The sequence below is a fragment of the Ahaetulla prasina genome, chromosome 3 (genome assembly GCF_028640845.1).
Source record: "Ahaetulla prasina isolate Xishuangbanna chromosome 3, ASM2864084v1, whole genome shotgun sequence".
NCBI classification, from domain to species: domain Eukaryota; kingdom Metazoa; phylum Chordata; class Lepidosauria; order Squamata; family Colubridae; genus Ahaetulla; species Ahaetulla prasina.
Window position 1 is genome coordinate 215121939 of NC_080541.1, and position 288358 is coordinate 215410296.

Here is a 288358-nt window from a genome sequence, read left to right on the forward strand (position 1 = left end):
GTTGCTCCCTTTATGGTCCCCCTGGCCCCCTCCCTCCCGGGGGTTGAAGTACCTTAAAGGGACAGGCTGCAGTAGCTCCGCTATGAATGGAGGGGGGAAAGTTCGGATTCTCTCTGCTGCATTTAACGTTGAATTCTGTGGAATATTGAGCAGCCGTAAGGGCCGAGCGAGTGGTCGGAAGAGGTGAGTGGCAAGCAGGTGAGCGAGAAGGTGGGCATGGATGGGGCCAACCAGAAGTGATTTTTACTGGTTCAGTGAACTGATTCAAATCGTCCCTACCTGTTTGCCCGAGCCGGTCTGATCCAGTCGAATTTCACCCCTGCCACCTTCCTAATAATCTATAAAGTGGAGACCACACACAGATTAAGAATGGAGATAGCTGGGAACAAGAGTCTGATACAGTTGCTTTCTTTAAATATTCATTTCGAAGACTTCATATTAGGAGGAGGATGAGATCTTCACACATTCAGTCAGGAGGGTGAAGGAGAGTTTTACTGACATTTCCTTGAACATCTTTGAGTGGTTTAGGATTCTGCTTTCTTAAGGCCTTAAGACCTAGGGAGAGCTGAATGGCAATCAAAGAAGTTTGCTTAGCTGTGACTCCAGGTCTTTGTATGATTTTGGATTCTGCTTTAGCAGGGTCTCACATGTCTCATGGAGAGCTGCATGTCCATTCAGACAAGTATTAATATTAGGGTTATGATGGAGACAACTCTTTTATATATATATATATATATATATATTTATTTACATTTATATCCCACCCTTCTCTGAAGACTCAGGGCGGCTTACAGTGTGTAAGGCAATAGTCTCATTCTATTTGTATATTTACAAAGTCAACTTATTGCCCCCCCAACAATCTGGGTCCTCATTTTACCTACCTTATAAAGGATGGAAGGCTGAGTCAACCTTGGACCTGGTGGGACTAGAACCTGCAGTAATTGCAGGCAGCTGTGTTTTAATAACAGGCTTCTTACAGCCTGAGCCACACCGCGGCCATATTCTAGGAAGAATGGACAGACAACAAAATGATGAGTTGTTGATGTATATGAATGAATGGCTGGGAAAGTACAGGGTGGGAATGTATCAATAGAAGAGAATATTTGTAGCTCCAGGTTGAACTGTGGGGTCCTTGGTGCTCTCTGAGCACGGTTGTCTTCTTGCAGACATTTCATTACCCAACTAGGTGACATCTTCAGTGCTAGAATAGAATAGCACTTAGATTTATATACCACTTCTTAGTGCTTTACAGCCCTCTCTAAGCGGTTTACAGAGTCAGCCTATTCCCCCCAAAAATCTGGGTCTTCATTTTACTGACCTCGGAAGGATGGAAGGCTGAGTCAACCTTGAGCCTGGTGAGATTCGATCTGCCAAACTGCTGGCAGCCTGTGAACAGCAGAAGTAGCTTGCAGTACCGCACTCTAACCACTGCACCACCATGGCTCTTGGGAGTTGGGTTTGCCTTCTGCTTGTATACAAGTGTTTGTCCTTTCAGTGTTGGTGGGATTGTTCTTGGTAATTCTTCGATTAGACTGATGCTTAATGTTTAACTGTTTGAACTGGTAGTTCCTTGGTTGGGATATTGTTTACTTCTTGGTTGTTTGTTTGATATTAATCCCTGCTTATCTAACGTGCTGGAGAAGACTCCTGCAAGTCCTTTGGACTGCAAGACAAACAAACAAGTTAGTCCTAGAGGAGATCAACCCTGACTGCTCTTTAGAAGGCCAGATCCTGAAGATGAAATTCAAATACTTTGGCCACCTAATGAGAAGGAAGGACTCACTGCAGAAGAGCCTAATGCTGGGAAAGATTGAAGACAAAAGAAGAAAGGGACGACCGAGAATGAGGTGGCTGGATGGAGTTACTGAAGCAGTAGGTGTGAGCTTAAATGGACTCCAGAGGATGATAGAGGATAGGAAGGCCTGGAGGAACATTGTCCATTGGGTCACGATGGGTCGGACACGAGTTCGCAACTAACAACAAAATTTAAGGTGTTGATCGCTGGGAAGGTACCTCTGGCCCATTCTGATCTTTCACTCATGTTGCAATTATCATGGATCTGCCCAAATGTTTATATGGATCTGTAATAAGCAGAATAATAATGAAGAGTTGAGTGGCAAAGAGAAAGAAAAAGATCAGTGAATAGACTGGAGGAAAATTTCTTGTTGGAAGCACAATAGGGAGAAAAGATGGATTTTCACAAGATTTTTAGTTGGGTCAGTAAAAGACATAGCAGCAGAATTCAGGGAAAGCTTGTTTTCCAAAACTTTGTGGGTAGGTGGAGGGCAAGTCCTCATGGTTTTTGTGAACCCAGCCAAACTGATTTCTTTATAGTTCAGTAGATTGGGTTAGCTGGAACTTGTACGAATTTAGGAACAAAGTTCAGCTGTAGTGAACCCTGCCAAAGTGACCAGTGGAAGAAGTCAGGTTTAAGCGAGGCACTTGCGGTTTATAAAACCTTTGTCCTGTTACTAAATGGACCATGGCAAAAAACTAGTGGTGAAGGAAGGTAGCATGCAAAGCCATCACTCTCTTCCATTGTGAGGTGATCAAAAGTAGGCATAGTGCAGAAAGGGAGTAGGAACCAGTAAGTCAAAATACAAAAAGCATGAGAAGAAAAGGAATTACAGCTAACCCTAATTTAGACTTATACTTTTCCATACTTTTCTAGCCTTGCAACTCATCCTTGCTTCCCCTGTTTATCTACTCTGCTACCTTCACTGTTTTTTCATTCCCTATGTTTCTTACAGGGGTGGACTGCTGGGGGTTCGCAGGGGTTTGGGAGAACCTCTAGCTAAGATTCTGTGCAAATCCCACTCCTGGCTGCCCCTTCCAACTCCACCTGCCCCTCCCAGGAGTCTCCATGTGGCCTGTTTTGGATCAGGTAAATGCAGGGTGTACATGGAGGCTCAGGGAGGGTGAAAAATGGGCCTACAGGCAGTTCAGGAAGGCCAGAAACGGGCCTATTTCTGGCCGCCAGAGGGCCTCTGGGGAGGCCATTTTTGCCCTCCCAGAGGCTCGAGGATATCCTCCAGAGTACAGGGAGGGCAAGAACACCCCCCACCATCACCATGGTACAGGAGGCTAACTAGGCCACGCCCACCATGGCCACACCCACCCAGCAACCTGGCAGAGAATCCCTTGCTAAAATTTTTGAAGCCCACCCCTGGTTTCTTATCTCTTTCCCCCCCAGGATTCTAGCAAGTCCCCCAACCCTGACTTGAAGACCATTGCCGTGTAGCCCGAACCGATAGCGGAAATCGTGGGTGGGCCTGCTCACCCATCCCAGCTGTATGCCATCCTATTTAGTAACATTTTTGAGGCTGGGCGCATGCGTGGAAGGCGTGCTCAAGAGCAAAGCACATGCGCAGAAGGCCAGGCGCATGTACGGAAGGCAGGTGCGTGTGAACCGGGCGCACACATGCACGAAGCAAGTGTGCATGTGCGGGACGAACAGGTAGTAACATAATGTGAAACCTACTACTGAGTCCAACACCAATGAGGAAATAACCTAAAACTTATTTTGGCGATTGAATTGCAGACCCCAATCATTAGTTAAAGACTGGGAAATTTCCATCTGAGCTTCTCGCTGGGCATCAGACAAGGAGTCCAAAAGATTAGCTTATTTTCTGGGAAGTAGATTCAAAGAGGGGCCTCTGGTGGCTCAACGGACTAAGTCTGTCTGTTATTAACACAGCTGCTTGCAATTACTTGCAAGTTCAAGTCCCACCAGGCCCAAGGTTGACTCAGCCTTCCATCCTTTATAAGGTAGGTAAAATGAGGACCCAGATTGTTGGGGGCAATAAAAGTTGACTTTGTATATAATATACAAATGGATGAAGACTATTGCTTAACACATTGTAAGTCGCCCTGAGTCTTCGGAGAAGGGCGGGATATAAATGCAAATAAAAAAAAAGTAGAGATGCAGAGAGAATATCAGCTGAAGCATCTCTGAGTCTGAGCATCATGGAAGGTTTGAAGCTTCTTTGCCGTTTATTTTTCTGAGAGGATGTGAAATGATATGCATGAGCATTACATAGAAAGCAGCAAAAACACAAAAGTCAGAACCCAGAATAATGTCGGAAAGAGAGGAGACTGAATAACATCTCAAATGCCGGCATCTGAGTGGCAAGGAAGCAATCTTCATGTCTGTTGTGTCAGAAAATTCCTTCACATTCTTTCTGCCATTCTCAGTCAAACTGACAGAAAATAAATTGCTAGAGGGATTTTTTCCCCCTTCCCAAAGAACAGTAAAAAATGGGAAAATTCTAATAAATGGAGAATAGGATTTTAGATTTACTTTCATTTGAAAGTTCCTAATGAAGGAACCCCTGGACTTCGTGCTTGAGGTGGAAAAAAATGAAACTTTGATTGTGGATTTTACTGATTAGATTTGTTGTTATAGAATTGGCTAATTTATACTATTATGTAAAGGTAAAAAGTTAAGGTTTGATGTTCCTCTTTTATTCTATTGTACCAGAGGAAGTCGGAGGTCAATGCCTTTTATTTCTCCTACTATTTGATTTTATATTTTTGTATTTTATATTATAAACTAATAGAAATTGTAAACATTAGAAACTTCCTAAAGGTGTTTAGTATACAAACATTGGTATGCAAACTTTGACTTATAACCACATTCGGGATCGGAATTTCAATTGCTTAGCAAGCTGGCTGTTAAGTGAGTGACATCAGATTTTATGACCTTTCTTGCCATGGTTGTTACATGAATGATTTCAGTTCTTAAGTGAATCAAGTGGTCAATAAGCAATTCCAGCTCCCCCCCCCCATTGATTTTATTTTAGTTTAATGAAAAGAAGAACTACAGATGACGTGTTAGCAGTGTTCCAATATCTCAGGGGTTGCCACAAAGAAGAGGAAATCAAACTATTGTCTAAAGCACCTGAGGGTAGAACAAGAAGCAATGGGTGGAAACTAATCAAGGAGAGAAGCAACCTAGAACTAAGGAGAAATTTCCTGACAGTGAGAACAATTAATCAGTGGAATGACTTGCCTCCAGAAGTTGTGAATGCTCCAACACTGGAAGTTGTTAAGAAGAGATTGGATAACCATTTGTCTGAAATGGTGTAGGTTTTCTTGCCTAAGCAGAAGGTTGGACTAGAAGACCTCCAAGGTCCCTTCCAACTCTGATATTCTAATTCTAATTTTGCTTGTCAGAAGTCAGTTTGGAAGGTCGCAAATGGCAAACAGAGGGATGCTATAATGGTTGTAAATACACAGTGGTCGCCAAGTGCCTAAATTTTGATCCCATGATTGTGACGATGGTGGGACAGTTTAAGTCTGAGGATGAGCACTAAGCAATTTTTTTCAGTGCCCTTGTAACTTCAAACAGCCACTAAATGAATGATTGTAAGTTGAGGATCACCTATACAGTCATTTGTCCAGAGATGCATGGCCTCCCTGATCACTCACATCAAAGAAAGACTTCCTGAGGGAATTCCACCTAGAGATCTTATTAAGACTGGTAGAAGCAGTTAGGGAGTATCTTAAGTGACAAAAAAATTATCCCACATAATATATCAAACTTTATTATTATTATTATTATTTATTATTTATTATATTTGTATACCGCCCATCTCCCGAAGGACTCACAGCCAAAAAACAACAGAAAACATATAATACATATAAACAGCTAAAAGAATAGACAGTTAAATTCAGTTGATGCCCTAAAACTATAAGTATAAATTTTAAAACCTCATTTAAACCCCTTTTATTAAAAATCCCAATTTAAAAACTACGTTCAAGCTAGTCCTGCTCTTCGAAATAGTAACGTCTTCAGCTCGCGGCGGAAGAACCTGAGATTATATAGAATAGAATAGAATAAAAGAGTTGGAAGGGACCTTGGAGGTCTTCTAGTCCAACCCCCTGCCCAGGCAGGAAACCCTACACCACTTCAGACAAATGGTTATCCAACATTTTCTTTAAAACTTCCAGTGTTGGAGCATTCACAACTTCTGGAGGCAAGTCGTTCCACTGATTAATTGTTCTAACTGTCAGGAAATTTTTCCTTAGTTCCAAGTTGCTTCTCTCCTTGATCAGTTTTCACCCATTGCTTCTTGACCTACCCACAGGTGCTTTGGAGAACAGCCCGACTCCCTCTTCTTTGTGGCAGCCCCTGAGATATCGGAACTGTGCTATCATGTCTCCCCTAGTTCTTCTTTTCATTAAACTAGACATACCCAGTTCCTGCAACCATTCTTCATATGTTTTAGCCTCCAGTCCCCTAATCCTCTTTGTTGCTCTTCTCTGCACTCTTTCTAGAGTCTCAGCATCTTTTTTACATCGTGGCGACCAAAACTGAATGCTGTATTCCAAGTGTGGCCTTACCAAGGCATTATAACGTGGCATTAACTCTTCATGTGATCTTGATTCTATCCCTCTGTTTATGCAGGCTAGAACTGTGTTGGCTTTTGAAGGGACATATATGAACAGACATACATCCATATAAAAGTTGAGACAGATTGTGAAAAGAAACACTGTGCTTTTATAATACCAGTTCAGCAGAGTCACAAAATCTTGAATACATTTTTTCAATATTAGCAATATAATCCTATTTTTTGTCATGCACAGAGGGGTCTAGGACCTCTCACCATGGCCACCAACTCCCCACGAGACAAACTGCCTCAACCAACTCGCTGCGGGACAACGTAACATGAGATAACTGTACTCCAGACCCATTCCTCTCTTAATATTATGAGTAATAATATTATAGTTCTCTCACATTGAGTTGTTGTGTGGTGAGTTGTCCAATGGCAAGTTGGTGGCAGCGGGTTGGCCCATTCTGTGCACAGAGATGAACACACAAACATACAACATAAATTCATTTTTAAATAAACAGCTGAAAACAACCTTTGCAAATAATTAAGTACTCTTTCCAATTAGAAATTTCTTTCCACACAACATTGCACCCTAGACTGTAGAAAAAGTAATCTGCAGAGTCAGCAGTCTTTTGCTGGCTGATCTTAAAGAACAAAGCAAGGACTCTTGGTCTGTGCATAGATTAAGGCAGTGGTCCCAATGTTTGTGGTTTGGGGGAGAGGGAAGGACAGGGGAACCAGATCGCACAAGAGGTGGGCCAATGGGCTGGCAGGCACACATGCGCACACAGCTCAACTTATGCAAGAGGCGGGCTGGCAGACAGGCGCTCACAGCTCAACTTGCAAAAAGAAGTTGAGTTGTGTACATGTGCATACGCGCTGCCCCGCTGAGAGGCCATGGCCCAATAGTGGGCTGAGGCCCAGGGGTTGGGGACCCCTGAATTAAGGAACCACCAGAAAATACCAAGTTTGTAGCCCAGGTTGGGAAGTGGTAGATAAATATCTGGAAATAAATGCAGGAGCAAAAATACAGGAGCAAATCAGTACTGATGTCAGCAAATTACATCAATATATCTATGAGATCAGTAAAGGTCAAACTAGATTCAACTCATTCTTTAATAATTAGGTGTTTTTTTAAAAAAAAATAGCTTTTGTACCTTCTCTTATCTAAATTAAGAGAAGAGAATGGATTTAAGTATCATGACAAATCAATTTGTGCATGATGCAATGTATATGTGAACTTTGGTATAGTTTCAGGACTGTGATTTATTGGTCAGAGGAAACCCTAATTAATAGGCTGAGTGAATTTGGATCAGCTAACTAAGTTAAGCTAAACAAATCTTGATTTAGTAGTACACCTATCTGAAAAAGCAGTTTCAGCTATATTTATGCCTCATCTAAGATCCTCGAAAGGTAATTTTGCACAATAATCGTATTAACGGATTTATCATTTATTTGAAGATGGTGCTGCACAATCTCCCCTCTTCCTTCTCATTTTTATTTTTTCACAGTAAAACACTAACCATTCTTCTACCTCTTAAAGCTAATGCATTCATTAGTTATAATTGCCACTGCCAAATCCCCACCATTCTAAGTCTTCCCCTTAATTATTTTGATTGGATGTTCTCCACTTTTATCTGGGCTAATTTACTATTCATAGTACAGTGATGGAGTGTTCATTCTGTTACTCAGATTACAGCTGTAAATGGATTTATACATCATCAATGATAGCATCATCCCAGACCATTTAGCATGAAAATACCTTCCAGTTATTTGAATACAGCAAGTAATAACACTTAAAATAAAATGAATGTTGGTGCCTTGTGGTACCTCCTAAACTGGATGATCTGTGTGCTATGAAGTTGGATGCTATCATTCAAAAATATTACAAGGGATTGACATTAAATACCTGGTGCATGTTTCTAAAAGTATATTAACCCTTTTCTGTTTCACACATTCTCTATTTTTCATCCATAAATGTGTACAAGATAGATAGATAGATAGATAGGCAGTGCCCTATCAAATCCTGCTCCTGTTAATAGCGGTGTCTCCCAAGGCAGCGTTCTAGGACCAACACTCTTCATATTATACATTAACGACCTCTGTGACCATATTATAAGTAATTGTGTTCTCTTCGCCGATGATGTTAAACTATTTAACATTACCAACAATGTGGCTACCCTTCAAAAAGACCTTGACTTTGTGTCGAATGGTCCAAAATTTGGCAACTCCAAATCTCAACCAACAAATGCTCTGTCTTACAAATTGGAAAAAAGAATCAAAACACCAAATACAAGCTTGATGGACATGATCTTGTAGATGACCCTCAGTCCGTCAAAGACTTTGGAGTTTTCATATCAAATGATCTAAGTGCCAAAGTCCACTGCAACTACATTGCCAAAGAGGCTTTAAGAGTTGTCAACCTAATCTTGCATAGCTTCTTCTCCGGAAAGATTACACTACTAGCCAGAGCATACAAAACATATGCTAGACCAATTCTCAATTAAGCTCACCTGTCTGGAACCGACATTTCATTTCGGACATTAATACAATTGAGCATGTCCAGAAATATTTTACAAGAAGAGTCCTCCACTCCTCTGATCACAACAAAATACCTTATGCCACCAGACTTGAAATCCTGGGTTTAGAAAATTTAGAACTCCGCCGCCTTCGGCATGACCTGAGTATAACTCATAAAATCATCTGCTACAATGTCCTTCCTGTCGAAGACTACTTCAGCTTCAATTGCAACAATACATGAGCACACAATAGATTTAAACTTAAAGTGAACCACTCCAATCTTGATTGTAGAAAATATGACTTCAGTAACAGAGTTGTTTATTTTATTTTATTTATTTTATTTAATTTTTAATGCCTGGAATGCACTACCTGACTCCATAGTCTTATTCCAAAATCCCCAAAGCTTTAACCAAAAACTATGTACTGTTGACCTCACCCCATTCCTAAGAGGTCTGTAAGGGGCATGCATAAGAGCACCAGCATGCCTACCGTTCCTGTCCTAATGTTCCCTTTGGTTGTATTCAATTTGTATGGTTATTTCATGCTTATACTTATATATATTGTTGTGTTTGACAAAATAAATAAATAAATAAAAATAAAAATAGATAGATAGATAGATAGATAGATAATATAGATAGATAGACAGACAGACAGACAGACAGACAGACAGACAGACATAATAGAGATAGATAGATGAGACAGACAGATAGAGATATTGTAGAGATAGATGGATGATAGATAAATAGGTGATAGATGATATAGATAGATAGTTAGATAGATGATAGATAGATGATAGATAGACATAATAGAGATAGATAGATGAGACAGACAGAGATATTGTAGAGATAGATAGATAGACAGACAGACAGACAGACAGACAGACAGACATAATAGAGATAGATAGATAGATGAGACAGGCACATAGAGATATTGTAGAGCTAGATAGATGATAGATAGCTAGACATAGATTGCTAGATAGCTAGACAGACAGACAGACGAATATTGTAGACAGACAGAGTTAGAGATGGGTAGGCAAGCACACCCATTAAAAGATGTATAATAAGCCTTAATATGCACGTGATTCATATTTCCTCTGAAAGCAATGTGAGTAGTCCCCAAAGACCTCTAAAAATCCTTGCAAACTTTTTTTTATTTCTTTTAATTTTCCAACAGTTAGAAGGAGAAAATTATTAAATCTCTGACTGCAGGGTAATCGCAGTAATATTCAATTTTAATTAAATGTAATTAAGTCAAAGTTCTTTTCTGTTCTGGCTCCACCCCCTACCTACTGCATTCTTTGTTCAGATCAAACTAGAGTAGAGATAACTGAACAAATGGGAAAAAAAACAAGGTTTAGCTAGAACATGGCTTAAAAGCAGGGTTTCAGATACAGAAAGATGGGCCTGTCTTAGGGAGATGTTCCAATGCTAAAGGACACTCAGATGGGACCCATAGATATCTCAAACTCTCAGCCTCCATCTGAGCAGAATTAATTGAATGATTGATCGGTGCTGATTTCTGCTCCTAAAGGCTGAGGGATCCTTTGTGTGCCAAGGGTTTCCTTTTGCAGCTGCACTGCCCTTTGCCTCCTGGCTCTCTGACCCTCCAAATTCAGCTGACAGTGCTCCCTGGGTCGGGTGATAGAATAGAATAACAGAATTGGAAGGGACCTTGGAGGTCTTCTGGTCCAACCCTCTGCTTAGGCAGGAAACCCTACACTACTTCAGACAAATGGTTATCCAACATCTTCTTTAAAACTTCCAGTGTTGGAGAATTCACAACTTCTGGAGGCAAGTTGTTCCACTGATTAATTGTTCTCACTATCAGGAAATTTCTCCTTAGTTCTAAGTTGCTTCTCTCCTTGATTAGTTTCCACCCATTGTTTCTTGTCCTGCCCTCAGGTGCTTTGGAAACTAGCTTGACTCCCTCTTCTTTGTGGCAACCCCTGAGATATTGGAAGACTGCTATCGTGTCTCCCCATGTCCTTCTTTTCATTAAACTAGACGTACCCAGTTCCTGCAACCATTCTTCATATGTTTTAGCCTCTAGTCCCCTGAAGATCTTGGTTGCTCTTCTCTGCACTCTTTCTAGAGTCTCCACATCTTTTTTACATCGTGGCGACCAAAACTGGATGCAGTATTCCAGGTGTGGCCATACCAAGGCATTATAACATGGTATTAACTCTTCACACGATCTTGATTCTATCCTTCTGTTTATGCAGCCTAGAACTGTGTTGGCTTTTTTTGGCAGGTTTTGATGACCCTCCAGTTCAGGGTTGAAATGCCTGGACCCTGGAAAATTAGCCTCAATGCCATTTCACCACTGCTGCTAGTGCAGAGACTTGCTGTGTCTGACTATTTTTCCTTCTGAGTAGGACCCTTGAGCCAGGTTTATGACATAAAAGTCCTACCTTATGAAGGTTTACATTGTTGTTTACGAGCTTTTCTTTCCCCTTGCCTGGGGCTCTCCAAATGTTGCTAAAATAAATGAGATGGAAGCATGTATATAGTATTACATGAGATTTGGTAGTTAAGCTGTATATCTCTGCTAGTACTTGCCTAGCATTACCAGCAGCTGCACAGTAGCTGTTGTAAAATTTAATTTGACTTTTACTTGTATTTACTTCTCAACATATGCCTGGTAGCATTAGATTGATGAGCTTATGTTTCAGCAATGATACTACTAGACTGCATGAAGTTTATCTTTTTCTCCTCATCATGCCTTTTGAATCTTGCCTCCCAGCACTTATACTCCATTCCTTTGCAAACATCTTCATTGTATACCCTTACATCCTTAAGTGATCCTTAAGTAACTGGGAAGTGGTGGCTCAGTGGCTAAGATGCTGAGCTTGTTGATCAGAAGGTCGGCAGCTCAGCGGTTCGAATCCCTAGTGCTGCATAACGGGGTGAACTCCCATTACTTGTCCTCAATTCTGCCAACCTAGCAGTTCGAAATCACGTAAAAAATGCAAGTAGAAAAATAGGGACTGAGGCGGGAGCATTGGGATAATTCATAATTTTCCCCTTTAATATGATACCTGTACTCTTAACATATCTACTTGTATTCAACTACCTTATATTTTATATCTTTTAATTGTCTGCTTTGTAACCTCAATATAAATGAGGAACTGAAAGTGCCAGCTGTACGGGAACATTGCTGAAACTTACAAGAAATAGAACATAACAGGAAGCCATATGGGTGGTGTATGATATTTGCTCAATCATTACCATATTTGGATGTTAGGTGCTTTTTGCTATATGAAATGTATTGATATGAAACTGTACTTTCTGTAATTTTCCATAGTTACTTCTTCTTTTTGAACTGAGGTCTTTAAAACCACCTGCCCGAGCATAGCTTGGGCAGTCCAGATTTTGGTGTTTTAACACTCTGGGCTCTGATGCATCAATAAAGTCTCTTTCTCTCACCTTCCTGGTCTCGAGTCTCTCTTGGCAAATTGTGGCAGTAACTGGACAACTGGACTTTGCTGCTACAGGACCACCTTTGATGGGAAGGTAACAGTGTTCCGTGCGCCTTCGGTGTTGAGCCATGCTGGCCACATGACCATAGAGACGTCTTCGGACAGCGCTGGCTCTTCGGCTTAGAAACGGAGATGAGCACTGCCCCCTAGAGCTGGAAATGACTAGCATGCATGTGCGGGGAAACCTTTACCTTAACCTTATATCCTTAAAGCTGGAATGGGTAAATTCCAGAAAATCCTTTATAACAAGGTCAAGAGCAAGAAGGGACCACACAATAACATCCATGTTTCTCATGTCCAACAGATTACCTGGGTCCTAGACCATGTATTTTGGAATCTAGAACACCTGCCTACCAACTGGATAGCCACAGATCACAGAGGGCTACAATCCCTAGAATTGTTAGGCAGGTTGTAGCCACAACTTGTTTATCAATAATGGAACTAAGAGGTCCTCGGTACTCTCTGACCTTGGATGTTTTCTTATAGATGTTTCATTACCAAACTATGTAGGTAACATTGTCAGTTCCGAGAAGAAAGCTAAGTATTTTAGCTTCCTTACCAAAGTAATTTTCTATCACTCTAGGAATAATAGAAAATATCCAGGATAAAGATCATAGATGTGTGAGATCTATTTCATAGACAAGATTGGAAAAGCACCAGGCCCAGGCAAAGTAAATCTTTCTTGCTTGAAAGGCTTTGCTGATAGACAGAACAGAACAGAACAGAACAGAACAGACTAGCAGAGTTGGGAGGGACCTTGGAGGTCTTCTAGTCCAACCCCCTGCTCAGGCAGGAAACCCTACACCACTTCAGATAAATGCGTGTCCAATCTCTTCTTAAAAACTTCCAGCGTTGGAGCATTCACAACTTCTGGAGACAAGTTGTTCCACTGATTAATTGTTCTAACTGTCAGGAAATTTCTCCTTCGTTCTAGGTTGCTAATCTAGGTTCTCTCCTTGATTAGTTTCCACCCATTGTTTCTTATCCTGCCTTCAGGTGCTTTGGAGAATAGCTTGATTCCCTCTTCTTTGTGGCAACCCCTGAGATATTGGACATTTGTGTGGATCAAAGAGATATATAATCAAAAGAAGTATACCAAGATAGCTTGCAGCAATAAGGAAATACGACTGAAGTGACTTCCAGGATTTTTAGGGCCTTTTAAAGGCTCTGAAAAAAGTCAAATTGCTCCAAAAATATATTCTATTTTTAAGTGATACTAGGATGTATTTCTTACAAATAAATTTTTATTTCTACTATTCATTAGTAAGGATGAATACGGGTTGAATATTAGTAAGTATGAATAATTAGTAAGGATGAATACGGGTTACGTATACGGAATACGGGCTACGATTACTCCCCGACCTTCGGACCTTCCACCGTGAACTCAAGACTTTTCTGTTCCACCGTGCAGAGCTGGCCTGATACATTATGGTTTTAATTGGGGTTTTTATTACTTTTATTATAGTTTTTAAATGGGGTTAGCCTAATTGAATAAGATTTTTAAATTGCTTTTAATTCTATTTATAATTTGTTTTAGGTTGGCTGTAAACCGCCCTGAGTCCTTCGGGAGAAGGGAGGTATAAAAATCAAATTAATAATAATAATAATAATAATAATAATAATAATAATAATAATAATAATAATAATAATAATAATAATAATAATAACAACAACAACAACAACAACAACAACAACAACAATAATAATAAAAGGAAAGGTAAAGGTTCCCTCACACATATGTGCTAGTCGTTCCTGACTCTAGGGGGTGGTGCTCATCTCCGTTTCAAAGCCGAAGAGCCAGCACTGTCCGAAGACGTCTTGGTGCTCATGTGCCCAGCATGACTAAACACCAAAGGCGCACGGAACGCTATTACTTTCCCACCAAAAGTGGCCCCTATTTTTCTATTTGCATTTTTTACATGCTTTTGAACTGCTAGGTTGGCAGAAGTTGGGACGAATAATGGGAGCTCACCCCGTTACTAGGCACTAGGGATTTGAGTTGCTGAACTGCCAATCTTTTGATCAAGTTTAGCATCTTAGCCACTGAGCCACCACATCCCTCTATTCATTGGTATACAACCCAAATAATCCAGAAGTTAAAACAACTCTTCCAAGATAGATGGTTAACTCTTTGGAGGGGTTTTTTTTCCAGTTAGTGTTGGTTTTTTTTTGGGGGGGGGGTAGAGAGATGCATAATTTTATTTCCAATATGGAGGAAATGGAACTAAAGACATTTTTTCACCACTGTCATAAGGATAAAATTGGGGACTGTTTTTGAAGCTAAGGCTTATTTAGGACAGGTGTGTTGATGGTTCTTTGACATCATTTTATAAATGTAAAAGGGGGAGAAATTTTACAAAGAGGGAAAAATAAATCTTCCACTCTCACTCTCCCTTCCTTTCTCTTCCCTTTCCCCAAACCATCTGAATATTTTTACATGTTACCTCCCCAATAAATTATATCTCCCAAAAGCTAAAGAAACCTCTCATCAGTCAAATTCATATTTTTAGCCTATGGGAAAAACAATGCAGTTTTAGCCTATTGTTAAAAATGGGATGGTGGAAAAACAATGCATTTTTAAAATAATCATTGAGCAAAGTAATACAGCACCATCTTTTGCAATCTATGTTAACACCTTAAAAAAAGAAACACTGACTTCGTATGTTGGAAGAAATTTCCCCAGTTCGTTCCCAGATGGGACGCACCATAGATTTAGAGAAGAAATGGAAGCAGAAGCCAGCTGTCAGAAAGTAGACTTCTTTTAATGTAGGAAGGCAAGAAGCAAAAAGTGACTCATCTCGAGCGTTCCCGGCTTGCAAACAGATTGAGGGAGGCAAACCCATACCTTCTTATTTTTTATATATTTTTTATTTATTTGTCAAACACAACAGTATATATAAGTATAAGCATGAAATAATCATACGAATTGGATACAATCAAAGGGAACATTAGGACAGGAATGGTAGGCACGCTGGTGCTCTTATGCACGCCCCTTACAGACCTCTTAGGAATGGGATAATGTCAATAGTAGAGAGTTTTTGGTTAAAGCTTTGGGGATTTTGGGAAGAGACCACAGAGTCAGGTAGTGCATTCCAGGCATTAACAACTCTGTTACTGAAGTCATATTTTCTACAATCAAGATTGGAGCGGATCACTTTAAGTTTAAAACTATTGTGTGCTCGTGTATTGTTGTGATTGAACTTGATTTTCCTTTGAAGCTCCTATAGTTTGATGGGGTTATTTGTGTGCCTCTAGTTAAAGTTATTGCCCTGGATCCTGTTTTCCTACCTTAATGAGTTAATACAGTTCCTGGAGCTTAGTTTTTCCTATCCTGGGGGTTAATTCTGTCAGGAAAGAGGAAAAGGAGAGTTCCAGGTGAGTTAGTTGGTTCTGAGTACTTTCAGGATCTGCCTCATAGTCCAGTTTTTATAATTCCTAATACTAGCCTTTGGCAGTAGCCCATACTTTTCAGTTTACTTTGTTATTTCTAGTAACAAGTGTTAATGGCTTTTGGCAGCACACCCAGACTTATAATCAGCTCAGCCTGGGAGTTTCATTTTAGGCTTTCTTAAAGGGTAAGGGTTGACTTGAATCTCTTGGCACTGTTTTCTGAGGTTTCTGGTGCTGTGAGGTTTCTGCCACTGTGTTTTTGGAGAGTACTTCCCACAACTATTTGCCCCTTTTCTGGCTACTTCATAACTACAAATAAGCAACAGAACAGGATTTCTGCTAGTCACATTTGATTGCTTCAAAATCTGCTGAATCACAGGCAGCCGCATATTACAGACAGTCCTTGTTTAGCAACCACAATCGACACTGGCCACTTGATCAGTAAGAAAAGAGGTTGCTAAGTGAAACCCAGAGTGTGCTAATCATCTTACTTGTGTTTTCCTTCACTTCACAGATCTGCAGAGGTCATGTATGTAAGGACTGGGATGCAGAATGATTTCGCTGCAAATGCTCACTAAATGAGCTGGTCACTAAACAAGAACTACCAGTAAAAGGGAACTTGGCCAAAGAATGAAGAATACTACTAACTTAAATTTCTAATAAGGCTATGGGAATCCTACAGGTCCAATTTTCAGCACTACTCTGGAAATAAAACATTTTACCTCTGGGGCATAAATTGCTGCGGAGGAGATATCATTCATTTTTCTTTCAGTAAAACAAATGTTCTGCATTTTGTATTTTCCTAGTTTTAAATGAGGGAAATAACTTATTCTCTGAAAGTAATGGTCACTATCAAGTGACAAGAGTTAATGTTCCTGTTCGTCAGTTAATTGTCCTTCTGAAGCTTTGAGCAAGCTATGTGTCACTGATGTACGCTACTCCCAGAGATGGTATTCAACTGGTTTGAACCGGTTCATCCAAACCGGTAGCAGATATCACGGATGGTCCAGCTATTTTGGCATGGCATGTTTTAAAGGCTGGGCACATGCGCGGAAGGCCAGGCGCATGCGCAGAAGGCAGGTGTGCGTGCAAACCAGGTGCGTGGGCGGCAAACCACTAGCAACATAATCTGAAACCCACCGCTGGCTACTCCTGAAATTCTCCGGAGAAAAAGGCTAATATCAGGCCTTAAGGTTAAATTGGTGCTTGCTTGGTGATATAATCGCAGTGTGCCACTGCACAATTGTACCAAAAAAAGGAAGATTAAAATTCTTAGCTACCTACAAAGGCATAAACAGGTGCTTTCTATCATGTCATGTATTTCTTAAAGAGGTTTCATTTAGGCCTGTATACAAGGATGTACAATCAAGTTAATATGCATTTGAACCCACAGTAAATGAGTTCTAACTGAAAGGGAGGCCCAAACTACTGTAGGAATATTTATTCAGAATGCTTATAATATACCTTCCAGTCACAAACGATTCTAATAAAACTGAAGAATGAACTAATATGAAAGTTAAAAGAGAAATGTATGATTAACAATGGATAAGAGACTACATTTAAGACATGTTTATGAAAAATAATAACAAATAATAATAATTAAAAAACACCCAAATGATTCTAATAATACAGCCTTAGCTTACTGTTGAAATATTTTAAAAAAAGGGATCATGTGTACTTATGGTGTGTATGTGGGGGAATTCCCTATAGGGGAGCTGCCAAAAGGCCTGTCATTTAATCAAGATCTTGATTCCTTCCCTCTCCTCTTCCTCTGGTCCGTTCAGTCCCTGCTTGGAGACTTTGGCGTTTTCATGACACTTCCCCGCAACCTCCTCCAAAGCCCTTGGAGTCAGCTCTTCCTCATTGTCTGAGCTGGTGTCAGGGGAAGCCATCACATACTGATTATTACCTGTGTGTGTTGGAAACATCCCTTCCCTCGCTGTCATTCTTACCTTAGTTTCCCATCAATTTGTGGTGGCAAAGCTTAAACGTCTGCTTCAGTGGTGGGATTCAATTTTTTTTACTTCTGTGGGTGTGGCCTGTTCTGTGGGTGTGGCTTGGTGGGCATGGCATGGCTTGGTGGGCGTGGCTTAGTGGGTGTGGCAGGGGAAGGATACTGTAAAAACCCCATTTCCTCCCAAACAGCTGGGATTCGGGAGGCAGAGAATAGATGGGGGCGAGGCCAGTCAGAGGTGGTATTTACCAGTTCTCTGAACTACTCAAAATTTCCGCTACCAGTTCTCCAGAACTGGTCAGAACTTGTTGAAACTACCTCTGGTCTGCCTTGCTCAAGATCTGAACTCAACTTTCACAGAGGATTTTTTTTTAATATAAACACTTTTTTCTTTTTTCTTTTCTTATACACATATTATAAATGTACATTTTCTTATTCATAGATAATCATACATATTCTCTCTAAAGAAAACACAAAAATAAAACCTTTTAATTATATTTGGAGTTGCTCTTCTACCCTTTCTTTCCCGCCGTTTTACAACAAACCTTCTTCTTCTCTTTTCCCTCCCTCCTCCTTCTCCTTTCCTACCTTCCTCCTCTTCCTCTTCTTCCTCATACCTACTTCCCTTTCCTCTCCCCCACTCCTCTTCTCTTTCCCTCCTTTCTCACCTTCTCTCCTACTCTTATCCCCTAACTTATCCTCCTCTCCTTCTCCTTCCCTCCATCCCTCTCTCTCCTTCACCTCCTCTATCTTACCTTCTATTCCTCTCTTCTTTCTTTCTTCTTTGTTGTATGATATTTGCCTTGTTTGTTATCCGAGCAACTCCAATCTTCTGATAATATATACTTTCTTTTCGGTTTCTTTTCTATTTTACCCAATCTATCATTTCATAATTGTACATTTATATCTATAATCTTCTCTTCTTCGTCTCCCCCCCATCCCTCTTTTCCATTTACACAGAGGACTTTTGAAATCAGATCGAACACCACAGTTGATCCACCCTACGTTAGCAAGTAGATCGTGTGAATCCTGGCTATACTATTGAGTGGACTTGCCTTTATAGCAGGGGGGAAAAAAAAGTATTGTTGTTTCAGTTACTCTCACTAGAGGAGGAGCAGAGCTTAGATGTTTACATTTCTATGAATAAAAGCATTCTTAACCATCAATTATCAACAGGCAATGACCTTAAAAGAACCGAACACTACTTGATTAACCAACGGATGAGAAAATAAACAATACCAATACAATGTGACCTTTAAAAAGCAACAGTGGCACACTCTGAAAATGTATGGTGTTTTTTGTTTTTAAATGTAAAATGAAAATATTTCTTCTTTTACTTCATAACTTGCTAATGTTTTGTTTTTCAGCCATTACATTTATAATGGGTAAGAGGACCTAATGTCAGCCCTCCTTTCACAATGTTTAAAACACTTCCTGAAAATCATATATTCAAGGACAAATTACCGCTTTCCTTAAGTTTGTATTATATCTACTGCTCTAAGTTTGCCTTCCTGGTCAAGGTAATTCCTCAGGGTTCTTTTCAACTCTCTGTTATTATTATTGTGGTTTGTTCCACAGTGAACCAGATGTTCAGACTGAATTTGGCGTTTTTATCCACCTATCCAATCCTTCACAAGGGGGGCTGGGAAGGCAGATGTTTGGTTTTTTTTAATGTGGTAAAGGTATTGACACAGGATATAGCAATCGCACATAATCTTATACACTGCTTCACAATGTTTTATAGTCCTCTCTCAGGAGTTTACAGAGTCAGCCTATTGCCCCCAATAATCTGGATCCTCATTTTACCCACCTCGGAAGGATGAAAGGCTGAGACAACCTTGAGCCCGTCAGGATCGAACTGCTGGCAATGAGCTTGGTTAGTTTGCAATACCTCATTCTAACCACTGTGCCACCATGGCAATAGAATAGAATAGAATAGAATAGAATAAGCACTTAGACTTATATAACACTTCACAGTGCTTTATAGTCCTCTCTCAATGGTTTACACAGTCAGCCTATTGCCCCCAACAATCTGGATCTTAATTTTACCCACCTCGGAAGGATGGAAGGCTGAGTCAACCTTGAGCCAGAGAGAATTAAATTGCCAAATGGCTGCCAGCTGGCAGTGAGCAGAAATAGCCTGCAGTACTGCACTCTAACCACTGCACCACTACGGCTGTTCGGAGTAAAACTGCCTTTTGTAGTTGACTGATTGTGATTTTTTTTCCAATGCTGATGGTGTTTAAGTGGTGCGCCAGATGTGTTGTGTCTTGCCCGCCCTCAGAGCAGCCGGGGCCTTCTTATCTGCTCCTGAACACGGAGGAATGTATGCCTCCCGGCCTCAGTCCTGGCTCCATGCCCAAGCAGGCTGCAGAGGAGGGAGCACCTCCATGCCCCAGCCCTGACTCCATGCCCAGGCAAACGGAGCAGCTAGACCCCTCCCCCTCCTCCACAGCATGTGAGCCTGAGGAGGGTTTGTTACCAACAGCTGATTGGAGTAATCCTCGCATCAGAAGATTGGATAGGCGGAGGCAACAGAAGGAAGGGAGGGGCAGGCCTTAATGAGTGCTGAGTCATGGAGCCACACCCCATGGCCTATATAAAGGATCTGCTTTCTGGCAGTCTCTGAGTCAGGCAAAGTCGAACTTATCTTGCTGAAGTCACTTACTGGTCTCCTGCCTGCTCTGAGGACTTTGCTAGGACTTTGGGCAGAGCTGCAGAGGCAAGCCTGATTCGGATTTCCCTGACCCGGCCGTCAGCGGAGGAGTGGGACACGACAAGATGTTTTGGGATTGCACCCATGACACCTATGACTTATCTTGCACTTACCTTTGCTTTCTTCTGACACAGTCGTTCTATTTCTACTTGCAGGTATTTTGTTATCTTCTGCAGGTCTTTCTCTTCTTTTCTGCTATTTCCAGGTGCTACTATGTCCACTGACCAGACTTTTTTGTCTTTCTTATCGACAATTGTTAAGTCTGGGGTGTCATGTGACAGGTGACCAGTTCAAATTTTAAAATCCCAGAGCACTTTAGGTTCTTCATTGTCTATTACTATTTTGTGGTCCCACCAGTTCTTGCTTGCAGACAAATTGTATTTATATAATATAATATAACAACAGAGTTGGAAGGGACCTTGGAGGCCTTCTAGTCCAACCCCCTGCCCAGGCAGGAAATCCTACACCATCTCAGACAGATGGTTATCCAACATTTTCTTAAAAATTTCCAGTGTTGGAGCATTCACAACTTCTGTAGGCAAGTCGTTCCACTTATTAATTGTTCTAACTGTCAGGAAATTTCTCCTTAGTTCTAAGTTGCTTCTTTCCTTGATCAGTTTCCACCCATTGCTTCTTGTTCTATCCTCAGGTGCTTTGGAGAACAGCCTGACTCCCTCTTCTTTGTGGCAACCCCTGAGATATTGGAATACTGCTATCATGTCTCCCCTAGTCCTTCTTTTTATTAAACTAGACATACCCAGTTCCTGCAACCGTTCTTCATATGTTCTAGCCTCCAGTCCCCTAATCATCTTTGTTGCTCTTCTCTGCACTCTTTCTAGAGTCTCAGCATCTTTTTTACATTGTGGCGACCAAAACTGAATGCAGTATTCCAAGTGTGGCCTTACCACTTTATAAGGCATTATAAAGTGGCACTAACACTTCACGTGATCTTGATTCTATCCCTCTGTTTATGCAGCCCAGAACTGTGTTGGCTTTTTAGCAGCTGCTGCACACTGCTGGCTCATATCTAAATGGTTGTCCACTAGGACTCCAAGATCCCTCTCACAGGTACTACTATTGAGCAAGGTACCACATATACGGTACCTGTGCATTTTGTTTTTTTGGCCTAAATGTAGAACCTTACTTTTTTCACTGTTGAATTTCATTTTGTTAGATAGCGCCCAATGTTCAAGTCTGTCAAGATCCTTCTGTAACTTGAGCCTATCTTCTGGAGTGTTGGCTATTCCTGCCAGCTTGGTGTCATCTGCAAATTTGATGAGTTCCCCATCTATGCCCTTGTCCAAGTCATTGATGAAGATGTTGAAGAGTACTGGGCCTAAAACAGAGCCTTGGGGTACTCCACTGCATACTTCCCTCCATGTGGATGTAGTTCCATTGAGGACTACACGTTGAGTGCGGTTGGTCAGCCAGTTACGAATCCATCTGGTGGTGGTGCTGTCTAACCCACATTTTTCTACTTTATCTAGTAGTAGGTTATGGTCTACTTTATCAAATGCTTTACTGAAGTCCAAGTAAATTATATTGACAGCATTCCTCTGGTCTACTAATTTTGTCACTTTGTCAAAGAATGCAATAAGATTAGTCTGGCATGATCTGTTTTTGACAAACCCATGTTGGCTTTTGGTTATTATTTTGTTTGCTTCTAGGTGTTCGATGATTCGTTGCTTGATTACCTTTTCCAGAATCTTCCCCGGTATTGAGGTCAGGCTGATAGGTCTGTAGTTTCCTGGATCTGTTTTTTTTTCCTTTTTTGATGATGGGAACTACATCAGCTCTTTTCCAGTCCTCTGGCAGCTCCCCTGTGCTCCAGGATCTTTGAAAGATATAGTTCAGTGGTTCTGAGATCTCGTCTGCCAGTTCCTTCAGAACCTTGGGATGTAATCCATCCGGTCCTGGTGATTTGAACTCGTCTAGGGTAGACTTCACTTACCATTTTCTTCCCTTAAGTCAAGTAATCCAGATCATGGTTGTCCCAAAGGTTCTTTTCTCAAAAGGCAACTGGACTTTGTTTTTCCTTGAAGATGTTCTGTTTCTCATCCAAAGAGTTTCTTCAGTTCAGCTTCTTGGATGAGAAGCAAAACATCTTCAAGGAAAAACAAAGTCCAGTTGCCTTTTGAAAAAACAACCTTTGGGAAAACTGTAATGGAGCAGGAAGCCAGCCTTTCTTGGAGGAAGATCTGACAATGTCAGCTCTTTGTAGATAGGATAGGAAACAGATTTGACCAGAAATACAAAACTTTACTTCATTGATATGGGTTATAACAACAGAATCTTGAAAGCCTGACTGGGTTTCTCTTTTCCTCCTCCTTATACCCAAGAGAGTCACGGTAGGCCAGTCTTGAATTTCTTCCTCACCCCTCCCTATCTTTCCAAGCTAAGTTAATGTTTTTGTAATGGCTGCTGTACATTTTCTTCAAGGCCATCGAAGTTCTCCTCTACAGAAAAGGAGAGCACGAACTGAACTTGCTGTCTGACAGACATACCGGAAAACTGATAAGGACTTTGGAGTGCTAATGCTGTGCCTTATATTCAAGCTAAGAAAAGATACTGCGTTTCCTGAAATATGAATAGAATGTTTCAAAAGGCATTTTCTATCAAAAATATGTGTTGACAACTTGAGCTGCCAGACTGATTAGTATGCTAGTTCAGTACAGGCATGACATCTTCACTATTAGTGGAGCCACAATGACTCAGAATTCAGACTCAAAGAGTTTTCTCTTCAAAATGGTGTCTGCCATCAAAATGGTTTCTCATCAAACTGGGATGAGGCATCGGGTGGAATGCCACAATGTACAGTTCTGGGCTTGGACTTCTTCAACATATATCTTAATGGCTTGAATGAAGAGGTAGGATAGCTTGTATCCTTGAATGTGATGCAATAGCATGCTGTCTGAAAGACAACAATTTTGATTGTTGATTTTTATTGTTCTTGCCATTTTGAGCCATTGAGAATCTATATACAATTGCAACAAGATATAAAAATCATATGAAACAATAAACAAACAAAAAAGATGTGGAGACTCCAAAAAGAATGCATGGAAGACCAACAAAAAAGATAATTAAGAGAGTGGAGGCTCAACCGTATGAGGAACCATTGTGGGAACTGTGAATGTCTAGAATTTAGAATAACAGAGTTGGAAGGGACCTTGGAGGTCTTCTAGTCCAACCCCCTGCTTAGTCAGGAAACCCTACACCACTTCGGACAAATGGTTATCCAACATCTTCTTAAAAACTTCCAGTGTTGGAGCATTTACAACTTCTGGAGGCAAGTTGTTCCACTGATTAATTGTTCTCACTTCAGGAATTGTCTCCTTATTTCTAATAATAATCTTTTATTTATTTTATTTATTTTGTCATAACAATATATATAAGCATTAACATGAAATAACTATATAATATATAAGCATATATATGAGCATAAGTATGTAATAACTATATTAATTGGATATAATGAAGAGGAACAATAGGACAGGGAATGGTAGGCACGTTTGTGCTCTTATGCACGCCCCTTATAGACCTCTTAGGAATGGGGTGAGGTCAATAGTAGATAGTTTTTGGTTAAATATAATATAATAACAGAGTTGGAAAGGACCTTGGAGGTCTTCATGCCAAACCCCCTGCTTAGTCAGGAAACCCTACACCATCTTCTTAAATCCAACATCTTCTTAAAAACTTCCAGTGTTGGAGCATTTAAAACTTCTGGAGGCAAGTGGATCCACTGTCTAGTCTAATGAAGAGAAGAACTAGGAGTAACATGATAGCAATCTTCTAATATTTGAGGGGCTGACACAAAGAGGAGGGGGTCAATCTATTCTCCAAAGCACTTGCAAAGGCAAGACAAGAAATAACAGATGGAAGTTTATAAAACCTAGAACTAAGCAGAAATGTCCTGTTATTGAGAATAATCAATCAGTTGAAAAGCTTGACTCCAGAAGATGTGCATGATCCCTCACTGGAGGTTTTTAAGAAGAGAATGAACATCCATTTTGTATAGATTCTCCTGCTTGAGCAGGTGGTTGGACTAGAAACATGCAAGGATCCTTCCAACTCTTTTATTCTATATTGTATTAAGTTTGATAAATAGAAGCATAAATAAATACATTCACAACGATCTTAATAGAACAGAAAAGTGAGAACAGTAGAATAAAACTGAATAAAGGGACCCATAAATAAAACTGAATAAAGGAACATGGTGGCTCAGTGGCTAAGACACTGAGCTTGTCGATCGAAAGGTTTATTATTTATTATTTTATTTATTTATTTTTCGTATTTCTATACCGCCCTATCTCCCCAGGGACTCAGGGTGGTTCACAGCCAGATAAAAGTATATAAATACAAAATAAAACATCCATTAAAAAACTTATTACAGATGGCCGAATAATTAAAAATGACAATACAAACAATAAAATCCCCATTAAAAGGTTGGCAGTTCAGCGGTTCGAATCCCTGGTGCAGGGTAATGGGGTGAGCTCCCATTACTTGTCCCAGCTTCTGCTGACCTAGCAGTTCAAAAGCACTTAAAAATGCAAGTAGAAAAATAGGGACTACCTTTGGTGGGAAGGTAACAGCGTTCCATGTGCCTTTGGCATTTAGTCATGCTGGCCACATGACCACAGAGATGTCTTCAACAGTACTGGCTCTTTGGCTTTGAAATGGAGATGAGCACCACCCCTTAGAGTCAGGAACGAGTAGCACATATGTATGAGGGGAACCTTTACCTTTTAAGTTAAAGTGGCCTCTGGTGGCTCAGACTGCTAAGACAGTCTATTATTAACAGCAGCTGTTTGCAATTACTGCAGGTTCAAGTCCCACCAGGCCCAAGGTTGACTCAGCCTTCCATCCTTTATAAGGTAGGTAAAATGAGGACCCAGATTGCTGGGGGCAATAAGTTGACTTTGTATATAATATACAAATGGATGAAGACTATTGCTTGACATAGTGTAAGCCGCCCTTAGTCTTCGGAGAAGGGCGGGATATAAATGCAAATAAAAAAAAGTTCTTTATTTAAAAAAAATAAGGAGCAACCGCACAAGTTTAAGACACCAAAGGCATAGCTTGCTAATTGATTGATTGATTGATTATGTGCCATCAAGTCCTAACAACTATATAGATAAAATTTTGATGATCTGTCTCTAACCAGGTTTTCCAGGTCTTCCAATGGTGCACTCATCACCAAGATAATTGAGTTCATCCTTTTTGCTGCTGGTCATCCTCCCATTTTCTCTCCACCTTTCTCAGCATTATGGCCTTCTTCAGAGAGATGCATAACATGTCTGAAGTACAATAAATTGAGCCTGTCCTTTTGTGTCTCAAGTGAGAACTCTGTATTGATTTGTTAAATAAACTATTTGTTTATGTTTTTGTTTTGCTTGGCTGTCCATGGTGTTCTCAGGAGACCTCTCCAATACCAAAGTTCAAAAGCATCAATATACTCTTCCTAGTCTACTTCTTCAAAGTTCAGGTTTGTTAATCATGTAGAGGTATAACTTTCTCGGACTTGTATCTAAAAGTAAGCGGTGCTTGAGTCAACAGTGTGACATGGAGTCTAAAGCAGCGGTCACCAACTGGTGGTCCGTGGACCACTGGTGGTCCATGAGAAAATTTTGGTGGTCCACAGAAAAATTATTTGCATTTTTTATGGTGCACTAAATCAGGGGTCCTCATACTATGGCCCCTGGGCCAGATACGTGCAACGAACATTTGTGTTGCTGCTCCCCCTTTGGGTTCTTTTTGTGAGGGTTGGAGGGGGGCAGAAATTCCGATTTGCAATCTGCTTCAGCCACCTGTTGTGGGGCTTTGGGCAAAGGCTGGATGGAAGTGACGCTGGTGGCGAAGAGCTGGAGGGCCTCGTTCCGGTGGGACTGCTTCATGGCCTAGAACTGGCTGACCATCTCAGCCCATCGAGCCTCCAGGTGCCGATATCTGGCCTTTCACTCCCGCAGGTCTTTCTTCTGCTTGGAAAGCCTATGCTCGTAGTCCTCAGTGAGGTGCTTCTGCTGGGCCTCCTTCTCGGCCAGATCCAATTTGAACTGAGCCAGCTGTTTTGCCACTTATTTATTATTATTATTTATTTATTATTTAGATTTTTATACTGCCCTTCTCCCGAAGGACTCAGGGCGGTGTACAGCCAGATTAAAACAATAATATACAAAATTAAAATAACAATTAAAATACATATTCAAAAGATGGCCGAAAATTAAAACCGTCGAATTGACCTATACTAAAATACCCCAATTTAAAATTATTAAAAATTCAGAAATTTGAAAATTTAACAATCAAGCCAGTCCCGCTTGGATAAACAGATATGTTTTCAATTCACGGCGAAAGGTTTGAAGGTCGTAAACACCTGACAGTAAAAACAGATTGACAGTAGAATCAATTACCCGGACTTAGAAAGCTCTCCTTCACTGAATCTCTTCAAACAGAGGTTGGATTGGCAGCTTCACCAAGGATATTTTTTTATTTGGATTCCTGCATTTATGAGGGTGCATTTGCTGGCTTACATGAATTATTTCTAATTACTCGGGAGCAGTGAGGAAAAAGACACACCCCTGGATAAGTGGATAATTAAGAACCAATTCCCCCAGGTCATTCTGGAAAATTTGCAGGTTAGTTGAGTGTCATATCGACGTTCACAAAAATCAGTGCTCAACATTTCTCTCAGTGGTGAAATTCAATTTTTTTTTACTACCGGTTCTGTGGGCATGGCTTGGTGGGCATGGCGTGTCTGGGTGGACATGTGTTGGTGGGTGTGGCAAGGGAAAGATACTGCAAAATCCCCATTCCCTCCTCACTCTAGGGCAGGGGTCTGCAAACTTGGCTCTTTTAAGACTTGTGGACTTCAACTCCCAGAGTTCCTCAGCCAGCTGAGGAACTCTGGGGGTTGAAGTCCACAAGTCAGTCTTAAAAGAGCCAAGTTTGCAGACCCCTGCTCTAGGGGGAAAGATATTGCAAAATCTCCATTCCCATCCCACTCTGGGACCAGCCAGAGGTGGTATTTGCCAGTTCTCCGAACTACTCAAAAGTTCCGCTACCAGTTCGCCAGAACCTGTCAGAACCTGCTGGATTTCATCCCTGATTTTGCTCTTCAGCAACACTGCTGTGAGAAGATCCTATCAAGAGAGCTTCCGTTAAGCTGATCTTCATAATGGTAGATGATCTTGCCTGTTTTCTACTCCACATACAGTTTTAGAAATTCCCTAGAATGGAGGAACAGAAACCATATCATGCAATTTGTATACTTTTCATGATTGCTTCTTAGCAGGACAAGTAGGGTCCCCCCCTTCTTCAAAACCTTCCCATTAAGAATAAACTGCTGTTTAACTGTCAATTGACTCTCCTCCCAAGCTAATTACCACATCTAAAGATTTTAAATCACATTTTCAACATGATAGATACTGTGCATCTGAATTTTCCTACACCTCCTGAATACTAATCTCAGGGCCATTGAAAACATGACAAATACTGTTAAAACTTTTACAGCAAGGGGGGGGGGGAACAGCATTTTCATTAATGCTCCCGTATAGGTTGCAAGAAGTTTTTTGATGATGTTTTCCAGAAAGAGAGAGTGACGGGCAGAGATTCATAGAAAATGTCAGCTGAAATACCTGCAACATAAATATAAAATGTACATTCATCCTTCCTTCTTGCCTGTCTGACTGTTTTTGAGTTAGCTAACTACTACTACTACTACTACTACTACTACTACTACTACTACTACTACTACTACTACTTTTACTGTCTCTGAAGTATTTGCAAGCAATTTTGCTTTCCCGATTTCAGTCCATGTTTCTGAACTGATTCTGGTAGACAGATCCTTGTCCCCTCACCTTGTCAAAAGTCTACCAAAAAAGCTTTCCAAATAATTTAAGGGCTTCCAAAAGTGTAGTACTTGTTTGTGGTTCATCCTCACCCTCACCCTCATCTAGGCTACAGAACCAATTTTTTCTGGAAATCTTATCCTAAATCAAAAGTATTAGAAATTTGCATGATTGTGAAATAATCTATTTGTTGAGGGAGATGAATCTCAGGTGCTATTATGCTCTCCGTGCCCGAAACCTGTAACTCACCTCTCAAGTCATTTCCTAGGAAGATCATATTTCTTTTGATATATCTCTATTCCTGAGTTCAGCTGTGCAGTGGTGTTTATACAAACAAACAAACAAAAAAAAAAAAACCCTCAGAGAACACTGTATTCCTAAAGCTGTAAAGAATTTTTATATGGCCGGTTCAAAGAGATTGGTGTATATTTTTTTGTTGAGTGTAGAGCAAATGGAGAGGGAGTAAGAGAGAAGGGAAGGGGAGAGGAAGGGGAAGGGGAAGGAGAAGTGGAAGAGAGGGGAGAGGGGAGGAGGGGAAGGGAAGGGAGGAGAGGGGAGGAGAAAGGAAGGGAATGGAAGGGGAGCAAGGAAGGAAGGAAGGAAGGAAGGAAGGAAGGAAGGAAGGAAGGAAGGAAGGAAGGACGGAAGGAAGGAAGGAAATGTGGAAAGAAGGAAAGAGGAAGGAAGAAAGAAAGGGAGGGAGGGAGGGGGAAGGAAGGAAGAAAAGAAGGAAAGAAAGAAATGAGGAAGAAAGCAAAGAGGAAGGAAGAAAGGAAGGAAGGAAGGAAGGAAGGAAAGAAGGAAAGAAAGAAGGAAGGAAGGAAGGAAAGAAAGAAAGAAAGAAAGAATACTACCTACATTCCATGCCAGACTGATATATTATAAAGTTGAGGCTAGGAGAAGAGAAATTAGACATTCACTTTGCATAGTCTCTTTCAGATGGGGCACATGGATGCATGTCTTGATCAATTCAAAATGTGCTTATTTCTTCGGAGTAAAAGTAACAAGCTGCGTGAAAAGTTGACAGGCAATGAAACCATTTTTTTGAAGTGCCTCCTGGCTTTGGGAACACAATGAGCCAAGGAGAGGCAAGAAGGCTCTTACAAATTGCTTTGGACAAGAGCCCGTGGCAAGAAGAATGCCTGCCAGCCTAGAGGACATTGAGGCAATGCAGCTTTTGGTGAGCTGGTGCTGTTTCAGAGCCTTTCAATGCAAACACTGAGCTTAATTCATCACTTGCTAGAAAAACTTCTGGGTTCTACGGATTCACCAGGTAAAATCAATCAGGCAGAATTATCTCTTTTTGCTTTTCTTTTTCCTTAGGATTGCTATAGATGGTGGCCATCTAGATAGCAAGAAAGGCTTCAGTTTTCACCTTTCTGCTGTCTAGCAGAGATGGGTTTCAGAAGGTTCTGACCAGTTCTGGAGAACCGGTAGCGGAAATTTTGAGTAGTTCGGAGAACCGGTAGTAAAAATTCTGACTGGTCCTGCCCCCATCTATTCTCTGCCTCCCATGTCCCAGCTGATTGGGAGGAAATGGGGATTTAACAATATCCTTCCCCTGGAATGGGGTGGGAATGGATATTTTATAGTATCCTTCCCCTGCCACACCCACCAAGCCATGCCCACCAAGCCATGCCACGCCCACCAAGCGACACCCACAGAACTGGTAGTAACACTTATATGATCTAAGTGCCAGAGCATTGCCAAAAAGGCATTAAGAGGTGTTAACCTAATCTTGCGAAGCTTCTTCTCCAATAATATTGAACTGCAAACTAGGGCATACAAAACCTTTGCTAGACCAATTCTTGAATACAACACATCTGTCTGGAACCTGCGCTGCATTTCAGACATTAATACAATTGAGCGAGTCCAGAGATATTTCACAAGAAGAGTCCTCCACTCCTCTGCTCACAACACAATATTTTATGCCACCAGGCTTGAAATTTAGACAACTTAGAACTACGCTGCCTTCAGCCTGACCTAAGCGTAGTACACAAAATTATTTCCTACAATGTCCTACCTGTCAATGACTACTTCAGCTTCAACCGCAACAATACACGAGCACACAATAGATACAAACTTAAGGTAAACCTTTCCAAACTCAATTGCAGAAAATACGGCTTCAGCAACAGAATGGTCAATGCCTGGAATGCATTACCTGACTCTGTGTTTCTTCTCCAAGCCCCCAAAACTTTAACCTTAGACTGTCCACTGTTGACCTCACCCCATTCCTAAGAGGCTGTAAGGGGCGTGCATAAGCGCACCAATGTGCCTACTGTCCCTGTCCTAATGTCCCCTTTTATTCATAACCATCTCATGTATTCATAATCACATTTATATCTGTTATTTTATATATGCTTGACAAAATAAAATAAAATAAATAATAAAAACATTAGAAAAGATGAAATATAAGGAAAGAAGAGAAAGTCAATGGAATTCAAGGTGGACTTAGATCTCTTGTGGGCTCAAAGAGACCCGAGACTGATGATGCGATGACCCCTCCCTTGGGCTCAGCTGGTCATCTCCTACATCCTGTCTGGCCTGTGGTATTGGTCATAGGACATCAGTAGCAGGGGCATTGGAAGCATCAGCAGGGGGTGTTGGTCAGGTGGTGGGATGGTGTTGATGGTGGCACTAATGGCCCTCCACAACAGTCCCAGGATCTCATGTGACCTCTTGAGAAAATTAATTTCTTACCCCTACCCTACAAGCTTTCCAGAATAGTACCTGCTTGCAGAATAGCAGACAGACTCTCTAAGAGATCAGAGCCTTGCATTGCATCAGCCGGCTGCCTATGCAGAAAATAGAAAGTTGGATCCTGGAGCTGGTTGAGGAGCAGGACAAGTCTTGAAAGTCCTTTTGATGAGCAGTATGTCAAGGCCTACAGCCCCCCAAAGCTCTAGGCTGCCTGGGATGGCTGGATGGCTTGGCTGGGAGCTGGCCAAAGAACTGCAGGCACTCAGTGAGATTAAGGGGGTGGGATTGGGGTGGCAGCACTGGTGTGGTTGGTCATAAGAATAAGGGGTGGTGTAACTTCAAAACGGGGTCATAGGTAGCTTTTGATGGAACTGTCATAACTCCAAAAGGTCATTAAGGAACCAGTCATATCCCAAGGACTACTGGCATGCATGTTACAAATCAGTGTAAATAAATTTTAACCCCAAACTGAAAGCAACTAAAAGCAAAAGCAAAGACTTCAAACAATATTTGTGTCAGGCACCGAAGTTCAGGACTACAGATGAAGTTCCAATTGAACTGATTTATTACCGCTCATGCCTATGCACAGGAATCTACTCAACTAGCAATTCTGGTGCTAGGTAAAAAAAACAATGGCATTCAAGGGAGATTAGACTTAGTCTATATGTCATAGTCTATTTGTCATTATGAAGAGATGCTAGGGTAATTCCCCTTTTGACTCCGCCCCAGCTTCTGCCACTTTCTCCAATGGCAAGATCCCTAAAACTATTCTTGAATTTTCTCATTCCCTCTCAAAAACCATAGCAGAATAGCAGGGTATCTAAGAACTTAACGCAGACATGGGGGAGAAAGAGTAGACATTTATTTAAGAAGCCCTCCTATATGTATGTTTAATCCAGGGGTGAAATGCTCTCGGTTCGGACTGGATCGGCTGATCCGGTAGCAATGGCGGCAGGTGGTTCAGAGAACCGGTAGAAAAAATCCCTGGCCCCCCACCCATGCCTACCCAATCGCCCGCTTGCCCGCTTGCCCGCTTGCCACTTCTTTTAAAAAATGTTTTCAAAAGGTTAAAGAAAGGCTCTGAGGACCACAGCTGATCCGCGTGATCATCAGAGCCTTTTTTCTTTACTTTTAAAAGCATTTTTTTACAGCCTATTGGGCCGAATAGGTTGCAAAAAAATGCTTTTAAAAGTAAAAAAAAAAGATCACGCACCGCAGCTGATCACCCACCCCCGTGCACGCTATTCTACTTACCCCATGCCTCCTTTTGGTGTGCACTGCGCGCGGGCGCAAGCACCTTGCATTTGGTGTGTGGTGCCCACCGCGCATGTAAACTGGTTCAAATTTCACCACTGATTTAATCATAACTTACAATTTGAAAAAAATTCAATTTGTTGGAATAATATTATGCAGATAAATAGATGGATGATTAAAAGAGAGAGAAAGAGAAAGAGAGAAGGGGATTTTGGACATCACTTAATAGAAGACTCATCAATGATAACCAATTTAATCACCTTTTTAGCTTTCTCCTGACCTCATATCATTTAATTATACATATGAGCAGCAAGAAGATCTTTATTACCTATAATTCCTATTTTATAACTTTTTGTTTGATCTGTTCCTACATTCAATCCAGACATATTCAGCTGTATAAATTACTATTCTTTGCAACCACTTGAATATGACTTTGAATATCTAATATATATCCACCCATCTATATAATGAAAAGCTACTATTCTTTCATAGCAATATTCTTTTTTGCAGGTTTAACACTTGCTGTATTAGTTAAGAGATTGTAGCATGTTTCATAGAGGTGTAAATATGAAGAGATTTGTCAAAATGAAGTCAGTTCTGATCAAATATGTTTTTAAAGATTTATTTTGTCCTTCCTTCCTTCCTTCCTTCCTTCCTTCCTTCCTTCCTTCCTTCCTTCCTTCCCTCTCTCCCTCCCTCCCTCCCTCCCACCTTCCACCCTCCCTCCCTCCCTCCCTTCCCTCCCTCCCTCTCTTCTCTTAGCAACTACTATGACTATAGGAATCCTATACACACAAAGATGGCAAGGAACATGAATAGAAATGTAGGCAAAACCATGTCTTTTTGTGAGAGGAACCTGATCAGTAATCAGGCTTGAATATGACTTTGACTATCTAATATATCCACCCATCTACATAATGAAAAGCTACTATTCTTTCATAGCAATATTATTCTTCTTTTTTGCAGGTTTAACACTTGCTGTATTACGTTGTAGGATGGTTCATAGAGGTAAATATGGAGAGGTTTGTCAAAATGAAGTCAGTTCTGAACAAATATGTTTTTAAAGATTTATTTTGTTCCTCCCTTCCTTCCTTCCTTCCTTCCTTCCTTCCTTCCTTCCTTCCTTCCTTCCCTCCCTCCCTCCCTCCCTCCCTCCCTCCCTCCCATCCCTGAGGAACTACTGTTACAGTTGCTTGCACCGGACCTTTGCATGTTTCACAATGTTTTATAAAGTTTATAATGTTTTAATATGGTTTATAATGTTTTAGTATGTGATAGTTGTGTTAATATGAAGGGAAGATGTTACAGTTGCTTGCATCAGAACTTCGCATGTTTCAAGTAGTTTAATCGTAAGAAAGACATGCAAGAAGCCATCATTACAGGCAGGGGTGAAATCCAGCAGGTTCTGACAGGTTCTGGAGAACCGGTAGTGGAAATTTTGAGTAGTTCAGAGAACTGGCAAATACCACCTCTGGCTGGCCCCAGAGTGGGGAGGGAATGGGGATTTTGCAGCATCCTTCCCTTGGAATGGGGTGGGAATGAAGATTTTGCAGTATCCTTCCCCTGTTATGCCCACCAAGCCACATCCATCAAGCCACACCATGCCCACCAAGCCACGCCCACAGAACCAGTAGTAAAAAAATTTGCATTTCAACACTGATTACAGGTATATATCTACATATGACAGGAACCAGAAATACCTCACAGGAGCAGCTGAAGGAAATACATCTCAAACTAATCGTGCCAAGACTGCAGGCATAACCACTGTAACATCTTCCCTTTTTCATTAATACAACTCTCACATATTAAAACATTATGAAACCTTATTAACCTCATAAGCATTATATATAAGCATTAAAACAATATACAACATTATATTATTAAAACATTGCAAACATTATAAAACATTGTGAAACATGCAAAGTTGCGAAGCAAGCAACTGTAACAACTACTACAACTATAGGAACCTTATGCACACAAAGATGGCAAGGAACCATGAATAGAAATGTAGACCAAACCAAGTCCTTTTGTGAGAGGAACCTGATTAGTAATCAGGCAGCATTGATTTGATCTTCAGGTTTCAGATTCGTATGGCTATGGAGCTATGGAGCAGAGGTGAAATGTAAAATTTGTTACTACCAGTTCTGTGGGCATGGCTTGGTGGTGGGGTAATGTGACTGGGTGGGTGTGGCCAACTTTTTTTTTTTTACTTTCAGCCAAAGAGGTTTTAAAAAGTGCTTTTAAAAGCCTCTGATGATCAGGCAACTCAGCTGGGATCACTAGAGGAGCCTTTTACAAGCTTTTAAAGGGTTCTGACGATCCCAGCTGAGTTGCCTGATCACCAGAAGAGGTTGTAGAAAAAATGCTTTTAAAAGCTGCTAATGATCCCAGCTGAGCCGCGTGATCATCAGAGGCTTTTTTTTTACTTTTAAAAGCATTTTTTCGTCTGAAGAAAAAATGCTTTTAAAAGTAAAAAAAAAACAACCTCTGATGATCGCGCAGCTCAACTGGGCATGGTGGGGGGAGGGATTTTTGCTACCGGTTCTCCGAACCACCCGCCTCCATCGCTACCAGATCGGGTGATCCAGTCCGAACCTGGAGCATTTCACCCCTGGAGACCAATTAAAACAACTGATTATGTTGGGAGGAGGCAGCAGTGTCATCAAGGGGAGTGTCAAAGGAGACAATAGTATTGTGCAGTGGTCCCCAACCTTTGTGGTTTGGTAGCTTGGCTGGGGTGGGAAGAGGGGAACCGGGCCACATGAGTGGCAGGTTGTCATGTACACATATAGCTCAAATTGCCTGAGTGGCAGGGTGGCGCACATACCTGTGCATATGTGTGGGCAGCTCGAGTATGCACACGTGCTGATCTGCCACTCATGCAAGTTGAGATGTGTACACCCATGCGTGTGTGGGTGTGCACAGCCAAGTTTTGAATATGTCATGGTCCAGTGGGGCTTGGGGACCCCTGATATAGTAGATGCAGCAATACAACTCAAGCCTCACTCCTCTTGTATATGCATCACATTAAATGAGCCTTGCTTTGAGGCGCCATGACTTTCATCTTGCCTCTTTTGATGCCCCCTCCTGCAAATGTTGCTGAGCTTGAAAAAAATAAAACGTAGAATCAGTATTATTTTAATATATACATTTTCACTTTCAATTTTCTGAGCTCAGGTTATCCGCTGGTCATAGAATGAAATGATCGCAAAGCAGTAGAAACGGGATTAGAATCATCAAGTTCAATTTCCAAACACGTAATAATGTTCCCAATCTCTCTTGTTGTTCAGGCCTGAAAAGGTCCATTTTCTTGTTTTTGTTTTTGTTGCCATGTACTTTGAAAGCCAGGAAAGTCTACAGAGTAGTCTGGCTGCCAACAGTTGTTAGTTCGTATAATTCACACTGTCACACTATCCTGGGTGCATCACGAGGAGGCGAACTGGCCCAGACATTGGTGTTTGAATGTAGATCTTTTTAGCATTTATAATTTATTGTGTTTTATTAATCTAGATGAAATGTTAATATATAATGCAAGTCCATGTGCAATATGTCATATATTAAATAAATCCAAACACATAGCTGTCTGAGCTCTAAACATATCCAAGGAAGGAGCTCATAACTGCCCATCAGTATGTAGAATTGCTAAATTCCACCAGCTATTAGGATTGCCTTATTAACAATTCACTAGAAAACAAACAAATGAATCCATCAGACAAACTAACCAAAGTTCCCCCTTGAGACAAAAGTGACCAGGCTCAAATGATCCTACCTCAGATGCATTACAGAGATGGCTATAATGCCTGGGTTACTATTCAGGGTCCTCTCACAAAAGGACTTGGTTGCATCTACATTTCTAAGGGATGTTAGGCGGGACTAGCCTAAGAAATATTTTATTGTAATTTTAAACGGGTTTTAAATCGGTCTTAGACCGTTTTAATTGATTTGGCCATTAATATATTTGGTTTTAATTTGGTTTTAAATATTGTTATTTATATTTGTATTTTAATATGGCTGTAAACTGCCATGAGTCCTTCGGGAGAAGGGCGGTATAGAAATTAAATTATAAATAAATAAATAAATAAATAAATAAATAAATAAATAAATAAATAAATAAATAAATAAATAAATAAATAAATAAATAAATGTTTCTCACTACCCTTATGTGCAGTGGTGGGATTCAAATAATTTAACAACCGGTTTGCCCAGGGTCAGGTTGGCTGTCATGAGAGGCGTGGCCCGCTCCCATCCTCCAGCTCAGCTGCACATGCAGGATGAGCCTCCCGTGATGGTCAACCTATCCCTGGGTGAACCAGTTGTTAAATTACCCCTCCCAGGGGTGAAATGCTCCCAGTTCGGACTGGTTCGCCTGAGCCGGTAGCGATCGCGGCAGGTGGTTTGGAGAACCAGTAGCAATCGTGGTGTAAGGCTCCGCCCACCCGCCTGGCTGTCGTTACTTCCTGGTTTTAACCAGGAAGTAATGTGTTTTGTACCCTCTGCGCATGCATGGCGCGTGCACTTCCAAACTGGTAAGGAAGATAAGTAGATTTCACCCCTGTCCCCCCCACCCATTAAAATGGATCCTGAGTGCCGTGCTGCAATGGAGGAATGGGCAATGGAGTAGCCGGCATGAGGGAAGGAGGAAAGAAAGAGGCCTTCTTCTTCCCTCACGCCGGCCGCTCCGTTGCCCGTTTCTCCATTTCAGCACAGTGCAGCACCCAGGATCCACTTTGATAGTGGGTGGGTGGGTAATTTAACAACCAGTTTGCCCGAACCGGCGCGAGCTGGCTGAATCCCACCACTGCTTATGTGCATAAGATGGCTACAGTCATAATGTCTCAAAGGTGTATTTTTCAAAAAGCAGCTGGACTGTTCTTTCCTTGAGAGAGAAGGTGTTTTATTTCTTAATCAAGAAGCTTCACTGGTTCTGGCAGTCCTTTCAGAAGCTTGAAGAAGAAGAAGAAGAAGAAGAAGAAGAAGAAGAAGAAGAAGAAGAAGAAGAAGAAGAAGAAGAAGAAGAAGAAGAAGAAGAAGAAGAAGAAGAAGAAGAAGAAGAAGAAGCCGCAGCTTCAAGAAGAAGAAGGGGAGGGAAGAGGAAGGAAGAGGGGTAGAAGAGGGAGAAGGAAGGTGTAGGGTGGAGGGAGGAGAGGATGTAGATAAGAGAAGGGGAGGAAGGTCTGGAAAGTAGCAGAAGGTAGAAGAGGGAAGAGAGTTAAAAGGAGGGGGTGGTGACTGGGTAAGCCCAACTAATTGTATATGACTGTACATTGGATGAGTTGTTGGATATGAATGTAAAAATAAAACTTTTTTATAAAAAAGAAAAAGAAGAAGGGGCATAAGAACACAAATGTGCCTACTGTTCCCTGTCCTATTGTTCCTCTTCATTATATCCAATTAAAATCGTTATTACATACTTATGCTCATATATATGTTTATATATTATATAGTTATTTCATGTTAATGCTTATATATACTATTATGACAAAATAAATAAATAAAAAGAGATTCCACCCCCTTTTGCCTTCTGATAGAGGTGACTCTGAGGTCACAGATAAACCCCCCAAATGGCTCCAAGAGTTTTCAGGGAGAATGCTAATGACCAGAAGACTGCAAAAAAATATGTTCCTTCCACCACTACCTCTATCCTGTCAGAAATAATCCTTCCATTCTCCTCCCCACCTCCCATCCTGCCAAAATCAATAGAGCTGCTTGGATAGGAAGCAAAATGTTTTCTTCTTCTTCCTCAAGGAAAAAAAACAGTCCAGTTGCTTTTTTTGAAAAAAAGCACCTTTGAAACAACTATGACCTGGAGGGAGGGAGGGAGGGAGGGAGGGAGGGAGGGAGGGAGGGAGGAAGGAAGGAAGGAAGGAAGGAAGGAAGGAAGATAGCAAGCTGGATGGACTTGAGTTAAATAGAATAGAATAGAATATAGTGTGATTGGACACACAAGGAATTTATCTTGGTGCATATGGTCTCAGTGTACATAAAAAGACAAGATACGTTTGTCAAGAATCATAAGGTACAACACTTAATGATAGTCATAGGGTACAAAATAAGCAATCAGGAAACAATATCAATATAAATCATAAGGATACAAGCAACAAAGTTACAGTCATAAATGGTGGTGGATTGGGAGGTCCAAAGGACCAAGTTAGGGATAGATCATCAGATGGACCATTTATTTATTGTATTCAACATTGACTTAATGACCCGTCATCATGATCATGATCATCATCACCATGATCATCATCCCTGTTACTTATGATCAGACATGTCAGGAACACTGTGTAAAGTTCCCCATTTTTACCTTATTATGGCACACAATGGCACACAGAATTGAGGAGAAAAGTCACATTTTAAGCAAATCACTGAAATAATATCATTGATGCAGAAATTGGACCATCCTGCATGGAATTAAATTAAAGGAGTTAAAATCACAAAGCATAACATAAGCTGATACATGGTAGGACCTAATGGCAGTCTGATCTTCATTTCTGAGAGTACTACTTTCAAACAGAGGACTGTGCCCGAATCGCAGAAATGAAGACTTCCAGGAAAAGATAGGAAAAGAGAGATAGAAAATTAATTCCCCAGAAAACTCTTGATTCATACTCCCAGGTACTTATTAACTCACCAGAGTTTTGTACTTCAGTTCTGGGAGCTGCGTTGGATATGGAGAACTGTTCCATAAAAATACTTGAAAGGAATTTTAAATGGAGCAACCTCCCAAAAAAACCAAAAAACCCCGCTACCTCAGACCTTATAAGATAGGTTCTGAGACTCACGTAAGGTTTGAGAAATTATATTTGTCCCCCAGACTTTTGAAATAGCAGGAATAAAATCTCCTTCTCTAGTGTGGCACCACAGAAATGCCCCTTGGACCCTTTTGGGCGCCAGTTTTTGTGTGGTTTGCAAGAGCTGAAAATGGAAAACTACTCTTAAGATTTTAAATAACTTCATTAGTGAAATCATATTTCGGTTGCACTGGCATCTATACAAAGTCTACTCTTAAAGGCCGCATCCTTCATTTTTGCAAATTTATAATTACAGTAGCCCAAACAAATAAAAGAAAGCCTAACTTTTTTCTTGGACCATTTGATGTCATGGAGAGAAGCAGGTGAATGGAAGAGCACACCAATTGTAGTTGTCGAGGCAACAACTATTGCAAAAAAACATGTTCTTTCAAACAGCAAAGGGGCTAAGATACAGCTTTCTTTGTGGCAGTGGTGGGTTTCCAACGGTTCACCCTGGTTTGGGAGAACTGGTAGCGGAGGCAGCAAGAGGCGCCGCCCACCCATCCGAACGTCATCATGGTGCTCTGCGCACACACAGAAGGTTCTGCGCGTGTGCAGAAGCGCCGCACGCGAGCAAAGTTCTGAACCGGTAGCAAGGGTAAGTAAAAACCATTACTGCTTTGCGAATATTCAAACTGATAGCTGTCCTAAATTACTGTGAAATGTTTTGACCAAGGGCAATGACTGCCTATCAATTCATCATAAATCATATCATGTTCGCTAATTGGCACCTAGTTGGAGAACATCTAACTGCACTGCAATTAAAGCTCTTTATACGTTGAGCTGAGGTGCTGCTACGTATTCTTTGAGTATGCGGACGAATTGGCACATTGCAAAAAGAAAGGAATATATTAAAACTATTTTGTGCATGTATGTATATTAATAAGGCATAAATCATGCTGCGTAGTTTTCACACTGGCTGTCTCCTCCTGTTACCTACCACAGAAAGCCTAAAGGGAGTCTCTTTTCTCTTGTAAAATAATATACGCTAATATAATCCAACCAATTGTCATAAGGTAAAGTTTGTGGTTTTAATAGGAAGCATTTGTTCAGAATTTCCTCAGGTTTTATGTTCTCTCTTATTCTCAGGCTGTTATGAAAATAGAAGGAAAAAGGAGGGAAGGGGAGGGAAGGTGTTCAAATCTTGTTCTCCAGTGGAAAATTTGGTTAAAAAGAGACCCACTGGATTGATTGCATGAAAAGAATATTAAAAAACTCAGCAGCTAAGATGGAGAAGCTAAGCTAAGACAGCAGCTAAGACAACATAGAAGTGCTGTATCCTTACAATTTATATTGATTGTTTCCTAGTATGGTTTGATTGCTTATTTGTAGCCTATGACTATCATTAAGTGTTGTACCTTATGATTCTTAAAAATTGTATTTTTTCTTTTTATGTACACTGAGATCATATGCACCAAAGACAAATTCCTTGTATATCCAATCACACTTGGCCAATAAAGAATTCTATTTATTTATTTATTTATTTATTTATTTATTTATTTATTTATTTATTTAATTTTGTCATAACAATATACACAAGCATAACAAGCATAACACAAAAGATTATATAATATATAAACATATATATGAGGAGAAACAAGGTAGTATAAGCATATATATATATAGAGGAAAAAACAATAGGACAGGAACGGTAGGCACATTTGTGCTCTTATGCACGCCCCTTAGAGTCCTCTTAGGAATGTGGTGAGGTCAACAGTGGATAGATTTTTAATAAAGCTTTTGGGATTATGAGAAGAGACCACAAAGTCAGGTAATGCATTCCAAGCATAGATAATTCTGTTACAGAAATCGTGTTTTCTGCAATCTAAACTGGTGTGGTTGACATTAAGTTTAAATCTGTTGGTAGCTCTTTATTTATTTATTTATTTATTTATTTTGTCACAACATCATACAAAAAGATTATATAGTATATAACCATATAAACATATATAGGAAGAAGAAAAGAAAAACAATAGGACAGGAACGGTAGGCACGTTTGTGCGCTTATGCACGCCCCTTATGGTCCTCTTAGGAATGGGGTGAGGTCAATAGTAGAAAGTTTTTGGTTAAAGCTTTTAGGATTATGGGAAGAGACCACAGAGTCAGGTAAAGTATTCCAAGCACTGATGATTCTGTTGCAGAAGTCATATTTTCTGCAATCTAGATTAAAGCGGTTAACATTAAGTTTAAATCTATTGGTTGCCCTTGTATTATTGCAATTAAAGCTGAAGTAGTCTTTGACAGGAAGGACATTACAATAGATGATTCTGTGAGTTAAACTTAGGTCTTGTCGAAGGCGACGGAGTTCCAAGTTTTCTAAGCCTAGGATTTCAAGTCTGGTGGGATAAGGTATTTTGTTGTTTTCAGAGGAATGGAGAACTCTTCTTGTAAAATATTTCTGGACACGTTCAATTGTATTGATGTCAGAGATGTGGTGAGGGTTCCAAACAGGTGAGCTGTATTCTAGAATTGGTCTAGCAAATGTTTTATATGCTCTGGATAGTGGTGTGGTGTTTTGGAAAAGAAGCTACGCAAAATTAGGTTTACAACTCTTAGAGCTTTTTTTGCTATGTAGTTACAGTGGGCTTTGGCACTTAGATCATTTGACATGAAAACTCCAAGGTCTTTAACGGGATGGGGGTCGTCTGTAAGGTAATGTCCATCTAGTATGTACTTAGTTTTTGGGTTCTTTTTTCCCATATGTAAGACTGAGCATTTGCTGGTTGAAATTTGGAGCTGCCAATTTTTAGACCAAGCGGTTAGATGGTCAAGGTCATTTTGAATGATAGAAGTGTTGTCTGTGGTGTTAAATAGTTTGACATCGTCAGCAAAGAGAACACAATTACTTGAGATATGGTCACAAAGATCATTAATGTATAGTATAAAGAGTGTTGGTCCAAGGACGCTTGTGTTATTGTAGTTGAAACTGAAGTAATCATTGGCAGGAAGGACATTACTATGAGCTAAACCAGGTCCTGTTGAAGGCAACGAAGTTCCAAGTTTTCTAGACCCAGGATATCAAGTCTGGTGGAATAAGGTATTTTATTGGTTACGGAGGAGTGGAGAACTCTTCTCGTAAAATACCTTTGGACACGCTCCACTGTATTGATATCAGATATATGGTATGGGTTCCAGACAGGAGAGCAGTAATCAAGAATTGGCCTAGCAAAAGTTTTATATGCTCTGGTCAGTAGCGTGGTGTTTTTGAAAAAGAAGCTACGTAGAATTAAGTTAACAACTTTTAGAGCCTTTTTTGCTATATAATTGCAGTGGGCTTTGGCACTTAGATCATTTGACATGAAAACTCCAAGGTCTTTGACAGGGTGGGGTCATCTGTGAGGTAATGTCCATCTAGTATGTACTTAGTTTTGGGTTCTTTCTTCCAATATGTAGGACTGAGCATTTGCTGGTTGAGATTCGTAGTTGCCAAATTTTAGACCAAGCGGTTAGATGATCAAGGTCATTTTGAATGATAGAAGTGTTGTCTGTGGTGTTAAATAGTTTGACATCGTCAGCAAAGAGAACACAATTACTTGAGATATGGTCACAAAGATCATTAATGTATAGTATAAAGAGTGTTGGTCCAAGGACGCTTGTGTTATTGTAGTTGAAACTGAAGTAATCATTGGCAGGAAGGACATTACTATGAGCTAAACCAGGTCCTGTTGAAGGCAACGAAGTTCCAAGTTTTCTAGACCCAGGATATCAAGTCTGGTGGAATAAGGTATTTTATTGGTTACGGAGGAGTGGAGAACTCTTCTCGTAAAATACCTTTGGACACGCTCAACTGTATTGATATCAGATATATGGTATGGGTTCCAGACAGGCAAGCAGTAATCAAGAATTGGCCTAGCAAAAGTTTTATATGCTCTGGTCAGTAGCGTGGTATTTTTGGAAAAGAAGCTACATAGAATTAAGTTAACAACTTTTAGAGCCTTTTTTGCTATATAGTTGCAGTGGGCTTTGGCACTTAGATCGTTAGATATAAAAACTCCAAGGTCTTTGACAGGGTGGGGGTCATCTGTGAGGTGATGTCCATCAAGCATGTACTTAGTGATTGGGTTCTTTCTTCCAATATGTAGGACTAAGCATTTGCTGGTTGAGATTCGTAGTTGCCAAATTTTCGACCAAGAGGTTAGATGATCAAGGTCTTTTTGAATTGTAGATGTATTGTCAGTGGTGTTAAAAAGTTTGACATCATCAGCAAAGAGAACACAGTCACTTGAGATATGATCACAAAGATCATTTATGTATACTATAAAGAGAGTTGGTCCAAGAATGCTACCTTGAGGAATACCACTCTTGACAGGAACAGGATTTGATAGAGCACTACCAACCTTAACCACTTGTTGTCTGTTTGACAGAAAAGCAGATATCCAGTTGTGTAAGGGTCCTGAAATGCCATAGGATTTTAATTTTAGGAGATGTTTATCATGTACTACTGAGTCAAAAGCTTTGCAGAAGTCTATGTATATTGCATCTATTGTTTTACCTAGATTAAGATTTGTAGTCCATAGGTTTTTACAGTGGAGAAGTTGTAAATTGCATGATAATTTTTTTCTGAAGCCAGATTGTTTATTTGAGAGTAGGTTGTGTAATTCTAAGTGCAAGGTAATGGATTGGTTGATGATGGATTCCATTACTTTGCAGGCGACGCAGCATAGGGAGATTGGTCTATAATTTTCAACTAAGCTGGGGTTGCCTTTTTTGAAAATTGGAATGACTGTGGCTAGTGACCAGAGATTGGGAAGGGAACTGGTTGTGAAAGTTTTATTAAAGATTATACTTAAGGGTTCTGCTAAATTACTAGAAAGTTTTTTTAAGACGTAGTCACAAAGTCCATCAGGTCCAATGGATAGAGATGGTTTCAAGTTGCGAAGAGCTTTTCCAACATTATCTTCAGTAAAATCTATATTTGTTAAGTCGTCATACTCATTTCTTGTACGATTTGGGAATGTCGGATATGTGTCATCACTGTTGACAAAAACTGACCCAAAGAATTTGTTAAAGAGGTTTGCTTTAGTTGTTTCGTAAATTCTATTGTCTATCTATCTATCTATCTATCTGTCTATCTATCATCCATCCATCCATCCATCCATCCATCCATCCATCCATCCATCTATCTATCATCTATCTATCTATCTATCTATCTATCTATCTATCTATCTATCTATCTATCTATCTATCTATCTCATCTTTCTTAATTGAGGACAATTTACTGCAGTATCCCTATCTGACATATTTTTTGGAGCCACAGTGTCTGGTTGCCATTATTTAAAAATATCAAATCAAATTAAACCTTGCGTGAAAGATTTCCATAGCCAGAAAACACAATAACAAAAAATGCATAGATTTGTAATTATTAATAAAACTTTAAAGCATGCAATAAAATTACATAAATATATTACACAGAACGTGGAGAGCATGCATTCTAGTCTGCCTTAGCCATGAGAACCAGCTGGGCCAGTCACTATCTTTCAGCCTAACCCACTTCACAGTGTTGTTGTAAGGAAAATAGGAGGAGGAAGGTGGGTTGGATATGTTCGCCATCTTGAATTATTTGTAAAAATAAAGGCAGGATTTTTTTTTCTTTTAATGACCCTGTAATCCCTTGCGTTGTGGTGGAGTTGGGGTGACTGAACAGAGCTTGAGGGTTTACTGACCAGATGCCCTTCCTGATGCCTAGGCGGAGTTCACAGCAGACAATTACTCATTGTGCCCAGAGAGAGAAATATCTGCCACTACCTAGAATTGAACATACAGCCTCCTGATTATGAGCCTAGAGCTCCACTTTTAGATCACCATGCCTCTAATAAAGGCAGGATATAAATAAATAAAGAATAAAATAAACACATTAGTTTTGTAATATTTTATAACTCTAATACAAATAGCAGTGGCAATCACCAAAATTTATGCTAAACCTCAAATGTAAGATGGGTACAATAAACAATAGCACAAAATCAGTCAATCTGGAAAGATATGTCCTGATCAGATAGAACCAACAACAGATGAATTTTATCTTCTTGACCATGATAGTTCTTAAAATGGGATAGATAAATGGTCTATCTCGATTGATTTCCTATAGCGGGAGCCACAAAGGAATAAGAGAATAACAGAGTTGGAACAGACCTTGGAGGTCTTCTAGTCCAACCCTCTGCTCAGGCAGGAAACACTACACCATTTCAGATGAATTGTTTTCCAATCGCTTCTTTAAAAAACCTCCAGTGTTGGAGGACACACAACTTCATTCCACTGATTAATTAGAATAGAATAGAATAGAATAGAATAGAATTTTTTATTGGCCAAGTGTGATTGGACACACAAGGAATTTGTCTTGGTGCATTTGCTCTCTGTGTACATAAAAGAAAAGATACGTTCATCAAGGTACAACATTTACAACACAACTGATGGTCAATATATCAATATAAATCATAAGGATTGCCAGCAACAAAGTTACAGTCATACAATCATAAGTGGAAAGAGATTGGTGATGGGAACGATGAGAAGATTAATAGTAGTGCAGATTTAGTAAATAGTTTGACAGTGTTGAGGGAATTATTTGTTTAGCAGAGTGATGGCCTTCGGGAAAAAACTGTTCTTGTGTCTAGTTGTTCTGGTGTGCAGTGCTCTATAGCGTCGTTTTGAGGGTAGGAGTTGAAACAGTTTATGTCCTGGATGTGGGGGATCTGTAAATATTTTTACGGCCCTCTTCTTGATTCATGCAGTATACAAGTCCTCAATGTAAGGCAGGATTGGTAGCAATTATTTTTTCTGCATTACCTGCCATTACATGGCAGCACTAGGGATTTGAACCGCTGAGCTACTGACCTTTCGATTGACAAGCTCAATGTCCTAGCCCCTGAGCCACCGCATCCCTTAATCAAAGTGGATGCCTCCAAATTGATATGATAGTTCAGAAAGGGTTTTTTTCCCCCTGAATCAATGTGGAATACAGAATTGGCCTGATTTGATCCTTCAAACTCAAGACTTGAATCAAATTATCAAATCAGATCAACATCCAAATTGAATCAATTATTCAAATTACATTACAGCTGATTTACATTCCTTTCAATTAGTCTTCTCTGTTTTTCCCAACGAATAATCACTTTTTGTACTGGAAGTTAGGCTGTACAATCACATTTTTATTTCTCCTAGCGTTTGATTCTGCTTTGGGACAACACAGTCAAAATGTCCAGATTACCGTATATACTCGAATATAAGCCGATCCGAGTATAAGCCGAGGTCCCCAATTTTACCCCAAAAACTGGGGTAAACTGGGGACCAGTATGCGGTAATGAGGCACCTACCGGTTGAAACCCTCCTCCCTCAGCTGAGAAGGCTGGCTCCCCGCCCGCCTCTCACTGCACCGCAGGGCTTCCCAGCATGGTCCGTAAAATGTGAAAAAGAAAAAAACAACTCGAGTATAAGCCGTATATACTCGAATATAAGCCGAGGCTTAAAAAAAAAAACTCGAGTATAAGCCGTATAGACCCGAGTATAAGCCGAGGGGACGTTTTTCAGCACAAAAAACGTGCTGAAAAACTCGGCTTATACTCGAGTATATACGGTAATTCCTTTTTTGCTTGTTACTTTCCTTTGTCTTATCTCAGTTTCAAGATCCATTAAGACGGAGAAAAGCTGGTAGGGAAAGGGCTGGTACAGGTTTCCTTCCTTCCTTCCTTCCTTCCTTCCTTCCTTCCTTCCTTCCTTCCCTCCCTCCCTCCCTCCCTCCCTCCCCTCTCATTCCCTATTGCAGTATATTATGTGCCATTCAGCAAAAGTCTTAATACTTTGGCTTTGAATAATCTTATCATTACGGTTAAGATTTTATGTTATAAATATTACAAGTAATATTAAATCCTTGCCATCACCTGGGGCAGGGGAAACAGGGACATGCTGGATGGCCGCCATCTCCTCTGGACCTGCAGGCTGGGCTCTCAAAAGTAGACCGGTGCTGATGCAAAGGGGCAGATGCCGAGCTGGAGCCGAGACTCCTGTTTTGCTGCGGCAGAAGGAAGAAAGTTAGCAGGGCTGGTGCTCCAGACCAGAGGGCGGGTGGATGTCCCAGGCAAACTCCAAGTGGCGGGGGGGGGGGCAGGCAAACGCCAAGCGGCAGGGAGGGGGATGTGGCTGCAAACTTGGCGGCTTCGGGAAAAGCTAGCCCAGTGGGGAAGGGGACAGCAGCCTGGCAAGCTTTGTGGCTACGCTGCTGGTGGCGGGGTGACTTCGGGAGCTGCTAGCCAGCAGGAAGGGGACTGGCTGGCCCGGCAAGCTTTGTAGCCACATGACATCCTCAGACGTTGAGCATGCCAGGCCCAAAAGAGTGAGCCTCACCATATCCCCCCGGGTGGCTCTTTGGCCAAGCACAGCAGGTCTCCCTTCCCCACCGCCAGCTTTGCCCTTACCTTCCAGATCTTCCACACACCTCCAAAGGAAAGGCAGTGGGAGTGGCAGGAGATGGTAGTGATGGCCTCGGCAAGAGAGGGCTGTGGCGGTGGGGAGGGCGAAGCCAGTGGCCCGGCAATCTGGCCCCCCATCCCCAGCGCAGCTGCAATGGTGGTGGATTTGGGAGCCACTGGTGGTGGGGAGGGGGCCACCAGCCCAGCAAGCTTTGCAGTCATGAAAAAAGTTGCTGCCATCACTGCCATGTTATTCACGCATGCACATCCCATTGGACTTGCAAGGCAATGGGATGTCCATGTGCGAAGAACATGGTGATGACAAATATGGCAGCTGGGGCGAGCGACCAGCAACTGAGGGATCAGTTCGGGGGCGTGACTAGGCGGCCATCAAATTCTGTTAAACAATCTCTTCATGAATAAGATGGTTTTCCCTGTTATATGCCTCACTTAAAGTAGGCGTATTCTTAATTTCTCAAAAAGATTACATATGCATTGCCTCAGTTTTTATGCACATATAGCTGAGCTGGTATAACTTCATCTAAAATTTTAATAAGAGCAACAGTGAAGATATGGTTATGACTGAAACTAAGAATTTCCTTTGGAACTTCATAATCTTTTTTAAAGATTATTTTCCCCTCCTCTTGCCAGCCATTTTGTACAAACTAATTTTAATAAACTTTATGCATAAATCAAATAGTTCTGATCTGCAAGGAATGGGGGAAAAAGGATACGAAGAGGGAGTGAAATTTGATTTGCAAAAAATCTTGTTGATATAAATCTTTCAGATTTATATGCAAAGAGTTGTGTGACACCTATTTATCCTTACAGCAGGGGGATTAGGGGGTCAATGCTGCCCTTTAAGGAGTTGTTGTAGGAGAATTTTCTCTCCCCCCCACAAATCCTCTATTTCCAGGACATTAAACTGGTAGGCTTTTCAATGAGGATGTAGAAAGATAATGTCCTTTGTAGCAAGCACAGATTTTCATGAAAAGCTATTAAAACAGCTTGAGATTAGAACAATGCTGTAGAGTTTGCCCTTGAAGATATGGTATCTATGGGATCCAAGATCAGAAACCCGAGAAAGGAAGAGAGAGAGAATGAGATAGAAGAGGCTAGACCCTTCCTTTTCAATAAGATAAGAAAAGCCGTCAAGGATAATGATGAAGGGAAAAAAAAGACTGACTGCATTGTATCATGGATTGACCAAGTTTGGGTGAAGTCATAGGCAATTTGCGAAGACCAAATGAAATGACACAGCACCATTTTGCTTAGAGAAAAGAACTGAGCGAGGTCTGAAGTGTAATGTGATGACCCAGGGCATGGCACAAAGGCAACACAGCCAGAGAATAAGTACAAGTCCCTTTATTAACTCCAAACTTTGCCCCCAACGTCCCTTTACTCTCCGGTCTGGAGAAAAATCCTTCCAGAAACCTGAAAGCGCACAAAACTTCCAACCATAAATCCAACAGGGCAAGATAAGGTAATTAATCCGGCAGGGCAAGCAAGATTAGGAATTCCTGAATTAAAGTAGCACAGCTGTAAATCAAATTAGTTAGGAGAATGCCAGGAACTCAGTTAAAGCAGTGAACATGAACATGAACTCAGTGTTTGTTCCCGACAACCGCCCCTCCCATTTGCCTCTCCTTTTAAACTCCATCTCCAGGTGTATCTTGTGAAGTGAATTGGGGCCCTTTCCTCCCTCGTAAGCCACGCAACCAATGTTGCTCTCTTCTCCATTCTTCCCTGCGTGCCCTAGGATGAGGAGGGGGTGGGCCTTGGGTCTTTATCTGAACCCCCTCTCCCTTGTTCTACCTCTCCCCTGCTCTGCCAAGCCTGACTTTGCCCTTCCCCAGTTTCCTCCACAGCCCATGGAGTCACTCTCTCGCTCTCTGTCAGCTGTTCCTCTTCCATCTCAGAGTCAGACTCCGACAGGGGCATGACATGTAAGGAGATAAAAAGGATCATCTTTTTCCAAGAGTCTCTACGCATCCAATAAGGGTGAGCAGAATGGACAGAACAGAAGACAATCTTTTTCCTCAGTGGCTCCTGTTCTTCCTTCAGAGATCAGAATGGCCATACCCCTGTTAGCCTTTTGTAGGGCTCTAAAAACCTTACTATGTTCCGGTGCCTAGGTTGCTGAACGTGTCAAGGGCTCTGTCTCCTGACTGTGTTGCCAACTGGCAACAGAGGTACAGAATAAACAGATAATACTGAAGCAATGGATGAAAATTAATCAAGGATAGAAGCAACTTAGAACTAAGGAGGAATTTCTTTTTTAAAAAAAGTTTTTTTAACAAACATATCAAATCAATGTGTGAACGGTGTGGTACCTGAGTGTCATATATTCTAATACAAATAAAATAGTAAAATTAATCATAGTTATCACATTCAATCAACTTATATTTCTAATTTGCTGTTGTTAGTTGCAAAGTCGTGTCCGACCCATCGCGACCCCATGGACAACGTTCCTCCAGGTCTTCCTGTCCTCTACCATCCTCTGGAGATATTTCTAATAATAATATACAATTATAATAAGTTGCAATCTGTCATTGTTCAATTATTCCATGTTTTCTCTTATTGTTACTTTATTTTATTATATAAAAGTGTCTACACTAACATTCCCCTTTCTCTTCTTTCTATCACTTATTCTAACTTTTAATCATATCACCTTTTACTGAAAAAAAAAACACATTTTCTTTCTATCCTACCTGGCTTCTAGTCATGTCACTTACCTGAAACAAAGGAAAGAAAAAAGAGAGAGAGAAGCAAAAGCAAATCAGAACATCAACAAAAAAGAAATAATTTGTCTATGTGATCGCTGGGCAGTTTTAAGAAACAGTTGTTAGATGGTCTGACCTCTGATTAAGTAATACAGAAATATGTTCAAATTCAAGAAGTTAACAGAAGATTTATTAATGATGTTTTGGGGAATTAAATATGGGGACTAGACTTCATTTAAATAATTTCCAGAATGGGATGAAATAGTATTTTTATTAGATATGTGCAAATAACAATTAATTTTAAAAAGGAGAAGAAAATATATTGCATTAGACCATAATGGGGAGTGAAATTTGAAATATGTTTAAGAATGTACCTGGCTGATAATCTGTTCACAATGATTTTTTTATTATTATGTTTATAAAAAATAAAATAAAAAATTCAAAAAGAAAAAGAAATAATTTATCCATCATCTCTTGTCCGCTTCAATACTTTGGTTGCTATGCTTTTTTTAGTTTGCCTCCCACCTTCGTCTCTAGGATCTTTGTCTCTATCTGTAACTGTTTCTTGACTGTTCAATCTAGGTATTTCTCCCACCTCTACCCTCTTCCACTGCCTAGTTTCCAAAATTTCTGCCCAAGCCCCTATCTCCCTTCCAGACGTATCTTCCAACCCCCTTATTACATTTCCCCCTGGTTTAATTCATCAATCACTGTTATTTTCATTGTTGTTGCCTTAAGGAATTTCTTGACAGTTAGTACAATATTAATCAATGGAACAACTTGCCTCCAGACGTTTTAGGTGCTCCAGCATGGGAAGTTTTTAAGAAGAGTTTAGAAAACCACTTGTCTGAAATGGTATAGGGTTGGGGATGGGGGACTGGACTAGAAGAGACCTCCAAGGTCTCTTCCCACTCTGTTATCTTGTTATTTGGTTTTTCTGGCCAAGTAGCTTGCTGCTATGTACATTTAATCTGGATGTCCTTAGTATTTTTATTGCATTAAAATGTTAAGTGGTTAAAATGCAGTACTGCGGGCTAATTTATTCCAGGAGTTCGATTCTGAGTGGCTCAAGGTTGACTCAGCCTTCCATCCTTCTGAGGTCAGTAAAATGAGGAGCTAGATTGTTGGGGGAAACATGCTGACTCCGTAAACCGCTTAGAGAGTGCTGTATGAAGGGATCTATACAGCAGTATATAAGTGCTATTGCCATTAATTAATTAATTAAAATGTGGCAGAAGGCAAGTTCTGAAAAATGATCCTCTGGACATTTCTCCACGATATTAACAAACGGTAGCTTGTCAGGATAGTTGTGAATTCAAAATTCACAGCTACAGTACCTTGTATTATTCATTTTTCTTGTTGAATGCCAGCCATGTTTAGTGTTGTTGCATGTATACAGCCAGGCTATCATCTGCATGGCAGGCCTAAAATGTAACAAGGGAAGACAATGGAAAGGCCACGGAAAACAGCCTGCTTGCATTCATGCATCACTAATGCTCCAGCAATTAACTGAACAATCATGGCAGTTTTCTGTTCCTTTCCATCTATATTACGCTAGCAATGAGCAAAACAGAGAGAAGTCACTCTTAATTGCGACCAGAAAGGGTATGAGTGAATTGCATCGCTACTTTAGTCAAGCGCATTTTGTAACTCTGCGTAACACCACTCATTCAACCTTTTCAAACGCCAACCAAATCAAATTTGCAATGCTTTACTCATGCAAACAGTGGCCACAGGTATCAATTTATTTCTATGGAAGGAGAACTACAATGCCTGCCTGCCTAGAATAATACTAAGATTGCTGTTCTGCAGTGCTTTATTAGGATATTTGTGGACAATAGTATTACAGAAGGAGGGAAATAAAATAATATATGTTTTTGGCTCAGAGGCTTTGTTTCTTTACTTCACTATAGCAACATTCATTAACAGATGAACAAAAATACATTTGTGACAGACCTGTTTCTGCTGCCTAAAAGAACTGGCAATGACACCCATAGAAACAAAACAATGACAGAATGTTTAAGGAATATCAGCTCAATTCTGTAAAATAGCTATATGGCATCCAGCTTATACACAAAGAGTATCTTTGAAAAGTATGAATAGAACACAGCCCTGTACTTGCTAAACCAAAATGTTAGTGTGTTAGTGTGTTGGTTTACTCCACAATTTGTCCAGCTAGAGAAGAATTAATTCACCTTCTTAAACTTAGGAACTTAGATTTTGATATATATTTTTGATAAATATTGACATCAAATTCCAGAGAAGATGTCATAGCAATAGAATTTGGACTTGTATGTTGCTTCATAGTGCTTTTACAGCCCTCTCTAAATGATTTACAAAGTCAGCCTATTGCCCCCAACAATCTGGATCCTCATTTTACCAGCCTCAGAAGGATGGAAGGCTAAGTCAGCCTTGAGCCACTCAGGATCAAACTCCTGGCAGTCGGTAGAATAAGCCCGCAATACTGCATTGTAACAACTGCGCCACCCCGGTTCTTGATTTGATAACTGATGGTCTTTTATGTTCATCAGTTGGTACCTGATAAAGTATGATAGCTATCAAATAACAGTGTATACTACTTAACTGCCTTTAATCAATGAAACACAACTGGTACCATACAGTCAATATTACCTGACTTTCTGTTTTTGACATCTGTCAAAATCAAAACAAGGAGTTATAAACAAATCTGAAAAACTCCAGATTTAAATAGGGAAGCTGTTCCATGGATTAATTGTTCTCACTGTCAGGAAATTTCTAGGTTGGGTTTTTCCTTGAGCTCTTCCCTGGTATAGCCAATGAAGCAAGAAGAGCCCATGACTTAGAAGTTAATACATCTACCCAGTGGTGGGACTCAAATAATTTAACAACCGGTTCTCTGCCCTAATGATTTCTTCCAACAACCAGTTCACCAAACTGCTCAGGAAGTTAACAACCGGTTCTCCCGAAGTGGTGCGAACTGGCTGAATCCCACCACTGCATCTACCTAATATGTAAGTAGCCTGGTTCAAATCCCAGAAGGGTATGGCTAGCTGATGAGAACTAAATAGCTTGAAATAGATCTATACCAGTCTCCCTTTATTATTAGAAGGGGACAAAATGTATTTAGGGTCCTTTTAAAAATAAAAAGGGAAAGACCACATTTCCACTATTTTTTTTTCTCCGTTCAAAAAACGCCATGTGTAGTTGTGAGCACTGCACTCGCTCTCTGCCTCCATTTCTGCTTTCTAAAAAAAGCATCACCATCTAATCAAGCAGAATTGTTTGGTAAGGTGGTCACCTTTAACTAAGAGAGAAGAGGGAAGAAAGCTTTGGTTTTGCTTGTTTAAAAAAGACAAAAACAAATGACAAAAAGAAAGCAACTTATCTTTTTTTTTTATTTTCCAGTTTTGATTGAAATTTGGTTCTGAATGCATATAAGATTGCTAACTCTTTTCTTTCTTTCATCCCTCCTTTCTTCCCTTCCTCCTTCCCTCCCTCCCTCCCTCTTTCCTTTCCTTTCCTTTCCTTCCCTTCCCTTCCCTTCCCTTCCCTTCCCCTCCCTCCCTCCCTCTTTCTTTCTTTCTTTCTTTCTTTCTTTCTTTCTCTTTCCTTCCTTCCTTCCTTCCTTTTCTTTCTCCTCAATATGATATTGAAGCAGAGGGCAATTTTAGTTCCCGTCTCATAAAGGAAGGAAAATGGACAGAGAGAAGCAGTTAGAGAGGCATTGGAAACAGACTTTCATCTTGACTTTTCTTTGCATTAAGCAAATGACAGCAAACTGCCTTCCCGGAGTTCTCCGCGGGAGCTATAAATAAAAAGCTATATTTGGGTATTTGTGCAAGGTGTTATTTGAGTTGTATTTGCTGGCCCAGCACAGTCTCATAATGTAACCCGTAGGCTGCTCTGCCCTCATGGAGTGTGCTGTGCCATCATTTGAGTTCTTTAATAAGATCAGGGCAGCATTTTTGAACCTGATAGCCAAACAGGGGATTTTCAATTCCAACTGAACCATATTCCAGGACCTGACATTAATACTAGGGCAAACAAACAACACAAAAATGGAAATAAATCCACATTTGACAGCTGAAAGGGCACACATATTTCCTGAAGAATCTGAGTGTCATATATATATGTGTGTGTGTGTGTGTGTGTGTGTGTGTGTGTGTGTGTATGTATATGTATATGTATATGTATATGTATATGTATATGTATATGTATATGTATATGAATGAAGGCAATACAATCATGATCAAGGTAGCTGCGTACCAGGTGAGGACGTCCTTCTACATTATGGGTCAAAATTAAATTTGTTTCGAATGGTTGTGTTTCTTGTTCTGCGCAATATCTCCTGATATTTGTAATGTTCCTTTGAAACTGCCAGAGAAGAAGGGTTTGAAAAGGTCAGGCTCTGTTTCCTATTGCAGGAAGAGTATGGTAAGTTAATAAGTTTTATTTAATAAAAGGCAACCAATTTTTCAGGCGAATCTGCAATGAGAGTCTCCATGTATGGAGTTTATTCTCGCTACCTTCCTTCTCTGCATGGGCTCTCTCCAGTGGTGGGATTCAACCAGTGTAACAACCGATTTGCTGAGGGCACACAGCACGTTTGAAATTAGCTCTAAAACTTACCTTCTACTGCAGCCCCGGTGAGTAAAAGAGGTGAGGTGCAGCAATCCACTCTGCCGTGCCTATCAGCTGGGCTTCAAACAAAGGAAACATAAGTCGGTATAGTGCAGAGGTCGGTGGGCGGGCCCAGCTGATCATTGGAGCGAACCGGATCGCTCCCAGCTGATCATCGGAACTACCAGTTCACCCAAATCAGTTCCAGACTGGCTGAATCCCACCCCTGGCTCTCTCTGATTCATAACCTAGGAGAAACCATCACTCCAGTATCAAATGAGGATATTTTTTATCTGTGTGTTGCATTGGGGAGAAAAGCAAGCATAGCAAGAAATGGGGATGCATTCAACCTCAAATAATAACACCTTCTACTGTTTACAGTTAAGACTAATAATCACCTTGGAATTAACATATACGTTACAGGCCATAAATAAATGCAAACATTTGTATTTTCTTGCTTTAGGGTGTTATTCTTCTCTTTCTTCTTCTCCTTTGTCATTTTTCTTTCTCTTTTTTCTATTCAATCTTTTGACTTTTCTGAAGAACATTTAAAGGAAAAACAACCACAACAAGCATTTACCTTGTCATGGCATCCAAAAATAATGCCAGCTTCTGTTGAAGTTAATCAAGTTAAAAAAAAAAAGAGTGGTGAAAACAAGTGCGGTGCGGAGGAATCTTCTAGAATGTCTGACTTGCTGGCATAATTGATTAGATGCCTTAGCTCTTTTGGGTTGGTATTTGAAAAAGTTTAGCAGGACCAGGAGGCAACTGTCTGAAAAAACTGTATTTTCTTCTATCAGCCTATTTGGGATGAACATATTTTTTTTTATAAGAAGCCCTTCATTCATATATTTTATTTATTTATTATATCCTGCCTGTATTATTTTTATAAACAACTCAAGGCAGCAAACCTATTTTAATACACCTTCCTCTTCCTATTTTTCCCCATTACAACCCTGTGAGGTGGGTGGGCTGAGATAGAGTGATTGATCCAAAGTCATCCAATCAGCTTTTATGCCTAAGGCATCACTAGAACTCATGGTCCCTTGGGGATTGGCCCAAAGTCACCCAGCTGGCTTTTATGTCTTAGATCTGGGGTGTCAAACTGGCAGTCTGTGGGCTGGATGCCTCACTCGCAGGCCACAGACACCCCAGTTCTGCAAAGGGATAAAACCAGTGGTGGGATTCAGCCAGTTCGCACCACTTCGGGAGAACCGGTTGTTAACTTTCTGAGCAGTTTGGTGAATTGGTTGTTGGAAGAAATCATTAGGGCAGAGAACCAGTTGTTAAATTATTTGAATCCCACCACTGGATAAAACGTCACGAAATGTCATGTGATGACAATGTGACACTGCGAGTTTGACACCCATGTCTTAGATGGAACTAGAACTCACAGGCTCCTGGTGATTGGCCCAAAGTATCCCAGCTGCTTTCATGCCTCAGGTGGGACTAGAACTCACAGTTTCCCAGTTTCTAGCCTGGTGCCTTAACCTTTAGACCAGGGGTGTCAAACTCAGTTTCATTGAGGGTGGCATGAGGGTTGTGTTTGACTTCAGGTGCGGTGGGCGTGGCTAGGGTGAGCATGGCCAGCTTGACATCACTTCTGTTGGAGGCATCTGTGGCGGCCCGAGCGCTCTGCCAGTGAAAACGGGCTCCTGACCTCTCTTTTCAGCTGAGAGGACCTCCTGCAACCCTCTGCTGGCAAAAATGGAGCTCAGGGGTGCCATGTATGGTCCTTGTAACCTCTGTTTTCAGGTAAGATGGCCTTCTGAAATCCTCTGCCAGCGAAAATGAAGCATGTGGCCCTCCCGAGCTCAGTTTTTTTCTGGCAGAGGCACCACGGGCCAGTCCTTCGCTGTTTCCAGGGTGGTCCTGGGGGCCAGATCTATGCATCTAATGTGCTGGATCTGGACCCTGAGTCTTGAGTTTGACACCCCTGCTCTAGACCAAACTGGCTTTGCTTTGGGGTGTCATTCTCCTCTTTGTCCTTCTTTTTCATTTTCTGATTGTCACCTAAGATAGAGCCTTCTCTATGACATTTTCCAATTTGTGGATTGCTGCAGTGGTGAAATCCATTTTTTTTTTACTACCAGTTCTGTGGGCATGGCTTAGTGGGCGTGGTGTGGCTTGGTGGGCATGGCAGGGGAAAGATACTGCAAAATCCCCATTCCTTCCCCACTCCTGGGGGAAGGATATTGCAAAATCTCCATTCCCACCTCACTCTGAGGCCAGCCAGAGGTGGCATTTGTCAGTTCTCCGAACTACTCAACATTTCTGTTACCGGTTCTCCAGAACCTATCAGAACCTGCTAGATTTCACCCCTGGATTGTTCTATAGAAGACCAGCTCAGTTCACTTTTTTTCTATTTTCCTTCTACCAGCGAGCAAAACCCATTTTAAATTGGTAGAATTTGGACGCATAGAAGGGTTTTTGCCAAGAAAGTTGTCTATTTTCACTATATTTACAGGGTGTGTTAATGTGTTTTTAATTGCATTTTTAATTATGTTTTAATTATATCGTTGCTGTTGTTGGTTATCTGATTTGGGTTATACACACTGACAGTCAGGGGTTGCAAATCTCATAAATCAATATTTCATCGAGTTTGATGGAGAAATTCAGGCTTTCCAGTAAGTTTTATCTGCCCTCATGAAAGTATAATTCTGGGATTCTTATGTGGGGGGCACTATGACAGTTATAGGAACATAAGATGAGTACAAAACTGTAATTTAAATCAAACCTAAGCGAGTCTCTGTTACCGGATAAGCATAATCACAGAGCAGGCATTCTTGAAACAAATGTACATTAATTTTTTTTGGGTGGAATAACCTTGCAGAATTGAAAGGCTGTGTTGAAATAGAATTTGTCATCCACATTTGCCGACACTATAATCTAACCAGCCACGTGAAGTTTCTACAATCATGGCTCAAGGTCCAATATTTCATTCATATACTTTAGGAAACAAAGAGCTGGTTGACAAGGAGCTCCAACATGAAAGCAGCCTTCCACATTCCAGAGATGTTGTACAAAGCTAATTATTGCATTGTAATGGTTGCATGGTGATTAAAGGAGGCCTGTGAAAAGGAATAGCATCTACGTCTTTGTACCCTCTAATTGTTTTGGAAAGGAGGAACATTCAATTTGACAAATGACTGGGCTTTTGTGGCCACCCTAAAGTTGAAAAACGGGTTCATTTTGCCAAATTCAGACATTTTTATTTCGTTATACAAGCCCTTGTTAAAGAAATCCCCATGAATGCTTCTTTTCCTTTTACTTGACAGACCAGCTGGCAATGAGCTGTAGAAAATGCTAAGGGTAGAATTGGCCATAACAGACTCTTTGAAATTCACTGTATTGACAGGAAGAGCAATTCGGTGGTTGACTTAATTTGTTTGTTTGTTTAAATATTTCTACCCTGCCTACTCTAAACAAACTGGATGGAAAGATAGCCTGGGAAATGGGCCCCTCATAATCAACAGGGGTGCTGATTTACTACCAGCTTATCAAGGATGTAGGAAAGGAGGGTTTGGCTGCACAAGGAAACAATAGCCAACAACTTAATAGCAGCCCTCAACACCCCAATCAATAACTAAAAAGCCACATATAACCAGGCACTGTATAAATATCACACACAGAGTCCAAAACACACACCCTGCTAGAGAGAAGTTTCCTGAGGATGGGATCCAGCACGAGTCCGAAAGCTCAGAAGACTAAACCTCTGATCCTAGTGACCAACAGAGATTTGATCCTGCAACAATATCCTGTGACACATATATTTGCCTTCATTCTATGGAAAAAATTTGGATTTTTACAGCCCTCCTAATGAACTATGGAAGACGCATCTAGTCTTCAAGAGCGATGTTTTTCAGAAGAATGGGGCAACCAATGAGAAAGGTTATTTCTATAGTTTATTTATTTATTTTATTTGTCAATCATCTATAAGATACCAGGTAAAAGTATAAACATAATTTGGATACATGAAAAGGGTAAGTAAAAAGGAATATTAGGACAGGGATGATAGGCACGCAGGTGTACTTATGCACACTCCTTACAGACCTCTTAAGAATGGGGTGAGGCCAACAGTAGACAGTTTAAGCTTAAAGTTTTTGGGGTTTGGGGAAGAAACTACAGAGTCAGGTAGTGCATTCCAGGCATTGACCACTCTGCTACTGAAGTCATATTTTCTGCAATTGAGTTTGGAGCGGTTTACCTTGAGTTGTATCTATTATTTGCTCGTGTATTGTTGTGGTTGAAGCTGAAGTAGTCATTGACAGGTAGGACATTGTGGTAGATAATTTTATGTACTATGCTTAGGTCAGACTGAAGTCGGCGTAGTTCCAAGTTGTCTAAGCCCAAAATTGGGCTTAAGGTATTTTATTGCGGGTAGAGGAGTGGAGAACTCTTCTCGTAAAATATCTCTGGACTCTCTCAATTGTATTTATGTCCGATATGCAGTGCGGGTTCCAGACAGATGAGCTGTATTGGTCTAGCAAATGTTTTGTGTGCTCTAGTTAGTAGTACAATATTACCAGAGAAGAAGCTATGCAAGATTAGTGCCTTTTTGGCAATGTTGTTACAGTGGGCATCACTCAAGGCATCATTTCTCCACTTCACAGCAACCCCGTCAAGGGCCAACTTTATTTCAGACATCAACGAAGCTAGAGGTGAAATTGCCCACCGCAATACTGGAAACTTTCTTAAGGGCCTTCTGGAGTCCAACTAGATATATAATCTGTTTGGGGCATGTCATTTTAAAAGGTCCCTTTCTGTTGAAGAGGCTGGCAATAGTGACCATTCATAGGCTGATCACAAAATGACTTGATCATGATGAAGTCTATGGAGATCCTCAAGTCATCCAGGTCAGGGTTGTTCCAAAAGTACTTTTTCAAAAGGCAATTTTGAATTTTGTTTTGTTTTTCATCCAAGAAGCTTATTCAGTTCTTCAGCAAAGTCCACATGCTGGACAGAGAGGACCACTGGTTTGAAAGAAGGGTCAAAGAAGTCATCTCTATTAGAATTGAGCAGCCCTCTCTCAACAGAGGGCTCAGCATCACCTATCTCCTGTTTAAACACACTCCTTTCAGCAATTCCAGGAAAGTTCCACACCCATTTGCCCTATGCAGGTGACCCTGAGGGCACAGATAAACCTCCAAGTGGCCTCAAGGACTACATTTCATCAACTGGCAAATATGAAAACTTTGCTTAAGTGAAGCTCCATCGCAAGTAATCATACTCATATGATTTTCTGAGTTGTTCCTTGACATATTTTCTGCCCAGAGGGCAAAGTGCATTCCTATTAATGCTGCCCTGTCACCTGTGAATGGATTGATAGTAATTACTTACGGTGAATTAAAAAGGCTGTTTTCCCAATAAACAGTATTACATTATCACATTTCACTAGCTAATTCTAACACCATGGCATTTTCTTTCCAAAAGTAACATGGTTTCAATAGAGAAAATAATTATGTGTCATTTATAATCCATTAACTAGATAAAAATAAAATTTAAATTGTTAGACACTTATTTTTTCTGTGTCTGTGGGTGGTGGTAGGAGGGGGAAAAGAATCCCTCTGGAATTCCTACACTTCCCTCCTGTGGCATATTGGTGTAAAAGCTTTTGTTAATTGTAGCAAAATGTCAAGGGGGTGGTTAGTTGAAATCAGAGACATTTTTGGGGCAAAGATGGAATGAATGGAGTACTTTGGAAGGATGATAAACTTAGCATGAGTGGACAGATAGGAACAGTCCTATCTGTGTTTAGCATCAGTAGATACATATGTATCAGTAGATACATAGAGATAAACCATATTTACACACCATTAAAAAAACAATTAAAAAAACTAAGAAAGAAACAAACAAAAAAGTTCAAAGACACAGCAGAGAACATCCAGATAAGCAGGGATTAACACCAAACAAAGAATCAAGCAGAATGGAATCATCATCATCATCATCATCATCATCATCAAGAACAACAACAACAGATGCCAGAGTCGAAGAAAAAAACTGGAAAAAATCATGAAATATTGTGATCAGCCTTCGAAACTATGGATAAAACATGCAACATTGTCATTGGGGCACTTGGTACCATGTCCAAGAATTTTATAAGATACATCAACAAATTGCAGTTTCCTGCAATAACACCAGCGGAAGTGCAAAAAACTGCGCTACTTGGAACATCGTACGTCTTAAGAAGGTACTTGGTTGATATCTAGGACACTGGCAGCAACCCGTATCAACCATTAGCACCAGTCAATGGTATTTGTGATGCATTTTTGAATGTTCAGTTGACTGAGTTTCATATTTAATGGATAAAATAAGTAACAGCAGCAACAACAACAGATTAAATGGATGGAAAACCAAAGTTCTGCATGGACAGCACTTGAAAAACATTTAAGGAAAATGTGATAATAACTTGACATGGGCATGGCTTAAGAGAGGAACCATCAAGAAAGAAACAGAAGATTTAATATTTGCTGCTGAAGAACAAGCGCTACAAACTAATGCCATGAAAATGAAGATACAAAAATCCACTGACAATCCAAACTGCCGACTTTGCAACAACAAAGTTGAAACTGTTTCTCACATAATATGTGAGTGCAGTAAATCATGAAAACTGATTACAAAGCTAGACATGATCGAGTTGCTATATTAATCCATTGGTCATTATGTAAAAAATATGACGTATCTCTATCCGAAAAGTCATGGGAGCACAAAGTGGAAAAAGTTACCGAAAATGAGACAGTGAAGCTCTTGTGGGACTTTTGAATACAGATGGATCATCATTTGGAACACAACATTCCAAATATCATGGTTGTCGAGGGCCAAAGCATACAGTTTATTGATATCGCTGTATCAGGAGACGCCAGAGTAGAAAAAAAAGAACTGGGAAAAAAAAATCACAAAATATCGCAACCTGGCCATCAAAACTACACAGCTATGGATGAAACATGTAACAGTGATACCCATTGTCATCAGGGCACTTGGTACCATGTCCAAGAATTTTACAAAACACATCAAGAAATTGCAGCTTCCTGCAATAACACCAGAGGAACTGCAAAAGAATGCGCTACTCAGGACATCATATATTTTAAGAAGATATTTAGTTGATACTTAGGATGCTGGCAGCAACCCCTATCAACCATTAGCACCTGTCAATGGTATTTGTGACACATTTTTAAATGTTCAACTGACTGAGTTTCATGTTTAATGAATAAAATATAATAATAATAATAATAATAATAATAATAATAATAATAATAATAATAATAATAATAATAATAATAATAATAATAATAATAATAATAATAATAATCCCATGGGTGGGCTATTGGGTACGGTGCTTATTGTTAAGGGATTGCCGGTCTTCGGATTGGTAGTGGACTAACCCAGGCATCTACCATCACCAATGATGAAAAGAAATGAAGAACATTCCACACCGGATTGGTCATCGCCCAGGTCAACAATGGCTGTGTCAGATGCTATAGCTCCTGGACATCTGTCAAAAAATGGGCTCAGTTGTTACTGCTGGGGAACCAGGGCGTGCAACTGTAAAGCGACTGGAACAAAAACGCAAAACCTGGACAACTGAAGACCATGTCCAAGAATTTTATAAAATGCATCAAGAAATTGCAACTTCCTGCAATAACACCAGCAGAACTGAAAAAACCCTGCCTTACTCGGAACATCGTACATTTTAAGAGGATACTTAGTTGATGTTTAGGACGCTGGCAGCAACCCCTATTAATCATTAGCACCAGTCAATGGTATTTGTGACACCTTTTTAAAAGTTCAGCTGACTGAGTTTCATGTTTAATGAACAGAAGATAATAATAACAACAAGAAAAACAATAAAGAAACCACTAAGGAGAAAACCTATGATGAATAGTGTCTATCAAGGGGCATATGGTGTGAAGAAGGGAGCACATACCAAGGATGGGGAAGGGACAAGACAAAAGATAACATACCCAGCAGCAGATCAGATTGGAAACAAAGGAAGAGATCTTCTCCAAGTAGAATAGACCTGTCTCATACATGTTAGCTGAGACAGCTTGCTGAGAGTCGCTTCCTGAGGTGCTAAGAATGTGGTAACCTCAAGGCCTTCTTCAATATGACCTCATTGCTCTGGATTATCCTGCATACAAGCAAACACAAACACCAATTTAGAACGGTTGACAAATTGTTAATATGCACCAAAACTGTTAAGACTTTTCTGTAAAGCCTTCTGACTGAGGGGTGCGTGGAATGACTGAGCAGGGGCAACTAATGGATTTTGTGGTCCTATAATTCTCTTTATTAGTCTATTATTACAGAAGTCTATTATTTTATGTATAGTCTACATAGCGTATAGCTCACTATGACTTACAGTTTTTACGTAAATTCATTTTGCAAGATGTAAACTGCAATCCTTGGATGAAGAAGTATAACAATAATTATATTATTGTATAAATATAGCCTCCTCCCCTCAGTGTGATTCCAGCAGGGTCCTTCATCAAACTGTAGATCATATTTGACTGACTGTGAGCTGAGAGCATATATCAATCCAGTATCTGATTTTTTTTTCCACATAAACAACGTTGCACTTCAATTGTTAGATGGCCTAGCCCTAGACATTGGTATCTGAATACAGGTCTTCTTAATGGTTTATATTCTACTGTTGTTGTTTTTTAATCTAGCTGAACATGTGTTGCAAGCCCATGTACGCTCTGCTATATGCTAAACAAATAATAATTATATAAATAAACCTCAATAACAGAATAACAGAGTTGGAAGGACTTTGGAGGTCTTCTAGTCCAACCAACTCAGGCAAGAAACCCTACCACACTTCAGACAAATGATTATCCAACATCTTCTTAAAAACTTCCAGTGTTGGAGCATTTACAACTTCCGCAGGCAAGTTGTTCCACTGATTAATTGTTCTAATTGTCAGGAAAATTCTCCTTAGTTCTAAGTTGCTTCTCTCCTTGATTAGTTTCCACCCATTGCTTCTTGTCCTACCCTCAAGTGCTTTGGAGAAGAGCTTGACTCTCTCTTCTTTGTGGCAGCCCCTTAGATATTAGAACACTGCTATCATATCTCCCCATGTCCTTCTTTTCATTAAACTAGACATACCCAATTCAGGGGTGGTATTCACTTAGCTTTGCTAGCGGTTCACAAATGTAAGCATGCACCTTCCTTGCATGTGCAGAGTGTCAAAAACATGGATAAATGGGATGTGATTATGTCCAGGCGGGTGGGCGAAGCCACCCATAGCTGCCGTTACCAGTTCGCCCGAACCTAATAGAACCGGCTGAATATCACAACTGACCCAATTCCAGCAACTGTTCTTCATATGTTTTAGCCTCCAGTCCCTAATCAACTTTGCTGCTCTTCTCTACACTATAATAAAACTAGCAGCCCTGCCTCCTTTTTCCTCATTATCACAATAGTTATTCGGACAAGTATCCTCTGATGCTTGAATATGCTTCGCCCTAACACATGCATATAAAACATTGTGTTCTTTAATTTGGATAGATAGATCGATCAACTGGAGACACGGTGTTTGCTCTAAAATACTTACTGAAGTCATCTTATTTTGTTTTGTCAAATGATTAGCCAGGATCTTGTGAGCCATGGAGAAAAATGGAAAAGACGTGATGAGTCCACAGGATAGGGGCCCTTTTACAATTATTCCAGACCATGCACTTTCACTCTCAGTATCCTCTTCTACATCTTACTGATCATAATGATGGTCAAACCACTTGAAGGCAACATTTTGACAAGGGAACAATTGCTAGTGTGTTAATTTTTATGTGACATATGGTCACTCTAATTTTAATTAGAGTTTTCTCCTTAGACACGACCTTCCTGTTTCTTGAAGCAGGGTTCAGATGAACCACCTGATGGACTCCAGATATTGTGGATGTCAGTTGTGATAATCATGATCATTAGCGTTGAAGACTATGGCTTATGGGAGCTATGGTGAGAGGCATCTGAAGCAGTGGTGAGATTCAAGTAATTTAACAACCGATTCTCTGCCCTAATGATTTCTTCCAACAACCAGTTTGCCAAACTGCTCAGATAGTTAACAACCGGTTCTCCCGAAGTGGTGCGAACTGGCTGAATCCCACCACTGATCTGAAGCCTGACCTAATCAAGGAGAGATGCAACAGAGAGCCAAGGAGAAATTTCCTGACAGTTAGAACAATTAATCAGTGGAACAACTTGCCTCCAGAAGTTGTGAATGCTCCAACACTGGAGGTTTTTAAGAAGAGATTGGATAACCATTTGTCTGAAGTGGTGTAAGGTTTCCTGCCTAAGCAGGGTGTTCGACTAGATGACCTCCAAGGTCCCTTCCAACTCTGTTGTTCTATTATAAATTCTAAACCTGCCTTAGAAATGGTTTTCTCATTCTTTGCTTTAGGTTAGCAATATCCTCTATCATTGAAATAAAAAGATTTGGCAAACAACAGCTTCCCAACTGGTTACAATTTTTGGAACATTTGTGAATAATTACTGTCAGTTTAATTAACTCTGAACATACCCACCTCTGCATTTGTCAGGCGCCTTATGTTCCCCAGAGTCACCCAAGCTACAGATTGGTTCCTTAATGGTTAGAAATTGACTTCACTCTCTTAAATGATTGTATTCTCCAACGAGGTCTCTATTTGTCTACAACTATATAAGTTATATGCTTTAATTACGAATCATGGGGCTTGATAACTTATAGTTAGGCATGATTGTAATTGGCTGCGATTTAGCATATAACTTTGCATAAATTATTATGCTTCCAATGTGTAGCTTAGCTAGTGCAATCTACTTCAGGAGGCTGCACTGTAGACTACCTGGAGGCTTGCTTCCTGGAAGCAAGAAACAGTGAAAAGAGAGACAGAATGTGAAAGTGAAAAAGCAGTTCAACATGGCAAAGAATTGAATCTGGCCTTGGACAGAGTCAAAGGGGACCTTTTAAACAATATACTTCTAAAGCTGGGGTCTCCAAACTAGGGCCCGTGGGCCCAATATGGCCCACCAAAGCCATTACTCTGACCCATGTGGAACCATGAGGCTGCCCATCCACATCGCCCCACCTACCTGCTGGCCTCCACCCACCTTCTGCAGGCTGAGGAGGCCAAAAATGGGCCCATTTTTGGGCGGCAGAGTGGTAATGGAGCCCGAGGAGGCAAAAAACCAGGCCCATTTTTGGCCTCCCTGGCCTTCAGAGAGAGAAAGAGAAAGAGAGAGGGAGGAAGGGAGAGAGAGAAAGACACACACACACACACAAACAGACGTCCTTCATATTCACCCCAAGGCAGCCGCATCCCTGAACTAACTTGCTTTCCACCACCAGGAGCATAACAAATAAAAGTTTAATTTGTGTGTATTGTTTAAAAGGTAAAGGATCCCCTGGCACATATAGTTCCTAGTCATTCCCAACTCTAGGGGGCGGTGCTCATCTCCATTTCTAAGCCAAAAAGCCAGCTTTGTCTGAAGGCGTCTCCGTGGTCATGTGGCCGGCATAACTAAATGCCAAAGATGCACAGAACGTTGTTACCTTCCCACCAAGTATTTTACTGCTTGCATTTTTACATGCTTTCGAACTGCTAGGTTGGCAGAAGCTGGGACAAATAAAAGGAGCTCACACTGTTACACGGTGCTAGGGATTCAAACCACCGAACTACTGACCTTCTGATCGACAAGCTCAGCATCTTAGCCACTGAGCCATGAATTCCACTCATGTATTTAATGGACTGCTAAATTGGTAACACACCCCCAGTCACATGACCACCTAGCCACGTCCATCCAGTCACATGACCACCTAGCTCCCCCCCCACAGGCAGTCTGCCCCCCCCAACAGTTTGACGGACTTTGAATTGGCCCCCTGGTTAAAAGGTCCCCTGCTCTAGAGAATTCTACCATAGCATCAGGCATCAGCAGACAGACTTATGAAGATTGGTTTTTCATAAAGTGGGAGTGAAATAACAGCAATATTATCGAGACCACAGAAAAATGATGTTGCCAGGACATGTTTGTGCTGTAAGTCGATATCTAAAGATTTGATTATTTGATCAACTGATTGATTAAGCTTCCCATATCACCTACCACAGCTGTTGTCGTCCTCCAGCAGCTGCGGACCTGGCAGCAGAGTCAGACAGTGAGGAGGCTGGGAAGGACAATGGGTCAGTCCTGAAGTCAGGGGACGGCCCGGACAAGAGTTCTGCATTGGAGGCAGAGATGGGGCCAGGGCCATCTGGGAGCGATGCACAGATTCCAAAGCCTCCAGAGGCAGACAGCAGAGAGGCAAAGGAACAGGAGGTGCCTGTTCCTAGTGCACAGATATAAAGAGCTGCCAGAATGCAAGAGCAGCTGAAGCAAAATGGATGACTTGGGAGTAAGGCCAGAAGATGATTGGCCCCTCCCATAAGGCTTAAAAGAACAGCAACGAGCCATTGGGTTCTTTGTGGAAAAGCAACATTGATTCCATTGCTTCTTGTCAGCGTCTCTTGAACTTTGTGGGTTTTTTGCCAAGAAATGCCTTTGGCAAGTTGCTAAAGACAACACAGGTTGGTGATAAGGCCGAAGGATTGTTTATGAAGAATTTGTTTTGGACTAAGCTGAGAATGAATTAATTCTTAGCTGTGTTTTAATAAATTTGTTCAGGACTAATTGTGTTTGGTAATTACTACTTGGGCCTCGGTCACAATAACAGCATCAAGACAAGAAACAATGGATGGAGATTAATCAAGGAGAGAAGCAATTTAGAACCAAGGAGAAATTTCCTAACAGTGAGAACAATTAACTAATGAAACAGCTTGCCTTCAGAATTTGTAGGTGCTTTATCACTGGAAGTTTTTAAGAGGCGATTGGACAGCCACTTGTCTGGAACAGGACAGGATCTCCTGCTTCAGCAGGGGGTTGGATTAGAAGACCTTCAAGGTCCCTTCTAACTCTGTTCTTCTGTTATTTTTTTCTGGGAAACTAAGAAGAGACTCTGCTTTAGCGAGCAAGGGAGAGGTATTATGTTCACATCAAATTCGAAACACTTTTAAATGTTCAAAGGAAGCACCATCCAAGCATTCTGAAGCCTCTTCACACTGTTGGTTTGAAATTCAGCTTGTGATGGAGTAAAAGCCTATAGCTTGCTTTCTTTGTGTTTTTGAACTGTATTGCTGCCAAGGCAAAATTTCTCTTCTTCCCCAAACACATGCATCGGATTTCTTTCTGATGTGAAGGACTTTGTATTTATTATCTCTGTTAAATGACTTCTATGATATTTAGAGATGGATTGTGCTTAAGCAGGACAGTCATTCCTCAGCTTTCAAATCTGCCCTGGCAGTTTTCTTAATTATTTGCTTGATGGAAATATTTATATCCGATCCAACAAACACAATGCGGTTCTCTTTCGTGCATAATTGATAATATGGATTGTTGATGGCTGCCTTTCTTCTACTATTGCCATCCCAACAAAAATAATACATTTTTATTCATTAAGAAAATTAATATGACCCTCCAACTCACGGTGACTTACAAGGTGGCTTACAAAAATAAAACTCCAATACGAAAGTCATTAAACACATATAAACACATGGAGACACACATAGATACATGGAGACATGTTGACACACCACAGCTCTAGAAAGGACAGAGCCACCAATATCAATCTATGACTCCTCCCAAACATGGGGGTGGGGGAATCATATTTTAAAGGCATAATTTGCTGCAATGGGATTAACCCTTACTTCTCTTCATTTGAAATCTTTTTAAAGTCTGTTGCTGGTGATTCCACAGCCGGTCTGTATAGTTCTTTTTTTTTTTTAAATCAACATAGAAGAGTTTCCTGTTTCCTTTTATTGAGTTGTTTTATCAAATTCCTAATTTAGTATACAGACCTGGGAGTCTCCCATTCAATTTAGATGCACTTTAAGTTTTAAGCTTCTTCATTCTAGTGCAGAGGTGTCAAACTCGATTTCATTAAGGGCCGCATCAGGGTTGTGCTTGACCTTGGAAGGCCGGGATTTATTTATTTATTTTTTAATCATACTTTTATACCGCACCATCTCCCGTAGGACTCAGGGTGGTTCACGGGCATATTAAAAGACAATATAATAAATAAGCATTAAAAACCCAGTTAAAACTAAATATTATCATAGCCAAATCACTAAAAACGGTAAAAAACGGTTAAAAACCCCATTAAAATTTAGCTAAAACATTTTATTCTTAGGCTAGTCCCGCGCGCTGAAATAATAAAGTCTTCAGTTCACGTCTGAAGGTCCGGAGGTCGGGGAGTTGCCGTAACCCTGGAGGAAGCTCGTTCCACAGAGCTGGTGCCGCCACAGAGAAGGCCCTCCCCCTGGGGGTCGCCAACCTATATTGTTTGGTCGACGGCACCCTGAGGAGGCCCACTCTGTGGGAGCGCACGGGTCGTTGGGAGGCAATCGGCGGCAGAAGGCAGTCTCGAAGGTATCCCGGTCCTAAGCCATGGAGCGCTTTAAAGATGGTAACCAAAACCTTGGTTACCATCTTGGGATGGGTGTGTCATGGCGGGCGTGGCCATGGCGGGCATTTCCCCCCCTTCTCTTCTTTCTTTCCACAGTTCTTTACCATAATCATGTTCCTTTCTCTTCTACCAGGTATTACTGGCAAACATTTATTACTTATTCTTCACACTCCACTAAACTTTTTATTTCTAAATTTATAACCTATTGCGCTTAATAGTAAATTGCTTTTCCAGGCAGAAAAGCTATTTATACTATTGTATTTTTTAATATTATTCAACTAATAATAAAAAATACAATTGCACAAATAACATGACAGTACAATATCTAACAGCAGAGGTAAATTTCCAGGGTAGTAAATAGAAATGGCTGTCAATTATAGATTGTGGATTGTGGATTAAATGGACCTACGGTATGTACAATCTGGGATTAAACTGTAGCATTAACATAGGATGTTGCTTGTTTTCTATCCACATCAGGCACTTACTTGAGGCCACATAATTGTAATCCAGTCCAATCTAGTCCTCCTGCAGCAGTCGGCCGGCCAAAAGGCTCTGCCTGGCTTGTTTTCAGCTTCCCTGGCCTCCTGCAGCACTCTGCTGGCCAAAAATGGGACACCCAGGGTCCTCATGTAGCCCACCTCATGCGGGCCCCCTCATGGCCCATTTTGGCTGGCAGAGGCATCATGGGCCAGTCCTTTGATATTTCCAGGTGGGCCCCATGGGCCAATTTTAAGCACCCCATGGGCCGGGATCCAGTGGTGGGATTCAAATAATTTAACAACCGGTTCTCTGCCCTAATGATTTCTTCCAATAACCAGTTCACCAAACTGCTCAGAAAGTTAACAACCGGTTCTCCCGAAGTGGTGCGAACTGGCTGAATCCCACCACTGGCCAGATCCAGCCTGCAGGCCTTGTGTCTGACACCCCTATTCTAATGACACAGGGATTCTTGTCTTGTCTAGCTATGTCATGTTGAACATCTGGGAAGCATCAGATCAAGAGGCCTGGCAGCTAGATTTTTTTCTCCCAGATTATTGGGGGGCCATATGCTGACTCTGTAAACAGCTTAGAGGGAGCTGTAAAGCAGGTCTGCTGCGTGTCAGAAACTGGGCCGTGCAAACAAGCAAAGCTTCATCTGTGGGATGCAGGCAGCATGCAAAACCCTCCAGTCCATGGAAAAACCTCTCTCCACCGAACTGGTCCCTGGTCCCCAAAAGATTGGGGGCCACTGCTATAAAACACTATGGAGCAGTATATAAGCCTAAGTGCCATTCAGTTTTCCTGCCGAATAGAAAATCAGAACAATGGCTAGTGACCCATTTCTCCCAAGGTATCCATCAGCCCTGGAGGCCATTTTTTTCTTTGGATTTTCAGGGCTGCCACACTTGGTGGATGGGCAATGCTGTGGGAACAGGGAGGGGAGGTTGGATGGTGACGGGGTGAGATGTATAGCCATAACAACATTCTTTTCCTGGGAGTCAAGGACATTCAGCTTGCACCTGGAGAGGCGGGACTGGGAAACAACTCCAGTTAGGATGGTGACCTGATTGGACCATGTGATGGACGTGGGTGCAGGGGAAGGGACTTCGACTTTCCTTTGGGTGGGGAAAATCCGGGAGCTTTCAGATTAGGGTTTTCCCAGATGTGCCAATATGACATCTCTAATAAAATGGAACTTTGAGGAAATGCCTGCCTCGGAGTTTTACTTGGTTGGGGGTCTTACTTGGAACCCTGACAGTTAGCCAATGTCTTGTTCCAATCTCAGCATAGGTGGCTACCTGGATGGACCATCTAGTTCAGATCATAAACCAGTTTCCTAAGAATAGAACCAACTCTACCTTACATGGTTTTGGTCTACCCAACAGAGCCCTAGTAGAAACTACAACAGTAGCAGCAGCAATAGTTTGAGGAAAAATGAGGGAACTCCATAGAGCAGTGGTGGCAAAACTTTTACTTACCGAGTGCCGAACAGGAACGCGCTTCACGTGCTCACGTGCCATCCATGGTAATGCGCGGCTCCTTCCCACCATCTGCACATGCGCATAGCTTTTGCACACACGTACACCATGCACTGCGTGTGCATCCACACCATTTGCACATGTGCACAGCTTTCATGCATGTGCACTAGTGCCCACTGCACACGCAACCTCACCATCTGCACATGTGCACAGCTTTCATGCATGTGCACTAGTGCCCACTGCACACGCAACCTCACCATCTGCACATGTGCACAGCTTTCGTGCATGCATTGCATGCACGCAAATGCTATTTGCACATGCACACACTGCACACTAGTCGTCTCACGTGCATGCACAAACACACGAGCATGCGCAGGAGAGCTCCGAAGACCAGCTGGGTCCCCTGAATTACACACATATGCACCAGAGGTCTGAACACCAGATGGGGCGCGCATGCATGCGCAGCTTCGGGTGAGCTTGGAAACAGCTCACATGCCTGGAAAACTGGCTCTGCGTGCCACTTCCGGCATGAGTTCCATAGGTTCACCTTCACAACCATAGAGGTTTACTACATGTCTTGCTCAATATAAACTATATCGCTCTGAGACTATAGAACCTATCCTCCAAATGAGAAAAAAAAGTGTTATTTTTAATAAGCCTGTGGGCTGAAGTGGCTGCAATTGATCTAGACCATTCCAAACTAGAATAAACATGCTAACTTCTTTGCATGCAAAATATGAAATCTAACTTTGAGGATTATTACATCATTCAGCTCCGAAGTGGTCCACTTACTATTCAATATTTTTTTTCCAAAAACTAAAGCCTGTATAACAATCTGATTTCAAAATCAGAAAGATCCATAATTCATGTTTTTGTTTTTTTTAAAAAAAATTCCAATTACCGAATGTGTAGCTCCACCTTTTCTTGGACTATCAATCATGGTCAAATGGGAAGATTGAGAGAATCAATACAACCTTGGAGCAAAGAATTGAAATGTAAATTTTCCACAAGGCAGATATCAGGACCTTTTACTTACAGCTTTAGTTAGTTTATAACAACTGCAGTCATACCTTCACTTGACTGTCACCCCTTGAGTCTACTTAGAGCGTCTAATTTCCATTTCTTCCTAATGTATGCCAGTCTTCACCTATCCCCTGAAGCAGTGGTGAAATCCAAATTTTTTTACTACCGGTTCTGTGGGCGTGGCTTGGTGGGTGTGGTGTGGCTTGGTGGGCGTGGCAGGGGAAGGATACCGAAAAATCCCCATTCCCACCCCACTCTAGGGCCAGTCAGAGGTGGTATTTGCCAGTTCTCTGAACTACTCAAAATTTCCGCTACCAGTTCTCCAAAACCTGTCAGAACCTGCTGGATTTCACCCCTGCCCTGAAGTCTTTCAGAAGTCTCAAAGAGTTTGTTTGTTTATTTATTTATTTATTTGTCAATTATATATAATATAACAAGTATATATATAATATTTACAGATCCCTCACATCCAGGACATAAACTGTTTCAACTCCTACCCTCAAAACGACTCTATAGAGCACTGCACACCAGAACAACTAGACACAAGAACAGTTTTTTCCCGAAGGCCATCACTCTGCTAAACAAATAATTCCCTCAACACTGTCAAACTATTTACTGAATCTGCACTACTATTAATCTTCTCATCGTTCCCATCACCCATCTCTTTCCATTTATGACTATATGACTATAACTTGTTGCTGGCAATCCTTATGATTTATATTGATATATTGACCATCAATTATGTTGTAAATGTTGTACCTTGATGAACGAATCTTTTCTTTTATGTACAGTGAGAGCATATGCACCAAGACAAATTCCTTGTGTGTCCAATCACACTTGGCCAATAAAAAAAAAATTCTATTCTATTCTAATTCTAAGTATAAGCATGATTTGGATACATGAAAAGAGTAAGTAAAAAGGAATATTAGGACAGGGACGGTAGGCACGCAGGTGCACTTATGCTTATATAACACTTACGTTACAGTATAACAGAGTTGGAAGGGATGGCTGTTAACTTTCTAAGCAGTTCGGAGAACCGGTTGGTGGAAGAAATCTTATTTTGTTTTTTCCCCCGCTTTATAGGGCTAATCCTTTAAGGAAGGCAGGAAGGAAACATTCTGGTGGTGTTTCTAGCCTAATCTTTATATGGCCCTGCTTACAGAAACTGCCTCTCTGGTTAACCCTTGTTACACTGTAACAGCTAAAGTGAAGCTGGTCATTAGGGCAGAGGACCGGTTGTTAAATTATTTGAATTCTACCACTGGTTTTGATCTATGGCTCCCATTATATTTGATCACACAGACCATGATGTTGATGGACCTGTATATCTAGAGGCACTATCTTAATGGACTAACATTGTTCTCTTATAACAAAGCAACTGTCTTTATACAGCAGCTTAACACGGTTACATGGGAAATTCAGTTTAACATACCTCAAGTATGAATCTGTGTCGTACTGCAGGGGTGCACCATTCTTTTCTCAGATGTTTGAATCCTATAATGTAGGTGATGCTAAAATGATGATTGGTATCATCTGTTCACTGAACTTCTACAAGGGTGCACCTGACCTTATCTTCTCTCCCATCCTGTGCCAACAGATTAAGCATTGCAGACACATACAGTATATATAAACATAGAGAGCCTGTTTGATGTAATCGTTAAGGCACCAGGATAGAAACTGAGAAATCATGGCTTCTAGACCCATATTAGAGATATAACCAGTTTGATGACTTTGGGACAGTCACACTCTCTCAACCCTAGAAGATGACAGCATGAGCGAGCACACTGTCAAAAAAAAATTCAGGAGTTTGTCCAGAGAGTTACAGGAAGGAAAGGAGGGAGGGAGGGAGGGAGAAAGAACAGGCACATACCTGGGGAAAAATTGGTAGTTTCTACTTCAGTGTATTGTAACAACTCAGCCCTTGTCTTTGCATGCTGACCCAGTCCATCATATGAAAATGGACTCCTTGGTGCTCTTTGAGCTTGGTTGTCTTCTTGCAGATGTTTCATTACCCAACTAGGAAACATCTTCAATGCTAGTGAGTGTGGTCCCTGTTTATATGCAGTAGCTGATTTCTTTATGTATTTATTCGTTTATTCATTAAATTTATATGCTGCCCATTTTCCAGTAGCAATAGCAATAGCACTTAGATTTATATACAACTTCACAGTGCTTTTACAGCTCTCTGTAAGGGGTTTACAGAGTCAGCATATTGCCCCCAACAATCTGGGTCTTCATTTTACCAACCTTGGAAGGCTGGAAGGCTGAGACAACCTTGAGCCTGTGAGATTTGAACTGCCAAACTGCAGCTAGCAGTCAGCTGAAGTAGCCTGCGGTACTGCATTCTAATCTCTGCACCACTGCAGTAGCTGGCCTGCCAGTATGGGTGGGATTGTAATTCTCTCCTTGGTAATTCCTTAATTAGGGCATTGTTTCAAGGGTCTACCAAGGATAATAACTACATCACTAACAGAGCAAACTATTGTATATAAATAACACTGATGATGTTACCTAGTTAGGTAATGAAATTTCTGCAAGCAAACAATCACGCTCAGAGAGTTTAATCAGGCAATAGAGAAGCCTGATAGCTCAGGCAATAGAGAAGCCTGTTATTAGAACACAAAGCCTGCAATTACTGCAGGTTCGAGCCCGGCCCAAGGTTGACTCAGCCTTCCACCCTTTATAAGGTAGGTAAAATGAGGACCCAGATTGTTGGGGGGGCAATAAGTTGACTTTGTAAAAAATATACAAATAGAATGAGACTATTGCCTTACACACTGTAAGCCGCCCTGAGTCTTCGGAGAAGGGCGGGGTATAAATGTAAACAAAAATAAATAAATCTTGAGCTACATATATTCTCTTCTATTGGCATCACATAATATTCTAATAGTTTCATTTGTTTCAATAAAGCAAGTCATGGGAAGATAACAATTTTATTTGATGACCTATTTTTTAAATTTACTAGCTTGTTTGAACCTAGAGAGAGAGAAAAAAATCCATTAAGTTGAATGGGATGTAATCTTAGGTATGTCAATATAATATTTTACTTAAAAGTACCCTGTTTTCCCCAAAATAAGACATCCCCTGATAATAAGCCCAATTGGGCTTTTGAGAGCATGGCAATAAGGCCAAGCGCTTATTTCAGGGTTCAAAAAAAATATAAGACAGGGTCTTATTTTTAAGGAAACACAGTATTCGTTAACCTTATTTTATACTATTTGGTTCAGTACTAGTTAAATAACAAAATAACAGAGTTAGAAAGGATCTTGGAAGTTTTCTAGTTCAACCCCCTAAATCAAGCAGGAAACCCTATGCTATTTCAGACAAATATTAGACTTGGAATATTGCATCCAGTTTTGGACACCACAATATAAAAAAAGATGTTGAGACTCTGGAAAGAGTGCAAAAAAGAGCAAGAAAGATGATTAAGGGACTGAAGGCTAAACTATATAAAGAACAGCTGCAGGAACTGGCTATGCCTACTTTAATGGAAAGAAGGACTGGGACGACATAATAGCAAAGTTCCAATATCTGAGGGCTTCCACTGTGGCACAAAGAAGAGGAGGTCAACCTTTTCTCCAAAGCAGGGTTCTCCAACCTTGTCAACTTTAAGACTTGTGGAATTCAACTCCCAGAGTACTCCCAGAGTTCAACTCTGCAAGTTGAAGTCCACAAGTCTTAAAGTTGACAAGGTTGGAGACCCCTTCTCCAAAGCACCTGAAAGCAGGACAACAAGCAATGGATGGAATAGAATAGAATAGAATAGAATAGAATAGAATAGAATAGAATAGAATAGAATAGAATAGAATAGAATAGAATAGAATTTTTATTGGCCAAGTGTGATTGGACACACAAGGAATTTGATGCATATGCTCTCAGTGTACATAAAAGAAAAGATACGTTCATCAAGGTACAACATTTACAACACAATTGATGGTCAATATATCAATATAAATCATAAGGATTGCCAGCAACAAGTTATAGTCATACAGTCATAAATGGAAAGAGATTGGTGATGGGAACTATGAGAAGATTAATAGTAGTGCAGATTCAGTAAATAGTCTGACAGTGTTGAGGGAATTATTTGTTTAGCAGAGTGATGGCCTTCGGGAAAAAACTGTTCTTGTGTCTAGTTGTTCTGGTGTGCAGTGCTCTATAGCGTCGTTTTGAGGGTAGGAGTTGAAACAGTTTATGTCCAGGATACGAGGGGTCTGTAAATATTTTCACGGCCCTCTTCTTGATTCGTGCAGTATACAGGTCCTCAATGGAAGGCAGGTTGGTAGCAATTATTTTTTCTGCAGTTCTAATTATCCTCTGAAGTCTGTGTTTTCTTGTTGGGTTGCAGAACCGAACCAGACAGTTATAGAGGTGCAAATGACAGACTCAATAATTCCTCTGTAGAACTGAATCAGCAGCTCCTTGGGCAGTTTTAGCTTACTGAGTTGGCGCAGAAAGAACATTCTTTGCTGTCCTTTTTTAATGATGTTTTTGATGTTAGCTGTCCATTTTAGATCTTGCGATATGATAGAACCTAGAAATTTGAAGGTTTCTACTGTTGATACTGTGTTGTCTAGTATTGTGAGAGGTGGAAGTATGGAAGGGTTTCTCCTAAAGTCTACCACCATTTCTACGGTTTTGAGTGTTTTTCAGTTCCAGATTGTTTTGGTTGCACCATAAGGCTAGTCGTTCGACCTCTCGTGAAACTGATCAAGGAGGGAAGCATCTTAGAACTAAAGAGAAATTTCCTGACAGTTAAAACAATTAATCAGTGGAGTGACTTGCCTCCAGAGGTTGGAGTGCTCCAATACTGGAGGTTTTAAAGAAAAAGATTGAACAACATTTGTCTGAAATGGTATAAGATACTCTGTGGGTCCAGAAATTGTTATCTAGAGTGCTTATTTGGAACTACAGTACAAACTTCAGGACAGGAAATCTCCATGATATCTATGGCTCCTTGAATGCTAGCCATACAGTTCCCAGAAGCAACCAACATGTTTCAACAATCTGTTGGCTAGACAAGACAAGACAAATTAATGTAATATTGGAATGTTTTAGCTTTAAAATCCCAGATCATTTCAATGCCAGAGGATCTTCAAGCAAAAGAATGAAAGTGAGTTTGGGGACATGTATAATTAAGAAAACACTGTGTGAATAAGGATGTCCCTGGTTCTCCATTCAGTCTTGTATTAAAGCCAGGACTCTGATCATTGAGCTATTTTGATATTATGTATTTGGTAAGATTGGGATGTTTAAGGAAACAAATTGGGTTGGTGATCTTTAATAATTTGCTGTTCCTAAGTTTGTCAATTGGCAGCCCAGATTCGAGACTCTAGTGCTGCTTGACAGGGTGAGCTTCCATTACTTGCCCCAGCAGCAGTGGTGGGATTCAAATAATTTAACAACCGGTTCTCTGCCCTAATGATTTTTTCCAACAACCAGTTCACCAAACTGCTCAGAAAATTAACAACCGGTTCTCCCGAAGTGGTGCGAACTGGTTGAATCCCACCACTGCCCAGCAGTAATGGAATAACTTGTCCACTTAGCAGTTTGAAAACAACCAAGTGCAAGTAGATAAATAGGTACCACTTCGGTGGGAAGGTAACAGTGTTCCATGTGGCCGTATAGTCATGCTGGCCACATGACCACAGAAATGTCTTTGGACAACAATGGCTCACGGAGATTGGACACAACTGGACGGGGAAACTTTTACTTTTATTTTTAAAAAGATAAAAAGGGAAAAGAAAGAACTTCTATCATTTAGCCTACCAGGGTATAGTGTAGAGGAGTTTCAATCCTTTCTTGGGAAATATAGTCCAATCTTACAAAAGATAAAGCAAATCTATTGTTCTAGTTCTTGTTGTTCAAACTCTTCTTTGAAATGTCAACAATTCTGAAATGAACAATGCAGATAAAAGGCTTCCGAAAGATAACAAGATGGTGGGGCACCAGTAAAAATAACCAATTCACTGTCCTAGGTTCCATGAAAGAAGCAGTGAGATCCAAAATGAGATTATAGCTCACGAAAGATTTGAAGAAAAAAAAATCCTGATACAAAACCTGAAGATATTCATGAAAAGCAAAAGTGTGTGGAATTTCTGAACTTGATAAATAATAAGAGACTAGAAATCTTAATCAGCACCAGGAAATAAAAATCCAGAATCTAGATCAAGATCCTGCTTAGACATTTATCTATTTCTACGTAGAGTAGGACATTCTTGTCTTACATTCTTGAGCATTGGATTAGTGATTAAAGACGCTGATCTTAACACCGCACAATGGGGCACTGCACAATAGGGTGAGCTCCGCACAATGGAGTGAGCTCCTGTTACTTGCCCTACCTATCTAGCAGTTTGAAAGGATGCAATTGCAAGTAGATAAATAGGTACCACTTCGGTGGGAAGGTAACAGTGTTCCATGTGGCCGTATAGTCATTTTATTTATTTATTTATTTATTTAAATTTTTATACCGCCCTTCTCCCGAAGGACTCAGGGCGGTTCACAGCCTGATAAAAAATACAAAATAATACAATATAAATACAATTAAAATATAATTAAAAAACTTATTAAATTGGCCATGATTAAAATTTAGAATAAAACCCATTAAAAACCCATAAGTTTAAAAAACTAACCCAGTCCAGCGCAGATGAATAGGTGAGTTTTAAGCTCGCGACGAAAGGTTCGGAGGTCCGGAAGTTGACGGAGTCCTGGGGGGAGTTCGTTCCAGAGGGCGGGAGCCCCCACAGAGAAGGCCCTTCCCCTGGGCGCCGCCAGACGACACTGTCGCGCCGACGGCACCCTGAGGAGTCCCTCTCTGTGAGAGCGCACGGGTCGGTGAGAGGTATTCGGTAGCAGCAGGCGGTCCCATAGATAGCCCGGCCCTATGCCATGGAGCGCTTTGAAGACGTTCACCAACACCTTGAAGCGCACCCGGAAGGCCACAGGTAGCCAGTGCAGCCTGCGCAGGATAGGTGTCACGTGGGAGCCACGAGGGGCTCCCTCTATCACCCGCGCAGCTGCATTCTGGACTAACTGAAGCCTCCGGATGCCCCTCAAGGGGAGCCCCATGTAGAGAGCATTGCAGTAATCCAGGCGAGACGTCACAAGGGCGTGAGTGACTGTGGATAAGGCATCCCGGTCTAGAAAGGCGCAGCTGGCGCACCAGGCGAACCTGGTGGAAAGCTCTCCTGGAGACGGCCGCCAGGTGGCCTCCAAAAGACAGCCGTCCATCCAGGAGAACGCCCAAGTTGCGCACCCTCCCCATCGGGGCCAATGACTCGCCCCCAACAGTCAGCCGTGGACTCAGCTGACTGTACCGGGATGCCGGCATCCACAGCCACTCCGTCTTGGAGGGATTGAGCTTGAGCCTGTTTCTCCCCATCCAGACCCGTACGGCTTCCAGACACCGGGACAGCACTTGATAGCTTCATTGGGGTGGCCCGTGTGAAAAGTACAGCTGGGTGTCATCAGCGTACAGCTGGTACCTCACACGAAGCCACTGATGATCTCACCCAGCGGCTTCATGTAGATGTTGAACAGAAGGCGAGAGAATCGGCCCTGCGGCACCACAAGTGAGGCGCCGGGCCGACCTCTGCCCCCGTCAACACCGTCTGCGACCGGTCGGAGAGATAGGAGGAGAACCACCGATAAGCGGTGCCTCTCACTCCCAATCCCTCCAGCCGGGCGCAGCAGGATACCATGGTCGATGGTATCGAAAGCCGCTGAGAGGTCTAATAGGACCAGGGCAGAGGAACAACCCTATCCCTGGCCCTCCAGAGATCATCCACCAACGCGACCAAAGCCGTCTCAGTGCTGTAACCGGGCCGGAAGCCGGACTGGAGCAGGTCTAGATAGACAGTTTCCTCCAGGTGCAGGGAAACTGATATGCCACCATACTCTCTACAACCTTCACCGTGAGCGGGTTGGAGACCGACGATAATTACCTAAAACAGCGGGTCAGGAAGGCTTCTTGAGGAGGGCCTCACCACCGCCTCTTTCAAGGCGGCGGAAGACTCCCTCCACCAAAGAAGCGCTCGTAATCCCTGGAGCCAGCCTCGTGTCACCTCCTGAGTGGCCAGCACCAGCCAGGAGGGCACGGGTCCAGTAAACACGTGGTGGCATTCAATCTACCCAGCAACCTGTCCATGTCCTCGGAGCCACAGGGTCAAACTCATCCCAAACAATATCACCAAGACCGCCCTCAGGCGCCCGTCCGAATCGCCACAATTTTGGTCCAGACCGTCCCGAAGCTGAGCGATTTTATCGTATAGATAACGTTAAACTCCTCAGCACGTCCCTGCAGCGGGTCATCCCGCTCCCCTGGTGAAGGAGGAGCGGGCCACCAAACAGGGCAGCTGGGCGGTTATCTGCCGGCGCAATGAGGAGGCGTGTAGCGCCTCGCTTCCCTCAGTGCCACTAGGTAGGTCCTAGTATAGGATCTAACTAGTGTCCGATCAACCTCTGAGCGGCTGGACCTCCAAGAACTCTCTAGGCGTCTTCTCCGGCGTTTCATCCCCTCAGCTCCTCGGAGAACCAAGGGCGGTTGGGATCTGCGCGGGTCAGAGGCCGCAGAGGCACGACACGGTCTAAAGCCCCAGCCGCAGCCCGTTCCCAGGCTGCGCCAGTTCCTCTGCCGTGCCGTGAGCCAGACCCTCAGGAATGGCCCAAGCTCCGTCCGGAACCTCTCTGGGTCCATCAGGCGCCTGGGGCGGTACCAGCGTAATGGTTCCGTCTCCCTGCGGTGTTGGGTAGCGGTCAGAAAGTCCAGGCGAAGGAGAGTGATCTGACCATGACAAAGGCTCTGTGACTATATCTCCCAAGTCCAGATCCTTCAACCACTGACCAGAGATAAAAATCAGGTCCAGTGTGCCTCCCCCGATGTGAGTAGGGCCATCCACTACTTGAGTCAGGTCCAGGGCCGTCATGGAGGCCATGAACTCCCGAGCTACTGTCGATGACGAGCCAGCAGATGGCAAGTTAAAGTCTCCCATGACTAAAAGTCTGGGAGTCTCCACTGCCACCCGGCAAGCACCTCCAGGAGCTCGGGCAGGGCCGCTGTCACGCAGCAAGGAGCCAGGTACGCCACCAGCAAGCCCATCTGACATCTATGACCCCACCTCACAAGAGGATTCACACCCGGCAATCTGAGGTACAGTGGTCTCCTCGGCTCTAGACTCTCTTTAATAACAACCGCCACCCCCACCCCTACCCTGGGCCTCGGCTGATGGAATGCACGGAAACCCGGTGGGCACATCTCAACCAGGGCACGCCCTTCAGTGCCCAGCCAGGTCTCCGTGCGCCTATAATATCCGCGGCACCCCTGAATCAGATCATGTATTAGGGGCCTTATTGGCCACGGACCGTGCGTTGCATAACATCAGACGAAGGCCCAGGCTCTGAGGGTCTTGACCATCCGGGAGCAGGAGAAGTCAGGGGATCGGGCACGCAATCGCCTGTATACATCGAGCAGCGTGACCCCTAAACCGATCGATCCCCCTTCCGCCATATCTGCCCCTCCCACTTACCGTGCAGATGGACTCACCTCACACAAGGAACACACTCCCCCATAACCTCCGAACCGATTTGATAGTCGCCACGAGCATGCGCTGGAACTGGTTTCCTCCCGACGGGCTACCCCATCACCCACCTAACCCTCCCACCCACCCCAACCCAAACCCGTCGGTTTCCCTCCTCCCCTTAAAATTTCCATTAAAACTCCCACCCGGCGGGTTTCCCCCAACACCCGCCCTACCCCTCCCACCCCTTAAAAATCCCTCACCCTTAAAATCCCCATTAAAACTCCCCTTAAAAAATCTATTAAAACAATTAGTTAAAAATCCCCTAAGTCTCCTGGATTTAGCATGCCAGCTCTCGGGGTTCCAAAACCCGTCCTCAAGGTGGGCCCTCGGTAGTGTGGAGGGCCAAACCTGCGAGAGAGGGGAATCTCGCAGGGCAAGAAGGTCCGCAGTTGAAAATCTTCGCATATCAAAAAGTACGGTAAGCAGCCCATCGAAGCCGGTCAAGATGTCAACCACAGCAAAACGGGCTCTCAGGCTGGCAGGACGGACCGCGGACATCTAGGGCTCCATGGGGCCGCTACTCCATCTCCAAACCCAGCGGCCACCACTCGTCCTAGGTCCAGATGACACCCAGTCATGCTGGCCACATGACCACAGAAATGTCTTTGGACAACAATGGCTCACGGAGATTGGACACAACTGGACGGGGAAACTTTTACTTTTATTTTTAAAAAGATAAAAAGGGAAAAGAAAGAACTTCTATCATTTAGCCTACCAGGGTATAGTGTAGAGGAGTTTCAATCCTTTCTTGGGAAATATAGTCCAATCTTACAAAAGATAAAGCAAATCTATTGTTCTAGTTCTTGTTGTTCAAACTCTTCTTTGAAATGTCAACAATTCTGAAATGAACAATGCAGATAAAAGGCTTCCGAAAGATAACAAGATGGTGGGGCACCAGTAAAAATAACCAATTCACTGTCCTAGGTTCCATGAAAGAAGCAGTGAGATCCAAAATGAGATTATAGCTCACGAAAGATTTGAAGAAAAAAAAATCCTGATACAAAACCTGAAGATATTCATGAAAAGCAAAAGTGTGTGGAATTTCTGAACTTGATAAATAATAAGAGACTAGAAATCTTAATCAGCACCAGGAAATAAAAATCCAGAATCTAGATCAAGATCCTGCTTAGACATTTATCTATTTCTACGTAGAGTAGGACATTCTTGTCTTACATTCTTGAGCATTGGATTAGTGGTTAAAGACGCTGATCTTAACACCGCACAATGGGGCACTGCACAATAGGGTGAGCTCCGCACAATGGAGTGAGCTCCTGTTACTTGCCCTACCTATCTAGCAGTTTGAAAGGATGCAATTGCAAGTAGATAAATAGGTACCACTTTGGTAGGAACTGTTCTGTGTGCCTTGGCATATAGTCATGCTGGCCACATGATCAGGGAAGTGTCTTTGGACAATGCTGGCTCCCTCAGCTAAGAAGCATAGATGAGCACAGTTGCCTAGAGTTGAACATTACTGGACAGGGATAATCTTTATCTTTATCTAGGATTTACTTTTCTCTTTACCTTACCATTCTTGAAACAGTTGTCCCTTCTGCTTTAATTTGTCTGGGTTTCATATTTTCCTGGAAATATCAACAGGTTATTTCTGAGTCAGTGGAGACTTGTTAAATCTGTGTTTGCCTCAGTTCCACAACTTCTGCATTTTTTTTCTGGGTTTCTGCTTTCATTTCCTCAAGAGAGGAAAGGATAAGGGGGATATTTCTCTGCTTACCTGCCAAAAATTTGATCTTATCCATGTGAATGTGTATTCTTCCTCAGGCTAGCTGGCTAGCAAGCTGGGTATTTGAGCTGCCTGGGAAACTATCTCAGATGGGTTGAGCTATTTTGATACCCTTCATTTGAAATTCAGAACTGCTATTTGGCTTGTTTCCTAGATACCACTTTTTAAACTTGGCTAACCTTCTTGATTCTCCCTTCAAATCCTCATTTCACCTGCTCAGTCATGACACCTCCTGGCTTCAGTTCTGAATTGATCATCCAATGTATGAGTTGTTTCTCTCCATAGATATTACTAACTCTAAGCAGAGTTTTACAACTCTGAGTAGGACAGATGTTCATTTTTCAGATATGAAAATGTTAACTAAGTTTGATTTCATTATGCCCACTGGCCACGGGTGAGCGATAGAGAGCTGTTATTAATCAAAATGTAATCGTGTTTTATGTAGTGGGTGTTTTGGAGGTAGGAAATTCTAAGGCTTTAAAATAATACCATTTTTACGCTCCTAATACCAACATTATTCTGAGAGGCAGATATTTAAGAATACCTAAACTCTAATTCACTTAGGGATGCAGTGGCTCAGTGGCTAAGATGCTGAGCTTGTCAATCCAAAGGTCGGCAGTTCAGCAATTTGAATCCCTAGTGCCGCGTAATGGGGTGAGCTCCCGTTACTTGTCCCAGCTTCTGCCAACCTAGCAGTTCGAAAGTACGTAAAAAATGCAACCAGAAAAATAGAGACCACCTTTGGTGGGAAGGTAACAGCATTCCATGCGCCTTTGCTGTTGAGTCATGCCGGCCACATGACCACGGAGACGTCTTCAGACAGCACTGGCTCTTCAGCTTTGAAACGGAGATGAGCACCACCCCCTAGAGTCAGGAACAACTAGCACATTTGTGCAAGGGGAACCTTTACCTTTAAACTCTAATTCAATAAAATTTAGTCTTATCAGCCCAAGTGTTATAACTATTGTCTTCCAAACTTAAGCTGGTATGGTCTGCCTTAGGAACACTGTCTACCCAGTCTTGTAAGATTTCCAGTAGGAAATTAAGACACCAGTTAGATCTCCTGCCCTCCCAATCAATACTTCACAGGGTATTTTCTCACAAGCTGTTTTATTGGTCTTTTATAGCACAATTATTGTTGCAAGGGGTTGTGCAATTAAGACGAATCCTCTGCCACATGCATTAATTACCAGGACTCAGGAAAGACCAAACAAAACGGCACACTCCATCTTTAAAAATAATAATTGAAGAGCCACTTAAGCTGGAGCATTTTACGTGGAGATGAACAGAAAAACCTTCTTACGCCAAAGGGATGTTTTCAGTATGCCAATTAATCCAGATGATCACTTAAGTGTCTGCCCCATTGCATTCTGTCTCTTGTCACTAAACCACATTGCAAAAACAAACAAACAATATTATACACAACCCCAGTGGGATTGTTGCTTGTTGGTGGGTGGGGGGGTGGGGGTGGGGGTGGGGAGAGAAGTTGCATGTGTGCACATAATGTTTATAATAACTAAGGTTAGCCCACTGGCTGACTTTCTTTCTAGCCAGTGTCGATTTGCACGACTATGTTTCTTGCATAAGACACATTCCTAAGAGGACATCTCTAAATTGGGTATGTCTAGTTTGATGAAAAGGAGGACTGGTGGGGTGACATGATAGCAGTGTTCCAATCTCTCAGGGGCTGCCACAAAGAAGAGGCAGTCAAGCTCTTCTCCAAAGCACCTGAGGGCAGGACAAGAAGCAAAGGGTGGAAACTAATCAAGGAGAGAAGCAACTTAGAACTCAGGAGAAATTTCCTGACAGTTAGAAAAAATTAATCAGTGGAACAACTTCCCTCCAGAAGTTGTGAATGCTCCAACACTGGAAGATTTTAAGAAGATGTTGGATAACCATTTGTCTGAAGTGGTGTAGGGTTTCCTGCCTAGGCAGGGGGTTGGACTTGAACACAAGTCCACAAGTCTTAAAGTTGCCACGGTTGAAGACCCCTGGAGTAGAAAACCTCCAAGGTCCCTTCGAATTGTTCTATTCTATTCTATTCTATTCTATTCTATTCTATTCTATTCTATTCCTGTTTACATAGGAAAATGGTATCTATATTACTGTTTTTAATATGGCAGGAAAGACAAAGTTAAAAGCAACTATAACACAAATAAAAATATTAGATTAGTAAAGAAACAAATCCCAAAGCTGAAGCTCAAATACTCTGGCCACCATATGAGAAGAGAGGACTCATTGGAAAAGACCCCGATGCTGGGAAAAATGGAAGGCAAAAGGAAAGGGGACAGCAGAGGATGAGATGGTTAGATCGTGTCATCAACGTACATGATTTTGGGCAAACTCATGGAGACAATGGAGGACAGGGGACCTGATGCACTATGGTCCATGGGTTTTGTGAAGAGTCGACACAGCATAGCAACTGAATGACAAAAAGAAACAATTCACAGACTGGTCTCATCCTACATTGGATCTCGCCACAGGGATCTCCCTGTGCTTCACTGGCCCATAATTTGATGTATATCACACTTGCTGGCATCTGTATTGGGGAGGGAATGGATCAGATGTCTCCTAAAAAAGTTGATATTAGTTCTTTAGTGTGCCAGACTCCAAATTTTGGGCTGAGACAACATAGAACTATGCAGACTTCAGTCTGACCTAATTAGTACATAAAATTATCTACCACAATGTCCTACCTGTCAATGACTACTTCAGCTTCAACCACAACAATACACGAGAAAATAATAGATTTTATTTATTTATTTATTTATAATTACATTTCTATACCGCACCATCTCCCGAAGGACTCAGGGCAGTTTACAGCCAATATTAAAATACACACACCTATACAATATAAATATAATAAATAACAATATTTAAAAACAATTAAAAGCAAATATTTACTGGCCGAATCACTAAAACGGTCAAAGACCGATTAAAACCCATTAAAATTTCGCTAAAATATGCCTTAGGCTAATCCCGCTCAGTGAAATAATAAAGTCTTCAGTTCACATTTGAAGGCTCGGAGGTCGGTGAGTTGGCGTAGCTCATTCCATAGGGCTGGTGCCGCCACAGAGAAGGCCCTCCCCCTGGGGGCTGCCAACCTACATTGTTTGGTTGACGGCACCCTGAGGAGGCCCGCTCTGTGAGAGCGCACAGGTCATTGGGAGGCAATCGGTGGCAGAAGGCGGTCTCGCAAATACCCCGGTCCTAAGCCATGGAGCGCTTTAAAGGTGGTAACCAACACCTTGAATTGCACCCAGAAGGCTACCGGCAGCCAGTGCAGGCCGCGCAGGATGGGTGTTATATGGGAGCAACGCGGTGCCCCATCTATCACCCGCGTGGCTGCATTCTGGACTAGCTGGAGCCTCCTGGTGCTCTTCAAGGGGAGCCCCATGTAGAGAGCAATGCAATAGTCCAGGCGGGAAGTGATGAGGGCATGAATGACCGTGCGTAAGGAGTCCCGATCAAGGAAGGGGTGCAACTGGCGAATCAGGTTAACCTGATAATATGCTCCCCTGGCGACGGCCGTCAAATGTTCTTCTAAAGACAGCCGATCGTCCAGGAGAATGCCTAAGTTGCGGACTCTTCCCCTGGGGGTCAGTACTTCCCCCCCAACAGTCAGCGATGGCGTAAGCTGACTGTACCGGAACGCCAGAACCCACAGCCACTCAGTCTTGGAAGGGTTGAGCTGGAGCCTGTTCCTCCCTATCCAGACCCGCACGGCCTCAAGACACCGGCCCATCACCTCGACGGCTTCGTTGGGGTGGTTTGGGGTGAAAATGTACAGATGATGATTCGAAACCACGAATAACCTCACACAGCAGCTTCATGTAGATATTGAACAGGAGAGGCAAGAGAACTGACCCCTGAGGCACCCCACAAGTGAGGCGCCTCGGGGTCGACTTCTGCCCCCCTGCCAACACCGTCTGCGAACGTTCAGAGAGATAGGAGGAGAACCACCGATAAACGGTGCCTCCCACCCCCAGTCCCTCAACCACCACAGCAGGATACCATGGTCGATGGTATCAAAAGCCGCCGAGAGATCTAGCAGGACCAGGACAGAGGAATATCCCCTGTCCCGAGCCCTCCAGAGGTCATCCACCAACGTGACCAAAGCTGTCTCGGTGCTGTACCCGGGTCTGAAACTGGACTGGAACGGGTCCAGATAGACAGTTTCCTCCAGGTATTGAGGAAGCTGATATGCCACCACACTCTCAACAACCTTCGCCAAAAAGCGAAGGTTGGAGATTGGACGGTAGTTCGCTAATACAGCTGGGTCCAAGGAGGGCTTCTTGAGGAGGGGCCTCACCACCGCCTCTTTCAAGGCGGTGAGGAAAATGCCCCCCAACAAGGAAGCGTTGGTAACTCCCAGGAGCCAGCCTTGTGTAACCTCCGTGTGGCCAGTACTATCCAGAAGGGACACGGGTCCAATAAACATGTGGTGGGATTCAGCCTACCCAACAACCTGTCCATGTCGTCGGGAGTCACAGGATTGAACTCAGATAGGATCGAACTTGATAGAAACTCAAGATAAACTGCTCCAAACTCGATTGCAGAAAATATGTAAATATGTTCCTCTGCCTTCCTGAGGTCCGACTCTGGAGGCTCTGGAGGCAGCACGTACCTCCCAGGTGGCCCTTTCTCTGCCTCCGACGCAGAGCCCTCATCCAAGCCTTCCCCAGACTCCAGGACTGGCCCATGTTCCTCCCCAACCTCCTCACTGTCCGACTCTGTGCCAGCTCCGCAGGCCACCGGCAGACCACAACAGGTATGTATAGACTAATGAAAAGAAAGACAAGGGGTAACTTGACAGCAGACTTCCAATATTTGAGGGGCTGTTACAAAGCATTTGGAAATTTATCAAAAAGAAATCCAACTTAGAACTAAGGAGAAATTTCCTGAGACACTGAGAAAAATTAATCAGTAGAAGAACTTACCTCCAGAAGTTGTGGGAGTTCCATCACTAAAGGTTTTTAAGAAGAAATTGGGCAGTCATTTGTCCGGAATGATAGAAGGTCTCCTGCTTGAGCATAGGGTTGGACTAGAAGATCTCCAAGGCCCCTTCCAACTCTGTTACACTGCTACTGTTGCTTCTGACATCCTGCCTTCAGGTTTTGTATTTCCAGTACTAGGTTTTATCTTTTTGCTGAAGAAGCATAGAATAAAAACAAAACAGCAAGAGTATCTTCAAGAACCTGTGGAGAAATTATGTATGTAAATGTGTTGGGAAGTTTTAACAGCTTAATGCAGAAAATTAACCTCTTTGTGATTCAATTTGCCCATAGGTAAAAATTGTGATAATTAAGTCTCCCTACCTAACAGAAGTGCTATGCAGATTGATTACTTTGGGTTTACGAAGCCCTGCTAACATATATCACAAGAAGTCCGTAGCACTAGGTGGTCGTAATTTCAGTGCAGTCAATTCACTCATGGCTGCTGAGTGGTTTTTATAAACACAAAATGTTTTAATTACTTGATGATTATGAGTGCTCATTTGCAGCTACCTGGGGATAAGGGCTGGGCAGCAGATTAGAAAGAGTGCAGTGGTTAAGTATCATAATTCCATCTATTTTCCCACCTTCCTGCATCTTGCTACCTTCTTAATTTCACTACTCCCTCCTTATGAAAAGGATACCATAAAACCAGATGACATTTTTCCCTTGTGTTTTTTTTTTCTGAAGAGGACAATGATAATGATTACATGAGATGGCACCATCTTAAGTCCATCACCAACCAATTAGGTCCACAGCATGAAAGATCAGCAGCCAAAGTTATATTATAATAAGCAAATTAGTCTGAGAGTCACAAAATTGTCAAGTTTTAGGAACGAATTCTTCCCTAGAGTCTTCCAATCTGCAAAGCTTGTTTGCCTGGTAACAACAAAAGAATTTCAGTTCAGTCTATAGAATTGAGTACCGGTGTATTTCCGAAAACATCATTTTCAGAGCTGAAATCATAAGATCCACCATAACATCTACCTATGTTATCAGGCTTTAAAAGGTGATCGCGGGAGAATTTTACATCCAAACTTATAAAATTCTGTTAATGTAGCTTTACAATAAAGCTCAACCTGGTCCAGTTTTCAGTCTGGTCTACCAGGTAAAGTTGACATAACTTTATTCGCTATAGTTTGGCAGAGAAAGACTCTAATGCAGGGGTGAAATCCAGCAGGTTCTGACAGGTTCTGGAGAACCAGGGAGCGGAAATTTTGAGTAGTTCGGAGAACTAGCAAATATCACCTCTGCTGGCTCCAAGTGCGGTGGGAATGAAGATTTTGCAATATCCTTCTACCAGGAGTGGGGAGAGAATGGGAATTTTGCAGTATCCTTCTCCTGCCACGCCCACCAAGCCACCACGCCCACCAAGCCACGCCCACCAAGCCACACCACGCCCACCAAGCCACCCCCACAGAACCAGTAGTAAAAAAATTTGGATTTCACCACTGCTTCAATGTGGACCCAATGGGGGCAACTTGGTACCTCCAAGGGACTTCGTTGCTTCACTAAGCATCTTGGGGTAGAAGTGGATAGCTTTTTTCAATGGGATGTTTGAGTTCATTTATTTTGGAGGGGTTTTGCGTTTGTTTTTTGTGGCTGGGAATGAAATACTTTTTTTTAAATGCACGAAGTTTTTCCACATTTTGGCATATTTTTTTTAATATTTTTTTATTTTAAACGCAAATAATACTAACATAGTACATATATATCTAAATCCCAAAAAAATACAAATATTACAATGCATACACACACACACACACACACACACACACACACACACACACACACACACCCTTATATTTCTTCTTCTGTAACAACTTAAAGATATACAATATATTCCATTTGTGCCCTTATCCCCTCCAAAACAACATATATTCTTGAGTAGGTTTATTCACTTTGCCTTCCACCAGCACTGTTTTTATTAAAAAAAAAACCATTTCATTATAATTGTGTGTTTTAATCATCTCTTTTTTAAATTTAATTTCAGTTGTTAAGTTTATCACTTGTTGCCATACTCCAAATTTCATTATACCACTCATTTCTTTGAATATCTCAATTTCGTCCCCAATATTTAGCCATCCCTAATCTAGCTGCAAAGGGGATGTGGTGACTCAGTGGCTAAGACACTGAGCTTGTCGATTGAAAGGTTGGCAATTCAGCGGTTCGAATCCCTAGTGCCGCGTAATGGGGTGAGCTCCCGTTACTTGTCCTAGCGTCTGCCAACCTAGCAACTCGAAAGCACATAAAACATGCAAGTAGAAAAATAGGGTCCACCTTTGGTGGGAAGGTAACAGCATTCCGTGCGCCTTTGGCATTTAGTCATGACCATGGAGACGTCTTCATACAGTGCTGGCTCTTTGGCTTTGAAACGGAGATGAGCACGATCCCCTAGAGTCGAGAACGACTAGCACATATGTGTGAAGAAAACCTTTACCTTTACCTTTAATTTATTTTATTTATTTATTTTATTAAATTTTTATACCGCTCTTCTCCCGAAGGACTCAGGGTGGTGTACAGCCGAAATAAAATACAGAATATATACAAAGAAATTAAAATAAACTATTACTAAATGGCCGATAATTTAAAAGATTTAAAAATTTAAAATATTACTAAAACCCCAATTTAAAATCCACTATTTATGCCAGTCCTGCTTGAGTGAATAAATATGTTTTTAGCTCACGACGATGAGCTCTAGCTGCCATTATCAAATTCACAATCAATTCCTTTTTTATTTCATTTATATCCCGTTTTTCCACCAGCAACAGTAACGCAGTCCTCTGTGACATATCTGAATTTACATTCAAAAGTGCTCTAATTTCTCTAAACACCATGTCCCATATTTTTTGTGCACTATCACAATCCCACCACATACATTTATACGTTCCAACCGCTTTCTTGCACCTCAAACAAATATTTGTACATTTACCATCTATTTGTTTTAATTTACGTGGTGTTAGATACCACCTCCGTATCACTCCATATCAATGAAATACTCTTTCAAAGATTTACACAACTCTACAATGTAATACTTAAGAATTAGGTGAGGCTTCAGGTCTTCTATCCAGCATGGTGAGACATTGGAGAGCCATTTTGAGAAGTTAAGGCCTTTGCTGAATTCTTTAGTAGTGATGAAGCTAAGAAGGATCAATAAGTTTGGAAGGGCTAAATGTAAATCACTTCGACGTTTCGAATGAATTTGAGATCTAAGTCCCAATTTAGATGGTGTGCTAAAGGGAGCTGAGGATGATGCTGTTTCTGTAGGGGCAAAAGAAGAAGAAGAAGAAGAAGAAGAAGAAGAAGAAGAAGAAGAAGAAGAAGAAGAAGAAGAAGAAGAAGAAGAAGAAGAAGAAGAAGAAGAAGAAGAAGAAGAAGAAGAAGAAGAAGAAGAAGAAGAAGAAATTCAACAGTGAAAAAAGTAAGGTTCTACATTTAGGCAAAAAAACCAAAATGCACAGGTACCGTATATGTGGTACCTTGCTCAATAGTAGTACCTGTGAGAGGGATCTTGGAGTCCTAGTGGATAACCATTTAGATATGAGCCAGCAATGTGCAGCAGCTGCTAAAAAAGCCAACACAGTTCTGGGCTGCATAAACAGGATAGAATCAAGATCACGTGAAGTGTTAGTGCCATTTTTTAATGCCTTGGTAAGGCCACACTTGGAATATTGCATCCAGTTTTGGTCGCCACGATGTAAAAAAGATGTTGAGACTCTAGAAAGAGTGCAGGGAAGAGCAACAAAGATGATTAGGGGACTGGAGGCTAAAACATATGAAGAACGGTTGCAGGAACTGGGTATGTCTAGTTTAATAAAAAGAAGGACTAGGGGAGACGTGATAGCAGTGTTCCAATATCTCAGGGGCTGCCACAAAGAAGAGGGAGTCAAAGTATACTCCAAAGCACCTGAGGGTAGGACAAGAAGCAATGGGTGGAAACCGATCAAGGAGAGAAGCAACTTAGAACTAAGGAGAAATTTCCTGACAGTTAGAACAATTAATAAGTGGAACGACTTGCCTTCAGAAGTTGTGAATGCTCCAACACTGGAAATTTTTAAGAAAATGGTGGATAACCATCTGACTGAGATGGTGTAGGGTTTCCTGCCTGGGCAGGGGGTTGGACTAGAAGGCCTCCAAGGTCCCTTCCAACTCTGTTGTTACATTATATTATATTATATTATATTATATTATATTATATTATATTATATTATATTATATTATATTATATTATATTATATTATATTATATTATATTATATTATATTATATTATATTATATTATATTATATTATATTATTATAAGGAATTAACATTTCCTCCAACTGGGCATTTATTCTAAATAAAAGTAGTTTAATTTTTTTCTCCCCAGTAAACCACAGCTGGGATGGTAAGAGTTAAATTCCATTTCCATGCCAGCTGCATCCCTAATCATTATTATATGGTATTAAATGCAAAGAAGCATTTAATGTCACATTTAATTTGTCCCTAAATATGGATGAAAAGGAAAATGATTATTAAAGAAGTACAGTGAAGTGGGCCAAGAATACCAGATTTCCTTTTTATCTATGCCATTCTGTCTCTCTCTTTTGGTTTTCTCCAAGTCACTTTTTAAAGACATGGCTGTAATTTCACCCATCATTCTCTCTTAACTTCTCATTTCTCCATTTGGCCATCTGCCCCATAAATTCTCTCATCACCATGGACCAGACATTAAATGACCCCATCTTTTCTCACCTTCTCAGGATCTTCTGTACTTTTAAGAACAAATTTGGTTATGGGCCTGACAGGACAGTCAATTGCCCCATCATTCTCACCCTCTGAAAAAATAAATCTAATAACCTTATCATCTTTCCTCAGGTATTCAAAAAAATTATTTGTGGAGGCAATATGAGTGGATATGTTTTCTTGAAGTTCCACCTCTGTGTTTTATTGTAAAATCAAAAGATTGGGGAGGGAATTGTAACCATGGGTAGCTGAGGAATTGTTAATCTCCTTAACAGGTCAAAACTGATTGTGTTTGTTCTGGTATTTCCCTTCCTGAAGGCTTGTAATGAACTACTATCAGAAAATGGACCAGTTTCAGCCAATTTCAAGATGGTCCTGTTTGGAGAAGAGGTTGGTTTTTACTAGGATTTTCATTAGCTAGGTTCACTCAAGTGAAAGGCATAAAATATTTAAGATTTTCCTTCAACAATATTCACTGGCCAATAGTAATCTAAGCAGGTAGCAAAATCACCCCCTTACGTGAGATCTAAATAGTCAGAATCCATTTAAACAAGCTTTAGGATCATCTTGAGCCTTGGTGGCGCAGTGGTTAGTACTGCAGGCTAATACAGCTCACGGCCAGGAGTTCGATCCTGACCGGCTCAAGACTGATTCAGTCTTCCATCCGACTGAGGTCAGTAAAATGAGGACCCAGACTGTTGGGGGCAATAGGCTGACTCTGTAAACTACTTAGAGTAGAGGTTTCCAACCTTGTCAACTTTAAGACTTGTGGACTTCAACTCCCAGAGTTCCTCAGCCAGCAAAGCTGGGAGTTGAAATCCACAAGTCTTAAAATTGCCAAGGTTTATTTATTAATTTATTTTTATTTATTTATTTTGTCACAACAATATATGTAGGTATCATACAAAAAGATTATATAGTATATAAACACATATATGAGTAAATATAAGGAGGTATAAGCATATATATATATATATATAGGAAGAAGAAAAGAAAAACAATAGGACAGGAACGGTAGGCACGTTTGTGCACTTATGCACACCCCTTAAGTCAGGGTTGGAGACCCCTGACTTAGAGAGGGCTGTAAAGCACTGGGAAGCGGTTTATAACTCTAAGTGTTATTGCTATCTTATGCAGAGATGAAATTCTCAAGGAACACAGGACACACCGAGTCTGTGCTACATTGCAAAGTCTTTATTAGATACAGTTTGTTTAAGCATCACATTACACACATGCATGTAACTCATAAATTCACACATTCCCTCTAAGAACTGATCAAACGTATATTACAGGGGTCCCCACTCTCGGGTCTGTGGACCAGTACCAGGCCTCAGCATGCCAGAAACTGGGTCGTGCAAGCAAGTGAAGCCCGATCTGTGGGATGCAGGCAGCATGCAAAATGATGACCCCCTCCAACTCACATAGAACCAATCCCTGGTACCCAAAGAGTTGGGGACTGCTGATATGTATTGAATGGTTGCAGGAATTGGACATGTCTAGTCCAATGAAGAAAACAACTAGGGGTGATGTCATAGCAGTCTTCCGATATTTGATAGGCTGTCACAGAAAAGAGGAGATCAACCTATTCGCCAAGACAAGAAGTAATAGGTAGAAACTTATCAAGGAGAGATCCAACCTAGAACTAAGGAGAAATTTTGTCAGTGAGAACAATTAATCGGTGGAATGGCTTGCTTCCCAAGGTTGTGGATGCTCCAATAATGGAGGTTTTTAAGAAGAGTTTGAACAGCCATTTGTGTGGAATGATATAGGGTCTTCTGCTTCAGCAGGGTTAGTTGGTTGGTTAGTTGGTTGGTTTGTCAACAAGTACAAGGAAACAAGTAACAGTATAAACATAGACATGGACACATGAAAAAAATTGGCACAAAAAAGAATATAAATAGGCAAAACAAAGCCATAAACACATAGAATTGGGAACAGTAGAACATATAATTGGGAACAGTAGAACAGGGACAATAGGTATGCTGATGCGCTTATGCACGCCCCTTAGGAACCACCTAAGAAACGTGAAAGGTCCACAGTAGACAGTTTATGGTGAAAGGTATGGGGATTAGAGAGACTAACAAAAGGATCAGGTAGAGTGTTCCAGACATTTACTACTCTATTGCAGAAGTCATATTTCCTACAATTAAGATTAGAGCAAATTACACTGAGTTTAAATCTCTTAATAGATTTGTGTTAGTATGGTTGAAACTGAAGTACTCATTTATAGGTAGAACATTCTGATAAATAATCTTATGAACTAAGCATAGGTTGGAATGTAGACGACGTAGTTCGAGGCTATCTAGACCTAAAATTTCAAGCTTGGTGGTATAGGGAATTTTATTTCGAGCAGAAGATTTAAGAAGTCTTCTAGTAAAATATCGCTGGATCCTCTCTAATGTATTGATGTCTGAAATACAGTGAGGGTTCCAGGCAGTTTGGACTAGGAGACTTCTAAGGTCCCTTCCAAATTCGTTATTCTGTTAAATTTACATAGGATTCTGGGGGATACAAGAGCACCCCAAACCTCTGATAATCTGCAGAGATAGTGAAGTCTCACAAAATGAGATCCCTTACAGCTTTCCTCTTAATCCTTTGTCAGCATATTTCTATGTCATCTTAAGTGTTCACTGAATATTACATTATCTACTGCTTGGCAGTTCTTATCTTTGGTCAACACCCTGTATCTTGTCTGATTTTAATATATTCCAGGCAACCTGCTACATGGCAGTTGTCATCTTCAAGCGGTTGTGGTATCTAGGTCAGTTTTAGTGGTCTCTCTGGTTCCCCCCCCCCTCTACACATCTGTATTTTTTCTTGGGTACAGGTTCCATCCATCTATTTCTTCTAATATTGAATTTCTTCTAACAAGGGAAATGAAACAGACACTGAATTCGCTGTGAGAGATATGGGTCTCTCAGGGGTGCGTTTCGGTTCAATGAAGAGTGGTGATGCATCCAAAGGATTCATCAGTAAGAGCTGCCTTGTAATATCCCTCCAGGGCAAGCTTGGATGAAAGACAAGAGAATGGCACATAGTTTGGCTTGCAAATAATTTGTTCAGGTAGCAGTTTCACTTGTATTCTATGCCAGCAGACATGTACTTGCATGATAACTTTACTGACCGTTTTGATGGTCAGTAAAGTTATTGACCATCAAAAATAAAATAAATAAAAAATAAAGGGACACAGTGACTCAGGGACTAGGACATTGAGCTTGTCGATCGAAAGGTCAGCAGCTCAGAGTTCGAATCCCTAGTGCTGCCGTGTAACGGGGTGAGCTCCTGTTACTTGTCCCAGCTTCTGCCAACCTAGCAGTTTTGAAAGCACGTAAAAATGCAAGTAGAAAAAAAATAGGGACCACCTATGGTACGAAGGTAACAGCATTCCTTGCGCCTTTGGCATTGAGTCATGCCGGCCACATGACCACGGAGACGTCTTTGGACAGTGCTGGCTCTTCTGTTTTGAAACGGAGATGAGCACTGCCCCCTAGAGTTGGCAACGACTAGCACCTATGTGCGAGGGGAACCTTTACTTTTATATATGGTATAGCAATAATTAACATGGCCATTATCAAGGAAAGGGGTGGGGAGGTCAAAGTTTGCAAGAAATTGGGTAAAGCATAGCAGTCCAAGCCCCACACAATCAAAAAGCCGATGACACAATACAAACACAATACACAATTGGAAACAGGAAAAGATACCAACAGATGAAGAAGCGATAGGGAAAGTTTTAGAATGTGCCGAAATGGACAAGTTAACCAAAGAAATTAAAGAGAAAGAAGAGACAGATTATTATACAATCTGGAATAAATGGTATGAATGGCTTGAGTCTAGAAATAAAGGGAAAAAATAAAGGGGAGAAATTAGAATGCACAGAATGTATTAGGAATATACAATATGTAAATAATAAATATATAAAAATCTAGAAAAGTAAAGCTATTAGTGTTAGATAATTTAATGTAAATACAGAAAAGGGGATAAGAAAGAAAATCAAATAACAAATGAGATATGGGGGGAAAGGTATAAAAGCGAAAGAAGACCACTAAGAAACACTGTTTAGAAACAGGAAATATCTATATGTTATATGTTGTGTGTTTGTCAGATTGTGTAAAATAATAATAATAAAAAAGGGTTGGGGTTTGATGGTCAGCCCAGCAATACTGGGCTAACCATCATGCAGATTTGAAGTCCCCTTCAACTCGAAATGATGCAGACAGTTGCATCTCCTCTGCTTCGATCAGAGTTTCTCAATCTTGGCAAATTGAAGGTGAGTGGACTTCAATTCCCAGAATTCTCAGCAATGGCTATGGTAGCTGTGCAATTCTGGGAGTTGAAGTCCATATACTTGGAAATTACCAAGATTGGGAAACTCAGGTTTAGGTAGAGATCATTGTTCAGTCTGTCTTTCTGTCTTTCTGTCTTTCTGTCTGTCTGTCTGTCTGTCTGTCTGTCTATCTATCTATCTATCTATCTATCTATCTATCTATCTATCTATCTATCTATCTATCTATCTATCTACGGTATATATCTATCTACACAGTGGCTCAATGGCTTAAAAAGGCTGGAGATGGTCTTTGCTCCAGTGGTTTGAGTCCTAGCACCACCTGGCGGAGTGAGCTTCCATCACTTGCATCAGTTTCTGTCCAGCTAGCAGTTCGAAAGCTTGCTACATGCAAGTAGATAAATAGGTACCACTTTGGTGGGAAAATAACAATGTTTCATATAGTACTGTGAACCCAGCCAGTGCTGGACCTTCCCCAAGGTGAAGCTTGAGCACGAGGTGACATTGGTGGAGGGAGAAGCCCCAGATGATGATGCAGAACGCCACTGAACCTTTCCAAGTTTGGAGCTAGTCCATCCCATGTGGTATACTCTGGATAGCATGTGAGCATGAACTGAACAGTCCAGTAATTGTTGGCATCTGAACAACTACTTTTTACTAACACTGTAATCTCCTTGCTAAGGTAACATCACCATATGCTAAATATATTTCTGCCTGCCTGCCTGCCTGCCTGCCTACCTACCTACCTAATTATCTATCTATCTGTCTGTCTGTCTGTCATCGCTCTCCCTCCCTCCCTCCCTCCCTCCCTCCCTCCCTCCCTCTCTCTCTCTCTCTCTCTCTCATATCCCTGATATAAATCTTTTAGCTCTGGCAAATTAACATCTATGATAATTGGTTCTTTCCTAATTTTAGCCCTTCAGTGGATTTCGTGTACTACAGTTCTAACGTCCAATTCCTCCAAGATTCCCTTGGAGGGAATTGCAAAAAATTAATACAAGCAGAATGCCTTTTTTCAATGGAGGAAACTCCATTGGAGAGAAAAAAAAACAACAATAATGCATAGAGATGTGAACAAAGTACTTTGGGAATATATATCGTGCCAAATAACAACCAGTACAAGAACGATAGATAATAATGTTCTGTGGCTAACATTAGTAAGATGGATAAAAACATAGGACATTTTCAAGCACTAAATATTTCTTTTATTTTCCTGCAGTGTTCTGAAGCAAAAAGCCATCAGGACTTGTTAAATGAGTGTGCTTTTGTTTCTATGTTTTCCCCCATTAATTGCAACAGAGAAATACACTGTTTATGTATGAAATGTTCATTTTCTGGAAGAAGGCCGAGCTGTTGCTATAGGATGAATATTTTCTCCTCATGTTTCCCCACCCCCCGGGTTTTCTTTTCCCCTGCTTTCTTAAAACTATATTCTTTCATTGTTCATTGTTTTAAAAAAACATATTTCTCTTGCCATTCAGTAATTACCCAAGGTGGCTCATGCCATTATTTTCAACCATTTTGTGGAACAAAAGGAATATTTTGTTTGTGGAAATCTGAAATCATTTAAAACTTAAAAGAACAATGCTAGGGAACAATGCCCTTCCCCTAAAAGAATCCTTCCTTCCATCTTGCTTCCATTCTTCCTTCCAAATGTCTTCAAGGAGCAGATGAGCTTTGTCAAGATGCTTAATCATCTAGGAACAGATGTTCAACTTAACTCTTTGGAGTAGATTCTCCCAGCTAGAAGATTGGCTAAGAAAGCCCGACTCCTTATCCTTCTTCCCCACCCCTCAAAGATGGAAATTTAAAGTTTGCATGAGATAGAAAATTGTAAAAATTAAATCTGGTCATTTGAGCCATTAGACCATCTCTCTTAGAAATAAGGTCAAATATTAGTTTTCTGTATTTGATGAATCTCTTTTAGAGGACAACATACAAATAGAATAGAATAGAATAGAATAGAATAGAATAGAATAGAATAGAATAGAATAGAATAGAAGGTTTATTGGCCAAGTGTGATTGGATACACAAGGAATTTGTCCAGTTCATTATCACCCAATACAGAAAAATCTATTGTGGTGCAGTAAGGTGTTGTTTTTTTTGAATAAAGTTTTTTATTTATAAACAAATAAACAAACATTTAGTACATCAGTCATTTCTTCCGTGTGACATCTTGGTGTTTTCTTTCTGGCTTTTCAGTTTAGTCTTACAGGTTTTTCCACTAATTCAATATTCTAATTATACCATTTTCTTACATATTTATCAATTTACTTATTCATATCTTTTTTTCAACCAATGGTAAAATTGATCCCATATCTTAAAATATTCTGAATCCTCTCTTTCTTTGATCATCAAAGTTAATCTATTCAATTCTGCACAATCTATTTTTTTTTTTGATAACTTCTCCTTCCAAGGGTGTTTTCTCTGTTTCCAGTTTTGTGCAAAGACGTTGTACAGTAAGGTTTAAAGTGACTCAGTACTGAACTAGGACTAGTGAGACTTGGGTTCCAAATACCACTTAATCATGAAGTTTGCTAGGTGTCCTGTTTCAGGCTTCAAACTCACACTAGATGAAAGTCACACATTTGATAGATGAGAATAGCAATTTATTCAAGACTGAGCCAACAATACCAAATAAGAGAAGGAATGGAAATCAGCAAAGTGTTCTGGAAACTAAGTTTATTTGAAATCTTTCACTTTCAAGAGGAACGTGCAAAAGAGTAGTCAAAAGCCAGTCCAAAGATCAGAGAGCCAGATCAGGTTTGTCAGCCAGTCCAAGATCATCTTCACAAGTAAGTCCCAAAGGTGCTTTTTTCAAGAGACAACCGGACTTTCTGAAAAAAAAACCATGGCCTGGATGACTGAGAATCTCCATAGACATTTCACAAGTAGGCTTTTCAGAAGTGACACTACAGAGCAGGAAATCAGATGTTATTTCCAACAGAGAAAGATGGGTTGGGATCAGGGGAGCAATCCAGAAGGTTCTGACAGGTTCTGGAGAACCGGTAGCGGAAATTTTGAGTAGTTCGGAGAACCGACAAATACCACCTCTAGCTGGACCCAGAATGGGTTGGGAATGGAAATTTTGCAATATCCTTCCCTCAGGAGTGGGGTCGGAATGGAGATTTTGCAGTATCCTTCCCCTGTTACACCCACCAAGCCATGCCCACCAAGCCACACTACATCCACCAAGCCATGCCACACCACACCCACCAAGCCGATGGTAAAAAAAATTGGATTTCACCACTAGTTGCGATTACCTCTTAAAATCAGCCTTTAGCCATCTATCTTCAATTAAGATAGTTTCTCCTTTGCTGGGCATTGATTGTCTTTGTTCTGCTTTCCATCATGCTCACTGAGTGCAAGAGCTTGGAGACCATAGATCATGGCCTCCAAGCTCTGGCACTTAACTTCTCCAGCTATTCTGATGGTACCTCTGCTTCACCAGCCTCAGATGATTCCTGCCTTCTGTCTCCTGAGGTTTTCACACCATAGAGTCAGCTGAAGCAGCTTCTTTAAGAGTTTGGGCCTCAGTCTGAGTCTTGGGCCATGTTACTGATATTTATTTGTTTGTTTATTTATTTATTTTGTCAAGCGTATATAAGATAAGAGATATAAGTATAAACATGATTTTGAATACATGAAATGGATGTATTGAAGAGGACATTAGGACAGGGACGGTAGGTATGTTGGTGCGCTTATGCACGCCCCCTTACGCCCCCTTCTTAGGAATGGGGTGAGGTCAACAGTAGACAGCTTAAGGTTAAAGTTGTGGGGATTTGGGGAAGAAGTCAGGTAGTCAGGTAGGGCATTCCAGGTGTTGACCACTCTGTTGCTGAAGTCGTACTTTCTGCAATCGAGTTTGGAGGAGTTTACCTTGAGTTTCTATCTATCTTGTGCTCATGTATTGCTGCCATTGAAACTGAAGTAGTCATTGACAGGTAGGATGTTGAAGCAGATAATTTTGTGTACTACGCTTAGGTCAGACTGAAGGTGGCGTAGTTCTAACTTGTCTAAGCCCAACATTTTGAGCCTGGTGGCATAAGGTATTTTGTTGCGAGCGGAGGAGTGGAGGACTCTTCTTGTGAAATATCTCTGGACTCGCTCAATTGTATTAATGTCCGATATGCAGTGGGGGTTCCAGACAGCTGAGCTATATTTGAGAATAGCAAAGGTTTTGTATGCTAGGTAGGACATTTATAATTTCATTGTGGTGCCCACACCTATTTTATCTTGATAACGATAATAAAGTATAGTAACTTTTTGGAGATGAATGGAATAAAAATGTAAATATTATAACAGACAATTCATGTAGATTTCAGAAAATGACCTATTCATTCTTAGAACATGCAGTTGGTCAATGTTATGAGAGAGAAAGAGAGAATGAAAAGATACATTTTATTTAGAATAGAATAGAATAGAATAGAATAGAATAGAATAGAATAGAATAGAATAGAATAGAATAGAACAGAATTTTTATTGGCCAAGTGTGATTGGACACACAAGGAATTTGTCTTGGTGCATATGCTCTCAGTGTACATAAAAGAAAAGATATGTTCATCAAGGTACAACATTTACAACACAATTGATGGTCAATATATTGATGGTCAATATAATTGATGGTCAATATAAATCATAAGGATTGCCAGCAACAAAGTTACAGTTATACAGTCATAAGTGGAAAGAGATGGGTGATGGGAACGATGAGAAGATTAATAGTAGTGCAGATTCAGTAAATAGTCTGACAGTGTTGATGGAATTATTTGTTTAGCAGAGTGATGGCCTTCGGGGAAAAAACTGTTCTTGTGTCTAGTTGTTCTGGTGTGCAGTGCTCTATAGCATCGTTTTGAGGGTAGGAGTTGAAACAGTTGTCCTGGATGTGAGGGATCTGTAAATATTTTCACGGCCCTCTTCTTGATTCGTGCAGTATACAGGTCCTCAATGGAAGGTAGGTTACTAGCAATTATTTTTTCTGCAGTTCTAATTATCCTCTGAAGTCTGTGTCTTTCTTGTTGGGTTATTTCCATTCTTCTTGCAGTTTAATTAAAGATTTGTGTTATCATTCAGCAGCTCTGTCCAGGTTTTCTCTGGCCTGTGGAAAACTAGGAAACTAACTTTCTATCTTCTCTGTAACATCCTAATATTCATGGGTGCTTTACTTGTTGCATAAAAGTTCATGAATTCATCTTCACTTACTATGAATCCAAAAAGATTTGAACCACGTGCCTTTTCTAAATATTTTCTTTTTCTTTCCCCCTAAAATTTGTAGTCTATGACCTTAATCTCATCCTTGTGGCTACTTGAAGGAGAAGCATGAAGGTCGGCTCCATCCCCAATTTGTTGACCTTGTTAATTATTTAGAAAAGAAATTAGTCAACCGAAATATCACAACATGATTGCTGACTTGTGCAAATGCTTGAACTGCTTATGTGAAATCCTAATGTGAAAAGCCCCTTCCCCCTCCCATGCCTAGAAGAATGAAATATTTTGGGAAATATTAAAAAAGCAGAATATTATATTTCCCCAAAGGGAGAAATGGAGAAATATGCTCTTAAAGACAGAAAGCAGACTCAGTCTTTCTTAATAGCCCTCCCCCAGCAGATATTTTGTGCCCATTAAGAAAGATTGGGCCAGCCTATCTACAAAACAAAAGACCTTCAGCTCCAGGATGATGGGATTAAGAAGAACAGGATGTGATCCTTCAGGGCCTAATAGGATTAACCCACTACCATTTAGCAGAAGACACAGAGCTCATTACATTGCACAATCTCCTAAGAGCATTTCAGACACGGCACAACCCCCCTAGTAGCATCTCTGAAACTTATAAAAATCCATGTACTCACCAAACCAATTGGTCAGCTGTACCAGAACCACAAACCCTGGTGGTTCTGCTTCATCAATAAATGGACTTTTCTTTCCAATCAGCCTCCAGCCTCCATTTTATTTCCAGCATCTTTCTCCCAGCTTGGAATGGAACCAGGTGGATTTTTCTTCCAACACTAAAATTGTCAAAATCTTTTGTGTGATACCAGTTGCATATATATAACCAAAGACCTACATATATATATATATATATATATATATATATATATATATATGTGTGTGTGTGTGTGTGTGTTTTTTCTGAGGTTTTCACAGGTATTTGTATGTAGGTCTTTGGTTGTTCGGGTTTTCTCCTGTGTAAAATTGGAAGTGTCTTGGCGACGTTTCGACAAAGTCTCATTTGTCATCTTCAGGCTTCAGCTTTGTGCTGAAGCCTGAAGATGACGAATAAGACTTTGTCGAAACGTTGCCAAGACACTTCCAATTTTACACGGGAGAAAACCCAAACAACCAAAGACCTACATATATATATATGGATTATTTTTCATGTCAGTGCTATTGTCTGAAATCAAGTGGTAGTTGATGACCATCTCTATATGAATTCTTTGGATGTAAATACAAAGACCCTTTACCTAATTATGAAAGTTTTACCTGCATTCTATTTTGAGACTCAGCTGTTAATCCATCACTACTTTTAACTTTTCCTGAGATGGATATCATCTCAAGAACACCATTTCATGCTTCATTGTCTTACATTGATAGGGACTTTAGGGGACCCATTATTCACTCAGCGTATATTGTTGTTTTTGTTATAGCTGAAATGTGAGGGGGGGGGAGAAAGATAATGTATAAGGTTATTCTCTATTTTCAGCATAATTCTTGTCAGTGATGAGATCAAGCTCGCTGTGATGATGATATATCAGATTATTTCGTTCTGTGGGATAGCAGGTTGCCAATTTAAACAGCAAATGACATAATTCTGTCCGGGTACAGCACAAAATAATAATAAAAAATGCTATTCCCAGTCAGGGTGAGTGTGATAAAGGACCGAGATGATACAATGAATATTCTAAAGATGTGGTTCTTATTGTAGTATCCAATTTCTAGCCAGTGTCAAGATAATTGGTTTGTCATAACAGATAGCTAGGAACTTGGACATTTTTTATATGGATATTTTGCAATCTTCAGATCTCGGGTTCTTTGACAAATATCCACATATGTTTCCAACAAATAAATGTGTTTCAATTAATGATTTCATTAGTGATTTAATTTGCATATTTTAATTTCCTGACTTTATATTTGTTTCAACTCTCTTTTCATCTCAGTTTATTTTATTTTATTTTTTAAAAAAAGTTTTACACAAAAATGTATATGTGTCTTTTATTATTAATGTGGATTTTTTGGTACAGATTTTTTTTCTTAGATTGCATTCATTTTTTTGGGGGGGGGCAGTGTTGGAATTCAGCCAGTTTGCACCATTTCAGGAGAACCAGTTGTTAACTTTGTGTTTGGCAGTTTGGCAAACTGGTTGTTCGAAGAAACCATTAGGGCAGAGAACCGGTTGTTAAATTACTTGAATACTTGAATGTGTGGGTGAATTCTCCATGGCAGTAATTTGTATTGCACACACAAATGTGATAAAAGTGTGTGTGCACATATTTGATCTTTGTATTTGTTTGAGATGTAAACCACAATATTACAAGTAATGTTTATGCAACCTGTAAATTGCATTAATGGCTGGAAAATTTCAAACCTCTGTTTAGGGTGTGGAATCACTTACTTTGAAGAAGACATCAGCCCACACAATAGTTTATCACTCTCGACATCAGATAAAGTACTGCATACTTCCAGGTAAAAAGGTTCCTTAACTCTATAGGAAACTAGCATGTAATTGGAGTGTAGAATTCTCTCTGACACCATCTTCCCTTTGTGCCAGAAATTATTTTTACATAAAGGGAATACTGTATTCCCATCTCATTATCCTAAATGATGTAGTTCAGGAACAATTACGATGCCTTGCTCTGATCTGCATGCTACTGCATTTACTTTAGCTGCTGCTGATCCCTCCATCTCACGGGTGAAGATGGGTGATGGTAACTGCAGGAGACCATAAGATGAAGTAGTCGTGAAATTATATATTCTGTGGTATGCCATTAGCATATTTTGACAAATGACTCTCATCAATGGAGGTCTTTCAATAAACAGAGTTGGAATGGATCTTGGAGGTTATCTAGTCCAACCACCTGCTCAAGCAGGAGACCTTATAGCATACCAGACAAGTGGCTGGCCAGTCTCTTCTTAAAAGCCTCCAGTGATGAAGTGCCCATAACTTCTGAAGGCAAGCCATTCCATCAGTTAATTGTTCTCACTGTTAGGATTAGTCTCCATCCATTGTTTCTTGTCTTGCCTTCTGTTGCTTTGGAGAATAGGTTGACCCCCTCTGCTTTGTGGCATCCCTTGAGATGAAGGATTTCATTGAGGGCCACAGCAGGGTTGTGTTTGACCTCAAGGGGCTGAGGTGGATGTGGCTGGGGTGGTCGTGGGCAGCTCAACGTCACTCATGACAGGGGCAGCGCCTGTGGAGGCCCAAATGCTCAGCCAGTGAAAATGGGCTCCCAAGTCTCTTTCCAGCTGCAACAGCCTCCTACAACCCTCTGCCAGGAAAAATGACGCTCGGGAGGGTCACATGCACCCCTTGTGAACTCTGTTTCTGTTTCTGGCCAGTAAAAACGGAGCTCTGGCAGAGGCCCTACCAGCCAGTCCTTCGCTGTCTTCAGGGCGGCCCCACAGCATTAGTGAAATGCTACTGGTTCGCACTGGTTTGAGTGAACTGGTAGTGATAAAAACTATCGATTCAGGGGAACGGGTAGTAAAAAAAAGCTACCGGTTCCTCTGAACCAGTATTTCTGTCGATCAGCTGTGCCGCACAATTTCAAATGGCTAGAAAGTAGGAAATCCTGCTTTTTGGTGAATCTAAATTACGTGGCACAGCTGTTCCCTCACTGTTCTACTTACCTTCCCAAGCCTCCTTTTTCTGTGCAAAGCACACATTTGGTGCACGCTGCACATGCAGTGTGTTTGTGTGTGCCGCACCTCTGCATGCATACAACACGCATTTGGCGCACCCCGCACATGCACGGGCAGCAAATCGATGGCAAACCGGTTCGGATTTCACCACTGCCACAAGGGCCAGATCTAAGCACCCCACAGGCAGGATCTGGCCCTCAGGCCTTGAGTTTGACACCCCTGCTTTAGATATTTTATTTTATTTATTTATTTTGTCACAACGGTATATATAAGCATAAGCATGAAAATAACTATATAACATATAAGCATATATATAAGCATAAGTATGTAATAACTATATTAATTGGATATAATGAAAGGAAACAATAGGACAGGAACGGTAGGCACATTTGTGCTCTTATGCACGCCCCTTACAGACCTCTTAGGAATGGGGTGAGATCGATAGTAGATAGTCTTTGGTTAAAGCTTTGGGGATTTTGATAAGAGACCACAGAGTCAGGTAGTGTGTTCCAAGTATTAACAACTCTGTTACAGAAGTCATATTTTCTGCAATCAAGATTGAAGCGGTCAACATTAAGTTTAAATCTATTGTTTGCTCTTGTATTGTTGTGAATGAAGCTGAAGTAGTCTTTAACAGGAAGGACATTGCAATAGATGATTCTATGAGATATTGGAACAATTCTATGATATATTGTAACACTTCATCCCTAGTCTTTCTTTTCACTAGACTAGATAAACCCAATTCCTGCAACCGTTCTTCATATTACATTACATTTCAGATTACAGTTTGTGAATATATCGGCTTCCCATGTCAAGCTTACAAATATGAGTTTTTTCTACATCTGGATGCTCATAAGATAGACAAGACCTACAACAGAGGTATTGCTGTTGGTCTGCATCATTTCTTCAGCTTTTCATGTACAGCTGACTGAACAACTTATTTCACACTTAAATGCATCTGCTACATATCATGGTTTGTTTCTGTTTCAAAAAGACAGCAGTAGGAAAGGTCACATTTTGAAGGGACCAGCTTAGCCATACAAAACAAACACAAATCGTTGCCTTTCTATTAAAGGATCAAGCTCACCCCGTTCGTCATCCAATTCTCTTATTAACCCAGTAGCCAATGTCTCTTAGGTTTAGCTTGGTTTTTGTTCAGAATTATGTCAACAAACTGCAAGATAAGGAAGAAAGACCCAAGGAAAAATTTTGATCATCTCTCTTCATGTCCATCCTGAGCATTTAATTTTCCTTGGGCATACTGATATTACAATAACAGAATAACAGATTTGAAAGAGACCTTGGAGGTCTTCTAGTCCAAAGCTCCACTCAAGCAGGAAACTGTATACTATACTAGACAAGTGGCTGACAATCTCTTCTTAAAAATCTCCAGTGTTGGAGCACCCACAGCTTCTGAAGGCAAGTTGTGGTTAATTGTTTTCGCTGTCAGGAAATTTCTCCATAGTATCTAGGTTGCTTCTCTCCTTGATTAGTTTCTATCCATTGCTTCTTGTCCTGCCTTCTGGTGCTTTGGGGAATAGAAAGTCCAGTGGTGGAATTCATTTTTTTTTACTATCTGTTCTGTGGGTGTGGCTTGGTGGGCGTGGCTTGGTGGCTATGGCAGGGGAAGGATACTGCAAAAATCTCCATTCCCACCCCACTCCTGGGGGAAGGATATTGCAAAATCTCTATTTCCATCCCACTCTGGGGCTAGCCAGAGGTGGTATTTGCCGGTTCTCCGAACTATTCAAAATTTCCACTACCGGTTCTCCAGAGCCTGTCAGAAGCTGCTGAATAGCACCCCTGGATTGACCGCCCCCCTCTTCATTGTGGCAACCTCTTAGATATTGGAACACTACTATCATGTCATCCCAGTCTTTCTTTTCATTAAACACTACTATCATGTCATCCCAGTCTTTCTTTTCATTAGGTTAGCAATATTGCATTGATTAGCAACATTGCTTTGCCCAGCAAAAGCAATGCCTCTATCAAATAAGTGGAGAGTTATGGGTCAGAAATTAGTGTATGTTTACATTTGCACTTCATTCTTATTTCCTAGAAGGAAATACAAGAACAATCTTCTTAGCAAAACTGTAGAAACAAATGCATCGGAGATACCTACTCAGAAATGTAAAGATAATTGTAAATCAATATTTGCTGCAACATAGTGATCAGAGATTAATGGAAGCCTTTTCTTTTTGGCAGAAATAAATAATTTTATCTGGATGAAAATCAGGTTTCTTCCATTTTTAGACACTGACCAGTGGGAATACAGTTATTAATTTTTTTTAAATTTTGTGAAGTTTCAAGCTCTATTTGGTATATCAGCAGGTGGTTGTAGCTGGATAGTTTTGGTTAGCTTCAGAAATTAAGCTGGATTGAGGTTGATAAATTGGAACTCCCAGGGTTGTAAATTAGATCAAGAAGTCAGAAAATACCCTGGAAGATGACAATAGCAAAATACTTTCGTATTGTTTGTTGATTTGTCCATGTAGTCACTAAGGGTTAGAATCAACTCAGTAGAGACTAACATATGCATTGGAGGCATCAGGGTAGAAATCGGGAGACTGTGAATTCTAACCATGGAATCCTGATGCGATGGCTGGGGGGTTTAGGAGTGTGGGGCACCGTTTTTCGGTGGTTCTCCTCCTATCTCTCTGACCGATCGCAGACGGTGTTGGCAGGGGGACAGAAATCGACCTTAAGGCACCCTGTGGGGTGCCACAGGGGTCAGTTCTCTTGCCTCTCCTGTTCAACATCTATATGAAGCCGCTGGGTGAGATCATCCGTGGTTTTGGGGTGCAATGTCATCTGTACGCTGATAACACTCAGCTGTACATTTCCACCCCTAACCACCCCAACGAAGCCGTCGAAGTGATGTCCCGGTGTCTGGAGGCCGTGCGAGTCTGGATGGGGAAGAACAGGCTTTGACTCAACCCTTCCAAGACTGAGTGGCTGTGGATGCCGGCATCCCGGTACAGCCAGCTGATTCCATCGCTGACTGTTGGGGGCAAATCATTGGCACCCAGGGAGAGGGTTCACAACTTAGGCATTCTCCTGGATGATCGGCTGTCTTTAGAAGAACATACGACAGCCTTCGCCAGGGGAGCTTTTTATCAGGTGCGCCTGATACGCCAGTTGCGTCCCTTCCTAGACCGGGATTCCCTATGCACGGTCACTCATGCCCTTGTCACTTCCCGCCTGGACTACTGCAATGCTCTCTACATGGGGCTCCCCTTGAAGAGCACCAGGAGTCTCCAGCTGGTCCAGAATGCGGCTGCGTGGGTAATAGAGGGAGCACCACGATGCTCCCATGTAACACCTCTCCTGCGCAAGCTGCACTGGCTGCTGGTGGTCTTCCGGGTGCAATTCAAGGTGTTGGTTATCACCTTTAAAGCGCTCATGGCATAGGACCGGGTTACTTACGGGACTGCCTACTGCCACCAATAGCCTCCCATCGACCTGTGCACTCCCATAGGGAGGGCCTCCTCAGGGTGCCGTAAAAATTGTTTTATGTTGGATGTAAACCGCCCTGAGTCCTTCGGGAGAAGGGTGGTATAAAAATCAAATAAATAAATAAGGGTGCCATCAGTCAAGCAATGCCGACTGGCGACCCCCAGGGGGAGGGCCTTCTCTGTGGGGGCTCCCGCCCTGTGGAATGAGCTGCCTACGGGGTTACGCCAACTCCCCAACCTCCAGACATTGAAACGTGAGCTTAAGACCTTTTTGTTCCACCGTGCGGGGCTGGCCTAACAAAATTTTTAATTGGGGGTTTTTATGAGGGTTTTTATGATAGTTTTAAATTATTATGGCCAATTTTAGAATCAGTTTTTTAAAATGTTTTAATTTTTGTTTATGTCTTTGTTGTTTTATTCTGGCTGTAAACTGCCCTGAGTCCTTCGGGAGAAGGGCGGTATAGAAATTAAATTAATAAATTAATAAATTAATAAATTAATAAATTAATAAATTAATAAATTAATAAATTAATAAATTAATAAATTAATAAATTAATAAATTAATAAATTAATAAATTAATAAATTAATAACTCTATACTAGGCACACGCCAGTTGGGTGACTTTGCCAGTCGCTTCCTCTCAACCCAAGGAATGAGGTAATGGCAAACCATCTCTGAAAGACCTTGCCAAAAAAAAACCTCAGGGACGTCTCAAGGCAGTCTCCAAGAATCAAACGATGATTAAACAGAAGAAGAAAAAAACCCGAAAGAGGAGTAGAACTGCCACTTGGTCACAGCTGTTGGAACACATCGGTTTAAACTGGATTCACTTTAAAATCATCATTCATCTCCATGACTTCTGCAGAGTATTCTAACATGTGAATCAAAACAGAGCTGATCACCCACCCACCCCGTGTTAAAAGTATCTGGCTTTTATCACATCTTTCTTGGGTGGACCCAAATCCAGAAACTCAAGAAGCTATATCAGTGATGGCTAAGCTTTTTGCCATTGTGTGCCCAAAGCGGGGGAGCACGGGGGGGGGGGGTCACGTATGCAAATGCCCACACCCATAATTTAATGCACTCTGCCCCCCCCCCCATGCATGCATTGCCACACACACCCTGTGCTCCCCCCCCTTTTGGCACACAATGGCCCGGTGGTCACTGTTTTTTGCCCTCCCCAGGTTCCAGAGGCTTTCTTGGAGCCTGAGGAGGGCGAAAATGGCCTTCCCCCCCCCCGGGGGGGCCCTCTGAAGGCTGGAAATGACCCATTTTCCAACTTCCAGTGGGACCAGAAGGCCCAAAAATCAGCTGGCTGGCACGTGCATGTGCGCTGAAGCTGAGCTAGGGCAACGCTCGCATGCCCACAGATAGAATAGAATAGAATAGAATAGAATTTTTTATTGGCCAAGTGTGATTGGACACACAAGGAATTTGTCTTGGTGCATATGCTCTCAGTGTACATAAAAGAAAAGATACGTTCATCAAGGTACAACATTTACAACACAATTGATGATCAATATATCAATATAAATCATAAGGATTGCCAGCAACAAGTTATAGTCATACAGTCATAAATGGAAAGAGATTGGTGATGGGAACTATGAAACGATTAATAGTAGTGCAGATTCAGTAAATAGTCTGACAGTGTTGAGGGAATTATTTGTTTAGCAGAGTGATGGCCTTCGGGGAAAAACTGTTCTTGTGTCTAGTTGTTCTGGTGTGCAGTGCTTGCCACAGGTTCGCCATCATGGAGCTATACCATACTGACCCATTTGCCAAATGTTTATTTAATGAAAATATAACTTCCACTTTTAGTCAAATGAAGAAAATGTAATTGGGTTACCAGTCTTAGCTGTACCCCATTATATGCACCATACCCTACTAAAAGCAATGACTTTTGGGCCAACTCACCACAAATGCAACTGAAACCTGGTGAGACCACAACTTGCTCATGTAATTCTGTACAAGCTGGACATTCTAATATACCTCACAAATCAATACACTGTTGCCTACATTCTTCCAGCTCAGAGATTCATGCAGTTACTGACACAATTAAGGATGAGACGCATTCAGTGGATGACCACTTTAAAAGAACTACAGGGTGATCGTTTGGTTATACAGACAGAATGAACGAAGATTGAATCACAAAACAAATGAGAAGGAAGAACGAATGTGATGAAATGAACGGAAAGGCCAATAAAATCAGGGTTGAGGAGAATTGTTAGGATACTGGGAAAATAGTGACGAGAAGTGTAGAGAATGAAAAAGCAATGACGCCACGGTGGCGCGGTGGTTAGAGTGCAGGCTACTTCTGCTGACTGCCAGCTGACTGCAATTTTTGGCAGTTTAAATCTCACCAGGCTGAAGGTTGACTCAGCCTTCCATCCTTCCAAGGTTGGTAAAATGAGGACCCAAATTGTTGGGGGCAATATGCTGACTCTGTAAACCACTTAGAGAGGGCTGTAAAGCACTGCAAAGTGATATATAAGTCTAAGTGCTATTGCTAAGGCAGTAGGGTGGATACACAGTGGAAGTAAGATGGTTTGCAAAGCTAGAAAGGTATAATGAATGGTATGGTCTAAGTTAGGGCTAGCTATAATTCCTTTTCTTCTCACGCCTTTCATTCTTTGACTTATTGTCTCCTTCTCCCTTTTGCACTTTGCCTAATTTTGCTTGCCCCACAATGGAAGAGAGTGGTGGCTTTGTATGCTACTCTCCTTCACAACTAGTTGTTTCCCATGGTCCATTTAATAATAGGACAAGTTAAGTTTCACTTAAACCAGATTGCTTCCATTGGTCACTTTGGCAGAGTTCGCTACAGCTGACCTTTGTTTCTAAACTAGTTCAAGTTCCAGTTAACACAACTGACTGAACGATAAAGAAATCAATTTGGCTATGTTCACAGAACCCACTAAGATTCACCTTCGACCTACTCACAAAATGTTGGAAAATAAGTTTAGCTTGAACTCTGTTGTTAATGTCTTTTACACTCTATTCTATTGTGTTTCCAACAAGCAATTCTATTCCAGTCTCTTCACTGAATTTTACTTTCTCTTTGCCACCCAACTCTTCATTATTATTTTTGCATATTGCAGGTCAGAATAAACATTTGGACAAATCAGTGAGCAACATTAGTAAAAGGTAAGAATGGGCCAGAGGTACCTTCCCAGCAATCAACACCCAGATAAGCAGGGATTAATACCAGACAAACAATAATGCAGTAAACAATACCCCAATCAAGGAAATACCAGTTCAAACAATGTGACAGTAGACAACAGCCTAATCAAGGAATCACAAAGAACACTCTCACTGACACTGACACAGCAAGGTGCTAGTAAACAGACAGCAAACCAGGGGTGAAATGCTACCAGTTTGGATCAGTTCTGCTGTCCAGGTAGAGAAAATTTTGACTGGTTCAGAGAACCAGTAAGGAAAATTTTGATTGGCCCTGCCCACCTGCCCTCCCCCTCCTCTCACTTCTCCTATATTCTGTTGTTTATTAATTCAGCTGATTCGCCCGGCAGAGCAATTGCCACCTCAGCTGAGCTAAGAAACAGCAAATGAGTCTTAGTCTCATTTGCCCTCAGCTAGAATAGCAAAGGGAAACTTTCTGTGGCTTTTTTTCCTCCACCCCCAAGCCACACCCACAGAAGCGGTAGGGAAATTTTTTAGATTTCACCACTGGATGCAACATTGCAGGAAAACAACCAAGCTCAGAAAGCACCAATTTTATTACATCTCCCATCCTTGTGCCAAAATTGCAGTTAATGTGGATCAGGTTGAGAACTTGTCAATGGTGCTATAAAGAGGTCATTCTTCACTACTCTGATAGACAAATAATGTCATAGCACATAGAGTCATGAAAACAGCATCTTGCAGCTGCCACCATGACCTTAGAACCATGCTTCATATTACTATTGCCTCAGTTCAGCTCTGCTGTACATGCACATGTGCCTTCCACTGGCCAGCTAGTCTTCGGGTCTCTGTCGTGCATTTGCAGGGGGCAGGGTGTGTGTCTGGGGGGGGGCATGCGCACATACATGGAGCCTGTGCACGCATTGCATTTGGGGGGTTCGGACTGTGCTGCGCATTCGTGGGGGTTGGACGCGTGTGTGGGGGGCTGTGCATTCATGCACGGGGATGAGCATGCAAGGGGCTGTGCGTGCATACATGGACCCCGTCCATACATTACATTTTGGGGGTTTGGGCATGCATGCACACATTTGGGGGCACGCACATGTGCTTTGGGCTCTCGGTTCAGAAAAGGTTAGCCATCACTGCCCTAGAATATGATGATGTTGTTGAATTCTTGGTGTTCTTTGAGCTTCATTTTCTTCTTGAAGATGTTGTTTTAGTGTTGCAGAGATGCTCACGCTCATTGGCACACTGGTGCACCTTTTGAGGAGTGAATCCAATGTGCTGCGCTGCTATCACAACCATTTTTTATTATTCTTATTATATTTCGGAGCCACGGTGGCACAGTGGTTAGAATGCAGTATTGCGGCCTAATTCTGCTGAATGCCAGGAGTTCGATCCTTACTGGCCTGACTCAGGTTTCCATCTTTCCAAGGTTGGTACAATGAAGACCAAGATTGTTGGGGGGGGCAATATGCTGACTCTGTAAACTGCTTAGAGAGGGCTCATAGGCTTATATGAAGTGATATATAAATCTAAGTGCTGTCGCTATTATTATTCCAGTGGGAAAGACTTTTTTTGCTTAACAGATTTATTCCAATTCATTTTAATGTTTTGGGAGGGAGGTATCACACTGTAGCTAGTAATTTGGAATAAGCCAAACTAAATACAAAAGAGAAGACGTTCAAGCAAGTGTGTTTCTATTTCAACTTACCAAAGTAACATGACAGTCCCTTTCTTCAAGCTACGTACCTGTTAGCTTATAATCAACATGCAATTATTTCTTTTGTCTTTCGGCAAACAGTAATAATAAAGATTTCAAAATCCAGGGTACGGTGGATCTATTATTTTCATGGTAAGCATAAGCAATTAAGAAGTGTACTGATGGGGGGGGGACGACGACAGATGACACTGCACTTGATACATTGTCTTCGTTTTGTTCATGACAATGTGATTAAAACCAGAGAGATTTTTCCCTCCCCATTTTCTATTTTTTTAAAAAAAAAAGGGTTTAGCAGATGGTCTAAAAAATGCTCTGCAGAATCTTTGCGATTTTTGTTGTTGTTAAATAACAAAAGGAACAGGCACTTTTTTTTGAAGCTGCAGGGTCAGTGCTGACTTTTTCTGCTATTTAAAATCTAGCTCACTAGAAGTAAAGCGATTCACCCACATCTGCCCTGTCCCATTTTAATCAGTAAAGGTGCCTGGGATTGTCACGATTGATTTAAAATAAATAAAAATAACATTCCCACTTAGAGAACTCAATCACGGTAAACAGAACATTGGATTTGAGTATTTCCTCCTTATGTTACATTTGCCTTTTTAAAAAAAATAATAATAATTGTGAGCCAAAGCTGTAACTTACCGAACAGAATAACAGAGTTGGAAGGGACTTTGGAGGTCTTCTAGTCCAACCCCCTGCACAAGCAGGAGACCCTATACTATTCTGGAGAAATGGCTGTCCAGTCTCTTCTTAAAAGCCTCCAGGGATAGAGCAGCCACAACTTCTGATGGCAAGTTTAATTGTTCTCACTGTCAGAAAATATCCCTTTAGTTCTAGGTTGCTTCTCTCAGTGATTAATTTCCATCCACTGTTTTTTGTCTTGCCTTCTGGTGGTTTTGAAAATAGTTAACCCCCTTCAATGGCTAGAGAATAAAAATGAAAGTTGGAAATAAAGAAGGAAATTAAAGAAGAGTAGAAAATATGTTAAGATAGAGACACAAACAATATGATAATTGTTAGTACTATGATTATTATGCTTAATATTATAATATTATTATTATTAGAAGACACGTTAAGAGGGGAAAAGGAATAACTATGTTCAATTGTTGAATATATTATAACGGTAAGATTAGATAATTAATATCAATGTAGTGAATGATGTTGTAAATTCTGATAGTTATTGCACAGAGATATTTGTACCCAGACGATACACTATTTAAGAGAAGATGGAATGTTTATATTTTTAAAAAACAATAGTTAACCCCCACTCTTCTCTGTGGCAGCCCCTGAGATATTGGAACACTGCTATGATGTCTCCCCTAGTCCTTCCTTTCATTAAACTAGCCATCCCCAGTTTCTGCAACTGTTTTTCATATGTTTTAGCCTCTAACCCCCTAATCACCTTTGTTCCCCATTTCTGCACTCTTTCCAGAGTCTTAGCATATTTTTTATATTATAGTGAACAAACCTGGATGTGTAGCACCAAGGAAAATCTGATCGTTTTCCCAGGGTCATTCCATCAATATGAACTCTGGGATCTGTTCATCCAGAAAACCCAAATATCTCTGGTGCATCTGGCTATGAAACAAAGGTAGCGCTCACATCATTTTTCAAATTAGAAATATGATGTCAGAGATGATGGTCCTTCATGTGTAGAAAAAGTACTGCAAATGCTCAGATCAGTTCTATTGCCTGCTTCGATTTAAAAATTAAAGAACTGGATGTGATATCTGCTGTTCGCACATGATCATTGGAGTAGAAATGGAGTGACATGTTGATACTAACATTTCCATGATACATGAAACATGATACAAGCAACTCCAGTTCTCGTGGGGCTGTCACAGAGAAGAGGGGGAGGGGGTCAACCAAAGCACCTGAGGCAGGACAAGACGTAATAGGTGGAAGATCAATAAAGAGTGATCTCACTTAGAACTAAGAAGAAATTAACAATTACAAAGATAGCTGGGGAAATGATTGAAGTCAGGGAAATGGGCCCCTTGTCAATCAACAGGAGTGCTGATTTACTACCAGCTTATCAGGTACTTGGGAGCCAAGGGCTTGGCCGCACAAGGAAACAACAGTCAATAACCAGCCATCAACACACCGATCAATAGGAAGGCACCACATAAATTTGACTTGTAGAATAGCCCAACTCTATTCCAATAGAGAGAAGTTCCCTGAAGATGGGCTCCAGCATGAATCTGAAAATTTGGAAGAGTAAATCTCTGGGCTCAGTGACCAAACCAGACTGGATCTTGCAACATTATCCTGGGACACCAGGGGTGAAATCCAAATTTTTTTACTACTGGTTCTGTGGACATGGCTTAATGGGCATGGTGTGGCTTGGTGGGTGTGGCAAGGGGAGGATACTGCAAAATCCCCATTCCCACTCCACTCCAGGGGAAGGATACTACAAAATCTCCATTCCCACCCCACTCTATGGCCAGCCAGAGGTGGTATTTGCTGGTTCTCCGAAATACTCAAATTTTCCACTACTGGTTCTCCAGAACTTGTCAGAACCTGCTGGATTTCACCCCTGTGGGACACATATATCTGACTTCATTTGTGATCATTTCTTGACAGTGAGAACAATTATTCAGTGAAACAGCTTCCCTCCAGAAGTTGTGAGTGGTCCATCACTGGAGGAGGTGTTGAAGAAGAGTCTCACCAGCCATTTGTCTCGAATGCTATAGGATGTTCTGCTTGAGCAAGGACTTGGACTACAAGACCTTCAAGGTCTCTTCCAACCTTATTATTCTATGTTCTATTTCCTTCCACAATTACCAAATGGAGATTGAGAGAGGTTCAGGACTGGGTGTCTTCCCCACCCCACCAACTGATGAACACTATGCAATTTCTAATGATTTATTTTTATTTATTTTATTTGTCACAACAGTATATATAAGCATAAGCATGAAATAACTATACGATGTATAAGCATATATATAAGCATAAGTATGTAATAACTAAACGAAATTGGATACAATCAAAGGGAACATTAGGACAGGAACTGTAGGCACGTTGGTGCTCTTATGCACGCCCCTTACAGACCTCTTAGGAATGGGGTGAGGTCAACAGTAGATAGTCTTTGGTTAAAGCTTTGGGGATTTTGGGAAGAGACCACAGAGTCAGGTAGTGCATTCCAGGCATTAACAACTCTGTTACTGAAGTCATATTTTCTGCAATCAAGATTGGAGCAATTCACATTAAGCTTAACTCTATTGGTTGCTCTTCTATTATTGCAATTGAAGCTGAAGTAGTCTTCAGCAGGAAGGACATTGTAATAGATGATTCTATGAGTCAAACTCAGGTCATGTCGAAGGCGGCGGAGTTCTAAATTTTCTAAACCCAGGATTTCAAGTTTGGTGGCATAAGATATTTTGTTGTAATCAGAGGAGTGGAGAACTCTTCTTGTAAAATATTTCTGTACACGCTCAATTGTATTAATGTCCGAAATGAGGTATGGGTTCCAGACAGGCGAGCTGTATTCAAGAATTGGTCTATGATGTTAGTGGTTGCTAGCATATATGCTGAATGCTAGGAATCCTGATTTATCCAAATTACCAGTAAGCCTCTGTGGAGAGAAATTACAATTTCCAGCATTCCACCACGAAAAGTATAGGTTTCCATGGGGCTAAATAGCAGCCTTTTAAAGATTTATCAGCCTCAGTAAACAAGAAATCCCTGTTATTTTATTTATTTATTTATTTTTGGTAAAAAGCAGAACTAGCTTTCTTTTCATATTCATCATCAAAATTGCTAGTGACTCTATTATTCTAGATGCTTCCTTGTAACAGGGACAGATGAAAGCCCTCGCAATGAAAAATGTAATCTTCAAATAGATGGTTGGGCTTGCATAGCTGTCTTTTCTTGACTTGTAAATGCCACCAATTCAACACTGAAGTCACTGATGGAGAAGCAATGCGGAATTGCTAAAATGTTACTTTGCCAGTCACTTTTGCTTTTCGTTGTGCTCCCCAGGTGACATGCTGCGACTTGAACATTCCTAGTGATACCAAAAATTATTTTCTCATTCCCTGTTTCATTGTGCGATGTCTGCATCACTTTTAAGGATGCTTAACCTTTGCTTTTACAGAACCATTAGCACTTATGTCTATGGAGATTCTTAGTCTTTCATGTCATGGTTGTCCCAAAGGTGCTTTTTTCATGAGGCAACTGGACGTTCTGGTTGTTGTTGTTGTTTTTGAAGACATTTCGCTTCTCATCTAAGAAGCTTCTTCAGCTCTGGCTGGATGGGGGATCACAGTCATTGTTGTGACTCCGCCCTCCCGAGCCTGTCCTCATGGAGGAGAGTGACTCGGAGAGTGAGGGAGAGGAGCCAGCAAGGCCTCCCTCACCACGACCCTCCTCGCTGGCACTGCCCCAAGTTCCAGCTGCAGGCCAGGAGGAGGAACTGACAAGGCCTGTCTCTCCCGCACCCTCCTCCCTGGCGGCGCCTCAAGTCCCAGCTGCTGACGATCAATCCTGGATTGATCCGAGGCAGCGACAAAAAGATAAACGTGCGCAGCAGAGGAAAAGGTGTGGCAGGCTCAGAGATTGCTGAGTCACTGAGCCACACCCCACAGGGTATAGAAGTGGGGGGAGCTGCCATGTGGCCCTTATGACGGAGTGCACTGCAGCTCAGTTGTTGGAAGGTTAAAGGACTTTGTCAGTGAGTTTTGGCAACGGATCTTGGACATGAGATAACGGACTCAGAACTTGGCAGGCCTCTGCACGGTCGCTGCCAAGTATTTCCTCAACTGAAGAAAATCAGGTCTGTAGCAAATAAAAAGACTGGGAGACACGCGTCTTTGTGTTTGCTCTGTGAAGTGGGGAGGGGGAACAGAACAATCGTTCCAAGAAGGCTCCACACCCCTTTGCACTACTCAGGTGACCCTGATGACAAAGATAAACCCCCAAGTGGCCTCAACAACTCTCTAAAAGAATACAAATGACCAGCTGTCTTCAAGGAGTATAAATCCTTCCATTCTCCACATCTAGCCAGAGCTGAAGAAGCTTCTTGGATGAGAAGAGAAACGTCTTCAAAGAAAAACCAGAAAGTCCAGTTGCCTCTTGAAAAAATAAGCATCTTTGGGACATTAGTACTTTTGTTGTTGAAAAGACTAATGTTTAGAAATACGAATTATCAGCAGTCCTCAATTTACAACCATTAGGTTAGTGATTTTTCAAAGTTACAATGGCACATTTTTCACACTTACGACCATTGCAGCATCCCCACGGTCATGTGATCAAAATTCGGCTGCTTGGCAACTGGTTCATATTTATAACAATTGCAGTGTCCTGGGGTCCTGTGATCAACTTTTGTGACCTTCTGACAAGCAAAGTCAACGGGGAAGCCAGATTCATTGTGTAACTGTGTTATTAAATTAACAACTACAGTGATTCGCTTAACAACTATGGCAAGAAAATTCATTAAAATGGGGCAACACTCACTTAACATCTGTCTCATTAGCAACATAAATTTTGGGCTCAATTGTGGTCATAAATCAAGGACTACCTGTATTTATTTTCAACCCATACAAACTTTGGGAATCTATGCAAATCAAACCGTTTCATCACATTAGGACATATGGCTCTTCTTTAAAGCCAAATATAAAATGCTACCCACCAGTCCTTCTGTTGGCTAAAAAAATATCAATACCAGAATACCATCCACTGTTCTCTGAGCAATTCCTATCTTGCCACAGGCATGATGCCAGCTGGTATTGCTGCCCTTATTTCTAGTGTACAGGAGATGTTAAAGCCAAGGACTGTTTGTTTAGCAATAGCGGTAGCACTTAAGATGCTATCTTGTGGTCCGCCAGCAGCCTGCAGAGCTGGCAGCAGAGTCGGACAGTGAGGAGGCTGGGGAGGACAATGGGCCAGTCCTGGAGTCAGGGGAAGGCCCAGATGAGGGCTCTGCATCGGAGGCAGAGATGGGGCCAAAGCCATCTGGGAGCGATGCGCGGATTCCGGAGCCTCCAGAGGCAAACAGCAGAGAGGCAGAGGAACAGGAGGAGCCTGTTCCTAGTGCATGCATGCGAAGAGCTGCCAGAAGGCAAGAGCAGTTAAAGGAAAAAGGACGACTCGGGAGTAAGGCCAGAAGATGATTGGCCCCTTCCATAAGGTTTAAAAGAGCAGCAACGAGCCATTGGGTTCTTTGTAGAAAAACAATGTTGATTCCATTGCTTCTTGTCAGTGTCTCTTGAATTTTGTGGGGGTTTTGCCAAGAAAAGCCTTTGGCAGGTTGCCAAACACAACAAAGGTTGGTGATAAGGTCGAAGGACTGTTTGTTTTGGACTAAACTGAGAATGAATTAATTCTCAGCTATTTTAATAAAATATGTTTGTTCAGGACTAATTGTGTTTGGTAATCACTACTTGGGCCTCGGTCACAACATTAGACTTATATACCACTTCATAGTGCTTTACAGAACTCTTTAAGTGGTTTACAGAGTCAGCATATAGTGCCCAGCAATCTGGATCCAAATTTTACTGACCTCAGAAGGATGGCTGTGTCAGCCTTGAGCCAGTCAGAATCGAACTTCTGGCAGTGAGTAGAGTTAGCTTGCAATACTGCATTCTAACCACTGTGCCACCACGGCTCTTCTTCACTTCTACAACATGTCACAAGCAAAACATATACCAATCACTTAGTCTTTCATGTCATGGTTGTCCCAAAGGTGCTTTTTTCATGAGGCAACTGGACGTTCTGGTTGTTGTTGTTGTTTTTGAAGACATTTCGCTTCTCATCTAAGAAGCTTCTTCAGCTCTGGCTGGATGGGGGATCACAGTCATTGTTGTGACTCCACCCTCCTGAGCCTGTCCTCATGGAGGAGAGTGACTCGGAGAGTGAGGGAGAGGAGCCAGCAAGGCCTCCCTCGCCAGGACCCTCCTCGCTGGCACTGCCCCAAGTTCCAGCTGCAGGCCAGGAGGAGGAGCTGACAAGGCCTGTCTCTCCCGCACCCTCCTCCCTGGCGGCGCCTCAAGTCCCAGCTGCTGACGATCAATCCTGGATTGATCCGAGGCAGCGACAAAAAGATAAACGTGCGCAGCAGAGGAAAAGGTGTGGCAGGCTCAGAGATTGCTGAGTCACTGAGCCACACCCCACAGGGTATAAAAGTGGGGGGAGCTGCCATGTGGCCCTTATGACGGACAAAAAAGCTACCAAGGGTGCACTGCAGCTCAGTTGTTGGAAGGTTAAAGGACTTTATCAGTGAGTTTTGGCAACGGATCTTGGACATGAGATAACGGACTCAGAACTTGGCAGGCCTCTGCACGGTCGCTGCCAAGTATTTCCTCAACTGAAGAAAATCAGGTCTGTAGCAAATAAAAAGACTGGGAGACACGCGTCTTTGTGTTTGCTCTGTGAAGTGGGGAGGGGGAACAGAACAGTCGTTCCAAGAAGGCTCCACACCCCTTTGCACTACTCAGGTGACCCTGATGACACAGATAAACCCCCAAGTGGCCTCAACAACTCTCTAAAAGAATACAAATGACCAGCTGTCTTCAAGGAGTATAAATCCTTCCATTCTCCACATCTAGCCAGAGCTGAAGAAGCTTCTTGGATGAGAAGAGAAACGTCTTCAAAGAAAAACCAGAAAGTCCAGTTGCCTCTTGAAAAAATAAGCATCTTTGGGACATTAGTACTTTTGTTGTTGAAAAGACTAATGTTTAGAAATATGAATTATCAGCAGTCCTCAATTTACAACCATTAGGTTAGTGATTTTTCAAAGTTACAATGGCACATTTTTCACACTTACGACCATTGCAGCATCCCCACGGTCATGTGATCAAAATTCGGCTGCTTGGCAACTGGTTCATATTTATAACAATTGCAGTGTCCTGGGGTCCCGTGATCAACTTTTGTGACCTTCTGACAAGTAAAGTCAACGGGGAAGCCAGATTCATTGTGTAACTGTGTTACTAAATTAACAACTACAGTGATTCGCTTAACAACTATGGCAAGAAAATTCATTAAAATGGGGCAACACTCACTTAACATCTGTCTCATTAGCAACATAAATTTTGGGCTCAATTGTGGTCATAAATCAAGGACTACCTGTATTTATTTTCAACCCATACAGACTTTGGGAATCTATGCAAATCAAACAGTTTCATCACATTAGGACATATGGCTCTTCTTTAAAGCCAAATATAAAATGCTACCCACCAGTCCTTCTGTTGGCTAAAAAAATATCAATACCAGAATACCATCCACTGTTCTCTGAGCAATTCCTATCTTGCCACAGGCATGATGCCAGCTGGTATTGCTGCCCTTATTTCTAGTGTACAGCAGATGTTAAGGCCAAGGACTGTTTGTTTAACAATAGCGATAGCACTTAAGATGTTGTGGTCCGCCAGCAGCCTGCGGAGCTGGCAGCAGAGTCGGACAGTGAGGAGGCTGGGGAGGACAATGGGCCAGTCCTGGAGTCAGGGGAAGGCCCAGATGAGGGCTCTGCATCGGAGGCAGAGATGGGGCCAGGGCCATCTGGGAGCGATGCGCGGATTCCGGAGCCTCCAGAGGCAAACAGCAGAGAGGCAGAGGAACAGGAGGAGGCTGTTCCTAGTGCATGCATGCGAAGAGCTGCCAGAAGGCAAGAGCAGTTAAAGGAAAAAGGATGACTCGGGAGTAAGGCCAGAAGATGATTGGCCCCTTCCATAAGGTTTAAAAGAGCAGCAACGAGCCGTTGGGTTCTTTGTAGAAAAACAATATTGATTCCATTGCTTCTTGTCAGTGTCTCTTGAATTTTGTGGGGGTTTTGCCAAGAAAAGCCTTTGGCAGGTTGCCAAACACAACAAAGGTTGGTGATAAGGCCGAAGGACTGTTTATGAAGAGTTTGTTTTGGACTAAACTGAGAATGAATTAATTCTCAGCTATTTTAATAAAATATGTTTGTTCAGGACTAATTGTGTCTGGTAATCACTACTTGGGCCTCGGTCACAACATTAGACTTATATACCACTTCATAGTGCTTTACAGAACTCTTTAAGTGGTTTACAGATTCAGCATATAGTGCCCAGCAATCTGGATCCAAATTTTACTGACCTCAGAAGGATGGCTGTGTCAGCCTTGAGCCAGTCAGAATTGAACTTCTGGCAATGAGTAGAGTTAGCTTGCAATACTGCATTCTAACCACTGTGCCACCACGGCTCTTCTTCACTTCTACAACATGTCACAAGCAAAACATATACCAATCACTTTCCTTAACATGAAATAGGAATGGGATAAGGACATGATATGAATTTTGATTGGTGATTAGACCAGAGGATTTGGCCATATGTCACAACCTGGTTTCATGCCAGTGTTTTCCTGGGATGTTTTCAAAGAGAGTCTGCTTATCATCTGACATTAGCTGATTGTTATTCACATTATGGTTGGTCGCATAGTCAGCCATGTCAGAATTTGGCATTTTCATCCACCTATTGAGTCCTTCCCAGGCACCCGGGATAGGCAGATGCAGACGTGTGGTGGGGTTAAAGGTATTGTTGCAGATGCATGCTTGCTCCAAGTAATTTGCTTTGAGATTGACTGATGGTGATTTTGCCAATGCTGATGGTATTCAAGTTTTGGGCTTCCACTCAAGGCACTATTATTATTGGTATAATCTTTGCTTTCTTTTGCCACAGTTGATTATTATTTCTATGCTAAACAATTCCAGTGGTCTCATCATTTGTGATCAGTTATTGGAGAAAGAATAAAATCTTAGGCCCTTTGAATGGCTTGACCTTTACTATATTTTTTAAGAACCGCTAAACGGCAGTTCGAATCCCTACTACAGGTCTCTTGTGTGAGCAGGGGGTTGGACTAGATGACTTCCAAGGTCCCTTCCAACTCTGTTACTGTATCAGGCTAGAAACCAGGAGAGTGTGAGTTCTAGTCTCACCTTAGGTAATAAGCCAGGGGTGAAATGCTCCCGGACTGGACCAGATCACGCGATCCAGCAGTGATCGTGGCCAGTAGTAATGTGTTTCTTACCTTCTGTGCATGCACACAGTATGCGAACTGGTAGTAAAGGTAAGTAGAAACTGGTAGTAACTGATAGAAACTGGCAGGAGGCTCCACCCATGGACCCAAATGTCATCAAAACCCTTCTGTGCATGTGCAGAAGAGGCGCTGTTGTGCCTCTTCCGCTTTCCCTGCAGCCGGGGCCTTCTTATCTGCTTCCGAAGGCTGAGGAATGTCCTAGCATGCCTCCCGGCCCCAGCCCTGGCTCCATGCCCAGACAGGCTGAGGAGGAAGAAGCACCTCCAGCCCCCAGCCCTGGCTCCATGCCCAGGCAAACGGAGCAACTAGACCCCTCCCCCTCCCCCACAGCATGTGAGCCTGAGGAAGGTCAATTACCAACAGCTGCAGACTGGAGTGACCCTCGCTTCAGGAGAATTGATAAGCAGCGTCAACAGAAGGAAGGGAGGGGCAGGCCGGGATAAGTGCTGAGTCATGGAGCCACACCCCATGGCCTATATAAAGGATCTGCTTTCTGGCATTCTCTGAGTCAGGCAAAGTCTACCTTATCTTGCTGAAATCACTTTCTGGTCTCCTGCCCGCCTTGAGAACTTTGCTAGGACTTTGGCAGAGCTGCAGAGGCACGCCTGATTCGGATTTCCCTGACCCGGCCGTCAGTGGAGGAGTGGGACACGACAGGCGCATGTGCGCAATGTGAACTGGTAGTAAAGGTAAGTAGAACCCACCCCGGCCTCAAAGGTAAAGGAGTACACGAACTGAGATTCTAATTCAATAATTAGGAAAATATCCTGCTTTACCTCAAACATCTTTGCTAAGCAGACTGGATTCTAGGGCTAGATCCAAACATTGGAGAAGCCCACTTCAACTTAATCATCAGAATCCATGTGTAATCATCCTTATGTTGTTTACTCAGAACTGAAGTTTACCCCTCCTCAAATAGCCTCATTACCGGTGCTTATATTAAATGACACATGTTGTGACTAGTTGACTTCCAATTGAACAGATACCAGGGGAATGGTTTTTTTTTCTTTGAACAAACAAGATGTCAGCCCCCCAAAATCAAGGAAGATACGCAGAGCTACTTCTAAGCCATTTCCTTTATGGTTCCTCATCTATAGATATAAATCTTGCAAAACTAAAACAACAACTACTTCTTCCTCTTCCTCTTCCTCTCCTCCTCCTCCTCCTCCTCCTCCTGCTCCTCCTCCTCCTCCTCCTCCTCCCATATCTGTCATTGGATGTTGGTGATCATGTTGACAATCCTATTTTTCTCAACAGCCATATGAAAAAGTGCTGCTGAGTTTTGTCCAAACCAGTCCCTTAGGTTTTGAAACCATGATGTTCTTTTTCTGCCTGGACCTCATTTGCCTTCAATCTTTCCCTGGAGGATTAAGTGAAGTATGCCATATTTTTCCAGGTGTCACATTGCATGTCCGAAATATTCTAACTTTCGCTTTTTAATATTTTTGATGATTTTCCTTTGCTTTCCCAGGCGGCTTATCACCTCCTCATTTCTGATTTTGTCAACCCAACTTATATGTAACAGCTCTCTGTAAATCCACATTTCAAATGCTTCAAGTTTCTTCAAGTGGTTCTTCTGTCAGAGACAACTCTTTACTCTGCTTGATTTTCAGTCTTAGGCTTATGTCGTGACTGCTTGTATCATTAAATATATACTCTGAGAACTTCTAGGGAGGAGACATCTTACTTCTCTTCCAACCAAGCTATCCAAACTTTGCTGTCTCTTGAACCTCTGGAAAACAGCCCCTCCCTCCTGGGAATCCAGACTCTATTCCACCACACAAACAAAAGCCAGCAGATTGGTAAGCTTAACTGAAACACATTAAAAAGTTGTCCAGATACTAAACAGAAAACCTTCACCATAAGAATATTCATCCACCCATGATGTCATTCAACTGACATCAGCTTCCTGCAGGGGTTGTTCAATCATGACTGTCAGTGGGAAGAAAGCTGTGGACAGTCCTGCCTCATGTGAAAGTCATATCTCATCCTGTCATTCACACTTCATTGGAGAAACATTGTTGGCTGTGTGCAGGTGTGTTATTCAAAGCATTCATCATCAGTGGTGGTATTCAGCTGGTTCTATCTGGTTCAGGCGAACTGGTAGCGGTGGCAGGAGGCTCCGCCCACCCACCTGGATGTCATCACGTTTTTGACGCTCTGCGCATGCGTGCTCCCATTTGCAAACCGGTAAGCGAATACCACCCATGATTCATCAAGTGAACGTTCTGGATTCATAACTCTTGAGTAAATGAGAGATTGTCCTACATTCATTTTTTTAAAAAAACAACAACCATATCTACTTTAGTTTTATTAAAACTTTTTAACAAAAAGATAAAAGCTAACACATGCTAATAGAAAGTAAAGAATAAAAAAGAAATCAAAGACAGAGAAAAAGCGCAAGACAACAACAAAAAAAGTTGAGGGAAAAATAGAAAAGAAGGGGGGAAAAACGATAAAGGAGGGGTTTCAATATTCTTTACAGCAGATATATGTACACTTTTAGTATAACCTCTCCCTCTAAAGTCATAATGCTCTCTTTTCTTATATAATCTATCCTGCCTAATCATCAAAGCCATAAATCATTCCCCCACCCCCCATTTTTATACAAAAAAGGCTATAAGAACGTTCTAGTCACCAACGATTGTAGATAGTGTCTCTTCTCTAATCAAGGAAGTTAATATTCATCTCAGCAAAATCTGTCAATTTCACCAACCATCCCTTCATACTGAGTAGCATCAACTCTCTTCACAGTGATAATATCAACCCAGCAATCATATATTGAAATAATCTTACTACTTATAGTCCTAAGCAATTGGTATTTACTTCATGAGGGCAATGTTTGCTTAACAACAGAGGTGATATTCAGCCAGTTTGGACTGGTTCAGTTGAACTGATAGTGGCAAGCTGCGGCCCAGGCGCAATCCCATCCTATATCACTGTGTTTTTGATGTTGCATGTATGTGCAGACAGCATGCATGAGCTAATTGCCATGTTGTTTGATGCATGCATGTACGGATGGGGCACATGAGCGAATTGCTGTGTTTTGTGACATCACGCATATGCACAGATGGTACACATGCTGACATTTCCAGTGCTGGGCGAACCAGTGGCTACAGTATGCAAATTCCACCTCTGCTTAACAACCATCACAAAAACCAGTCGTGACTTCTAATCTGATCGTGTGGTTCCTTGATGTTGGACCTAATGACCTATGACCAGGGGTGAAACGTTCCTGGTTCAGACCAGATCGCCCGATCCAGTAGTGATGGCAGCGGGTGGTTCGGACAACCGGTAGCAAAAATCCCTGCCCCCTCCCCCCAAATTTGTTTTTTGGTCGAAAAAATGCTTTTAAAAGTAAAAAAAAACAGCCTCTGATGATTGCTTGGTTCAGCTGCGATCATCAGAGGCTTTGAAAAGCATTTTTTCTACAACCTCTTCAGCCAAAGAAGTTGTAAAAAAAATGCTTTTAAAAGGCTCCTCTGACGATTCCAGCTGAGTTGCCTGATTGTCAGAGGCTTTTTTTTCTTTTAAAGGCAAAAAAACAAAACAAAAAATGCTTTTAAAAGAAAAGAAAAGCCTCTGATGATTAAGCAACTCAGCTGGGATCATTCGAGGAGCCTTTTAAAAACATTTTTTAGAACCTCTTCAGCCGAAGAGGTTTTAGAAAAAATGCTTTTAAAAATAATTTTAAAAAAAAGTTGGCCACACCCATCTAGTCACATTACCCACCACCACCAAGCCAAGCCCACAGAACAAATTTTACATTTCACCACTGCCTATGACCATAGGGCTCAATTACAGTCATAAGTTGAGGAGCACCTGTATAACAGTTTTGAAGTTCTTCTGATACAAGGAAAAGAGAGTTGGCATCAGTCAACATTGATCTCTGAGCCCTTACACACGGCATGAAAGACAGTTGCACTTTAGAGATTTCTTGTAACCCCGAGTAATATCTACAGAATATAAACTGCACTTGAAATTTACTTTACTGTCCCCCCTGAAAAAGTGGAATATTGGATAGAGACTGTATGCAGACTTCGCTCCAAAGAACACAAACAATAGGCTGAAAGGATCTGGCAAACTGAAGCATGGTATTCTGAGGTATATTAAAAATCAGATAAATGCCCATCAATTTTGGTGAAAGAAGGTAATTTGTGGAGATTCACTATTTTTTTTTTAATCCATGGGGACTCTTCTAAAGATCTCTGCCTTGAAATTTCTTCAGATCAGGGTTGCAATTTTGTATAGATTGAAATTCAAATAATTATTTGAAAGCTAGACATTTTCCTGAAGTGCTTAAAATAATAATAATTTTAAAAAGCTCATGTCCTCAGCATACTTTAAATCAGGGGTGAAATCCAGAAGGTTCTGACACGTTCTGGAGAACCGGTAGCAGAAATTTTGAGTAGTTCAGAGAACTGGCAAATACCACCTATGGCTGGTCCCAGGGTGGAGTGGGAATGGAGATTTTGCAATATCCTTCCCCCAGGAGTGTGGAGGGAATGGAGATTTTGCAGTATCCTTCCCCCAGGAGTGGGGAGGGAATGGGGATTTTACAGTATCCTTCCCCCAGGAGTGTGGAGGGAATGGAGATTTTGCAATATCCTTCCCCCAGGAGTGGGGAGGGAATGGGGATTTTACAGTATCCTTCCCCCAGGAGTGTGGAGAAGAGGTTTATGTACAGTCATACAGAAAGAAGAAGGACTACTAAAGAGTGGGGGGGGGGGAATCCCTAAAACAATAAAGCAGGACTTGGTTGATAGTCCACACAGAAAGCAGGCAGTAAGCCTTGCTTCCTTGCAAGGATGAGACAGCAGGGCAAGAAGTAATGGGTGGAAGCCTGTTAAAGAGAGATCCAATATAGAAGTAAAGAGTTTGTTTTGTTTGTTTTTTTTGACAGAGAGAGCAATTAATCCATGGGACAGCTTGCCCCTCAGAGTTGTGGATGCCCCACCACTGGATCTTTTCAAAAATGGATTGACAGCCATTTGACTGGGATGGTAGAAGATATCCTGCTTTGAGCAGGGGGTTCAACTAAAAGGACTTCCGAGATTCCTTCCAACCCTATGATTCGGTGTTCTACATTCTAAACCCAAAATGAACAATCATGTCTTGCAATAGCCATATTCTAGATCAGAAACCAGCGTGGCTTTGTTGCCAACCCATAGCAATCTAGAATCCCTTATATAAGCAAAGGAAATCATCTAGGGCAGGGGTCTCATACCTTGACAACTTTAAGACTTGTGGACATCAACTCCCAGAGTTCCTCAGCCAGCAAAGCTGGCTGAGGAACTCTGGGAGTTGAAGTCCACAAGTCTTAAAGTTGCCAAGGTTGGTGTTCTGTCTCCCTCGCCTCTGTCCAAGCGATGACTTAATTAGCCAGCACTATCAGCTCTGGCAGCAAACTAGCGAGCATCTGCCAAGTATCTCTGTTATCTCCCTTGATGCCGATGCATGGCCAGGGGGGCGTGGCCAGCTCGACATCACTCATGTCCGGGGCACCTGTGGTGGCCCGAGCACTCTGCCAGCGAAAACAGGCTCTCGAGCTCCGTTTTCGGCTTCAACGGCTTTCTGCCACACTCGGCCAGCAAAAATGGAGCTTGAGAGGGGCACATCAGTCTTCCCGAGCTCTGTTTTCACTGGCAGAGGCACTGAGGGCCTCTGTTTCTGGGGCATCCCCATGGGCCAGATCTAAGGACCCACGGGCCGGATCCAGCCTTGAGTTTGATACCCCTGCTGTAAAGCATCTGTGAAAATGGCAGAAGAGGGCAATGAAAATTAGGCTCTTCAAAGAGAAAGCTACATCACTTGAGATCTGAAGAGGACTAAAGGCACTGGTGAAATTCAATTTTCTTTTTACTACCGGTTCTGTGGGCGTGGCTTGGTGGGCATGGCTTGATGGGAGTGGCAGGAGAAGGATACTGCAAAATCTCCATTCCCACCCCACTGCAGTGGAAGGATACAGCAAAATCTCCATTCCCACCCCACTCTGGGGTCAGCCAGAGGTGGTATTTCTGGTTCTCTGAACTACTCAGAATTTCTGCTACCAGTTCTCCAGAACCTTCTGGATTTCATCCCTGACTAAAGGAGGACCTAACTGCTGTGTGTAAAATCATGCATGGCACGGATAACGGGAAAAGATTTTTTCTTGTTTTCTGGAAAGATTAGGACTTAGGTCATCCAGTGAAGCTAATTGAAAGGAGATTTAGAATAGACAAAAGAAAGCCCTTCTTCACCCAGTGCATAATTAACTTGTCAAATTCATTAGCACAAGATACAGTGATGGCCACTAACTTGAATGGCAATAAAGGAGGACCTGATGAATTCATGGAGGACAGGCCTATCCAGCGTGATTAATCTTGAAGTCTCAGTGTTACCTTCAGGTTAAGGGAAGCATCTTTGTAAACATCAGTTGCAGGGGAACAATATCAGGAGTTAGGACGATTGTCAAAATGTTTCAGTATGAGATAGGTGGCAAACACGTTTAATAAATTGAAATAAATAAATATGTCCTCCATCTTTTGTTTGTGAGTTGGCTAGGGAATTCGGGAAGTTGAAGTCCACAAGTCTTAAAGTTGCCAAGGTTTGAACATCCCTGGCTTAATGAGAGTTCTTGGCTGCTATTCTTGTCATTTCTGTTGTTCCTAACTCTGTTTTGTTTTTTTTGACAGAGAGAGCAATTAATCCATGGGACAGCTTGCCCCTCAGAGTTGTGGATGCCCCACCACTGGATCTTTTCAAAAATGGATTGACAGCCATTTGACTGGGATGGTAGAAGATATCCTGCTTTGAGCAGGGGGTTCAACTAAAAGGACTTCGAGATTCCTTCCAACCCTATGATTCGGTGTTCTACATTCTAAACCCAAAATGAACAATCATGTCTTGCAATAGCCATATTCTAGATCAGAAACCAGCGTGGCTTTGTTGCCAACCCATAGCAATCTAGAATCCCTTATATAAGCAAAGGAAATCATCTAGGGCAGGGGTCTCATACCTTGACAACTTTAAGACTTGTGGACATCAACTCCCAGAGTTCCTCAGCCAGCAAAGCTGGCTGAGGAACTCTGGGAGTTGAAGTCCACAAGTCTTAAAGTTGCCAAGGTTGGTGTTCTGTCTCCCTCGCCTCTGTCCAAGCGATGACTTAATTAGCCGGCACTATCAGCTCTGGCAGCAAACTAGCGAGCATCTGCCAAGTGTCTCTGTTATCTCCCTTGATGCCGATGAGTCAACAAACAGTACTTCAGTTCTATTTAAGCAGTTGATTTTCCTGCTACGAAGAGGCATAGCAGCCCTTGCTGCTTTTATATCCTGTGGGGTGTGGCTCCATGACTCAGCACTTTCTAGGCCTGCCCCATCCCTGCTTCTGTTGTTCCCGCCTCTCCTGCCTACAAAACCTAGGGTCCAGCCAGGCCTGATTGCCATCAGCTGGGTCTGGAGGCATGGCCTGGGGGGGGGAAGAGTCAGGGGACAGAGGCCTTGTTATCTCCTCCACCTGGCCTGCCTCTGGCTCCTGGAGCTGAGCCAGGAAAGCCAGTGCTCCAGAGATAAGTCCTGATGGCCCTTCTCCCTCACTTTCCAAGTCACTTTCTGGCAGGGGCCCCAGCTCGGGGGGGCGCAGACACAACAGTTGGTGACCCCTGATCTAGAAGACAAGCAACTGTATGTATGTATGTATTTATGTATGTATGTATGTATGTATGTATTTATCAAGTACATTCAGCATGATCTGAGTTTAACTCATAGAATAATCTGTTACAATGTCCTTCCTGTTGAAGACTACTTCAGCTTCAATCGCAACAATACACGAGCACACAATAGATTTAAGCTTAATGTGAACCGCTGCAATCTTGATTGCAGAAAATATGACTTCAGTAACAGAGTTGTTAATGCCTGGAATGCACTACCTGACTCTGTGGTCTCTTCCCAAAATCCCCAAAGCTTTAACCAATGACTATCTACTATTGACCTCACCCCATTCCTAACAGGTCTGTAAGGGGCATGCATAAGAGCACCAGCATGCCTACCGTTCCTGTCCTAATGTTCCCCTTGATCGTATCCAACTTGTATACTTATTTCATGCTTATACTTATATATACTGTTGTGACAAAATAAATAAATAAATAAATAAATAAATAAATAATTGCTGTATGTGCACGAATTGAATACATAAAATGAATACAGGTAAAGAGAACAGTAGGACAGGGACGATAGGCACGCTGGTGCTCTTATGCACGCCCCTTACAGACCTCTTAGAAATGGGGTGAGGTCAACAGTAGATAGATTTTGGTTAAAGCTTTTGGGGTTATGAGAAGAGACCACAGAGTCAGGTAATGCATTCCAAACACAGATAACTCTGTTACAGAAGTCATATTTTCTGCAATCCAAATTGGAGCGGTTGACATTAAGTTTAAATCTATCGTTTGCTCTTGTATTGTTGTGACTGACATTACAATAGATGATTCTATGAGTTAAACCCAGTTTATATGCAGTATATGCAGTTCTGGTCATCATATTTGGAAAGGCAGGGGTGTAAGGCAGGGGTGTCAAACTCGATTTCATTGATGGCTGCATCAGGGTTGTGTTTGACATCGGGGTGGGTGGGTGGGATGCATGGCCAGGGGGGCGTGGCCAGCTCGACATCACTCATGTCCGGGGCACCTGTGGTGGCCCGAGCACTCTGCCAGCGAAAACAGGCTCTCGAGCTCCGTTTTCGGCTTCAACGGCTTTCTGCCACACTCGGCCAGCAAAAATGGAGCTTGAGAGGGGCACATCAGTCTTCCCGAGCTCTGTTTTCACTGGCAGAGGCACTGAGGGCCTCTGTTTCTGGGGCATCCCCATGGGCCAGATCTAAGGACCCATGGGCCGGATCCAGCCTTGAGTTTGATACCCCTGCTGTAAAGCATCTGTGAAAATGGCAGAAGAGGGCAATGAAAATTAGGCTCTTCAAAGAGAAAGCTACATCACTTGAGATCTGAAGAGGACTAAAGGCACTGGTGAAATTCAATTTTCTTTTTACTACCGGTTCTGTGGGCGTGGCTTGGTGGGCATGGCTTGATGGGAGTGGCAGGAGAAGGATACTGCAAAATCTCCATTCCCACCCCACTGCAGTGGAAGGATACTGCAAAATCTCCATTCCCACCCCACTCCAGGGAAAGGATACTGCAAAATCCCCATTCCATCCCCACTCCTGGGGGAAGGATATTGCAAAATCTCCATTCCCACCCCACTCTGGGGTCAGCCAGAGGTGGTATTTCTGGTTCTCTGAACTACTCAGAATTTCTGCTACCAGTTCTCCAGAACCTTCTGGATTTCATCCCTGACTAAAGGAGGACCTAACTGCTGTGTGTAAAATCATGCATGGCACGGATAACGGGAAAAGATTTTTTCTTGTTTTCTGGAAAGATTAGGACTTAGGTCATCCAGTGAAGCTAATTGAAAGGAGATTTAGAATAGACAAAAGAAAGCCCTTCTTCACCCAGTGCATAATTAACTTGTCAAATTCATTAGCACAAGATACAGTGATGGCCACTAACTTGAATGGCAATAAAGGAGGACCTGATGAATTCATGGAGGACAGGCCTATCCAGCGTGATTAATCTTGAAGTCTCAGTGTTACCTTCAGGTTAAGGGAAGCATCTTTGTAAACATCAGTTGCAGGGGAACAATATCAGGAGTTAGGACGATTGTCAAAATGTTTCAGTATGAGATAGGTGGCAAACACGTTTAATAAATTGAAATAAATAAATATGTCCTCCATCTTTTGTTTGTGAGTTGGCTAGGGAATTCGGGAAGTTGAAGTCCACAAGTCTTAAAGTTGCCAAGGTTTGAACATCCCTGGCTTAATGAGAGTTCTTGGCTGCTATTCTTGTCATTTCTGTTGTTCCTAACTCTGTTTTTGTTTTTTAAAATGTTTTAATTGTGACTAATACAGAGTCATGTATATGAGACAGGAAACCTATAAATTTATCAAATAATTATAAAACCCCAAATCCTATATTCAAGTAAAACCAGGAGCTGGAATTAGAAAGCAACATCTCCAGATCTTTTAGAAACCATGTTAAAAAAATAGCCTTAAAAGAACAGATCCAAATGCCTTTACATTACCAGCAGACTTTTAGCTTCTAGTCCCGGTAATAAAATTTAAGACTCCAGGACTTGATGGAGTGGTAGTCCCAATATACATGTGGCTGAATGTTAAGATATATATATCTTCCTGCATAACTGGAACAAATATATTATATTATGACCATGGAGAAAAACCTTTTTTATGGTATCTTTTTTATGGTATTTTATGGTATTTTTTATGGTATGGTATCTTCTGGGAATTGATCCATGCCTAATCCATCTTAAAGTTACTGAGGCTGAGGAACACAACTCTAGAGAGATGGCGTGTTGTAGCGATTAAGACTAGACTAGCACCGGAAAGACCTTGATTCAAGTCAAAGAGACTGGATTCCTTCAGCTATGGAGCTTCTGTCAACCCTGAAGATGACCTGACCGAAGCCATTTTTGACTGCTTCAGTGTTGCCACACTGGAGCTGAGGGATAGGGAGAGGGGATTTGAGGTAGAGGTGATTCTGTAGCCAAAACAAAATATTTTCTCTTGAGAACCAAGGACATTCTCACACCTGGTCAGAAGAAGGTGGAGTGATGCTACCCGGCTGCCAGTCTGCACCGTGATTGGACCATGTGACTGATTGTTTTGAGAAAGTAGAAAATTTTTTACTTTTAATTAGGGGAAACCCACGGGAGACTTCAGAGTCGGTTTTCACCAGATATGTGCCATAGCTTTATAGCTTTATTATTATGTATTTCCAATAAAGCTATTCTTTGAGGATTCCACCTGCCTCAGAGTTTTGCTTCCTATGGACCAGTGGTGGGTTGCTACCAGTTCGTGGCAGCGGGAGGCTCCGCCCACCCGCCCAGACGTCTCTGCACATGTGCAGAAGATGTTTGCGAACCGGTAGCAGCCGAAATAGAAACTACTGCTAAGGATCTATTACTTGGAACCTTGACAGCTTCATTATGAGAGTGACTTTGGGCCACTCTCTTCAGCTCAACCTACATCAGAGAGTTTCTATTGTAAGGAAAACGGGAGCAATGAATCCTGGAAACGTCACCTTGTGTTCCAAAATGAAAGGTAGGATATTAACCTAAATAATAATCATAATCACACCATCAGGCAGCAGCATTTGCCTATCCCAGGTCCTTGGGAAGCGCTTGGTAGGTGGATAAAATTGCCAAATTCAGTCTGAAAATCTGGCTGACTGAATGAACAATTGTAACAGTAGTAATAATACTCTTGAATTTGGAACTTGGTGTCCACAAATGTAACTCTGTGTTTGTTCATTAAGTGTCTCTCCGTCTGCTCCCCTTCTTCATTAAATTGTGTAAAAATGGGTTTTCATTAATTCATTGTTTATTTAGACTGGTTTTATCAAACTATAGGTATTCCTCAACTTACAGATTACGCTGAAAATTTCTGTTGCTAAGCAAGACAGTTAAGTAAGTTTTGCTCCATCTTGTGACCTTTCTTGCCACAGTTGTTAAATGAATCACTGCAGTTGGTCAGTTAGCAATATGGTTGTTAAGTGAACCTGGCTTTCCCAGTGTCTTTGCTTGTAAGAAGATTGCAAAAGAATATCACAAGACCCTGTGTTGTGGTCCGTCAGCAGCCTACAGAGCTGGCAACGGAATTGGACAACAATGAGGCTGAGGTGAGGCAAGGGCCAACAGGAAGTGAGGTGCGGACTCCAGAGCCTTCAGGGACTGATAGTAGTGAGGCAGAGGAACAGGAGGAGCCTGTCCCTAAAGCACGAATGAGAAGAGCTGCCACAAGGCAGGAGCAGCTCAAGCAGAAAGGAGAATTCGGGAGTAGGGCCAAGAGATGATTGGCTCCTCTCATAAGGCTTAAAACAGAGCAGCACCGGCATTTGGCCTTTGCTGGAAAACAACGTTGTAGCTGCATCTTCTGCTTCGTCTTCTGCTTTGTCTACATCTTTGTTTTTGTGGCTTCTGGACATTTGCCAGGAAGGGCCTTTGGCAGTTTGCCTAATTGGACTAAGGTTTGTGAGATATCTGAGGAATTTGTGTTGGGAGGCATTTGCTTTACTTTGAGTTGAATGACGCTGGGAATGGAGTAATTCCCAGCTGTTTGAATAAAGTTTGTTTTTCCACAGACTAAGTTTATTACTATCTACTTGGGCCTGGGTCACAACACCCTGGGACACTGCAACCATCATAAATAAATATTGCCAAGCATCCCTATTTTGATCATGTGTCAATGGAGGTGCTGCAAGGTTATAAGTGTGAGAAACGGTCGTAAGTCCCTTTTTTCAATGCCGTTGTAACTTCACACAGTCACTAAATGAATGGTTGTAAGTGGAGGACTAACTTGCATAGATTGTAACTAGCCAGAAGGCCTTTTGGAAAACAGATCGGCCTATGAATATTTGAAATAAACACCCCACCCAAAAGGATCAGTAAGACCAAGGGTCTGATTGCTGGAATCCCTAGAGCATTTTCCATTTTGTTCAAAAGAATCTGAAAATGTAACTGCTTTCTGATCCTCAAGTAACGAATGATTGCAAGTAAGATAATTAATTAAGAGGAGCTGATAGCTGCCCCAGAGGGAGATATCAGAGTGGCTATGCCTGGGTGGGGTAAGAAACTGCAGCTAAAAATGCAATTTAGAATTTATTTATTTATTTTTATTTATTTTAGAATTTATTGGCCAAGTGTGATTGGACACACAAGGAATTTGTCTTGGTGCATATGCTCTCAGTGTACATAAAAGAAAAGATACGTTCATCAAGGTACGACATTTACAATACAATTGATGGTCAATATATCAATATAAATCATAAGGATTGCCAGCAACAAGTTATAGTCATACAGTCATAAGTGGAAAGAGATTGGTGATGGGAAGTATGAAACGATTAATAGTAGTGCAGATTCAGTAAATAGTTTGACAGTAATGAGGGAATTATTTGTTTAGCAGAGTGATGGCCTTTGGGGAAAAACTGTTCTTGTGTCTAGTTGTTCTGGTGTGCAGTGCTCTATAGCGTCGTTTTGAGGGTAGGAGTTGAAACAGTTTATGTCCAGGATGTGAGAGATCTGTAAATATTTTCACGGCCCTCTTCTTGATTCGTGCAGTTACAGGTCCTCAATGGAAGGCAGGTTGGTAGCAATTGTTTTTTCTGCAATTCTAATTTCTGCAGTCATGTGGGATCAAACCTGGCTTAAGTGTTTAGTACTGTAGGAAGTTAGCACCCACCCCTCTCTTAAAAAAATGAAATATTCTAGGAAATATGAAAAAGGCAGAATATTATATTTCCCTGACTGAGAAATGGAGAAACATGTTTTTTTAGGCAGGAAACAGACTCACTCTTAATGGCCCCCACCATCCTCAATAGCTAAACAGCAGGTATCAGCACTTAAGAGATAAAGAGATAGCTAAGTCTATTCATAAGCAAATGTCCTCATCCAAGATCCAACAAAGGTAGGATTAGCCCTCTACCCATCTAGCAACAGAACTCACCACATGTCACCTAGGGAGATTGCATCACACAGCAAGGCTCAACCAAGCCTGGGACTCAGGACAGACTACAGAGTTGCCCCTGCATGGCCCCATGGGAGTCTGACAACCAATCAGAATACAAGCTCAAATTCAAAGCCCAACAGAGGGCATAAAACCTAGGCACTCTCAGCATCTTGTCCCTTTTCGGTTCAGGAACTCAAGCCATGTGATCCTGTTCATTATTAAACCTTTCCAAGCAACTTCTATGAATCCAGTGTCTTTTTTCCCCCTTGGAACTGAACCCAGAAGGATATTTCTTCCAACAGTACTTTTTGGGATTTTTCCCCCCCTGAGAATACAATATGAAGGAAAATTGCAAGCAGGAGATTAGTCTTGATATTGGCCCTGATTCCAAGCTAATGGAACCAAAGAGCCCTTGATAGCTAAGACAGACTCAAAGCTTTTAAGCAGCAAAAACATCCTACGTGGCAGTATCAGAATTCACTTTATGGTTTTTCCAGAGGACAGTTATTATTATTATTTGGGGGGATAATTATGCGAAGAGGAAAAATGCATTGAAACAAAACACGCCTGGGAAGGAAATAGATACAATCTCCTTTAAAAATAATAATAATAACGAAGAACTCTGATAATGAAGACTTTCTAACTCAGCTCCATTCTTTGATTGGTGTTGAAAAATGGCAGTGACACCTTGAAAGGACACAGAACTATCATAAGGCAGGGAAATCTGGTTATGTAATAATGACTTTTTGATTGCACAGTCCATATATATTGTATACTCTCTCTTTCTCTCTCTCTCTCTCTCTCTCTCTCTCTCTCTGTGTGTGTGTGTGTATTATTTTTGCCCTCTGCTGGCTTCAGCTGCAGGAAAATAGCCTAGATAAAAAGCAATTGTAGTCTTTGTTCATATTCCTTTCCTCTCTTTATCGACTGAATCTTTCCCTCATTAAGGCTGGTGCGTATCTGGATTTCTAACCTAAAGAAAATTTCTAGCGAAGTAAAAATACTGCCATGGGGAAGTGATTATACCAGTTGGCTGAAAAGGGGGAATGTATAAATGCATAGAGGATCTACTGGTGATCAATAGCCATGATAATTAAAAGTAGGCTTTTTGTGTTCAGAGGATTCTTGAATTTTCATGATTGGTCACTGGTGACCATGGGAAGCTGAACTCACAGAGATTCTGTTCTGATTCACTAGACAACTTCCTCCTCCTCCTCCTCCTCCTCCTCCTCCTCCTCCTCCTCCTCCTTCATTCCTTCCTCAAAAGAATAATAATAATAGTAATACGTTTTGGATCCTTTGAGATGGCCATGCCTTCTGGCAGGAGATAAGCAAATCTTTAAGCAAGATTTTCAGAAGTATTTGCCATGCCTTCTTCCTAGGGCTGAGAAAGAGGAACTGGCCCAGAATCACCCAGCTGGCTTCACACCTAAGGAAGGGCTATCTAGAACTCATGGTTTATTGGCTTTTAACTACTATCCTGAACTGGACCCCACATTCTACTAGAGCCAGTTGAGTCTAGGGGTTAAGGCACCAGCCTAAAAACTAGGGACCGTGAGTTCTAATCATGCATTAGACATGAAAGCTGGCTGAGTGACTTTGATCAAATCATCAGGAGACAGTGAGTTCTAGTCCCGCCTTAGATATAAATACCAGCTTGGTGGTTTTGGGCCAGTCACTCTCTCTCAACCCAACCCCACCTCATGGGGTTGTTGTGGGTGAAACAGGAGGAGGATGGAGTATTAGGCATGTTCACTGTCTTTAGTTATTTATAAAAACAATAAAGGCAGGATTTAAAAAATCAAAATACATAAAATAAATTAATATTTCCATGAGACTATTGTTCCGTTAAAAATAATTTGGTGCAAGACTACACCCCAAGAAATATGCTGACTGATAAAAATAACTGTTTTAATTTCTTGACATGCAAGTCAGGGTCTTTCACCTTGTGCCCTCTCTCTTTCATAGCAAATATAACATCCTCTTGAACTTCTCAAAATGAACCATGGTGGCACAGTGGTTAGAATGCAATATTGCAAGGTAACTCTACCTTCCATTGCCAGGAGTTCGATTGTCACCAGCTCAAGGTTGACTCAGACTTCCATCTTTCCAAGATGGGTAAAATGAGGACCCAGATTGTTGGGGGCAACATGCTGACTCTGTGTTTAGAGAGGGCTGTAAAGCATGGTGAAGCAGTATATAAGTCTAAATGCTATTGCTATCTTATGCACTGATGAAATTCTAAAGATTGTCCTTCAACAATATTCACTGGCCAATAATGATCTAAGCAGGTAGCAAAATCAGCCCTAACCACCTGGAATCCAGAAGTTTACACATTAATCTATTTAAACAAGCTTTAAGATTATCTTGAGTCTTGATGCTGCAGTGGTTAGAATGCAGTAGTACAGGCTAATACAGCTCACTGCCAGGAGTTCGATCCTAACCGGCTCAAGATTGACTCAGCCTTCCATCCTTCTGAGGTGGGTAAAATGAGGACCCAGATTGTTGGGGGCAATGTGCTGACTCTGTAGACCACTTAGAGAGGACTATAAAGCACTGTGAAGCAGTATATAAGTCTAAGTGCTATTGCTATTGGTGTTATGAAACCTCTATCATTCTTTGGATTCACACGACTAACTTTCCTCTGCTAAATCTTAACAGTCAAATCAGGTAAATATCAAGGCTACAGATGGTAGACTGGATGGATGCAATGCCTCATCCGCTTACATCCTCAAGCCTCAGAAAAATAAAATTTATCTTTAAAAAAAGCATGATCTAAAGTTGATACTTTAAAGATTTCTTCACATGCTGTTGCTACTGTGGTATACAGTTCTACATAGAAGTAAAGATTTTTCTTCTTCCTGCCTAACATTGTAAAGCAGAGTTCTGGATTGTCATTATCAAGGATCTGCTAAGAAGCTTCTTCATCACCTGAAATAGATGGTAGAAGCTTAAAAAAAAGATCCCCTTTTTTGCCTGCCTCATTGATACACAATAAGCATAATTTAGAACTCAGACACATTCATCTTTCAACTTTTAACTGCTTGCACTGTATGTTCTTAGAGTCCATTTCCTGTTAAAGACTACTTCAGCTTTAATTGCAATAATACAAGAGCAACCAATAGATTTAAACTTAATGTTAAGCGCTTTAATCTAGATTGCAGAAAATATGACTTCTGTAACAGAATCATCAGTGCTTGGAATACTTTACCTGACTCTGTGGTCTCTTCCCATAATCCCAAAAGCTTTAACCAAAAACTTTCTACTATTGACCTCACCCCATTCCTAAGAGGACCATAAGGAGCACAAACGTGCCTACCGTTCCTGTCCTATTGTTTTTCTTTTTCTTCCTCCTATATATATATATGCTTATACCTCCTAATATTTACTCATATATATGTTTATATACTATATAATCTTTTTGTGTGATACTTATATATATATAGTTGTGACAAAATAAATAAATAAATAAATAAATAAATAAATAAATAAATAAATAAATAAATAAATAAATAAATAAATAAATAAATTAACCAAAGATTCTGGAAGACCCAAAAGACTTCCCAAATCCCATAGGCTAAAAGGGGCATTTTGGGACCATTGAGTCAGACATCTTTTTTGTCTTCTCATCATATCATGTGACAAGTTTTTTTTTTTTTTAACAGATAGATTTACCATTACTGTTGGATAGGAAATCTTTCAAAGCAATCCAAGTCTTAGGAAGGGAGGGTGGAAGGAGTCACCTCCTTTATCTCCATAGAATGGTCTGCCATTGCTGGGTCTAAATTTCATGAGGATGTGGGTACTAAATGACAAACAGGTCATAGAACTTCTCAAAAATTCAATCCCCCTTCTTTTTGATCAGTCTCTGTCACACACAGACACAAACAAGCACAAACACACACACATAAACATGTCCAAGGCATGATTTACGAAGTCTCAAGAGATCAGAAAAATTAGGATCATCGTTGTCATGATAGATATGCATTTTGAATTGAAACTCAGCATGAATATTAGAATAGAATAGAATAGAATAGAATAGAATAGAATAGAATAGAATAGAATAGAATAGAATAGAATAGAATAGAATAGAATAACAGAGTTGGAAGGGACCTTGGAGGTCTTCTATTCCAACCCTCTGCTTAGGAAACCCTATACCATTTCAAATAAATGGTTATCCAATCTCTTCTTAAAAACTTCCAGCATTGGAACATTTACAACTTCTGGAGCCAAGTTGTTCCACTGATTAATTGTTCTAACTGTCAGGAAATTTCTCCTTAGTTCTGAGTTGCTTCTCTCCTTGATTGGTTTCTACCCATTGCTTCTTGTCCTGCCCTCAGGTGCTTTGAAGAATAGTTTGACTCCCTCTTCTTTGTGGCAGCCCCTAAGATATTGCTATCATGCCATCCCTAGTCCTTTTTTTCATCAAACTAGACACATCCAATTCCAGGAACTGTTCTTTATAAATTTGCAACCGTTCTTTATATGTTTAGAGCTAGCAATCTTGAGTTTTCAAACATAGAATAGAATAGAATAGAATAGAATTTTTTTTATAGAATAGAATAGAATAGAATAGAATAGAATAGAATAGAATAGAATAGAATTTTTTATTGGCCAAGTGTGATTGGACACACAAGGAATTTGTCTTGGTGCATATGCTCTCAGTGTACATAAAAGAAAAGATACGTTCATCAAGGTAATTAATTATAATTATTACATAGTCATACTTACGTATATGCTTATATATTGTACATCTCAACTACTACACCAAACCAAAAGATTAAACATCTCAACTACTACACCAAACTGTCTTTCCAGAATACATTGATTCCAGAAATTGTCCTCTGGGTCAAGGTGAAGCATTAGCATCCTTAGTTGACCCTTCCTGCTTCCTCATTCTGTTGCTGTTGCTGTAACAGGAAGTTTACCCGTAGCCTAATATCTATTCTGTTTCATCTAATGAAACTTGGTTGACATGGATGAAGGACCTCCAAACTTTTCCAGCCAGTTTTTCTTTTAACAGATTATGACTGATGGGTAAAATATAGCTCTTGTGAAGCCACAGCTAAGCTAATAATAATTCCCCCAATGCTTTGGTGGTGAGAAGGTGCAAAATGATATGTGGAAGGAAGGAGTAAAGGTGTTTCATTATCAAACCATAATGTGCTGCTAATAGATCCCATCAATCACTATAAATATAATTGCTGGCGATTACATATAATCAGTTATTCTCATTCATGACTGGGAGCTGGATGCAATGCAGCTTTAGCTAGTTTTAGCTATTTTTGATGCCAGAGGCCTCAAATATACAAGTATACAAAATATTTTTAAAAAAATGCCTACACCTGATTTTTGAGTGGAGAGGTAGTCGAATTTTCACATGAAATTTGGCAGGAAGTAGATTTTAGGTTTCAGCTGCAGCAGAAATCATGTCAGAGTTAATGCTATCTCCAAATGAAGTCTGAGTAGCATTTAACCTTCCAGTGATCCATGTTCACCTATATCATCTTCATCAGAATAGTTATTTAGTGCTTCCTGCAACGGCCATCTCAAGAAGGAATGCTATATGTTACATGACCCTTTCTTTATTGACTGAAGGATAGGAGAGTTGGGGCCAACTTCACATTGAGGGGAGCGGGTTGTTCCAGAGGGCAAGAACCACAGCAATTCTCAGTATGTAGGACTGAGCAACCCAACAAGAAAAACACAGACTTCAGAGGATAATTAGAACTGCAGAAAAAATAATTGCTACCAACTTGCCTTCCATTGAGGACCTGTATACTGCACGAATCAAGAAGAGAGCCGTGAAAATATTTGCAGATCCCTCGCATCCTGGACATAAACTGTTTCAACTCCTACCCTCAAAACGACGCTATAGAGCACTGCACACCAGAACAACTAGACACAAGAACAGTTTTTTCCCGAAGGCCATCACTCTGCTAAACAAATAATTCCCTCAACACTGTCAGACTGTTTACTGAATCTGCACTACTATTAATCGTTTCATAGTTCCCATCACCAATCTCTTTCCACTTATGACTGTATGACTATAACTTGTTGCTGGCAATCCTTATGATTTATATTGATATATTGATCATCAATTGTGTTGTAAATGTTGTACCTTGATGAACGTATCTTTTCTTTTATGTACACTGAGAGCATATGCACCAAGACAAATTCCTTGTGTGTCCAATCACACTTGGCCAATAAAAAAAAAAAAAATTCTAGTCTAGCTAGCTTGACAGTAGTGGCCAAAACTGTGGAAACCTTTTGTGAAAAGTGTATTTTCTAAAACTGGCTAATAATACCACTTTTGGGGGGGGGAGTAGTACCATAAAATGGAAAGATAATTTAACCAAGAATGTAATGCAATAACTTTTATGAAGGATTTGCTATTAGAATAGCAGTTACAGTATAAAGGAGAAAAGTGAAACACGTAGAAAAAAAACGAGATATACAAAAATTATCACCATGTCAGTTAATACTTAGTTGGGTAACCTTTAGCATGAATTACGGCCTTACAACATCTTCCAATGAAGTGAAGCAAATCTTTTAGTTCTGCAGCTGTTATAATGTGAAACCAAGATTGAATGATTGCTTCTATTAACTGGGTTTTATTGCTGGGTCGCTTCGGACTAACAAGTTTCTTTAGTCGGCTCCATAGATTTTCAATTGGGTTAAGGTCTGGGCTATTCCCAGGCCATTCCAGCAGTGGAATGGGATTATCTTGAAACTCCCCAAAACAAAATGGTGTTATTAGCTATCAAACCTCCAAAATACACTTTTCCCAAAAGGTTTCCCCAATTTTGGCCACTACTGTACTTACATACACGAACACACACATATGCATTTCTGGAATTTATAGTATTGCACAATCACTTGGAACATCAATGTATCAATGAATAACCTAAAATGAGATTCATTGCACGAATTTTGTCTTTGTTTCAATCTACAGAGGTGGCTGATGGCCTATGCCCGTGATGGCGAACCTATGGCATGCGTGCCACAGGTGGCATGCGTAGCCATATCAGTGGGCACGCAAGCTCAGCTCCAGTGCACATGCATATACTGGCCAGCAGATTTTTGGGCCTTCTGGACCCACCAGAAATAGGGAAACAGGCTGTTTATTGCCTGCAGAAGGCCTGGGTGGTGGTGGGGAAGGCCCGTTTTTCTCTCTTACCTGGCTCCAGAGCGTCTCTAGGAGTCTGGGTAGGTAGGTGGAAAACTGCCTTTCCCACTCCTCCCCAGGCCCTCCAGAGGCCAGAAATGGCCATTTACCAACTTCCGGTTGGACAGGAAGTGACTTTTTTTGCTGTCCCCAGCCCCCAGAGCCTCTCTAGGAGTCTCTGGAGGCTGGGGAAGCAAAAAACGTCACTTCATGTCCAACTGGAAGTTGGTAAATGGACCGTTTCCAGCCTCTGGAGGGCCTCCAAGGAAATGGGGAAGGCCATTTTCTACCCTCCCAGACTCATAGGCTCTGGAGACAGGTGAGAGAGAAAAACGGGCCTACCGGGCCATCGCATGTTGGGAGGGGGGAAGAGTTGCAAATGTGCAGGGATGGAGCGCATAGAATTATGGGTGTGGGCACGCACATGCATGACCTCCCACCGCCCGTCCTGGCACACAATGGCAAAAAGGTTAGCCATCACTGGTCTATGCTGTACCCTCACAACTCCTTGCCTCACCCAACTCACCACCATCTACGAAGTAAGGACTCAAGAGCACCACGTGGTGATGTGCAACAAAACCTTCAGGTGGAAATATATGCAAAGGTACCCCTTGTTTATTCCCAGGCCATTCCAGCAGTGGAATAGGATTATCTTGAAACTCCCCAAAACAAAATGGTGTTATTAGCTATCAAACCTCCAAAATACACTTTTCCCAAAAGGTTTCCACAATTTTGGCCACTACTGTACTTAGATACACAAACACACACATATGAATTTCTGGAATTTATAGTATTGCACAATCACTTGGAACATCAATGTATCAATGAATAACCTAAAATGAGATTCATTGCACGAATTTTGTCTTTGTTTCAATCTACAGAGGTGGCTGATGGCCTATGCCCGTGATGGCGAACCTATGGCATGCGTGCCACAGGTGGCACGCGTAGCCATATCAGTGGGCACGCAAGCTCAGCTCCGGTGCACATGCATATACTGGCCAGCAGATTTTTGGGCCTTCTGGGCCCACCAGAAATAGGGAAACAGGCTGTTTATTGCCTGCCGAGGGCCTGGGTGGTGGTGGGGAAGGCCCGTTTTTCTCTCTTACCTGGCTCCAGAGCGTCTCTAGGAGTCTGGGTGGGTAGGTGGAAAACGGCCTTTCCCACTCCTCCCCAGGCCCTCCAGAGGCCAGAAATGGCCATTTACCAACTTCCGGTTGGACAGGAAGTGACTTTTTTTGCTGTCCCCAGCCCCCAGAGCCTCTCTAGGAGTCTCTGGAGGCTGGGGACAGCAAAAAAGTCACTTCGTGTCCAACTGGAAGTTGGTAAATGGACAGTTTCCAGCCTCTGGAGGGCCTCCAGGGAAATGGGGAAGGCCATTTTCTACCCTCCCAGACTCATAGGCTCTGGAGACAGGTGAGAGAGAAAAACGGGCCTACCGGGCCATCGCATGTTGGGAGGGGGGAAGAGTTGCATGCAAATGTGCGGGGGTGGAGCGCATAGAATTATGGGTGTGGGCACGCATACGCATGACCCCCCACCACCCGTCCTGGCACACAATGGCAAAAAGGTTAGCCATCACTGGCCTATGCTGTACCCTCACAACTCCTTGCCTCACCCAACTCACCACCATCTAGGAAGTAAGGACTCAAGAGCACCACGTGGTGATGTGCAGCAAAACTTTCAGGTGGAAATATATGCAAAGGTACTCCTTGTTTATTCCCAGGCCATTCCAGCAGTGGAATAGGATTATCTTGAAACTCCAAAAGCAAAAAACGAAAAGTGGTGTCATTATCTATCAAACCTCAGAAATACCCTTTTCCCAAAAGGTTTCCACAATTTTGGCCACTATTGCATCCTGAGAAAGCTCATTTTGTTGAAAAGCTTTCAATTTTGCTCACTTTTGTTTTTCGGTGTTTTTGTTTTAGACCTCTCATCCTTGAGCTTCTCATCCTTGGCCTAAAATTCATGGAAGGCCATGTGAAAACCTTATCGAAGGACATGCACCATCTTGAACGGAGGATTAGTTAGAATGCGCTTGTTTCCTGTTTCTTGTTGCAGATAAATTAGCTAGAAAGTTCTGCATACTTAATTACCAGCCTTATCTGTTAGAGACAGAAGGATGAGGGCTGTAAATATTTTAATAAGGAACCCACCTTCTGGGAAGACCATCCTCTACCAGGGGTGTGAATACTTCATTGCTGGTGGCCAATTGCTTGTAAACAATTATGTGCCTTTGCTTTTCATCAGTGCATAGAAGCAATGCTAATTTGTGCTCTTGGTTTGTGGTTCAGTCCCCCAAGCACACCTTTTTTTTGTGCTGAACAGAATGAACAGGTCTGAAGTTTCTTGCCTTGTGTGATAATTGGCACTGGGGAAGGACAAATGCAGCCTTTGGCTGGACCAATCAACAGCTTGGCCAACAACTTTACAAAATGTTAAAAAATAAAAGAGTAATATTTAAAACAAAACAAAAAAATGTGGGAACCCCCCCTCCCCGAAGAATGAAATATTTTGAGGAATATTTTAAAAAGGCAGGATAAAATATTTCCCCTAAAAGAGAAATAAAAAAATCTTAAAGGAGACAGAAATTCAGAGCTGCGGCTCCCTGCCCCCCAGCAGATATTTTGTGCCCATTAAGAAAGACTGGGCCAGCCTATCTACAATACAAAAGACTCCAGGATGAAGAGATTAAGACATGACCCTTGAGGACATAATAGGATTAACCCACTAAGACACAGAGCTCACTACATTGCACAATCTCCTAAGGACATTGCGTCACTCTCTGAAACTTCAACCAAACCTGGGAGCTCAGACAACCTACAGAGCCAGCTATGACCCCTATAATAGTCAATAGAATACATGTTCTTGCACAGGATCAGGAAGTTCGAGTGAAAAGCCCAAGAGAAGATATAAAAGCCACCCACTCTCAACTCTATGTGGTCAACTACCCATGTGGTTCTGCTTCATCATTAAACCATCTTTCCAATCAACCTCCATGTTTCCAGTGTCTTTCTCCCTGCTTGGAACTGAACCAGATGGATATTTCTTCCAACAACAACGTATACATAACATAAACTGGGAGACTGTGAGTTCCAGTCCCGCCTTAGGCATGAAAGCTGGCTGGATGGCCTGGGGCCAGTCATTCTCTCTCAGCCCAGCTTAACTCACAGGGCTGTAGTTGTGGGGAAAAGAGGAGGAAAAAAGTATTATACATGTTCACTGCCTTGAGTTATTTTAATAAAGGTGGAATAAAAATCAAATACATACATACATACATATAGGGGTGGGCTGCTGGGGGTTCTCAGGGGTTTGGGAGAACCTCTATGTTGTGACCCAGGTTCCTGGACCCAGACTCCTGGACTCGGATGATTCAGAAAATGAGGGAGAAGACCTGGCAAGCCCTGCTTCTCTTGAGCCCTCTCCCTCCCTGGCACCCACTCAAAGGGAGGGGCCGGCAAGGCCTGATTCTCCCGGGCCTTCTTCTGATTTGGCAACGCCCCAAGAACAGTTTTGGAGGGACGCAAGATTACGAAGGCTTGATCGGCGTGCGCAGCAGCGGAAGAGTTGGGACAAAGCCAAGTCATAATTGTCATGCAGTGACATCTGCAGAGACTATAAATAGGAGGCGGGACTTCCTGGTTTTTTGTCTTGGACAAAGCAATGAATTTGGCGCGAGCTAACTATTTCATGGAGGGAAGAATATATTCGTGAGTAATTCTGGCCTTATCTATAATTTCCTCGTTATCTCCAGAAACTTGGCAGGCCCGTGGGTAGACGTGGCCAGGACATGTATCTATGTAAATAAAAGGAAAAAAGGAAGGCCTCTGACGGACTCTTTGCTGGGAGTATTGGGGGAAGGGAAACAGAACATTTTGTCCAAGACCTGACTAAAACATCTTCCACCAAAGATGGATCAGCAGCAGGTACAGCAGCAGTTAGAGCAGCTACAAGCGGCTAATCAACAGCTCCAGCAGCAAGTGGCTCACTTGGCAGGCCAACTTGCTGCCAGGAATGTGCCTGCAGCCCCCCCCCATCCTCCCACTCCTCCTCCTCGTCGCAAGTGCCCGATAACCGTGCTGGATAAGTTTTCTGGGCAGCCTGAGATGTTCCCGACCTTCTTGGGACAGTGCCAGCTCTACATGGCTATGAGGCCAGAGGATTTCCCAGACGACCGGGCTAAGGTGGCCTTCGTGATTAACCTTCTTTCCGGCTCGGCTGCTCGATGGGCCACGCCCTTCTTGCTCCAGGACAGCCCCCTGCTGGCGGACCAACAGCGTTTTTGGCAGCACCTACGCACCATGTATGAGGACCCCGTTCGAATGCTGACGGCAACCAGGCGCCTTAAGGAACTCCGTCAAGGGAAACGCCCCCTGCAGGAGTACATCGCCGAATTTCGTCTTTTGTGCCAGGACTCTGACTGGAATGATGCAGCGCTGGTGGATGCGTTCCAGGAGGGACTCTCAGAGGAATTGCAAGACGAGCTGGCCCGGGTGGAGGCGCCACAGACCCTCGACAACTTGGTGCCCCTTTGTCTCCGCCTCGACGCCCGTCTGCAACGGAGACCATCCCGTCGCACCCCCCGGGACCCACCGTCGACATCTGCACCCCCACTTCCTGCGCCACCAGCACCCCGGGTTGCCCCACGTTTTGTAACCGCTGCAGAAGAGCCCATGGAGTTGGGAGCGGCCAGACCTCGCCTGACAGCCCAGGAGCGGAACCGGAGGCGCCAAGGGGGATTGTGCCTGTACTGTGGGGAGCCCGCCACTACCGCTTCTTGCCCCAGAAAGCGGTGGGCACGACGCCGTCCCCGAATCACAGCGTGACCAATCGGAAGCGGGCAGGCCCGACTGGGAACCCCTAGGCCGGGCACGTACTAAGCCCCCACTGGACGTTGCGGAAGTAGACTCTGGGCCCCCTCGGCATCTGATTCTGGACACACGGATATGGTTGGGGAACCAGTCGGACGGGCTCCAGGCGCATGCACTGGTGGACTCAGAGGCCACAACAAACTTTATGGATCAGGCCTTTGTGACCCAGTTTGCGGTCCCGTGGTTCCGTGGACCCTCCGATGCGGTAGAGACAATTGATGGGCGAGAACTGGTGTCCGGCCCCATTAATTTCGCCACCCAGCCTTTGCGCCTGGCTATTGGGGACCATGAGGAGGCGATCCAGTTTTATGTCACGGCGGACCTTCATTTTCCCTTGGTCCTTGGGTTGGCCTGGCCGGACCCACGATCCTCAGGTGGCCTGGTCGCGAACGCCATCTCTTTCCCGAGTCTGCAGTGCGTCGATCACATCCGCCACACCTGTGCCGGCCAGAACGCCCCCACCGCTGCCATCACCTTGCCTCCTGAGCTGACGGACTTCGCCCGGCGTGTTCAGCGAGAAGGAGGCGGACCGACTACCCGCATCGGCCCCACGATTGCCCGTGGACCTTCTGCCCAACGCACCACTGCCTGTGGGACGCCTGTATTCCATGTCGGAGCCCGAGTTGGCCGCCTCAGGGACTTCCTGGACAAAAACCTGGCCCGAGGGTTCATCCGCCTTCAAAGTCCCTCTCGGCCCCGGTCCTCTTTGTGAAGAAGAAGACAGGGACTTGCGCCTATGCTGTGATTACCGCTAAACGCCATTACGGTGCGGAATCGCTACCCCTGCCGCTCATCCCGGAGCTACTGGAAAGGTTGCGGAGGCCACGATCTTCACCAAGCTCGATCTCCGGGGCCTACAACCTGGTGCGGCTACGAGAAGGAGACGAATGGAAGATGGCATTCGGCACCCGATACGGACACTACGAATACACTGTCATGCCATTTGGGTTGACCAATGCTCCCGCCGTTTTTCAGCACTTCATGAACGACGTGTTCCGAGACATGTTGGATCGGTTCGTGGTTATCTACCTGACGACATCCTGATTTACTCCCGGTCCAGGGAAAGCCACCTTCGACACGCCAGTCTGGTTCTGCAACGCTATGGAGCAACAACTCAATGCGAAGCTGGAGAAATGCGTCTTCTTCCGGACTTCCATAGAATTCCTCGGCATATCATCTCGCCCGAGGGCATAGCCATGGACCCATGTAAAGTAGAAGCTTTGTGTAGCTGGGAAGCCCTCGTCGGGTGAAGGATGTTCAGCGCCTACTGGGCTTCGCCAACTACTACCGGACCTTCATCCCGGCTTCGCCACACTGACAGCTCCACTTACCCAGCTCCTCAGGAAGAAGGTTGCATTCCGGTGGGGTCCCCCGCAGCAAGAAGCATTCACAGCCCTCAAGAAAGCCTTCGTCACGGAACCCGTCCTGAGGCATCCCGACCCGCTCCGGCCTTTTGTGGTGGAAACGGACGCGTCCAATGTGGCTCTGGGAGCGGTGCTGCTACAGGCTCCGACGAATGGTGGCACACTTTTTCCCTGCGCTTACTACTCCCGGAAACTCAACCTTCCGAGCGCAACTACACTATCTGGGAAAAAGAGTTGCTGGCTATCAAGGCTGCATTCGAGGCTTGGCGACACCATCTGGAGGGGGCCCGACATCAGGTGGAGGTCCGAACGGACCATCGGAATCTCGAGCACCTCACCACAGCTCGGAAGTTAAACCAGCGGCAGATCCGGTGGTCGTTGTTTTTTGCCCGGTTCAACTTCCGCGTGACCTACATTCCCAGCGGTCACAACCGGAGGGCGGATGCCCTGTCCCGCAAGCCAGAGTACCTCTGCGCCAAGGACCCCCTTCCTCCACGGACAGTGCTGCGGCAGAAGCCTTGGCCGCAGCACGGAGCCAGTGGACTTGCGGGCCCAGGTGCGAGGCGCAGCGCCAGGACGCCTGGTCGCAGCAAAGGAGAGCGGAGGTGGGCCCCACGCCTCCTTGGACCTTGGAGGAGGACTTACTCAAGTTTGGGCGATTATATGTGCCCACAGGACCACTCCGAGCCCTCGTCATGACCCAGTGCCACGACAACCCTGCAGCAGGACATTTTGGGTTCTTCAAGACCTCCACCTGGTGACACGGACCTTTTGGTGGCCCGAGTGCGGCATGATATACATGCCTACGTGACATCCTGCGTACCGTGCCGGCAAGCCAAGACCGCCACGGGGCCCCTCCCGGCTCCTCCAGCCCTTGCCGACACCCGACAGACCCTGGGGCGATCTCTATGGATTTCCTGACAGACCTGCCGCCGTCCTCTGGGTTCACCACGGTGCTGGTGGTGGTGGACATGCTCACCAAGATGGCACACTTCATCCCATGCCGCGGACTGCCCACAGCCGCAAAACGCCCGCCTCTTTCTGCAGCACATCTTCCGCCTCCATGGTCTACCGGACAGGGTGGTTTCGGACCGCTGGAGTTCAGTTCACAGCCCGCTTCTGGAAGAGCCTGATGGCGCGTTGGAGGTGCAGGTATGTCTGTCGTCATCGCACCATCCGGAGACCGACGGGGTACAGAGAAGGTCATCGGTATACTGGAACAGTATCTCCGTTGCTTCATCAACCAGCAACAGGACAACTGGGCCGACTACCTGTCTCTGGCGGAGTTTGCTTTTAACAACTCTCAGCACACCTCTACTCAGATGACCCCGTTCTTTGCCAATGTGGGTACCATCCGCGCTCTTCCTCTGGCACCACCGGACTCTCCTGTTCCCGAACGCAGACCTTCCTGACGGAATTGCATGCGGTCCAACAGTTGGTACGCCAGCAGCTGAATCGGGCAAAGGAGGACTACAACGGTCCGCTGACCGCTCCCGACGGGCAACGCCCCGCTGGCAGTTGGAGACCGGTGTGGCTCTCCACCAAACACCTCCCGTCCGACCGGCCGGTAAAGAAGTTGGACCACCGATTCATCGGCCCGTTCCCTGTCGAGGCAGTCATCAACCCGGTAGCCTACCGACTGACCCTGCCACGATCCATGCGGATCCACCCCGTTTTTCACCGGTCCCTTCTGGTTCCTGAGGCCACACCGAGTCCCCTTCGGTGCCCAACAGCACCCGTCACTGTCGCCGAGGACGGGTCGGAGGAATACGAAGTCCACAGCGTAAGAGACTCTCGCTGGCTAAAGGGTCGTTTCCAATATTTGATCGCGTGGAAGGGATACGGGACTGATTTCTCCTAAGGACATTGCGTCACCCTCTGAAACTTCAACCAAACCTGGGAGCTCAGACGACCTACAGAGCCAGCCATGCCCCATATAATAGCCAATAGAATACATGTTCTTGCACAGGAACAGGAAGTTCGAGTGAAAAGCCCAAGAGAAGGTATAAAAGCTACCCACTCTCAACTCTATGTGGTCAGCTACCCATGTAGTTCTGCTTCATCATTAAATCATCTTTCCAATCAACCTCCATGTTTCCAGTGTCTTTCTCCCTGCTTGGAACTGAACCAGATGGATATTTCTTCCAACAACAACATACACATAAGCATAAACTGGGAGACTGAGTTCCAGTCCTGCCTTAGGCATGAAAGCCGGCTGGGTGGCCTTGGGCCGGTCATTGTCTCTCAGCCCAACTCACCCCACAGGGCTGTAGTTGTGGGGAAAAGAGGAGGAAAAAAGAGTATTATACATGTTCACTGCCTTGAGTTATTCTAATAAAGGTGGAATAAAAATCAAATACATACATGCATGCATACATACATACATACATACATACATACATACATATGTATAGGGTTGGGCTGCTGGGGGTTCGCAGGGGTTCAGGAGAACCTCTAGCTAAGATTCTGTGCAGTTTGGAGAACCCCCAAATCCCACTCCTGGCTGGCCCCTCCCCTCCCCTCCCAGGAGTCCCCATGCGGCCTGTTTTGGATGCAGGTAAGTGCAGGGTACATGCAGAGGCTCGGGGAGGGTGAAAAATGGGCCTACCGGAAATTCAGGAAGGCCGGAAATGGGCTCCAGAGGGTCTCTGGAGCCCAGGGAGGCTATTTTCATCCTCCCAGAGACTCGAGGAAAGCCTCCAGAGCCCGGGGAGGGCAAACCACCCCCTGCTGTGGTGCAGAAAGCTGACTAGGCCATGCCCACCATGGCCACTCCCACCCAACAACCAGGCAGAGAACTCCTTGCTAAAAGTTTTGAAGCCCACCCCTGAATACATGCCCCCAAAAGAGCAAAACTGGCAGGGATAATTTCACCAGAGGAGAACAGAGAAAAAGAAGAAAAGGTTGGCAAAGGACTGGGTGAAGAGCCAGGTCTTTAGGATCCTTTGAAATACAAGTGTCAACCTCAAGTGTCAAAACTCCAGAAGATAGGCTCAAGATACAGAAAGATCTTGACAGACTTGAACATTGGGCACTATCTAACAAAATGAAATTCAACAGTGAAAAAAGTAAGGTTCTACATTTAGGCAAAATAAACAAAATGCACAGGTACGGATATGTGGTACCTTGCTCAATTGAAGGAATCCAGGGCATGCCAAGCCTGTCAGACCAGATTGGCTGGGCAAATACTTTGGGAGACAAGTGGACTTTCGAATATTAAGGCCTTCTGTCATGTAGGGTTCTATAGATGGTGACCAGCATCCTGAATTGCACCTGGAAGCTAAGTAATAATTAGTGCTGTTCATGAAGCACAAATTTACCCTGATTGAAAATAACATAATTATTCTGGCATAAGAGTAAAAAGAATCGAGGCCTTTGAACTCTGGTGCTGGAGAAGACTCCTGCGAGTCCCTTGGACTGCAAGGCAATCGGTCAGTCCTAGAGGAGATCAACCCTGACTGCTCCTTAGAAGGTCAGATCCTGAAGATGAAACTGAAATACTTTGGCCATTTAATGAGAAGGAAGGACTCACTGGAGAAGAACCTAATGCTGGGAAAGATTGAGGGCAAAAGAAGAACGGGACGACAGAGAATGAGGTGGCTGGATGGAGTCACTGAAGCAGTCGGTGTGAGCTTAAATGGACTCCAGAGGATGGTAGAGGACAGGAAAGCCTGGAGAAACATTGTCCATGGGGTCACGATGGGTCAGACAAAACTTCGCAACTAACAACAACAACAAAGAGTGCTTAACTCTCGTAAACTCTGGTAAAGCCACAAATGAATTCTTCAATATCTGTTGTCTTCTGCATAATGTCATAGTATGATAAAACATTGCTATAGAACATTCCTTCCTAATTTTATAAAAAGGCAAAAATTTAATATGCAAATTACTGTGCTCCTGCAGCTTAGCTGCCCCCAGATTTGTGGCATTTTCAATGTTCTTCATGCTGGCTGATGAACATGAGAACTGATGTCCAACAGATCTGGAGGATACAAGATGGAAGGCCAAGCTACTGGGTATTTTTCTCTGGTAAAATGTGATTATGTCAATCTGACTGAGTGACTTTGTTTAGCAAAAATAATTCTGTAGCAAAGACTGGAGAAATGAAAAATATATATATTTGCAATAAGCAAGTAGAGGGTCTATCATCTATCTATCATCTACAGTATCTATATCTGTCCCCCACCGTCTCTATTTCAAGGATGTCAAACTCAAGGCATCACGTTGTCATCACGTGACGTATCATAACTTTTTCCCTTTTACTAAACTGGTGTGGGTGGGCGTGTCCAGCACGTGATGCATCTGGCCCGCAGGCTTTGAGTTTAATACCCTTGCTCAATCTCTATCTTTATCTGTCTGTCTGTCTACATATCTATCATCTAGATGATTCGGGGACTGGAGACTAAAACATATGAAGAACAGTTACAGGAACTGGGCATGGCTAGTCTAGTGAAGAGAAGGACGAGAGGAAACATGATAGCCATCTTCCAATACTTGAGGGGCTGCCACATAGAGGAGGGGGTCAAGCTGTTTTCCAAAGCACCTGAAGGCCAAACAAGGAATAATGGATGGAAACTGACCAAGGAAAGATTCAACCTAGAAATGAGGAGGAAATGTCATGTCCCACTCCTCCTCCGACAACTGGGTCAAGGAAGTCCGTATCAAATTTGGCAACGAAGCCTCTGCAGCTTGCCAAATTCCTTTGAGGTTTATCAGGGCAGGCAGGAGTCCAAGCAATAGAGTCCAAGCGATAGAGTCTGATATCAGCAAACTAGATGAGACTTTGCTTGACTCAAGGTTGGAATGCTAAAAGCAGGTCCTTTATATAGGCTGTGGGGTGTGGCTCCATGACTCAGCATTTATCCAGGCCTGCCCTTCCCTTCCTTTTGCTGGCGTCGCCTCTCAGATCTCCAGAAGCGAGGATCCTCCCACTTTGAATTGTCTTCTACTGTTTGGGAAAGGGAGGGTCAGAAGGAATAGCCCAGAGCAATTCCAATCCCTGGCTGGCTTCCTCTGACGGCTGAGCCAAAGGAACACACGCCGTATGAGTGAGGTTTATCGGGTTTGTTTGTTCATTCCTGGAATCCTCTCCGGGCATGGGGCCAGGGCTGGGGGCTGGAGGCATGACAGGCTGTTCATCTTCATTATCAGACTCGGAGTCTGATAACAGGCCTGGTTGGAGACAGGAGGGGCCTGGCTGAGGAGAGGAGGGAGGACGAGTCACAACAGGAAGTGAGAACAATCAACCAATGGAACAGCTTGCCTTTGGAAGTTGTGGGAGCTTCATCACTTGAGACTTTCAAGAAAAGATTGGACTGCCATTTGTCAGAATTGGTGTAAGGTCTCCTGTTTGAGCGGGGAGGCTTGGACTAGATGACCTACAAGGTGCCTTCCAACTCTATTAATCTGTAATCTATCTCCCATTTTGGCCTGATTTTGTAGCCCTAACATAATCTTATGGCTACTACCTGGCTATGAAGGGAATGACACTCATGCTAATACATTTTATAAGAAGAAAAGGAAATTTGATAAAGTCTTGAACAGTAATATAAAAATTGATGTTGCACTGAGACAAACTGCCTATGAAGCTGGTAGATTGTTCTTCATGAGAGTGTTTGAAACAGTGCCAAAGTACCAATTTAACAAGTATGTTGCACCAAAAGATAGTTGGACTCAATGGTTTTTGAAGTCTCCACCATCTCTGAGAGTCTGTGATATTTTATTGGATCTTTCCTAAAGGCAGGATATGATAGTCTTAAATCTTTCACTTTCACCAAGAAATAAAAAGACTGAAGTTCAAGTTAAACTAAAGGAAATTAAATTAACGACCAATTGTTCTTGGCCTGATATGGATTTGTTTGATGATAATTCATATAACTATGCTAACCAAAATATTATGACAATACTTCTAGCAAAATGGCATCAACTCTCACCTTATAGAGTGGTTGGGTTTACAGTCTGAAATGTTTTAAAACCCAGAAGCTGAGATTAAATAAACATCCATTATGCATGCACTGAAAGAACACGGAAAGAAATATCACAATGAATGATTGATGACAAGCCTTTTTATAAAATACAGGAGCACTTCATTAAAACAAACTACCTAGCCAAATATTCATTTGCCCCAACAGTTATTGCTCTGCCAATTGTTGGAGATGCAAGCAGAACTAGCATGATGTGAAGAAGGATGCACGAGAGAAACATTTTACACTGAAAATTTGTGTAGCTCAATAAATGCCCATGCTATGTGCCATCCCACATAAAAACTAATGGAGCTTTTTATAAGCCTCTGTCCTTTTGTTGATTTTTCCCCCCACCGCTCTATATCTCAATCAGTTGATCAAAATGAGTAATAGCCTTTAGCAACACCGTTGGATGGGGGCTCTGAATATAAGCAGATTGCTAGTGTATGTTAATGAAATTGGCCTCTGTAGATATGATCCAGATGCATGACATGAAACTTGAGTAAGCATATTTATCTTAGAGCAGAGATGCCATCTTATTTTAGCTATGGACAGCCTTGCCATCCATAATGTCATGTGGGCATGCAGCTTCAAAATGGTAGGTACAGGTCCAAGTCACACATTTGTTTTGTGCAGTGACATTTCAGTTTAATTAAAATGGAAAGACAGGGTTACTCTCTGCAAGCATTTACCATCCAATCATTGCAAGTCACAATTTGTAACAACAGTTGAGGTCACTTGCAGAGGTGGTATTCAGCCAATTTGGACCAGTTCGGGCGAACCGGTAGTGCCAACGATCAGCTGGTCCCGCCAACCTGCCCCTGCTCTATCCTGTCCTTTATTTCCTGCTTTGTAGCTCATCTCAAAATCACGGAACAGCTGATTTCCTCCCTTTGCTGTTCTACTTACCGTTGCTGACTTGGAAGGTAAGTAGCTGAGCTTCTAAATGCTCCATTTTCAGCGCTGCGCGCAAGCACCTTAAGCACACTTGCGCGCTCACCAAACCGTTTGTTAAACCGGCAGCATCCCACCACTGGTCTCTGGGGACTTCCCCCATAATCTTTCAGGAATTTGTTTATTAAATTTATATACCAGTAGCTACCCACCAGTGGTGGGTTTCAAAATTTTTACTACTGGTTCTGTGGGTGTGGCTTGGTGGGCATGGCTTGGTGGGCGTGGCAGGGGAAGGATACTGTAAAATCCCCATTCCCATCCCACTCCAGGGGAAGGTTACTGCAAAATCCCCATTTCCTCCTGATCAACTGGGACTTGGGAGTCAGAGAATAGATGGGGGTGGGGCCAGTCAGAATTTTTACTACCGCTTCTCCAAACTACTCAAAATTTCTGCTACCGGTTCTCCAGAACTGGTCAGAACCTGCTGAAACCCACCTCTGCTACCCACCTACCAAAAGTCATTCTGGATAGTGAACAAAATAAAAACACAATATAATAAAGCAACCCTTTAAAACACTAAGCGATATTGTTTTAAATAAAAATAGGGATATGGCTCAGAAGGCTCAAATTCATTTAGATTAATTCAAGTGTGCATCCTCCTCCTCTTCCTCCTCCTTCCTCTCCTTCTCTGTTCTGTATTTATTCTCTAAATGCATACAAGTAGTCCTCAATTTACAACCAGTTGCTTAGCAACAATTTGAAGTTCTGATAGACCGCCTCAACACTACTTATGATCCAGAGTTGAAATTCTGACAGCTGCCTCTCTCTGCAATCATGTGATCACATTTTGGGCATTTGGCAACCACCCTGCATTGATGGTTGTTTGCAGTCTCCCCTAACATAACCACAGTTTATAACATTTTTCACCAGAAACTGGCAATTACTTGTCATTTCTGCCCCCTCCCCCAAAAAAATCCCCATGGATAAAATGGATCTATTTAATGGCCACAATGTTTGCTTCACAGCCCCAATGATTCACCTAACAACCATAAAAAGGTCATAAAATTGAGTGTGGTGATATGGTGACCCACTTAATGATAGGTGTGGCCCCTGACCATAATTTTGGGCTCAATTAAGGCCATATGTCAAAGACTAACTGTACTCACTGGAAGCTCTGACAGCTAACATCAAAAGTATCATCAAAAAAGCACAACAAAAAATGTTCGTTCTGCATCAACTCAGAAAGCTCAAACTGCTGATCCAGTTCTACAGAGGAATTATTGAGTCTGTCATCTGCACCTCTATAACTGTCTGGTTTGGTTCTGCAACCCAACAAGACAGACAGGGACTTCAGAGGATAATTAGAACTGCAGAAAAAACAATGGCTCCCAACCTGCCTTCCATTGAGGACCTGTTGTGACCCAGGTTCCCGGACTCAGACTCCTGAAGGAGGAGGATTCAGAGAGTGAGGACGAGGAACTGGCAAGGCCTGCTTCCCCTGGGCCCTCTCCCTCCCTGGCACCGACCCAGGAGGAGGAGGAGGGGCTGGCAAGGCCTGATTCCCCCGGGTCTTCTTCTGATTTGGCAACACTCCAAGAACAATCTTGGCTTGATGCGAGACTGCACAGACGTGACCGGCGCACCCAGCAGAGGAGGCATTGGGACAGGGTCAGAGAATGATGAGTCATGGAGTGACACCCACAGAGGCTATAAAGCAGGAGGTGGAGCTTCCTGGCTTTTTGTCTTGGACAAAACAATGAATTTGTTCGTGAATGAATCATGCTTTATCTATAATTTTCTGGATATCTCCAGGGATTTTGGCAGGCGTGTGGAGAGACATGTCCAGAACATCTCTGTGCCGGAAGGAATCCAACCAAGTGTAAATAAACTGGGAAAAGGCCTTTGACTGACTTTTTGTTGGGAGTGGTAGGAGGGGGAAACAGAACAGGACATGTATACTGCATGAGTCAAAAAGAGGGCTGTGAAAATATTTACAGACCCCTCACATCCTGGACATAAACTGTTTCAACTCCTACCCTCAAAACGACGCTATAGAGCACTGCACACCAGAACAACTAAACTCAAGAACAGTTTTTTCCTGAACGCCATCACTCTGCTAAACAAATAATTCCCTCAACACTGTCAACTCTTCCAACTCAGTTTGTTAAAGCTGGCTGGGTGACTTTGGGCCACTGTCAAACTATTTATTAAATCTGCACTACTATTAATCTTCTCATCGTTCCCATCACCCATCTCCTTCCACTTATGACTGTATGACTGTAACTTTGTTGCTTGTATCCTTATGATTTATATTTATATTGATTGTTTCCTGATTGCTTATTTGTACCCTATGACTACCATTAAGTGTTGCAAGTGTTATACCTTGATGAAGTTATCTTTTCTTTTATGTACTCTGAGAGCATATGCACCAAGACAAATTCCTTGTGTGTCCAATCACACTTGGCCAATAAAAATTCTATTCTATTCTATTCTATTCTATTCTATTCTATTCTATTCTATTCTAAAGAGTACAGAGAAGGGCAACAAAGATGATTTTTAACTGGGGATTAAAATATATAAAGAACGAGTGCTGGGATTGGGTATGTCTAGTCTAATAATGATAGCAGTATTCCAATATCTGAGGGGCTGCCACAAAGAAGAACTGGTCAACCTATTCTCCAAAGCACCTGAAGGCAGAATAAAAAGCAATGGATGGAAACTAATCAAGGAAAGAAGCCACCTCAAACTAAGAAGAAATTTTCTGACAGTTAAAACAATTAATCAGTGGGACAACTTGCCTCCAGAGGTTGTAAATGCTCCAACACTGGAAGTTTTTAAGAAAATGTTGGATAACCATTTGTCTGAAATGGTGTAGGATTTCCTGCCTGGGCAGGGGGTTGGAATAGAAGACCTCCAAGGTCCCTTCCAACTCTGTTATTATTATTACTTTCTTCCAGCCCAAAACATTTCCTAGGGTTGTTGTGCAGAAAAGAAGAAGAAGGAGTATTAGGTATGTTCACTGCCTTGAGATACTTATGAAGTAATAAACACAGGATAAAATCTAATAAATAAAACAAAAAACAAAACCTTTCAGGAACATAATTTGAAATGAGAAATAATTTCTGTATCGGTACCAGGAAGACTGAATGGATGTGTTTATGAAGTCACCAGGAATCAAACTCTGTTCAACAAAACTTTGTTTTCCTTTAGTTCTAATCATACGAAAAATGCCTTCCCTTCATTGTTAAGCAACTATTTCTCTTATAAACGTAGGCATAAGCCCACAAATGCTTTTGGAACTGGTGCAGCGAAATGATGCAATTAATCATACGCATTATGCCTTGCATGTATAAATGTATAACTTCTCCCTGAAAAAGATACCATAGCTGTATTTCAGTGATGATAAAGATGCAATTTAAAATTACATTTGGATGAAGGGAGGACCAAAGAGCAGCTTCGGATTCCCTAGAGGTACATTTGTAATGTTTAAGCTAATCATCATTTTGTGGCAGATGCAACTCCCACTTACATCAAAGGATCCATAATCTCTTTTTCAAGATGGTTTAATTGGGAGAGCCAGCTATGTAATGACAGGTGGCTGCAACGACCATCTTAATTTGAAACCAGATGCAGACACAGTGAAAATCAGCAAGGCTAAATATTTAGAGACCTTTGTTTCTGTTTCTTTGAATGAATTGAGAGTTGACTTCGAGCTGCTGTGGATACAGCTTTGATTATGCCAGTTTTCCTCTATCTCAACAACTTTAATGTGCATGGACTGGATGAGGAATTCTGAAATTTGGAGCCTATACAATCTAAAGTGGCTGAGACTGAGAAATACCGGATTGTACAATTTACCCAATTAAAAATTATTGTGGCGTAAAATATATGCTTGGATACAGAGGTGGTTCAGACTGATTCAGGCGAACCGGTAGTGATGACCTGCGGGTGGCCGCCCATCCAGCTGGGCGCAATCCCATCCTACATCGCTGTGTTTTTGATATCGCATGTGTTGTGTCTTCGTCCCCCGAGCTGGGCCTGCTGCCAGAAAGTGACTTGGACAGTGAGGGGGAAAGGCCGTCAGGACTTACCTCGGGAGCACCGGCTTCCCTGGCTTAGCTCCAGGAGCTAGAAACAGGCCAGGTGGAAGAGATAACGAGGCCTCTGTCCCCTGACTCTTCCCCCCTCCAGGTCACGCCTGCAGACCCAGCTGATGGCAATCAGGCTTTGTTGAACCCTAGGTTTCATAGGCAGGAGAGGAGGGAACAACAGAAGCAAGGGTGGGGCAGGCCTAGGAAGTGCTGAGTCATGGAGCCACACCCCACAGGATATAAAAGGCAGCGAGAGCTGCTGCGTCTCTTTGTAACAGGCAAATCCACTGATTAAGAGCTGAAGTTTGTTTCTGGGTGACTCACCAGCATTGTGGAAGATAACGGAGGCTCTTGGCAAACGCTGGCTATTCTGCTGCCAGAACTGATAGTGCCGGCTAATTAAGCCATCACTTGGACGGAGGCGAGGGAGGACAGAACAGCATGCATATGTGGACAGTGAGCGCACATGCACTGCTGTATAATTTGATGTTGCATGCATGTGTGGATGGCATGCACGAGCAAATTGCCCTGTTTTGTGATGCTGCATGCATGTGCGGATGGTGTGCGCATGAACAAGCGAAGCGAGCATGTGCATGAGTGCTCTCACATTTCCAGTGCTGGATGAACTGGTTGCTATGGAATGTAAAGACCATCTCTGATTGGATAGGAGATACCAAACTTGTTGGCCATATTTGGAATTGGGAGTTGTTGTTAGTGGCTTGCACAAAATGGCAGCTGAGGAAGAGTGCCTTTTTTCAAAGTTTCTCTTTTTGGGATATAATCAGTTACAAAACCCTGAGTTTGGGTTCTATCACCTGCTCCAACTCCCACCTCCAAAACTTAGTCCTTTTTTGGGTGGGTGGGGGGAAATGGTGAGCATGTATTCATTAATTTAAAAATAAAAACTAAGCCAAGGTGGAGAGGGATGATACTGAATTTCAATGGATTTTTAATTATTTGAATTAAACCAGGGGTCTCCAACCTTGGTTCCTTTAAGACTTGTGGACTTCAACTCCCAGAGTTCCTCAGCCAGCTTTGCTGGCTGAGGGACTCTGGGAGTTGAAGTCCACAAGTCTTAAAGGGACCAGGGTTGGAGACCCCTAAATTAAACAGTGCATCTGTGAACTCAGGTTAAGAGATTGACTAGAACAGGGGTCTCCAACCTTAGTAACTTTAAGGTTTGTGGACTTCAACTCCGAGCTCCTCAGCCAGATTTGCTGGCTGAGGAACTCTGGGAGTTGAAGTCCACAAACCTTAACATTACTAAGGTTGGAGACCCCTGGGCTAGAAGTTGGGAGAGCTCTAGTCCCACCTTAGGCATGGAAGCCAGCTGGGCCATTTTGGGCCAATCACCAGGAGATTGTGGTGATTGGCCCAGGAGTCTGTCAGTTCTAGTCCCACCTTAGGCATGAAGTGCCACCTGAGTCAGTTGGCTTGGGCCAGTCACTTTCTTTCAGCCCAAGCCTCCTCACCGGGTTGTTGTTAGAGAGAAAGCAGGAAGAGTAAAGAATATTAGATATGTTCAGTGCCTTGAGTTACTTATAAAAAGAATAAAGGTGGGTTAAAAAACCAAACAAACACATGTACTATCTATTAGGACTATCTTTAAATGGCTGTGTCTGTGTTAACAAGAAATAAAATATCCGATCTGGGCTCCAGAGATAAGAGCTGCCATGCAGATGAAAAAAACAAACAAAACAACAACAAACACAATCCCTCAAGATCAAACAAGGACTAGGAGACAGCAACTAGAGATAAGAAAGGTAATAATCAACCTCCCTGAAAGAAGCCACGTCTGACTTTGCAACCTAGCAAGTCAACTCAAGATTAAGGTGATTGGAAAAGGTTGTGCCATGGACATTGCTGGCAAACATTAAAAGAACACTTTGGACAGGTGTCCATTGGGTTTTTCCCCGAAGGCCATCACTCTGCTAAACAAATAATTCCCTCAACACTGTCAAACTATTTACTGAATCTGCACTACTATTAATCTTCTCATAGTTTCCATCACCAATCTCTTTCCACTTATGACTGTATGACTGTAACTGCTGCTGGCAATCCTTATGATTTATATTGATATATTGACCATCATTTGTGTTGTAAATGTTGTACCTTGATGAACTTATCTTTTCTTTTATGTACACTGAGAGCATATGCACCAAGACAAATTCCTTGTGTGTCCAATCACACTTGGCCAATAAAAAATTCTATTCTATTCTATTCTATTCTATTCTATTCTATTCTATTCTATTCTATTCTATTCTATTCTATTCTATTCTATTCTATTCTGTTCTGTTCTGTTCTATTCTATTCGAGGACCCCCATAACCAGGGGTAAAATGCTCCCAGATCAGAACGGATCGCATGAACCGGTTGCGATCGTGACTGGTAATTCGGTGATCCAGTACCGATGGAGGAGCAAAGCTCCGCCCACCCACCCAGGTATCATTAAATAAATATACTAAATAAATATGGTTTTAACCAGGAAGTAATGTGCTTTTTTACCTTCTGCGCATGCACAAAGGTTTTGCGCATGCGCAGAAGGTCTGCGTGCCCATGTGACATGCGTGTGCACTTCTGAGCCGGTATGGAAGGTAAGTAGATTTCATCCCTGCCCATAACTATCATCCAGTTATGATGAGAACCAGTTTAGTCAAGTGGTTAAGGCACCAGACTAGAAAGTGGGAGGCTCTGAGTTCTAGTTCTGCCTTAGCCATAAAACCCAGCTGTATGGCCTTGTGTCAGTCACACTTCCTCATCCCAACTCACTTCAGACTTGTGGAGAAAATATGAGGAAGGTATAATAAAGGCAGGAAATAAACAAACAAATAAATAAATAAACAAAGCCTAAATAAATACATAAATATAAAGAAAAGAAAAGAAATCCATGGAGCACTCCAGCTCCATGTAGGAGGTGTAAGAAGTAAGTCAGTATGAGTAAGCTGCATGGATGTAATGCTAAAGGGATTGTAATGAATGTGATTAATGTAAGACCGGACCTCTTTCCAATTCAGTTCAATTGCAGCCATAGATCAGTATAGACAATAACCAAAATAAAATTTAAGACAGAATTAAAATAAAACTGTAAAACAATCTAATCAAGTGAGGTCCAGCATAGGCCGAATCCAAGTGACCAGGATATCTACTAATTGGAGGCAGTGTGAATCTGGTTTGGATGTCTCCATAAAAGGAGCAATGAAGAATAACATATTCTATTGTTCGTGCCTCTCTGGAATCCATCCAGTTCTGCCAAGGCACTGGACGAGAGAAAGCTTTCTAATGACAGGGTATGTCTAGCTGTGTAAGGTAGTTGGCAGCAGTGACAATATATCACTGTATCGTGGTGACAGGAAGGCTAGAGCCTTTCTTAGATTTGCTTGCCTCTCTATATCCTTTATCTTTTGCTTCAGGTGTTTGTTTCACCTGAACATATTGTTGTGGTCTGCCAGCAGCCTGTGGAGCTGGCAGCAGAGTTGGACAGTGAAGAGGCTGGGGAGGACAATGGCTTAGCCCTGGAATCAGGGGAAGGCCCAGATGAGGGCTCTGCATCGGAGGCAGATTTAGGGCCAGGGCCATCTGGGAGCGATACTTGGACTCCGGAGCCTCCAGAGGCAGACAGCAGAGAGGCAGAGGAACAGGAGGAGCCTGTTTCTAGTGCACGCATGAGAAGATCTGGCAGAAGGCAAGAGCAGCTAAAGCAAAAAGGACAACTCGGGAGTAAGGCCAGGAGATGATTGGCCCATCCCATAAGGCTTAAAAGAGCAGCAACAGCTCTTGGGTTCTTTGTAGGAAGACAATGTTACAACCGTTTCTTGTCTCCTGTTTCTAAATTTTGTGGGCTTCTTGCCTAGAAAAGTCTTTGGCAGGGTGCCAAAGAAGACAAAGGTTTGTGATAAGGCCGAAGGACTTTTTATGAAGGACTTTGTTTTGGACTTAATTTGGACTAAGCTGAGAATGAAGTAATTCTCAGCTGTTCTAATAAAATGTTTATTTAAGACGGATTGTGTCTGGTAATAACTACTTGGGCCTAGGTCACAACACATATTCCATTTTAAGAAATGAGAAGGTGACTGGGGACTTCCACTTCCGAGGGTCAGACAGGAAGTAATGGGTGGAAACTTGTCAAAGAGAGAGCCAACGTAGAAGTGAGGAGAATTTTTCTGTCAGTGAGAGCACTTAATCAACCTGCTTCCTAGGGTTGTGGGTACTTCATCACTGGAGGTTTTCAAAAACAGATTGGACAGCCGTTTTACTTGGGATGGTATAAACTTCCTGCCCTGAGCAGGGAGTTAGATTAGAAGACCTCTGAGGGCCCTTCCAGGCCTACAATTTTATGATTCTGTAAGCTTCCACTAAGAATGGAAACAAAAACTGTTGAAAGGAAATTGTGTACACGTTTTGTTTATGTATATATCTAAATAAAATGATTAATATTAGAAATATATGTATAAAAGATGCATTAGGATAAGGGAGAAAAAATGTATAAGTTTTGGTTACTGATGTGAAACTGTTGAAAAGAAAAAAGTGTTAAAATTTCTTTTTGTTTTTTTTTAAAAAAGGTTTAATTAAAATATTTTTTTAAAAAAAGAGAATGGCTGATTGAAGAAGAATTGACGCCTTTGAACTGTGATGCTAGCATAAATTATTGCGTATACCATGGACAGCCAGAGTAACTAACTGTCAGTATATAAGGGTTCATGAATTGGAAGAGACATGGTAATAGGTCTACCAATGGGGACTGTTCGGTGACCCAAACAGCTCAGAGCCTGAGCGTGGCTTAGGTTCATTGATCTGTATATATATGAGTGCTTCTGTGATTATTGATTCTGTACTTGTGGATTCTGAGTTCTGGCTTCTGCTGTATGGTATTGTATATAAAGAAGTTTCTTATATAAATGTATCCTTCTGAATTGTTTACTTGTGTGCTGGTTGGATTGCTGCAAACTGTAATACTAACAGAGAGCAGTTAAATCGTTAAAAATCAGATGCATTGCTAGAAGCTAAATATCATAAGACTACGTCTGATTTACTTGGTCATGTCATGCATTCAAATTCATTGGAGAAGGCAATGGTGCTAGGAATGGTTAGTGGTACAAGAAGGAGGAGCAAGCAAAAAACAGGCTGGTTTAATAGCATCAAATCTGATACATCACTGGATATCCAACAACTGAAAGAAGCTGTGCTTGACAGGGTAGCATGGAGAACACTTGCCTATAAAGTTGATAAGAATTGGACATGACTAAATGGTTAAAACAACAACAGAATGGCTGTTTGCTCAGCCTTAGTGATATCTGTGCAGGGCAGGTATAGACAAATGTTATTTGCAAGTGACATCTTCTGATTGAGACTCATTGGCCCCTCAACTTTTCATTGGGTACTTTAACTATTGACTATCTATAATACTTCTTGCAAGGGTGTTTTCTCGTCTTCAAAAAGGCTTTGACAAGCCATTTCTAAACTGTTGCCAAGAAAATCATATGGATGAGTCCAAGCAGTTTAGCAGGAGTTGACTCGGCTTGGACGCAATTTTATTTTGCTAGCTAGCTGCTAACATCTAAGTGACCTTGGCTGATCTAGAAGAAAGCTAAGTACTGTAGAGCCACATCTGATAAATACTTGGATGTGAGAACAAGTTGGGAATTTGAAAAACATCCAAGTAAAAGATTAGGACAAACCACATTTTACTTGTTAAATAGTATAAATCAAGAGCCCTGGTGAAACAGTGGTTAGAATGCAGTATTGGAGGTCTGACTCTGCCTACTTCAGTCATCTTCAGTCCGACCTAAGCATAGTACATAAAACTATCTGCTACAACATCCTACCTGTCAATGACTACTTCAGCTTCAACCACAACAACACACGAGCACACAATAGAGTCAAACTTAGGGTAAACCGCTCCAAACTTGATTGCAGAAAATACGACTTCAGTAAAAGAGTTGTCAGTGCCTGGAATGCACTACCTGACTCTGTGATTTCTTCCCCAAACCCCCAAAACTTTAATTTTAGACTGTCTACTGTTGACCTCACCCCATTCCTAAGAGGACTTAAGGGGTGTGCATAAGTGCATCAGCATGCCTATCGTACCTGTCCTAATGTTCCTTTTTATTCGTATCCATTTTGTTAGGAAAAAAAATTGTATGCCAGTGCCTGCATTAAAAACACACTCACACATATGTTAAAGGTAAAGGTAAAGGTTCCCCTCGCACATACATGCTAGTCATTCCCCACTCTAGGGGAGGGTGCTCATCTCCTTTTCAAAGCCGAAGAGCCAGCGCTATCCGAAGACGTCTCCGTGATCATGTGGCCGGCATGACTCAACGCCAAAGGTGCACGGAACGCTGTTACTTTCCCACCAAAGGTGGTCCCTATTTTTTCTACTTGCATTTTTTACATGCTTTCAGACTGCTAGGTTGGGAGAAGCTGGGACAAGTAACGGGAGCTCACCCCATTACACGGCACCACTAGGGTGTTGAACAGCTGATCTGCTGACCTTTCGATCGACAAGATCAACGTCCTAGTCCCTGAGCCACCGTGTCCCTACACATACCTTATAGAGTAATAAATGGATAGAAATAGCATTTATTTATTTTATTTATTTTATTTTATTTATTATTTAAACTTATATACCGCCCTATCTCCCAAAGGACTCAGGGCGGTTTACAGGCATATAAAAAACATCAATATACAAATTAAAATAATCATTAAAAGACTTATTCTAATGCCAATAATTAATAATACCAATTTTTAAAAATAGAAATATAAATATTAAAATCAATTTAAAACCCCTCTAAATTTAAAAGTCTAAGCCAGTCCTGCACAGATGAATAAATGAGTCTTGAGCTCGCGACGGAAGGTTCGAAGATCTGGAAGTTGACGGAGTCCTGGGGGGAGTTCGTTCCAGAGGGTGGGAGCCCCCACAGAGAAGGCCCTTCCCCTGGGCGTCGCCAGACGACACTGCCTAGCTGACGGCACCCTGAGGAGTCCCTCTCTGTGAGAGCGCACGGGTCGGTGAGAGGTATCTGGTCGCAGTAGGCGGTCCCGTAGATAACCCGGCCCTATGCCATGGAGCGCTTTAAAGGTGGTCACCAAAACCTTGAAGCGCACCCGGAAGGCCACAGGTAGCCAGTGCAGCCTGCGCAGGATGGGTGTTATGCGGGAGCCACGAGGGGCTCCATCTATCACCCGCGCAGCCGCATTCTGGACTAACTGTAGCCTCCGGATGCCCTTCAAGGGAAGCCCCATGTAGAGAGCGTTGCAGTAATCCAGGCGAGACGTCACGAGAGCGTGAGTGACCGTGCATAGGGCCTCCCGGTCCAGAAAGGGGCGCAACTGGCGCACCAGGCGAACCTGGTAGAACGCTCTCCTGGAGACGGCCGTCAAGTGATCTTCTAGAGACAGCCGTTCATCCAGGAGGACGCCTAAGTTGCGCACCCTCTCCATCGGGGCCAATGACTCGCCACCGATGGTCAGCCGCGGATTTAGCTGACTGTACCGGGATGCCGGCATCCACAGCCACTCTGTCTTGGAGGGATTGAGCTTGAGCCTGTTTCTCCCCATCCAGACCCGTACGGCCTCCAGACACCGGGACAACACTTGATGGCTTCGTTGGGGTGGTCCGGTGTGAAAAGTACAGCTGGGTGTCATCCGCATACAGCTGGTACCTCACACGAACCCACTGATGATCTCACCCAGCGGCTTCATGTAGATGTTGAACAGAAGGCGAGAGGATCGATCCCCGCGGCACCCCACAAGTGAGGCGCCTCGGGCCGACCTCTGCCCCCCTGTCAACACCGACTGCGACCGGTCGGAGAGATAGGAGGAGAACCACCGATAAACGGTGCCTCCCACTCCCAATCCCTCCAACCGGCGCAGCAGGATACCATGGTCGATGGTATCAAAAGCCGCTGAGAGGTCTAATAGGACCAGGGCAGAGGAACAACCCCTATCCCTGGCCCTCCAGAGATCATCCACCAACGCGACCAAAGCCGTCTCCGTGCTGTAACCGGGCCGGAAACCGGACTGGAACGGGTCTAGATAGACAGTTTCATCCAGGTGCAAGGGAAACTGATATGCCACCATACTCTCTACAACCTTCGCGCGGGTTGGAGACCGACGATAATTACCTAAAACAGCGGGTCAGGAAGGCTTCTTGAGGAGAGGCCTCACCACCGCCCCTTTCAAGGCGGCCGGAAAGACACCCTCCACCAAGGAAGCGCTCGTAATCGCCTGGAGCCAGCCTCGTGTCACCTCCTGCGTGGCCAGCACCAACCAGGAGGGGCACAGGTCCAGTAAACACATGGTGGCATTCAGCCTCCCCAACAGCCTGTCCATGTCCTCGGGAGCGACAGGATCAAACTCATCCCATAAAATGTCACCAAGACCACCCTCAGTCGTCTCACCAGATCACCGCAATCTTGGTCCAAACCATCCCGAAGCTGAACGATTTTATCGTATAGATAACCGTTAAACTCCTCAGCACGTCCCTGCAACGGGTCATCCCGCTCCCCCTGGTGTAGGAGGGAGCGGGTCACCCGAAACAGGGCGGCTGGGCGGTTATCTGCCGATGCAATGAGGGGGGGGGCGGAGCTACGCCTCGCTTCCCTCAATGCCACTAGGTAAGCCCTAGTATAGGACTTCACTAGTGTCCGATCAGCTTCTGAACGGCTGGACCTCCAGGAACTCTCTAGGCGTCTTCTCCGGCGCTTCATCCCTCTCAGCTCCTCGGAGAACCAAGGAGCCGGTTGGGACCTGCGCCGGGTCAGAGGCCGCAAAGGCACGACACGGTCTAAGGCCCCCGCCGCGGCCCGTTCCCAGGCCGCAACAAGTTCCTCAGCCGAGCCGTGAGCCAGACCCTCAGGAAATGGCCCAAGCTCCGTCCGGAACCCCTCCGGGTCCATCAGGCGCCTGGGACGGAACCAACGTATCGGCTCCGTCTCCCTGCGGTGGTGAATGGCGGTCAGAAAGTCCAGACGAAGGAGAGTGTGATCTGACCATGACAAAGGTTCAGTGACTATTTCCTTTAAGTCCAGATCTCTCAACCACTGACCAGAGACAAAAATCAGGTCCAGAGTGCCACCCCCAATGTGAGTAGGGCCATCAACTACTTGGGTCAGGTCCAAGGCCGTCATGGAAGCCATGAACTCCCGAGCTGCTGTTGATGACGAGCCGGAAGATGGCAAGTTAAAGTCCCCCATGACTAAAAGTCTGGGGGTCTCAACTGCCACCCCGGCCAGCACCTCCAGGAGCTCGGGCAGGGCAGCTGTCACGCAGCAAGGAGCCAGGTACGCGACCAGCAAGCCCATCTGACACCTATGACCCCATCTCACAAGAGGATTCGCACCCGGCAATCTGAGGTACAGTGGTCTCCCTCGGCTCCAGACTCTCTCTAATCACAACCGCCACCCCCCCACCCCTACCCTGAGCCCTCGGCTGATGGAATGCACGGAAGCCCGGTGGGCACATCTCAACAAGGGGCACGCCCCCTTCTGCACCCAACCAGGTCTCCGTAACGCCCATAAGGTCCGCGGCGCCCCCCTGGATAAGATCATGAATTAGGGGGGCCTTATTGGCCACGGACCGTGCGTTGCACAGCATCAGCCGAAGGCCCAGGCTCTGGGAGTCTTGACCATCCGGGAAACGGGAGAAGTCTGGGGGCTTGGGGCGCGCGGTCGCCTTCAAACATCGAGCGCCCCACAGAACGATATGGGCCCCACTTCCGCCATATCTGCCCCTCCCACTTACTGCAAATAGGACCACCCTCAACCAACGGAACACAACCCCCCCCCCCGTGACCTCCGAACCTATTAACTTACCGCCGCAAGCACTCGCAAGGACTGGACCCCCCCCAACGGGTTTCCCCCAACACCCGTCCTTACCCTCCCACCCCTTAAAAATGCCCTGTCTAAAAACCCCCAAAGGCTCCTCCTCTTCGCGTGCCACCTCTGTGGGTCCCAAGACCCGTCATAGAGGCCGGCCTTCGGTAATGTAACAGGCCGTTCCCGCGAGGCGGGGGCACCTCGCAGGTGCAAGAGTTCAGTTCTAGAGTAGCGCATACAGTACAGTAAAAAGTCAGCGGAAGATAGATCGTCCCAGGTTGGCAGAGATGTTAACAGGGATGTTCTCCTGAGGTAACTCTCAAATTAGGATCCAGATGTAAGATGACATAAGATGTAAAAATGGACAGTCAATCTCCATGGTACAAGTGGGGTATAAGATGTAACGTGTAGCATATAAGATGTAACATATACTCTAACCATCAAACCATGGTACAATCTTGGTAAGTCCATAATCAGCGACTAATAGCCCAGGACTTAGATAACACAATCTGTCCAGAGGAACATCCGGGTCCCAAGAAAAAGGGGGGAAGGGGAGGCGCTCCATGGCCGCCATCAAGCCACCCTCTACGTCCATCGCTATTTCCAGATGGCACTCCCATCCACTCCTAGCAGCTCCCAGAACCATTGATGGTGCTTTCCTTGTAAAAGGGGGTGAAATGCAAGGACTTCCCAATAAGACTTTGCAAGGCCATGCCAATGAAGAGTGATTGGGAGATAGTTAGAAAATACCCTCTGTGTCCCACCAATGGTCATTGTTGTCTGGGATCCATAGTGCTCTTTGAGCTTGGTTGTTGTTTTCTTTCAGATGTTTCACGACCCAATTAGATAACATTATCATTGCTCATAAAAGAGAAATACATACATACATACATACATACATATATACATATGTAAAGATAAAGGTTCCCCTTGCATATACGTGCTAGTCGTTGCTGACTCTAAGGGGCAGTGCTCATCTCCGTTTCAAAGCCGAAGAGCCAGCGCTGTCCGAAGACATCTCCGTGGTCATGTGGTCGGCATTACTCAATGCCAAAGGTGCACGGAATGCTGTTACCTTCCCACCAAAGGTGGTCTCTATTTTTTCTACTTGCATTTTTACGTGCTTTCGAAACTGCTAGGTTGGCAGAAGCTGGGACAAGGAACGGGAGCTCACCACGTTATATGGCAGCACTAGGGATTCGAACCGCTGAGCTGCCGACCTTTCAAATCGACAAGCTCAACGTCCTAGCCCCTGAGTCACCGCGTCCCTTCATACATTCATATATACTTATATACATACATACTGTCAAGAGTTCAATTCTGACTGGCTCAAGGTTGACTCAGCCTTCCATCCTTCCAAGGTCAATAAAATGAGGACCCAGATTGTTGGGGGCAATAGGCTGACTCTGTAAACTGCTCAGAGAGTGTGTAGAGATTCTGAGTCATCCAGGTCATGGTTGTCCCAAAGGTGTTTTTTTTTTCAGGCAGAAACTGGACTTTGTTTTTTTTCTTTGAAAAGGACACAGATAAACCTCCAAGTGCTTCAACAACCCTCTAAAAGGATGCAAATGACCAGCTGTCTGCAAGGAATATAAATTCTTCCATTCCCCATTATCCTGTCAGAGCTGAAGAGGTTTCTTGGATGAGAAGCGAAACGTCTTCAAAGAAAAAACAAAGCTGGCTGAGGAACTCTGGGAGTTGAAGTCCACAAGTCTTAAAGGGACCAAGGTTGGAGACCCCTGCTGTAAAGCACTATGAAGCTGAACATGCATCTATTACTATTGCTAAAACATAGAAAACTTTACTGCAAGACTGGCTGAGGAATTCTGAGCATTGAAGTCCACACATCTTAAAAGTTGTCAAGGTTGAGAAATAGTGTCCCATAAAGAAAAGGGGCTGATTCGATCTGTAACGCAAGAACAGTTTGTGGAATTCTTGCTATTTTCCCTGAAACCTTCAGTGGCTCAGAATCATTAAAACTTGGCTATGCATATACAGTCATTACTGAGCAGCTGTTTTGGCAGAGCCATGTATACAACTATCTGTAGATCTTTGTCCTCCAAGCCAAGGTCATGGCTGCACCTGAAACTAACTTCACACTAAATATGCTCCTACCATTTGAATGTCTCACGTCTAATAATGCATGGTATTTTTTGCTGTCTCTCGGATGATATGTGTGACTTTTCAGCCAGTCTTTTTCTGCTGGGATTCCTGTAATGGGTTTGTGGTCCCTAGACAATTTACACATTGACGCCCTTTAGATTTTCCAGTGACTTGCGTTGCATTATGTTGCACGCATACTATGAGATGGCTGGTACTCAATCCAGGGATCTTTGTTGGTCTGCCTACTTAGTTGCAATCTCACAGTCTTTGATTGACTGTGGCAAATGTATTGTTGAACTTTATTGCAGTCAGTGACAATAAACAATAATGTACGAACACATTCACACACACACAAAAAAAAAAAAAACCCCACACACATTAAACACACATAATTATAAAACTCCAACATTAACATCACTCTAATCCAGAGGTCTCCAACCTTGGCCATTTTAAGACTTGTGGACTTCAACCCCCAGAGTTCCTCTGGGAAAAAGCTGGCTGAGGGACTATTTATTTATTTATTTATTTATTCATATTTTTATACTGCCCTTCTCCGAAGACTCAGGGCAGTGTACAGCCAATAAAACGACAAGAATCTTAACAAATTAAAATAAAATATCAAGTTTAAAAAACTGATTCAATCGCTGTATACTTAAAATATTAGCTAAAATTTATCAAAACTAAAACCTTAGTAAAACCCTATTAAAACTCAGTAAAACCCCCATACTAAAATCAATCAGGCCAGCCCCGCTTGGTGAAAAAAGAAAGTCTTGAGCTCGCACTTAAAGATCCGGAGATCAGGGAGGAGACGGAGTCCCACCGGCAGCTCATTCCATAAAGACGGGCCCCCCACAGAGAACGCCCTTCCCCTGGGGGCCGCCAGCTGACATTGACTAGCCGACGGCACCCTAAGAAGACCCTCCCTGTGGGCGCACACTGGACGTACCGGACAATGGGAGGTAACTGTCGGCAGCAGGCGGTCCCGTAAATATCCCATTCCAATGCCATGGAGCGCTTTAAAGGTGATAACCAACACCTTGAAGCGCACCCGGAAGACCACCAGCAACCAATGCAGCCTGCACAGGAGAGGTGTTACATGGGAGCTACGAGGAGCTCCCTCAATCCCCCGCGCGGCCGCATTCTGCACCAGTTGGAGCCTCTGGATGCTCCTCAAGGGGAGCCCCATGTAGAGAGCATTGCAGTAATCCAGACGGGAAGTGATGAGGGCATGAGTGACCGTGCATAACGCGTCCCGGTCCAGGAAAGGGCGCAATTGGCGAATCAGGCGAACCTGATGAAAAGCTCCCCTGGCAACGGCTGTCAAATGGTTTTCTAAAGACAGCCGTGCATCCAGGAGAACGCCTAAATTGCGCACCAATTCCCTGGGGGCTAAAGATTCGGCCCCACAGTCAGCGATGGAGTAAGCTGACTGTGCCGGGATGCCAGCATCCACAGCCACTCCGTCTTGGATGGGTTGAGTCGGAGCCTGTTCGTCCCCATCCAGACCCAAATGGCCTCAAGACACTAAGTCATCACATCGACGGCTATGTTGGGGTGGTTCGGGGTGGAGATGTACAATTGGGTGTCATCAGCATACAGCTGACAGCTCACCCCGAAACCATGGATGATCTCTCCCAGCGGCTTCATATAGATGTTGAACAAGAGGGGCGAGAGAATCGACCCCTGCGGCACCCCACAAGTGAGTTGCCTAGGGGTTGATCTCTGCCCCCCTGTCAACACCATCTGCGAGCGGTCGGAGAGGTAGGAGGAGAACCACCGTAAAACGGTGCCTCCCACCCCCAAGCCCTCCAACCGCCGCAGCAGGATACCATGGTCGATGGTATCGAACGCCGCTGATAGATCTAACAGGACAAGAACAGAGGAACAACCTCTGTCCCGTGCCCTCCAGAGATCATCAACCAACGCGACCAAAGCCGTCTCTGTACCAGTTCCCACGATTCAGTCCAATCCGGGAGCATTTCACTCCTGGTTATGGGATCCTCCAACGGACACATTTCCAAAGTTGGCTGAGGAACTCTGGGAGTTGAAGTCCACAAATCTTAAAGGGACCAAGGTTGGAGACCCCTGTATTGGAAAACCAGGCTTCCACATATTTGATTTTCAAGAAGCTGAAGTTATTGCCCATGATAGGACTAAAGGAGGATGCCTACTAAAAGGAGCTCGGTTCTCCAATGACAATTCCATCAATAGGCATATCGGACTACTAGGTGTTGAGAAGCTGAAAAAAGCCTCTTAAAGGGAGGTTTCAGAGACTGAAAAAAAAAAGCAAGGCCCAGAGTTCACAACTAATGAACCTGTTGCTAAAGTTCAATCTGGGAACAGCTGATTGGGGGTATTCCGGGAGGCTGATCTACCCGCCAATCAGCTTTTTTCTTATTTTTCCCCCCAAAAACTAAGGTACATCTTATACTCCAGTGCATCTTATAGTCTGAAAAATACGGTATATCTATGTGTGTGTGTGTGTGTGTGTGATTTACAAATCTCCTCCATTTGCTCTCCATCATATTATAACCTCAGTTTCCAAGGAGTTTGCTGTTTTTACAGTTACTTATTGCCTCATTCAAAACAAGCTCGCAGTTCTCGCTCTGGGATTTATATATCTTTAGTGGTTGCTGTGAAGCTGATCAAAAATTCCATAACAAGACCACACTTTGTACTTTGTTGCTAAAAGCAGAATTAGAATTTCACTAAAAAATGCCAAAGTTTTGATATGGAGCATTCAAGCCAAAATTAATTAATTGCCGAATGAAGTTCATAGTGCAGTTCATATAACTAACAAACTAGCAAACAAAATACTGTGTGAGCAAGGGAGATAACCAAAGGGACATATTCTTGAAATTGAATTATATTACTGAGTAAAAATACTTCACTGCATTATTGTCCTAAGGGATGGTAGATGGAGAGTTGGCAAACCATAAGGACTTATCTGATCTTGACATGCTAAACTGAGATAGAGTTGGTTAATGTTTGTATGGGAGACATCAGGAATCTCAGGGCTATAGAGTAGACCGATAAGTGGGAGCAACATCTTAGAAGATGACAATAGTAAACTTCTATATTCTTGTCCATGCCAGTATCGCTGTAGTTACTGAGATCTAAATTAAACTTAAGGAAGACTGAGGTGGACATCTATTTAATGTAGGTATATACCCAATCATCCACAGGAGTTATGGACCCTTGAGCCATGTCCTCCTAGATATAATGCAACCAAGACACTCACACAAAATGACGAATGTTGACATAATAAAAGAGGACTATGAAAACTACAATTACAAACACATTCAATGAGAGAATAGAATAGAATAGAATAGAATAGAATAGAATAGAATAGAATAGAATAGAATAGAATAGAATAGAATAGAATAGAATTTTTTATTGGCTAAGTGTGATTGGACATACAAGGAATTTGTCTTGGTGCATGTGCTCCCAGTGTACATAAAAGAAAAGATACGTTCATCAAGAATCATAAGGTACAACCAGTGGTGGGATTCAAATAATTTAATAACCAGTTCTCTGTCCTAATGATTTCTTCCAACAACCAGTTCACCAAACTGCTCAGAACGTTAATAACCGGTTCTCCAGAAATGGTGCGAACTGGCTGAATCCCACCACTGGGTACAACACTTAATGATAGTCATAGGGTACAAATAAGCAATCAGGAAACAATCAATATCAATTTAAATCATAAGGATACAAGCAACAAAGTTACAGTTATACAGTCATAAGTGGAAGGAGATGAGTGATGGGAACGATGAGAAAATTAATAGTAGTACAGACTTAGTAACTAGTTTGACTGTGTTGAGGGAATTATTTGTTTAGCAGAATGATGGCGCTTGGGAAGAACTGTTCTTGTGTCTAGTTGTTCTGGTGTGCAGTGCTCTGTAGCATCTTTTTGAGGGTAGGAGTTGAAACAGTTTATGTCCTGGATGTGAGGGATCTGTAAATATTTTCACGGCCCTCTTCTTGATTTGTGCAGTATACAGGTCCTAAATGGAAGGCAGGTTGGTAGCAATTATTTTTTCTGCTGTTCTAATTATCTCTGAAGTTTGTGTCTTTCTTGTTGGGTTGCAGAACCAAACCAGACAGTTATAGAGGTGCAAATGACAGACTCAATAATTCCTCTGTAGAACTGGATCAGCAGCTCTTTGGGCAGTTTGAGCTTTCTGAGTTGGTGCAGAAAGAACATTCTTTGTTGTCCTTTTTTGATGATGTTTTTGATGTTAGCTGTCCATTTTAGATCTTGCGATATGATAGAACCTAGAAATTGGAAGGTTTTTCCTGTTGATACTGTTGTATCTAGTATTGTGAGAGGTGGAAGTATGGAAGGGTTTCTCCTAAAGTCTACCACCATTTCTACGGTTTTGAGTGTGTTCAGTTCCAGATTGTTTCGGTCACACCACAAATCGCACCACAAATCCTGGGGAAGCATTTCATAGTCAAGACAGTGGAATTTTTCAATTGCCTTTGTGTTTCTAGTCTTCCCTATTCAGCTGCCTTTGATCCTGATCCTTAATTTGGCCTTGACTCTCCTGGCCAGATTTCATTTCATCCCAGGGAAGATTCTGGGAACTATGGATAGCTGGGTTACACTGTGAGAAGGTCCTGCATCTCAAAACCAGTTACTATACTACTACAGGTTCCCACTACTTGGTGAGCTCGTGGTTAATTAGTAATTTCATAAATAGGTGTTTAACAGATTGTTCAGTTCAGGTATGTCCCTGTAACATTTGTTTTGTGTCACTTTGAAAAGCAATATCTCAAAGGTTGAGTTGTTATGAATAACAGATAGGATTCATAAATGCCACCTTTAGGAATCATTCCCAAATATTGCCAGTCACAGATCACTGATGTTATATTCTAAGTAAATCAATCATATCCTTTCACCCCAGGTAATGATATGAAAAATTAATACAATTTTAGGAGAACTGATGTATTTTTTTAATTGTTAGTACTTTTTATAAGCCATGAAGCTTTATATATTTTGGGAACTGGGGGAGATAGCAGTTTATCATTCAGAAAATTTGAGTGTGAGTTAATGGTGATGATTAGAACTCAGTAACCTAAATTTGTAGCTTTAGGGGATGTTTTTGGAAGTGGATGGGATGAAAAATGAGTGGCAAATTCCAGTCCCTAATTGATCAGCTAATTAATAGCTAGGATAATTGTTTTAGCTTGACATAAAATATTTACATGGTTAGCTGAGTTACCTGGCCATATTATTCTGCTTCAGATGTAAGTTCTGGATCAAGAGATCCCAGATTGTGATTATCTAAAGATGAGATTAGCAGTACATTGACCATGATAGTTATGCTATCTCTATTCAGTCTAAAGCAGGGGTAGTCAACCTTTTTATACTTACCGCCCACTTTTGTATGTCTGTTAGTAGTAAAATTTTCTAACCACCCACTGGTTCGTGCTCACTCTCACAAATCTAATTGCATACTGACCAGTGCAACTGCAAACAAAAGACCCTGCGCCGTGTATCGTCGTCTGCACATGCCTCTCGCGCATTGTGGAATGGGTTGGGGGGGGGGGCTACCAGTTCTGCTTGTCTGTTACAACTGGCTGGGGGGGGGGAGATGCGCAAGCTATTCTGGGATGAGGCTCTTTTGTTCGCGGTCGCACCATAGCACCATTTAGTTTCACTTACGTAACATGAACTAAACTTTTGCACGGGCAATACAAATAGTATATTTTCAGACATTTAAATTGTCATGGGGAATTTTATGAAAACCTAATGAAAATGTTTTTAAATAATGCTATGAAAATTTTTTAAAAAGTCAATTAAATAAAAAAAAAGGAAAGTATCAGACAAAACCCCTACCACCCACCATGAAAGCTGGAACGCCCATTAGTGGGCAGTAGGGACCAGGTTGACTACCACTGGTCTAAAGCTACAGACTTTTATCCTCCTAAATATATCCTGAAAAATCTTAGAGTGTGCCTATCCTGAACTTCTTTCTCTCTCCTCCATCCATTTTGGGGCTGGGTAATCTCTTAATCCAGGCCTGTCTTTGGGAAGGTTTTCCCCACTGTGCCTCAAAGTGCCCATTCTATCACAGCTTCACGATTTAATCCTTTTGTTTAGTAATGAAAATTCTGGGCTCAATTGTGTCATAAGGACTACATTTATTTTGTAAATGGTTTTATTATTTTGAACAGAGTAGAATAGAATAGAATAGAATAGAATAGAATAGAATAGAATAGAATAGAATAGAATAGAATAGAATAGAATTTTTTATTGGTCAAGTGTGATTGGACACACAAGGAATTTGTCTTGGTGCATATGCTCTCTGTGTACATAAAAGAAAAGATACCTAGTTACATAGTTAGTCCTTGACTTACAATCACAATTGGGACCAGAATTTTCATTACTAAGCAAGAGGATTGAATCATGCCCAGTTTTATGATCTGGTTAAGTGAAACACTGCAGTCAAGCGAATCACATGGGGGTTAAATTCAAATTCAGCTTTCCTTATTGATTTTCTTTGTCAGAAGCTGGCCGGGAAGGCCACAAATGGCAATCACATGACTCTGGATGCTGCAATCCCCATCAATACGTGCCCGTTGCCAAGCGCCTGAATTTGGCTCTTGTGACCATGGGAATGTTGTAACGGTTGTAAGTGTGAGGAATGGTCATAAGGGACTTTTTAGTGCCATTGAATAGTTATTAAATGCATGGCTGCAAGTTGAGGACTACCTCTAGTTAGCCAGCTGGAAACATTGAGACGGGTGTCCATATGAATCAAATAAATAAATTCATTCATTCATCTATCTCAGATGTGTCAAATTTGATTTCATTGAAGGCCGCATCATGGTTGTGTTTGACTAGGGCGGATGGTGGAGCGGGCATGGCCAGGGTGGGTATGGCCAGCTCAACATCCATTTTCCGATGGCCTCCTGCAGTCCTCTGCCAGTGAAAATGGAGCTCCATTTTCTCTGGCAGAGGCACAGTGGGCCAATCCTTTGCTGTTTCCAGGGCAGTCCCTTGGGCCAGATCTAAGCACCCTGCAAGCTGGATCTGGCCCATGAGCTTTGAGTTTGATACCCCTGATCTGTTCATCCATCTCTCCATCCCTCCAAAAGTTAATGGCAGTAATTGGTCATCCTCAACCTTATCCTAAGAAGTTAAGCAGAGTTCTATCTCCTTGGTATTTGGATGAGAATCTGTTGTGACCCAGACCCAAGTAGTTATTACCAGACATAATCAGTCTTAAACAAAGATATTTTATTAGAACAGCTGAGAATTACTTCATTCTCAGCTTAGTCCAAAGTCCTTCATAAAAAGTCCTTCGGCCTTATCACAAGCCTTTGTCTTCTTTGGCACCCTGCCAAAGACTTTTCTAGGCAAGAAGCCCACAAAATTCAGAAACAGGAGACAAGAAACAATTGTAACATTGCTTTCCTACAAAGAACCCAAGAGCCGTTGCTGCTCTTTTAAGCCTTATGGGATGGGCCAATCATCTCCTGGCCTTACTCCCAAATCATCCTTTTTGCTTTAGCTGCTCTTGCCTTCTGGCAGCTCTTCGCATGTGTGCACTAGGAACAGGCTCCTCCTGTTTCTCTGCCTCTCTGGTGGTCATCTCTGGAGGCTCCGGAGTCTGCGCATTGCTCCCAGGTGGCCCTGGCCCCATCTCTGCCTCCAAGGCAGAGCCCTCGTCCAGGCCTTTCTCTGACTCCAGGATTGTCCCATTGTCCTCCCCAGCCTCCCTACTCTCTGACTCCGCTGCCAGCTCCATGGGCTGCTGGCAGACCACAACAGAGTCTTTCTGAAAATTCCAGGGCTTCAGACTTCAGGAAAACACACAATGTGCCAAACAAAACAACATGGGCATGAATTCACCAAGGATCAGCTACTATATATTAAAAACCAACAACAACTTTTTTTCCTTTATCCACAGCAGGGAAATGTTTTGTCAACTCTTTTTTCATGTCTTCTATTACAAGTAACCACCTAAAAGCATCATGTTCTTCTTCTGACGAGAAAGACAAATGATAATTAAAAGTTACGCTGCTATAAAATCAGCATCAGAGAAGAGCGGCCAAATATTTAACTCTGAGTCCAGAACATGCAGGAAACATCTGCCATCCGATGAAAGCAGTGATTAGGACTTTTGCTATTTCAGCAAGAATGTAGAAATAAAGAGTCAAGTGGTACAACTGAATCCAGAAATAGGACAACTATCGGTTGACAAGTCTTTCTCCTCCGAATGCTCAAACCCATCCAGCCTCTAGCTGTTCTTAGAAACACAGAATTTATCGCCTTTGCAGCCATGACAGGATGCATGGATTAGATAATTGTGAATAGCAGTGGGTAATTAGGCACATCGCCATGCACAATGACAGTAATTGTGCAGTATAATTAAGACTGGATAACATGTTTGAATACCTAGTCCCATGGGATTGAAGACAGGTTGAAGTACACTTTACGCCGAAGAGTGCTCCATTGTTCTAATGAGAGGGGTTTTTATTGTGGGATGGTTTGTCACTAATTAGGACTGAACTATATACTCCATCCATGTTGACAGAGCACCCTGGGAAGTGATATCACTGGCTAAAAGAAAAAGAATTAATTGCACTAGAGTAAATTTGTCATTAGGGGAGGTAAATTCCAAGATTGTTGTTGTTGTTAGTTGCGAAGTCATGTCTGACCCATCATGACCCCATGGACAATGTTCCTCCAGGGCTTCATGTCCTCTACCATCCTCTGGAGTCCATTTAAGCTCACGCCTACTGCTTCAGTGACTCCATCCAGCCACCTCAGTCCTTGCAATCCCCTTCTTCTTTTGCCCTCAATCTTTCCCAGCATTAGGCTCTTCTCCAGGGAGTCCTTTCTTCTCATTAGGTGGCCAAAGTATTTCAGTTTCATCTTCAGGATCGGGCCTTCTCAAGAGCAGTCAGGGTTGATCTCCTCAAGGACTGATTTGTTTGTTTGTCTTGCAGTCCAAGGGACTCGCAGGAGTCTTCTCCAAAACTCCAAGATTAGTTTGGGATATAATGTACAATTCTTTTAGACATGCTCTCCCAAAGGTGCTTTTTTAGGAGGCAACTGGACTTCCTTGGTTTCTTTTTCTTTTGAAGATGTTTCGCTTCTCATCCAAGAAGCTTCTTCAGCTCTGACAGGATAGCAGGGAATGGAACGATTTATATTCCTCGCAGACAGCTGGCCGTTTGCATCCTTTTAGTGGGTCACTGAAGCACTTGGAGGTTTATCTGTGTCCTCAGGGTCACTTGAGTAGTGCTGCTGGTTCCTGTAAATCTGCCATTTTTCCCCTCTGGAAATCCATTCCTACTCCCACATCATTCAAAGGGTGATCATCCCAAATTGTCTAAAAGTCTGTAAAGATTCTCAATCATCCAGGTCATGGTTGCCCTAAAGGTGCTTTTTCAGGAGGCAACTGGATTTTCTTGTTTGTTTTTTTTCTTTTTAAGACATTTCACTTCTCATTCAAGCAGCTTCTTCAGCTCTGACAGAATAGTGGGGAATGGAATGATTTATACTCCTTGCAGACAGCTGGTAATTTGCATCCTTTTAGAGCAGGGATCTCCAACCTTGGTCCCTTTAAGACTTGTGGACTTCAACTCCCAGAGTTCCTCAGCCAGCTTTGCTGGCTGAGGGACTCTGGGAGTTGAAGTCCACAAGTCTTAAAGGGACCAAGGCAGTGATGGGATTCAAGTAATTTAACAACCGGTTCTCTGCCCTAATGATTTCTTCCAACAACCAGTTTGCCAAACTGCTCAGAAAGTTAACAACCGGTTCTCCCGAAGTGGTGCAAACTGGTTGAATCCCACCACTGGACCAAGCTTAGAGACCCCTGTTTTAGAGGGTTGCTGAAGCACTTGAAGGTTTAGCTGTATCTTCGGACCTACAGATCTACAGACCTTTAGACATGCAGGAATTTATTTTGCATGGCTTATCCTGGCTCTCGCATAGATTAGAACTTCTGTAGTTTCGCCCAGGACTGGGCAATAACTTAGTGGACAAATAACTGTATTGCATAAAAAAAAAATCTAGGCTGACAAATGATCTCTCATTGTAACTGGACTGGCCTGATTTTAAATTTTAAATTTTAATTGTGGGTTTTAACTTTTGTAATTTGTATGGGGTGTAATGTTATTTTAAATTTTCGGCATATTTGAATCAGTTTTTTAAGGGTTATTTTAATTATGGTGTATGTTTCTGTCTGTATTTTATTTGCCTGTTCACCGCCCTGAGTCCTTCGGGAGAAGGGCGGTATACAAATTAAAACATTATTAATTATTATTATTATTATTATTATTATTATTATTATTATTATTATTATTATTATTATTATTACTACTACTACTACTACTACTATAGATAGCACCATCACAATGTTGAGATCTGGACATGAATTCAAGACACCGTTGATTCAGGACAACCTCTGGTGCTCTTTAGAGCTAGATTCATATCCATTTGAAAGCAGTAGTTTATTTCCTGCTCCAAAATAGAACTATGAACGCAAGTCTCTGGAAAGTAGTGAAAAATATCTAATTATGGAGGGAAAAACAGCTATTTCAAGAGTATGTGTATGATTTTGTAAATGGTAATGTATCACAGCAGGAAAAATGTATTTGCCTACTCTGAGATTTTTTAAAAAAATTTAAGTATTCCTTTATAAGAAAAAAAAAAGACATGGATGTTCCTATTTCAGAGGTTCGTAGAATAAAAATCTCCCCACTTGCTCAAATTATGAGGCTTGTCCTATCCCCAGCCCCCCAAAATGCTAAATTTCCTTTCCCAAAGAGATCTTAAAGGTAAGACTAGTCCATTATCTATCAATTTTTATTCCCCCCTCCCCGTTTCTCTTTCTTCCCTAAGGATGTACTTTTTGTCATGGTGATTTTTAAAATGGTTATATTCTTCTGGAATGCTGATTTTTTATATTGTTTTGTCATCTTTCCAGATTCTATATAGATTATTTCCTTTTAAATGTCTTTGTTTCCTTTAAATGCCCATTTAATGGTAATGTGTAACATAACAACACAACATATACAATTCCCCTAATATATTTTTGTATATTATTTTCAAGATTATACTGTACCAAATGTGAACCACTATGTAAACTGTAATTTATCCTTTGAAAATTGAATTTCAAATTCAATTATCAATAAAGGAGAATATTTGTAGCTAACGGTTGACATGAGGGGTCCTTGGAGTTCTCTGGGGCTAGCCCAGGGCTAGCACTGATGAGGTTACTTAGTTTGGGTAATGACACATCTGCAAGAAAACAAACAAGCACAAATTCAAATTCAATTATATGTATGAAAGAAGAGGGAGTCAAGCTATTCTCCAAAGCAAGGGTTTCCAACCTTGACAACTTGAAGTCTTGTGGACTTCAACTCCCAGAGTTCCTCAGCCAGCAAAACTTCAAGTTCAAGTTGCCAAGGTTGGAGACCCCTGCGCCAAAGCACCTGAGGGCAGGACAAGAAGCAATGGATGAAAACGTATCAAGGAGAGAAGCAACGTAGAACTAAGGAAAAATTTCCTGACAGAACAATTAATCAGTGGAATGGCTTGCCTCCAGAAGTTATGGTGCTCCAATCTCCAATGGAGGTTTCTAAGAAGAGATTGGACAACCATTTGTTTGAAATGGTATAGAGTTTCCTGCATGAATAGGGGGTTGGATTAGAAGACCTGCAAGGTCCCTTCCAACTCTGTTATTCTATTCTATTCTATTCTATTCTATTCTATTCTATTCTATTCTATTCTATTCTATTCTATTCTATTCTATTCTATTCTATTCCATTCCATTCCATTCCATTCCATTCCATTCTATTCTATTCTGAAGAACTGCCCTGAAAAAAAATGAATTTAAATGTTCAAAGGATAAATTGAAGAAAACATTGATGTAACTTCAGTCTTCTACAGTAAATACCCATAGTGAGAGCCTTCATATACACAGATGGGGAAAATTTTGCATGAAAGGAAATGTAATGTGCATCTCTAAACCAGTATTGTGTGTGTGTATGTAAGTATGTGCCATGTTTCTCCAAAAATAAGCCCTGTCTTATATTTTTTTGAACCCTGAAATAAGCACTTGGCCTTATTGCCATGTGCTCAAAAGTCCGATTGGGCTTATTATCAGGGGATGTCTTATTTTGAAGGAAACAGGGTATTTATTTACTTATTTATTTATTTATTTATTTATTTATTTATTTATTTATTTTATTTGATTTTTATACCGCCCTTCTCCCGAAGGACTCAGGGCGGTGTACAGGCATAATAAAACCGACAATACAATATACAAGTTTAAAATACGATTTAAAAAACTTATTTTAAATTAGCCCAATAATTAAAATTTACCATACTAAGAAAACCCCGTTTAAAATTAATAAATTTAAACATTAAAATCCCAATTTAAGCCAGCCCTGCGCGGATAAAAGATGAGTCTTGAGTTCGCGACGAAATGTCCAAGGTCGGTATTTGGCGTAAACCGGGAAGTTCGTTCCAGAGTGTGGGAGCCCCCACAGAAGGCCCTTCCTGGGGCCGCCAGCCGACATTGTTTGGCGGACGGCACCCTGAGAAGTCCCTCTCTATGGGGCGTGCGGGTCGGTGGGAGGCGTGTGGTAACAGCAGGCGGTCCCGTAAGTACCCAGGTCCTAAGCCATGGGCGATTTAAAGGTCATAACCAACACCTTAAAGTGCACCCGAAGGCCACAGGCAGCCAGTGCAGTCTGCGCAGGAGGCGGTGTTACATGGGAGCTACGTAGCTCCTCTATAACCCGCAGCTGCATTCTGGACTAACTGAAGCCTCCGGCGCACTTCAAGGGGAGCCCCATGTAGAGAGCATTACAGTAATCCAGCGAGAGGTAACGAGCGCATGAGTGACTGTGCATAAGGCATCCCGATCAAGGAAGGCGCAACTGCGAACCAGGCGAACCTGGTGGAAGGCCCTCCTGGAGCGGCCGTCAAATGGTCTTCAAGCGACAGCCGATCATCCAGGAGGACACCCAAGTTGCGCACCCTATCCTTTGGGGCCAGTAACTCGCCTCCAACAGCCAGCCGCTGCTGCAGCTGACTGAATCGGGTGCCGGCATCCACAGCCACTCCGTCTTGGAGGATTAAGCTTGAGCCTGTTTCTCCCCATCCAGACCCGTACAGCTTCCAAACACCGGGACAGCACTTCAACAACTTCATTGGGGTGGTCTGGGGTGGAAAAGTACAGCTGAGTGTCGCCAGCGCACTGCTGGTATCTCACCCCAAAACCACTGATGATCTCACCCAACGGTTTCATGTAGATGTTGAACAGCAGGGCGAGAATCGACCCTGTGGGACCCCACAAGTGAGGCCCCTCGCGTCGACCTCTGCCCCCTGTCAACACCGCCTGCATCGTCAGAGAGATAGGAGGAGAACCACCGATATACGGTGCCTCCCACTCCCAATCCCCAACCGGCGCAGCAGGATACCATGATCGATGGTATCGAACGCCGCTGAGAGGTCTAATAGGACCAGGGCAGAGGAATATCCCCTGTCCCTGGCCCTCCAGAGATCATCCACCAATGCGACCAAAGCTGTCTCCGTGCTGTATCCGGTCGGAAGCCGGACTGGAACGGGTCTAGATAGACATCTTCATCCAGGTGTTGGGGCAGCTGTCGCGCCACGGCATTTCTACAACCTTCCCAACAAACCGAAGGTTGGAGACTGGACGATAATTACCCAAAATAGCTGGGTCCAAAGAGGGCTTCTTAAGGAGGGGTCTCACCACCGCCTCTTTCAAGGCGGCAGGGAAAACCCCATCCAACAAAGAAGCGTTGATAATCCTCTGGAGCCAGCCTCGTGTCACCGCCTGAGTGGCCAGTACCAGCCAGGAAGGACACGGGTCCAGTAAACATGTCGTGCCGTGAAGCCTCCCCAACAGCCTGTCCACGTCCTCGGGAGCACATACACACACATATACACACACATTCCCTTTAAGCAGCGATGGGCTCCTGCCCATTGTAACGACCAGTTCGCCCAGCACCAAAAATGTGAGTGCGTGCACGTGAATGCAAGCTTTGCTCACGTGTGTGCCTTCCATGCATACGTGCAGCCTTCTGTGCATGCATGGGAACTTCTGTGCATGCGCCTGGTCTTCCACGCATGCACATGGCTTCAAAAACACGGTGAGCATGTGAAGGCTGACAACGGTGATATAGGATGGGATAGCAACAGGGTGGGTGGATGGCTCCAGCTGAGGGTTGCAACTACCGGTTTGCCTGAACTGGTGCGAACCGGCAGCAGTCCATCTCTGCAGTTAAGACAAAAAAGATTGCAAAATAAGCCATGGGTCATTTAACAACCAGCTCGTTTAACAACAGAAAACCTAGTCTCAATTGTGGTCATATATACATATAGATAATAGATAATACATATACATACATATAATACATACACACACACAAAGTATGAAAAGCCAATTAAGTATATACATACATACATACATACATACATACATACATACATACATACATACATACATACATATATACACACACACACACACAAAGTATGAAAACCCTGAGGCTATTAAATGTGTGTGTGTATTATAAATTATATATATATATATATATATATATATATATATATAGGTCTTTGGTTGTTCGGGTTTTCTCCCGTGTAAAATTGGAAGTGTCTTGGCGACGTTTCGACGAAGTCTCATTCATCATCTTCAGGCTTCAGCTTCGTGCTTCTGGGAGCAATGTGTGATCGCAGCTGTTTCTTCCTTTTAACTGCTAGTGGGGGTTTGAACTGATTGGGTGGGAGCTTGGCTGTGCTCTGATTGGATGGGGGTTTTTCTGTGCTCTGATTGGCTGGGGTGTGTCCTGTGTTGGTGGGGGCTTGGTTGTGCTCAGTCTAGTCTGTGCTGCAGGGGGATTTGAGCTGGTGAGCTGCACTGCTGCTGTTTGGCTTCGTGTTCGTGGTCGTGCTACATCTTCGTAGTGGGTGTCAGTCTGCTGCATGTATGGATTGGAGGGGTTTGAAGTGGCTAATGTTGCAGCTGCGGTCTGGCTTCTGGTCCTTGGTCGTGCTTCCTGATCAGTGTGGGTTTGGGTGTGCTTTCTGGGTGGATGTGTGGTGGTGACATCCTGTGTGGACCTCGTGAGTGTGGGTCTGGTGTCATTCCTCGTGTTAGGGACACGTTTGTCAATAAGGGCAAAAACGCCCACACAGCATGAACAAACGAGATGATACCTCCCGCCTACCAGCCATTTGGAAACCTGCCCTTATTGACAAACGTGTCCCTAACACGAGGAATGACACCAGACCCACACTCACGAGGTCCACACAGGATGTCACCACCACACATCCACCCAGAAAGCACACCCAAACCCACACTGATCAGGAAGCACGACCAAGGACCAGAAGCCAGACCGCAGCTGCAACATTAGCCACTTCAAACCCCTCCAATCCATACATGCAGCAGACTGACACCCACTACGAAGATGTAGCACGACCACGAACACGAAGCCAAACAGCAGCAGTGCAGCTCACCAGCTCAAATCCCCCTGCAGCACAGATTAGACTGAGCACAACCAAGCCCCCACCAACACAGGACACACCCCCAGCCAATCAGAGCACAGAAAAACCCCCATCCAATCAGAGCACAGCCAAGCTCCCACCCAATCAGTTCAAACCCCCACTAGCAGTTAAAAGGAAGAAACAGCTGCGATCACACATTGCTCCCAGAAGCACGAAGCTGAAGCCTGAAGATGATGAATGAGACTTCGTCGAAACGTCGCCAAGACACTTCCAATTTTACACGGGAGAAAACCCGAACAACCAAAGACCTATATACAAACACCCGTGAAAACCTCAGAAAACAAATATATATATATATATATATACACACAATTTAATTTTGATGAACACTTAGCAGGTTCCCCTTTTGTTTTGACTCTTTCCCTTGAAGTCTAATTAGTCCATATGTCCTTTCATATTGTGTCTAATCTGCAATTGTATTTCTCATTATCATTTTGTGAAGATATGCCTGTTTCCCCTGGTCTCATCCGATCTCTTTTATGTTTCACTTGTACAAAATTAATTACATTGTACCTTCAAGCATAATTTTAACAGTGTCTCCATTGCGCTGTGCTTGCCTTTAATTAATGCTCTTCTAATGTGGGTTTTAAAGCCAAATGGTGCAATATTCTAGGCATCAAAGAAACAAAAGATGTAACAAAGCTGAATTGAAAAGGCGAGACAAAGGAGTCGACAATGTGTTCTTGTTGAAAAATGTCACTTTGACTTTATTTTAGATAGCGTAGCCGAAGAACAATTTTTCCACCACTCAATGAAAATTGCTCGGGAAGGTTGCATGCTATTATGTTTTATTACATGGCAAATGAAGGCGGATATCTTTATTATTGTTGTTCTGCCTAGGTATGTACCTTTTGTGAATATATAATTTCTTCTACATAGCCAAGTGGGTAACCATGCCCTAAATTCATACCATAGTAAATGGAAGCACCCAGAAATGGAGAGGGGAGAGCAGTTTCTTCATTTCCATAGGATATCATCACAACTAATATTTTGGAGAATAGAATAGAATTGTTTATTGAACAAGTATGATTGGACGCACAAGGAATTTGTCTCTGGTGCATAAGCTCTCAATGTACATACAAACAAACAAGAACAAAGTGATAAGTCATAAATCATGCAATCATAAATCATAAGATACAAACAACCTGTTGTGCCTCGTCCTCCCTCCTCTCCTCAGCCGGGCCCCTCCCGTCTCCTCCCGGGCCTGCTATCAGATTCAGAGTCTGATAATGAAGAGGAACGGACTGGCATGCCTCCAGCCCCCAGCCCTGGCCCCATGCTCGGACAGAATGTCAGGAATGAACAAACAAACCTCACTCCTACAGCGTGTGAGCAGGGAGCCAGCCACGTGCTGGAATTACCGGCAGCAGATCCAGAGGAAGAGAATCCACAGTGGGAGGATCCCCGCTTCCGGAGATCTGAGAGGCGACGTCAGCAGAAGGAAGGGAGGGGCAGGCCTGGATAAGTGCTGAGTCATGGAGCCACACCCCACAGCCTATATAAAGGACCAGCTTGAGTCAAGCAACTTTGAGTCAAGCAAAGTCTCATTTAGTTTGCTGAAGTCACAACTTGGATTCCTGCATGCCCTGAGAAATCTGAAAGGAATTTGGCAAAGCTGCAGAGGCTTCGTGGCCATGCTTGATACGGACTTCCTAGACCCGGTCGTCGGAGGGGGAGGGGGACACGACACAATTGTTGATAAATTTTAATATACGAATAGGAGAAGGTAGTAGGAAAGATGAGAGGTGAGAAAGGTGAGGAGAGATGAGAGAGGTGAGGAGGTCAGAAGATGGGAAAGATGAGAAAATGAGAAGGATTATAGCAATACAGCCCTACTACATGGATAAATATCTTTAGGCAAAAGACATAGCTGTGGGAGTTAGCAGAGTGAGGATCGACTCAGGGGTGGTATTCGCTTACCTTCACTACCACTTCGCTAGCACGTGCCACCTCTGCACATGCGCAGGGCCTCCCATGCATGGGCAGAGCATAAAAAATGGGATGTGATGATGTCTGGGTGGGTGGGTGGGCGGAGCCACCCGCACTCACCGCTACAGGTTTTCTTGAACCGGATAGAACCGGCTGAATAACCACCACTGGATGAGATGGAACGGAATGGAACAGAACAGAACAGAACAGAACAGAACAGAACACGGGACCGCCTACTGCCACTAATAGCCTCCCACCAACCTGTGCGCTCCCATAGGGAGGGCCTCCTCAGGGTGCCGTCAGTCAAACAATGTCGACTGGCGACCCCCAGGGGAAGGGCCTTCTCTGTGGAGGCTCCTGCCCTTTGGAATGAGCTGCCTCCGGGGTTACGTCAACTCCCTGACCTCCAGACCTTCAAACGCGAGCTTAAGACCTTTTTGTTCTATCGTGCGGGGCTGGCCTAACGTAATTTTAATGTGGGGGTTTTATTAGGGTTTTATGACAGTTTTAACTTATTTTGGCCAAATTAGAATCAGATTTTTAAAATGTTTTAATTTTTGTCTATGTTGTTTTATTCTGGCTGTGAACCGCCCTGAGTCCTTCGGGAGAAGGGCGGTATAGAAATTAAATAAATAAATAAATAAATAAACAAAAAATAAACAGAGTAGAATATTAGCCAAATGTGATAGTCACACAAGGAATTTGTCTTTGGTGAATAAACTCTCAGTATACATACAAAACAACAAAGTAATACTAATAATATTAATGTGATGATGATGATGATAAGAGAAAGAAGTGGAACAGATGAGAAGGATAAAAGTAATGCAGGCCTACTATATGTGTAAATGTCTTTAGGCGTAAGACAAGTGCTGTGGGAGTTACGTGTTTAACAGAGTGATGGCACTGGGGAAGAAACTATATTTGTGACTAGTTGTTTTGGCATGCAATGCTCTATAGCGGCATCTTGAGGGGAGAAGTTGAAACAATTTATGTTCAGGATGTGAGGGGTCTGTAGATGTGAGGGGATGGAAATTGGAAAAATGACTGAAAAAGGGAGAGACTAGAAGAATCCCCTGGAAGGGCAAAGCATTGAAGTATGTTATGATATCACCGGAATGTGTAGTGCCAAACAGTTTGACCTATGGCCTTGATGGCGAACCTATGGTAGGCATGTAGAGCCTTCTCTGCTGGCACATGCGCCATCACCCCAGGTCAGATCTCAGTGGCGTTTCTTTTGTGAGCTTCTGTTTCTTTGCAAACGATGAAACAGAAGCTCATGAAAGAAAAAGATCTTACCTCTTGCCATGCTGCCGGTGTTGGGATGCCCCGCCTCCCACCGGCCAGCTGCTCTTTGGGTCTCTGCTGTGCATGCGTGCATGACCATGAATGTGCATATCTGTTGTGTCTTGCCCGCCCTCAGAGCAGCCAGGGCCTTCTTATCTGCTCCCGAACACGGAGGAATGTATGCCTCCCGGCCCCAGTCCTGGCTCCATGCCCAGACAAACTGCAGAAGAAGGACACCTCCCGGCCCCAGCCCTGACTCCATGCCCAGGCAAACGGAGCAGCTAGACCCCTCCCCCTCCTCCACAGCATGTGAGCCTGAGGAAAGTTTATTTCCAACAGCTGCTGATTGGAGTGACCCTCGCATCAGAAGACTGGATAGGCGGAGGCAACAGAAGGAAGGGAGGGGCAGGCCTTAATGAGTGCTGAGTCATGGAGCCACACCCCATGGCCTATATAAAGGATCTGCTTTCTGGCAGTCTCTGAGTCAGGCAAAGTCGAACTTATCTTGCTGAAGTCACTTACTGGTCTCCTGCCTGCTCTGAGGACTTTGCTAGGACTTTGGGCAGAGCTGCAGAGGCAAGCCTGAATCGGATTTCGCTGACCCAGTCGTCAGCGGAGGAGTGGGACACGACAATATCTGCATATGTCCACGTATATCCGTGCATGTCTGCACATGTCTGTGCATGTGCACAAGCACGCACACCTTTCAGTTTGGGCATGCGCGCACATGCAGTTTGGGCACTCGGAGTCTAAAAGGTTTGCCATCACTGATCTATGGTAAGGAGAAGCTCAGGGGCTTAAGGAATAAAATTCAGAATCTGAAGTTTGTCCTCAGAACCCTTTTAATGGGAGAAAAATGAGCCTTTTTTTTTTTTTTTAGGTTTGGCATTCCTAAGTGGAAATGAATCCCCTTTCAAAATTGCCTTTCGCACTGTCAGGCACAAAGGATCAGGACCTTATGTTAAATCGCAGTGCAGAGGATTTATTGTTCACCCATACTGTATGTACAAGAATTTGGTCAAGTGAAGTTCAATACTAAACCAGCACCAGGTAAGGGTCAACAGAGTTCAAGAGGGATTTGACTTGGACTGTTTGTGGCAATGTAATGGCTCTAAGCTGATGACATGCTTGACTCCATCTCCCTCCATCTGCCTGCTCTTTTTCTGTGGTCACAAAGTGTGGGACCTGCTCACTCAGGGAGTTCCTTTGTCAAGGTTCCAGAAAAACCTCTTCTGCATAAAAATAACTCAGAAGCCATTGTCTTTCAGAGTTCTTTACTAGCATGAGGAAACTGGCACACGACGAATGAAATTCCAAAACTGAACTTCCAGATTCTTTTCCCAGTTATACAAACCCCAAGAGTCCCACCCCCCTGACCCCTTTGATAGTCACATGGTCCCACGTTCTCCCAGTTCATTCGAATATCTTCTCGCCACTCCTCCTGCAGATGTGAACACCATCCGACCTTGACCGCTTGAAGAATGTTACCATACCCCTCAACCCCCCTTCTTCCCCTCAGGGGAAAAATGTGGCAGCGTCTGGAACCCTAAAGTCTAGTATGTCCTTTTAAAGTCTAGACATCCTTTTGGGCTCCTGGGGAATTTCAGAAGCCAAGGAATTGATATTGGATCTGGAAGACTTCTGTGGACTTCTGCAGGTTGCTTTCTGGGAAAAAAAAAATCCTACCACTAGTAAAGTTTGTCTTTTTTATTAAAAATATTTAGCAATTAGAAGCTAAATTAAAACTCTAGTTAAGTTTCTAAACTACAGGTACATATCCTAAACCCAGGGCTCCCAGGAATGCCCAAAGCCTCAAATGTAAATCCCAGAAGCCTCCAAGCATTGGTTCATCTTTGAAGGTTTTAATCTAGCTGCAGCAAAAACATTATTAAATCCCTGATCAAGGATTCCTCACTACCGGCTTTGTTTAATTACAATAGAACATGAATGGAGCCAGATCAGGTTTCATTGTTCTCCTGTCTCACTCTATCAATTTTGAGTTCGGGCTCCCAACAGATCAAGTTTGGGGCCCCCAATTCACAAACAAAATGTCCATCTTGGATGGACTCTTCCTAATTTTCAACATTAAAAAAACATTAATGACCTTTCCCCCCTCTCGTGCCATTTTCTAGCTGCTTTTCCTCTGAATCTACAGTTTTTAAAGTCGTGATTCCACTTATATAGTTGGCAGGTTAGAGACGTTTTGCTGTTTGAGGGTCAGAGGTAAGGTACAATATGGCATCTTCCTTCTCATACAAGGCAAGATGCAGATTATTCATCATCAGTAGACAAGTCATTTGCCTGCCACCACTAGAAGAAAATTCTACAACGGCTTTGCTCCATCCCTAGGATTGACATACACAAATCTCACAACTGTCTTGTGTGCCATGTTATAACCATCTAAAAGGTTCTTCAGATTGCCTATATCTTATCCCCTCAAATAACTCCCGACATACAAAGGAGAGGGAACCTCTATGGTTGACATGATGAACTAAAGTCAGGAAGAAGCAGTTGACCAGTTCATGCTCAACTATGGAAGTCCCTTGGGTGACTTTGTCACTGTCACTATCTTGCAGGACAATCCATCTTGACAGGGTTGTTAATATGGGGAAAAAATGGAGGTGAGCATGCTACAAATCAACAAAAAAAAAAACCACTTAAAAAATTGGTAGGGATTTATGACCTTTAAAGTATAGGATTATAATTCATTCATTCATTCATTCATTCATTCATTCATTCATTCATTCATTCATTCATTCATTCATTTTTCATTCTTCCACCTGTCCATCTATCCATCCATCCATCCATCCATCCATCCATCCATCCATCCATCCATCCATTCTTCATTCATTCATTCATTCATTTCCTGTAGCTACCCAACTCAACCAAATGACTCCGGGCAGCTTATAATTCTAAAATTGTAAAACAATTTAAAACAATAAATATCCAGAAAATAAATGCATACAGCAGCCAAGATAATTAACCAGCTAGCAGTAAAGCCAATAAACTCATCCCCCCGAGATGCCACTACAGGCATTACATGCCAAAACAACTAGACACAGAGATAGTATTTTTTATTTCATGCCATCACTCTGCTGAGCATCCAATTCCCACATTACTGTTTCAGGTCTCAGTATATTTACTCATATTATATGACTGTATTACATATCCTTCTCATCTGTTCCACCACCGTCTCCTATTGGTATCAGAATTATCATTATTTTTACTTTAATATTATGATTATTATTAGTTCATTGTTTATCATTTACATTGAGAGCTTATGCACTGGAGATAAATTCCTTGGGTGTCTTTCACATTTGGCCAATAATTCAATTCAATTCAATTCAATTCAACTCTACTCTACTCTATTCTACTCTATTCTTACTCTACTCTACTCTTACTCTACTCTACTCTTACTCTACTCTATTCTTACTCTGCTCTACTCTTACTATACTCTACTATACTCTATTCTTACTCTACTCTACTCTTACTCTACTCTGCTATGCTCTATTCTTACTCTACTCTACTCTTACTCTACTCTACTCTATTCTTACTCTACTCTACTCTTACTATACTCTGCTATACTCTATTCTTACTCTACCGTTCCTGTCCTATTGTTTTTCTTTTCTTCTTTCTATATATATGCTTATACCTCCTTATATTTACCCATATATGTTTATATACTATATAATCTTTTGTATGATTCCTACATATATTGTTGTGACAAAATAAATAAATAAATAAATAAATAAATAAATAAATACTCTACTCTATTCTACTCTACTCTATTCTTACGCTACTCTACTCTGCTCTGCTCTACTCTATTTACTCTATACTCTACTCTACTCTACTCTACTCTATTCTTACTCTACTCTGCTCTGTTCTGCTCTACTCTATTCTACTCTACTCTATTCTTACTCTACTCTATTCTTACTCTACTCTTATTCTACTCCACTCTATTCTTACTCTACTCTACTCTACTCTGTTTTTAACACATTCCTGGCCCTAAGTCTGAGTACATAACCAGGTTTGTAGAGCCTTGTGATACGCCAACAGGGTTGGAGCCATTCTAATTTCCAAGGGGAGACTATTCCACAAAGCAGAGGCTACAGCAGGGAAGGCCCATCTTCTAGTTCCCACCCACTGTTACTCTTTGGGATTGATAGCATGCCCAATCTGCTGGATTGAACTGTATGGGTGGAGACTCTCAGAAAAAGATGGTCCCTCAGGTAACCCAGTCCCAAGCCACGTGGGGCTTTAAAGGTGACAAACATCATCTTGAATTGCATCTGGAAACACACAGGGCCTCTGGTGGCTCAGACTGGTAAGACAGTCTGTTATTAACAGCAGCTGCTTGCAATTACTGCAGGTTCAAACCCCACCAGGCCCAAGATTGACTCAGCCTTCCATCCTTTATAAGGTAGGTAAAATGAGGACCCAGATTGTTGGGGGCAATAAGTTGACTTTGTATATAATATACAAATGGATGAAGACTATTGCTTGACATAGTGTAAGCCGCCCTGAGTCTTCGGAGAAGGGCGGGATATAAATGCAAATAATAATAATAATAAAAAAAAAACACCTTTACCCTGCTGATTTCTTTCAACCTTTCCTACTTTGCTTTGTTCAGTTCCTTTCAACCTAGCCCGAATTTGCCCAGTTCCAAATTTAGTTTTGCATTCCTTTCTCTCAGAGAGATTCAATTGAAAAGGGGCATGCCTGGGACACTGTCCTTTTCAAGTGGGGAGAAATGGCATCACATACAAAGCCTCCCTAAGAAGCAGCCGGAAGAAAGGAATTGTGCTCCATAGTCATTGAACTGCTTCCCAGGGGTATACTCAAGAGGATAAGTTGGTCTAATGAAGATGGTTATTTCATGCAATTAAAAGGGTTATGGCTGCTCTTTAGTCATGGCTGGTTGGAATCTCTTGTCATTCAGAGGACTGAAATGTATTAATCAGTCTTCTCCTGCAGATACATTTGCGGTCTAATGAAAAGGCTGATCTAGCCTTGTCTCTGAAAGAATCACAGGAGATCTGTCACAGGTTAGAGGACCAATGCTCTTTTCCTCTTCATCAAGCATGTTACATTTTGTATCAGCTGGGGTCTCTAAAATAAATCAGATGAATTAGCAGAGCCTATTTCCTCCAGTTCTTCCACTGGATGGGATGAGAAATCATCCAAGACAGGCCATGACCAGAGGTGGTATTCAGGCTGCGAAAATGGTGGACGAGCACGGGAAGCTGCATTTGTAAAAAATAGCGTGCCCTGTGCATGAAACCATCCCCCCTCCCCTCCCCTCTTTGTACCCCACCGCCTCCGCCAATCCGCTGAGCTGGAAAAGTTAGAGACCTCTGTGGTACGCTGCAGAGCAGTAGACAGAAAGGAAACAGAAAACATCAACATTTCCCAACCAAGATGCCAAGCAGCTCAAAGATGAGATAGAGAAAGAGAAGCTTCTTTTGCAAGAGAAGAAAACTTTTGTTGAGAATTGTCAGATTATTATTATTATTATTTTCTTTATTCATTAAACATGAAAATCAGTCAACTGAACATTCAAAAAGGCATCTCAAATACCATTGACTGGTGTGGATGTTGATAGGGGTTGCTGCCAGCGTCCTAGGTATCAACCAAGTACCTTCTTAAGATGAACGATGTTCCAAGTAGCACAGTTTTTTGCAGTTCTGCTGGTGTTATTGCAGGAAGATGCAATTTGTTGATGTATCTTATAAAATTCTTGGACATGGTACCAAGTGCCCCGATGACAGTGGGTATCATTGTTACATGTTTCATCCATAGCCATGTAGTTTCGATGGGCAGGTTGTGATATTTCATGATTTTTTTCCAGTTCTTTTTCTTCAACTCTGGCACTTCCTGGTACAATGTTAATAAATTGTACGTTTCGGTTTTCCACAACTGTGATATCTAGTGTGTTGTGTTCCAAGTGACGATCCATCTGTATTCGAAAGTCCCACAAGATCTTCACCTTCTCATTTTCTATAACTTTTTCCACTTTATGTTCCCATGACTTTTTAGATACAGGCAAGTCATATTTTTTATATAATGACCAGGGATTAATCTAGCAACTCGATCGTGTCTAGCTTTGTAATCAGTTTGTGCAATTTTGCTGCATTCACATATTAAATGTGAAACAGTTTTGACTTTTTTGTTGCAAAGTTGGCAGTTTGTATTATTATTATATTATTTTATTTACACAAAATGACTATACACAGCAAACGAGATAACTATGCTGTATTTCGTATCACAGATCACTGGTCAAACACTTCCCAAACGTTTAGGACTGCGTGATGTATCGGCGAATTATGTGAGCAGATCCCAGTAAGGTGGCCTTCTCAAGCTGACCAATGGTGATCTTGTCAGCGCCAATTGCTTTTAAGCGCTTGCCTAGGTCTTTAGGCACAGCTCCCAGTGTGCCGAGCACCACTGGAACCACCTGCACTGGTTTATGCCAGAGTCTCTGCAAATAATAATAATAATAATAATAATAATAATAATAATAATAATAATAATAATAATAATAATAATTTCCTCAGGACTCATTTTCCACAATATCAGCAAATGGCAGCACTTGAAGATGCACTCTGATACTTTTTAAGCTGAAGGAGCAATGGAGTTAATCAAAGTCCTGCCTTTCATATCCTGACAAAATGTCAGAATTACCTTTCAAACTACGCGCAGCCTTTTTCAAGAGCTACTCCGATGTGTTCTTTTTGATTTTCAAGACAAATGAAACCAGGGCATGGGGTGGGAAGGAGAGAGCGAGAATGTGGCACAAAGAATTCTTCGACTGAATATTTTGGGAGTTGCAGGTCAAATCTAGAAAGTAACTTGCCCTCTTATTAGTTAACAGGAAGGAAGAAGGTGGTTGCCTGTGGTATCTTTGAAATCTCAAACATTTGAAGCTAGTCAGTGGGCTATATTTTGTAAGATCCAAGTACTGAAAAATGTCTTAATGTTGCTTTCATTTGAACAGAAAGGAAGCTTTGTTCCTCCATATTCCCCATTCCCTCAAAGACAATGCTCTGAATCCATCTGCATCAGGGGTGAAATCCAGCAGGTTCTGACAGTTCTGGAGAACCGGTAGTGGAAATTTTGAGTAGTTCGGAGAACTGGCAAATACCACCTCTGGCTGGCCCCAGAGTGGGGAAGGAATGGAGATTTTACAATATCCTTCCCCCAGGAGTGGGGAGGGAATGGAGATTTTGCAGTATCCTTCCCCTGCCACACCCACTAAGCCATGCTCACAGAACCGGTAGTAAAAAATATTGGATTTCACCACTAGTCTGCATCATAAGAAATCCAGCAACGATTGTGTTTCTTGAAAAAAAAAAAGGAAGATAATTTGAGCTGGTGCTGTTGGTGGTTTGGCATAAACATGTGTTTAAAAGGCATCACAAACATTCACTCTACACTGGCTAATTTAGATTTAAATTATCCAGTCAAATGCTTCCTTCCCGGTGCATTTTTCCAATTGTCTTTTTTTTTGTTTAAGAAGAAGGCAGGCAGCTGTAGTATGAATGGTGCTAAAGCACCAAAAATCCACAGCATTCTAATGCCAAGGTAATGAGCACATTCACATAAACGCATTTCATGCTCGGGTAGGTTTTATTGTTTATGGGATAGCTATTAATAAACCCAACGGTGCATTGGAAGAATAATGTTATTTGAGCAATATTGCGATTGAGTTCTCTGAATTTTGCATGATACCTTAACTGAGGTTTATTGGGGGGAAGGAAGGAAGGAAGGGAGGGAGGAAGAAAGGGAGGGAGGGAGGGAGGGAAGGAAGGAAGGAAAGGAGGGAGGGAAGGAAGGAAGGAAGGAAGGAAGAAAGGATAGATGGATATTATTATTTTTTTATTTTTTTATTTATCATTTATTTATTTGTCACAACAGTATATATAAGCATAAGCATGAAATGACTATACGATATATAAGCATAAATATAATCATAAGTATGTAATAACTATATAAAACTGGATACAATCAAAGGAAACATTAGGACAGGAACGGTAGGCACGTTGGTGCTCTTATGCACGCCCCTTACAGACCTCTTAGGAATGGGGTGAGGTCAATAGTAGATAGTTTTTGGTTAAAGCTTTGGGGATTTTGGGAAGAGACAACAGAGTCTGGTAGTGCATTCCAGGCATCATATGTTGTTGTTAGTTGCGAAGTCATGTCCGACCCATCGTGACCCCATGGACAACATTCCTCCAGGCCTTCCTGTCCTCTACCATCCTCTGGAGTCCATGCCTACTCATGTCTACTGCTTCAGTGACTCCATCCAGCCACCTCATTCTCTGTCGTCCCCTTCTTTTTTTGCCCTCAATCTTTCCCAGCATTAGGCTCTTCTCCAGTGAGTTCTTCTTTCTCATTAGGTGGCCAAAGTATTTCAGTTTCATCTTCAGGATCTGGCCTTCTAAAGAGCAGTCAGGGTTGATCTCCTCTAGGATTGACCGGTTTGATTGCCTTGCAGTCTAAGGGACTCACAGGCTTCTTCTCCAGGACCATAGTTCAAAGGCCTTAATTCTTTGGCGTTCAGCCTTTCTTATGGTCCAACCTTCACAGCCATACATTGCAACTGGGAAAACCATAGCTTTGACTATATGCACTTTTGTTGGCAGGGTGATGTCTCTGCTTTTTAGTACACTGTCTAGATTTGCCATAGCTTTCCTCCCCAGGAGCAAGCATCTTTTAATTTCTTGGCTGCAGTCCCTTGGCTGCAGTGATCTTGGAGCCCAGGAAAATAAAATCTGTCACTACCTCCATTTCTTCACCATCTATCTGCCAGGAATTGAGAGGGCCAGATGCCATGATTTTATTTTTTATTTTTTATTTATTTATTTGATTTTTATACCGCCCTTCTCCCGAAGGACTCAGGGCGGTGTACAGGCAGCAGTAAAAAATAACAATACAATGTACAATTTAAAATAGAAATTAAGAAACTTATTATAATTAGCCTAGCATTTTAAAAATTTATAAAACTAAACCCCATTTAAAATAAATAACAAATTTAAAATCAATTAAATTTAAAATTTATAAAAATTAAAAAATTTAAGCCAGCCCCGCGCGAATGAAAAGGTGTGTCTTCAGTTCGCGGCGGAAGGTCCGAAGGTCAGGTATTTGGCGTAAACCCGGGGGAAGCTTTCCAGAGTGTGGGAGCCCCCACAGAGAAGGACCTTCCCCTGGGGGCCGCCAGCCGACATTGCTTGGCGGACGGCACCCTGAGAAGTCCCTCTCTGTGAGAACGTACTGGTCGGTGGGAGGCATACGGTAACAGCAGGCGGTCCCGTAAGTACCCGGGCCCTAAGCCATGGAGCGCTTTAAAGGTCGTAACCAAAACCTTAAAGTGCACTCGGGAGGCCACAGGTAGCCATTTTAGTTTTCTTAATGTTGAGTTTCAAGCCAACTTTTGCACTCTCCTCCTTCACCCGCATCAAAGTTTGCTCACATAAGAACAAAGCCAAAGCCTGAAGATGATGAGTGAGATCTCATCGAAATGTTGCCTAAATACTTCCTATTTTACATGGGAAAAGACCCGAACATACCAAAACCTACACACACACACACACACACACACACACACATATATATAGGCAAATGCTTGAGAATCATAATAAAGCGCAAAAACTTCTGATTTACAGAAAGGAAAACAGACTTTGAAAGCACAATCCATTCAGTATTCCTGCAAGCAAGCTGTATAAAAACCTCAGGGAACACCTTTTATTTCAACCTTTATCAAAAATTTTGCTTTTTGAATTTTTTTTTTTACTTGGTGCTCCAAATGCATGGGGTATTTTATCTCTGTGCAAGCATTCATTGGAAAGTGTATGCTTCCAGCCAAACTTCCCGACAGCTTTGTGTGAAGCCCAGAGATATATGGAGGCCATTTGCAAAGGCTTTTTGAGACTCTGCAATTCTCTTTAACTGTTTTTCGTTGTCGTGCTGGATAGAAACAGCACTGTTGCTTTGACCACAATGGAAAAGAGCATTTGAGCACCAAGGAAACCCACACAGACAGTGAGGTGATAACAGTATTTGGACCTTTTTTTACTATAAAATAACAGGAGGACAAAATAAGGTTTAACGCCTTCCCGCAACGATGATGTGAGATACTTCAACTAAAAGGATATTGGCACCATCTGTTTAAGTTGCTCCTATCTTGTGCTAGTCTCTAATTCAGGGGTGTCAAACTCCATTTCATTGAGGGCTGCATCAGGGTTGTGTTTGACCTCAGGCTGTGGCCAGGGGGGCTGTGGCCAGCTTGACATCACTCATGTTGGGGGGTATCTATGACCCGAGCGCTCTAACAGCCAAAATGGGCTCCTGAGCTTGACATCACTCATGTTGGGGGGTATCTATGACCCAAGTGCTCTGCCAGCCAAAATGGGCTCCTGAGCTCCATTTTCAGCAGTGACAGGCTCTTGCAACCCTCTGCCAGCAAAACAGATCCCCCCCACCCCCGAGCTCCATTTTTGGTGGAAAGGCACCATGGGCCGGACCTTTGCTGTTTCTAGGGCAGCCCCGTGGGTCAGACCTAAGTACCCTGTGAGCCAGATCTGGCCTGAGGGCTTTAAGTTTGACACCCCTGCTCTAAATCATCTTTTTAAAAATCCTGTTGGACTTTACTAAAGCAGCTTTAAAAATATTTAGTCCAGGCATGGGCTCTCAAATCCTCCAGTTGGACAATTGGACAACTCTTCCACTTATGACTGTATGACTGTAACTTTGTTGCTTGTATCCTTACGATTTACACTGATATTGTTTCCTGATTGCTTATTTGTACCTTATGACTATCATTAAGTGTTGTATTTTAGAATTCTTGATGAACATATCATTTCTTTTATGTATGCTGAGAGCGTATGCACCAAAGACAAATTCCTTTTGTGTCCAATCACACTTGGCCAATAAAAAATTCTATTCTATTCTATTCTATTCTATTCTATTCTATTCTATTCTATTCTATTCTATTCTATTCTTTCTTAACACTTAGCAACCGTTTTGCTTAACAATGGAAATAATTCTGGTCCCAATTGTTTTAAGTTTTAAACTATAGCTTGCTTGCTATTTTTGTTTTACTTTGTTTTATTATAGCCTTTTTTTGTTGTTGTTGTAGGACCATCATGCTCTAACACAGCGATCACCAACTGGTGGTCTGTGGACCACTGGTGGTCTGTGAGAAAATGTTGATGGTCCGCAGAAAAATGATTTGCATTTTTTATATTACATTAAATACTACTTGTCTTTTTAAAAAATGCATATTAGTGGTCTGCAAGATTTAAAATTATGAATTTAGTGGTCCCTGAGGTCCAAAAGGTTGGTAATCCCTGCTCTAACAAGTTGTTGCAAAGAGGAAGTTTGTTCCTGGTCGTCTGGTAGTTCCTGGAATGATCATGTGACTTATACGAACGCCATGTTTCCCATGGTGAATGGGGCGAACAGAAATAAGATTTGCTGTGCATCAAGTCCGCTGCTATAAGTCTGCCATGTTTTCTAAAGCAACAACTTTCTAAGTGATTCCTTAGATTCCTTAGCTCTGCTTGCTAAATCATCGTGTTCAATAGTTGATGGTGCTTACAGATTGACAGTGGGATGACTTGTGGAATTTGAATATCAGTGAATAGCTGAAGATCAAACATATATTCTGTAGGAACAAAGCAGTGGTTGATCTGAAAGTATAGCAGTCAGTGTGATCATTAAGTGTGACTTTATAGCTCCTCATTTTCTCAAAGGTAAAAAAAAAAGGCTCAAAAGCAGGCATGAGTTTATAATAAGAGAAGACAGAGTTGAGCTATGCAAGGTTAGCTAAAAAGGAGCAGGATTCCGAAAGGATTAATGATAATATTTGCTCAAGGAATTAAACCCGGACTGTTGGAGTCCAATACAAGGTTAGAAAGGAAAAGAAGAAATTGAGAGCACTTAATGGGGAAGGATGAAGAAAGTTGGAAGAGGAAATTGAGAGGGTGTGGAACTAGGGAAGGAATAGACCAACCAGAAATTCTATTTAAAAAAATAAAATTTTATTAATTTTCTACTATTAAATTTAATGTGTGCTGAATAAACATCGTGTTGTCTGGGTTATTTTGTTTGCTTAACAATACAAATTATATTCCTAATCTTTACCCCTTTTTTTCCCATCCATTGATAAAATAAATTCCATGTTTGGTACTATTCTGTATCTTCTTTCTGTTTAATCTTCAATGTAAGTGTGTCCATTTCTGCACAGTCCAATATCTTCTTAATTATCTCTTCATCTAGCGGTATTTCTTCATTTTTTCCAATGCTGCGCAAATACAATCCTCGCTGCAGTTAATACATACAATATTAAATATAAACTTTATTTATCATTTTTTTCGGGTACTATACTTAATAAAAAAAGTTCAGGTTTAAGACCTACATGTTTTCCTGACATCTTTTCTAGCTACATGTGTATTTTTGCCCAATTTGGGTTTTTTTGTTTTTTGTTTTTGCTTTAGCACAAATCTACCACAGATATATATATAATATATATAACAACAGAGTTGGAAGGGACCTTGGAGGCCTTCTAGTCCAACCCCCTGCCCAGACAGGAAACCCTACACCATCTCAGTCAGATGGTTATCCAACATTTTCTTAAAAATTTCCAGTGTTGGAGCATTCACAACTTCTGCAGGCAAGTTGTTCCACTTATTAATTGTTCTAACTGTCAGGAAATTTCTCCTTAGTTCTAGGTTGCTTCTCTCCTTGATCAGTTTCCACCCATTGCTTCTTGTTCTACCCTCAGGTGCTTTGGAGAATAGTTTGACTTCCTCTTCTTTGTGGCAACCCCTGAGATATTGGAACACTGCTATCATGTCTCCCCTAGTCCTTCTTTTTATTAAACTAGACATACCCAGTTCCTGCCGTTCTTTATATGTTTTAGCCTCCAGTCCTCTAATCATCTTTGTTGCTCTGCGCTCTTTCTAGAGTCTCAACATCTTTTACATCGTGGCAAAACTGGATGCAATATTCCAAGTGTGGCCTTACCAAGGCATTATAAAGTGGCACTAACACTTCACGTGATCTTGATTCTATCCTCTGTTTATGCAGCCCAGAATGTGTTATGTTTTGGTTCCATTTCCTGACATATTTTTTGGTTGTTTCAACTAGAGGTAAATACCATCTATAAAACATTTTATATAAGTTTTCTTTTAGTTGCCTTGTTAATTTATAATTTTTTTTTTTTATTACTTTTTTCCAACAAACAAAAAAAGAAAATACATTATTACACCCTTGTGCTATACATAAAAAGGAAGATTTGGGTCTTGGATATATCTCATGATTGCCAAAATCCACGTTCTCGAGGTACAGGTACTGAAGCATCCAATGTTCCAAGCGCAAAGTCCACAAATGGTTTCCAAGTCTTCCAGAAAATATCTTCTTTATACACACCACTTCTAATTTTAATATCACATGTCATTTTATCATTTAAAGCTAATTTCCACATTTCAGAATTCCACTCTTCTATTCTAAAATCACATCTAGTTTCCAATATCTAGCTATTATAATTCTACCTATTATAATCATAATTCTAATCAATTCTTTTCATATTTTGTTAATTCTATTTCCTTAATTACCAACAATAATATAGTTTCCACTCTCAATGTTATTACTTTCCCATCATTTCAAATATCATTTTCTCCAATTGTTGCCAAAACTTTTAACCTTATCACAATTATACCACATATGTTCATAAGTCCCCAATTCCATCTCACATATCCAACATTTTCTTAAAAATTTCCAGTGTTGGAGCATTCACAACTTCTGCAGGCAAGTTGTTCCACTTATTAATTGTTCTAACTGTCAGGAAATTTCTCCTTAGTTCTAGGTTGCTTCTCTCCTTGATCAGTTTCCACCCATTGCTTCTTGTTCTACCCTCAGGTGCTTTGGAGAATAGTTTGACTTCCTCTTCTTTGTGGCAACCCCTGAGATATTGGAACACTGCTATCATGTCTCCCCTAGTCCTTCTTTTTATTAAACTAGACATACCGAGTTCCTGCAACCGTTCTTCATATGTTTTAGCCTCCAGTCCCCTAATCATCTTTGTTGCTCTTCTCTGCACTCTTTCTAGAGTCTCAACATCTTTTTTACATCGTGGCGATCAAAACTGGATGCAATATTCCAAGTGTGGCCTTACCAAGGCATTATAAAGTGGCACTAACACTTCACGTGATCTTTTTATTTATTTATTTATTTATTGTTTATTTATTGTTTGAATTTATATACCGCCCTATCTCCCAAAGGACTCAGGGCGGTTCACAGGCATATAAAAACATCAATATACAAATTAAAACAATCATTAAAAAACTTATTCTACTGCCCAATTAATTAAAAATAAAAATATAGATATTAAAATCAATTTAAAAAACCCCTCTAAATTTAAAATCTAAAAAACTAAGCCAGTCCTGCACAGATGAATAAATGTGTCTTGAGCTCGCGACGGAAGGTTCGAAGGTCCGGAAGTTGACGGAGTCCTGGGGGGAGTTCGTTCCAGAGGGCGGGAGCCCCCACAGAGAAGGCCCTTCCTGGGCGCCAGACCAGACACTGCCTAGCTGATGGCACCTGAGGAGTCCCTCTGTGAGGCGCACGGTCGGTGAGAGGTATCTGGTCGCAGTAGGCGGTCCCGTGATAACCCGGCCCTATGCCATGGGCGCTTTAAAGGTGGTCACCAAAACCTTGAAGCGCACCGGAGCCACAGGTAGCCAGTGCAGACTGCGCAGGATAGGTGTTATCACGGGAGCCACGAGGGCTCCATCTATCACCGCGCAGCGTTCTGGACTAACTGTAGCCTCGGATGCCCTTCAAGGGGAGCCCCATGTAGAGCGTTGCAGTAATCCAGGCGAGGCGTCACGAGGCGTGAGTGACCGTGCATAGGGCCTCCCGGTCCAGAAAGGGGCGCAACTGGCGCACCAGGCGAACCTGGTAGAACGCTCTCCTGGAGGCGGCTGTCAAATGATCTTCTAGAGACAGCCGTTCATCCAGGAGGACGCCTAAGTTGCGCACCCTCTCCATCGGGGCCAATGACTCGCCACCGATGGTCAGCCGTGATTTAGCTGACTGTACCGGGGCGCCGGCATCCACAGCCACTCTGTCTTGGAGGATTGAGCTTGAGCCTGTTTCTCCCCATCCAGACCCGCACGGCCTCCAGACACCGGGACAGCACTTGATAGCCGTTGGGGTGGTCCGGTGTGGAAAAGTACAGCTGGGTGTCATCCGCGTACAGCTGGTACCTCACACCGAACCCACTGATGATCTCACCCAGCGGCTTCATATAGATGTTGAACAGAAGGGGCGAGAGGATCGATCCCTGCGGCACCCCAAGTGAGGCGCCCGGGGCCGACCTCTGCCCCTGTCAACACCGACTGCGACCGGTCGGAGAGATAGGAGGAGAACCACCGATAAACGGTGCCTCCCACTCCCAATCCTCCAACCGCGCAGCAGGATACCATGGTCGATGGTATCGAAAGCCGCTGAGAGGTCTAATAGGACCAGGGCAGAGGAACAACCCTATCCTGGCCTCCAGAGATCATCCACCAACGCGACCAAAGCCGTCTCCGTGCTGTAACCGGGTCGGAAACCGGACTGGAACGGGTCTAGATAGACAGTTTCATCCAGGTGCAAGGGAAACTGATATGCCACCATACTCTCTACAACCTTAGCGTGAAGCGAAGGTTGGAGACCGACGATAATTACCTAAAACAGCCGGGTCCAGGAAGGCTTCTTGAGGAGGGCCTCACCACCGCCTCTTTCAAGGCGGCCGGAAAGACACCCTCCACCAAAGAAGCGCCGTAATCGCCTGGAGCCAGCCTCGTGTCACCTCCTGCGTGGCCAGCACCAACCAGGAGGGCACGGGTCCAGTAAACACGTGGTGGCATTCAGCCTCCCAACAACCTGTCCATGTCCTCGGAGCGACAGGGTCAAACTCATCCCATAAAATGTCACCAAGACCACCCTCAGCCGTCTCACCCATCACCGCAGTCTTGGTCCAAACCATCCGAAGCTGAACGATTTTATCGTATAGATAACCGTTAAACTCCTCAGCACGTCCCTGCAACGGGTCATCCCGCTCCCCCTGGTGTAGGAGGGAGCGGGTCACCCGAAACAGGGCGGCTGGGCGGTTATCTGCCGATGCAATGAGGGGGCGTAGCTACGCCTCGCCTCCCTCATTGCCACTAGGTAAGCCCTAGTATAGGACTTCACTAGTGTCCGATCAGCTTCTGAACGGCTAGACCTCCAGGAACTCTCTAGGCGTCTTCTCCGCGCTCATCCTCTCAGCTCCTCAGAGAACCAAGGAGCCGGTTGGGACCTGCGCCGGGTCAGAGGCCGCAAAGGCACGACCCGGTCTAAGGCCCCCGCCGCGGCCCGTTCCCAGGCCGCAACAAGTTCCTCAGCCGAGCCGTGAGCCAGACCCTCAGGTAATGGCCCATGCTCCCTCCGAACCCTCCGGGTCCATCAGGCGCCTGGGACGGAACCAACGTGTCGGCTCCGTCTCCCTGCGGCGGTGAATGGCGGTCAGAAAGTCCAGGCGAAGAAGAGTGATCTGACCATGACAAAGGTTCAATGACTATTTCCTTTAAGTCCAGATCTCTCAACCACTGACCAGAGACAAAAATCAGGTCCAGGTGCCACCCCAATGTGAGTAGGGCCATCGATTACTTGGGTCAGGTCCAAGGCCGTCATGGAAGCCATGAACTCCCGAGCTGCCGTCGATGACGAGCCGGACGATGGCAGTTAAAGTCCCCCATGACTAAAAGTCTGGGGGTCTCAACTGCCACCCCGGCCAGCACCTCCAGGAGCTCGGGCAGGGCAGCTGTCACGCAGCAAGGAGCCAGGTACGTGATCAGCAAACCCATCTGGCACCTATGGCCCCATCTCACAAAGAGGGATTCGCACCCGGCAATCTGAGGTACAGTGGTCTCCCTCGGCTCTAGACTTTCTCTAATCACAACCGCCACCCCCCCACCCCTACCCTGGGCCCTCGGCTGATGGAATGCACGGAAACCCGGCGGGCACATCTCGACAAGGGGCACACCCCCTTCCGTAACGCCTATAAGGTCCGCAGCGCCCCCCTGAATAAGGTCGTATACTAGGGGGGCCTTATTAACTACGGACCGATCTTGATTCTATCCCTCTGTTTATGCAGCCCAGATGCATAAGATATGTGCCAGATTTTTGGTTCCATTTCCTAGACATATTTTTGAACATTTTGGCTAACCTAGCAAGTGGTAAATGCCATCTATAAAACATTTTATATAAGTTTTCTTTATAAGAAGTTGCCTTGTTAATTTATAATTTTTTTAAAAAAAATTTTTTTTTATTACTTTTTTTACAACAAACAAACAAAAAGAAAATACATTATTACACCCTTGTGCTATACATAAAAGGAAGATTTGGGTCTTCGGATATATCCTCATGATTGCCAAAATCCACGTTCTCGAGGTACAGGTACTGAAGCATCCAATGTTCCAAGCGCAAAGTCCACAAATGGTTTCCAAGTCTTCCAGAAAATATCTTCTTTATACACACCACTTTTAATTTTAATATCACATGTCATTTTATCATTTAAAGCTAGTTTCCACATTTCAGAATTCCACTCTTCTATTCTAAAAATCACATCTAGTTTCCAATATCTAGCTATTATAATTCTACCTATTATAATCATAATTCTAATCAATTCTTTTTCATATTTTGTTAATTCTATTTCCTTAATTACCAACAATAATATAGTTTCCACTCTCAATGTTATTACTTTCCCCATCATTTCAAATATCACTTTCTCCAATTGTTGCCAAAACTTTTAACCTTATCACAATTATACCACATATGTTCATAAGTCCCCAATTCCATCTCACATCTCCAACATTTTTACTAATTTTTTATCCATTTGTGACAATCTTACTGGAGTCAAATACCATTTCAAACAACTTTATAATTGTGCTCTTTAATCCTTATAGATAAAGTTCTCATAATTCTACTCTTCCAATTCACATTCCAATCTGACTCTGGTATTTCAATATTAAGATCTTTTTCCCAATTTGTCCTCATCACTCTTTGTAATTTTTCATCAGAATTTATAATCTTATAAACCCTACTAACGAGTCCCTTTAGCCCAATTTCATCTTTCATAATCCGAGATACTAAATATTCAAATTCAGTTTCACATCTATTTATCGAATAATTTTCCTTTAGTTTTTTTGTCCATTTTTCTATCTGTATTTTTTCAAACCAACTTAACCCTAATTTTTCAATAATTTCTTTATTCCTCCTTTCATTTCCCATAACTTTTATCCAATCTCTAATAATTTCTATATTTTCCTCTTTAATCACTTCATTACGTTTTATATTATTTTTAATCGGCCAAATTCCAATTGTCTCCCCCAAAAAGATTATATCCGGAATTAAAATTTTAACAAATTTATTCCACATTTTACTTAATCCCTTTAACCAATAACTTCTACTTACAGATTTTAAATTTGCTTTATCTAAAAACCACCTTGATCCAAATTTCACTATATCCCTTAACTCTAAGTCTCTCCAATAGTTATCTTCACCTTTAAATATTTTTACCACTATCCGGATACCATACGCACAGTAATAATTAAATAATTTGGGGATTCCTAATCCACCTTCCTTTTGACTTTGATACCACATTTTCTTCACTAATCTAGGTCTTTTACCACCATTACAAAATTTATCCAGTTTTTTCTGATATCCTTCAATATCTTTCTCTGTCAAATTTAGTGGTAGCATCTCGAATAAAAAGTTGAACTTGGGCAGCAACATCATCTTACACATTGCAATTCTACCAAACCAAGACAACTTTAAAATTTTATATTTATCTATCTTCTTCTCAATTTCGTTAATCACCACATCATAATTAAGTTTTTTCAATTCTTTAACCTTAAGTGAAAGCACTATACCCAAATATTTCAATGTGTTTTTAATCCTTATCCCAAATTGCTCTTGCATATTCTCAGACTCATTACCATTACTATCCATCAATAATTCTGACTTTGACCAATTTACTTTCAATCCTGTCATTTCCTCAAATTCTATCAAATGCTTATATATCTTTTTCAAATCTTTCTCTACATTTTTCAAAATAATTAAAGTATCATCCACATACAAATTTATCTTATACCCCTTATATCCTTCTAATTCTTCATCTTTTTCTATCATTTTTGTCAATATTTCCATAGCCAATAAAAATAATGTTGGGGACAGGGGACATCCTTGTCTCGTACCAGCTTCTAATTTTATCTCTTCAGTTAATATTCCATTCACCTTCACTCTTGCACTGCTCTTTTGGTACAATTTTGAAATAACATGTATAAACTTATTACCAAAGCCTAAAGCCTCCACAATTACTTTAATAGTTTCCCATTGTACAGAATCAAAAGCTTTAAAAATATCCAATGATACTATACCAATTTTATCACCATTATATTCAGCTACATCTATAATATTTAATACTCTTCTAACAATATCGCTCATGTATCTACCCTTCACAAAACCTACTTGATTATAACTTATATCATCTTTTTTACATCGTGGCGACCAAAACTGGATGCAATATTCCAAGTGTGGCCTTACCAAGGCATTATAAAGTGGCACTAACACTTCACGTGATCTTGATTCTATCCCTCTGTTTATGCAGCCCAGATGCATAAGATATGTGCCAGATTTTTGGTTCCATTTCCTAGACATATTTTTGAACATTTTGGCTAACCTAGCAAGTGGTAAATGCCATCCATAAAACATTTTATATAAGTTTTCTTTATAAGAAGTTGCCTTGTTAATTTATAATTTTATTCCTGGTGTTGCTGTCCCTGAGCTGCCTGCAGAACATGCCTGGGGAGATCTTGCAGACCAATGAAGAAGAGGGGAGGAGCTGCCAGCCCTGTTGGATGCTAGAGTGCTCAGGGCAGAGGGGTGGAGATCTGCCAAATTGATGGGGGAAAGACCCCACCCCCCTTAATGGACTGCACTGGGAGGGGCTATTTAGCACGGCAGGCAGAAGGAGGCATTGCTGGAAGAAACGTGTGTAGGTTGTGTCCAGATGGTTGTTTGTGTTTCCAGAACTCTGCAGCTCATGGATTTAATTCAGTTGTGGAGAGTGTTTATGTTTGTGTTTGGAGCAGCTGGTTATCTGTCACATGGACCTATTGGCTGTTGCCTGGAAGGTTAGTCCGGAGCTCTTTCATGGCTGGCTTTGCTGAAAAATGACTCCCTGAACTCCTGGCTTGGACGATTCCTGTGACTTCTCTTTGCAAGCCCTGAAACTTGTTGACTTGTTGTTGACTTGTTGAAACTTGTTGCCACTGGACTTGTTGACAAACCTCAGTGGAAACCCTGGACCTCGAAGGGGATTTGGGCTGTTTATTTTTTGGAACCTACCCAAGCAAAATCTTTATTTCCAAGACTGTTTTGGTTTGGCTGTAACTTTGTTTTGCTTTTGGCTATCTACTTGGTCGCGAGCCAATTCCTGTGCTAAGCTTGCAACTGGGAGTTAACTGAAAACCTGAAATAGAGCTGTTGGGGGAACAGACTAAATAAAGCTCTCTACACCAACCCTGATGTGTGAATGAATGGGGGGCAGCACAGAGGGTCCTTGGTGCTCTCTGAACTTGGTTTTTTTTCTCTCGCAGATGTTTCATTATCCAAACTAGGTAACATCTTCAACGCAAATGGTAATAAGTCGAGGACCACCTATAGACAGAGACATAACTCTAGAACAGTGTTGGTGAAACTTTGACATCAGCGTGTGCTGGCCTGAGTGCCAGAAGTGGCACACAAAACCATCCCACGTGCTGTGTCTGCACCCCCTCGAGCCGGGCCTGCTGCCAGAAAGTGACTTGGACAGTGAGGGGGAAGGGCCGTCAGGACTTACCTCGGGAGCACCGGCTTGCCTGGCTCAGCTCCAGGAGCCAGAAACAGGCCAGGTGGAAGAGATAATGAGGCCTCTGTCCCCTGATTCTTCTCCCCCCCCCAACCCATGCCTGCAGACCCAGCTGACAACAATCAGGCTTGCTTTCGTAGGCAGGAGAGGAGGGAACAACAGAAGCAAGGGTGGGGCAGGCCTAGGAAGTGCTGAGTCATGGAGCCACACCCCACAGGATATAAAAGTGAGCCAGAACTGCTGTGTCTCTTTGTAACAGGCAAATCCACTGATTTAAGAGCTGAAGTTTGTTTCTAGGTGTCCCCAGCATCATAGAAGATAACAGAGGCTCTTGGCATACGAGGGCTATTCTGCTGCCAGAGCTGATAGTGACGGCTACTTAAGCCAGCATTCGGACGGAGGCGAGGGAGGACAGAACACCGCGAGGTATGCATGGCCCTGCTGGCCTTCACGCATGGGGGAGCACTGATACCCGGAAGAGCAGCGGTCCATCGTGCATGCATAAGCCGGCACCTGAACACCCGGATACCAGCATGGAAGTGCACCCGCCAAACAGCTGGCCATTGCGCATGCGCATGACGTCAACACAGAAGTTTGGGTGCTGGCCTGAGCATGAGTGATGGAACGCCATTCTTCTGGGTTCCGCCACTCCCATGAGCGCAACGGCCAGCTGACCAGTGCACATGTGATCACAGGAACATGGAATAGGAGCCAGTGCATTCTTCACGGGATGGTTTCGCGTACTACTTCCGGCACGCCTGCCATAGGTTCGCCGACACTGCTCTAGAATATAGGAAGTTACTGTATATTCTAGCAATTCTTTAAAAAGAATTTGTACCTTTACTTTCATAAAAGACTGAAGGCTCTTTCATCAACTCCTTATCAACCAGAGTCATCAGAGACTCAATCCTGGGATGCAACATACAGAACGCATGTCATGTCACTGAGTTACAGTCTCTCGCACAGACCAATTTCATGAGGAGTATTGGAGTACCTCTCCAATATATTTAGTAGCGTTTATTTCCAAGTGCTGTTACTGAAGAACCTTTTAAATTAAAAGCTTCAAAATGAAAGATTAAAACTGAGACCTTTAACACAAAGCATATACCTCACCATTGAGAGACCCTGATGCCGTGTGGGTTGAAGCATCTGTTGGATTTTGTAGAATCCTTACTCTGAAATAAGACATACGGGAAAAATTCTTGGAAATTGTAGAATTCAAATCTACCAAAGTAGAATCTTAGCCTACAGACTAAGCCAGCTTTGATTAGTTTATTGTTCTGTGCTTCATGTGAATACAGAAAATAGATAAAGGTTTAAGCAAGTTGCATGAACATAATCTCTGGAGAGAAGAACCAGGGGCAATGCACAAGTTGAGGAAGGGTGAAATTTGGGGGCTAATAGACTGTTAATAACAATACATTGTTATTGTGATGTCCTTGGTGGTCTCTGAGCTTTCTTGCAGATGTTTCGTTTACCCAACTAGGTGACATCATCAGTGCTAGAAGAGAATGGTGTTCAATCTTGAGCTACAAATGTTCTCTTCTGTTGGTTTATGTTGTTATTACGTGCTCCATCTCTCTTCTATTTAGAGTTTCTATATCCTACTTGAGTTAAACTCCTGTGGTCACTTCTAAAAATTGGTATTTACAAACCCACAAGGAGGAGGAGGAGGAAAGAGGAGGAGGGAGTGGAGGAGGAGGAAGAGGAAGGAGGAGGAGAGGAGGAGGAAGAAGGAGGAGGAGGAAGAAGAAGGAGGAGGAGGAAGAAGAAGGAGGAGGAGGAAGAAGAAGGAGGAGGAAGAAGGAGGAGGAGGAGAGGAGGAGGAGGAGGAGGAGGAAGAAGGAGGAGGAAGGAGGAGGAGGAGGAAGAAGAAGGAGGAGGAGGAAGGAAGGAAGGAAGGAAGGGAGGAAGGAAGGGAGGAGGAGGAGGAGGAGGAGGAGGAAGAAGAAGAAGAAGAAGAAGAAGAAGAAGAAGAAGAGGAGGAGGAGGAGGAGGAGGAGGAGGAGGAGGAGGAGGAGATGGAGAAGGAGGAAGAGGAATTATTATTGTTCAAGCACACTATTTGGAAGTGTCCCTGATATTTAGCGGTTGGCTGCCCTTTTTTTTAGAAGTATGACCTTGGGAGGAACCAAGAAACGTCTTCCTGTAGCTTGCCACCCCTTGGACTGCCAACTCCTGTTTCAAACGCAGAAAAATCAAAAAGCCAAGAAAATCCAGACGCTTTAAAAGTTTTCATGGTGGTTTTGTTTTACGAGGCACTCAGGCAGGAGTCGTGTCGAGCACCCAGCAGCTATTCACAACCAAGAAAACAAGGTTTTTCAGAATCTCATTAGTCAGATTTATTGAAAGGGGAAAAAGGGGTTAGGCTGTAGAATTTTGGAAAGTAAGTATGTGTAATTTAATCCCAGTGAGTATGCTAAACCCAGGTTTGTTTGATCTCTTTGATCCTCTTTCTCAGTCCCTCTTAATCCAGGGTGGAGGGGGAGATGTTGCTCTGTGCTTGTTGGATGTTGAAGGCATATGCATCTCATCTGCCCTGTAACATTCTGCCAATAGTTGCTAGCATTCCTGGGGTCAGAATAATCCATTACAAGCCACCGCAAAAGGCTTCCGAAGTTGGCGATATAAACAGTGCATGATATTCATACAACATATTAAACTTTGGATTTTGAAGTAATCCTTGGTGTCAATTTGCATAATACACCAAACCATAAATTAACCCAAGTAGCTATATCCCCAACCTAAGCTTTAAAAGAAAACCTTGTACAAGGTTAGACAAAATAAGCATAGCGTTCTGTGTCCATGCAGCTGTTACATTTTTACCTGACCTGGTCAAGTGTCTTGTTTACACACAGACATAAATTGTTTCCGGTGAAAAATAACCCAACTCAAAAACAAGGAAGGCTTTCTTAGAAAAGGATTTCCATTGCTCAATGGAAAGTTATTCTTACTTTCTTATCATTTAACACTTTCCCTTATTTAGAATAGAATAGTATATCAGAGTCGGAAGGGACCTTGGAGGTCTTCTAGTCCAACCCCCTGCTCAAGCAGGAGGCCCTATACTATTCCAGACAGGTGGCTGTCCAGTCTCTTCTTAAAAGCCTCCAGTGGTGGAGCCAAGCTGTTCCACTGGTTCATTGTTCTCGCTGTCAGGAAATTATTTCTTGATTCTAGGTCAGGGGTCTTCAACCTGCGGCTCTGGAGCTGCATGTGGCTCTTTCATCCCTCTGCTGCGGCTCCCTGTCACTCAAAATATGTGTCACAACCGCCAATATGTGGCACCTGCCAGCACGTGATTTATTGAGCTTTTTGACCCACCTTTTTTTTTTTTGGAATATTCATACTCAAAATATTTTTGTTGCATGCAGAAATAAAAATTTGTTTTCTCTGTTTCAGCTAATTGATTTCATAAATGCAACACATTATAGTTTTTTTTATACATAGCATAAAGGTATATATATATATATATATATATATATATATATATATATATATATATATATATATATATATATTTGTTTTCTGAGGTTTTCACGGGTGTTTGTATATAGGTCTTTGGTTGTTCGGGTTTTCTCCCGTGTAAAATTGGAAGTGTCTTGGTGACGTTTCGACGAAGTCTCATTCGTCATCTTCAGGCTTCAGCTTCGTGCTTCTGGGAGCAATTTTAAAGTCACAGGACATGATATTGAATTTAAAAAGACCAGAACTATCGCCAAAACTGAACACTTTAACAACAGAATAATCAGAGAAGCCATTGAGATAGAAAAACGCCCACACAGCATGAACAAACGAGATGACACCTCCCGCCTACCAGCCATTTGGAAACCCGCCCTTATTGACAAACGAGTCCCTAACACGAGGAATGACACCAGACCCACACTCACAAGGTCCACACAGGATGTCACCACCGCACATCCACCCAGAAAGCAGACCCAAACCCACACTGATCATGAAGCACGACCAAGGACCAGAAGCCAGACCGCAGCTGCAACATTAGCCATTTCAAACCCCCCAATCCATTCATGCAGCAGACTGACACCCACTATGAAGATGTAGCACGACCACAAAGCCAAACAACAGCTATGCAGCTCACCAGCTCAAATCCCCCTGCAGCACAGACTAGACTGAGCACAACCAAGCCCCCACCAACACAGGACACACCCCCAGCCAATCAGAGCACAGAAAAACCCCCATCCAATCAGAGCACAGCCAAGCTCCCACCCAATCAGTTCAAACCCCCACTAGCAGTTAAAAGGAAGAAACAGCTGCGATCACACATTGCTCCCAGAAGCACGAAGCTGAAGCCTGAAGATGACGAATGAGACTTCGAGCGTCGCCAAGACACTTCCAATTTTACATGGAGAAAACCCGAACAACCAAAGACCTATATACAAACACCCGTGAAAACCTCAGAAAACAAATATTGCACCTCTACGGGGAGGAAATCCACCATCTGACCAGGACCTATGAAAAACTAGAAGTCCAAAGAGCTTCCATTTTATGTGACCTCGCATTCCTACGAAACTGCCGCGATCAAAATTTAATCCCCAAATGCTTCCAATTGAAATTCCACTCCAACTCTGCAGCCACCAAACGCATCCTAAAAAGAACAGAATTGGCCTTAATCAGAAATGAACTTCACACAAAAAGATTCCTCCTAGATCAAATCAACAAAGATCTCCTCACACTTCACCTCAAACTCAGCAACAAGATGCACCCTGCACTTTGGGACAAATCCAAACAACTTGCCGTCTGGAGAGCCGAAACACAGACCACCCTCAAGACAGACACGCACACCAACAAACTCCGAAGACTACAAGAACGCCAGAAACAAACCCCTCCACCCTCACAGCAACACATGAAACAAACAGTGCATAACATCTCAGATAGGATCCTCACCAAAGCTGAAACCGATGTCCTTTCCAAAGGATTCAACTTTGCAGTCACTCCCAAATACATCCCCACGAAACCATTATATGCGGAGTTGAAACCAGCCTGACCAAAATCAACCCCGATGACGCTAACAAAATCAGACTCGAGATCTCCAACATCCTCTGCACCAGCAAGCCACCCAAAAGCAACTTACCCAAAGAGGAACAGACAGCACTACTTAACCTGAAAAAAGATACCAGCATAATAATCCTACCAGCAGACAAGGGCAACGCCACGGTGGTTATGAACACATCTGACTACCAAACCAAATTAACCAACCTACTCCAAGACCCTGCATACAATCCCCTAAACACAGACCCCACCACCTACCTAGAAAAACCACTAGATCCAAAATAAAAGCCTCCCCCATCAGCGAAGAAATCCAACAAAGAATCATTCCCAGAGAGAAACCATCCAGATGCCCTAAGCTCTATGGCCACCCAAAGATACACAAAGAGGGAGCCCCACTCAGACCCATAGTCAGCTCCATAGGCTCACCTCTACAAAACCTAGCCAAATTTCTCGCCAAACAACTACAGCCCTATGCAGAATCCATCACCTCACACGTAAAAACTCATTCCAGTTCATAGAGATCATAAAGAAACAAAACTTACAGCCCAGCGACCTACTCGTGAGCTTTGATGTCATATCCTCTTCACCCAAGTGCCAATCAAAGAAGCCTTGACAGCTATCCAAAACAAATATAACCCCCAAGCACATCCTAGATCTGACCAACCACTGCCTATCCAACACATACTTCATCTATAATGGACAAAATACAAACAAGTAGAAGGAGCACCCATGGGATCACCCTCTCACCTGTCATTGCCAATCTCTACATGGAACACTTTGAAACCCAAGCTCTAGAAAAATCTGATCACAAACCCAAACTCTGGCTCAGATATGTAGACGACACCTTCATAATCTGGCCACACGGGAAAGAAAAACTTGACAACTTCCTCACACACCTCAATAGCCTACACCCCAAAATACAGTTCACCATGGAAACAGAAGTTAATAACCAACTTCCTTCCTGGATGTCTTAGTCTACAGAAACCCAATGGCTCCCTAGGACACACCATCTACCAGAAGAAAACACACACAAACCGCTATCTGCACGCACTCTCACACCACCACCCAGCACAGATCAACTCCGTAGCCAAGACACTCATCTCCAGAACAAAATGCTTAGCTGATGAACAACACCTAAAACCCGAACTAGACACTCTCACTAACGTACTAACATCCAATGGATTCCAAACAAATAAGATTACCAAGCTAATCCAAAAAGAACCCCCCACTAAAATCCAAGACAGAGAACAAGAAAACGGCACAGCCCTCCTCCCATATATAAAAGGCACCACAGACAGAATCAGCAAGATCCTCCACAAACACAACATCAAGACAGCATTCTGCACAAACAGAAAAATATCCACCATCCTAAGAAACCCCAAAGACAAAATTGAGTTAGAAAATCAAGGAGTATATGAAATCCCATGCACCGCCTGCCCCACCACATACATTGGACAAACCAACAGAAGAATAAGTGCACGCATTGAAGAACACAAGAACTCATTCAAAAAAGAGGAACCAACTTCTTCCCTGGTCCAACACTTTAAAGTCACAGGACATGATATTGAATTTAAAAAGACCAGAACTATCGCCAAAACTGAACACTTTAACAACAGAATAATCAGAGAAGCCATTGAGATAGAAAAACGCCCACACAGCATGAACAAACGAGATGACACCTCCCGCCTACCAGCCATTTGGAAACCCGCCCTTATTGACAAACGAGTCTCTAACACGAGGAATGACACCAGACCCACACTCACAAGGTCCACACAGGATGTCACCACCGCACATCCACCCAGAAAGCAGACCCAAACCCACACTGATCATGAAGCACGACCAAGGACCAGAAGCCAGACCGCAGCTGCAACATTAGCCATTTCAAACATTTACTTTTCAAACATTTACTTTTTCATTTGCTCCTTTTATTTCCTTCCTTTTTTTTTTTTTTCTTTTGAGGATAAAAAAAATTGTCCTGAATGTGATGTTTGTTTTGGAAAAAAAAAAAAAGAAGAAGAAAGACTGACATTCAAGGTTGTAAAAGAAGACCAGAACACACCATGGATTCCAAAAAGAAACAAAACTGCTCCTCATCCAGATGAGCTTGTTATCCTTTATAGATATAAACAGCCTGCGAACATAGTTTGGAAAACTGAGACCGACATAGCAATCGCCTGGGATGGAGCCTACAAGGAATTTTTCTAACCCAAACACGAGTATTAAAACAATTTTCCATACTGCTAAACAGATGTACGTGTTTTCTATTTGTTTTGTTCCTTCCGCCACTGGTCAGTGCACAGGGCACCACTGGCTCACCAGGGCTTTCTTTTCATAATGTTTCTCTCTTACACAATCAGTGCAACAGATGCTGAAAAGGCTGCACACTGAGATTCTACCAGCAGGCAAAAAAAGAGATTTCACGCTGTTCCTGCACGTGTGCAGATATCTGTTAAAAGAAAATTCAAACAATCAGCACAGTGGTGACCACAAACAGTGAATGGGTTTTAAATGCTGTTCTGATAAAAGCAACTTTTTCAAGATATTCCCTCTCTTGGCTGGCGTATTTTGCTGCTGGCTAAGGAAAAAAGATGACAAGAGCTGTCAGACCTACTCCTTTAAGACGAGGATCAGTTTTCAGGTATTTGCCAAAACTCACAGGATGCATTTCAAATCTGGTCGGGTTTGTTTAGCTCCCAAAAGTGAATGTCTCTTGAAAATCTAGTTATCTTTTTTTTTTTAGTTGTAACTAGTGCATCTCCTTTCCTGCAGTCATATCAGTTTAACCCAATTCAGTCGAATCACGAATGAGCTAATGATTAACTGCAAGAATCAGTACCCGTTTTGTAGCTCCACCATGGGCAAAATTTCTGTCAGAGTTTGTTGCAGAAATTAAATCCAGAAAGCACACACAGTAAACCAGTGGCGGGTTGCCCTGGGTTCGGACTGGTTCTATAGAACCGGTAGTAAAACCGGCGGGAGGCTCTGCCCACTGACCCAAATGTCATCAAAACTCTTCTGCACACGTGCAGAAGAGCGCACGTGTGCACAAGCGGAGCAAGGGTGTGCACACAGGCATGATATGAACCAGTAGTAAAGGTAAGTAGAACTCACCCCTGAAGTAAACTGATGCAGCGGGATTCATTAACTTCTTTATATACATATAATACATGAACGTAAATGTACAATACCAACATAGATTCTTCTTCAAAGTAGTAGCAGTTACAAACAAAACACAAGGCAGGAGAGAACAGTTAGTTTCATTTCAGCAGAGCAGACAAGCCCAGGCTTGTTTCATTTCAGAGCTGAGCACAGAGCTTAATACAAAGAAAGCCTCCTCCATGCAGGGCAGTTAAGCTTCTGCAGAGACTCACTTGCTTAAGCCATGCTCAGACGTCTAGCTTCAGTTTCTGTTTCCAAATAAGCCTCATTGGCTGAGCCTGTTACGATGCCTATTCATTGGCTGACCTTGTTACCATGTCTCCATTCAGTCCCCATTGGCTGATCTATTCCAGTCCATGAATATTCATACTCTGACAATTTCTCGTCATTTTTAGGCAGAAACATAGGTAACATAGGCAGTGTCGGCTGGCGGCCCCCAGGGGAAGGTCCTTCTCTGTGGGAGCACCTACTCTCTGGAACGAACTTCCCCCCGGTTTACGCCAATTGCCTGACCTTCGGACCTTCCGCCGGGAACTGAAAACTTATTTATTTATACAAGCGGGACTGGCCTGATTTTTAAATTTTAAATTTAAATTTTAAACTTTTAATGGTAATTTTATTGGGTATTTTTATGGTCAATCGACGGTTTTAATTTGGCCTTTTATTGAATAAGTTTTTTAATTGTTATTTTAATATGTATATTAATTGTTTTAAATGGAGGCTGTACACCGCCCTGAGTCCTTCGGGAGAAGGGCGGTATAGAAGTTTGATAAATAAATAAATAAATAAATAAATAAAGAGCTAAAAGAGGTGTAAGTAACAGAATTTCTTTCAAGATGGACAAGTTGTTCTCCTATCAACAATTCCTGTTAGTCATCGGCTTACAACAGTTCACTTAGTGGCCATTCAAAGTTACGATGACACTGAAAAAAGTGACTTACGACCGTTTTTCACACTTACGACTGTCACAGTATCCACATCAGTGGTGAAATCCAATTTTTTTTACCACCGGTTCTGTGGGCATGGCTTGGTGGGCATGGTGTGGCTTGGTGGGCGTGCTTGATGGGCATGGCAGGGGAAGGATATTGCAAAATCTCCATTCCCATCCCACTCTGAGGCCAGCCAGAGGTGGTATTTGCCAGTTCTCCGAACTGCTCAAAATTTCTGCTATCTGTTCACCAGAACCTGTTAGAACCTGCTGGATTTCACCCCTGATCCACATAGTCACATGATCAAAAATTGTATGCTTGGCAACTGACTTATTTGATGACAGTTGCAGTGTCCCTGATTATGTGACCTTCTGAAAAGCAAAGTCAGAAGGGCTTTGGGCTCCTGATAGATAACAGAATAACAGAATATATATAATATGCATAGATGAATTCAATGTCAGGGTTCCAAGTAACACCCCCAACAAAATAAGACTCTGAGGCTTGAGTTTCCTCAAAGTTCCATTTTATTAGCGATGTCATATTGGCACATCTGGGAAAACCCGAATCTGAAAGTTTCCAGGTTTTCCCCACCCAAAGGAAAGTCCAGGTCCCTGCCCAACACCCACATGTCCATCACATGGTCCAATCAAAGCATTGTCCCAACTGGAGATGCCTCCCAGTTCCAGCTCTCCAGGTGCAGGGCAAGATGTCCTTGACTCTCAGAGAAAGGAATGTTATTATGACTACATATCACCCATGCTCCATACAATCCCCCCTCCCAGTTTCCCAAAGTAGTAAATGTGGTAGGCCTGAAGGCCCAACAAAAAAGATGGCTTCCAGGCCTGCCAGTCTTTTTTAATTGAAAGAACTCAGAGGTGTGTTGGCTTCTGATTTTTCCCCTTAACATTTAATTCCTATCATGTCAATTTTTTGCTTAATTTTAATGAAGCTTTACCACAGCATGTATATGAGGTGGCCTTGCAACTTCGCTAGAGGCTTAGGAATTGCTTCATCAAACCAATAAATAGATAAATCACAACAGGAAGAAACTAACCACAAAATATTGGTCAGATAGTGCTGACGAATCTGCATTGCTTTCAAAATTGTTCACTCACAGCTGAGTCTTTCATTGATTTTGTAGATGCTCTTTCGTTCCATATTGTTCTATAAATAATCTTTCTGCTCTTTATGTCGCACAGTGCTCCATGGATACCTTTGATATACTGGTCTGGAATGAAAAAAAAATCACAGGGCAGAATTTCCCCGATGAGTGTGACTCAGTATGATACTGGTTTTTTACATCTATGTCAGTAATTCATTTCGAAAATAGCATATATCCTTAAAGCCCTAGGTGCATTTTAAGCCTAATTTATTATGCCTGCATTTAAAATTCAGGGTAAGCATGTATCAAAGTTACACCATTTGCCCATGGGGTGTGTGTGCTCAGAAAGATTTCTCTAGATATTATGGATGAATGCTTCCTATCCTTTAGTAAATCACTCTGCTCCATAACACTAAAAGAGTCCTCAAGTTTAATCTAAATTAAAAGTATTTAGTAACTTTCTAAAACATGAAGTAAACCCTTAATCATCATCATTATACATGAGGTGACACCTGATTGTGATTGAAGGGTTTAAGGTCCTCCATGAAGTTGAAGGTTATGTTGGTGGTATTGTAGATCTTGTAGATCCTGGTAGGATCTCCCAAGCCAGACAGGACTTAACCAGGAGGATTAAATAAAAACAACCCTGTATCCTGTTCTTAATTGTCAAAAGCAAATGTTTGGGATTGGACCAGAGGTATTTTTTTTTTATAAATAATTTTTATTTCCATTTTCCAACATCATATTTATATGCAAACTATTATCTATCATTAATCATTAATCATACTGATTCAGGTCTGCCCGATTGCCACTTCCTTTCTTCATAACCTCCCTCTCTACCCTCTACTACTTTCACATCCTTCATCTCCTTCACTTTACTACTTCCTCTCCTCCTTCTCCACTCCTCCCTTCTTACCCTATCTAACCTTCTTATTCCCCTCCTCCTTCTCTACTCTTTCCTACCTACTTTCTTCCCTCCTTCTACTTCTCTCTCCTTTTCTTTCTGAAATGGCAATCGAGCATCCGGACCAGAGGTATTTTTCATCAGGTTCTGACCAGTTCTGGGGAATTGATAGCGGAAATTTTGAGTAGTTCAGAGAACCGATAGTATCTATTCTCTGCCTCCCAAGTCCCAGCTGATCGGGAGGAAATAGAGATTTTACAGTATCCTTCCCGTCACGCCCACCAAGCCACGCCCACCAAGCCATGCCATGCCCACCAAGCCACACCCACAGAACCGGTAGTAAAAAAATTTGAAACCCACCACTGGATTGGACATTGCACAGGCCAACCATAGGACTGCAGTTGATGGGGTAAGCGTTCAGTTCTTTCTACCAGGAAAGCATGACAAGGAATCGCATAGGATTGTCCAATGGTTTATACAAAAGCTTTGTGCATGTCCATTTCGACCATTTTTTTTCTTTTCTTTTTTTTATGCAGAAATGTGCTTAAATGTTATGTTGAAGCCTTCAGGAAAAATGGAAAGATGGCTACTGGTATCTGGTCTTTTTGGAGAAAGAAAGGGAGAACTTAGATTAGTATTTTCGTTTATTTGTTTATGCATGCATGCAGTGGGATTAGTCTAGTTTCCTAGAGCCTATGGCAATATCTAGGATCTTTCAGCAGTATTTTATCCCTAGTTTCCTCTCTCTCGCTTTCATGGTTCTTTTTTTAACATTATATTCCTTTGATTGATCCAGGCTCCAGACAGACACAAAAGTACTAGTCTTCTGGCTCAAGTGGCTTCTTTATATTTCACTGTAAGGGTCAGAGTTTGTTGCAAAATCAAATCCAGAAAGCACACACAGGTAAACTGATTCAGCAGGATTCATTGACTTCTTTATATACATAACAACACATGAAGTAAATTTACAATACCAACACAGCAGATTCTTCCAACGTGGTAGAGAGGAGAGATTGCTTTCAGTTCCAGCAATTCAGAGCAGACAAGACCAGACTTGTTTGTAGCTTCAGAGCTCAGAGCTTAACACAGACAAAAAAAAGCTCCTCTATACAGGGCAGTTAAACTAAGCTTAAGCCACGCCCAAGCTGTTTCAGCTCCCAAACAGCCTTCATTGGCTGACTTAGTTGCTATGCCGATACATTGGCTGACCTTGTTACCCTATCCTATTCCAGCCAGTCCCAATGGCTGACCTGTTGCCATGTCTGTCCCAGTTCATGAATATTCTGACAGACTTTTTATTCTCTATAACCATGATGGCAAACTTACGGCATGTGTGCCAGAGATGGCATGCAGAGCCCTTTCTTTGGGCATACTCAACATCACCAGCTCCTCTTCTGGTTTCTGGTGTAAGCATGCTTGCCGGCCAGCTGATCTTTGCATGTGCCGGAGCCCCAGAAACCTGAAGACCAGCTGGCTGGTGCACATCTGTGTGCTGGAAACCAGAAGACTAGCTGGTCTTTGAGTTTTCGGAGCGCCGGCGTGCATGTTCCAGTTTGGGCACTCAGTGCCGAAAGGGTTCACCATCACTGCTCTATAACAAAGGATTTCAGTAAACTTGTAAAATGTCCAAACTTATGTGAAGGTACTTCTAAGTCTTAAGCTTTGGGATAAAACTTGAATTGACCCTAAATTACCAGCATCTCCTGAGCATTCTCCAGCAGAAATTTAATCATCATCATCATCATCATCATCATCATCATCATCATCATCTATCAAGCTAATACAATTCTTGATTGTATAAACAGAGGCACAGAATCAACATTACATGAAGTACTAGTACCACTTTATAAAGCCTTAGTAAGATCACACCTGGAATACTGCATCCAGGTTTGGTCACCACATTACAAAAAAGGATATTGAGACTTTGGAAAAAGTGCAAAGAAGAGTAACTAAGATGATTAAAGGCCTGGAGACAAAAATATATTAAGAACGGTTTCAGGATTTGGGTTTGGCTAGTTTAGAGAAAAGAAGGACAAGGAAGTGGGGAAATGATAGCAGCCTTCCAGTATTTGAGAGGTTGCCACAAAGAAGAGAAGGTCAATTATTTTCCAAAGCACCAGAAGGACAAGAAACAATGGATGGAAACTAATCAAGGAATTAAGGAGAAACTTCCTAACAGTTAGAAGAATTAACCACTGGAACCGCTTGCCTTTAGAAGTTGCAGATGGAGCACCTTTTAAGAAGAGACTGGACAACCACTTGTCTGAAATGGTACAGGTTTTCCTGCTTGAGCAGGAGGGTTGGACTAGAAGACCTCCAAGGTCCCGTCCAGCTCTATTCTTCTTCTTCTTTTTTTTCTTTTCTTCTTCTTCTCCTCCTCCTCCTTCTTCTTTCTTCTTCTTCTTCTATCTTAATTATCATAATCAAAACTAGAACTTTTCAAATGCTTGATTTTTCTTTCTCAATGTGGAATTTTGCCAACATAGTTCTAGATCTGAGGAATATTTAAATTATCTTTCAAACTTTTCCTCTTTTTAAAACTCCACTGAATGGAAATATTTTGATCCCTATTGTGGCTTGTCAATGATTGAAGAGAGAGACTCAAATTAGAGCTTTCTAAATGTTACAGGAAGATCTTTTGTGCTGATGAAAAAAGGAGATGATTGTAATGCCAATGAACTATAATTAGTAGTATTAGTTTTGGTAGTAGTAGTGTTGTATTTTTCATGTGCCTGTAACTAGGCTTAGTGCAAAATAAGACATTCTGATTTCAAAAATTAATAAATATTTCATGACAATCCAATTTAAAATCACAACTGAAATATAGAGTTCCCATAACCTGAATGAGCCATAACGTTTGGTCTAGTGCAGGGGTGTCCAAACTTGGTCCCTTTAAGACTTGTGGACTTCAACTCCCAGAGTCCCTCAGCCAGCAAAGCTGGCTGAGGAACTCTGGGAGTTGAAGTCCACAAGTCTTAAAGGGACCAAGTTTGGACACCCCTGGTCTAGTGGTTAGGGCACTATGCTAGAAACCAGGAAATGATGAGTTCTTGTCCTGGCTTAAACATGGAAACCAGCTGGATGGCTTTGCTCCAATGGCCAGGAGACATGAGTTCTAGTTCTGCCTTAATCATGAAAGCCAACTAGGTGATTTGGGGTCAGTCACTCTCTCTCAGCCCAACCCACCTCACCAGGTTGTTGTTGCGAGGAAAACAAGAGGAAGAAGAAATATTGTGTGTGTTCGCTGCCTTGAGTTATTTATAAAAATAATAAAGTCTGGATACAAACAAATTAAAAATTGGCAAACTCCTCCAAAAAAGGAAGATTTTAGTGCCTTTTAAAACTCTGATAAAATCAGTCTGGAGGTGCAGTTCTGATTAAAATTGACTCAAAATGCAGAAAAATTCACAACTGTGATACAGTTATATTGGTGGGAGGAGGTATCTCTGAGCCTGTCTAGAAAATTGGGTTGAATTTAGGCCTCTCCATGAGCTACAAGCAGATTGGCCAAACGATTAGGTGTTCCTGGCCTTGTGCCATGATCCAGTGAATCAATACCAATAACTTACTAGATACAATAGGTATCTTTAGAGAATATCAAGACAACGTATAGGTTTCAATCAGCTTTGTATATCGAATAGGAAAGCAGGAGCAACTGGTTCACATCTTCACCATGTCATCCTTACTATCTTTCTCTTTCTACAGGGAAACTGTATGAGCAGTAACTTTAACTTCCCAGAGGCTGGTGGTGGAGCTACTATAGGGCTATGAGCGGGGGAGACTGAGAAGGAGTACAGAGGACAAAGGTTGAGAGAAATTGGATTAGTTTGGACTAGAAAACCTCCAAAGTCCCTTCCAACTATTCTATTCTATTCTATTCTATTCTATTCTATTCTATTCTATTCTATTCTATTCTATTCTATTCTATTCTATTCTATTCTATTATTTCTTGCTATCATCAGAAGCATCAGCAATAGCAATAGCATTTAGGCATATATACTGCCCCGTAGTTCTTTAGAGCACACTCTGGGCAATTTACAATATAGGAGCATTATTTGCATATTGCTCCCAACAATCTGGGTCCTAATTTTTCTGATCTTGGAAGGATGAAAAGCTGAGTCAAACTTGAGGCTCGTCAGAATCAAACTCCAGACTGTGGGCAGAGTTTGCCTGCAAATAACTGCACTTTAACCACTGCACCACCAGGGCTCTTTTCATATCTGTTGCTAGGTAGATTATATGTCTTTGGGAACACCCTGTTATTGGGGGGAAATATGATTACAGTTTGGGTTCCTCAGCTCAATGGATTCTTTCATTAGCGCTGTTAAATGGAATACCATGTGTAACGAACACTAAGGATTCTTATTTTTGTGCATACCCTTTCATGATGCTTTTATGCAAGCCGCCTGGAGTTGTGAAATTGGACAGGATATAAATTATGTAAAGAAAAGCAAATAATGAATTCATAAATTAACATATACATTCCTTTCCTTGGATACATTTATCAGCTTCTTTCTATAGGATCAAACTCTTTGAATTCAGGTCTATTGCATCCTTTCCCATTGCCTTTATTTCTCCTAAACCTTATTTTTCTTTCATTCATTTCACTCATTAATTCATGCTCGTTACCATTTATTGTACTTATGTTTCAGGCAAAAATCCTCTATATCCTATGATCACCAATAGACGGGCCCATAGATATTGATTTCTGCCATCCATTATTGTGTGGATCAATCAAAACTTTTATATAGAATGTTTAATAAGACAGCATTGGGCTCCAGATCAGACAGGGCTGTAAAGTCCAGCGATCCATACTTTTACCCCTTTGTTTGACAAGATTAATCTCTTGATTGCAGACAAAAATGAAGTCACCCAGATGTTTTGTACACATGAGTCAAAACCATTTCAAAAATCTGTACCAAAGGAGTAAAATTCCAACCTTTTTTCCCCCCCACTGGCCATATATATGTGGCCATTACAGTAGTGGCCAAAATTGTGGAAACCTTTTGGGGAAAGTGTATTTTTGAGGTTTGATGGCTAATAACAACATTATTATTTTTTTGAGTTTCAAGATAATCATATTTCACTGCTGGAATGGCCGGGGAATAGCCTAGACCTTAACCCAATTGAAAATCTATGGAGCCAACTAAAGAAACTTGTTAGTCAGAAACGACCCAGCAATAAAATTCAGTTAATAGAAGCCATCATTCAATCTTGATTTCACAGTACAACAGCTGCAGAACTAAAAGACTTGGTTCACTCCACGGGAAGATGTTATAAGACCATAATTCATGCTAAAGGTTTCCCAACTAAGTATTAACTGACATGGTGTTAATTTTTGTATATCTTGTTTTTTCTATGTGTTTCACTTTTCTTCTTTATACTGTGACTGCTGTTCTAATAGCAAATCCTTCATAAAAGTCATTGCATTATGTTCTTGATAAAATTATCTCTCCATTGATATATAATTTTATGGTACTACTCCCCCCCAAAAAAGTGATGTTATTAGCTAGTTTTAGAAAATACACTTTTCCCAAAAGGCTTCCACAATTTTGGCCACTACTGTATATAGAAGGCCTTGAAAACCATCTAGAATAGAATAGAATAGAATAGAATAGAATAGAATAGAATAGAATAGAATAGAATAGAATAGAATAGAATAGAATAGAATAGAATTTTTTATTGGCCAAGTTGATTGGGCACACAAGGAATTTGTCTCGGTGCATATGCTCTCAGTGTACATAAAAGAAAAGATACCTTCATCAAGAATTCTAGGGTACAACACTTAATGATAGTCATAGGGTACAAATAAGAAATCAGAGAACAATCAATATCAATATAAATTGTAAGGATACAAGCAACAAAGTTACAGTCATACAGTCATAAGTGGAAGGAGTTGGGTGATGGGAATGATGAGAAGATTAATAGTAGTGCAGATTTAGTAATAGCTTGCCAGTATTGAGGGAATTGTGTTGATATAACAATTCTGTTTAGCCTGGGAACCACTGGTTCCTGTTTTCCCATCTTCATTCCACACAGATAGCATCAGTTCAATGATCACCCTTTATAAATTGTGTAAATAAAAGCAAATAATAATTTCATAAATTAACATATGCATTCCCTTCCTTGTGTATATTTATCAGCATCTTTCTATAAGATCAAATTATCAAACTGTTTGAATTCAGATTTTTCACACGGCATATGCAACAAGTTCTGCTAATTGTAAGAAAAGTATCAGTCAGTTTTGGTGGTGTTTGATCCATATGCCATAAAAATGCCTTATGCCTAGTTTTAACCCAGCATATTCAAGTAAACAAGCTAGGCTTTTACAGCTAAAATTTTTCTTCCATCTCAGTTTGCTGTTGCCCACATCCCACCAACTGCAGCATGAATGAAGTGCACAGTAGAAAGCTAGCACCCACCCCTTTCCTAGTAGAATGGAATATTTTGAGAAATATTAAGAAGACAGAATATTATATTTCCTTAAAGGAGAAACATGCTCTTGAAAAGCAGTACCCACATTTCTTAATAGCCCCAGAGGACTGGGCCAGCCTATCTACAAGACAAAAGACCTTCAGTTCCAGAGTGATAAGATAAAGACATGGCCCTTCAGGACATAATAGGATCAATTTAGCAGAAGACACAGAGCTTATCACATTGCACAATCTTCTAAAAACATTGCACCAGCAGTCCAAACTTCAACCAACCTTAGCTCAGACAAACATGACCCCTGCAGGGCCCCATGGGAATCTGACAACAGCCAACAGAATACACGTTTTTGCACAGGAACAGGATGCTCAAGTGCAAAGCCCAAGAGAAGTTATAAAAGCTCCCCGCTCAGCTCCATGTGTTCAGCTACACCAGAGAACCACGTGCTTCATCATTAAACCATCTTTCCAATCAGCCTGCATGTTACCAGTATCTTTCTCCCAACTTTCTCCATGGTTTCTTCCAAGAGCCCCTTCACATACTTAGGACACCCCCATATATATTGACTTCATTTTAATTCAGGTAAAGCAAATTTAAAAGGTACAACACTCCTGTCCTGACTTTAAAAGTAGAACTTACTGAACTACTGAACTGCTCCCTTTAAGCAGTCATGTCTTACTTAGTGCAAAATGTAGCATTGCAGCAAAAAAAGAAGAAATCTAAGGAAGATACAATCAAGGAAACAGCTGGTTGCCTCTTTCTCACTGTATGCATATGTATGACCCTGATGTATTCTCAAATTTCTATGCCAGCCTAGATTTGGTTGCCAATCCTGTTTGATCATGTGTTCCTCTCTAAGATGAAGATCCATCAAGAAAACCTGAAAGTGATTCTATATCTAACTTCACCCTGAGATCCAAATCTAGCTACACTACTGCAAGCAGACATTCTGTATAAAAAATTCCCTATTATCAAGGAAGGATACATTTATCTCAAGGGTAGATTTATTCTAGCTTTTCGCAGGGACTGGAGGCCAAAACATATAAAGAACAGTTGATGGAATTGGGTAGGTCTAGTTTAATGAATAGAAGAACTAGGGGAGACATGATAGCAGTATCATGTAGATTCCAATATCTCAGGGGCTGCCACAAAGAAGAGGGAGCCAAGCTATTCTCCAAAGCACCTGAGGGCAGGACAAGAAGCAATGGGTGGAAACTAATGAAGGAGAGAAGCAACTGAGAACTAAGGAGAAATTTCCTGACAGTTAGAACAATTAATCAGTGGAACAACTTGCCTCCAGAGGTTGTGAATGCTCCAACACTGGAAGTTTTTAAGAAGGTGTTGGATAACCATTTGTCTGAAGTGATGTAGGGTTTCCTGCCTAAGCAGGGGGTTGGATTAGAAGACCTTCAAGGTCCCTTCCAACTCGATCTATTCTATTCTATTCTATTCTATTCTATTCTATTCTATTCTATTCTATTCTATTCTATTCTATTCTATTCTATTCTACTCTACTCTACTCTACTCTACTCTACTCTATTCTATTCTATTCTATTCTATTCTGTCCTATCCTATCCTGCAGTGGCTGCCAATACACGTCTCAGAATTACAGCAACTCCTGGGAAAAGAGACATATTCATTTCCTATGCACAGCCCAGTCAAGCCGTTCTCTTCTTAGAAGCATCTACAGCTCCTGTTTTTATCATCAGACAGGGTTCTATGAATAAGTTTGGAATAAATGAGGAAAACTTTTGAAATATTAATAAAACCTTCATTGATAAAAGCCTTGATTTGTACAAAACTGGGGCCTACCTTTAAAAACTGCCATGGATGTGTAACAGCACAGCGCATGGCCATTTGTGTACAACTGCAAATATTTTTCAAGTGGCACTTAGAGGAAACAAGAATACATTGATTAATTGATGGAATCCTTGCGGCTCAGATACTCCCAAGTTAATTATGGGAGGGCAACATGACGGAAAAGGAATTCTTCAAAGGAATTTGTTCTTTTGCCCAAAAAAACCCAGAAAGGGGATAGATAGACAGATGGGAAGAAGGGAGCCCACACATCTGGATGAAATGCAGCTGTGTGAAAATATAGAAAGCAAATCTGAATAGAAATTTTGCACTAAATCGGATATCAGGAATTTGGGGCTGGGGAGAGGGTGGGAAGGACACTGATCCAGTTATGGTGGAGTGCAAAAATCAAGAACAGCATTAGAAGGGAACTTGGAGGCCTTCTAGTGCAACCTCCTGCTCAAGCAGGAGACCAGGAGTGTCAAACTCAAGGGCCAGGGGCTGGATCTGGCCTACGGAGTACTTAGATCTGGCCTGCAGGGATGCCCTGGAAACAGCAAAGAACCAGCTCACAGTGCTTCTGCCAGTGAAAAAAGAGCTTGGGAGGCTGCATGCAGCCCTCCTGAGCTCCATTTTCACTGGCAGAGAGTTGCAGGAGGCCATGGCAGCTGAAAACAGAACTTGAGAGCCCATTTTCACTGGTAGAGTGTTCGGACCACCACAGGCGCCCTGCCACAAGTTACATCTAGCTGGGCATGCCCACCCTGGCCACGCCCACCCCAGCTCCCTAAGGTCAAACACAATCCTGATGCGGCCCTCAATGAATTTGAGTTTGACACCTTTGCCCTATACCATTCCATATATGTAGCTGTCCAGTCTCTTTATTTTTATTTATTTTTATTTTTATTTATTTAATTTTGTCATAACAATATACACAAGCATCACACAAAAGATTATATAATATGTAAACATATATATGATGAGAAACAAGGAAGTATAAGCATATATATATATAGGGAAAGAAACAATAGGACAGGAATGGTAGGCACGTTTGTGCTCTTATGCACGCCCCTTAAAGTCCTCTTAGGAATGGGGTGAGGTCAACAATGGATAGATTTTGGTTAAAGCTTTTGGGATTATGAGAAGAGACCATGGAGTCGGGTAATGCATGCCAAGCAGAGACAATTCTGTTACAGAAATCATATTTTCTGCAATCCAAATTAGAGCAGTTGACATTAAGTTTAAATCTATTGGTAGCTCTTGTATTATTGCAGTTGAAACTGAAGTAGTTATTAACAGGAAGTTGTCAGGCCTGGAAACCATACTAGACTTTAGGGTTCCAGACGCTGCCACATTTTTCCCCTGAGGGGAAGAAGGGGGGCTGAGGGGTATGGTAACATTCTTCAAGCGGTCAAGGTCGGATGGTGTTCACATCTGCAGGAAGAGTGGCGAGAAGATATTCGAATGAACTGGGGGAACGTGGGACCACATGACCATCAAAGGGGTCAGGGGGGTGGGACTCTTGGGGTTTGTATAACTGGGGAAAAAATCCGGACGTTCAGTTTTGGAATTTTACTCATCGTGTGCCAGTTTCCTCATGCTAGTAAAGAACTCTGAAAAACAATGGCTTCTGAGGTTTTTTTATGCAGAAGAGGTTTTTCTGGAACCTTGACATTAGGACATTACTATGAGCTAAACCCAGGTCCTGTCGAAGGCGACGGAGTTCCAAGTTTTCTAAACCCAGGATTTTAAGTCTGGTGGGATAAGGTATTTTGTTGGTTACAGAGGAGTGGAGAACTCTTCTCGTAAAATACCTCTGGACACGCTCAACTGTATTGATGTCAGAAATATGGTATGGGTTCCAGACAGGCGAGCTGTAATCAAAAATTGGCCTAGCAAATGTTTTGTATGCTCTGGTCAGTAGTGTGGTGTTTTTAGAAAAGAAGCTACGTAAGATTAGGTTAACAACTCTTCTTAAAAGCCTCCAGTGGCGAAGCACTCACAACTTCTGGAGGAAAGTTGTTCCACTGGATTATTGTTCTCACTGTTAGGAAAGTTCTCCTTAGTTCTAGGTTGCTTCTCTCTTTGATTAGTTTCCATCCATTGTTCCTGGCATTGCCTTTAGGTGCTTCTTGAGAAGCGAAATGTCTTCAAGAGAAAAAATAAAATAAAGGATGTCCAGCTGCCTTTTGAAAAAGCACCTTTGGGACAACCATTACCTGGATGACTGAGAATCTCCATAGACGTTCATCTTCTTTCCATCAAGTTTGGAAGAGTTGTTTAACCACTTAGCACCAATAGAGCTTGTGCACGTAATAACTTATACATTGACTCTAACAAAGAAGATCCCTGATTGGGCTAAATAGTATTTGGCAGGTGAATAGAATCATTATCCCAAAAATGTTACAAGATGTGATGCATTTTTTCACTTAGGGAGAGGGGGGGAAAAAGTCTTTTAGAACAAAACAGTCTCAGAATAGAATAGAATAGAATAGAATAGAATAGAATAGAATAGAATAGAATAGAATAGAATAGAATAGAATAGAATAGAATTTATTGGCCAAGTGTGATTGGACACACAAAGAATTTGTCTTGGTGCATATGCTCTCAGTGTACATAAAAGAAAAGATACCTCCAACAAGGTATCAAGGTATCAACAAACCATTATTATTAACTCCTGGCTGGAGAAATTGTCCTGGTCACAAATTGGAGATGACAGTATCCTAGGTCCCATTCCATTGGTATGGCAGAACAAGTAGCCCTGTAGAAACGGTCTTGGGTTGGACTAAATAGTCCTTTCCAGTGGTGAAATTCAAATTATTTTACTACCGGTTCTGTGGGTGTGGCTTGGTGGGCGTGGCGTGGCTTGGTGGGCATGGCTTGGTGGGCGCGACAGGGAAAGGACACTGCAAAATCTCCATTCCCATCACATTCCAGAGGAAGGATACTAGAAAATCTCCATTCCCACCCCACTCTGGGACCAGCCAGAGATGATATTTGCCGGTTCTCTGAACTACTCAAATTTTCCACTACCGGTTCTCCAGAACCTGTTAGAACCTGCTGGATTTCACTCCTGCTCCTATCCAAAGGAAGCACCTATGCATACAGAAACTTCTGTTTGCTGAGATTCAGTAATGATTCATTAATAACATTACTAATCATAGGTTGTTGGGTTTTTTTCCTGAAAGATCCCTGGTGAATATTACCAGAGCTCATGCAACCTATCACTGAAGCAACTTCTTGTGAATTACGGGGTTTCTTTAAACTGAGAAAAGTTAAGCGGCTTCCAGAAGTTATGGGACTGACAATAGATTTGCCTCCAATTCCCTCAACACTGACAGTTCCATTTAATTGGTTAAACAGATGATCAAGCAGGACCCTAAAATCAAGAAAATATAGGTTGCTCGCTGTGAAGAAAATACATTTGTCTTGAAGGTAATCGTGTGATTGACTAAGACAAAGTATTAATTACAGGCCTATTTAACTTTTGGGGAGAAATGCTTGGGTTTTCAAAAGCCTTTATTTCTCTTAAATTGTTCCTTTCTTCATTGTTGTATTCCCCTCCCCCCCCCTTTTAAGACAGCTGCTAGTTTGCATGTAAGTCTGAATAAAAAGCTGCCAGTTTAGCTGTCTGGTAATGCCCTGTGTGACACTTCCCCGCTTTGAGTTAAATGACATTTGTCACACTTAAGCACAAACAGTTATTAATAATTTTCATTTCATTAGGAGCACTACAATGAAATGTCAACAACTTTTTAAAAATGCAGGAGGAGCGTACAAATTAATTTTGATTTTCAGAAGTGTAATTATTTTTGTAAGTACCAGACTGTGTAATCATTCTGGGTGCTATTACTCGTTCAATCAATTATCCTGAGATATACTTATCTGGTCTCAAACATGATTTCCTACTGTCACCTGTTTGTGGGAATTTATGGTGGTTGTTTTTTTAATGGGAGAACATCAGAAATCAGTTTTAGCATGATCCGTATGTTTCTAGTAAAGAAGGGAGGAGAAAAACGAACCCTCTTTTATATAACAGCATGTGCTTTGTAAATTAAACACGTTGTAGATTTCTAAAAGTCCAGCTTTGCAAATTCCTGGGTGTGCCGTATACCCAGAAATATTAAACAATGTGGTATGTAAATCAGCTGGACTCCTTTCAGATTTAACAACTGACATTTTTCAAAACCGTAATTCAGTCTGCTTTTCATGCTTTCTATTTTGGAGGCAACATAATACGATCAACCACTTGGAGATTTGCGATTCAGGTTAGAAAATGTTTTGACCGTAGTATATAATGGAGAAATATCAAAATGTCTGCAGCTGCTTCATTATTTTGGATGAAGTGAATAGAAAATATGCTAGATCTTAAAATACTTCAAAGACGTTTGTTGTATTTTTTAAAAAATATTTCCCCTAAATCTGGTATGACAGATGGATGGAGGAAGAAAGAACAGTATAGAACTTCCAAATTGTTTAGCAAAGGAACTACAGATAAATTGTGTTAATCCAATGCAAAATATATAGAGGTACACGGTGGCTCAGTGGCTAAGACGCTCAGCTTGTCGATCGAAAGGTTGGCAGTTCAGCGGTTCGAATCCCTAGTGCCGTGTAACGGGGTGAGCTCCCATTACTTGTCCCAGCTTCCGCCAACCTAGCAGTTCGAAAGTACGTAAAAAATGCAAGTAGAAAAATAGGAAACATGTTTGGTGGGAAGGTAACAGCGTTCCGTATACCTTTGGCACTTAGTCATGCCGGCCACATGACCACCGAGACGTCTTCGGACAGCGCTGGCTCTTTGCTTTGAAACAGAGATGAACACCGCCCCCTAGAGTCAGGAATGACTAGCACATATGTGCAATAGGAACCTTTATCTTACTAATGCAAAATAAAAACTTGCAAAAACTGATTTTTAAAAAATAAGATCTTATTTTACATATGATCACCTTGGAGACAAATCTCCCAACTGAATTGATTTTCCAAATCAAACCACTTTGTGTGTGCTTGTTTCAGGATGGGTAGGTATTTAGGAAAAAGTTCAATCATCAATAGGATGGTAGGTTGCCTGGGATTGGGCAAATAAGCAGTAAAACAGAATTACTTGTTCTACACCGAACTATTATGGAAATCCATTCTAGGTTTTCTGCCATTAGTTCTGCTTGATCAATCAAATGTCTGAATTCTCACCAAATTGTCTCAATATGCATAATGCATTTCCCCATAAACTGAACAGATTTGGTTCACACAAAACATTAAGTCACAAAACAATCAACAACCCTAATTACTTTAAAATGTAGACTATATTTTTATAGCTAATAAATTAATTGCAGCTTGATGTGTGACTCTATCTGCTCATTGCTAAACTAAACATAATCTTGTTATGTTAGCTTCTGGTATGGAATGGTCAATGCAGTAGATTTTAACTGAAAGTTTGGCGGGGGTAGGGTGGGGTGACACAAACTCCTAACACTAAAGGACTGTTCAATAATAGAGTAAGTTGCCCAGAAAAATGGTGGAATTCCTTTCATTACAAATGAAAGACAGCAAAGGCAAAGGCTAGACAGCCATCTGTTAAAGGACGCTTTCATTTTGATTAAAAGAGTTGGATTTGGATACAAAGGATTGCTATAAATGGACTCTTGTGTAACTTCAGCTGACTTCACAATGTTACTTTACATAACAAGACATATAGAATAGAATAGAATAGAATAGAATAGAATAGAATAGAATAGAATAGAATAGAATAGAATAGAATAGAATAGAATAGAATAACAGAGTTGGAAAGGACCTTGCTTAGGCAGGAAACCCTACACCACTTCAGATAAATGGTTATCCAACATCTTCTTAAAAACTTCCAATATTGGAGCATTTACAACTTCTGGAGGCAAGTTGTTCCACTGATTAATTGTTCTAACTGTCAGGAAATTTCTCCTTAGTTCTAAGCTGCTTCTCTCCTGGATCAGTTTCCACCCATTGCTTCTTGTCCTGCCCTCAGGTGCTTTGAAGAATAGCTTGACTCCCTCTTCTTTGTGGCAGCCCCTGAGGTATTGGAAGACTACTATCATGTCTCCCCTAGTCCTTCTTTTCATTAAACTAGACATACCGAGTTCCTGCAACTGTTCTTCTTATGTTTTAGCCTCCAGTCCCCTAATCATCTTTGTTGCTCTTCTCTGCACTCTTTCTAGAGTCTCAACATCTTTTTTACATCATGGTGACCAAAACTGGATGCAGTATTCCAAGTGTGGCCTTACTATCGAGATGATAGAGATAATAGAGATGGGGATAATGGAGATGGAGATTGAGATAGAAATGATAGAGATGGAGATAATGGAGCCAAAGATGAGTGGAGAGAGAGAGAGAGAGAGGGAGAGAGAAGGTGTCTATATAGATTTTATTCTGCTAGTTGTTGCCGATTCTAAAGGCAGTGCTCTTCTCTGTTTCAAGGCCATTGAGCCAGTGCTGTCCAAAGACATTTCTGCAGCCATGTGACCAGCATGACAACATGGAGTGATCCTACCTACCCACCATAGTGGTACTTATTTATCTACTTGCATTTGCATGCTTTTGAACTGTTACTTTGGCAGGTGTTGTGACCCATGCCCAAGTAGGTAATAGGAAACTCAGTCAGTATAAAAACAAACTTTATTAGAGCAGCTGAGAATTAATTTATTCTCAGCATAGTCCAACTAAATTAAAGCAAATTCCTCCCAACACAATTCCTCAATCCTATCACCAACCTTAGTCCAATTAGGCAAACTGCCAAAGGCCTTTCTTGGCAAAAGTTCAAAAGACACCAATACAACACAAATGGAACAAGACAAAGCTATCAATGTTGCTTTCCAGCAAAGAGCCCAAACGCCATTGCTGGTCTTTTTAGCCTTATAAAAAGGTAAAGGTAAAGGTTCCCCTCACACATACGTGCTAGTCATTGCTGACTCTAGGGGGCGGTGCTCATCTCCGTTTCAAAGCCGAAGAGCCTTATATTGGGGCCAATCATCTCTTGGCCCTACTCCTGAGTCGTCCTCTTTGCTTGAGCTGCTCTTGCCTTCTGGCAGCTCTTCTCATGCGGGCATTAGAAACAGGCTCCTCTGTTCCTCTGCCCCACTATTGTCAGCCTCTGGAGGCTCTGGAGTCCACACCTCACTCCCCAATGGCCCTGGCCCCACTTCTGCCTCTGATTCAGAGCTTTCATCTGGGCCTTCCCCAGCCTCCAGGCTGTTCTTCCTCAGCCTCATTACTGTCTGACTCCGTTGCCAGCTCCACAGGCTGCTGGTGGACTACAACAGCAGATAACTGGGGTGAGGACAGGTGGTTATATGTGAGACTTCAATGTTTTCTGTAATACAAGTTCTAGTCTAGCCAAGTCAGATCTGGAAGCCTTTGGCAGGTCAAGCTGAAAAGCTGAACCAAGGTTTAAGTGTCTGTACAGTTACAATTTAATACTGAGTTCTGGTGTGAAGCCCCAGTATATATAATCTCAGATCCATGGGACTTATAGAAATTTCTTGTGAACTCACTCAATGCAGTCCAATAATGTAGAAATTAGAGAAGAATAATTACCCTCCATAATTACATCAGTCTCTAATATTTGCATTGGAAGAAAACTAAGGCATTCTTCCCATCCATTTCCCTTATTTGAAGATTGAAAGTTGATTAACAGCCCTCACATTTCTAAAACATTATCTGAACCAGTTAATAGACTAAAGATTAATGAAGCAAAAGACTAATTAATTAATTGTGATATTTACAGTAGGAAAAGTGACAAGTTTTGGCAATATAGCTTTACCTAACATCCGTACCAGGGGTGAAATCTACTTACCTTCCTTACCGGTCCCAAAGTGCACGGAAGAATAGGTTGTAAAAAAAAATGCTTTTAAAAGTAAAAAAATGCCTAAATGTAGAATCTTACTTTTTTCACTGTTGAATTTCATTTTGTTAGAATCTATATGTTTGTGTTCAAGGAAATATATATGTCTGGGTTTTGGCTTGCAAATCTTTTTTGTGTGTTGTTGCTGAAGGCATGTTGGAGTTGGCATAGCGGACTTGAGGATAATTAGCTTCTCCATACAAGGCCAAAAGTGTTGAAGTTTATCCAGCAGGAGAGCTTTGCCAAACATTCACTTTGAGCAGGAATCTCCAACTGGCTTGCATTTCAGATACCATATGCTTGAGATACTTGATGCAGCTTCAAACTGCTTGTCTCTGCTACTGCTGCCTGGCCAAGGGCTAGCTGGTTATGAGAAGCTGACTTCCCTCTTATGTTGAATCACACTTGTGAGCCTTCCATAAAGTCCTGCAGGACTGGGGCCCATCTCTTATGCGCAAGTTACAGAATTAGCACCTGCTGATGCAAAAATAAATAAGGCAAATTAATTTTGAAACAAACATAGAAAAATCATGATGGTCATTATTGGCTTTCTAGAACAAAATATGTGACAGATGTGCTGAAAGCACATATTGCCTTAAATCACAAATACGGATGTGGTGCTAGCTCTGAAAATAAATCAGCATTCGTTACAGCAGGGTGATTTGGATTTGATCCTGTTTTTGTTTTCTTGGGAAGTTAAATCTGATTTCTACAGTGGGCTTTTCCTTCAATCAAGCCACTAGTGTTGGGTGGCATGCAGCTGCAGACAGATGCAGACAGATGCGGCCTTCATGCTCCTCTATATTTTTTTTTTTATTTATTTGTCAAACACAACACTATATATAAGTATAAGCATGAAATAACCATACGAATTGGATACAATCAAAGGGAACATTAGGACAGGAACGGTAGGCACGCTGGTGCTCTTATGCACGCCCCTTATAAGAACCCACTTGGATGTTGTAATATTTGAAGGTTGCAATATTTGAGGGGCTCCGACAAAGATGAGGAGGTCAAACTATTTTCCAAAGCACCAAAAGGCAAGATAATAAATAATGGATGGAAACTAATGAAGGAGAGAAGCAACCTAGAACTAAGAAGACAAATTTTAATGGTGAGAGAAATCAACCAATCAAATAGCTTTCCTTCAGAAGTTGTGGGTGTTCCATCACTGGATGCTTTCAACATTTCATTTGTCTGAAATTATATTGGGTCTCTTGCTTGAGCAGGGGTTGGATTAGAAGCCCTTCAAGGTCCCTTCCAACTTTATTATTCTATGTTCTATGAATTTAGTCCATTCCATAGTCCTAAAGGCAATACCCAAGACATCATCACCATTAATGGTGTTAGCTTTCTTTCCAAATCCTCTCAGAATGTTAAAAGGGACAGTGTCACTTTATTTCCAATTTATTTCTTACGAGTGATAGTTTGAGAGGTAAGTTGATAAAGTCATCAAGGAGAAAATCTATTTATACAGCTGCCAAGAGTCAACACCAAGTTGATGACACCAATAGGCACTCCTTGACATATAACTACGATCGGGACTGGAATTTCTGTTGTTAAACAACAGTTAAATGAATTGCACCTGATTTTACAACCTTTCTTTTTTTTTCTCCATAGTTGTTAAACAAATCAATGCAATTGTTAAGTGAATCATGCAATCATCAAGCAAATCTAGTTACCCCCTTTGTTTGTCAACAGCTAGGGGTAGCTGGGAAACTCACAAATGGAGATCGGGTGACCCCGGAATGCTGCAACCATTGTAAATACATATCAGGTGCCAAAGGCCCAAATTTTGATCATGTTACCATGGTGCTGCTGCAATCATTGTAAGCGGGAAAAACTCATCGGTCTCTTTTCTCAGTGCCGTGGTAATTTCACATGGTCACCAAAGGAACGGTTGGATGTCTGGGATTATGCGTAATCAATTTAAAATGAATCAAACGAGGAAGAGTGCATTCTCCTTAGAAGAACAAAAGATGGAAAGAAGAATGATAGAATAATAGAGGTAGAAGGGACCTTGGAGACCTTCTAGTCCAGGTGTCTTCAACCTTGGCAACTTTAAGACTTGTGGACTTCAACTCCCAGAATTCCTCAGCCAGCAAAGCTGTTCTAGTCCAACCCCCTACTCAAGCAGGAGAACCCATACCAGTGATGGCTAATCTTTTTGTTATCACATGCCAAAAGCGTGCGCGCTCCCACACCCATAATGCAATGCGTGCATGACACACACACCCGCACGCCCCGCCTCCCTGCGCATGCGCACACAACCCCCCTGCACTCCCCACACCCTGTTTTGGGCCTAGTAGGCCTCCCTGCACTAATAACTCATAATGCAATATGTGTGTGACTCCCCCCACCCATGCACGCCTCACCCCCACGCATGCATGCCCTCTCCCGAATGCTCCCTGCCCTGACGCATGTGTGGCAAAGACCCAAAAATCAGCTGGTGGGAGACGTGTGCATACACAGTGGAGCTGAGCTGGGCTGATGGCTCATGTGCCCGCAGAGAGGGCTCTGCCTGCCACCTGTGGCACACGTGCTATATGTTCGCCATCACAGCCCTATACCATTCCAGACATGTGGCTGTCCAGTCTCTTCTTAAAAGTCTCTGATAGAGCACCCATAACTTCTGAAGGCAACCCGTTCCATTGGTTAATTGTTCTCATGGCTAGGAAAGTTCTTGGTTGCCTCTCTCCTTGAACTATAACACTAGATTGCTTTCAATTTTATACAGCAAAAAGGAAACTAATGAAACAATGATATGTAAGATGGATAGATACCAAGGGAAGAAGACTAAGGTCATTTCCACATTAGCTTCTCCCAGTCATTGTTGAAGTGATGTAAAATCTATCCACATTACTATATTTTGGCATAACAAAATTGGTTGGATGACTCTAGGAGACCCTATAAATCACTACTGCAGAAATGACCTAAGCACGGCACTCGTGAGATAACTGCCTTGAAACAAAATAAAAGCCTGGATAAGTTAGTTGTAAAAAGGATGGAATAGAAAGAATAGGGAAGAAGGAAGAGGAATAAATAAAAAGTAGGGTTATTGGGGGGAAAAAACCTGAAGAAGCTTTAAGAGGGGGATACAGTAAGTGAGAATGAATATGAAACTACTGAAGTGAGGAAAAATGGTTGCTTTTTTAAAAAAGAAAGAATAGCAAAATTCATAAAATAACAAAAAAAGAGAGACTCTGGCGGTAAATAAAATATGATTATAGTGATAGTTAATAAGGGCTTTCTTTTGTCAACTATCCTCTTGTTCTTTCTATTCTTGGTGATCTAGTCATTGTAGGAGAAGAGCAGGCCGAGCTGGGGGAGGAGGGGCAGAGTTAAGCATGTCATTAGCTTAGAATCATTACATTCAGTAAGTCAAAGTCCCTTCCCCACCCAAATTTGGTTGACCCTTATCTGGCTCTAATTTAGTATTGAACTTTAGTGGACTAGGTTCTTGTTTATAAGCTTGAGCAATAAATCTTCTGAACAACATCTTAATGGATGTTTTAATCCTCTGCCCATCCAAAGTCTGATGTCGTGATGATTGATTCCAAAATTTCCTCTGATTAATCCCCATTTTCAAAACCTCCCTCCCTTCCCTGTTGATCAAACTATTATTTGTTATGCAAGTGAATACCAGATTAGATTGTTGTTTTTTTAATCCTCAAAGTGTGAAGGCTTGGCTTGCATCTCAATTGCACTTGAATTTACATCAAATGTAAATCTGGAAGGGATTTTGAATGGGTGAAAGATGCAGTTAAGATGTCCATTCCAATCTTCAAAGAAGCTCTTCCCTAATTTTATCGGAATTATTTGGAATAGGACTAACATTTTCTGTAGAATATTCATTTTAATTGTGGCTATTCTTCCAATTAATGAGAATTGTAGCTTTTTCCATTTGTCCAGATCTACCTTTATTTGCTGCATTAATTTAGTATAGTTATCTTCTTTGATCGATGTACATCTTGCTGTTAACCAAATTCCCAAATATTTGACTTTTTTGGTCACCTGTATACCTATCTTTTCCAACAATTCATTTTTCTGTTTATTTGTAAGGTTCTTTGTTATTATCTTGGTCTTATCCTTATTTATTTTAAGCCCTGCCACTGTGCAAATTCTTCTATTTTTAAAACTAATTTAAGTCCTGTTTCTAATGGTTTCTCCAAAATAAATACCAAATCATCAGCAAATGCTTATACTTTATATTATTATTATTTTTTTATCTTCAGACCTTTTATTTCCTGGTCTTGTTTGGTCTGTCTGAATAGGACTTCTAGAGTTAGTATGAATAGGAGACGTGATAGGGGACATCCTTGTCTTACGTTTATGTTAAATTTTTCTGTTATTTCTCCATTTATTATCACCTTTGCCATTTGGTTGGAATACATTGATTGGACCATCTTTACAATAGTCTTCATCCATTTGTATATTATATACAAAGTCAATTTATTGCCCCCAACAATCTGGGTCCTCATTTTACCTTCCTTATAAAGGATGGAAGGCTGAGTCAACCTTGGGCCTGATGGGACTTGAACCTGCAGTAATTGCAAGCAGCTGTGTTAATAACAGACTGTCTTAGCAGACTGTTAGGACTGTCTAAGCAGTCTTAGCAGTCTGAGCCACCAGAGGCCCCTGTTTCTCCATTTATTATCACCTTTGCCATTTGGTTGGAATACATTGTTTGGACCATCTTTACAAACTTCTCTCCAAAGTTCATATTTTTTAGTTTAGTATCATAAACCGCCATGTTGTTGAATGCTTTTTGTGCATCTAAGAAATTCAATGCTAGTTGCTTTGTTGTCCTATTTCACACTGAGTTCAGGATTCATGCTAAGTCAAAGCACGGCCCTAATTCTTCCCATCCCATGAATTAATACATTTTTTTTCAAATGTAGTCCATTCTGTATCAGAAAAAATGAACCAAATGAACACAGCCCTTCTCTGAGGATTTTGGCAGTTCATAACAGTGCTGGTTTTCAAATTTTTTTACTACCAGTTCTGTGGGTGTGGCTTGGTGGGTGTGGCAGGGGAAGGATACTGTAAAATCTCCATTCCCTCCTGATCAGCTGGGACTTGGGAGGCAGAGAATAGATGGGGGCGGGGCCAGTCAGAATTTTTACTAGCAGTTCTCCAAACTACTCAAAATTTCCACTACCGGTTCTCCAGAATTGGTCAGAACCTGCTGAAACCCACCTCTGGTTCATAAATAATAACAGATTAACAGAGTTGGAAGGGACCTCACAGGTCATCTAATCCAACCCCTCCCCCCCACCTAAGCAGGAGACCCTGCACCATTTCTGACAAATGCCAGTCCAATCTTTTCTTGAAAGTCTCAAGCTATGAAGCTCCCACCACTTCTGAAGGCAAGCTGCTCCATTGGTTGATTGTTCTCATTGTCAGAAAATTTCTCCTTATTTCCAGGTTAAATCTCTCCTTGTTCAGTTTCCATCCATTATTCCTTGTCTGGCCTTCAGGTGCTTTGGAAAACAGCTTGACCCCTTCCTCTCTGTGGCAGCCACTCAAGTATTGGAAGATGCCTATCATGTCTCTCCTGGTCCTTCTTTTCACTAGACTAGCTCTACCAAGTTCATGTAACTGTTCTTCATATGTTTTAGTCTCCAGTCCCCTCATCATCCTGGTTGCTCTCCTCTGCACTTTTTCTAGAGTCTCAACATCTTTTTTTTTATAGTGTGGTGACCAAAATAAATAAACAAACTAATAAACAATAAATAAATAAATACATCTTCACTAGTTGAACTAGTAGTAGAAGGGAGAATATTTTCTGTTGTGCATATAACAATGGAACACCTCTTGAAGATCTGCAAAACAAGGAAATCCCCTCTCATTCAGATAATTCTAGGAATTAATAAAGGAGAATATTTGTAGCTCAGGGTTGAAATGAAGGGTCTTTGGTGCGCTCTAAGTGTGGTTGTTTTCTTGCAAGCATTTCATTACTCAAAGTAAGTAACATCATCAGTGCTAATTTGGGTAATGAAATGCAGGAAATAACCAAGCTCAGAGAGCACTAAAGACCCCTCATTCTAGAAACTCTTCTACAGATTCCTTTTCTCCTAGAATTAATTACCTGTTTAGCCCTTATTTTCACATACTATACAAGCTCTCATGCACTCGCTTTCCAGGTTTATGCCTAAAAGTCTACCTTAGATTGTAACACCACCATTGCCATTGTTCCTTCTGACATGCTTTGCTTATTTTAAATATTGAGAAATATTTAAATGAATATTTTTTTTCCTTCCAACCTGTTTTGTTGATCTTTAAAAGATGAGATGCACTAAAAAAAAAAAGAAAAGAAAAAGAAGGAAAACATTATCTTGTCAGCGGCAATTACATCCTCCAAGTCTAGCAGCTGAAAAATAATATAATTCAATGTCTCTGTTAGCATTTGCCATTGTTAATTCATGGGCTAGTAATTTAGATGAATTCTGAATGGGAAATTGAATTTGAGGTGACTCAGCAGGATAACTGGTGCATTCTATTACTGAATGGGAGAAACATTGCAAATTTATCCCTGCTTTTGCTCATAATATATTATGGAGAGCATGGAAAGGGGCTTGCAACATGGACAGCTGTTTATGTTTTGCGGAAATAATAAGGAAAGAGTGGTTGTGGAAACGAATAAGATACCTAAACCACAAGGTGACTATGTGCTGCTGATTTGAGACATTAATCCAAGATTAATTCTATATTCAGGAAAATTTTGGATGAACTAGGTGTCAAACTCAAGGCCAGGGTGCCAAATTTAGCCTGTGGGTTGCTTAGAACTGGTCTGTGGGGCCTCTGCCAGCAAAAACTGAGCTTGTGAGGGGTACAGGCCATTGCAGCCAGAAAAGGAGATTTTGGCAGGGGGCCATGAGAGAGATGTGTCTAAACCAGGGGTAGTCAACCTTTTTATACCTACCGCGCACTTTTGTATCTCTGTTAGTAGTAAAATTTTCTAAACGCCCACCGGTTCGGGGCGAGATGTGCGAGCTATTCTGGGACGAGGCTCTTTTGTTTGCGGTCGCACTATAGCGCCATTTAGTTTCACTTACATAACGTGAACTAAACTGATGTGTGGGCGATACAAAGAGTATATTTTCAGAAATTTAAATTGTCACGGGGAATGTTATGAAAACCTAATGAAAATGTTTTTAAATAGTACTATGATTTTTTTTAAAAAAAAGTCAATTAAATTAAAAAAAGGGAAAGTGCTTCAGTATCGGACAAAATCCCTACCGCCTACCATGAAAGCTGGAACGCCCACTAGTGGGCGGTAGGGACCAGGTCTAAATCATCCCATTGGACATTTCTGAATTTCATTACTTTCCATTGCTTGGTTGCAGCACCATTCTTAACATAACATAACATAACATCAGAGTTGGAAGGGACCTTGGAGGCCTTCTAGTCCAACCCCCTGCCCAGGCAGGAAACCCTACACCATCTCAGTCAGATGGTTATCCAACATTTTCTTAAAAATTTCCAGTGTTGGAGCATTCACAACTTCTGCAGGCAAGTCGTTCCACTTATTAATTGTTCTAACTGTCAGGAAATTTCTCCTTAGTTCTAAGTTGCTTCTTTCTTTGATCAGTTTCCACCCATTGCTTCTTGTTCTACCCTCAGGTGCTTTGGAGAACAGCCCGACTCCCTCTTCTTTGTGGCAGCCCCTGAGATATTGGAACACAGCTATCATGTCTCCCCTAGTCCTTCTTTTTGTTAAACTAGACATACCCAGTTCCTGCAACCGTTCTTCATATGTTTTAGCCTCCAGTCCCCTAATCATCTTTGTTGCTCTTCTCTGCACTCTTTCTAGAGTCTCAACATCTTTTTTACATCGTGGCGACCAAAACTGGATGCAATATTCCAAGTATGGCCTTACCAAGGCATTATAAAGTGGTACTAACACTTCACGTGATCTTGATTCTATCCCTCTTGTTTATGCAGCCCAGAACTGTGTTGGCTTTTTTAACAGCTGCTGCACACTGCTGGCTCATATCTAAATGGTTGTCCACTAGGACTCCAAGATTCCTCACTAGGAATCCACTTACTTTATCCACTAGGACTAGGACTTCTTCAATGATTTCATTTTGTGTTTTGTTGTAGATTGAAACCCATAATATTTGGGGCAGGAAGAAGGTAATACGAGTGAACAAAGAATGCTAAGATTTAGTGCTGGTTTCATTTAGAGAAGTCATTCAATATGCAATGTGCCAGTGTGAAAAAATAATCACACTCCATCGTTCGGACAATTCAATTAAAGAGCTAACCTGGGCCAGCTCTGTGAATATTTTATTATAAAATCAGTATAATATTTTATTATACAATACATAAATCTTACAACCCTCATCCTAGAAAAATTCTTGCTACACATATTTTAGAACAAAGTCCTACCTTGCTCAAAATAAATTTCTTGACCTCCGTTAAAAAAGCAAAACAATTGATACTTAATCCTTTTGAAAAAGGTGATGTCAGATATACTCTTGAAATAGAAAATATTTGGAACTATCATGATATGTCCAAGACCATCTTGATAAAAACCACTCCAGCGGCATAGCATAAAATGAACTCGGAAGAAATTTAGAACAATATCTTCAAAGCTAATTTCTATCTTGCCTTGACTAAAATCAGTATTCACAACTCTGCTACTGTGTCAGAAAATGTAAAATGGGATGGATGGGACTATATAGCATGGTGGAAGCCACTGATTACTAAGAAGAACATTGATGCTCAGTTCAGGTTTGTCAAAGCAATGGGTGGAAACTAATCAAGGAGAGAAGCAACTTAGAACTAAGGAGGAATTTCCTGACAGTTAGAACAAATAATCAGTGAAACGACTTGCTTGCAGAAGTTGTGAATGCTCCAACACTGGAAATTTTTAAGAAAATATTGGATAACCATTTGTCTAGGTTTCCTGCCTGGGCAAGGGGGTTGGACTAGAAGACCTCCAAGGTCCCTTCCAACTCTGTTGTTGTTGTTGTTGTTGTTGTTGTTGTTGTTGTTGTTGTTGTTATTATTAAGAGAGCACTTTGGTCTAGTAGTTAAGGCACCAAGCTAGAAATTGGGAGACCATGAGTTCTACTCCTGCATTAGGCTGGCTGGGTGTCTTTGGGCCAATCAACAGGAGACCATGAGTTCTAGTCCTGCATTAGGCTGGCTGGGTGTCTTTGGGCCAATCAATAGGAGGCAATGAGTTCTAGTTCTATCTTAAGCATGAAAAGCAGACTTTGGGCTAATCACCAGAAGTTCTGGTCCCACTTTGGCCAAGAAAGCAGGTTAGGTGACTTTCGGCCAATCACCAGGAGACTGTGAGTTCTAGTTCCATTTTAGGCATGAAAGCCAGATGGGTGTATTTGGGCCAATTACCAGAAGACTGTGATTTGGGCCACTCGCTTGCAGACTATGAGTTTTAGTCCTGCTTTAGGCTGAAAGACAGTTTTCAACTTCGGGCCAGTCACCAGGGGTGGGCTTCAAAAATTTTAGCAAGGGGTTCTCTGCCCGGTTGCTGGGTGGGTGTAGCATGGGCATGGCCTAGTCAGCCTCGTGGACCATAGGTGGCGGGGGGCATTTTTGCCCTCCTCAGGCTCTGGAGGCTTTCCTTGAGCCTCCAGGAGGGCAAAAATGTCCTCCCCAGGATCTGGAGGCCCTCTGGAGCTTCCCGAACTTCCGGTAGGCCCATTTTTCACCCTCCCTTAGCCTTCGTGAACTCCCTGCGCTTACCTGCATCCAAAACAGGCTGTGTGGGGACTCCTGGGAAGGGTGGGGTGGGGTGGGCAGGGCCAGCCAGGAGTGGGATTTGGAGGTAACGCATGGCCACAGCCCGAAAGCAGTTTCAGTTTCAGCCAGACAGCATCAATCGCTCAGCTAATCCATTTCCATTTCAACTGGCTGGCTTTGCTAGCTGAGGAACTCTGGGATTTGAAGTCCACAATAAAATAAAATAAAATAAAATAAAATAAAATATTTGTGCAGCTTTCTGAGATTTGGTGTGTTTCTGTAGTGTTTCACTCTAACTACACAAACACACAAAATCTCAGAAAGCTGTATTGTGTGTGTGTGTGTGTGTGTGTTAGCTGTGTGTGTGTAAAGTGTGAAAGTTGGTTTTTGAGCTTTTTGTGGCTGTGTGAAGTGTGAAGTGCAGTTGCTTTTACATTGTGTGTGAGTCAGTTGTGTTGTGTTGTGTTGTGTGTGTGTAAAGTGTGAAAGTTGGTTTTTGGTACCTCTTATTGTTTTTTTATACTTTGTTTATTATTTTTATTATTTATTGTTATTGGCCACGCCCACCAAGCATCTGACCACCAAGCCACGCCCACCAATTAAGCCACGCCCACAGAACCGGTAGGGAAAATTTTTAGATTTCACCCCTGTCCCAAACCCCTGCAAACCCCCAGCAGCCCACCCCTGCCAATCACTCTCTCTCAGTCCAATCCACCATAATATTGTTGCAGGGAAAATAGAAGGAAGGAGGATTAGGTAAGCTCACAACCTTGGGTTATTTATTAAAAAAATAAAAATAAAAGTGGGATATAAATAAATAAATAACCCCCCCAGACTTTTGGAGGAATGCTCTACAGGGAGATGAAAGAAAAGTAGAATTTTTCAGACTACATGGCTATCATTCTGTCTGAGAAACCAAATGCTTCATTCCCCAATAAGAACTTCATACCAGCTGGAGGTGTTATAATCCTGATCTGGGGAGGCTTTGCTGCCTCGGGGCTTAGATGAGTTGCCACTCCCCCCTCCCCCCGAAAGAAAGCATGAATTCTGCTTCTTGCCAGAGAACTCTGCAGGAGGAATTCTGTCTTCCAGCTTAAAGCTGAAATGCAAACAGTTCAGGCAACAAGACATTCATTCCAGTCATAGACCAAATCTACAAGAGAAAAAAGATGAAGGAGAATAAATTCAATGGCCTGGTATAGAAAAATTAAAGTCCAAAAATTAAAATCATCAGAGGCTTTTTTTTTAACTTTTAAAAGCATTTTTTCGGCCGAAGAAAAAATGCTTTTAAAAGTAAAAAAAAAAAAACACCCTCTGATGATTGAGCGGCTCAGCTGGACATGGGGACGGGGACAGGGATTTTTGCAACCGGTTCTCTGAACCACCCACCACATCCACTACCGGATCAGGTGATCCGATCCGAACCGGGAGGATTTCACCCCTGACCTATACCATTTCGAATAGGTGGTTGTCCAGTCTTCTCTTAAAAATCTCCAGTGATGAACACCCACAACTTCTGGAGGCAAGTTGTTCCACTGGTTAATTGTCCTCACTTTTAGGAAGTTTCTCCTTAATTCCAGATTGCTTCTCTCCTTGATTACTTTCCATCCATTGTTTTGGAAAATAAGTTGATTCCCTCTTCTTTATGGCAGCCCCTCAAATATTGCTTGACTGCTTTCATGTCCCCCCCACTCCGCGAGTCCTTCTGTTCTCTATCTTTCCATTCCATCCTCATTTATGGAGAAGGAAAAAAACAAAAACAAAGGTAGCCCAAAATGGGTTGTTTTGTGGCTAAATTTCAACAACTCAAGCTACAGGGGGCTCCGATGAGTTACTGTGGCCACAGATAACCCATAAAGCGATGTGAAACAGGAGAAATGCCTCATGTCTGCTCTTGACATCAGTGAGACCATTGTGAGAAATCTAAAATTCAATTTAGGCAACAGGAAGAATTGTCAGTCTCCATCAATCGCAGGGCAGGCATTCTAAACAACACTTCATTGTTCACCTTTCTTTGTCTTATCTAATTTCCTGACTAGTTAATTGCTATGTTGTTTGGGGCCCAGCTATTTCTGCAGGTCAAATATAATTTCCTTCTGTTGCTGCTCTGAATTTAAAAGACCACGGTTACCTAGAAGAAGAGTGGGGTGATCTAACATTGTTAAGACAATAATAGAATAGAATAGAATTTTATTGGCCAAGTGTGATTGGACACACAAGGAATTTGTCTTGGTGCATATGCTCTCAGTGTACATAAAAGAAAAGATACGTTCATCAAGGTACAACATTTACAACACAATTGATGGTCAATATATCAATATAGATCATAAGGATTGCCAGCAACAAGTTATAGTCATACAGTCATAAGTGGAAAGAGATTGGTGATGGGAACTATGAAACGATTAATAGTATTAATAGTATTAATTGTAATAATATGGGCCTCAGAGCAGTGCCCAGTCCTGCATGAGAGAGTAGGCAATGTCAGAAGAATCAATATGTTAAGGACATGGTTGTGCCTTCTTCAAGAGGACAACATTCCTATAATGTCACCATGGCAAACATCAGCTAATGAAAAAGCAAAGAAATTTATTGTCCATTATTCAGCTTAATGACTTTGAGACAGTCTGTTGATTATTTTTTTTCTGGATTAGAAAGAGAGAATGGAAAGGTATCTAAATCTGGTTTCAAAATCCATTTTAAGTTAGAAAGAAAGATTTGTTGTTGTTAGTTGCAAAGTCATGTCCGACCCATCGCAACCCGATGGACAACTTTCCTGCAGGCCTTCCTGTTCTCTACCATCCCCCGAAGTCCATTTAAGTTCATGCCGACTGCTTCAGTGGCTCCATCCAGCCACCTCATTCACTGCTGTCCTCTTCTTCTTTTGCCCTCAATCTTTTCCAGTGAGTCCTTCCTTCCTTCTCATTACATGGCCAAAGTATTTGAGTTTCATCTTCAGGATCTGGCCTTCTAAAGAGCAGTCAGGGTTGATCTCCTCTAGGACTGATTGGTTTGATCGCCTTGCAATCCAAGGGACTTGCAGGAGTCTTCTCCAGCACCATAGTTCAAAGGCCTCGATTCTTTGGCGCTCAGCCATTGACCTCACCCCATTCCTAAGAGGTCTGTAAGGGGCGTGCATAAGAGCACAAACGTACCTACCATTCCTGTCCTATTTTTTCCTTGCGTTATATCCAATTAATATAGTCATTACATACTCATACTCATATATATGCTTATATATTGTACGATTATTTCATGCTTATGCTTATATATACTGTGTGATAAAATAAAATAAATAAATAAATAAATAAATAAATAAATAAATAAATAAAGAAAGAAAGAAAGAAAGAAAGAAAGAAAGAAAGAAAGAAAGAAAGAAAGAAAGAAAGGTTCAACTTTCACAACCATACATTGCAGCTGGGAAAACCATAGCCTTGACTATACGCACTTTTGTTGGCAGGGTGATGTCTCTGCTTTTTAGAATGCTGTCTAACTTTGCCATAGCTTTCCTCCCCAGGAGCAAGCATCTTTTAATTTCTTGGCTGTAGTATAGGATACATATTTCTCTCATTTTAATATGGCTGTGTTTGTGGGTATGTGGCTTGATGGAATACTGATTTTGTATTATTTTGAAGACTTCGTAGTAAGTAGTTTCACAAAAACCTTCAATCTCCTTTGTCCTTTCTTCATTTTCCAACTCACTCCTCCTGCATTCACTATTGTTCTCTCCTGTTTCTATTCCTTCCTTCTTCACTGCTATTATTTCCTCCAATCTGTCTCCTCCATCATTTCAGTCTTCATGCTTCTTTCCTTTCTCTTTTTCCATCAAATGGTTCCCCCCCAGTTTTCTCCTCCTCCTTCCTTTTCCTTTTGCTTGTATCTCCCGTCTGCTCACTGCAGCCAACTCACCAATGCCAATATGCTACAGCCAACTCACTGTGGAACAACTCGCCATGGCCAACTCGCCACAGGACAAGAGTTATCGAAGAAATTGTGGAATAAAATCATTAAAGAAAAAGATGCCAAAGGAGGGACAACATGAAATGCGAATGACAAAAATTTAGATATTTTTTAAAAATCATTTTAAATAATTAAATAGAAGTATTGAATAGTCCTGTGAATTTTCCCATGGTGACTTGGCCATGGCAAGTTGTTCCATGGCAACAGTGAGTTATCCCATTTTGGGCCACCCATGTAAAACACAGATGTTATCCAAGAGCAGAACTATTCATTGGCAGCCCCCTGACTTTGGAATGTAGGCTGGGTATCATCTCTATTGTCTTAAATATAAGCCAGGCCAATATATTACATAACATAACATAACATAACATAACATAACATAACATAACATAACATAACATAACATAACATAACATAACATAACATAACATAACATAACATAACATAACATAACATAACATAACATAGAATAGAATAGAATAGAATAGAATAGAATAGAATAGAATTTTTTATTGGCCAAGTGTGATTGGACACACAAGGAATTTGTCTTGGTGCACATGCTCTCAGTGTACATAAAAGAAAAGATACGTTTATCAAGGTACAACATTTACAACACAATTGATGATCAATATATCAATATAAATCATAAGGATTGCCAGCAACAAGTTATAGTCATACAGTCATAAGTGGAAAGAGATTGGTGATGGGAACTATGAAACGATTAATAGTAGTGCAGATTCAGTAAATAGTCTGACAGTGTTGAGGGAATTATTTGTTTAGCAGAGTGATGGCCTTCGGGAAAAAACTGTTCTTGTGTCTAGTTGTTCTGGTGTGCAGTGCTCTATAGCGTCGTTTTGAGGGTAGGAGTTGAAACAGTTTATGTCCAGGATGCGAGGGATCTGCAAATATTGTCACGGCCCTCTTCTTGATTCGTGCAGTATACAGGTCCTCAATGGAAGGCAGGTTGGTAGCAATTATTTTTTCTGCAGTTCTAATTATCCTCTGAAGTCTGTGTTTTTCTTGTTGGGTTGCAGAACCGAACCAGACAGTTATAGAGGTGCAAATGACAGACATAACATAACAACAGAGTTGGAAGGGACCTTGGAGGCCTTCTAGTCCAACCCCCTGCCCAGGCAAGAAACCCTACACCATCTCAGTCAGATGGTTATCCAACATTTTCTTAAAAATTTCCAGTGTTGGAGCATTCACAACTTCTGCAGGCAAGTCGTTCCACTTATTAATTGTTCTAACTGTCAGGAAATTTCTCCTTAGTTCTAAGTTGCTTCTTTCTTTGATCAGTTTCCACCCATTGCTTCTTGTTCTACCCTCAGGTGCATATTATTCCACACCTTTTAAGGATATATAAATTCATATGTTCCTGTGATAGTTTTATCTTCTCTGATGCTGCCTTTACTCTCCATGTCATTGCTGGATTTATCGTTTTATCTTTGTTACACGCACTTTTAACTTCAGTCTTTTCATTGTTTCAGTGAACTTGATTGTGAATCACTTTGAGATTTTTTGGTGGAAAGCAATACGAAAAGTTTTAAATACACAAACAAAACGCCGCAATTATTTTAAATAAATAAATAAAAACCTTCCACCTTTCTCTTTTAGTTTTGGGTAATTGGATGTAACTTCTTATTGTGATGATTTTCTCTCCTTCGCACTCCCTCTTTCTCTCTCTCTCTCTCTCTCTTTTATTTTCATTTTCTAGTTATGAAATTTAAAATGAATGAACTAAAGTATTTTTTAAAAAAAGCAAAAAAAAAAAGAGAGAGCGAGAGACTTGGTAAAGTCATATAAAACTAGGCTTCAAGCAGTGTGAACTTCCATATAAAGTATAAGTAGGTTTGCAATGTATAATGCAACCTATATATTTTTAATTAACCTACCCTTCCCTGACTAGCATATTATTATTATGGGATAATAATAAAAAATGTATTAGAAAGTAGAGAGAGTCGATTTGGTGTAATGGTTAAGCAACTGGGTTAGAAACTGGGAGACCATGAGTTCTAGTTCCACCTTAAGCATGAAGCAAGCTAGGTGACCCTGGGCCAGTCACTCAGTGTTCAGCCGAAAAAGAAGGTAATGGCAAACGTCTTCGGAAAAACCATGTCAAGAGAGTTGCAAGGACTCATCCAGGTGATCATCAGGAGTCAACCATGACACAAAGGCATAAAATAAATAGATGGTAGAAGATAGATGAGATGAAATATGAAGGAGTGAGGGAGGGAGAGAGAGAATATAGATGGAAACACTAATCTACCTAGAGCAGGGGTCTCCAACCTTGGTCCCTTTAAGACTTGTGGACTTCAAAGCAGGCTGAGGAACTCTGGGAGTTAAAGTCCACAAGTCTTAAAGGGACCAAGGTTGGAGACCCCTGCCCTAGAGTTTCAGATTTTCTCCAAACTAAAGAAACTAGACTAAAGAAACCAAACTAATGTCTCTTCCCAAAATCCCCAAAGCTTTAACCAAAAACTATCTACTATTGACCTCACCCCATTCCTAAGAGGTCTGTAAGGGGCGTGCATAAGAGCACCAGTGTGCCTACCGTTCCTGTCCCAATGTTCCCTTTGATTGTATCCAATTCGTATGGTTATTTTATACTCATGCTTATATATATGCTTATATATCGTATAGTTATTTCATGCTTATGCTTATATATACTGTTGTGAGAAATAAATAAATAAATAAAATAAAATAAAATAAAATAAAATAAAAGATAGTTAGAAGTTTAGGAGCAAAAGATCTGCCTTTTGCCAACAAATTGATTATGTTATGAACCAAATCTTGCTTTTTAAAAGTTCTGGAAATCTTGCTGCCTTTGTGGTTAAAAAAAACAAAACCCTGTCCTTGAAACTTTTCCACAGCACTTGAAACAGCAGAGAAACACAAACTAAATCCCCCCAAAAAGCAATATTAAAATGGGAATACTGTTGTTGGCATCATACCAAAGTGATCATCATGCCTTTAGATAGGAAAGACTGAATTGTGCCCTGTGCATAAGGAGTCATTGAAAGACCAGGAAGCTATTGATAATATTCTCTGACGTACACTGAATCACATCCCTGAGCAGTAGTGTAATAGGAACCAAAGATCAACAAAAATGTAGTTGATTATACTAAACCAACATTCTGTTCCAGGCAGGATGTATAGTGTATGAATCAGTTATATTATACCTACCAGATGGTCATCTGGCCTTTGCTTAAATACCTCTACGTGGATATTATATTCAGAAATTCTGGATGTAATAATTTTCTCAAAGACATATGATATTCCTTGGATGTCATGCCTGCCTCTACGATAGACACAGCTAGCTTCTCACTCATACTACAGAATTTGACTCCTTTGACTTTTGACTCCTCGCTGAAGGTTTTTTCTCTTTCTCCTGGACTGTATTCCTATGTTGAACTAAATTTTGGCACATCACACTTGTGAGCAAATGTGTAAAAAAAAAGGGTTGGAAGTCAAACCACTCATTGAAGACTTTGGCAAACTGTTTGAGAACGAAGGCAAATAGACAATTTCATGATAACATAACTTTCCAAATGTTTTGGGTTTTGTGCATATATTCACATCCAGGAATAAAACACTCCAAGGCAAGGAGATAGTAGGAATTCATCAACCATGTTTTTTAAACAGAGCACAAATATATCAAATTAAATATTAGGATAGAAACCATTTTGCATCCTTTCCAGGTGTCCGAGAAAAACATTGGTTTTGTTTGGTTTTGTTTTGTTTTTGTTAAAAGCTCAGCATTACAGGATTTTCAGAGTACTATTCCCTTTAAAATGGTGTTTATATAGCTAGATCTTCACAGTAATAAGCCACACAAAAACTACTTTCACATATGTATGTCCATGTACTTAATTGTCTACTCAGTGCATGTATGCACATACAACTGCATGCACATACTGGCATACACATACAAATGCATGCACATACTGGCAGTTAATATGTGATGTGTTTTTGTCCATTTGCAAAGGTAGGACTTAATATACGTGGGAAAGATACTCTTTATTATATACCAGCTTTCTGTATCTTGCCTCTCAATGAAGTCAGGAAGCTCCACCCTCTTGTTTATTATTTTTTATTTTTCTGCTATTTTCAGAGGCCCTCTATCAATGACAATGATTCAAGAGTCACTGCTCTAAGAGGAGCAGTGTGAGACTAGTCTAAAGCTGTCATATCTAAAGATGAAGCAGACACATAAACAAGCCAAAGAAAGGAGAAAGAATTGTGTTTAGAACAGGGGTCTCCAATCTTGGCAACTTTAAGACTTGTGGACTTCAACTCCCAGAATTCCTCAGCCAGCAAAGCTGGGAGTTGAAGTCCACAAGTCTTAAAGTTGCCAAGGTTGGAGACCCCTGGTTTAGAAGATCTCTTCAGGAGAAAGAACCAGACAAAGGAAGTTGGGCCTGACCCATCACAAGGCCCATCACAATATCCTCACTTGACACACCCACACCTGAAGCCCTTATAAACAGAAGATCACTGACATTGACATCCAGAGGTGGGATTCACATACTGTAGCAACCACTTCAACCAGCACCAGAAATGTGAGTAGATGTGCATGCTTGCTTCACTCACATGCGTGCCATCCACGTCTTCGTGCAGCATCACAAAACATGGCAATTTGCTCAAACGTGCCATCCGCACAGGCATGCAATGCCAAGCAACATAGCAATTCACTCTCTCATGCTGTCTGCACACAGGATCGTACCGGGCGGGTGGGCCAACCACAGGGCGCCATTACCAATTCGCCTGAACCGATCTAAACAGGCTGAATACCACCTCTGGTGACATCCCCTAAATGCTCCTGAAGATGTTACCTAGCCTGATAATAAAACATTCAAAAACCAACCCACAAGCTCGGAGAATGAACCTTCACCTTCACATGGAAACACTCTCCCCTCCAAGTCCCATCAACAGCTACCAGACATAAAAATCAACAAGGCAAAAGTAGTTGCCAGTCTTGTGAATCAACAAAGTAAGGACTTTGGGGGATAAAAGGTCATCTTTGAGTTATCTTGGGATCAAAAAGTGGTGGCTTCCATTCCTCCGACTAGTGTTGAGAAGGAAAATGTAGATGGATATGTTTTTGTGTTTGAGTGAGAGAGAGAAAGCAAATATACAGTACATTGTAATCAGTAAGGTTTGCTGTTATTTTATACAGAACATGTATAGAATAACAGAGTTGGAAGGGACCTTGGAGGTCTTCTAGTCCATCTCAATTGATTTCATCTCAAATTGATTTCATCTCAAATGATCTAAGTGCCAGAGCTCACTGTAACAGCATTACTAAAAAAGCATTAAAAGTTGTTAACCTAATCTTGCATAGCCTCTTTTCCGGTAATATTTAATTGCAAACGAGGGCATACAAAACTTTTGCCAGACCAATTCTTGAATGCAGCTCATCTGCATGTAACCCACACTGCATATCAGACATCCATACAATTGAACGAGACCAGAGATATTTCACAAGAAGAGTCCTCCATTCCTCTGCTTGCAACAAAATAACTTATGCCACCAGACTCGAAATTTTGGGCTTAGACAACTTAGAACTTTACCGTCTTCGGTCTGACCTAAGCGTAGTACATAAAATCATTTCCTACAATGTCCTACCAACCAATGAATACTTCAGCTTCAACCAAAACAATACAAGAGCACACAATAGATACAAACTCATGGTAAACCGATTCAAACTAGACTGCAGAAAATACGACTTCAGTACAGAGTTGTCAACGCCTGGAATGCACTACCTGAGTCTGGGGTTTCTCCCCCAAATCCCCAAAACTTTAATCTTAGACTGTCTACTGTTGACCTCACCCCATTCCTAAGAGGTCTGTAAGGGACGTGCATAAGCTCACCAGTGTGTCTACCGTCCCTGTCTTAAAGTTTTCTTTTATTTGTATCTTTTACATGTATTTATAATTATGTTTGCACTTGTATCTGTCATAAAATACATGCTTGATGAAATAAAAAATAAAATAAAATTAAAATAAATAAATAAATAAATAAACAAACAAACAAATAAACAAACTTGATGCTCAGGCAGGAGACCCTATATAGCATTCTTTTTTATTTATTTATTTATTTATTTTTGTCACAACAGTATACACAAACAATTGTCATAGAACATATGACACAACAACATATCTTGAAGAATATATATATATATATATAAGTAAAAAATATGCATCAACTATATCAATTTGATATAATGAAGAGAACAATAGGACAGGAACGGTAGGCACTTTTGTGCTCTTATGCACGCCCCTTATAGCCCTCTTAGGAATGGGGTGAGGTCAATAGTAGACAGTTTTTGGTTGAAGATTTTGGGATTTTGAGTAGAGACTATGGAGTCAGGTAATGAGTTCCAAGCATTAACAACTCTGTTACAGAAGTCATATTTTCTGCAATCAAGTTTGAAGTGGTTGACATTTAGCTTGAATCTATTTTTTGCTCTTGTAATATTGTGATTGAAGCTGAAGTAGTCTTTTATAGGAAGGATATTGCAATACTGACGACGTTCCCTGTCAGTCTTGAGTCTGAGATCAATTCAAACTACTAATATTGAAGTGTTAGCTTAACCAGTATGTATATAATATGTTCCCTTAGTGAGCCATTCTCCCAGGTGTATTTCTCTGTGTGTACAGACATAGGGCAAACTCTCTCACACACATATCTGCATGCAAATAAGGTTTTGGTGGCTAAGCTGGCATGCGCACAGACAGGAAATTCTTGACAAATTATTAAAGAGAGTGAAGAAGGTTTTGAATAATATTTCCACTGTTGTCTTACTAATCAATAAGCTTGGTTTTTATCTCCCAGGGACTCTTCTGTTTAAAAAGGGAGAGAAGGTGTCTTTATTTCTGCTTTACTGTTAGTGTTTTAAAGCCTTGCTATATGCATCAGTAACAGCACAGTTGGTGAGCTGTTGAAATAAATACTTTTGATAGCAGCATGAAAGCTTTGATTTTTTTTTTTTTAATTCAGCAGAAATGGGAATTTACAGTATAGTCACATCCTTCCAAATCATTCTACGTCATGTCGTCTAATTGTACGACTTCTCCCATCAAAACGAGATTCTACCTAGGATATACTAACAGCATATAAGAATAAAAAAGTTGGAAGGGACTTGGAGGTCTTCTAGTCCAACCCTGTTCGAGCAGGAAACCTTATACCATTTCAGACAGAGAGTGTTAGCCAATCTTTTCTTAAAAGCCTCCAGTGATGGAACATGCAGAACTTCTGGAGGCAAGACTGGTTACCGTATTTCTCAGACTACAAGATGCACCTAAATTTAGAAGAGGAAAACAACAACAAAAAGTTTTTGGCCTCCCTTTTTTCGGCCCTTTTCCAGTCTTTTTCGGTCTGTTTGGGGGGCTTTTGGGCCCCATTTTTAAGGCTTTTGGGGGACCCTTTTTGAGGCTTTTTGGCCTGTTTTTGAGGCTTTTTTCAGCTCATTTTTGAGGTGTTTTTTTTTAAAAAACAGGCTAAAAAGCCTCAAAAAGCCAAAATAAGGCCCCAAAACAGGCTGAAAAAAGCCTCAAAAACAGGCAAAAAAAGCCTTGAAAATGGGCCAAAAAAAGGCCTGAAAACAGGCGTGCAGAGGCAAAAAAAAAATGGCTGGCGGGTGGGCAGGGCTTTGGCAATATTCGGTCTATAAGATGGACAGACATTTTCACCCCCTTTTGGGAGACAAAAAAAGTGTGTCTTATAGTCCGAAAAATACAATAATTGTTCTCACTGTCAGGTAATTCCTCCTTATTTCCAGGTTGCTTCTCTCCTTGATTAATTTCCACCTATATTACTTCTTGTCCTGCCTTCAGATGCTTTGGAGAATAGTTTGACTCCCTTTTCTTTGTGGCAGCCCCTGAGATATTGGAACACTACTATCATGTCTGTCCTAGTCCTTCTTTTCATTAAAATAGAAATACCTATTCCTTCAACTGTTCTTCATATGCTTTTAGCCTCCAGTCCCCTACTATTATACCTTTTTAAAAAGAGAAAAAGGTATTTTTTAAAAAACTCCACAAAAATTCTCAAGTGTCCATCAGTGCCACTTGGCGGAAACCCTCCCCCACCTTACAAGCCATTCTTACCTTACCATGATCATTTGAACAAAAGGTTACAACTCCAAATCCAATGTCTTGGCAAAAGAACTTTTCTCAAGAGGAGTGCAGGAAGGGTTTTTGATCAGAGGAAGAAAGAGAGAGTGATACTCCGCTGTGAGAGATCCTTTGTATAGGACCAACTGTTATATCACTTGCCTGCAGGGTTAGTGGAGTTCAAAGCAGCGAGAGATACCCAGGAGAAGAAAATGAAAAGGATAGAAGATTTACTATGAGGTTGTCTCCTCTGGACAAATATTGTGATTAGTCCCAAGGGGAACCGAAGATGTGAAACTTGATTTTGATGCTGAGATCCTAGAAAAAGTGCAGAGAAGAGTAAAAAAGATGATAAGGAGCCTAGAGGGTAAATCATATTATGAATGACTAAGGGAAGTAGGTATTTTTAACCTATTAAAGAGAAGGCTTAGGAAAGACTTGATAGTAGTCTTCTAAAAGGTGAAGGGCTATCACATGGAAGATAGCATCTTTATTCTCCAAATGACCAGAGGGCAGGACAAGAAGCAATAGCTGGAAGCTCATCAGAGGGAGATCCAACCTCAAAATAAGGAGGCATTTCTTAAAAGTCAAAACAATTAATCAATGGAACAGCTTGCCTTCTGGATGTCAGCCCTGGAAGTCATCTTTTTGGTTGGAGCTTCAGGGCTGCCACATTTATTGCCTGGGAAGACGGGAGGTGAGGGATTATAAAGAGTGGTGGAGGATTAGCCATAACAACATTCCTTTCTCTGGGAGTCAAGGGCGTTCGGCCTGCACCTGAATGGGGGCGACTGGGGGATGTCTCCAATTGGGATGGTGGGTCTCCAGTTGGGATGGTGAATTGATTGGACCATGTGATGGACTTGTGGGTGCAGGGATGGATTCTTGACTTTCTTTTCGGTGGGGAAAACACGGAACTCTTTATACTATACATTAATGATCTTTGTGACCACATCTCAAGTAATTGTGTTCTCTTTGCTGAAGATGTCAAACTATTTAACACCACAGACAATACTTCTATCATTCAAAACGACCTTGATCATCTAACCGCTTGGTCAAAAAATTGGCAGCTCCAAATTTCAACCAGCAAATGCTCAGTCTTACATATAGGAAAAAAGAACCCAAAAACTAAGTACATACTAGATGGACATTACCTTACAGACGACCCCCATCCTGTTAAAGACCTTGGAGTTTTCATGTCAAATGATCTAAGTGCCAAAGCCCACTGCAACTACATAGCAAAAAAAGCTCTAAGAGTTGTAAACCTAATTTTGCGTAGCTTCTTTTCCAAAAACACCACACTACTAACCAGAGCATATAAAACATTTGCTAGACCAATTCTAGAATACAGCTCACCTGTTTGGAACCCTCACCACATCTCTGACATCAATACAATTGAACGTGTCCAGAAATATTTTACAAGAAGAGTTCTCCATTCCTCTGAAAACAATAAAATACCCTATCCCACCAGACTTGAAATCCTAGGCTTAGAAAACTTGGAACTCCGTCGCCTTCGACAAGACCTAAGCTTAACTCACAGAATCATCTATTGTAATGTCCTTCCTGTTAAAGACTACTTCAGCTTTAATTGCAATAATACTAGAGCAACTAATAGATTTAAACTTAATGTCAACCGCTTTAATCTAGATTGCAGAAAATATGACTTCTGTAACAGAATCATCAGTGCTTGGAATACTTTACCTGACTCTGTGGTCTCTTCCCATAATCCTAAAAATTTTATCCAAAAACTTTCTACTATTGACCTCACCCCATTCCTAAGAGGACCATAAGGGGTGTGCATAAGAGCACAAACGTGCCTACCATTCCTGTCCTATTGTTTTTTATCTTTTCTTCTTCCTATATATATGCTTATACCTCCTTATATTTACTCATATATGTGTTTATATACTATATAATCTTTTTGTATGATACCTACATATATTGTTGTGACAAAATAAATAAATAAAATAAAATAAACTCTCAGATTTGTTTTTTCCCAGATGTGCCAATATGACTTCTCTAATAAAATGGAACTTTGGGGAGCTTCAAGCCTTGGAGTCTTCTTTCGTTTGGGGTGTTACTTGGAACCCTGACATTGGAGTTGTTGGTACTCTATCACTGGAGAGTTACAAGAAGAGGTTGGGCACCATTTATCCAAGATGGTGTAAGGTTTTCTTCCTTCGGCCAGTGATTGAACTAGAAGCCCTCCAAGATCCCTTCCAGCCCTATAGAGGCTTATTAACCATGATGGCAGAGTGGTTGGAATGCAATACTGCAAGCTACTTCTGCTGACTGCTAGCTGCCAGCAGTTCGGCTGTTTGAATCTCACCAGGCTCATGGTTGACTGAGACTTCCATCCTTTCAAGGTCAGTAAAACGAGGACCCAGATTGTTGGGGGCAATAGGCTGACTCTGTAAACTGCTGTGAAGCAGTATATAAGTCTAAGTGCTATTGCTATTATAAAGAGCTTATTTCTGAACAGGACAGGACGTGAAAAGTTAAATAATTGTGCAACTTGTTTTACTCATCTCATTGCATGACCTGTTATCTGCTATCATGGCATCCTTCCAGATACATCCATATGACTCATTTCAGTTAACCTGTTTGTAGAGTCCAAGGTTGATGGTTCTCACAACCCCCTGCTCCAGAAACTACTTATCCAAGCTAACTGGCCTTGCCCATGTGGAGATAGAATAGAATAGAATAACAGAGTTGAAAGGGTCCTTGGAGGTCTTCTGGTCCAATCCTCTGCTTAGGCAGGAAATCCTACACCACTCCAGACAAATGGTTATCCAACATCTTTTTTAAAACCTCCAATGTTGGAGCATTCACAACTTCTGGAGGCAAATTGTTCCACTGATTAATTGTTCTAACTGTCAGGAAATTTCTCCTTAGTTCTAAGTTGCTTAACTCCTTGATTAGTTTCTACCCGTTGCTTCTTGTCCTGCCTTCAGGTGCTTTGGAGAATAGTTTGACTCCCTCTTCTTTGTGGCAACCCCTGAGATATTGGAACACTGCTATCATGTCTCCCCTAGTCCTTTTTTTCATTAAACTAGACATACTAGTTCCTGCAACTGTTCTTCATATGTTTTAGCCTCCAATCCCCTAATCATCTTCGTTGCTCTTCTCTGCACTCTTTCTAGAGTCTCAACATCTTTTTTACATTATGGCGACCAAAACTTTGACAGGACCTGTGTTTAACTCATAGAATCATCTATTGCAATGTCTTTCCTGTTGAAGACTTCTTCAGCTACAATCACAATACAAGAGCAAACAATAAATTTAAACTTAATGTTAACCGCTTCAATCTTGATTGCAGAAAATATGACTTCTGTAACAGAGTTATTAATACTTGGAACATACTGCCTGATTCTGTGATCTCTTCTCAAAATCCCCAAAGCTTTAATCAAAAACTGTCTACTATTGACCTCACCCCATTCCTAAGAGGACTATAAGGGGCGTGCATAAGAGCACAAACGTGCCTACCATTCCCTGTCCTATTGTTTCCTTTCATTTTATCCAATTAATATAGTTATTACATACTTATGCTCATATATATGCTTATATATTATATAGTTATTTCATGCTTATGCTTATATATACTGTTGTGACAAAATAAAAAAATAAATAAAAATAAAACTGAATGCAGTAATGCAGATATTTGAGGGAGGGAAACTGAAGCCTGAAGAATCCATCAAATGCTTTTAAAAATTCATTTGCATTAAAAGCGTAAGGACAGAACAACTCTTGGTCATTGTTGAGATGGAATTGAAGCAAAGGGGGAGGGTCAAAATAGTTAAATAATGGCCACCTGTAAAAAGCTTGCCATTTTTACATTTTGACCCCATCCTAAGGAAGGGCCTTATTTCTCTCCATATATCATATACTTTTGGTAAGAAGGCACTTGGAATATTGTGTCCAGTTTTGGTCATCACAATATAAAAAAGCTGTTGAGACTCTAGAAAAAGCGACAGAGATGATTAGGGGACTGAAAACTAAAACATATGAAGAACGGTTGTAGTGATATGGGGCGACGCCCACCTTTTCCAGTGAAGGAGAAAATACCACAAAGGATTAGAGCAGTGCTTCTCAATTATTTTCTGTCATGCCCCCCTAGGAAGAAAAAAACATTTTTCGCGCCCCCTGCGCGACTGTAAACATGGGGCTTAGCTTGTTATGACAGTGTTTGCCGAGGTCAAACGTGCCCCCCTTTACAGAGCCTCGCGCCCCCCCTGGGGGGCCCGCCCCACTATTTGAGAAACACTGGATTAGAGAAACAGAAAGTATTTATTCAATTATTTGCACAAATAGGCACAGACCTCCACTTGCGTGGAAAAACAAAGTCTGAACCCCTGGCACCACCAAGCCTATACTTTTATAGCTTCAGATACAGAAAGTAGAAAGCAGGAAAATACGAAATGGTACATAATTGGTTTACAGTTAACATGTCTATATATGGCAATTATCTTACACCTTATGTCACCTTTCGTGACACGAGACATCCTCTGACACGTGTCATTAGTCACCTCCAGTACCCTATTCTTGTTCAGTACATTTCAGGGTTAAAAAGTTAAGAAGTAAACAGTTACAATATGTAGAAATATTCCCCTAAGTTTGCAACACGCGCCTCCGCCAAGCAAGATAACTTCTGCTTTCACATAGAAGTAATTTTTCCATCAGAATTACAAACTCCTTACAGAATCATATGAGCAGTAAAGGTACATACAGAACGTATTGGTATTTTAGGGTTGTATAGATATTGGGGTCCCTTATCAGTAGGAATTGAGTATGTCTAATTTAATGAAAAGAAGGACTAGGAATGACATGATAGCAGTGTTCCAATATTTGAGGGGCTGCCACAAAGAAGAGGGGGTCAACCTGTTCTTCAAAGCACTTGAAGGCAGGACAAGAAGCAATGGATGGAAACTAATCAAGGAGAGAAGCAACTTAGAACTAAGGAGAAATTTCCTGATAGTTACTGTAGAACAATTAATCAGTGGAACATCTTGTCTCCAGAAATTATGGGTTCTCTAATACTGGAAGTCTGTAGAGATCCTCAGACATCCAGGTCATGGTTGTCCCAAAGGTGCTTTTTCTGGTGGCAACTGGACAAATCCTTGACTCTAGACTATAGAGTCTAGACTTGACTCTAGACTATACAGAGGTCAATTACAATATTTAGTCCACTGGAAGGGATATCCATTATCTGAATCTACTTGGGTCAAAAGTTGGAAAGTAAATGCGGACAATTTGATTAAACAATTTCACGACACTTTCCCTGACAAACCTAAAAATCCTCTTGGAGAGGGGGGGGGGTAGAAGGGAAGTGTAGACCATTGACACTCTTCTTTATCAACTCTTTGTTTTCTTTCCTAGGATATAGCTTCTTTTCCAAGGGAGGACGCCTGTCAGGCCTGGAAACCCTACTAGACTTTAGGTTTCCAGACGCTGCCACATTTTTCCCCTGAGGGGAAGAAGGGGGGCTGAGGGGTATGGTAACATTCTTCAAGCGGTCAAGGTCGGATGGTGTTCACATCTGCAGGAAGAGTGGTGAGAAGATATTCGAATGAACTGGGAGAATGTGGGACCATGTGACCATCAAAGGGGTCAGGGGGGTGGGACTCTTGGGGTTTGTATAACTGGGAAAAGAATCCGGAAGTTCAGTTTTGGAATTTCACTCATCGTGTGCCAGTTTCCTCATGCTAGTAAAGAACTCTGAAAAACAATGGCTTCTGAGTTTTTTTTATGCAGAAGAGGTTTTTCGGGAACCTTGACAGACTGCTTGTTTTTTCTTTGAAGACATTTCACTTCTCATCCAAGAAGCTTCTTCAGCTCTTCAATACTGGAATTTTTTAAAGAAGAGACTGGACAACCATTTGTCTGAAATTGTATAGGGTTTCCTGCTTGAGTAAGGGGTTGGACCAAATGATCCCTTAAAAGGTCCCTTTTAACCCTGTTATTCTGTTATTGTGAAATTTTCTTTTCCAAAAAGCTGCATGAACATTCATATTTATGTGGGTGTTCACTTTCCAGAAAATACTCTTTTTTAAAAAAAGCATTTTATTTTTAACTAGGGGCATCGCTGTGTGTAAAGAACTCTCCAGTCTGTGCCGAACATTTCAGGATTAATTTTCATCCAAGCTTAGATCTACAGCGGAGAATTTGGCAAAGTGTGGAACTTGAAGGAAAACCGGCTTTCAACTCTCAAATGAAGCTGGGGAATAGAAAGAGGGGGAAACGCAGATAAAAATATGCATTTCCCCCACCCTCTACCCTCCTGAGTATTCGGTTCGTAAGTAGCATAGGGCCGTGAAGTTCAATGCAGGCCTGAAACCTCATAGGCATGCAAATCTCTTTTGCATTTGCAACAATGGTGAAATTAGTAAGGGTAAAGAACCCCTTCCACAGCAGCCTGCCTTAGAACCGCCCCTGCTGGCTGTCCCCACTGCTGTGAGCTGCAGCAGTAAGTATGGTAGCTTTCCTTTCAGGGTCATTAAATCTTGAATCCAACGCATTGCCATATCGTTTCTCAGCAGTACTCCGAATCAGCATTTCTGCCTTGCAGCCGTTTAAATCTTTCCACACCCTGCTCCGTAAGTCTGAGCTAGTTGGCAGTGCCTGGCTTTCTCCCGGTGGGAGGTCATCTCTCCAATTTGTCGTGCTGCCCCCCCCATCCTTTCTTTGCCGAGCAATGAAGACATCATCATCGCAAGAAACAATATTCAGCTTCCCCAACGTTTCCACTGATGGTCTTGAGTAATGGGAGCCGTTCCAAAGCCAATTGCATATTCAAAAGACAAGAAACTGAATACCGAAGGATTAGCTGCTGCATTGAAACCTAAAACTAATATAACCAGGGCTCCTTTCTTTGAACAAAGCGCGAGAGCGAAGAAACGAACAGGTGGCATTTTAAGTGCCACCAGGATTAACCCATATTCAATGATTTTTAAAGCATTCCTATTGACTCTAATAATGAGTCCTAATTATGCATTCTTGGGAAGAATACAAGTTAGGCTGAGTTTTCCCCAATTAGAATTTGGAAGCCGTTTTCCAGTTATCTCCCTTGTACAGTACAGAGTATATAATCAGCTTGAGGATTCAAGCCGTGCAAAGCCCATTAAAAATAACACGACTTTCCAGGCGGCGGTGATAGACTACCTCGAGTAATTGTCACATCCCCACTCCTGCTCATGGCTCCTGGCCAAAAGTGGCAATTACATCACTATCTCCAAGAGAGCTACTTATGCCAAACAAGGCCCACACAATAGCAAAAAGGAATGATCTGGTCCTTGGTTGAATCTGATGCCTGGCAGAGAAATGGGGAAAAAAACAGGACCTGTTGCGTGCGGGGTGAAGAAACAAAATGTATGAAACAGCCAACACATCTCCTATTCTAATGGCACAGCCTTGTGTTGCAAGCAGAGATGTAGCTCAAAATGTAGAATATACAAGGCCAAGTCACCTTCCAGGCAAGCTTGATCCTAGGTAGCTTCAAACATACAGCTTGGGGTTCTTATTAACCACAGTTGGCTTTCTTCGGGGATTCTTCAGACTTTCATAGGCGATGAATTTTTAAAGGAGAATATTTCTAGCCCAGGGTTGAAATGAGGGGTCCTTGGTATTCTCTGAGCTTGGTTGTTTTCTTGCAGATGTTTCATGATGTACCCAACTAGGTAACATAATCTGTGCTAGGCAAACTAGCTGAATTCTCTTTTGCTTGAGGTGTTGAAACAGAGGCAGGATGACCATCTCTCTAGAACAGGGGTCTCCAACCTTGGCAACTTTAAGACTTGTGGACTTCAACTCCCAGGGAGTTGAAGTCCACAAGTCTTAAAGTTGCCAAGGTTGGAGACCCCTGCTCTAGAATGCTATAGACTCCAGTCAAGGGTTGGTCTGGGTGATCGCCAAAGTCCACTTCAACTCTTGCTCTCTACAGTTCTTTGAATGTGAAGCTGCAAAGACACATCATCAATATCCATTCAACTTATATCCTGGCTTTCCCTATAATTTTCTATCTATATATTTAACAGAGGCTGACCCCTGCTTACCTGCCAAGCTTCGACAAGTAGGCGTGCATGAAGAATCACACCCATTCATCCACCCACCCACCCATCCACCAATGTGCACACACTTACTCAACATCTCTATAGCTGCTATATGTGAGAGTTCTATATTTAGTTAATTGAAATCGATCTTTCCTGGTGTTGGCAGAGCTGCTGACATGCGAGGCGAGGTGTACGAGCATTCCAATTTCTCAACATTTTGCAAAAGTTTTGCTTAAAAATCTCCTGGATTTCTGGCAAGAGAGAAAGTAAAATAAACTATGGAAAAGGAAACAGCCTTCCTAACTTTCCAAAGGGTGCAACTGATTGTGAAGCATCATTAAGTCACTGAGCCACCATGTCCCCTTATAGCAGGGGTGAAATGCTCCTGGTTCGGATCAGATTGGTCAACCCGGTAGCGATGGCGGTGGGTGATTTGGAGAACCAGTAGCAAAAATCCCTGCTCCCCCGGCCCATGCCCACCCAATCATCCGGTTACCCGCTTACCTCTTCTTTTTAAAAATGCTTTTAACAGGTTAAAAAAAAAAAGGCTCTGACAATCACAGCTGAGCCGGGTGATCATCAGAGCCTTTTTTGTTTTTTAACTTTTAAAAGCATTTTTTTTACAACCTATTTGGTCGAAGAGGTTGTAAAAAAGATGCTTTTAAAAGTAAAAAAAAAAGATTCCGTGCCACAGCTGATAAACCCCCCCCCACGCTGTTCTACTTACTCCACGCCTCTTTTTGGTGTGCACTGCGCGAGTGCGCACCTCACATTTGGTGCATGGTGTGCCCTGTGCCTGCATGCGCACAGCGTGCATATGCAGCCAACGAACCAGTAGGAAACCAGTTCAGATTTCACCACTGCTTCAAGGACCTTCTAACCAAGCCTCCAGCTATAGTTAAATGGTCCCAGGCTGCTTCCTGGTAATCAGCGGTGTGGCTCAGGCTGTAAGAAGCCTGTTATTAAAACACAGCTGCCTGCAATTACTGCAGGTTCTAGTCCCACCAGGTTCCAAGGTTGACTCAGCCTTCCATCCTTTATAAGGTAGGTAAAATGAGGACCCAGATTGTTGGGGGGGCAATAAGTTGACTTTGTAAATATACAAATAGAATGAGACTATTGCCTTACACACTGTAAGCCGCCCTGAGTCTTCGGAGAAGGGCGGGATATAAATGTAAACTAATAAATAAATAAATAAATAAACATTGATCAAAAAAAAAAGCCAGGACCATATTTTATTAGATGGGAGACCATGAGGAGATCCCAGGGTTGTAGGCTAAATTAAAGTTTTCGGCCGATTGTATAATAAGTTTTTTAATTTTGTTTTTTAATTGTATATTGTATTGTTTGGGTTTTACTTTGGCTGTACACTGCCCTGAGTCCTTCGGGAGAAGGGCGGTATAGAAATCTAATAAATAATAATAAATAATAATAATAAAAGTGGAATAACTCCCCAGAGAATGACAGTGGCAATTCACTTCCCTCTTATTGCCCCAAATTTATATGAATATGGCCATGTAATCATCAAAAGGCAAGCTTGACCAGAAAGAGATGTCACTTAATTTGCTTTTAGGAGTGAAGTCCAGGTAAGCAAATTGGAAATTCACATTAAAAAAAAAAAGTTACTGGAAGCTCCCCCTTCCCAAACCCTCAACCTTAATTAGAGTTCATGTATCTCCACTTATAAATGAATTCTTAGATAGATGCTGTAAGTTTTTGGCATGACATCTTCATAAAAAGAAATGCTATTAGCTAGTTTATGCGTATGAAATCATATAAAAATGGAATTAGCAATGAAGTTTGTTGAATGCTTCGGGAGCAGAACTGGATAAGAATAACCATGATTATTTTTCATCACCTATGTGAAATAGATGGCATTTTGAGAGAGAGAGAAAAATGAGAAAGCTACTAGCTGATCTAAGCGGAATAGTAATAAACATATTACAGGATTTGCTACTGCTACAGAATTTGGCGGCTTCAGGCTACTCCTTATTGGCTCTGTTTCAAAGAAAAGCTTGTGTTTTAATTTTTTAAAGACCTTTTTTTTTTATTTTGTGAGCTTTTCTCAGCCAGACGTGTTCAAAACTTCCCTGCCCGCCCCTCTCCTCGATTGTTTTGTTTTGTTGCAAGGCGAATTCCGGATCTTTCCTTGGGTGCAATTTCATACTCTCTGCAATTGTCACTAGGTTCATCATTCCAATGGTGGGTTTTTTTCCATTTATTTTTTTTAAACCTAAGATGAGAGCCAATTTCACATTGCCAATAATAAGGTTGTTCTCCCTGGAAGGGAGAAATGGCTCTAATTTCACCATGAAATGGGCCTGCATTTTATTTGCCCTAAATAGATGCACACGCTGTTGTGTGTTCTGAAATAAGTAGGGCATGTGATACTTCCTGTTATATTTTCCTCTGGGCATGCTGGGACTTGAAGCTTATCATGGTACTGTATATTCCTTGACATACCCTTTGATTTTCCTCAGTTCTGTCCAGGGCGACAGCATCCGGCACGGTTTTTATTTATTTATTTACTTAACCATCTTAAATTCGGGACATTCAAGTGCAAAATTACCGGCCTAGATGAAGTCAGAAGCAGTAGAGCAGGGATCCTCTGAAGAAAACCTCAAAGTAGAAGAAAGTCAAAGTCAAACTGGAATCAATGGTAGTACAGGCAGTCCTCGACTTACGACCACAATGGAACCCGACATTTCTGTTGGTAAGTGAGACAATTATTAGTTTTGCCCCATTTTACGATGACTTTTCTTGCTACAGTTCTTCAGTGAATCATTGCAGTTGTTAAATTAGTCATACGATGGTTGAGTGAATCTGTCTTCCCCATTGATTGTGCTTATCAAATAGTGATCACATGACTCCAGATTTCCCTCTTTCCCTCAACTCCCTTCCCGCATAGTTCAGGAAGACTGTACCTAGTGAAGCAAAGCTGGAGCAAACGGATGACAGTCCTGAGAGGCTACTGGCATCTTCTAGCCAACATACTTCTTGCCAGTAACATGACATCCTGGAACTTCATCTCTCTTAATGACTGGCTTCTATGCTTCAAACTGTGGCTAACAAAATGAAATTCAATGTAGACAAAAGTAAAGCCTTACACTTAGTCAAGAAAAACCAAAAAGTACACATATAGATTGGATGAAACCAGGCTTAATAGCAGTAACTGTGAGAGGGATCTTGGAGTCTTAGTGGTAAGGTAAAGGTAAAGTTCCCCTCGCACATACGTGCTAGTCGTTGCCGACTCTAGGGGGCAGTGCTCATCTCTGTTTCAAAACCGAAGAGCCAGTGCTGTGCAAAGATGTCTCCGTGTCATGTGATCGGCATGACTCAACACCAAAGGCGCACGGAACGCTGTTACCTTCCCACCAAAGGTGGTCCCTATTTTTTCTACTTGCATTTTTACGTGCTTTCGAAACTGCTAGGTTGGCAGAAGCAGGGACAAGTAACAGGAGCTCACCCCAGGCAGCACTAGGGATTCGAACTGCCGAGCTGCCGACTTTTCGATCGAGAAGCTCAACGTCCTAGCTAAATATGAGTACCAGTCAAAAAAGCCAATGCAATCCTAAACTCCATTAACAGAGTCAAGATCAAGCGAGATACTAATACCACTCTACAAAGCCTTAGTTAAGTCCATATCTAGAGTACTATATCCAGTTTTGGTCACCACACTATAAAAAAGATGTTGAGACTCTTAAAAAAGGTGCAGAGAAGAGCAACCAGCATGATTAGGGGACTGGAGACTAAAACATATGAAGAACCATTACAGGAACTGGACATGACTGGTATAGGGAAGAGAAGGACCAGGGGAGACATGATAGCAGTGTTCCAATATTTGAGGGGCTGCCACAGAGAGGAGGGGGGTCAAGCTATTTTCCAAAGCACCTGAAGGCCAGACAAGGAATAATGGATGGAAACTGAATAAGAGATTTAACCTGCAAATAAGGAGAAATTTTCTGACAGTGAGAACAATCAACCAGTGGAACAGAAGTTGCCTTCGGAAGTTGTAGGAGCTTCATCACTTGAGACTTTCAAGAAGAGATTGGACTGCCATTTGTCAGAAATGGTGTAGGGTCTCTTGCTTGGGTGGGGGGTTGGACTAGATGACCTACAAGGTCCCTTCCAACTCTGTTAATCTGTTAAATCTGTGGCCAAGAAAACTTCAATGACATGTCACCAACATCTAAGTATGACTCAGAAGAGACTTTATATTTACTTTCTCCCAGTGGGAGTTCATCACCCAGTTGAATTCGTGGTGGTTGCATCTTCATCGTCAAATTGAATGAGTTTCTGAGATGGAGAAGTACTGAAAGGAAAGACTAACACCAGAGTATTCAAAATACACTAACAACTCGAGCACCTCTCCTAATAATGAACATGATTAATACTAAGCTCCATTCAACGCTCTCATCCCCACAAAGCTTACTTCATTTTGTTGTGCACAAGGTAGTTTTTCAGATCAGACTGTTAATTATGAGCTGGAATGAATCACTAGAGTTATAACCTGATTTTCTAATGCGTTTCCCATAAATCTGCTTTTTTTTTTTCATCTTGGCATGTCCACGAAAAATGAATATGAATTCCAGACAGTTCCCATAGAATGCCTATAGACTATTCTTTTTTTCTTTTTCAAGGCCACACTGTGATAGAGTCACACAAAATAGACATTATAAGGACATATTTCTAAAGTCTGTGGCACACATACTCAAACTCTGAAACATAATTCAAGATCACTTATTGCTGGACAAGGCTGCCCTTAGAAACTTGCCATCATGAGGATAAGTTCACCTTGCTACCCAGATAGCAGATAATGGAAGCAACCAGAGATGTCTATGGGTATAGCAAAAGAAGATTTGTGACATTTAAGAAATTGTTAAAGATCTGGATGCTCTCCCAGGCCTTGTAGATAGGGTTATTGTGGGACCTACTTTAGTTATGGTTGGTGTCAACTCGCAGAGCCTCCCTGGCCTGCTCTTGAGTTGCCATAGGCCGGGGGGGATGGAAAACTGGTGAAATGGCAGCCAAAGACAGATGCACATTCCATGCTTGTCTCTCAAGGCTGTATCCCAGGGTTAACTACAGCAGCCAGAGGAGAGTGACCTCTACAACCCGTGAAATTGCTCCCTTGGTGAATGTGATTGATGACACACCCTGGGGGGGAGAAGGGGGGGAAACAGGGTCATAATTGGGGCATAAATTACGTAAGGTCAGAGCTGGCTTCACTTGGGAATGTGCTGACATGAAGCTCCTAATAAATAGCTGGATTTCTTCTGAAGCTGGGCTCAAGGCTCATGATTTAATTATGGCATCTGGAACCCTGACAGCAAGGCTGGAACGAGAACATGGAGATCATCTACTTCAACATCCTACTCAAGGTAGGAACCCAGCTCTATCCCATTCCTGCCAGTTAGCCATCCATCTTTAAAAATCTCCATTAAAAGAAAGTACTTATGAGAGGGATCTTGGAGTCCTAGTGGACAACCATTTAGATATGAGCCAGCAGTGTGCAGCATCTGCTAAAAAAGCCAACACAGTTCTGGGCTGCATAAACAGAGGGATAGAATCAAGATCACGTGAAGTGTTAATACCACTTTATAATGCCTTGGTAAGGCCACACTTGGAATACTGCATTTAGTTTTGGTCGCCACGATGTAAAAAAGATGCTGAGACTCTAGAAAGATTGCAGAGAAGAGCAATAAAGATGATTAGGGGACTGGAGGCTAACACATATGAAGAACTGTTGCAGGAACTGGGTATGTCTAGTTTAATAAAAAGAAGGACTAGGGGAGACATGATAGCAGTGTTCCAATATCTCAGGAGTTGCCACAAAGAAGAGGGAGTCGGGCTGTTCTCCAAAGCACCTGAGGGTAGAACAAGAAGCAATGGGTGGAAACTAATCAAGGAAAGAAGCAATTTAGAACTAAGAAGAAATTTCCTGACAGTTAGAACAATTAATAAGTGGAACAACTTGCCTGCAGAAGTTGTAAATGCTCCAACACTGGAAATTTTTAAGAAAATGTTGGATAACCATCTGTCTGAGATAGTGTAGGGTTTTCTGCCTGGGCAGGGGGTTGGATTAGAAGGCCTCCAAGGTCCCTTCCAACGTTGTTGTTGTTGTTGTTGTTGTTGTTGTTGTTGTTATTATTATTATTGTTGTTATTATTATTATTATTATTATTACTACTACTACTACTACTACTACTACTATTACTACTTCCCACCTAAGATGGCGCCGACGAAGGCTGCCTCGGTGAAATGCTCTCTAATTGTTTTTTTATTTCTAATTGTTCTCTGTGACTCACTACGGATTTCCTACTCACGAGACCATCTGCTAAAAATTAAGGAACATTTCTTTAAGGAGCAGCTTTCTTTAATTTCACCCCCGCCTGTCTTTACAAACACGGAAGAGATTCTAACACAGGAGGAGGCAATTCCCACGGAGCCATGGATTACTAAAAAAACCAAACGACGGAAACGAAGGAAACGAGGTAAACGATCTGGGATCTTAATCAAGCTAAGAACTCGCACTAAAACTCCTCTGCCTTCAATTTTCCTAACAAATATACGCTCACTTGCAAATAAGATGGATGAAATACTCCTCTTAAACAAATACTATTCTGATTTTCGCAATTCAGCAGTCCTATGCTTCTCTGAAACCTGGTTAAATGAATCAATTGAAAATAGCAGCCTGAACATTCCAGGATTTCAAATTGAACGATCAGACAGGATTCCAGAAACATCTGGTAAAAGAAAGGAGGAGGCTTATGCCTATATATTAATTCAACCTGGTGTCAAGATTTTAACATAATTTACAAATTCTGTGACAACAATTTAGAGACTCTAATTATCAACTGCAAACCTTACTATTCGCCTCGTGAATTTTCCTCATTTCTTCTAATTGCTGTTTATGTCCCACCACAAGCCTGTGTAAACGAGGCATTACGAACTCTAGCTGACCAAATCATGGAGGCTGAAGCCAAACACCCTGATTCACTGGCCATTGTTTTGGGAGATCTAAACAAGGCAAACTTAAGGAAAGAACTACCAAAATACTTTCAGCATGTCAATTGTCCCACCAGAGGCAAGAATACTCTAGACCACTGCTACACAACACTAAAAGATGCCTATCGGTCTTTACCACGTGCAGCTGTAGGACACTCTGATCATTGCATGATTCACCTTGTACCTGCTTACAGGCAAAGACTTAAAGCCATAAAACCAATAATTAAATCAGTGAAAACCTGGACGGAGGAATCAGAATTAAAGCTACAGGCATGTTTTGACTGCACTGATTGGAATATTTTAAAGATACCTCTGCAGACCTGGATGAACTCACAGATACTGTAACATCATATGTCAGCTTCTGTGAAGACCTATGTGTACCTACAAGGAACTTGCGAATACACAGTAATAACAAACCTTGGTTTACACCTAAACTTAAGCAGCTACGACATTCCAAAGAGGAAGCCTACAGAAATGGTGTAGGGTCTCTTGCTTGGGTGGGGGGTTGGACTAGATGACCTACAAGGTCCCTTCCAACTCTGTTAATCTGTTAAATCTGTGGCCAAGAAAACTTCAATGACATGTCACCAACATCTAAGTATGACTCAGAAGAGACTTTATATTTACTTTCTCCCAGTGGGAGTTCATCACCCAGTTGAATTTGTGGTGGTTGCATCTTCATCGTCAAATTGAATGAGTTTCTGAGATGGAGAAGTACTGAAAGGAAAGACTAACACCAGAGTATTCAAAATACACTAACAACTCAAGCACCTCTCCTAATAATGAACATGATTAATACTAAGCTCCACTCAACGCTCTCATCCCCACAAAGCTTACTTCATTTTGTTGTGCACAAGGTAGTTTTTCAGATCAGACTGTTAATTATGAGCTGGAATGAATCACTAGAGTTATAACCTGATTTTCTAATGCGTTTCCCATAAATCTGCTTTTTTTTTTCATCTTGGCATGTCCACGAAAAATGAATATGAATTCCAGACAGTTCCCATAGAATGCCTATAGACTATTCTTTTTTTCTTTTTCAAGGCCACACTGTGATAGAGTCACACAAAATAGACATTATAAGGACATATTTCTAAAGTCTGTGGCACACATACTCAAACTCTGAAACATAATTCAAGATCACTTATTGCTGGACAAGGCTGCCCTTAGAAACTTGCCATCATGAGGATAAGTTCACCTTGCTACCCAGATAGCAGATAATGGAAGCAACCAGAGATGTCTATGGGTATAGCAAAAGAAGATTTGTGACATTTAAGAAATTGTTAAAGATCTGGATGCTCTCCCAGGCCTTGTAGATAGGGTTATTGTGGGACCTACTTTAGTTATGGTTGGTGTCAACTCGCAGAGCCTCCCTGGCCTGCTCTTGAGTTGCCATAGGCCGGGGGGGATGGAAAACTGGTGAAATGGCAGCCAAAGACAGATGCACATTCCATGCTTGTCTCTCAAGGCTGTATCCCAGGGTTAACTACAGCAGCCAGAGGAGAGTGACCTCTACAACCCGTGAAATTGCTCCCTTGGTGAATGTGATTGATGACACACCCTGGGGGGGAGAAGGGGGGGAAACAGGGTCATAATTGGGGCATAAATTACGTAAGGTCAGAGCTGGCTTCACTTGGGAATGTGCTGACATGAAGCTCCTAATAAATAGCTGGATTTCTTCTGAAGCTGGGCTCGAGGCTCATGATTTAATTATGGCATCTGGAACCCTGACAGCAAGGCTGGAACGAGAACATGGAGATCATCTACTTCAACATCCTACTCAAGGTAGGAACCCAGCTCTATCCCATTCCTGCCAGTTAGCCATCCATCTTTAAAAATCTCCATTAAAAGAAAGTACCTATGAGAGGGATCTTGGAGTCCTAGTGGACAACCATTTAGATATGAGCCAGCAGTGTGCAGCATCTGCTAAAAAAGCCAACGCAGTTCTGGGCTGCATAAACAGAGGGATAGAATCAAGATCACGTGAAGTGTTAATACCACTTTATAATGCCTTGGTAAGGCCACACTTGGAATACTGCATTTAGTTTTGGTCGCCACGATGTAAAAAAGATGCTGAGACTCTAGAAAGATTGCAGAGAAGAGCAATAAAGATGATTAGGGGACTGGAGGCTAACACATATGAAGAACTGTTGCAGGAACTGGGTATGTCTAGTTTAATAAAAAGAAGGACTAGGGGAGACATGATAGCAGTGTTCCAATATCTCAGGAGTTGCCACAAAGAAGAGGGAGTCGGGCTGTTCTCCAAAGCACCTGAGGGTAGAACAAGAAGCAATGGGTGGAAACTAATCAAGGAAAGAAGCAACTTAGAACTAAGAAGAAATTTCCTGACAGTTAGAACAATTAATAAGTGGAACAACTTGCCTGCAGAAGTTGTAAATGCTCCAACACTGGAAATTTTTAAGAAAATGTTGGATAACCATCTGTCTGAGATAGTGTAGGGTTTTCTGCCTGGGCAGGGGGTTGGATTAGAAGGCCTCCAAGGTCCCTTCCAACGTTGTTGTTGTTGTTGTTGTTGTTGTTGTTGTTGTTGTTGTTGTTGTTGTTATTATTATTATTATTATTATTATTATTACTACTACTACTACTACTACTACTACTACTACTACTACTATTACTACTTCCCACAGTTCTATCATAGAATGCTTTTTCCCATTCAGAAATGATTCTAGATGGCTTCGTTGCAATTTAAGTACATTACTAAGAAACATCAGTTACATTCTGAGTAATATACTTTCAAATTCTGTTTTCCAACCAGTACTTTTTGCCACCTTACTTCACTGGTGTGTGTATGTATATATGTGTGTGTGAGGGAGAGAGAGACAAAGAGAGAGAGAGAGAGAGAGAGGAAGAGATATTGACAGGTGAATTATGAGAATAATAAAATTCTGGAAAGTCATCTTACCGAAGTGATCTCATATGAGCTCATATAGATTTATTTTTCCACATAAACAAACTGTACCTTTCTGTGAGGCATACTTGTCTTTCATTATGTGTAAGGAAAGCTGAAGAAATGTTGATCTTCTTTTCTTATCTTGTTTACTGCATTTTAAATGAGAAGAATTCATTTATATCCTCTTAGGCCACATCTAAATGAAGGGAAAGAAGCAACAACAGCAAGGATGGGGGAAAAAAATTAGATTAAAAGCAAGAAAAGTAATACTACTAAGTATGGAATAATAAATCATAAGTATACAGAAGCCGTGTTCTTTTGGGACAGGGACAGGGATGTATTTATGAGCTTCTAGGGAGAACTAAAATATTGTGGGATTTTCAGAGAAAAGATAGCTGACAGAAAAAAATGGAACTGGTTTTCCTTTTTTTCAACAGTGTGACCAGGTTCTAAATCAAAGTCTTTGTCAATCTGAGCCACATTTTAGTGGTTTAAAATAATTTACATGAATCTTGAGTCACTAAGTTTAAAATTATGCTTTAGAGGTATTGGGGAAAGTTTTGAAAATCCTCTGGGAAACCTAAGGGGCAGATACTTTTAAAAGAAATAATTCCGTTTCCATATTTACCCTACCATTGTCAGGGTAATCTAAGCGGTACGGTGGCCTAGAGGTGGAGCTCTCATCTCGCAATCAGGAGGCTGTGAGTTCGATACTAGGTGGAGGCAGATATTTCTCTCTCTGGGCACAATGAGAATATATCTGCTGGATAAAATTCCGCATTGGCGACAGGAAGGGCCTCTAGCCAGTAAACACTCAGCTCCGTTTAGTTGCCCAGATTCCAGCCTGCAAGAGGTTATGGGGTCATTAAAAAGAGATGATGACGATTGTTAGGGTTAATATACAACACTCCTGCACTTCAGAACATGGTAGCCCCCAAGGTGAGATTCACATGTCTTCTCCTGACCTTCTGTAAGGGCCTGATGATATAGCTCTGCCAGTTGGCCTGGGCCCAGAGGAGAGGTGCACCAGTGTGGTGATGGCTATCGGATTACAAAAGACCCATGTGCTTTCTTCCCTCTTCTCCCTCTATCTTTGAACAGAACAGAACAGAATAGAATTTTTTATTGGTCAAGTGTGATTGGACACACAAAGAATTTGTCTTGGTGCATATGCTCCCAGTGTACATAAAAGAAAAGATACCTTCATCAAGAATTCTAAGGTAAAACACTTAATGATAGTCATAGGGAAACAGTCAATATAAATCGTAAGGATACCAGCAACAAGGTTACAGTCATGCAGTCATAAGTGGAAAGAGATTGGTGATGGGAACGATGAGAAGATTAATAGTAGTGCAGATTTATTAAATAGTTTGACAGTGTTGAGGGAATTATTTGTTTAGCAGAGTGATGGCGTTCGGGAAGAAACTGTTCTTGTGTCTAGTAATTGTAAATTAACTGTAAATTATAGTCAGCCACATGTTCAGACTAGATTTGGCATTTTTGTCTACCTACCAAGTCCTTTCAAAGGATCCGGGATAGGCAGAGGTGGATGTTTGATGGTGTTACACATATTATCATAGGATGTAAGCTGTTCCAACTAAAGCTGCCTTTTGCAATTGATTGGTGCTGGACTTGTCAATACCAATGGTGTGCAGATGGTACTCCAGTTGTTTTGAAATTGCATCCAAGGCGTGTATTACTATTGGTACCACCTTTGCTTGCTTTTGCCATAATTGTTCTATTTCTATTTGCAGGTCTTTGTATTTTGTTATCTTCTCCAATTCTTTTTCTTTTATTCTGCTGCCTCCAGATACTGCCACATTCACTATCCAAAATTTTTGTTGTCTTTCTTATCAACAATTGTTAACTCTGGGGTGTTATGTGGCAGGTGTCTATCTGTTTAAATTCGAAGTCCTGGAGCACTTTAGTTTCTTCATTTTCTATGAATTTCTCTATTTTATGGCCCCGACGGTTCTTGCTTGCAGGCAAGTGGCGTTTCTTGCAGATCTTCCAATGCACCATTTTGCTACTTTGTTGTATTTTGTTGTTTTCTTATTTAAATGTTTACCAGTTTTTAATGTTTGTAAGCTGCCCAGAGTTGCCTCTAGACAAGACGGGTTCATTTATTCACTATAATATATTTGGTTGTTTTTTTCCCCTCTTACAATCACCATTTAATGAAGACTGATTGTTTTGTATTTCTCAATTTTAATAATAAAAATTAATTTTAAAAAGATGGCGGGTATGATTGCAATCATCATCTTCTTTTAACGGCCCCATAATCCCTTGTGGGGTGGAGTCTGGGCTACTGAATGGAGTTGAGTGTGTATTGCCGGATGCCCTTCCTGTTGCCAATGCTGAGTTTTGTTCAGCAGATCTATTCTCATTGGGCCCAGAGAGAGAAATATCTATCTCTACCTAGGATCGAACTCAGAGCCTCCTGATTGTGAGGCGAGAGCGCCACCTCTAGCCCACTGCACCACTCATGGGTATTATTGCACTGGAAGGAATTCAAGGTGGGCTGGACTTAGATCTCTTGTGAGCATGAAGGGACTCATGACTGATGATGCGTTTGACCCCTCCTTCAGTCTCAGCCTGGTCATCTCCAACAAAAAATTGCACGAATAAGATGTCCTCTGCCTTCAGTAGTAAAATGGCTTACTATTATCATTTATTAACACCCAGCACTAAGTACAGCAGATGGCTGTGCTTAATCAACCTTGGCCAATCTCAGAAAGCAAAACAGGGTTGGACTTATTTAATATTTGGAAGGGAAACCTTCAGAGTCATAGATTGGGATGTTGAAAAAAAACGTGATTAAACAATTTTGTGCCAAAACAGCACATTGGGCCTCTGGTGGCTCAACAGACTAATGCAGTCTGTTATTAACAGCAGCTGCTTGCAATTATTGCAGGTTCAAGTCCCACCAGGCCCAAGGTTGACTTAGCCTTCCATCCTTTATAAGGTAGGTAAAATGAGGACCCAGATTGTTGGGGGCAATAAGTTGACTTTGTATATAATATACAAATGGATGAAGATTATTGCTTGACATAGTGTAAGCCGCCCTGAGTCTTCGGAGAAGGGCGGGATATAAATGCAAATTAAAAAAAAACATGTCCCTAAAATCATCCCGAGATCAACTCAGACTAAGAACACTTTGCTTTTGATATACTCAGCAATAATCTGCCATGCCCTTTGTTAGTAAGATGACCTTGCATTTCCACATTATCGCTTCCGTCTCTCATCTTAAAATTTAAGAATATTTACTAGAATATTTATCTTTGCCATTGATCTAGTCGAACTAATTAGCTGGGTAACTGAAATGCCATCAGTTTCATGGGCGTTATTCAGCATGTTTCTGTGTTTGGAGATATGGGGCAGGGGGAAAGATTGATAAGAGAAGTCAAAACAAATCAGCCAAGCTACAAAATCCAATCTGGATTCAGTATGAGAGGTCCACGGTCAAAGCATTCTAAAATCTTTCCCTCAGATTCAAGCCACCATCTAGGTGCCTCTGTAGTCAATTAGCATTATGCTGATGAGTTGAGGGGATAAGGGGTTCTCACCATTTCTTTTAACTGATATCAACAATTTCCCCAAACAAATGTTAGGCCCCAAAGGGGTAATGAAAACTAGTCATATTATATATCAGTCCCTTTCTCATATCTCAGAACAATGTGGGAAGTTAAATCAGAGAAATGGTACGGAGGAAGGAACTGACTCCTTCTGGAGGCCATGGTCAAGATCAAACTCAATCCTTCTTTCAGCACACAACCTTAATAAGACTTGAAATTGAATCACAAATCTTTCAGATCATGTCTTGTTTGACTCTCATAAAATCCTGCATGAGCATCTAATAGATTGATAGGCAAACAGACATAAGGCAGATAGGATATTTATATTTTATTCATATAATTAAGAAAGGGAAGTATAAATCAAAACGATCCTCGTTCACAGCAGGATGCAAAATGGCCTGTTATCGCATTTTTAATGTCAGTGAATGTGACCTAAAGAAGGACGTGTTTACTTCAGAGGTAGTAATTTTCAGCCATTCTTGGCCAAAATGGTTCTAGAAATGATTTAGGGATCATTTCTAAGAGATTTTCTATTGTGTTCCCCATAGCTACCTATGGTTGTGAACGTTGACCTTAAAAAAGCAAAACAGGAAGAAAATAAAGTTTTCTGAGCTATAGGGCTGGAGAAGGCTCTTGGTATTCCTCAGACAGCAAAGGTGACTAACAAGTCCTGGAGCACATAACACGAGACATGTCACTGGAAGGCTAAAATCACAAAACTGTGTCTCAATTACTTTGTTGCCATGTCATATGAGGGAATTCATTGTAGAAAGCAATTATGTTTGGAAGAATTCATGGTAAAAGAAGACCAGGATGTCGAAGAACACGGTAGCTGGACGCCATCAAAGCTGACACCAACCAGACCATAGAATGACTCAGCGAAGTAGTGTAAGATCTCAAGATGTGGAGATATCTGGCCCATAGAATCACCAAGAGTCGGACATGTCTAAATGGATAACATCATCATTATCATTGTTGTCATCATCATCATCATCATCATCATCATCATCATCATCAATCATCATTCCAGAAGATTCAGGAAATTTAAGAAATTTAAAGATAATTGTTAGCTTTCCTATTCCTGAGGTAAAACAAGGTGAGAAGTGAAATCTCTGAAGTGTCAAGGTTCCAAGTAACACCCCCAACGAAAGAAAACGCCAAGGTTTGGATTTCCTCAAAGTTACTTTTTATTAGAGATGTCATATTGGCACATCTGGGAAAACAGGAATCTGAAAGTTTCCAGATTTTCCCCACCCAAGTGAAAGTTCAAGTTCCTACCCAGCACCCACATGTCCATCACATGGTCTAATCATTCATTGTCCAAACCAAAGACACCTTCCAGTCATCTGACTCCAGGTTCAAGGGCAATGCATCTTTGACTCTCTGAGAAAGGAATGTTATTTTGACTACATATCATCTACACTCTATGTAATCCCCCCTCCCATTTTCCCACAAAAGAAGATGTGGCAGGCCTGAAGGCCCAAATGTAAAAGATGGCTTCCAGGTCTATCATGAAGTTCTTTTCAAAAGTTAAAAATATAGATTAAATCACAAAGATGATTAACTTCTTCCTAAAGGTTCTGGCCCCATACAAACAGAAAAACTGACTCAGGAACCCCCATATGGAAACACAGATATCTTACACATTTTTTCTAGGAAGGAATTGATATCCCACAAAACTTTGCATGAGAAGACCTCAATGCTTCCCCAGGCTCTTCCCCATTGGCCAAACAGAGAGCACCGGGTGAAGTTCAGATGCTAACAGTACATTGGAGTAAGGAAGGACATTGTTCTGTGCTGCCAAACCAATCGAAGAAAGTTTGTGATAGTCAGCATTGCTTTTTCAGCCCCTCCATGGCTGTGTTCACACAGCATGTTTAAACATGCTGGTATATCATTTTGGCAGATGGATTCAAATGACCATTCTGAGCTCAGTAGGTATTAAACTTGATAAGAATCAGAACAGTGGAGTGGTTATGGCTTGGTACATCAAAGATTCCAGCTGCTGAAGTTCATAGTTGACTTTGTACAGCGATAAGTTTATGATGGTGGGAAAAAAATTGAAAAGAACACACATTATCTAGCCTTGAACTCTTGAATAAAAGTAGCACGTAAACAAATTGCTTAACTTGGTGTGTAACCTACCAGGAATTGTTTTACTATGTACATCCACCAAATAGGTTTGTAGGTCACTGTTAGTATATTGTTTGAACATAATCTGCACCAGCGTTTCGTCAAACTTGGCAAAATTGTGTGTACTTCAATGCCCAGAACTCCACAGCCATCCGGTCAACACATCTTAAAGTTGCCCCATTTAAAAATCATTGTCCTACATCAATAATCTTTTTTTTTTTACTTCTAGAGTTTAGGTTGAGTACTTTGGTTTAGAGTTTTCATTTCTTTTTTTCAGCTTGTCTTAGAGATGTAGTCTTAATGATGGTGATCGGCATTTTTGTGTATTCTGGGGTCACGGTTTGTTCTAGCTGCCCCTTGACGTTGCAGTTCAGTATGCTGGTGTTTGTTAGTCTGAGGTGAGCATCTGTGATCATTAGCTATATTTCAGCTGCTTCATTGAGCTATTTTCCATCCAGCTGTGCAGCTTATTGGAGGTTTCAATCTGATACCAGCAAACAGGGCATGCTGTCATAGGCATTCATGCAGAAAGGTATAGCTGTCTGTTGATGGTTTGTCTATATGCGAATTTTTGGCCCCTCTTAAATTATCATAATAGGGACGTGGTGGCTCACTGCCTAAGACACTGAGTTTGTCGAGCGAGAGGTCAGCAGTTCAGCAGTTCGAATCCCTAGTGCTGCGTAATGGGGTGAGCTCCCGTTACTTGTCCCAGCTTCTGCCAACCTAGCAGTTCGAAAACACGTAAAAAAATGCCAGTAGAGAAAAATAGGGACCACCTTTGGTGGGAAGGTAACAGCGTTCTGTGTGCCTTTGGTGTTGAGTCATGCTGGCCACATGACCACGGAGACGTCTTCGGACAGCACTGGCTCTTCGGCTTTGAAATGGAGGAGAGCACCGCCCCCTAGAGTCGGGAACGACTAGCACATATATGCGAGGGTACCTTTACCTTTAAATTACCGTAACACACAAATCAACTAAAGCCCTCAAAAAACACCTTAAGCAAACCAAAATCCAGTAACCCATAGTTCACTCCTGAGCTGCATGTTTTCTCTTCTATCAGAAGTAAATCTGTTTGCGGAAGGTGGGTCCACTAAACACAATGTGAATTTCAAACTTCAGGCACTAACTTTGACATATATTCTTGGAGGGTCCTTACGCTTTGTGATAACGGGCAAGGCTTTCGTTCCTTTTTAGTATGCATCCCTTAATTTTGGTGCATTAACTAAATGCACTTTGATTCAATTAACATTGGGGCTTTTGATTAGCCCTATGCGTAACTCTGTCCTTGCAATCAAAAAATTCTATCATTTCACTAATTGTAAGAGGGAATAAACCCGGAACAGCAATTACTCCAGAACTTGCAGCACAGATCTTCCCGGGGATATAAAACAAGTTAAAGGAATAACAAAATGCTAATCAGATCTCTTCTCCTTCCTACAACGTTCTGTCTTTTTACAGCGGAAGATGTTTACCCGCAAACACTCTCTAATGAAGTAAATGGCTACAGCTGCACTCATGTCAAAACAAGCCAACAAACAAGGATTAAGCAAAATCAATGAG